This window comes from Lissotriton helveticus, chromosome 5_1 (genome assembly GCF_964261635.1).
Source record: "Lissotriton helveticus chromosome 5_1, aLisHel1.1, whole genome shotgun sequence".
NCBI classification, from domain to species: Eukaryota; Metazoa; Chordata; class Amphibia; order Caudata; family Salamandridae; genus Lissotriton; species Lissotriton helveticus.
Genome location: NC_136065.1, coordinates 1,043,287,298 through 1,043,575,655, shown reverse-complemented (window position 1 = coordinate 1,043,575,655; position 288,358 = coordinate 1,043,287,298).

Here is a 288,358-nt window from a genome sequence, read left to right as displayed (position 1 = left end):
CAGTGCCTGCTTTAGGGCGATGCTGCCAGTGTGGCCGCACTGGGCACTGACCTGGAGAGGGGGCACTGACTTCAAGGGGACGCTGTGTTCAGCAATATGTTTATCATTTAAAGGCACCTACTACAGAGTAGCTTGTGCTGCCAGGTTTCAGGCAGAAATAAAAATGGCAAGATAACTGTTGCGATTAATATTCCTACGAGAGGGAGAGATGGGAGTTTTGTCTAGTTGCAGTTTAGACTCACCATAAAGTAGCACACAGGGTTAAAATGCCTGCTGGAAAGAACAGATCTGTATTTTATGAGGATTGCTGAGTGGATTAGAAAGGCCAGCTTTTACCGGCGCTTATAACAAATAAAAGATTTGTGAATCTTCAGTAGGAGGTCATTGGGAGGAGGGGCACCAAAAAGGATTGTCGCACCAGACGCCACCGGTGCTAAACCCGGCCCTTGTTCTGCGGTGTGCACAGCCCTTAACACTACTTTTCACCCGTTCATCCAGTCCACTTATTAGTCTTATGTCGACATTTCTCCAGCCTCATCCTTTCCCATGCTCAATGCATCCTTGTTTCATTTCTTACCATTGTGCCTCTGTATTCCTGTATCTTTGCCTTGAGTTCAATGTTTTTCCATGGTTATGTGTAGTTCTAGTGCATCCACGATGTAGACATGAGTAATTTTTGGTGCTCGGTGCTCACGCTGGACATGTTAGGACTCATTCACAAAACCATTTTCGTTCATAAAAGCACTTTAGCAATCAAAATTGGCTAGATTTGTGCTTACAATAGACTCACAAAAGGTGACCATACAGACTCAGATCTATTTACTCCCACATAATATCACCCTACTTTTTCATAACATTCACAAACTCATCTCTGACCCTTGCACCATCTAAAGAGAGGTGGAGATTTACACCCGACAAATGCTGGACTCAATTTCTTTCCATGATGTGAAGAGGAAGAGCCCTCACCCAAACCTCGAGAGCTATATGGATAGTTGATTTTTCAAATAGAAAAATATTTTCTGTGTATAAAAAACAAGAAGAAATAAACATGCAATTGCACAGCGGTGCTGCACAGTGTGTACAATTCCAATCTGTAGGGGGACCTAACCACAAAATGTTTCAAGACTTTCTCAAGGACCCATCTGGAAAACTGAGAATGGCTCAGCTTTCCAAACATACCACTGGTAAGGATTCAGAAGAGACAAAAATTCTTAAATCTGTGCATATGCTTAGGAGTAAATGCACAAGGGTTGCTTTCTGAATCTGGCCTCCTGTGTATCTCTGAGGCTTTATAAATCTAAACATGTACCTGTATTGGTTGTAAAGTAACATATTTCCACTGCTTAAAGACTTCTTTTCTGTTTTACTTCTAGACTCCTTCCACCAGTACTCAAAAAAGTGATGATGTCAGACCGAAAATAGTAAGTCTTAGACGCAAAACAGATTTTTGAAAGCTGGTAGAATGCTTTTCTGCCCTCCGAGGACACGCACACTTTTCACAAAAACAAATTTACTACTTAAAAAGATTGCATGTTTAATCAAATTAATGCCTCCAGCCAGGCACCAATAAGGTAGATGGCAACATTTAGAAACACAAGAGGGAGACATAGAAAAAGAAAAATCTGGATAATGTATTTTCCCCACTGACTTGCATTGAATTGGAGGTATTTTTAGTGGGAGATCGCTAAAATAAAGCCTGGATATATTAAATTCAGAGTCTCCTGGCTGAATCCCGTGTGTTGGCATGCATGCACCAACCCCTTCAGGATTCTCAAGTTACTCATGAGCTACTCCTCTCTGCAGCTCAGCTTAGCTTAGAGGCTTTAGTTTGGCTTAATTAATGTATGTATACCAAAATTGAAAAGCATTTATTCAAGATGAAAATGTATGCACTCTGAGAACGTTTAAGGTGATGTTTGGTGAAAAATGCTAGTGTGTGTGTGTGTGTAGATATGGTAGAGGGAGGCATGCTCAACGTTTGGTATTGAGCAGGACCACTTTTTTATACCACTGCATGTCCATTATAATACATGTCCTCCTTATCGCATATTCAACTTTTTAAAGCTATTATTTGACTGCTAAATCATGCAGTGTTGGGGAGATTTAATATTAATATTATGACATTGATGCCAAGAGCATTGTTACTATGGCTGTTATGTATTACCCATATACAGATATTCCATATTAGCAAAGCCTTTTTTACGTTTCGCCTGCACAGTGCTTGCATTGTGCTTGCAAAATCTCTTGTAATGAAAAAAAAATTAAAAGAGGCTTAGAGCTCGTCCTTTATTTACCTTTATTTACTATTGGCTGGCTTCTACGTCTCTTACGGTTCCTGTCTTCTTATTGGTCAGCCGATCCTCCTGCCATTCAACTTCCTCCTAGGCTTCCGAGTTCTAGTCCAAGTTGTGGAGCTTGTACCAAGTAGTGCTTCCTGTGTCCTTTAACTGGTCGCAGGTACTCTTTTTTAAATTTACCACATGCACTCTTACAGAGTGCGTGTCTGGAATCCTCTCCATGTGTCTACATTGACTTGACAGTTTAGCCCCCAATTCCATGCCTGCTTGTCCCCTCCTCCCTGACCTCTAATACAGCAGCAGCTGCTTAAACTCCTGCACAGCCTTCTCTCCGTCATCTTGCAGATTCTTATCCCCTTGGACAGCTCGGCTGCAGCTTTATTCTTGCTGCTCACCGTGCAACCCATCCTGCGACTCGGTCCCCACAGCTTCCCGGCAGACAGAGACCCGAGCCTAGGATCGCAGCAAAGAGGCACGCTGACTCCCGCACAGGAAAATTCTGCTGAGCTGAGAGCCACTGTGCCCAGAGCAGCCTCGAGAACAGCCAGAGCCTTGGACGCTCTCAACGTCGCCTACTGACACCCCTGCGTGCACACACAGAGCTCAAGACTCGACTCTGCCCACTATCTCCTCACTCCCCAGCGACTATCTGCCATCCTAGTGGTCCACTCAGAACCCAGCTCTGCCCACCATCTCTCCACTCCCCAGAGGCCAGCTATTGTCTCACTCACGTTGACATCTTATTCCTCCTCTCAAAACTTTTCTTTGTCCTCCCTTACACATTTCTTCGTTTCACTACCTATTCCAGGATCATAGGATGTTAAGCTGACACCGATACTCTAACCTGGTTCCCTCAGTCTGCAACTGGTGTACAGTCTTAATATCGAGTTATTTATTTCGAATGGACATAATATCGACTACAGAATATCGAGATGGCATTAATATCGAGGTAAGTAATATCGATGTAATTTTTATCGATTGTTATGTATGTAAAAAAATATCGATAGATAAAATATCGAGTAAGTAATATTGTTAGTAAAAAATATCGATTTGTTTAGTAGTTTAAAAATATCGAAAGTTGTGTTATCGACTGTCATGATATCGACTGTCATGATATCGACTCTTAATATGGATATAAATAATATCTAATAGTTAAATGTACACTGTTTTAATGTTTAATAAATAAAATTTTTGTTAAAATATATTATTTTTATTTATTTATTTATATAGAATTAATTGAAAAAATAAATAATAATTTAAAAAAATTATTAAATTACTATAATATTTTCTAGGAGCGGGTAGTGGGTTTTTAGGGGAATAGGGTGGGAAGTATTTTAAATATAATTAATTAAATATGTAAATATATTAATTGGTATGAATATTTAATTAATTGTTAAATTACAATTTAATTAAATATATAATATTTAATTGGTAAATATTGTAATTTAATAGATTATTTGATAATTATGCTTATTTAAATAATTTATGTCATGTAGCGGGTTGTGGGTTTATAGGGGAATAGGGTGGGAAGTAATTTAATTATAATTAATTAAATATGTTAATTAATTAATTGGTATTAATAATCAAATAATTGTTAATTAAATAAAATATGTTAATTATATATAAGTTAATTGGTAATTTATTTAATTAAATTGAATAATTGTTCATAATGTAAAATGTAATGTTTTATGTCATGTAGTGGGTTGTGGGTTTCTAGGGGAATACGGTGGGAAGTAATTTAATTGTAAATAATTAAATATGTAAATGTATTAATTGGTAAATAAAATTAAATAATTGGTCAGTAAATCATATATTTTACTTTTAATAAATTTAATTGGTAAATAATGTCATTGAATAATAGCTAATTATGTAATATTATTAAATTAATGTCATGTCGCGAGTTGTGGGTTTATAGGGGAATCGGGTGGTAAGTAATGTTATTATTATTTACAAAAGTAAACAATTTTAATTGGTCGTCATATTATAATAATTGTTAATTAAATAATGTATTTTATTTATATAATTTATAATTGGTAAATAATATAATTTAATTGCGTAATTGCTATTTATGTTATTTCAAGTAATGTATGTTATGTAGGGGGTTGTGAGTTTATAGCGAAATAGGGTGGTTAGTAATTAAATGATAATCAATTAAATATTTAATTTTATTAATTGGTAGTAATATTTAATTAATTGCTCATTAAATAAATTAATGTTCATTATTTAAAATATATTTGATAAATAATGTAATCTAATTGTAGAATTCTTAATTATGTTACATTTAATTTTTCCTTTTCTGGAGTGGGTTGTTTATTTAGAGGGGAATAGATTGGGAAGTAATATATAAATAAATAAGGAAATATTAATATTTAAATAATGTATAAAACGTTTAGCACACAACGTTTAAAAAGCACTACCTTTACAATGAAACTTTTACAACGCCAAAAGCATAGCAAGGCATGTATTTACATTAAATGTTTTAACTAGGCAGGTATTTTTACATAGTATACTATTACAACGTAAGTGTTGGTAAGTATATAAATATATAAAAAATGTTATAGCTTTGGATTTTTGGGTAAAGGGGTATTTTTAGTGTTCTTGGTCAGTTTTCATTATTTGGGTAAAGGGGTTGTTTTAGTGTTCAGGGTTAGTTTTCAGTTTGGGGATTAAGGGGTATATGTTGTGTGCAGGGTCAGTTTTCAGTGTTTTGGTAAAGGGGTATTTTTAGGGTTCAGGGTCAGTTTTCAGTTTGTGGGTAAAGGGGTATTTTTATGGTTCAGGGTCAGTTTTCAGTTTTTGGGTAAAGGGGTATTTTTCGGTTTCAGGGTCAGTTTTCAGTTCGTGGGTAAAGGGGTATTTTTATCGTTCAGGGTCAGTTTTCAGTTTTTGGGTAAAGGGGTATTTTTAGGTTTCAGGGTCAGTTTTCTGTTTGTGGGTAAAGGGGTATTTTTTGGGGTCAGGGTCAGTTTTCAGTTTGTGGGTAAAGGGGTATTTTTAGGGTTCAGGGTCAGTTTTCAGTATTTTGGTAAAGGGGTATTTTTTGGTTTCAGGGTCAGTTTTCAGTTTGTGGATAAAGGGTTATTTTTTGGGTTCAGGGTCAGTTTTCAGTTTTTGGGTAAAGGGGTATTTTTAGGTTTCAGGGTCAGTTTTCTGTTTGTGGGTAAAGGGGTATTTTTAGGGGTCAGGGTCAGTTTTCAGTTAGTGGGTAAAGGGGTATTTTTAGGGTTCAGGGTCAGTTTTCAGTATTTGGGTAAAGGGCTATTTTTTGGTTTCAGGGTCAGTTTTCAGTTTGTGGATAAAGGGGTATTTTTAGGGGTTAGGGTCAGTTTTCAATTTTTGGGTAAAGGGGTATTTTTAGGGTTCAGGGTCAGTTTTGAGTTTGTGGGTAAAGGGGTATTTTTAGGGGTCTGGGTCAGTTTTCAGTTTGTGGGTAAAGGGGTGTTTTTAGGGTTCAGGGTCAGTTTGGGGTTTTAGGTTAGAGGGGTACAGGGTACAAATAAGGTAAATTTAAATTTTTATTAAATTAGTTAATTTTTAATACATTTAATAAAAAATATTTCTATTAATATACATTAAACACAATATTATATAATTATAAATAGTTATGTTGTAATGTTATGCGTTGTAAAGGTATTTATTTTGTAAAAATATTTGTTGTAAATTAATGTGGTGTAATGGTATTTGCTTTGTTAAAGTTTCGTTGTAAAGGTACGCGTTGTAAAAGTATGTGTTAAAAGTTAATACATGTTTTATTTAATTGTATTAAATAGAAAAAAATTGAAAAATAATTTTTGAATTATCTCATAAATTATTGGTAATTAGTTGTAAATTATTATTAATAGGAAAGTAAGATAAATAATGATAGTTAATTAGTAATTTTAAAATATTAATTATTATGTTAAATGTAATTGTTAATTATTTATTAAAAATATTATATAGATATGATTTTTTCATGAATTTATTAATATATGAAGTATTTACTTTCCCTACTCTTGCACCCACTGGAGTGGGAATAGTAATTAGTATGGGTTCAGTGTCCAGCACCTTCCATGACTTTACAATTGGTGAAATGGGAATAGTAATTTGTATGGTTTTAATGTGTAGTATGGTTTTGTGAGTTTATAATTGGTGCAGTGGAAATAAGAAAACAATTTTTAAATAAATACTTATTATTGGTAGGATAATATAATAAAGTTTTTACATTACATAGAACTGTTATTTTCTCATTATAATTATTGTTATTGTAGTACTTAAAATATTAATACATTTTTAAAAATATTAAAATTTATAAGGCATTTTAAATAGAATATTTCATATGCAATTAATATTTATATACAATAATAAAGAAGGAAACATACACAGGGTTAAATGCAATAAATGAAAAACAGTTTATTAACATATAAAAAAATAATTGTAAGTAGAGATTAATTTTTTATTTCTATTGAAATTTTTTAATACACAGTTTTTAATATCCCAAAAAATATATGAAGTACATATATATGTTTTTAACACATAAATGATATTAACATAATTTTATGTTTTTTTACATATATTCAAATTTAAATAGTTAAAGAAACAAATTGGTAATATGTACTTTTTATTTAATAACAAACATTTTATTCACATACACATTGAATATATTGTCATAGAAAAATATGTACATTTATTTTGTAACAGTAACATTTTTGTTTTTTACCAAGTCATGTTATTTTTTTAAAATTATTATTATGAATATTGAACATATTTATAATATTAATTTTTACATAGATAAACACAAAATTTGTTTTTATATACATACATAATGTTTAAAATAATATTTCCAATTTTTAATAACAATTTATTTGTAACAAAGTTATATATGCAATTTTTTTTACATATACATTATTTTCTAAATGTATTTATAAATCATCAAATATTATTTAAAGTATCACATAACAGTTGAATAATTATTTCAAAGTAATGAATATTTATGAAATAATTTTATACAATTTAAATAATTATTTACACTTAATATAATACTCTGTGTATTTTTTTAAGTGTTGGAATATAGAAATTAAAGAGGATTTTGCTGTATACAGGGACTACTTTTTAACCGCGTAATGTTACTTAGGCTTATTTGGTGCTTCAACAGATCGCGGTTGGATGCTGCTTCGCGTTAGAGAGGGTAAGTTTGTTTTAATTGTTTTTTACAAGTTAATGAAGTTATTGTTAGTGTATGTGTGTTGTGTTTAGGTTTATGTAGATAGAGTTATTAAGAGAAGATTGTGTGTTCGGTGTTAGGTAGAGTGTACGATATTTGATTGTTACCGCGTTTTTGTTGTAGGTGTGTGAGGTGAGGTAATATGTTTAAATGTTACTAAGATAATATGTTTGATGTACAAATATGTGTATTTATATATGTATGGGTGTTTTTGTGTGGGTGGGTATGTATTTTATTTTTTTCTAGGTTATCGTCGCGTTTCGCTGTTTTGGAGGACTTCCTTCATTTTTGATCAGAGCTGTGTGACGAGTATTATATACTCTTATTTTTGCACACAATTTTTTGGGATTTCAAGTTTTCCTGGAGCGTTTTTTGTTCTGCATTACTGTTTTTCGGGTTTTCTATCGTATCTCGTGTCTATTAAAGTGGAAAGGAGTCGCTATGGATTTGCTTGTATTTTTGCATTTTTTTTTGGGCTTCCATGGATTGTATGGGTTTTTGCAATGGTGTCGTATGGATTGCTTGGAATTGGATTACGTTTGAAGCTGCAACAGAAATGTAAGTATTTTCTGAACATTTAATGGGTGGGGAAACTGTTTTAAATTTTGCTTTACTTACGTTGTATGTAACATTTTGTAAATACATTATCTAAATACATTTTATATATGTTAATGTTATATATTTGATAATTTAATTGCAAATTGTTACATGTTATAATCAAGGATTTTAGGAAAAAAATGCTTAATTTAACGTGTATAGTTATGTAATGTTTTAAAGAATTGATTTTGCTATCATTGATAGATATTCTAGTCCTTTGCTAGTTGGATAGAGGGTAACTTGACTTTGGAGTGTGTTATACATTTTTTAAATTTCTTTGGTGAGTTTAGGTCCGATCAAAGTTACTGATTGCTCCATTCAGAGCTCCTGGCAACTCTGTTCTTTTTGTAAGGATTGTATTAATTTGTGAAGGGTAGGCGTTCCTCGGCCTGTAGTTGCTTGGAAGGCATTGTGCCATCCTTCAACTGCATTGTTTGTTTTTGCTTCCTTATTTAGTGTGCTAAGGTAGACATTCCACCAAGCTATTTGGTATTTGGGTTGTCTTCTATGGCCTGATCTGTGTAGCCTTCCTACCCATGTATCTTCGAAGTAGTCAAGCATAGGGCTTAGTTTATCTTCGTTTCTTTTATAGTAGGGGCTGTCTATTAATAAGTTATAGTACTCAGTTACATCTGTTAGTGGAACATAGGCTAGGGCGATGAGTTTTTTGATTTGATAAGCAAATGTGCTATCAGTGGCGTATTGGATACTCAAGGTTGATTTTTGTAGATGTCGCCAGATACATTGATTAAAGTGGTAATAGCAACCTTGTATTGCTGTGTGTGGGTATGTTTTAAGGATGCTGTTTATCATTGCTTTTTCAAAGTCAATGATAATTTTTTGTTGAAAATAGTTGTTAGTATGTTGAATGACTTCAGTTAGTATTTCTTGATAGGTAGCTTGCTGTTTGTTTGGTAGAAGGGCATAAAGGAATGGAATATTTGCATTTTGGAAATGACCATGGATGGTGTATAATTGATAAAAAGGTTTGGGGCATACAGAAAAAGTACCGTCCATCATCCATGTTTGGCATTGGGTAAGTTTAGTTATGTTGTTTGCTGTGGCAAACAGTATAATTCTTTTATCTTTAGATTTGTTGTCATAGAGTATAACATTTTCTTTATTGTGAGTTACAGAGAGTTCAGGGGGAATTTGGACTTCTTTTAAAGTTTTTGGTGTGGGAGGAGTAGTGCATGTTGCTCTTTTTTGTCTAGCTACAGTTCTTTTAAGGGATTCGATAGATGGTAATTGGCTAGAAGCATGTTGGGGAAGTACACTTAAATGGTGTTTCAGAATAGCAGTTGTTGGTTGATCAGTTCTAGTACTAGCTTCTTTAAGGGAATCTAGCATTTGTCTAATCTCTATTTCTGTTACATTGGGTGGGTGATTATGTTCTTTAGTATAAGTAACAGTAGTTTCCTGAGTTATAGCTCTACCATAACATTTGTTGGCATAATATTTCGTACACTTCCAAAACACTTTCAAATCTTTTTGTTTCTCTTGAGTGTAGACATATCCCATGTAACAAAGAAGCATTTTCCCTTTTTGTGAATAAATGAATTTAGCTCCTTCAGTCATGATTGTATTGTAGTGCTAGGAGGTAATTAAAAGAGAATGTCATTACATTTTTAGAAAAAATAATGTTCTAATCACATTATACAGTTTAATAAATTTTTATTTTACCTGTAAATCTTTTGATGATTTCAAGTCGTTATTTCCAGGTGTTGATGTTCTTCAAACTGTTATTTTCTGTGTATATCTTTTTGTACCTGTGGAAGTTGAGAAAATGTGTACAAATATTTTATTACGATTTATGATATTTTGATAGACGTTTTTAGCTACTTTCTATTTAGTTACCTATCTATTAAATGTCGAATTTACATTTCTAATATATACTTACTTATTTATATGTAACTTTTGATGTCCAGGTCTTCTGTATTTTCTTTTTGTCTGTAGGATGAGTGGTAAAAAAAAATACATATATATGAGGTATTTGGCTTTTAAACATAGGTGTGAGGTTTGAGAGTTACATTTTCGCTGACTAATAATGTAGTAGTACTTACTTTAGATATTTGTAGCTCTCTTTCTGTTGAAGTCAATCAGTTTTCTTTCTGAAATCCTGCAGAGTTTCGTCTTCCTTTAGTTAGGAGATGTATCCTGCATTTTTAGTTTGCTGTGATCTCGTTTATATAGTATTAGTTTAATTGTTTCAGAAATAGGATTGGTTGTTTAAATTGATAGTCTGTTTTTATTTGTGGATTTGAATTTTTTTCTCTGTTATGCTAATTGCTTTCCTTATATGGGTGACGCCAATTAACGTTTATTTAATGTGTAAGGCCTTATTTAGTATAGGTAATGTTATCTTGATATTTGTAAAGTGGGGGAATATATATAATTAGCTGTAAGAAATGTGTAGTGGTTCGAAACATTGTTTATGTATTATAAAATGTATGTTTGTATTTATTGTGTGTTGTAAATGTTAGGAAAATATATAATATATTTTATCTATTTATATTAACAATATCTGAATAATTATGATTAGTATGACTCAATTTATAAATAATAAAGTCATTTATTCTAGGATGTATTAATGGCGATATTTTTAAAAATCGATCAATTTGCTATCTATATTTTTGTAACCAATATTTTGACTTTTTTTATATAAATATGTAATAATCGATGTTTTAGAAATCGATAATGTTGTTAGTCGATATTGTTGTAGTCGTTGTTTTTAGTAGTCGATATTGTGGATTCGATATTTTTGAGGTTTGTTGTTTAAGTATAGTCAATCGATAATTTTGTTGTCGATAATTAGTCATCGATATTTTGTCCAGTCGATATTCGGTCTGTCGAGGTTATGTCAGTGATCCTCTGCAACTCTTTTAGTTATGCTACATCTATATAGTCACATGCAACATGTTAAAAAAATAAAAACTCTGATTTGTATAGCGCAGCTAATCACCCATGAGGGTATCCAGGTGCTGTCCATAGGCACAGGGAGATTAAATGATTTAACCACAACCACAGGATGTTGAGTTGACACCAAGGCTCACACCTGGATCCCAGCTCCAAAGTCAGGAGCTCTTGCTGCTACGCCACATCCTCTCCCTACACTGACATATCCAATAGCTTTCGCAGGTGCAAAAAATCTATTTGCTTTGCCAATGCTTGCTACGTTACTGTTGACAACTATGCCTGATGAACTAAAGTGATCACTGCTCGTATATTGCATATGGTGGCCACTATTGTACCTGATGTGGTCCTTATTACAACTCTAAAAATATTAGTAGTTCGGGATGATTTTCATCCAACATAAGTAGCTCTAATCACAGAAAAGGTTGGAGACCCCTGAACCAGTTGTTTCTGTTACATAAGACACATTTCTCTCATACTTAAACAGAGTCAACCCCTGCCCTGGCTCCATGAAACTTACATCAAAACTGACCCTATTAGCAAAACAACAAAAACACAACACCCAAAAACATTTTATGCTGAGAATCTATATTGTTCACACATGTGTGGGGGATCCTGCCGTAGGTCCCACCTAAGAAACCAAATCTTGTATATGTTTTAATTCCCTTTTATAAAGTTGCATACAAATTGTATTGTTTTGCAACATTTACATAGCACGTACTAACCCTATGTGGGGCACTGAAGGCTTCGACAAATTAGCTTTATGTAGAGATTTATAAAGGGAGAATGAAAAATTTCCTAGCTAGCGTAACGGAAAGTTTCAATTCTATTAAGGACTCAGAGGCGAGGATTATGTTATTCTATCTCCACTTTCTTAAATAGCAGCCATTCAACGTGATTATTAAAAAAACTACCATTCCCATGAAACATAGGCAATGCCACAAAGTTTTAACTATAGAAAGTCCATGCTCAGAGTGTCCAGGTGAGTCCACCAATTACAGGGCTCCCAACACTTCATAGTCCTCTGTTAGTCTCCACTACCCCTCTTTCATCGCTCAAGGTCAGGCAGCTTGGACGCTTCACGACTCCTGTATGTTGAAATCTCCTGCCAGAAGCAAACAACACAATTAGGCAACAGTCATGGCTAAGGATTAGCCCTGTCGGGGGAAAGTCACGAAAAACTACAAATGAGATCATGAACGTTCAAGGTAAACCTGAGTAAACTAAATAATTTAAGTTACAAGAAGTTGTATCCTGGGTGGGATAATCCTCATCTCCGAGTCCTTATAGAATTGAAACTTTCTGTTACGCTAGCTAGGACATTTTTCGTTCTATGTCAGGACCTGAGGTGAGGATTATGCTCATTTAAAGCTTGCCCACCACCAAGTGAACCATGTCAATCCCCGATTTGAAGTAAAACCACTTGAAGGTAGAGTCTGAACACCAATCTGCTGCGTTCAGAATGTCTTCCAGATGAGCTCCGAGGGTAAATGCTTTGGAGACCATCGCCCCTCTGGTGGAATGGGCACCGAAGTCCCGGACATCAATGCCGGCTTCCTGCATCACCCAACGCACCCAACGGGCTATAGTGCGGGAGGAGAAAGATTTATACAGCTTCTAATGGCGATGAGCAGTTGACGCTCAGCGAGGGGACGAAAGTCCTCCAACATCTCCTTATATAGTTTGAGACAGGAGACCACGCACAGCTTCTGGGAGTCCAGGAAGGCAGGATAGGAAATGGACTTAGTTACCGTCTTTGTCCGCCTACGGATTGTAAACGTAACACCCGAAGGGGAGAAAATTCTACCGGACACATCCAGAGGCCAGACGTCCGAAACCCATCTACACGAGACTAGGTAAAGGAGCTTGGCTAGTTTTGCCGAAAGCTCCTGCCGCGAAAGGAATCTATTCGGTTGCCAGGAGAGCAACAGGTTCAGGACCTAATTGACGTCTCAAAGGACGGAATATCTGGGCTCCGGAGGAAAGGATAGGTGGATACCTCGGAGTAGGTGACAGACCAAAGGATGTTCCCCCACCGGGGAGCCATCCACCAAGATGTGACCTGCTGAAATAACAGAACGGAAGGTATTAATCGTTCTGTAAGCCAGGCCTTCCTCCTCCAGGCTAGCCAACAAATTCAGAACAGAGGTCACATGTTCTGACACGGGATCGATACCCCGTCGCACACAGCAACGGCACCACCTTCTCCAGGTAGAGCGGTAACGTTTAACGGTACTGTCAGCCCAGGCCTTGGACATGAACTTCTCAGCTGCTCCCGAAATGCATGGGACCGCCCATCAACCCCGGTAATCCGCCACGCCATCAGGGCTAGGGAGCTTTGCGTGATGAGCGGATGGGGATCCTTGTCTGAGTTGAGAAGAAGTGCTGGAAAGTGGAGGAGGGATTGGAGAATCCCAAGAAAGTTCCAGTAGAACCGGAAACCAAACTTGTGAACTCAAAATTGGGATTTTATCACCACACTCACCCCCTGGCGTCGAACTTGGGCCGATACGGTCATAATCGCCGTTAACGGGGGAAAAGTGGAACCCGCTTCCTCTCGCCAGTCCTGTAGGAACATGTCTGTTTTCTCCACCAGAGGATCCGGACTCCAGCTGAAGAACCGGGGAAGCTGGGGGTCCAGCCGGGAAGTGAAGAGGTCCACTGAAAAGGGACCCCATACTCACTGGAGATTCACGAACACTTGCGGGTGTAGCTTCCAGAGATTAGGGTTGTGGAAATGGGTTGAGTGGAAATCCACCACCTGATTGTCCTGTCCGGGAAGGTATTCCGCTGTGACAGAGATCTGGTGGCTTAGGCAATACTGCCAAAAATTCCCTGCCAGGTCCGAGAGTGCCTTCGATCTTGTGCTGCTAAGGTGATTGATATAGCGGACCGCTGAAATATTGTCCATTTTGAAGAGAACGTTTTGGCATTGGCATTGGTTAGGGTTCAAATGACTAGAATGAAAGAATGGCTTACGGCCTTTGATTTGGGCCCAGCTGGAAGTGAAAATAAAAAAGCCTCTTCCCCACCTAGCGATTGTTACTCCAAATGGAACGCAGACAACATACAGGCACTTCTGAATAGGTCCAGGTGTCGGCAAGTTACACTGGGAGGAAGTCAGCATATTTCACTGGGCCCAGCCCGGAATACTGATCTGTATCAATAATAGCTGCCAGATACGTGGTTGGGCTGGATATAACCCTTATTTCCTGCACTGCTTTAACATGGCCTACTAATTATTTCTTTAATCTTCTATTCCTCCCACACAGTTCAACGCATTATCTAATCTGTCACACTCCCTCGTTTTTTACCTCAACCTACTACTCCTCACACACACCTTTCTTATGCTACCAAACCTTGATTACTAGTACCCCAGAATAAGGTGAGATATTTACCGCACCCAGAAAAAATCCGTCCTCTCGTGTGATGTATGTAATAGATGCAGTACATACTTATTCCCAGTTTTCCTGTGGAAAATGTGGAATTACATTTGGAATTGGTGCTTTCTACTTCGAATTTCATATATCTCTGGGTTCACCATTTTTTATGTTACCAAGGTGCGTTTTGAAGAGATGTGGTGACTTTACACAGTGATGGGAATTCAATGGCCCACTTTTTTCAGAGCCTGACCCGGTAATTTTGCATTCAAGCTTAGATCTGGCTGGACACTTCTTCTCTATACAGCCTAACCCTCCGGAGGCAGGCACTTCCAGGGAAGGGATAGCGTCTTTGAAATACTTTAGTTGGTGTGGGTCTGAAAATGTTTACCTGAGCACATTCTGAAAAATTCAGACAGTGCAAAGCAAATGTCTTTTGAAATGTGGTACTGACCAAAATTGTAGAAATAGAACTGTCCAATGACAATTGCGGGATCGACTAACTGATGTTCTTTACAACTAGAGAGCTTTATGAATTGAATTAATTAAATATACTTTTTAAACAAATTAAGTTGACTTTGGTATATAAATCCACTGAAGAAATGTACACAACGCTGCAATGAAGTGGAAATAATTCAGCCATTAACAGATTTCGAATTGTTCTGAAGAAGGCTGCAATAATTTGTGGGATAGCTGATACATCATATCAACTTACAAACAACAATTTGATCTTGTTTTTAGGTTTTAGGACTCCTTTTTTGTTTGTATTCAAATTAAGTTATGCCAAGGTACATGCATTATATGTGTGTAGGCAGATATACATGCAAAATATTTTTTTTAAGTATTATATTGTTGTGGAGTGGCTAAGGAACACAACATAATGTTCTTTCTAATTTGTAATGCATTTATCATTTTAATTAATGTCCTTAGAAAATAGTGGTTTAGTATTTCTGCCTTTTTTGATAATAATGCAGTAAGACAATATTTACTATTTTTCAATATGTCAATTTATCAAATATTTACATTTGAAAACAGTATTAAGAAGAACATATTTTTTTGCATATAAAAAAATATATATATAGATTTAATAACATTTTCAATTAGTCCCATTTAGGATCTTTTGTAAATAAGAAATTGTTATTATCTTTATCCTATGGGTGGGCTAAGTACCTGTGTTCCACCAAGCTTAAATGTTTCAAAGTGAGGGTTCATACACAAAACAAAAGGGTTCACTGTGGTTTCTAGAATTTGTTAATACAAGGTCCCTTAACAGAGGCTCTTCTGGTAGCTGTGCACCTGTCGCACGAGAGCCAGGCTAAAACATTTGGATACCATCTCCAGTAACCAACCCTGTTTCAGGTTGGCCTAAGCTTCAGTAAGCAAGACAGTTTTAGATTGGCCTAATGTTGCTTAATTAACAAATGCTATGATTAGAAAGGGAAGTGTCAAAAGGAACATAGATTCATAGGCATTTTCTAGGCTTTAGTGTGCACTTTGATCAAGCAGCATCACCATGGGAAACCTTTAGAAGCTCTAGCATGATTGAAATATTATGACAACAAACAACAGTTATATATTTGTTTGTATTCTGTAGCCGTTACAAGTCGTAAGAAAACAGATCCGAAAATTGAAGTCGACTGAGACTAAAGAACAGCCACAGTCCAGACACACCTATACTGAAGTACACACACCACACAATCTTGGTGGCCTCCCCATTCTCAAAACGATGGTACAGTTCTTTCATAGATATTAAGAGATGTGTCCCTGAATAAGCATTGCAAGAAATGTAAAAGTATATCAATGATCAATGCACTAACATTTTATTACAGAATTATCATTGTTTAAAAAGAAATCTGGAAAAGGAGTATTTGTTCCATCATACAATTGAAAAAGTGATCTAAATGAAAGGATATTAAATAGTTGTATCTATGTTTTATCTGAAGATGTAAACCTCATCCTAAATCCGTAAGTAGCCCTGTATTCAGACAGTACTGCACTAGTCCTTAGAATGTGAGAGGTATACATGGGACAAGAGAGTTTGGAGGAAAGATACTCAGGCGATAGGATAGGGAGCGGCAAATTAGAACGAAGTCAAGGAACAAGAAATTAAACAGAAAGAGAAAGACAGAATTCAACGAAAACAAACTTTCTAGAGCCATGAAGCTGAAGGTTCGTTGTCTAACAATTCATGCTAATATGATGCGTACATCCGTAAGGAGCACAGCAGAATAGCACTCCTTAAGCCATCACACGCAAAAGTATTATGTTCCCAACTATGCTGTAGCGACTAGTGTGGTTGGAGGATGTGACTAGAGTATGAGGAAGTGACTACTTTACTGTGCAGTTATGCAACTGATGATAGTGACAAAAAGAATAACCCTGGGCAAAGCGCTACGCTCGCGTAGTTTGCGCAACTTCGCACTACGCGAACTGCACATAGAGTAGTGCGAACATGTGTAGCGTAGAGCAGTGGGCATTTTTTGCTTGCTCGCGGTCCTCTACGTCAAGTTGGCGACCGCGAGCAAGCAAAATGACATCCTCGCAAGACTTTTTCCTTGTACACGATCAGCAACATCAAGTTGCTGATCGCGAGCATGGAAAATAAACCTCCCGGCGAGATTCTCAACACAGGGAGGTCAGGTTTCTCTTTGCGAGTGGTCCGCATGCTCGTGACCGCTCGCGATGAGAAACTACCAGTCTGCTTGGAGAAAGCTGCAGCTCGAGTAAAAATCTATTCGAGCGGCAGAAAAGTACAGCTCGCACTGTGCAAGATGCCGTCTTTAATGATTGCACAGTGTCGGATGCTTGTCCGCACTGTGCAATCATTGAAAACGACATCTTGCACAGTGCGAACCTGCTACTATGCAGTTCGTGTAGTGCTACGCGTAGCTCGCATAGTGCGAAGTGCACTTTGCGGCCCCTTAAGCTCAATGTCCTACTGCCTTTATTACATTATCATCCCTGAGAGCTTCAGAGCTTATATGTTATGAGGTCATTTACTGAATGTGAAGAGGCCACTTTCAATCATCATGATGTGTATTTGTAAACATATAATGCAATGTTAATATTTACTATAACTATATGTTCTGCTTGTCTAGGCAAGAAAAAACAATAGCCAAAAGTGTTGTAATAAACTTGTCTACAACAAAGATGCACTTTATAATGATTGCTTCCCACCAAATCCCACCAAAATGTTGGGCACAACTTTGAACTGCCATTGTTTCTGGATATAAGATGGTCCAGCAGGTCAGCTCAGCGTTCACCCTTTCACCTGAAGCTCTGTACAACTGTGCAGTGTGTGTCCGCCTCAAGCGAGGAAAATACTTCAGGTTGAGGCAACAACTTACTACTGCTGCGTTTGAGAGCAGAAATGCCATAGGCTGCCTGGCTTGTAGATAACCTGACTTGATTAATCTCAGAGTCCCAGTTTCAGTTCTTCCTTGTGCTGCCTTGTAGATGTTTTCTTGGACAAAGGGCTGCCAAGACTGCTGCCTTGCCCAAACACTGCAGTGAGACAGAGAGAGAGTCAAGAAGTCACTGGGGAAGACTGGTTTGTGATGTATATACTGCCTGCGGTCTCTCGACCCTCACTGTGTTGGCAAAGCCGTATGGCATCCCTTTAATGTGGCATATGCGAATAGAATTCGCATAAACCCAAGAATGAGCGCAACTCATCTTTATTCTTTGGAGTAGGACATTCTACTACAGCTTTTACCAACCCGGGTCTGGGAGAAACTCCATTGACAGAAATTAAATGTCCTAAAAACTCAACTTCCCTCTTCCAAAACTCGCACTTGTTCTTTTTCACTACAATCCCTCTCTCCTCAAATGTTTTAAGAACCAATTGCTTCTTCCAGAAACTTACCTTTGATGAGGCCTACCAGAAGCTGGTTCAGACAGCTAGGGAAACTTCACCCGATGAGGTCAGTATATTCACTCTGTTGCTATATACCTGTGACTAACCAGACTTTCTTGGATTTGCTGATGCACCCTTTTCAAAGCCCATGCAGGCTTATTTCTTGTGCAATGATTCAGCTTCTTAGTAAAAAGTGTTCCAGGCTTTCCACTTCAGTTATAAATTCATCCTTCAAACAGTTCAGATTTTTCAGCATTAGTGGTTTTGGTAAGACTCTTGCCCCTCGAGTACCATTCACCCAGTTGATTTGGAGGTACATCTGCCAGGTGTCATTTTTTATGGTTTCCAGCATGTGGGATTTCAACGTTAAACACGTTTATTTTGTTGCATATATGACCTAGCAACCGTCGAACCATGACTGCATTCCTGCGGATTTCCACTGGGGGGAGCCCACAAGCTGAGAGCCGCGAACGGAGACGCCAGAAACGTCGAAGCGAGACGAACGCTGTGGCTGCCTGCTCCTGTCCCCGGTCTCCTGTTTGCCGCTCCCTAAAGCCGCGAAAAGTCATCAGGACCGTGAACGCCGAGCCGAGCGCCGAGGAGAAAAAAGCTCGGTGGCGGGGAGGTCCAGCCCTGTATACCCACGGTCACGCCTATGCTCCACAGGCGGTAGGTGAGCAGCAGTTCAGGTGGCAGACGAGCGGAGCTGAGGGCAGAGTCATTCAGGACTGGGAGCCGAGGGGGGGACAGCAGAGCGCCAGAAGCAGGTTCGGGCTCACCTCTTCATCTGTCCTCAAACTCACCCCCTGCACCCCCTGCACCTGTATTACCTGCATTTACCGGCATTACCTGCCACATTTAAAGCTACCCCTCCCCAACGTGGCCCCTCCACAGCCAGAGACCCGCTGCTGGGGTTTCTTGACGGGGGCCCCTTGGAACACTGCCGCGCCCACCCCCCTATCACAATCAAGCGCCTATCAAGGGACGACCCCATCAGAACTTCATTGAACCGACCCTGGTAAAACTAAGTGGGTCAGAGAGACTGCGAGCGCGGCTGCCGTTAGAGGCAGCTGCGAAGTAAGAGCCCGGGGGTGGTGGCCTAGGCCGGTCTGACTAGGTCCGACCTCGCCAGCGGTCCCCCCCTGTGTGCCGCGCTCGCTTCATCTAGATCTTCAGTGGTCGCCAACAGAAGGGCAGACACCAGGGAAAACGCCTTGCCGTTTGACATTGAGACATCGCAGTGATCACCTTGCGGTAGAACAAAAAAAAAAAAGCGATAGCCAAAACAGAGAAAAACAATGAGGACTAGAAATTCGTCCTTATTGCAGGCACAAGAAAAACCCCGACCACACAGAACAGCCAGAAGACGGAAGGCAAAACTTTTCTACCCCCCAGGTGCGGGAGGCCTTTACTCCGGACCTGGGCTGTCGGAGGGGGGAACCCCGGAAACTCCGGGTGTGACCGGTGCGACACCGACTACCCTAGGATCACAAACTCCGTTCTCTACACTGACATCGTCGCAAGTAGGGCAAGACGGAAGGCGCCATAACCCGGCTCACTCTACTCTTAGCCCCGGGGCAAACTTCTATTCAGAGAACCAAGACATAAGAAGCTTCTTTCACCCTCTGGCTACAAGTCCAGGTGCACCAATTAAACCTTCAAGCTGTACCCCACCCAACAAAGCCACAGAGGACAGCCCCCCCTCGAACTCCACTGCCTCACGTGCCCCAGGAAGGCCTCTGTCGCCAATCATAATCACGCTACAGGGTGGCATACCTTCCAAGCCAGAGGCTCCGGCTAGGGTTGCACCCACACCCGACTTAGATAGACCAACAACGCCCTCACACCATTCAAGGGAAGATTCTCACTCAAACACGATCCAAGATGGGGCCCCCGCGGTTGACATATCGATCACCACATGTAGTGCCCCCCCGGCACCCGGGGAGCACACGTCTGACGCAACCAGCCACGCACATGAAATTTCTGAGGGCGGAACCTTCACAGAAATACTGGCCCGGCTCTCCCCACCTGCGAACTTGACGCAACAGCGCCCCGGGGACCAAGATAAAACGACCTTGTCACCATCTACAATGAGTAGATGCTCGGATAGGGGGGAGAATCCACCAGTGATTACAGACCATCTAACTTTGATCAATGAGACACTCATCTCTATGACAGGTGCGGCAATAATGCACGCCGACAAGCTCGATGCCCAGATAAATATCCTACAAACTGTCGCAAACGTAATATCTGGCATCGTCTGTAAATTGGACCATCTGAACCCCCTGATTCGCAGAGCACAGGACAGCACACACTATAAGCCCGTGCCATGCTGCTGCAGCCCAATCCTGGACAACTTAGGCAAACTTCCGGACATTATGACCACACTAGTTGAGGACCTCAAGAATGAAGTTGGTAAAATCAAGGACCCCCAAAAACAGAAGGTTTAAGAAACCCAACAAACCACTCTACACAAACTAATAAAGAAGACACAACTGTCTGGGAGGCACCATTACCCATGCTCAGCATGAGCAGGCCAGACGCCATCACAACCAATATACAAAATCATGAGCCCCAGCATATTACCACAACAACCAGCCCAGTTGATCACATCTTATCTAGGAAAAACAAGAAGAAATCAAAAAAACTCAACAAGGTAAACAGAAACAAACCCCTCGCTCCCAGAACCATCCGGGATTGGCTACGGCCCGAGAATGCGATGCCTGCCCACAACGCGATACAGGAAACGACCAAACTGGGAGCTACAGTGAAAACACTGGAAACAAGCAAGCCAAACGCAGAAGACACTCATCGGACTAACTCAGCGCTAACCTCGCTTGTCACCCCCCAGCCAGTCTTAACATTACCACACCTAAAACAAGTAATGGAGCCCTATGGCCAAAGTCCTGCTGAAGCATCTCAAGCAAACCCAAACAGATACGATCTTCGGGGCACTGCTTTATCAACATCCGCAAAGGGCTGCGCATCGCAAGCGCCCCTGACTATTACGGACCTCAGGGAAATCGAACAGCCGCTACTAACCGTAAGCACGCCCAGTCTGCCACAGATGGAGGCCCAACTGCGACACTTGGGACCACTGGGGTTAAACAGGCAGGACACTGTACAAATACCACAAATAGGAGGCCATGGGGCGGACTTACTCTGCCGAACAAGCCATCCCCAGGATCGCAAGATAACGTTGTACCCGGACTACGCCTCCCAGGGGCCGTGGGATATTCTTAACCGTAGCAATTTATTAAAACTTTTTGCAAATATCCCAGGATTGGAGGGAACTAACACTACAGACATTGATACCATCTCTTTTCTCGAGCAAGAAGCGAAGGAGAAAAATGAATCCACAGAGCTAATCTTCGTGACTCCGCACAAGGCCGAGGTCCTGAGAAGCCAGCATAAGCTATTGGAAAGCTGGGGCATAATAATAAAACCTACGCGCGCACAAAAATACCCACTCCCTCTAAAAACTCAAACCGCACACTCCCAGATGGGAAGCATAGCTCAGCGAACTGGAGGGATCTCATGCCTGCATGCCCATCCCATTGATGGGCCTCACATGGCGCCCACCCTCCAGGGGTCCAAAGGTGCCACAAACACTGGCCCAACCATCAGCACCCCAATTAAAATAACAACTAATACGAACCAGGGTACTCGCATATGCGCAACCTTGGGACGCGCAAGCAAAGATTGGTCCTGGCTGCCGCTAGCATTAAACTCAAGATCCTAACACAGCCATGATGCCTCGAGCCACCTCTCTGCAACATGAACACCGTCCAATAAAACCCTCAAGACAGGGATTATCCCTGGGTTGTCTAAAAATCATGACCTGGAACGTTGCATGGCTAAGGAGGCTGCTTCTTAAAAAAAACGCTGTTACATTCATGGAAGAGGCAGACATCATCTGCACACAGGAAACATGGCAGCTCCACCCGCTTTCAATAAGAGGATACGCAGAATATGGAAAACCGGCAAAAAGCCTAACATATTCGGAAGACCGTCGGGGGGGATATGCGTTTACATAAAGCATTCACTCAATCTGGAATTTGTGGTAATTCCTAATCTCCCGGACAATTTACAGGCAGGCCTCCTGAAAGGCTGTCGCCTGACAAATGGTCACAATGCGCTCTTATTAATTAACCTCTATCATAACTCACATGGGCCCATATCCAATCTGGCCATCCTGACATCGCTCCTTGAGACCTTAATCCTCCAACACCCGGCCTTAGAATGCATCATCCTTGGTGACTTCAATACTCATAATATAGGGTCATTAACCATACGAAGACTTCAGCCTGGGGCTACCACTGCTCTGAATGACCTATTAAAAACTTACAAGCTGGCGACAGCGCACTCGGTCCTGTTAAACCTGAGCCCTGGGTCCTTTGTCGGCCCTACATATAACAACCAAACAACGATTGACTACATCATTCTCAGTGAAAAACTACAACCTCTCATGTCAGATTTTACAGTCCAGCCGCGCAACGATAGCGACCACGCTGCCTTAACCGTCACATTGGATCTCATTGTGGACACTCGCCACAGGCTCGAATACATTGGTGCATCAAATGGCGAAGATCTAATAAAGTTGCCCAGAAGAATTAAATGGGCACAGACCTCTATCGCATCCTTTGACAACTGGGTAAACCAGTGGCCAGGCTGGCCACCGAATGAACAGATAAAGGGCGCAATAGCAACCTGGAACGCCATCACTGAGACCCTGGCTGCGATCCTTCATGGAACCTCAATCAGCACATCTAACAGGGACTCTCAACCCACATATGGACACAAGGTGGAACTCAAAACCAGCGCCAAACAACTGAGCAAGAAACGCAAACTCTTCTATAAACATGGCACTAGCCCAATGAGGAAACAACTCCAAGAGGCCAGCAAAAGTCACTCAAAGAAGGTCTGGGAGGCAAAACGAGATCACTGCGAAGCACAATGGCTTAAAATCTTCGTCCTACTGAGCCCAGGAAAATCGCAGGAGTTTTGGCACTATCTAAGCACACTCGGACGATGTACAAACCACCGAGAAAACTCCCTCGAGGCTCCTATTTGGGTCGCTCATGTAAAAGCACTCTACATTGAAACCGGACCCGTTACCAAGCAAAATGAAACAATCAATGCTGGAGCCGACTCAGATCTAATTACCGAGATGACTGCCCCGCCGGGAAGACTGTCGGTGTCCAAAATTCTAAAAAACATCAGACAAAATGGTGCCCCGGGGCCCAATGGCCTTCCCGGACATTTATTTAAGGCTAACATCGACTTCTGGTCAAAGTCCCTGACCCACCTGTACACCGAATGCTGGCTCCTGGGGGATGTCCCTGATTCATGGAGAGGCTCGCTACTACAGCCAATTCACAAAAAGGGCCCCAAATCTGAACCATCAAACTATCGCCTGATTGCCCTTCTAGACATTGAGGGAAAAGCATATGCCAGTGCGATCCTGAGGGACCTTACAGACTGGACAAATGCTGAGAGTCTCCTTCCATTCTGTCAAACTGGATTTAGACCAGGGTCCGCCACAGTAGACAACATTACTGCACTAGCTTATCTGGTCCACCACGCTCGGACACGCAAAAGCCCCCCCTTATTCGCCTGCTTTATTGACTATTCGGCGGCGTTCGACGGGGTAGATCGTGCAATCTTGTGGAGACAGCTGGCCCAATGGAACATCAACCCAGTCTTGTTGAGGGCGATCCAATCCTTATATCACAAAACTTGGGTAAGAATCAAACTCTCGAGGGAACATGCATCAGCAAAGATCAACACGGATCGTGGGCTAAAACAAGGGTGCGTGCTAGCTCCGATGCTATTTAATCTATATACAGCTGACATGGAGAGAGCCTTGTCTGGGGCAGCACTGCATACCCCAAAGATCGGCGGGACAAAAATTCACTTTATGCAATACGCCGACGACCTGGTGCTCTTGGACCACACGAGAATTGGGCTGCAAAAGGCGTTGACGGCACTCGCCGGATACAACGACAAAAATACGCTTGTAGCAAACTCGTCCAAGTCCAAAATTATTACCTTTGGTAAGCACCCAAAGAAAAAATCATTAACATGGCGGCTTGGCAATCTTCTGCTGGAAAGCACACAGCGGTACACTTACTTGGGCATTTGCTTTCAGGAGTCGGGGCTCTCTAGCGCACACCTAAAGACTATCCAAGGCAAAGGAAAATCTATAACTTACGCCATTTGCAAGCTGAACGCTTCTTTATATAGCCCGTCCACAATGGCCATCCAACGTGTACTCAAAGCAAAATTAATGCCGGCCCTAAACTATGCTCTCCAAGCATTTCCAGGGAAACTGCATAAAGAACTAGAAAAAAATCACTGTAGAGCCTACAAGAGACTATTCCATCTTCCGAGGTGTGTCAGAAACACTCTCGTCCGATTGGAGTTTTCACTCAATCAGCAATACTTGGAAGAGATGGCAGCCCTAAGTAAGTACTACTTTTTAACAACGACGGCCAAGGAGAACACACTTAAGGCAACGCTGAATTGCATATTCAGAGAATCCGGGAACCCTTGGTCGGCCACTCTCATGGCGGCGAAGGACCAACTCAATCTTGCTATTGAGTTTTGGAACCCCGAACATGTCAGTTACACTGCCATCAAAAACTCCATCAAAAAACAAGTGCGGGCACGGTCAATAGAACTGGACCATGAGTCGCGTGCAAAAAAGAACCTACATGTGTCCTTGGTCCTACCACATATCCAGCATTACCCCAAACATCACCTCAAGCAGGCCGTGGGCCGCGCAGCCCTTCACAAGATCTTAGCCTACAGATTACACCCCCTGCCTCTCAAAGAACTATATGTCTTCGGCACGGCCGGCTCAGGACTCCGGGAATGCAGACTCTGCAGGTACAAACGTGAGTCATTGGCCCACTTATTACTTTGTTGCCCGGCCCTGCGCGCGGCCCGCAATCTCCATCTTAGGCCAATTCTAAGACAATCAGGACTCCGCACGGCAAAGGAGGCGACCATCCACCTCTATACCTTGACAACGGTAAAGCACATGACCTCCTTTGGAAAGTTCATTTATCAGACACGAACTCTGCTGAACGCACGGGAGGGCCTCCCTACATAGAGACTTAGCAGACCCAGGCCTTAATAGGACCCTCCCTTATCGCTACCCGGCCCCTTGGGCGGCACAAACTCCTTTGGTTTTAACTTTTGTAATTTGTAATCTTGTATTCTGTTTTAATGTAATGGTTTTGAGTAACCAAACAATAAAGAATTCATTCATTCATTCCGTCGAACCATGATTTCTTTAAATATATTTTCTTTTCTATGATCTCAATTTCTGGCTTATACTAATATGGAGTTGGCACCAACCGTTTGCCGGTGCTGACAGAATTAGTTTTCCTGGTTATAGTGTTGTATTACAACTTCACAAATGCAATATATTCCTGTATGAGAAAATATCATACATAATCGTGAGTTCTTACCCTCCACGACCTGCACAACTGTGTCATCTTTCTTATAAAGATAATATCCAATATATCCAAGAACAATAATGTTGTAAGGTCTTCATCAACCTCATTGATGAACTTGCTGCGAGGGGGTTTGTGCATACGTGCCATGTTTTTCCTCTGTAACTGATGTGGCCCTTGTACGACATAAATTAGATTCTTTCTGACTTTCTCTATTATTTTCAGGGCCCCCATCCTAGTGCTGTGGAAAGCGATGACACCATCCAGGACAAAGTAAGTAGTTATGTGTTTGGATGATAAAATCCAAAAAGCCCTTCCCTACTCAGTGTGGGCTTGGCACACTGGAAAGAATTTACTCAAAGCAGAACACAATTCTAGAATTGTTCATTTTGTACCCTTTCTCCATTCAAGAAACTGATCAATGTCATTTGTGCTTATTGTCTTCCTCCTGCAACCCTTGAAGACTCACTCCTTCAGCCTTATGTTCTCCTCTCTCTCCCTTTCCACTCATGCATCTCCACTTAAACACTTCATCCACAGTCTGTATCAACAAGTATTGTAAACTTTTTTGCGGATTTTACTGGACTTTGTGAACATTGCTATTTTTAGCAAATAATTACATAACTAGATAATTCTTTGAATGCTCGTACAGCGGTCCATTTACTATCAGCTAGAGCATTTTCTTGTCCGAGAGTTAACATTACTCCATTTTTCGTCATTTTCTTGTGTCTGCCACTCATGGCTCCTCACCCAATGGCAAAGTGATGAAACTCAGGAATCACATCAATTAAAGAATTATGGATTTGTAAAAATTAATTTTAAAATGTTAGTTGTGTTTTGGTGTCTATCCACCAACATACACCGGTATCCTATTGCTGAATGGCCTACTTTAAAAAAGACAAGAGAGTGTCATTGTCATTTAAGCATGCAACAATACTGGGGGCGTGGCCAACAGCATGGCCGACTAAGACGTGCATTGCCGGAGCTCCGGCCGAGCGGCACTGAAATCCGACAAACCAGATAACCCCAAGAAGCACGAATTTAACCCAAAGGGGCCCGAGATTTCCTGAGAGCTGGGGAGTAATCCGGGACGGCGGACCCACGCTGGAACTGCCCGAAAGTTGAAAGAATAGCAGCCGACTCAGCAGCACCCTGTGGGTCAAGATGGTGGCCGCGACCCACTGCTGAAGCGGAGGCGCCGAGGAACGAGTCCGCAGCCCCGGCAAAGCAGGAATCCGCGCTCTGAGACACTGTATTGCTCAGGCACACCCAGTGAGACGGGGCGACCGCGATTGAAGTACCCGGAGGGGGTCCGGAGGCGACACCGCAGTCCGGCCGCCTTTACCAAGATGGCGGCCGGTGGACTTCGTGCCCGGTGATCGGTGGAGGTGGCGATTGGCGGCCGCCCCCGCACTGAGGTGAGGCGGGGGGACGGCGGAGCGGAGGAGCGGTGGTGCTGCCTGTGGCCAGAAGCGGCGAACACCGGGGACCGCGAAACAGAGGAAGCAGAGACGCTCGCGATAGCCTGGGGAGGCTGCACCGGCGAGGCGGCGACAGATGCGGTCAGTCCGGGGGGACGTGCTGTAATGCCGGGGGCGCACTGGAGAGAAACTGTGCCTTAATACTCCTGCCTTGCCCGCATCGCCCCGTCCCCCCCCCCCCTCCGCCCGGCACGCTGCAAACGGAGCGCTGCCCTGGATGCTGGGAGTGTGACCGGGGGACGCGCCCAGCCAACAACGGAAGAAGACAGCGAGCAGTGATACTGCCGGGCGTAGCCCCGCAGGGTAGTCCGGAGTGGCGGTGTTTGGGGGTGCCCGAAGAGAGAGCGAGTTGTTGCTGGGGCCCGCCCCCCTGTGTCAGCGTGGTGCCCGGACTGTCCTCTCCTCAGTGACGAGCGGAAGGTACACTTCGCTCTCATCCCCAGGTTACGGTGAGGAGGGGAGACGAAGAAGGCTGAGAGTGGAGGAGTGGGAGTGTGGCCCGCAAGCAGAGGTAGTGACCACCGGGGACAGCGAAGCGTGGGTGCCCGAGACACCCACGGCCACCCGGATCTGGCAGGGGCGCATGGAGTTGGCCCGGCGAGCCTCGCAGCAACAGTGAGATACGGCAGGTAAGGGCCTCGGCCTTCGCCCTCAGGCGCTGCCGGCCTTGCGCCCTCTCTCCCGTGCCCATCTGACGGCGGAACGTTCCTGGCACACAGGCCTCGGCCTGGGAGACGCCCGCAGGAACAGCGGGACGATCGGATTCTGGAGTCCTTGGGAAGCCGGTGATTACATGGGGAGGTCGCCGCGGAGCAAAAGGGGGCATCTGCCACGGATCCGGCGATGTAGAGGACAGTGTGAGAGGTCACACTACTGTGGGGAGGCGTGAGGTGAACCCTGCTGTGAGGTGAACACGAGGGACGTCATTTTCCACAACACTGCAGTTCTGGGTACTGTGAAACAGACTGTAACTACTACCGGGCTGGCCTAACCCACGCTTTAGGCGCTTCAGAAGTCGCTGGCAAGTAACCCACAGCGGGATTCTTCCCAGGACGAGGGCAGTCATGGGGAAGAGAGACCCGGCGCCTAAATCCACAAAACAGGGCCCCATGGATAACTTTGCGGCGCCAAAACATGCCGCGGAGCAGCAGCCGGCGATATCCTGTCCGCAGTCCGAAACGGCGATGCTACTGGCAGCCATCCAGGCATCCAGGAGTGACATCCAGGAATCTCGGGCGGCACTAGAGGTAAAGATTGGAGAGGTGGGCTCCGAGATAACACTGCTGCGACAGGACTTTCGGAACCTGACGGACAGGGTGGCAGCAGCCGAAACTAGAGTTACTGAACACGATGCATCGATAACGGCCCTGAGGAAAGACATGGCGGAGCTGCAGGCCTCGCACCGTCACTTACAATGGAAGGTGGACGATGCGGAAAATAGATTTAGGCGCAACAACCTTCGCTTTGTGGGTTTTAGGGAAGGAATTGAGGGGAGGGACATGGCCTCCTTTCTCCACGCCTGGCTGACGACTACTTTTCCGGATGCGCAGTTCTCCACATGCTTCATTATTGAGAGGGCACACAGGGCTCTCCTAGCCAAACCGCCGGAGGGCGCAAGGCCGCGACCAGTTATTGCGAGATTCTTGAACTATGCTGATAGGGATTTAATCTTACGAGAAGCCAGGAAGTTGGGAGAGATCCGGATGGAGAATACAACTATAATGATTTTACCGGATTACAGTCAGGAAGTGTCGAAACAGCGCCGCTCCTTTGATTCTGTAAAGGTAAAACTGAGATCCATGAACATTACATACATGCTCCTTTTTCCCGCAAAGCTCAAGGTGCTTTATAAGGACAAGTCTATTTTCTTCTCACATCCGGAGGATGCTTGGCAATGGCTTGAAGAACGTCCTATCCTGAATAGCAGAGAGGCGGCCGGACGGGAAGCTATGGACAGGTCAGTGCGGGAGAGACCGCGATGGGAGCTTCCCAAACCGCAGCGAAGGAGACCCAGGAGGATGAAGAAACACACGCCGGCAACGCCTTACCTGACCCGCGGTACCAGTGACAGGAGGGGAGGCAGATCGACATCGCCTGGAAACAGCTCGGTTGCGGGCTCTAGGTTTAGCTGCTTGCGGAATGGCATCCGTTCAGAGGGAGATGAGGGAGATGAATCGGAGGGCCGCGTCTCTGGTGGTGAGGAGGAAGATGGCATTGGAGACTCAGTTCACCCGTTGGTCAAAGAAATCCACAACTTGGAGCAGGACTCGTCGGGTCAGGGGCCCACTATGGACACACAGGACTCACACTCATAACCGATGAGGCTCAGGGACTAGTGAGATCGCCGTTCGGCCAATGGGAGCGCGCAAGTTGACACGCCCTTCAATGTTGTTCGAGTTGCTTATACAGTTCTTTGGTTTGTGATGGGTGGGAAATGTGGGAGGGCGACAGGCCTTCTCCCGTGGATAGTTTGGTCCCATGTTGGGATGCGACTGGAAGGGGAGGGAGGTGGGGGGGGGTGAAGGGGGGGAAGGTTTTTGAATTCCCTCAAGTTGGGGTCCAGGAGGGTCAGGGGGAGGAGGGGGGGACAGTTGAGGAGCAGCAGCAACACACCTTGCCACGCTTTGTAACACTTCCACTACAGAGACCCACCTGGGGTGAGTGTCGTACTACACGATGGCAAGTACACTAGACGCCCCGCAAGTGGGTGACACGGGGGTCACCGTCTTAACGTGGAATGTGAATGGTTTAGGGTCCAAGATCAAGAGGGGCTTGGTGAACGCTTACCTCAAGAGGGTGACGCCAGATATCATACTTTTACAGGAGACTCACCTTAGAGGCAATAAGTGCGCGTTTATAGCTAGAGGCCGTCACGTTGTGCTAGCGCATGCAGGGTACACTACAGATTCCAGGGGGGTGGCGATCCTCGTAAAAAAAAACTGCACCGTTCACGGTCAGCCGTACCTGGCTGGACACACAGGGGACTTACGCAGGCATGCAAGGGACCTGGAAGAGGCGTAGGTACACGATTATTTCGGTATATGCCCCCCCAAAGCTACAGGCGCGCACCCTCAAAGCGATCACCGCTATACTCATTGATACAGCAGATACGATACAAATAGTGGGAGGGGATTTTAACGATGTTATGTGCGAAGCACGAGACCGGTCAGGGACAACACGTACACTGGGGACAAGCTCGGCCTTAGCACGACAGATGGATGCCATAGGACTCACTAATGTCTGGAGATCGCTCCACCCTACCCAAGAGGCATACTCCATCTACTCGGGGGCTCACAGGGTCTTTTCGAGACTAGACTATATATTCATGTCCAGGCAGAACTTTACATCGAGTGACAGGGCGGAATACAAAGCGAGGGGACTATCAGACCACTCTCCGCTGTATGCACAGCGGGGGCGGGAGAGAGGAGGGAGGAGGGCAGAATGGCGCCTAGCGGCGTGGGACCTCCAAACACCGGAAATGCGGCGGGGCATCAGAGCTGACATTAGGGTTTATGTGGCCGAAAATGAAGGTACGGTGGATTAAGGGATCACCTTCTGGGAGGCGATGAAGCCGGTCCTGAGGGACCGAATACAGAGCAGGTTGGGAGAGAGGCGGCGAACGCAGCAGGCTGAGGTAGCTAGTATGGAGACGTCTATCCTAGCCCTAGAGACGGAATATCAGAGACAGAAGGAGGAGGTACCACTGCGAAAACTATTAGATGAGCAAAGACAATTCAGGGAGTTGGTCACAGATGAGGCGCGTACTCAGGCATTGGCAACTCTTCACCGGTTGTATGACGTGGGCGATAAATCCGGCAAACTCCTAGCATGGCTTGGCCGGAAAGAAAGGGCGGCGAGGGGGGTAGATCGGATCACATTGACTGACGGCAGACAAGTACACACAGACGTGGCTATAGCGGACGCCTTTGCGGCCTACTATGAAAGCTTCTATGGAGCCAGGGATTTGGGTACGGGGGAAGACGCGCAGCAGTACATGTGTGATATGGAGATACCGACTCTGTCCCCCGAGGCTAGTGCGGCTCTAGAGGCGGAGGTGACCCTTGAGGAAATATCTGATGCCATAGCCGCGCTGAAACCAGGGAAGACCCCTGGGCCGAATGGCTTTCCGGCTGAGTTTTTCAAACGGGCGGCGGATCTACTACAGCGTCATTTAAAAACCCTGTTTTTGGAGGCGTACCAGGCGGGGAGCCTGCCGCCGGACCTCGCCTTGGCCAATATTGTCCCGATCTATAAGGAGGGCAAACCGAGAGACGAATGTGCCTCCTACCGCCCCATTTCCCTCCTCAACATGGAGACAAACATCCTAGCCACCATTTTAGCTAAACGACTGCGGTCGGTCATAACGGACCTCATACATATAGACCAGTCAGGATTCCTCCCGGACAGGGCGACCAAGTTGAATCTCCTTTGCACACATAACTGGCTGCAGGAGGTTAAGGGAAGAAGTGAGCCCCACTGGTTCCTCTCCCTAGACGCGGAGAAGGCCTTCGACGCGGTGCACTGGCCTTTCCTGATGGCGTCGCTGCAGAGGTATGGGTTCGGCCCTAAGTACCAGACATGGGTCAGACTCCTGTACTCGGCACCGAGGGCGAGAGTTCGGGTTAACGGGAGGTTATCCCGCGAATTTCTAATCGGCAGGGGCACCCGCCAGGGCTGCCCGCTATCCCCCCTTCTATTCACACTCACTATAGAAATTCTAGCGATAAAGGTCAGACAAAACCATGGGATTCGGGGTTTCTCGTGGGGCGGTATCGACTCGGCGCAGGAGAAAATATCCCAGTACGCCGACGACGTGCTATTGTTTGTAACCGAGCCAGACACAACAATCCCGGAATTGTTCAAGGAGCTGGATGGCTATGGTGCTAGGGCAGGCCACACCATTAATTGGCACAAATCAGTCCTCTACGACCCGCAAGGTCTGGAGTGGGGGGAGTGCCTACCGGGGCAACTCATACATACCAAGGAGGGCTTTCAATATCTGGGAATATTCATCGCTCTAGACAGGGGACTATCCTTCAGCAAAAATATTGCCCGAGTCATGGACTGCGCCACGACCCTACTGGGCCGAGCGGCGATCTACAAAATGATTATCCTCCCGAAGTTTCTGTATGCGCTACAGAATGAGTATTACCCACTGCCAGCAACAACGATGAATAAAATCCATGCGGACCTTCGGGCCTTCCTGTGGTTAGGGAAACAGCCGAGGGTGGCCCTTACAATGCTACAGCGTCACCAATATAGAGGAGGGATTTCCCTTCCTAACCTGGAGGCGTATTACTGGGCGGAACACCTTACACCGATTAATGAGTGGTTACATGCGGCAGCGGATCACCCCACATACGCGCTAGAGAGGGCTAAGTTGTCCACCAAACACCTATTGTACTATTTATATGGAGGGACGATGGGGACATCGCTTCTACCGGCCACGATGATCACATTAACAGCATGGAAAAAGGCCACAAGGCGCATGGGATGGGACAAGAGGCCCACCCGGCAGACGCCGTTATGGAACTGTAAATGGCTGGGGGAACTCAGTAAATTGCGTGGCTTCGGAAGGTGGGACGATATAGGTATCTCAACAATTGGAGATGTGATTGCAAGAGGGGAACTAAAATCCTTCCAGATGCTCAATGATGAATTTGGTCTGCACAACACTCAGTTCTACAAATGTGCACAGTTGAGACATGCACGGAGGGCACAAAACATCACACTCACAGACATTCCAGAGTACGCACCACTGGAGGGTAGGTTGCTCCAGGAGCAGATCTTGGGACAGGCGGTATCCCTCACATATAAAACACTGACTAACAACATGTTAGGCGACTTGCAAGGATTACGGAGTAGATGGGAGGCAGACGTGGGAGGTATGGAAGATCTGGATTGGGAGATTGTCCTCACGCACCCCCGTGAGGTGGCGATTAAATCGAGGCTACGCCTCATTCAGCTGAACGTGCTACATAAAACCTATTTTGATAGAGTGCGGCTTCTTAAAATGGGAAGGATACCAGATTCGGCATGCCTTAGGTGCCACCACAAGAGTGCCGATTTTTTCCACACGATTTGGGCGTGCGACACCATACAAACATATTGGGGACACATATTCACGGAACTGAGTGAGGTTCTGGGAGTGGCTCTAACGCGCGACCCTAGGCTGGCTCTGCTGGGTATGACAACTGAGGTGGACTTGGCACGCCCTCTGCTCATCTTCTTGGTCCTCGCACTGGTGGTGGCGAAGAGGGATATTGCAAAATACTGGGGGGCAACCGAAACACCAGATATAGAGGAGTGGAGGAGGGGCCTGGACTTATATATGGCCGCAGAGAGAATAACTTATAAAGCCAGAGGGTGCCCTAAGAAGTTCCGGAGAGTGTGGGCTAAATGGAGACAATACCATGGTCTGGAGTGACGCCGATAAGGAGACGTGTTGAATGACAGGAGGGCTTATTACGCAGTAGATTTACCTGAAATGATCACAGGGACCACATGACTATTGACGGAATAGACTATGTGAGAGGGAGAGAGGAGGCCTTGCTAGGGGGAAGAAGGGTGGGTCTGAGGGGGTGGAGGGGGGTTGGGAGTGTATGCTGCTGCTTTGGGGGTTGTTTTACTATGTTCACGTTGATGTCTTGCGTATTACTCTGGTACCTATGGAACAAAAAGTTGCGACACTGACGGACAGAGGCGGAATGTTGACGCCCTGCCGACTGCTGATTTTCTGCATTAATGATGCTTTTTGATGCAACAATAAAAAGAATAAAAAAAAAAGCATGCAACAATACTGGTGATCAGCTGAATGGCCTACTTGCTGCAATACCCTGCTGGCAGGACAAAAGCCCAGGACATTTAGTGGCCTTTGATGTCGAGACTGAAACATGTCGAAAGAATATGAGGGTGTGGGGAAGACAATTTACCCAGGTGCACCCCATTATTGCACATTTTCAACCATACCACGGATATCAACAATAGAAGGGAAACTGGACGTTCCTATCATTTATCTTCCACTCCTGCTCTTTTGAACAGTGGTGGCTTGCCGTGGGAGTGCTGCGGGGTGGTGGACTGGGTGGGGGAAGGACTGGGTGGGGGGTAGTGGAGTTCGACATATGACGGACAGGAGTGAGGTAAGTAATTAAATAAATAAAACAATTTACCTTGCGCATGCTGCATCGCTAATTCGGCCCCTCCCCTGCCTGCCCCACCACCCCGCAGCACACCCACGGTGAGCCGCCGCTGCTTTTGAAGTGTTTCAGGCTACACTATAACTGTGTATGTTGGTGTTCAATTAGAGACTGTGTCCTTTACTCCTTTTTAGAAAATGTTGTCTTGCTCCACACCCTCCCACCAAGACACAATTTTATATAACTCGGGGATCTGGTGTTTTTTTTCTTCTTTTTTTTAGCCATCTACTTTTGATGTTGCCTGTCAGAAACTGGATAAGAGAAGCGATGAGACATCATTCAAAGAGGTTAGTATATTAATTTCCTTGGTATTCAGTTGTGTTCGGCACAGAATCAATGATGCTCAGCCGCGGCCCGTGGAGGGAGTTGCGGTGGGGCACAAAGGCGGTGCGGGTGAGGGGCAGGGTGGGTGGTGATAAAATCTGGAATATGGATAATTGGAGGTAAGTAAACAATGTAATAAATAAAACAAATTTCGTAGCGCGCCCTGCATCGCATTTTGCGATGCAGTGCGCGCTACGAAATTCGTTTTATTTATTACATTTGTTTACTTACCTCCAATTATCCATATTCTAGATTTTAGCACCCCCCACCCTGCCCCTCCCCAGCCCCGCCTTTGTGACCCACCGCAACTCCCTCCATGCGCCGCGCTGATGATGTTTACACACAATGAAAGAATTAGAGGCACACGTTTCCCATCATCTACAACGGAGTTGGACCTGGTTCTCTGATTTGACTCTCCACCCTCTTCACCTTCATGGCTTTGCTGATGAACACATTTGAAAACACATATACATTTATTTTGTGTGCAATGATTCTGCTCCTTAGCAAGAACCAATGGCGGCTTGTGATTTTTACAACTAATGGGGCGGGAATACATGTGCATTATCACTTTCACCCATCCACTCACAAGAGCACACACATGCTCACACTCACTCACACCCATCCATTGACAAGCACACATACCCACACTCACCATTCTCAAGCACGTATCCACACTAACTTTGGCTTACCCTTTCCACACAGGCACAAATAATCATACATTCATACATACACCCACATATTCCAAAAGCACTTACTGGGCTGTGGAGGTGACGGCTGGATCATCAGGTGGTGGGAGGGGGAAACACAGAAGCCCATTCCCAGTACTGTGGAAAGTGAAGAGCCGTCTAGAATGTAGTAAGTAATTGTAGATTTTCTCCAGCTTTTCCAGAATCTGCTATTTTCAAAGTAAATATATGCCCAGAGAATTCTTTGAATGCTTGTAAAGCGACCAATTTCCCATCATCCAAATCAATTTATTGAGGGAGCATTTAGTCATTTTCTCAAAATTCACTTTAAGATGCCAGCCAGAGCGCCTTCCACAATTGCAATCAACTACTGGATAAACTCGGAAGTACAAGAGATAGAGCTTTATGGATTTGCAAAAACAAAGTGTAAAATTAGAAGCAGATATACGTTTTTCTTGTTGTAAATGTTAGTTGCTTTTTGGTTTCTTCCACCCACCTTTTTTTGATGTTGTCAACCAGAAGCTGGATTTGACAGCTGAATAAATATCACTTAAATAAGTTAATATATTTAGTCTGTTGATATACATGTGTGAAAAATGAAGGGTGCCATGTATAGCACTGAGTATGTGATGTTTATATACAATGAGAGATCTAGAGGCATGCTTTGTCCATCATCTACCAGAGTAATCTAATGTAATGTAGTATACCTTGTTATACTCTCCAGCCTCTGTACCTCCTTGGCTTTGCTGATCCACAAATTACAAAGCAGATAAAACTTTATTGCTTGTGCAACAATTCTACTTTTTAGTGAAAACAGTGCCATGCTTTTCTCTTCATGTTATTTATTCAACACTTAGTTCCATGATTTGTTCAACATTTATTTATGCTTTATAAGCCCTGTCGTTCAGTCCAGTTCATGTTTGTTCTCTATATTCCTATCCTTCACCCAATTTGCCTTCTGCATCATCACTCCAATACCAAATCTCTAGTCTTTATATGCAGGTATTGTAAACTTTCTTCAGGTTTTCAAGAACCATCTTCGACATGGACAAATTTTTATGTCCTATACCGCGGCTAGACTTTACGCTCAGAAAGTGGTCCATACCAGCTGAAGCAGTTGTTTGTGAGTTTATTTATACAGCTCTATTTATTTCACAAAAATATTGTTTGCTACAAATAGCATCTGTGACACATCGGTCAAAGTCCATGCAAACCCAATAATCTCTAAAGGGAGAATTCGTTTGAGTTTCCTCCATCTAACTTCTGAAAGTGTTACTGCCCAGAAGCAGGATTAGATACCCGAGGATGTACCACTTGAGAAAGTCAGTATATTCAGCAGTTTATATACATTTGCTAAAAGCTTCAAGGTTTCCGGGTCTGCACCACATCACATCTCAATCCGGAGTAGGGTGGGGAGCAAGTTTGTCTAAAGTATTCTGAGCACCTCTGGAATGACTTTCGACACCCATTATCCATATGGGTCCAAATTATAATTGCTGCCAAATAAATCTGTTTATTCATTCCTGAATCACTGTTTCCACATCAATTCCTACACGTTGTATTTATCTCACACATTTCGCCATATTTTTTCTGGTGAAATGTACATGTGGGAAAAATTGAAAGTGCGGTGTTCTTGCATTACTTTTCACAATTAAGGCGGCACTACCAGCTGAATCAGCATTACTTCCGCACTTGGAATAGGATTGCAGGTATCCTGCTCTAGCAGACTTAAATTTGAAACTCATTAGTTGTCCACTCCAAGCAGTGTCTGCTTTAGGGCGATGCAGCCAGTGCGGCCGCACTGGGCGCTGACCTGGAGAGTGGGCACTGACTTCAAGGGGACGCTGTGTTCAGCAATATGTTTATGTTTAGAGAGATGGGAGTTTTGTCTAGTTGCAGTTTGGACTCACCATAAAGTAGCACACAGGGTTAAAATGCCTGCTGAAAAGAACAGATCTGTATTTTATGAGGATTGCTGAGTGGATTTGAAGGCCAGCTTTTACCGGCGCTTATAACAAATAAAAGGTTTGTGAATCTTGAGTAGGAGGTCATTGGGAGGAGGGGCACCAAAAAGGATTGTCGCACCAGACGCCACCGGTGCTAAACCAGGCCCTTGTTCTGCGGTGTGCACAGCCCTTAACACTACTTTTCACCCGTTCATCCAGTCCACTTATTAGTCTTATGTCGACATTTCTCCAGCCTCATCCTTTCCCATGCTCAATGCATCCTTGTTTCATTTCTTACCATTGTGCCTCTGTATTCCTGTATCTTTGCCTTGAGTTCAATGTTTTTCCATGGTTATGTGTAGGTCTAGTGCATCCACGATGTAGACATGAGTAATTTTTGGTGCTCGGTGGTCACGCTGGACATGTTAGGACTCATTCACAAAACCATTTTCGTTCATAAAAGCACTTTAGCAATCAAAATTGGCTAGATTTGTGCTTACAATAGACTCACAAAAGGTGACCATACAGACTCAGATCCATTTACTCCCACATAATATCACCCTAATTTCTCATAACATTCACAAACTCATCTCTGACCCTTGCACCATCTAAATAGAGGTGAAGATTTACACCCGACAAATGCTGGACTCAATTTCTTTCCATGATGTGAAGAGGAAGAGCCCTCACCCAAACCTCGAGAGCTATATGAATAGTTGATTCTCCAAATAGAAAAATATTTTCTGTGTATAAAAAACAAGAAGAAATAAACATGCAATTGCACAGCGGTGCTGCACAATGTGCACAATTCCAATCTGTGAGGGGACCTAACCACAAAAAGTTTCAAGACTTTCTCAAGGACCCATCTGGAAAACTGAGAATGGCTCAGCTTTCCAAACATACCACTGGTAAGGATTCAGAAGAGACAAAAATTCTTAAATCTGTGCATATGCTTAGGAGTAAATGCACAAGGGTTGCTTTGTGAATCTGGCCTCCTGTGTATCTCTGTGGATTTATAAATCTAAACATGTACATGTATTGGTTGTAAAGTAACATATTTCCACTGCTTAAAGACTTCTTTTCTGTTTTACTTCTAGACTCCTTCCACAAGTACTCTAAAATGTGATGATGTCAGACCGAAAATAGTAAGTCTTAGACGCAAAACAGATTTTTGAAAGCTGGTAGAATGCTTTTCTGCCCTCCGGGGCCACGCACACTTTTCACAAAATCAAATTTACTACTTAAAAAGATTGCATGTTTAATCAAATTAATGCCTCCAGCCAATAAGGTAGATGGCAAAATTTAGAAACACAAGAGGGAGACATAGAAAAAGAAAAATCTGGATAATGTATTTTCCCCACTGACTTGCATTGAATTGGAGGTATTTTTAGGGGGAGACCACTAAAATAAAGCCTGGATATATAAAATTCAGAGTCTCCTGGCTGAATCCCGTGTGTTGGCATGCATGCACCAACCACTTCAGGATGCTCAAGTAACTCATGAGCTACTCCTCTCTGCAGCTCAGCTTACTAAATTAGAGGCTTTAGTTTGGCTTAATTAAGGTATGTATACCAAAATTGAAAAGCATTTATTCAAGATGAAAATGTATGCACTCTGAGAATGTTTAAGGTGATGTTTGGTGAAAAATTCTAGTGTGTGTGTGTGTGTGTAGTTAAGGTAGAGGGAGGCATGCTCAACGTTTGGTATTGAGCAGGACCAATTTTTTATACCACTGCATGTCCATTATAATACATGTCCTCCTTATCGCATATTCAACTTTTTAAAGCTATTATTTGACTGCTAAATCATGCAGTGTTGGGGAGATTTAATATTAATATTATGGCATTGATGCCAAGAGCATTGCTACTATGGCTGTTATGTATTACCCATATACAGATATTCCATATTAGCAAAGCCTTTTTTACGTTTCGCCTGCACAGCGCTTGCATTGTGCTTGCAAAATCTCTTGTAATGAAAAAAAATAATTAAAAAGGCTTAGAGCTCGTCCTTTAATTACCTTTATTTACTATTGGCTGGCTTCTACGTCTCTTACGGTTCCTGTCCTCTTATTGGCCAGCCGATCCTCCTGCCATTCAACTTCCTCCTAGGCTTCCGAGTTCTAGTCCAAGTTGTGGAGCTTGTACCAAGTAGTGCTTCCTGTGTCCTTTCACTGGTCGCAGGTACTCTTTTTTTAAATTTACAACTTGCACTCTTACAGAGTGCGTGTCTGGAATCCTCTCCATGTGTCTACATTGACTTGACAGTTCAGCCCTTAATTCCATGCCTAGCAGTAACCCTGCATGTCCCCTCCTCCCTGACCTATAATACAGCACCAGCGGCTTAAACTCCTGCACCGCCTTCTCTCCGTCATCTTGCAGATTCTTATCCCCTTGGACAGCTCGGCTGCAGCTTTATTCTTGCTGCTCACCGTGCAACCCATCCTGCGACTCGGTCCCCACAGCTTCCCGGCAGACAGATACCCGAGCCTAGGATCGCAGCAAAGAGGCACGCTGACTCCCGCACAGGAAAATTCTGCTGAGCTGAGAGCCACTGTGCCCAGAGCAGCCTCGAAAACAGCCAGAGCCTTGGACGCTCTCAACTTCGCCTACTGACACCCCTGAGTGCCCACACAGAGCTCAAGACTCAACTCTGCCCTCTATCTCCTCACTCCCCAGCGACTATCTGCCATCCTAGTGGTCCACTCAGAACCCAGCTCTGCCCACCATCTCTCCACTCCCCAGAGGCCAGCTATTGTCTCACTCACGTTGACATCTTATTCCTCCTCACAAAACTTTTCTTTGACCTCCCTTACACATTTCTTTGTTTCACTACCTATTCCAGGATCATAGGATGTTAAGCCGACACCGATACTCTAACCTGGTTCCCTAAGTCTGCAACTCTTTCAGTTATGCTACATCTATATAGTCACATGCAACATGTATAAAAAATAAAAACTCTGATTTGTATAGCACAGCTAATCACCCATGAGGGTATCCAGGTGCTGTCCATAGGCACAGGGAGATTAAATGATTTAACCACAACCACAGGATGTTGAGTTGACACCAAGGCTCACACCTGGATCCCAGCTCCAAAGTCAGGAGCTCTTGCTGCTACGCCACATCCTCTCCCTACATTGACATATCCAATAGCTTTCGCAGGTGCAAAACATCTATTTGCATTGCCAATGCTTGCTACGTTACTGTTGACAACTATGCCTGATGAACTGAAGTGATCACTGCTCGTATATTGCATATGGTGGCCACTAATGTACCTGATGTGGTCCTTATTACAACTCTAAAAATATTAGTAGTTCGGGATGATTTTCATCCAACATAAGTAGCTCTAATCACAGAAAAGGTTGGAGACCCCTGAACCAGTTGTTTCTGTTACATAAGACACATTTCTCTATACTTAAACAGAGTCAACCCCTGCCCTGGCTCCATGAAACTTACATCAAAACTGACTCTATTAGCAAAACAACAAAAACACAACACCCAAAAACATTTTATGCTTAGAATCTATATTTTTCACACATGAGTGGGGGATCCTGCCGTAGGTCCCACCTAAGAAACCACATCTTGTATATGTTTTGATTCCCTTTTATAAAGTTGCATACAAATTGTATTGTATTGCAACATTTACATAGCACACACTAACCCTATGTGGGGCACTGAAGGCTTTGACAAATTAGCTTGATGTAGAGATTTATAAAGGGAGAATGAAAAATTTCCTAGCTAGCGTAACGGAAAGTTTCAATTCTATTAAGGACTCAGAAGCGAGGATTATGTTATTCTTTCTCCACTTTCTTAAATAGCAGCCATTCAACGTGATTATTAAAAAAACTACCATTCCCATGAAACATAGGCAATGCCACAAAGTTTTAACTATAGATAGTCCATGCTCAGAGTGTCCAGGTGAGTCCACCAATTACAGGGCTCCCAACACTTCATAGTCCTCTGTTAGTCTCCACTACCCCTCTTTCGTCGCTCAAGGTCAGGCAGCTTGGACTCTTCACGACTCCTGTATGTTGGAATCTCCTGCCAGAAGCAAACAACACAATTAGGCAACAGCCATGGCTAGGGATTAGCCCTGTCGGGGGAAAGTCACGGAAAACTACAAATGAGATCATGAACGGTCAAGGTAAACCTGAGTAAACTAAATAATTTAAGTTACAAGAAGTTGTATCCTGGGTGGGATAATCCTCATCTCCGAGTCCTTAATAGAATTGAAACTTTCTTTTACGCTAACTAGGAAATTTTTCGTTCTATGTCAGGACCTGAAGTGAGGATTATGCTCATTTAAAGCTTGCCCACCACCAAGTGAACCATGTCAATCCCCGATTTGAAGTAAAACCACTTGAAGGTAGAGTCTGAACACCAATCTGCTGCGTTCAGAATGTCTTCCAGATGAGCTCCGAGGGTAAATGCTTTGGAGACCATCGCCCCTCTGGTGGAATGGGCACCGAAGTCCCGGACATCAATGCCGGCTTCCTGCATCACCCAACGCACCCAACGGGCTATAGTGCGGGAGGAGAAAGATTTATACAGCTTCTAATGGCGATGAGCAGTTGACGCTCAGCGAGGGGACGAAAGTCCTCCAACATCTCCTTATATAGTTTGAGACAGGAGACCACGCACAGCTTCTGGGAGTCCAGGAAGGCAGGATAGGAAATGGACTTAGTTACCGTCCTTGTCCGCCTACGGATTGTAAACGTAACACCCGAAGGGGAGAAAATTCTACCGGACACATCCAGAGGCCGGACGTCCGAAACCCATCTACACGAGACTAGGTAAAGGAGCTTGGCTAGTTTTGCCGAAAGCTCCTGCCACGAAAGGAATCTATTCGGTTGCCAGGAGAGCAACAGGTTCAGGACCTAATTGACGTCTCAAAGGACGGAATATCTGGGCTCCGGAGGAAAGGATAGGTGGATACCTCGGAGTAGGTGACAGACCAAAGGATGTTCCCCCACCGGGGAGCCATCCACCAAGATGTGACCTGCTGAAATAACAGAACGGAAGGTATTAATCGTTCTGTAAGCCAGGCCTTCCTCCTCCAGGCTAGCCAACAAATTCAGAACAGAGATCACATGTTCTGACACGGGATCGATACCCCGTCGCACACAGCAACGGCACCACCTTCTCCAGGTAGAGCGGTAACGTTTAACGGTACTGTCAGCCCAGGCCTTGGACATGAACTTCTCAGCTGCTCCCAAAATGCATGGGACCGCCCTTCAACCCCGTTAATCCGCCACGCCATCAGGGCTAGGGAGCCTTGCGTGATGAGCGGATGGGGATCCTTGTCTGAGTTGAGAAGAAGTGCTGGAAAGTGGAGGAGGGATTGGAGAATCCCAAGAAAGTTCCAGTAGAACCGGAAACCAAACTTGTGAACTCCAAATTGGGATTTTATCACCACACTCACCCCCTGGCGTCGAACTTGGGCCAATACGGTCATAATCGCCGTTAACGGGGGAAAAGTGGAACCCGCTTCCTCTCACCAGTCCTGTAGGAACATGTCTGTTTTCTCCACCAGGGGATCCGGACTCCAGCTGAAGAACCGGGGAAGCTGGGGGTCCAGCCGGGAAGTGAAGAGGTCCACTGAAAAGGGACCCCATACTCACTGGAGATTCACGAACACTTGCGGGTGTAGCTTCCAGAGATTAGGGTTGTGGAAATGGGTTGAGTGGAAATCCACCACCTGATTGTCCTGTCTGGGAAGGTATTCCGCTGTGACAGAGATCTGGTGGCTTAGGCAATACTGCCAAAAATTCCCTGCCAGGTCCGAGAGTGCCTTCGATCTTGTGCTGCTAAGGTGATTGATATAGCGGACCGCTGAAATATTGTCCATTTTGAAGAGAACGCTTTGGCATTGGCATTGGTTAGGGTTCAAATGACTAGAACGAAAGAATGGCTTACGGCCTTTGATTTGGGCCCAGCTGGAAGTGAAAATAAAAAAGTCTCTTCCCCACCTAGCGATTGTTACTCCAAATGGAACGCAGACAACATACAGACACTTCTGAATAGGTCCAGGTGTCGGCAAGTTACACTGGGAGGAAGTCAGCATATTTCACTGGGCCCAGCCCGGAATACTGATCTGTATCAATAATAGCTGCCAGATACGTGGTTGGGCTGGATATAACCCTTATTTCCTGCACTGCTTTAACATGGCCTACTAATTATTTCTTTAATCTTCTATTCCTCCCACACAGTTCAACGCATTATCTAATCTGTCACACTCCCTCGTTTTTTACCTCAACCTACTACTCCTCACACACACCTTTCTTATGCTACCAAACCTTGATTACTAGTAGCCCAGAATAAGGTGAGATATTTACCGCACCCAGAAAAAATCCGTCCTCTCGTGTGATGTATGTAATAGATGCAGTACATACTTATTCCCAGTTTTCCTGTGGAAAATGTGGAATTACATTTGGAATTGGTGCTTTCTACTTTGAATTTCATATATCTCTGGGTTCACCGTTTTTTATGTTACCAAGGTGCGTTTTGAAGAGATGTGGTGACTTTACACAGTGATGGGAATTCAATGGCCCACTTTTTTCAGAGCCTGACCCAGTAATTTTGCATTCAAGCTTAGATCTGGCTGGACACTTCTTCTCTATACAGCCTAACCCTCCGGAGGCAGGCACTTCCAGGGAAGGGATAGCGTCTTTGAAATACTTTAGTTGGTGTGGGTCTGAAAATGTTTACCTGAGCGCATTCTGAAAAATTCAGACAGTGCAAAGCAAATGTCTTTTGAAATGTGGTACTGACCAAAATTGTAGAAATAGAACTGTCCAATGACAATCGCGGGATCGACTAACTGATGTTGTTTACAACTAGAGAGCTTTCTGAATTGAATTAATTAAATATTCTTTTTAAACAAATTAAGTTGACTTTGGTATATAAATCCACTGAAGAAATGTACACAACGCTGCAATGAAGTGGAAATAATTCAGCCATTAACAGATTTCGAATTGTTCTGAAGAAGGCTGCAATAATTTGTGGGATAGCTGATACATCATATCAACTTACAAACAACAATTTGATCTTGTTTTTAGGTTTTAGGACTCCTTTTTTGTTTGTATTCAAATTAAGTTATGCCAAGTTACTTGCATTATAAGTGTGTAGGCAGATATGCATGCAAAATATTTTTTTTAAGGATTATATTGTTGTGGAGTGGCTAAGGAACACAACATAATGTTCTTTGTAATTTGTAATGCATTTATCATTTTAATTAATGTCCTTAGAAAATAGTGGTTTAGTATTTCTGCCTTTTTTGATAATAATGCAGTAAGACAATATTTGCTATTTTTCAATGTGTCAATTTATCAAATATTTACATTTGAAAAAAGTATTAAGAAGAACATATTTTTTGCATATATAACAATATATATATATATATATATATAGATTTAACCAAATTTTCAATTAGTCCCTTTTAGGATCTTTTGTAAATAAGAAATGGTTATTATCTTTATCCTATGGGTGAGCTAAGTACCTGTGTTCCACCAAGCTTAAATGTTTCAAAGTGAGGGTTCATACACAAAACAAAAGGGTTCACTGTGGTTTCTAGAATTTGTTAATACAAGGTCCCTTAACATAGGCTCTTCTGGTAGCTGTGCACCTGTCACACGAGAGCCAGGCTAAAACATTTGGATGCCATCTCCAGTAACCAACCCTGTTTCAGGTTAGCCTAAGCTTCAGTAAGCAAGACAGTTTTAGATTGGCCTAATGTTGCTTAATTAACAAATGCTATGATTAGAAAGGGAAGTGTCAAAAAGGAACATAGATTCATAGGCATTTTCTAGGCTTTAGTGTGCACTTTGATCAAGCAGCATCACCATGGGAAACCTTTAGAAGCTCTAGCATGATTGAAATATTATGACAACAAACAACAGTTATATATTTGTTTGTATTCTGTAGCCGTTACAAGTCGTAAGAAAACAGATCCGAAAATTGAAGTCGACTAAAGAACAGCCACAGTCCAGACACACCTATACCGAAGTACACACACCACACCTTCTTGGTGGCGTCCCCATTCTCAAAACGATGGTACAGTTCTTTCATAGATATTAAGAGATGTGTCCCTGAATAAGCATTGCAAGAAATTTAAAAGTATATCAATGATCAATACACCAACATTTTATTACAGAATTATCATTGTTTAAAAAGAAATCTGGAAAAGGAGTATTTGTTCCATCATACAATTGAAAAAGTTATCCAAATGAAAGGATATTAAATAGTTGTATCTATGTTTTATCTGAAGATGTAAACCTCATCCTAAATCCGTAAGTAGCCCTGTATTCAGACAGTACTGCACTAGTCCTTAGAATGTGAGAGGTATACATGGGACAAGAGAGTTTGGAGGAAAAAAACTCAGGCGATAGGATAGGGAGCGGCACATTAGAACGAAGTCAAGGAACAAGAAATTAAACAGAAAGAGAAAGACAGAATTCAACGAAAACAAACTTTCTAGAGCCATGACGCTGAAGGTTCGTTGTCTAACAATTCATGCTAATATGATGCGTACATCCGTAAGGAGCACAGCAGAATAGCACTCCTTAAGCCATCACACGCAAAAGTATTATGTTCCCAACTATGCTGTAGCGACTAGTGTGGTTGGAGGATGTGACTAGAGTATGAGGAAGTGACTACTTTACTGTGCAGTTATGCAACTGATGATAGTGACAAAAAGAATAACCCTGGGCAAAGCGCTACGCTCGCGTAGTTTGCGCAACTTCGCACTACGCGAACTGCACATAGAGCAGTGCGAACATGTGTAGCGTAGAGCAGTGGGCATTTTTTGCTTGCTCGCGGTCCTCTACGTCAAGTTGGCGACCGCGAGCAAGCAAAATGACATCCTCGCAAGACTTTTTCCTTGTACACGATCAGCAACATCAAGTTGCTGATCGCGAGCATGGAAAATAAACCTCCCGGCGAGATTCTCAACACAGGGAGGTCAGGTTTCTCTTTGCGAGTGGTCCGCATGCTCGCGACCGCTCGCGATGAGAAACTACCAGTCTGCTTGGAGAAAGCTGCAGCTCGAGTAAAAATCTATTCGAGCGTCAGAAAAGTACAGCTCGCACTGTGCAAGATGCCGTCTTTAATGATTGCACAGTGTCGGATGCTTGTCCGCGCTGTGCAATCATTGAAAACGACATCTTGCACAGTGCGAACATGCTACTATGCAGTTCGTGTAGTGCTACGCGTAGCTCGCATAGTGCGAAGTGCACTTTGCGGCCCCTTAAGCTCAATGTCCTACTGCCCTTATTACATTATCATCCCTGAGAGCTTCAGAGCTTATATGTTATGAGGCCATTTACTGAATGTGAAGAGGCCACTTTCAATCATCATGATGTGTATTTGTAAACATATAATGCAATGTTAATATTTACTATAACTATATGTTCTGCTTGTCTAGGCAAGAAAAAACAATAGCCAAAAGTGTTGTAATAAACTTGTCTACAACAAAGATGCACTTTATAATGATTGCTTCCCACCAAATCCCACCAAAATGTTGGGCACAACTTTGAACTGCCATTGTTTCTGGATATAAGATGGTCCAGCAGGTCAGCTCAGCGTTCACCCTTTCACCTGAAGCTCTGTACAACTGTGCAGTGTGTGTCCGCCTCAAGCGAGGAAAATACTTCAGGTTGAGGCAACAACTTACTACTGCTGCGTTTGAGAGCAGAAATGACATAGGCTGCCTGGCTTGTAGATAACCTGACTTGATTAATCTCAGAGTCCCAGTTTCAGTTCTTCCATGTGCTGCCTTGTAGATGTTTTCTTGGACAAAGGGCTGCCAAGACTGCTGCCTTGCCCAAACACTGCAGTGAGACAGAGAGAGAGTCAAGAAGTCACTGGGGCAGACTGGTTTGTGATGTATATACTGCCTGCGGTCTCTCGACCCTCACTGTGTTGGCAAAGCCGTATGGCATCCCTTTAATGTGGCATATGCGAATAGAATTCGCATAAACCCAAGAATGAGCGCAACTCATCTTTATTCTTTGGAGTAGGACATTCTACTACAGCTTTTACCAACCCGGGTCTGGGAGAAACTCCATTGACAGAAATTAAATGTCCTAAAAACTCAACTTCCCTCTTCCAAAACTCGCACTTGTTCTTTTTCACTACAATCCCTCTCTCCTCAAATGTTTTAAGAACCAATTGCTTCTTCCAGAGACTTACCTTTGATGAGGCCTACCAGAAGCTGGTTCAGACAGCTAGGGAAACTTCACCCGATGAGGTCAGTATATTCACTCTGTTGATATATACCTGTGACTAACCAGACTTTCTTGGATTTGCTGATGCACCCTTTTCAAAGCCCATGCAGGCTTATTTCTTGTGCAATGATTCAGCTTCTTAGTAAAAAGTGTTCCAGGCTTTCCACTTCAGTTATAAATTCATCCTTCAAACAGTTCTGATTTTTCAGCATTAGTGGTTTTGGTAAGACTCTTGCCCCTCGAGTACCATTCACCCAGTTGATTTGGAGGTACATCTGCCAGGTGTCATTTTTAATGGTTTCCAGCATGTGGGATTTCAACGTTAAACACGTTTATTTTGTTGCATATATGACCTAGCAACCGTCGAACCATGACTGCATTCCTGCGGATTTCCACTGGAGGGAGCCCACGAGCTGAGAGCCGCGAACGGAGACGCCAGAAACGTCGAAGCGAGACGAACGCTGTGGCTGCCTGCTCCTGTCCCCGGTCTCCTGTTTGCCGCTCCCTAAAGCCGCGAAAAGTCATCAGGACCGTGAACGCCGAGCCGAGCGCCGAGGAGAAAAAAGCTCGGTGGCGGGGAGGTCCAGCCCTGTATACCCACGGTCACGCCTATGCTCCACAGGCGGTAGGTGAGCCGCAGTTCAGGCGGCAGACGAGCGGAGCTGAGGGCAGAGTCATTCAGGACTGGGAGCCGAGGGGGGGACAGCAGAGCGCCAGAAGCAGGTTCGGGCTCACCTCTTCATCTGTCCTCAAACTCACCCCCTGCACCCCCTGCACCTGTATTACCTGCATTTACCGGCATTACCTGCCACATTTAAAGCTACCCCTCCCCAACGTGGCCCCTCCACAGCCAGAGACCCGCTGCTGGGGTTTCTTGGCGGGGGCCCCTTGGAACACTGCCGCGCCCACCCCCCTATCACAATCAAGCGCCTATCAAGGGACGACCCCATCAGAGCTTCATTGAACCGACCCTGGTAAAACTAAGTGGGTCAGAGAGACTGCGAGCGCAGCTGCCGTTAGAGGCAGCTGCGAAGTAAGAGCCCGGGGGTGGTGGCCTAGGCCGGTCTGACTAGGTCCGACCTCGCCAGCGGTCCCCCCCTGTGTGCCCCGCTCGCTTCATCTAGATCTTCAGTGGTCGCCAACAGAAGGGCAGACACCAGGGAAAACGCCTTGCCGTTTGACATTGAGACATCGCAGTGATCACCTTGCGGTAGAACAAAAAAAAAAAAAGCGATAGCCAAAACAGAGAAAAACAATGAGGACTAGAAATTCGTCCTTATTGCAGGCACAAGAAAAACCCCGACCACACAGAACAGCCAGAAGACGGAAGGCAAAACTTTTCTACCCCCCAGGTGCGGGAGGCCTTTACTCCGTACCTGGGCTGTCGGAGGGGGGAACCCCGGAAACTCCGGGTGTGACCGGTGCGACACCGACTACCCTAGGATCACAAACTCCGTTCTCTACACTGACATCGTCGCAAGTAGGGCAAGACGGAAGGCGCCATAACCTGGCTCACTCTACTCTTAGCCCCGGGGCAAACTTCTATTCAGAGAACCAAGACATAAGAAGCTTCTTTCACCCTCTGGCTACAAGTCCAGGTGCACCAATTAAACCTTCCAGCTGTACCCCACCCAACAAAGCCACAGAGGACAGCCCCCCCTCGAACTCCACTGCCTCACGTGCCCCAGGAAGGCCTCTGTTGCCAATCATAATCACGCTACAGGGTGGCATACCTTCCAAGCCAGAGGCTCCGGGTAGGGTTGCACCCACACCCGACTTAGATAGACCAACAACGCCCTCACACCGTTCAAGGGAAGATTCTCACTCGAACACGATCCAAGATGGGGCCCCCGCGGTTGACATATCGATCACCACATGTAGTGCCCCCCCGGCACCCGGGGAGCACACGTCTGACGCAACCAGCCACGCACATGAAATTTCTGAGGGCGGAACCTTCACAGAAATACTGGCCCGGCTCTCCCCACCTGCGAACTTGACGCAACAGCGCCCCGGGGACCAAGATAAAACGACCTTGTCACCATCTACAATGAGTAGATGCTCGGATAGGGGGGAGAATCCACCAGTGATTACAGACCATCTAACTTTGATCAATGAGACACTCATCTCTATGACAGGTGCGGCAATAATGCACGCCGACAAGCTCGATGCCCAGATAAATATCCTACAAACTGTCGCAAACTTAATATCTGGTATCGACTGTAAATTGGACCATCTGAACTCCCTGATTCGCAGAGCACAGGACAGCACACACTATAAGCCCGTGCCATGCTGCTGCAGCCCAATCCTGGACAACTTAGGCAAACTTCCGGACATTATGACCACACTAGTTGAGGACCTCAAGAATGAAGTTGGTAAAATCAAGGACACGATCGCTCAGGAACCACCTCCGCATCCCCCAAAAACAGAAGGTTTAAGAAACCCAACAAACCACTCTACACAAACTAATAAAGAAGACACAACTGTCTGGGAGGCACCATTACCCATTCTCAGCATGAGCAGGCCAGACGCCATCACAACCAATATACAAAATCATGAGCCCCAGCATATTACCACAACAACCAGCCCAGTTGATCACATCTTATCTAGGAAAAACAAGAAGAAATCAAAAAAACTCAACAAGGTAAACAGAAACAAACCCCTCGCTCCCAGAACCATCCGGGATTGGCTACAGCCCGAGAATGCGATGCCTGCCCACAACGCGATACAGGAAACTACCAAACTGGGAGCTACAGTGAAAACACTGGAAACAAGCAAGCCAAACGCAGAAGACACTCATCGGACTAACTCAGCGATAACCTCGCTTGTCACCCTCCAGCCAGTCTTAACATTACCACACCTAAAACAAGTAATGGAGCCCTATGGCCAAAGCTCCGCTGAAGCATCTCAAGCAAACCCAAACAGATACGATCTTCGGGGCACTGATTTATCAACATCCGCAAAGGGCTGCGCATCGCAAGCGCCCCTGACTATTACGGACCTCAGGGAAATCGAACAGCCGCTACTAACCGTAAGCGCGCCCAGTCTGCCACAGATGGAGGCCCGACTGCGACACTTGGGACCACTGGGGTTAAACAGGCAGGACACTGTACAAATACCACAAATAGGAGGCCATGGGGCGGACTTACTCTGCCGAACAAGCCATCCCCAGGATCGCAAGATAACGTTGTACCCGGACTACGCCTCCCAGGGGCCGTGGGATATTCTTAACCGTAGCAATTTATTAAAACTTTTTGCAAATATCCCAGGATTGGAGGGAACTAACACTACTGACATTGATACCATCTCTTTTCTCGAGCAAGAAGCGAAGGAGAAAAATGAATCCACAGAGCTAATCTTCGTGACTCCGCACAAGGCCGAGGTCCTGAGAAGCCAGCATAAGCTATTGGAAAGCTGGGGCATAGTAATAAAACCTACGCGCGCACAAAAATACCCACTCCCTCTAAAAACTCAAACCGCACACTCCCAGATGGGAAGCATAGCTCAGCGAACTGGAGGGATCTCATGCCTGCATGCCCATCCCATTGATGGGCCTCACATGGCGCCCACCCTCCAGGGGTCCAAAGGTGCCACAAACACTGGCCCAACCATCAGCACCCCAATTAAAATAACAACTAATACGAACCAGGGTACTCGCATATGTGCAACCTTGGGACGCGCAAGCAAAGATTGGTCCTGGCTGCCGCTAGCATTAAACTCAAGATCCTAACACAGCCATGATGCCTCGAGCCACCTCTCTGCAACATGAACACCGTCCAATAAAACCCTAAAGACAGGGATTATCCCTGGGTTGTCTGAAAATCATAACCTGGAACGTTACATGGCTAAGGAGGCTGCTTCTTAATAAAAACGCTGTTACATTCATGGAAGAGGCAGACATCATCTGCACACAGGAAACATGGCAGCTCCACCCGCTTTCAATAAGAGGATACGCAGAATATGGAAAACCGGCAAAAAGCCTAACATATTCGGAAGACCGTCGGGGGGGATATGCGTTTACATAAAGCATTCACTCAATCTGGAATTTGTGGTAATTCCTAATCTCCCGGACAATTTACAGGCAGGCATCCTGAAAGGCTGTCGCCTGACAAATGGTCACAATGCGCTCTTATTAATTAACCTCTATCATAACTCACATGGGCCCATATCCAATCTGGCCATCCTGACATCGCTCCTTGAGACCTTAATCCTCCAACACCCGGCCTTAGAATGCATCATCCTTGGTGACTTCAATACTCATAATATAGGGTCATTAACCATACGAAGACTTCAGCCTGGGGCTACCACTGCTCTGAATGACCTATTAAAAACTTACAAGCTGGCGACAGCGCACTCGGTCCTGTTAAACCTGAGCCCAGGGTCCTTTGTCGGCCCTACATATAACAACCAAACAACGATTGACTACATCATTCTCAGTGAAAAACTACAACCTCTCATGTCAGATTTTACAGTCCAGCCGCGCAACGATAGCGACCAGGCTGCCTTAACCATCACATTGGATCTCATTGTGGACACTCGCCACAGGCTCGAATACATTGGTGCATCAAATGGCGAAGATCTAATAAAGTTGCCCAGAAGAATTAAATGGGCACAGACCTCTATCGCATCCTTTGACAACTGGGTAAACCAGTGGCCAGGCTGGCCACCGAATGAACAGATAAAGGGCGCAATAGCAACCTGGAACGCCATCACTGAGACCCTGGCTGCGATCCTTCATGGAACCTCAATCAGCACATCTAACAGGGACTCTCAACCCACATATGGACACAAGGTGGAACTCAAAACCAGCGCCAAACAACTGAGCAAGAAACGCAAACTCTTCTATAAACATGGCACTAGCCCAATGAGGAAACAACTCCAAGAGGCCAGCAAATGTCACTCAAAGAAGGTCTGGGAGGCAAAACGAGATCACTGCGAAGCACAATGGCTGAAAATCTTCGTCCTACTGAGCCCAGGAAAATCGCAGGAGTTTTGTCACTATCTAAGCACACTCGGACGATGTACAAACCACCGAGAAAACTCCCTCGAGGCTCCTATCTGGGTCGCTCATGTAAAAGCACTCTACATTGAAACCGGACCCGTTACCAAGCAAAATGAAACAATCAATGCTGGAGCCGACTCAGATCTAATTACCGAGATGACTGCCCCGCCGGGAAGACTGTCGGTGTCCAAAATTCTAAAAAACATCAGACAAAATGGTGCCCCGGGGCCCAATGGCCTTCCCGGACATTTATTTAAGGCTAACATCGACTTCTGGTCAAAGTCCCTGACCCACCTGTACACCGAATGCTGGCTCCTGGGGGATGTCCCTGATTCATGGAGAGGCTCGCTACTACAGCCAATTCACAAAAAGGGCCCCAAATCTGAACCATCAAACTATCGCCTGATTGCCCTTCTAGACATTGAGGGAAAAGCATATGCCAGTGCGATCCTGAGGGACCTTACAGACTGGACAAATGCTGAGGGTCTCCTTCCATTCTGTCAAACTGGATTTAGACCAGGGTCCGCCACAGTAGACAACATTACTGCACTAGCTTATCTGGTCCACCACGCTCGGACACGCAAAAGCCCCCCCTTATTCGCCTGCTTTATTGACTATTCGGCGGCGTTCGACGGGGTAGATCGTGCAATCTTGTGGAGACAGCTTTGTTGAGGGCGATCCAATCCTTATATCACAAAACTTGGGTAAGAATCAACCTCTCGAGGGAACATGCATCAGCAAAGATCAACACGGATCGTGGGCTAAAACAAGGGTGCGTGCTAGCTCCGATGCTATTTAATCTATATACAGCTGACATGGAGAGAGCCTTGTCTGGGGCAGCACTGCATACCCCAAAGATCGGCGGGACAAAAATTCACTTTATGCAATACGCCGACGACCTGGTGCTCTTGGACCACACGAGAATTGGGCTGCAAAAGGCGTTGACGGCACTCGCCGGATACAACGACAAAAATAAGCTTGTAGCAAACTCGTCCAAGTCCAAAATTATTACCTTTGGTAAGCACCCAAAGAAAAAATCATTAACATGGCGGCTTGGCAATCTTCTGCTGGAAAGCACACAGCGGTACACTTACTTGGGCATTTGCTTTCAGGAGTCGGGGCTCTCTAGCGCACACCTAAAGACTATCCAAGGCAAAGGAAAATCTATAACTTACGCCATTTGCAAGCTGAACGCTTCTTTATATAGCCCGTCCACAATGGCCATCCAACGTGTACTCAAAGCAAAATTAATGCCGGCCCTAAACTATGCTCTCCAAGCATTTCCAGGGAAACTGCATAAAGAACTAGAAAAAATTCACTGTAGAGCCTACAAGAGACTATTCCATCTTCCGAGGTGTGTCAGAAACACTCTCGTCCGATTGGAGTTTTCACTCAATCAGCAATACTTGGAAGAGATGGCAGCCCTAAGTAAGTACTACTTTTTAACAACGACGGCCAAGGAGAACACACTTAAGGCAACGCTGAATTGCATATTCAGAGAATCAGGGAACCCTTGGTCGGCCACTCTCATGGCGGCGAAGGACCAACTCAATCTTGCTATTGAGTTTTGGAACCCCGAACATGTCAGTTACACTGCCATCAAAAACTCCATCAAAAAACGAGTGCGGGCACGGTCAATAGAACTGGACCTGGAGTCGCTGGCAAAAAAGAACCTACATGTGTCCTTGGTCCTACCACATATCCAGCATTACCCCAAACATCACCTCAAGCAGGCCGTGGGCCGCGCAGCCCTTCACAAGATCTTAGCCTACAGATTACACCCCCTGCCTCTCAAAGAACTATATGTCTTCCGCACGGCAGGCTCAGGACTCCGGGAATGCAGACTCTGCAGGTACAAACGTGAGTCATTGGCCCACTTATTACTTTGTTGCCCGGCCCTGCGCGCGGCCCGCAATCTCCATCTTAGGCCAATTCTAAGACAATCAGGACTCCGCACGGCAAAGGAGGCGACCATCCACCTCTATACCTTGACAACGGTAAAGCACATGGCCTCCTTTGGAAAGTTCATTTATCAGACACGAACTCTGCTGAACGCACGGGAGGGCCTCCCTACATAGAGACTTAGCAGACCCAGGCCTTAATAGGACCCTCCCTTATCGCTACCCTGCCCCTTGGGCGGCACAAACTCCTTTGGTTTTAACTTTTGTAATTTGTAATCTTGTATTCTGTTTTAATGTAATGGTTTTGAGTAACCAAACAATAAAGAATTCATTCATTCATTCCGTCGAACCATGATTTCTTTAAATATATTTTCTTTTCTATGATCTCAATTTCTGGCTTATACTAATATGGAGTTGGCACCAACCGTTTGCCGGTGCTGACAGAATTAGTTTCCCTGGTTATAGTGTTGTATTACAACTTCACAAATGCAATATATTCCTGTATGAGAAAATATCATACATAATCGTGAGTTCTTACCCTCCACAACCCGCACAACTGTGTCATCTTTCTTATAAAGATAATATCCAATATATCCAAGAACAATAATGTTGTAAGGTCTTCAACCTCATTGATGAACTTGCTGCGAGGGGGTTTGTGCATACGTGCCATGTTTTTCCTCTGTAACTGATGTGGCCCTTGTACGACATAAATTAGATTCTTTCTGACTTTCTCTTTTATTTTCAGGGCCCCCATCCTAGTGCTGTGGAAAGCGATGACACCATCCAGGACAAAGTAAGTAGTTATGTGTTTGGATGATAAAATCCAAAAAGCCCTTCCCTACTCAGTGTGGGCTTGGCACACTGGAAAGAATTTACTCAAAGCAGAACACAATTCTATAATTGTTCATTTTGTACCCTTTCTCCATTCAAGAAACTGATCAATGTCATTTGTGCTTATTGTCTTCCTCCTGCAACCCTTGAAGACTCACTCCTTCAGCCTTATGTTCTCCTCTCTCTCCCTTTCCACTCATGCATCTCCACTTAAACACTTCATCCACAGTCTGTATCAACAAGTATTGTAAACTTTTTTGCAGATTTTACTGGACTTTGTGAACACTGCTATTTTTAGCAAATAATTACATAACTAGATAATTCTTTGAATGCTCGTACAGCGGTCCATTTACTATCAGCTAGAGCATTTTCTTGTCCGAGAGTTAACATTACTCCATTTTTCGTCATTTTCTTGTGTCTGCCACTCATGGCTCCTCTCCCAATGGCAAAGTGATGAAACTCAGGAATCACATCAATTAAAGAATTATGGATTTGTAAAAATTAATTTGAAAATGTTAGTTGTGTTTTGGTGTCTATCCACCAACATACACCGGTATCCTATTGCTGAATGGCCTACTTTAAAAAAGACAAGAGAGTGTCATTGTCATTTAAGCATGCAACAATACTGGGGGCGTGGCCAACAGCATGTCCGACTAAGACGTGCATTGCCGGAGCTCCGACCGAGCGGCACTGAAATCCGACAAACCAGATAACCCCAAGAAGCACGAATTTAACCCAAAGGGGCCCGAGATTTCCTGAGAGCTGGGGAGTAATCCGGGACGGCGGACCCACGCTGGAACTGCCCGAAAGTTGAAAGAATAGCAGCCGACTCAGCAGCACCCTGTGGGTCAAGATGGTGGCCGCGACCCACTGCTGAAGCGGAGGCGCCGAGGAACGAGTCCGCAGCCCCGGCAAAGCAGGAATCCGCGCTCTGAGACACTGTATTGCTCAGGCACACCCAGTGAGACGGGGCGACCGCGATTGAAGTACCCGGAGGGGTCCGGAGGCGACACCGCAGTCCGGCCGCCTTTACCAAGATGGCGGCCGGTGGACTTCGTGCCCGGTGATCGGTGGAGGTGGCGATTGGCGGCCCCCCCCGCACTGAGGTGAGGCGGGGGGACGGCGGTGCTGAGGAGCGGAGGAGCGGTGGTGCTGCCTGTGGCCAGAAGCGGCGAACACCGGGGACCGCGAAACAGAGGAAGCAGAGACGCTCGCGATAGCCTGGGGAGGCTGCACCGGCGAGGCGGCAACAGATGCGGTCAGTCCGGGGGGACGTGCTGTAATGCCGGGGGCGCACTGGAGAGAAACTGTGCCTTAATACTCCTGCCTTGCCCGCATCGCCCCGTCCCCCCTCCCCTCCGCCCGGCACGCTGCAAACGGTGCGCTGCCCTGGATGCTGGGAGTGTGACCGGGAGACGCGCCCAGCCAACAACGGAAGAAGACAGCGAGCAGTGATACTGCCGGGCGTAGCCCCGCAGGGTAGTCCGGAGTGACGGTGTTTGGGGGTGCCCGAAGAGAGAGCGAGTTGTCGCTGGGGCCCGCCCCCCTGTGTCAGCGTGGTGCCCGGACTGTCCTCTCCTCAGTGACGAGCGGAAGGTACACTTCGCTGTCATCCCCAGGTTACGGTGAGGAGGGGAGACGAAGAAGGCTGAGAGTGGAGGAGTGGGAGTGTGGCCCGCAAGCAGACCACCGGGGACAGCGAAGCGTGGGTGCCCGAGACACCCACGGCCACCCGGATCTGGCAGGGGCGCATGGAGTTGGCCCGGCGAGCCTCGCAGCAACAGTGAGATACGGCAGGTAAGGGCCTCGGCCTTCGCCCTCAGGCGCTGCCGGCCTTGCGCCCTCTCTCCCGTGCCCATCTGACGGCGGAACGTTCCTGGCACACAGGCCTCGGCCTGGGAGACGCCCGCAGGAACAGCTGGACGATCGGATTCTGGAGTCCTTGGGAAGCCGGTGATTACATGGGGAGGTCGCCGCGGAGCAAAAGGGGGCATCTGCCACGGATCCGGCGATGTGGAGGACAGTGTGAGAGGTCACACTACTGTGGGGAGGCGTGAGGTGAACCCTGCTGTGAGGTGAACACGAGGTACGTCATTTTACACAACACTGCGGTTCTGGGTACTGCAAAACAGACTGTAACTACTACCGGGCTGGCCTAACCCACGCTTTAGGCGTTTCAGAAGTCGCTGGCAACTAACCCACAGCGGGATTCTTCCCAGGACGAGGGCAGTCATGGGGAAGAGAGACCCGGCGCCTAAATCCACGAAACAGGGCCCCATGGATAACTTTGCGGCGCCAAAACATGCCGCGGAGCAGCAGCCGGCGATATCCTGTCCGCAGTCCGAAACGGCGATGCTACTGGCAGCCATCCAGGCATCCAGGAGTGACATCCAGGAATCTCGGGCGGCACTAGAGGTAAAGATTGGAGAGGTGGGCTCCGAGATAACACTGCTGCGACAGGACTTTCGGAACCTGACGGACAGGGTGGCAGCAGCCGAAACTAGAGTTACTGAACACGATGCATCGATAACGGCCCTGAGGAAAGACATGGCGGAGCTGCAGGCCTCGCACCGTCACTTACAATGGAAGGTGGACGATGCGGAAAATAGATTGAGGCGCAACAACCTTAGCTTTGTGGGTTTTAGGGAAGGAATTGAGGGGAGGGACATGGCCTCCTTTCTCCACGCCTGGCTGACGACTACTTTTCCGGATGCGCAGTTCTCCACATGCTTCATTATTGAGAGGGCACACAGGGCTCTCCTAGCCAAACCGCTGGAGGGCGCAAGGCCGCGACCAGTTATTGCGAGATTCTTGAACTATGCTGATAGGGATTTAATCTTACGAGGAGCCAGGAAGTTGGGAGAGATCCGGATGGAGAATACAACTATAATGATTTTACCGGATTACAGTCAGGAAGTGTCGAAACAGCGCCGCTCCTTTGATTCTGTAAAGGTAAAACTGAGATCCATGAACATTACATACATGCTCCTTTTTCCCGCAAAGCTCAAGGTGCTCTATAAGGACAAGTCTATTTTCTTCTCACATCCGGAGGATGCTTGGCAATGGCTTGAAGAACGTCCTATCCTGAATAGCAGAGAGGCGGCCGGACGGGAAGCTATGGACAGGTCAGTGCGGGAAAGACCGCGATGGGAGCTTCCCAAACCGCAGCGAAGGAGACCCGGGAGGATGAAGAAACACACGCCGGCAACGCCTTACCAGACCCGCGGTAACAGTGACAGGAGGGGAGGCAGATCGACATCGCCTGGAAACAGCTCGGTTGCGGGCTCTAGGTTTAGCTGCTTGCGGAATGGCATCCGTTCAGAGGGAGATGAGGGAGATGAATCGGAGGGCCGCGTCTCTGGTGGTGAGGAGGAAGATGGCATTGGAGACTCAGTTCACCCGTTGGTCAAAGAAATCCACAACTTGGAGCAGGACTCGTCGGGTCAGGGGCCCACTATGGACACACAGGACTCGCACTCATAACCGATGAGGCTCAGGGACTAGTGAGATCGCCGTTCGGCCAATGGGAGCGCGCAAGTTGACATGCCCTTCAATGTTGTTCGAGTTGCTTATACAGTTCTTTGGTTTGTGATGGGTGGGAAATGTGGGAGGGCGACAGGCCTTCTCCCGTGGATAGTTTGGTCCCATGTTGGGATGCGACTGGAAGGGGAGGGAGGTGGGGGGGGGGTAGAGGGGGGGAAGGTTTTTGAATTCCCTCAAGTTGGGGTCCAGGAGGGTCAGGGGGGGGAGGGGGGGACAGTTGAGGAGCAGCAGCAACACACCTTGCCACGCTTTGTAACACTTCCACTACAGAGACCCACCTGGGGTGAGTGTCGTACTACACGATGGCAAGTACACTAGACGCCCCGCAAGTGGGTGACACGGGGGTCACCGTCTTAACGTGGAATGTGAATGGTTTAGGGTCCAAGATCAAGAGGGGCTTGGTGAACGCTTACCTCAAGAGGGTGACGCCAGATATCATACTTTTACAGGAGACTCACCTTAGGGGCAATAAGTGCGCGTTTATAGCTAGAGGCCGTCACGTTGTGCTAGCGCATGCAGGGTACACTACAGATTCCAGGGGGGTGGCGATCCTCGTAAAAAGAAACTGCACCGTTCACGGTCAGCCGTACCTGGCTGGACACACAGGGGACTTACGCAGGCATGCAAGGGACCTGGAAGAGGCGTAGGTACACGATTATTTCGGTATATGCCCCCCCAAAGCTACAGGCGCGCACCCTCAAAGCGATCACCGCTATACTCATTGATGCAGCAGATACGATACAAATAGTGGGAGGGGATTTTAACGATGTTATGTGCGAAGCACGAGACCGGTCAGGGACAACACGTACACTGGGGACAAGCTCGGCCTTAGCACGACAGATGGATGCCATAGGACTCACTGATGTCTGGAGATCGCTCCACCCTACCCAAGAGGCATACTCCTTCTACTCGGGGGCTCACAGGGTCTTTTCGAGACTAGACTATATATTCATGTCCAGGCAGAACTTTACATCGAGTGACAGGGCGGAATACAAAGCGAGGGGACTATCAGACCACTCTCCGCTGTATGCACAGCGGGGGCGGGAGAGAGGAGGGAGGAGGGCAGAATGGCGCCTAGCGGCGTGGGACCTCCAAACACCGGAAATGCGGCGGGGCATCAGAGCTGACATTAGGGTTTATGTGGCCGAAAATGAAGGTACGGTGGATTCAGGGATCACCTTCTGGGAGGCGATGAAGCCGGTCCTGAGGGACCGAATACAGAGCAGGTTGGGAGAGAGGCGGCGAACGCAGCAGGCTGAGGTAGCTAGTATGGAGACGTCTATCCTAGCCCTAGAGACGGAATATCAGAGACAGAAGGAGGAGGTACCACTGCGAAAACTATTAGATGAGCAAAGACAATTCAGGGAGTTGGTCACAGATGAGGCGCGTACTCAGGCATTGGCAACTCTTCACCGGTTGTATGACGTGGGCGATAAGTCCGGCAAACTCCTAGCATGGCTTGGCCGGAAAGAAAGGGCGGCGAGGTGGGTAGATCGGATCACATTGACTGACGGCAGACAAGTACACACAGACGAGGCTATAGCGGACGCCTTTGCGGCCTACTATGAAAGCTTCTATGGAGCCAGGGGTTTGGGTACGGGGGAAGACGCGCAGCAGTACATGTGTGATATGGAGATACCGACTCTGTCCCCCGAGGCTAGCGCGGCTCTAGAGGCGGAGGTGACCCTTGAGGAAATATCTGATGCCATAGCCGTGCTGAAACCAGGGAAGACCCCTGGGCCGAATGGCTTTCCGGCTGAGTTTTTCAAACGGGCGGCGGATCTACTACAGCGTCATTTAAAAACCCTGTTTTTGGAGGCGTACCAGGCGGGGAGCCTGCCGCCGGACCTCGCCTTGGCCAATATTGTCCCGATCTATAAGGAGGGCAAACCGAGAGACGAATGTGCCTCCTACCGCCCCATTTCCCTCCTCAACATGGAGACAAACATCCTAGCCACCATTTTAGCTAAACGACTGCGATCGGTCATAACGGACCTCATACATATAGACCAGTCAGGATTCCTCCCGGACAGGGCGACCAAGTTGAATCTCCGTCGCACACATAACTGGCTGCAGGAGGTTAAGGGAAGAAGTGAGCCCCACTGGTTCCTCTCCCTAGACGCGGAGAAGGCCTTCGACGCGGTGCACTGGCCTTTCCTGATGGCGTCGCTGCAGAGGTATGGGTTCGACCCTAAGTACCAGACATGGGTCAGACTCCTGTACTCGGCACCGAGGGCGAGAGTTCGGGTTAACGGGAGGTTATCCCGCGAATTTCTAATCGGCAGGGGCACCCGCCAGGGCTGCCCGCTATCCCCCCTTCTATTCACACTCACTATAGAAATTCTAGCGATAAAGGTCAGACAAAACCATGGGATTCGGGGTTTCTCGTGGGGCGGTATCGACTCGGCGCAGGAGAAAATATCCCAGTACGCCGACGACGTGCTATTGTTTGTAACCGAGCCAGACAAAACAATCCCGGAATTGTTCAAGGAGCTGGATGGCTATGGTGCTAGGGCAGGCCACACCATTAATTGGCACAAATCAGTCCTCTACGACCCGCAAGGTCTGGAGTGGGGGGAGTGCCTACCGGGGCAACTCATACATTCCAAGGAGGGCTTTCAATATCTGGGAATATTCATCGCTCTAGACAGGGGACTATCCTTCAGCAAAAATATTGCCAGAGTCATGGACTGCGCCACGACCCTACTGGGCCGAGCGGCGATCTACAAAATGATTATCCTCCCGAAGTTTCTGTATGCGCTACAGAACGAGTATTACCCACTGCCAGCAACAACGATGAATAAAATCCATGCGGACCTTCGGGCCTTCCTGTGGTTAGGGAAACAGCCGAGGGTGGCCCTTACAAAGCTACAGCGTCACCAATATAGCGGAGGGATTTCCCTTCCTAACCTGGAGGCGTATTACTGGGCGGAACACCTTACACCGATTAATGAGTGGTTACATGCGGCAGCGGATCACCCCACATACGCGCTAGAGAGGGCTAAGTTGTCCACCAAACACCTATTGTACTATTTATATGGAGGGACGATGGGGACATCGCTTCTACCGGCCACGATGATCACATTAACAGCATGGAAAAAGGCCACAAGGCGCATGGGATGGGACAAGAGGCCCACCCGGCAGACGCCGTTATGGGACTGTAAATGGCTGGGGGAACTCAGTAAATTGCGTGGCTTCGGAAGGTGGGACGATATAGGTATCTCGACAATTGGAGATGTGATTGCAAGAGGGGAACTAAAATCCTTCCAGATGCTCAAAGATGAATTTGGTCTGCACAACACTCAGTTCTACAAATGTGCACAGTTGAGACATGCATGGAGGGCACAAAACATCACACTCACAGACATTCCAGAGTACGCACCACTGGAGGGTAGGTTGCTCCAGGAGCAGATCTTGGGACGGGCGGTATCCCTCACATATAAAACACTGACTAACAACATGTTAGGCGACTTGCAAGGATTACGGAGTAGATGGGAGGCAGACGTGGGAGGTATGGAAGATCTGGATTGGGAGATTGTCCTCATGCACCCCCGTGAGGTGGCGATTAAATCGAGGCTACGCCTCATCCAGCTGAACGTGCTACATAGAACCTATTTTGATAGAGTGCGGCTTCTTAAAATGGGAAGGATACCAGATTCGGCATGCCTTAGGTGCCACCACAAGAGTGCCGATTTTTTCCACACGATTTGGGCGTGCGACACCATACAAACATATTGGGGACACATATTCACGGAACTGAGTGAGGTTCTGGGAGTGGCTCTAACGCGCGACCCTAGGCTGGCTCTGCTGGGTATGACAACTGAGGTGGACTTGGCACGCCCTCTGCTCATCTTCTTGGTCCTCGCACTGGTGGTGGCGAAGAGGGATATTGCAAAATACTGGGGGGCAACCGAAACACCAGATATAGAGGAGTGGAGGAGGGGCCTGGACTTATATATGGCCGCAGAGAGAATAACTTATAAAGCCAGAGGGTGCCCTAAGAAGTTCCGGAGAGTGTGGGCTAAATGGAGACAATACCATGGTCTGGAGTGACGCCGATAAGGAGACGTGTTGAATGACAGGAGGGCTTATTACGCAGTAGATTTACCTGAAATGATCACAGGGGCCACATGACTATTGACTGAATAGACTATGTGAGAGGGAGAGAGGAGGCCTTGCTAGGGGGAAGTAGGGTGGGTCTGAGGGGGTGGAGGGGGGTTGGGAGTGTATGCTGCTGCTTTGGGGGTTGTTTTACTATGTTCACGTTGATGTCTTGCGTATTACTCTGGTACCTATGGAACAAAAAGTTGCGACACTGACGGACAGAGGCGGAATGTTGACGCCCTGCCAACTGCTGATTTTCTGCATTAATGATGCTTTTTGATGCAACAATAAAAAGAATTAAAAAAAAAAGCATGCAACAATACTGGTGATCAGCTGAATGGCCTACTTGCTGCAATACCCTGCTGGCAGGACAAAAGCCCAGGACATTTAGTGGCCTTTGATGTCGAGACTGAAACATGTCGAAAGAATATGAGGGTGTGGGGAAGACAATTTACCCAGGTGCACCCCATTATTGCACATTTTCAACCATACCACGGACATCAACAATAGAAGGGAAACTGGACGTTCCTATCATTTATCTTCCACTCCTGCTCTTTTGAACAGTGGTGGCTTGCCGTGGGAGTGCTGCGGGGTGGTGGACTGGGTGGGGGCAGGACTGGGTGGGGGGTAGTGGAGTTCGACATATGACGGACAGGAGTAAGGTAAGTAATTAAATAAATAAAACAATTTACCTTGCGCATGCTGCATCGCTAATTCGGCCCCTCCCCTGCCTGCCCCACCACCCCGCAGCACACCCACGGTGAGCCGCCGCTGCTTTTGAAGTGTTTCAGGCTACACTATAACTGTGTATGTTGGTGTTCAATTAGAGACTGTGTCCTTTACTCCTTTTTAGAAAATGTTGTCTTGCTCCACACCCTCCCACCAAGACACAATTTTATATAACTCGGGGATCTGGTGTTTTTTTCTTCTTTTTTTTAGCCATCTACTTTTGATGTTGCCTGTCAGAAACTGGATAAGAGAAGCGATGAGACATCATTCAAAGAGGTTAGTATATTAATTTCCTTGGTATTCAGTTGTGTTCGGCACAGAATCAATGATGCTCAGCCGCGGCCCGTGGAGGGAGTTGCGGTGGGGCACAAAGGCGGTGCGGGGGAGGGGCAGGGTGGGTGGTGCTAAAATCTGGAATATGGATAATTGGAGGTAAGTAAACAATGTAATAAATAAAACAAATTTCGTAGCGCGCCCTGCATCGCATTTTGCTATTCTAGATTTTAGCACCCCCCACCCTGCCCCTCCCCGGCCCCGCCTTTGTGACCCACCGCAACTCCCTCCATGCGCCGCGCTGATGATGTTTACACACAATGAAAGAATTAGAGGCACACGTTTCCCATCATCTACAACGGAGTTGGACCTGGTTCTCTGATTTGACTCTCCACCCTCTTCACCTTCATGGCTTTGCTGATGAACACATTTGAAAACACATATACATTTATTTTGTGTGCAATGATTCTGCTCCTTAGCAAGAACCAATGGCGGCTTGCGATTTTTACAACTAATGGGGCGGGAATACATGTGCATTATCACTTTCACCCATCCACTCACAAGAGCACACACATGCTCACACTCACTCACACCCATCCATTGACAAGCACACATACCCACACTCACCATTCTCAAGCACGTATCCACACTAACTTTGGCTTACCCTTTCCACACAGGCACAAATAATCATACATTCATACATACACCCACATATTCCAAAAGCACTTACTGGGCTGTGGAGGTGACGGCTGGACCATCAGGTGGTGGGAGGGGGAAACACAGAAGCCCATTCCCAGTACTGTGGAAAGTGAAGAGCCGTCTAGAATGTAGTAAGTAATTGTAGATTTTCTCCAGCTTTTCCAGAATCTGCTATTTTCAAAGTAAATATATGCCCAGAGAATTCTTTGAATGCTTGTAAAGCGACCAATTTCCCATCATCCAAATCAATTTATTGAGGGAGCATTTAGTCATTTTCTCAAAATTCACTTTAAGATGCCAGCCAGAGCGCCTTCCACAATTGCAATCAACTACTGGATAAACTCGGAAGTACAAGAGATAGAGCTTTATGGATTTGCAAAAACAAAGTGTAAAATTAGAAGCAGATATACGTTTTTCTTGTTGTAAATGTTAGTTGCTTTTTGGTTTCTTCCACCCACCTTTTTTTGATGTTGTCAACCAGAAGCTGGATTTGACAGCTGAATAAATATCATTTAAATAAGTTAATATATTTAGTCTGTTGATATACATGTGTGAGAAATGAAGGGTGCCATGTATAGCACTGAGTATGTGATGTTTATATACAATGAGAGATCTAGAGGCATGCTTTGTCCATCATCTACCAGAGTAATCTAATGTAATGTAGTATACCTTGTTATACTCTCCAGCCTCTGTACCTCCTTGGCTTTGCTGATCCACAAATTACAAAGCAGATAAAACTTTATTGCTTGTGCAACAATTCTACTTTTTAGTGAAAACAGTGCCATGCTTTTCTCTTCATGTTATTTATTCAACACTTAGTTCCATGATTTGTTCAACATTTATTTATGCTTTATAAGCCCTGTCGTTCAGTCCAGTTCATGTTTGTTCTCTATATTCCTATCCTTCACCCAATTTGCCCTCTGCATCATCACTCCAATACCAAATCTCTAGTCTTTATATGCAGGTATTGTAAACTTTCTTCAGGTTTTCAAGAACCATCTTCGACATGCACAAATTTTTATGTCCTATACCGCGTCTAGACTTTACGCTCAGAAAGTGGTCCATACCAGCTGAAGCAGTTGTTTGTGAGTTTATTTATACAGCTCTATTTATTTCACAAAAATATTGTTTGCTACAAATAGCATCTGTGACACATCGGTCAAAGTCCATGCAAACCCAATAATCTCTAAAGGGAGAATTCGTTTGAGTTTCCTCCATCTAACTTCTGAAAGTGTTACTGCCCAGAAGCAGGATTAGATACCCGAGGATGTACCACTTGAGAAAGTCAGTAGATTCAGCAGTTTATATACATTTGCTAAAAGCTTCAAGGTTTCCGGGTCTGCACCACATCACATCTCAATCCGGAGTAGGGTGGGGAGCAAGTTTGTCTAAAGTATTCTGAGCACCTCTGGAATGCCTTTCGACACCCATTATCCATATGGGTCCAAATTATAATTGCTGCCAAATAAATCTGTTTATTCATTCCTGAATCACTGTTTCCACATCAATTCCTACACGTTGTATTTATCTCACACATTTCGCCATATTTTTTCTGGTGAAATGTACATGTGGGAAAAATTGGAAGTGCGGTGTTCTTGCATTACTTTTCACAATTAAGGCGGCACTACCAGCTGAATCAGCATTACTTCCGCACTTGGAATAGGATTGCAGGTATCCTGCTCTAGCAGACTTAAATTTGAAACTCATTAGTTGTCCACTCCAAGCAGTGTCTGCTTTAGGGCGATGCAGCCAGTGCGGCCGCACTGGGCGCTGACCTGGAGAGTGGGCACTGACTTCAAGGGGACGCTGTGTTCAGCAATATGTTTATGTTTAGAGAGATGGGAGTTTTGTCTAGTTGCAGTTTGGACTCACCATAAAGTAGCACACAGGGTTAAAATGCCTGCTGAAAAGAACAGATCTGTATTTTATGAGGATTGCTGAGTGGATTAGAAGGCCAGCTTTTACCGGCGCTTATAACAAATAAAAGGTTTGTGAATCTTGAGTAGGAGGTCATTGGGAGGAGGGGCACCAAAAAGGATTGTCGCATCAGACGCCACCGGTGCTAAACCCGGCCCTTGTTCTGCGGTGTGCACAGCCCTTAGCACTACTTTTCACCCGTTCATCCAGTCCACTTATTAGTCTTATGTCGACATTTCTCCAGCCTCATCCTTTCCCATGCTCAATGCATCCTTGTTTCATTTCTTACCATTGTGCCTCTGTATTCCTGTATCTTTGCCTTGAGTTCAATGTTTTTCCATGGTTATGTGTAGGTCTAGTGCATCCACGATGTAGACATGAGTAATTTTTGGTGCTCGTTGGTCACGCTGGACATGTTAGGACTCATTCACAAAACCATTTTCGTTCATAAAAGCACTTTAGCAATCAAAATTGGCTAGATTTGTGCTTACAATAGACTCACAAAAGGTGACCATACAGACTCAGATCCATTTACTCCCACATAATATCACCCTAATTTCTCATAACATTCACAAACTCATCTCTGACCCTTGCACCATCTAAATAGAGGTGGAGATTTACACCCGACAAATGCTGGACTCAATTTCTTTCCATGATGTGAAGAGGAAGAGCCCTCACCCAAACCTCGAGAGCTATATGAATAGTTGATTCTCCAAATAGAAAAATATTTTCTGTGTATAAAAAACAAGAAGAAATAAACATGCAATTGCACAGCGGTGCTGCACAATGTGTACAATTCCAATCTGTGAGGGGACCTAACCACAAAAAGTTTCAAGACTTTCTCAAGGACCCATCTGGAAAACTGAGAATGGCTCAGCTTTCCAAACATACCACTGGTAAGGATTCAGAAGAGACAAAAATTCTTAAGTCTGTGCATATGCTTAGGAGTAAATGCACAAGGGTTGCTTTGTGAATCTGGCCTCCTGTGTATCTCTGTGGATTTATAAATCTAAACATGTACATGTATTGGTTGTAAAGTAACATATTTCCACTGCTTAAAGACTTCTTTTCTGTTTTACTTCTAGACTCCTTCCACCAGTACTCTAAAAAGTGATGATGTCAGACCGAAAATAGTAAGTCTTAGACGCAAAACAGATTTTTGAAAGCTGGTATAATGCTTTTATGCCCTCCGAGGCCACGCACGCTTTTCACAAAAACAAATTTACTACTTAAAAAGATTGCATGTTTAATCAAATTAATGCCTCCAGCCAGGCACCAATAAGGTAGATGGCAACATTTAGAAACACAAGAGGGAGACATAGAAAAAGAAAAATCTGGATAATGTATTTTCCCCACTGACTTGCATTGAATTGGAGGTATTTTTAGGGGGAGACCGCTAAAATAAAGCCTGGATATATAAAATTCAGAGTCTCCTGGCTGAATCCCGTGTGTTGGCATGCATGCACCAACCACTTCAGGATGCTCAAGTAACTCATGAGCTACTCCTCTCTGCAGCTCAGCTTACTAAATTAGAGGCTTTAGTTTGGCTTAATTAATGTATGTATACCAAAATTGAAAAGCATTTATTCAAGATGAAAATGTATGCACTCTGAGAATGTTTAAGGTGATGTTTGGTGAAAAATTCTAGTGTGTGTGTGTGTGTGTAGTTAAGGTAGAGGGAGGCATGCTCAACGTTTGGTATTGAGCAGGACCAATTTTTTATACCACTGCATGTCCATTATAATACATGTCCTCCTTATCGCATATTCAACTTTTTAAAGCTATTATTTGACTGCTAAATCATGCAGTGTTGGGGAGATTTAATATTAATATTATGGTATTGATGCCAAGAGCATTGCTACTATGGCTGTTATGTATTACCCATATACAGATATTCCATATTAGCAAAGCCTTTTTTACGTTTCGCCTGCACAGTGCTTGCATTGTGCTTGCAAAATCTCTTGTAATGAAAAAAAATAATTAAAAAGGCTTAGAGCTCGTCCTTTAATTACCTTTATTTACTATTGGCTGGCTTCTACGTCTCTTACGGTTCCTGTCCTCTTATTGGTCAGCCGATCCTCCTGCCATTCAACTTCCTCCTAGGCTTCCGAGTTCTAGTCCAAGTTGTGGAGCTTGTACCAAGTAGTGCTTCCTGTGTCCTTTCACTGGTCGCAGGTACTCTTTTTTAAATTTACAACATGCACTCTTACAGAGTGCGTGTCTGGAATCCTCTCCATGTGTCTACATTGACTTGACAGTTCAGCCCCCAATTCCATGCCTAGCAGTAACCCTGCATGTCCCCTCCTCCCTGACCTATAATACAGCACCAGCGGCTTAAACTCCTGCACCGCCTTCTCTCCGTCATCTTGCAGATTCTTATCCCCTTGGACAGCTCGGCTGCAGCTTTATTCTTGCTGCTCACCGTGCAACCCATCCTGCGACTCGGTCCCCACAGCTTCCCGGCAGACAGAGACCCGAGCCTAGGATCGCAGCAAAGAGGCACGCTGACTCCCGCACAGGAAAATTCTGCTGAGCTGAGAGCCACTGTGCCCAGAGCAGCCTCGAAAACAGCCAGAGCCTTGGACGCTCTCAACTTCGCCTACTGACACCCCTGAGTGCCCACACAGAGCTCAAGACTCAACTCTGCCCTCTATCTCCTCACTCCCCAGCGACTATCTGCCATCCTAGTGGTCCACTCAGAACCCAGCTCTGCCCACCATCTCTCCACTCCCCAGAGGCCAGCTATTGTCTCACTCATGTTGACATCTTATTCCTCCTCACAAAACTTTTCTTTGACCTCCCTTACACATTTCTTTGTTTCACTACCTATTCCAGGATCATAGGATGTTAAGCCGACACCGATACTCTAACCTGGTTCCCTAAGTCTGCAACTCTTTCAGTTATGCTACATCTATATAGTCACATGCAACATGTATAAAAAATAAAAACTCCGATTTGTATAGCGCAGCTAATCATCCATGAGGGTATCCAGGTGCTGTCCATAGGCACAGGGAGATTAAATGATTTAACCACAACCACAGGATGTTGAGTTGACACCAAGGCTCACACCTGGATCCCAGCTCCAAAGTCAGGAGCTCTTGCTGCTACGCCACATCCTCTCCCTACATTGACATATCCAATAGCTTTCGCAGGTGCAAAAAATCTATTTGCATTGCCAATGCTTGCTACGTTACTGTTGACAACTATCCCTGATGAACTAAAGTGATCACTGCTCGTATATTGCATATGGTGGCCACTAATGTACCTGATGTGGTCCTTATTACAACTCTAAAAATATTAGTAGTTCGGGATGATTTTCATCCAACATAAGTAGCTCTAATCACAGAAAAGGTTGGAGACCCCTGAACCAATTGTTTCTGTTACATAAGACACATTTCTCTCATTCTTAAACAGAGTCAACCCCTGCCCTGGCTCCATGAAACTTACATCAAAACTGACTCTATTAGCAAAACAACAAAAACACAACACCCAAAAACATTTTATGCTTAGAATCTATATTTTTCACACATGAGTGGGGGATCCTGCCGTAGGTCCCACCTAAGAAACCACATCTTGTATATGTTTTGATTCCCTTTCATAAAGTTGCATACAAATTGTATTGTATTGCAACATTTACATAGCACACACTAACCCTATGTGGGGCACTGAAGGCTTTGACAAATTAGCTTGATGTAGAGATTTATAAAGGGAGAATGAAAAATGTCCTAGCTAGCGTAACGGAAAGTTTCAATTCTATTAAGGACTCAGAAGCGAGGATTATGTTATTCTTTCTCCACTTTCTTAAATAGCAGCCATTCAACGTGATTATTAAAAAAACTACCATTCCCATGAAACATAGGCAATGCCACAAAGTTTTAACTATAGATAGTCCATGCTCAGAGTGTCCAGGTGAGTCCACCAATTACAGGGCTCCCAACACTTCATAGTCCTCTGTTAGTCTCCACTACCCCTCTTTCGTCGCTCAAGGTCCGGCAGCTTGGACGCTTCACGACTCCTGTATGTTGGAATCTCCTGCCAGAAGCAAACAACACAATTAGGCAACAGCCATGGCTAGGGATTAGCCCTGTCGGGGGAAAGTCACGGAAAACTACAAATGAGATCATGAACGGTCAAGGTAAACCTGAGTAAACTAAATAATTTAAGTTACAAGAAGTTGTATCCTGGGTGGGATAATCCTCATCTCCGAGTCCTTAATAGAATTGAAACTTTCTGTTACGCTAACTAGGAAATTTTTCGTTCTATGTCAGGACCTGAAGTGAGGATTATGCTCATTTAAAGCTTGCCCACCACCAAGTGAACCATGTCAATCCCCGATTTGAAGTAAAACCACTTGAAGGTAGAGTCTGAACACCAATCTGCTGCATTCAGAATGTCTTCCAGATGAGCTCCGAGGGTAAATGCTTTGGAGACCATCGCCCCTCTGGTGGAATGGGCACCGAATGCCCGGAGGACAATGCTGGCTTCCTGCATCACCCATTGCACCCAACGGGCTATAGTGGGGGAGGAGAAAGCTTTATACAGCTTCTAATGGCGATGAGCAGTTGACGCTCACCGAGGGGACGAAAGTCCTCCAACATCTCCTTATATAGTTTGAGACAGGAGACCACGCACAGCTTCTGGGAGTCCAGGAAGGCAGGATAGGAAATGGACTTAGTTACCGTCTTTGTCCGCCTACAGGATGTAAACGTAACACCCGAAGGGGAGAAAATTCTACCGGACACATCCAGAGCCCGGACGTCCGAAACCCATCTACACGAGACTAGGTAAAGGAGCTTGGCTAGTTTTGCCGAAAGCTCCTTCCGCGAAAGGAATCTATTCGGTTGCCAGGAGAGCAACAGGTTCAGGACCTAATTGATGTCTCAAAGGACGGAATATCTGGGCTCCGGAGGTAAGGATAGGTGGATACCTCAGAGTAGGTGACAGACCAAAGGATGTTCCCCCACCGGGGAGCCATCCACCAAGATGTGACCTGCTGAAATAACAGAACGGAAGGTATTAATCGTTCTGTAAGCCAGGCCTTCCTCCTCCAGGCTAGCCAACAAATTCAGAACAGAGGTCACATGTTCTGACACGGGATCGATACCCCGTCGCACACACCAACGGCACCACCTTCTCCAGGTAGAGCGGTAACGTTTAACGGTACTGTCAGCCCAGGCCTTGGACATGAACTTCTCAGCTGCTCCCGAAATGCATGGGACCGCCCATCATCCCCGGTAATCCGCCATGCCATCAGGGCTAGGGAGCCTTGCATGATGAGCGGATGGGGATCCTTGTCTGAGTTGAGAAGAAGTGCTGGAAAGTGGAGGAGGGATTGGAGAATCCCAAGAAAGTTCCAGTAGAACCGGAAACCAAACTTGTGAACTCCAAATTGGGATTTTATCACCACACTCACCCCCTGGCGTCGAACTTGGGCCGATACGGTCATAATCGCCGTTAACGGGGGAAAAGCGGAACCCGCTTCCTCTCGCCAGTACTGTAGGAACATGTCTGTTTTCTCCACCAGGGGATCTGGACTCCAGCTGAAGAACCGGGGAAGCTGGGGGTCCAGCCGGGAAGTGAAGAGGTCCACTGAAAAGGGACCCCATACTCACTGGAGATTCACGAACACTTGCAGGTGTAGCTTCCATAGATTAGCGTGGTGGAAATGGGTGGAGTGGAAATCCACCACCTGATTGTCCTGTCCGGGAAGGTATTCCGCTGTGACAGAGATCTGGTGGCTTAGGCAATACTGCCAAAAATTCCCTGCCAGGTCCGAGAGTGCCTTCGATCTTGTGCTGCTAAGGTGATTGATATAGCGGACCGCTGAAATATGGTCCATTTTGTAGAGAACGCTTTGGCATTGGCATTGGTTAGGGTTCAAATGACTAGAACGAAAGAATGGTTTACGGCCTTTGATTTGGGCCCAGCTGGAAGTGAAAATAAGAAAGCCTCTTCCCCACCTAGCGATTGTTACTCCAAATGGAAAGCAGACAACAAACAGGCACTTCTGAATGGGTCCGGGTGTCGGCAAGTTACACTGGGAGGAAGTCAGCATATTTCACTGGGCCCAGCCCGGAATACTGATCTGTATCAATAATAGCTGCCAGATATGTGGTTGGGCTGGATATAACCCTTATTTCCTGCACTGCTTTAACATGGCCTACTAATTATTTCTTTAATCTTCTATTCCTCCCACACAGTTCAACGCATTATCTAATCTGTCACACTCCCTCTTTTTTTACCTCACACACACCTTTCTTATGCTACCAAACCTTGATTACTAGTAGCCCAGAATAAGGTGAGATATGTACCGCACCCAGAAAATATCCGTCCTCTCGTGTGATGTATGTAATAGATGCAGTACATACTTATTCCCAGTTTTCCTGTGGAAAATGTGGAATTACATTTGGAATTGGTGCTTTCTACTTCGAATTTCATATATCTCTGGGTTCACCATTTTTTATGTTACCAAGGTGCGTTTTGAAGAGATGTGGTGACTTTACACAGTGATGGGAATTCAATGGCCCACTTTTTTCAGAGCCTGACCCGGTAATTTTGCCTTCAAGCTTAGATCTGGCTGGACACTTCTTCTCTACACAGCCTAACCCTCCGGAGGCAGGCACTTCCAGGGAAGGGATAGCGTCTTTGAAATACTTTAGTTGGTGTGGGTCTGAAAATGTTTAGCTGAGCACATTCTGAAAAATTCAGACAGTGCAAAGCAAATGTCTTTTGAAATGTGGTACTGACCAAAATTGTAGAAATAGAACTGTCCAATGACAATTGCGGGATCGACTAACTGATGTTCTTTACAACTAGAGAGCTTTATGAATTGAATTAATTAAATATACTTTTTAAACAAATTAAGTTGACTTTGGTATATAAATCCACTGAAGAAATGTACACAACGCTGCAATGAAGTGGAAATAATTCAGCCATTAACAGATTGCTGCAATAATTTGTGGGATAGCTGATACATCATATCAACTTACAAACAACAATTTGATCTTGTTTTTAGGTTTTAGGACTCCTTTTTTGTTTGTATTCAAATTAAGTTATGCCAAGGTACATGCATTATATGTGTGTAGGCAGATATACATGCAAAATATTTTTTTTAAGTATTATATTGTTGTGGAGTGGCTAAGGAACACAACATAATGTTCTTTCTAATTTGTAATGCATTTATCATTTTAATTAATGTCCTTAGAAAATAGTGGTTTAGTATTTCTGCCTTTTTTGATAATAATGCAGTAAGACAATATTTACTATTTTTCAATATGTCAATTTATCAAATATTTACATTTGAAAACAGTATTAAGAAGAACATATTTTTTTGCATATAAAAAAATATATATATAGATTTAATAACATTTTCAATTAGTCCCATTTAGGATCTTTTGTAAATAAGAAATTGTTATTATCTTTATCCTATGGGTGGGCTAAGTACCTGTGTTCCACCAAGCTTAAATGTTTCAAAGTGAGGGTTCATACACAAAACAAAAGGGTTCACTGTGGTTTCTAGAATTTGTTAATACAAGGTCCCTTAACAGAGGCTCTTCTGGTAGCTGTGCACCTGTCGCACGAGAGCCAGGCTAAAACATTTGGATACCATCTCCAGTAACCAACCCTGTTTCAGGTTGGCCTAAGCTTCAGTAAGCAAGACAGTTTTAGATTGGCCTAATGTTGCTTAATTAACAAATGCTATGATTAGAAAGGGAAGTGTCAAAAGGAACATAGATTCATAGGCATTTTCTAGGCTTTAGTGTGCACTTTGATCAAGCAGCATCACCATGGGAAACCTTTAGAAGCTCTAGCATGATTGAAATATTATGACAACAAACAACAGTTATATATTTGTTTGTATTCTGTAGCCGTTACAAGTCGTAAGAAAACAGATCCGAAAATTGAAGTCGACTGAGACTAAAGAACAGCCACAGTCCAGACACACCTATACTGAAGTACACACACCACACAATCTTGGTGGCCTCCCCATTCTCAAAACGATGGTACAGTTCTTTCATAGATATTAAGAGATGTGTCCCTGAATAAGCATTGCAAGAAATGTAAAAGTATATCAATGATCAATGCACTAACATTTTATTACAGAATTATCATTGTTTAAAAAGAAATCTGGAAAAGGAGTATTTGTTCCATCATACAATTGAAAAAGTGATCTAAATGAAAGGATATTAAATACTTGTATCTATGTTTTATCTGAAGATGTAAACCTCATCCTAAATCCGTAAGTAGCCCTGTATTCAGACAGTACTGCACTAGTCCTTAGAATGTGAGAGGTATACATGGGACAAGAGAGTTTGGAGGAAAGATACTCAGGCGATAGGATAGGGAGCGGCAAATTAGAACGAAGTCAAGGAACAAGAAATTAAACAGAAAGAGAAAGACAGAATTCAACGAAAACAAACTTTCTAGAGCCATGAAGCTGAAGGTTCGTTGTCTAACAATTCATGCTAATATGATGCGTACATCCGTAAGGAGCACAGCAGAATAGCACTCCTTAAGCCATCACACGCAAAAGTATTACGTTCCCAACTATGCTGTAGCAACTAGTGTGGTTGGAGGATGTGACTAGAGTATGAGGAAGTGACTACTTTACTGTGCAGTTATGCAACTGATGATAGTGACAAAAAGAATAACCCTGGGTAAAGCGCTACGCTCGCGTAGTTTGTGCAACTTCGCACTACGCGAACTGCACATAGCGCAGTGCGAACAAGTGTAGCGTAGAGCAGTGGGCATTTTTTGCTTGCTCGCGGTCCTCTACGTCAAGATGGCGACCGCGAGCAAGCACAATGACATCCTCGCAAGACTTTTTCCTTGTTCGCGATCAGCAACATCAAGTTGCTGATCGCGAGCATGGAAAATAAACCTCCCGGCAAGATTGTCAACACAGGGAGGTCAGGTTTCTCTTTGCGAGTGGTCGCGCATGCTCGCGACCGCTCACGATGGGAAACTACCAGTCTGCTTGGAGAAAGTTGCAGCTCGAGTAAAAATCTATTCGAGCGGCAGAAAAGTACAGCTCGCACTGTGCAAGATGCCGTCTTCAATGATTGCACAGTGTCGGATGCTTGTCCACACTGTGCAATCATTGAAAACGACATCTTGCACAGTGTGAACATGCTACTACGCAGTTCGCGTAGTGCTACGCGTAGCTCGCATAGTGCGAAGTGCACTTTGTGGCCCCTTAAGCTCAATGTCCTACTGCCTTTATTACATTATCATCCCTGAGAGCTTCAGAGCTTATATGTTATGAGGCCATTTACTGAATGTGAAGAGGCCACTTTCAATCATCATGATGTGTATTTGTAAACATATAATGCAATGTTAATATTTACTATAACTATATGTTCTGCTTGTCTAGGCAAGAAAAAACAATAGCCAAAAGTGTTGTAATAAACTTGTCTACAACAAAGATGCACTTTGTAATGATTGCTTCCCACCAAAATGTTGGGCACAACTTTGAACTGCCATTGTTTCTGGATATAAGATGGTCCAGCAGGTCAGCTCAGCGTTCACCCTTTCACTTGAAGCTCTGTACAACTGTGCAGTGTGTGTCCGCCTCAAGCGAGGAAAATACTTCAGGTTGAGGCAACAACTTACTACTGCGGCATCTGAGAGCAGAAATGGCATAGGCTGCCTGGCTTGTAGATAACCTGACTTGATTAAGCTCAGAGTCCCAGTTTCAGTTGTTCCTTGTGCTGCCTTGTATATGTTTTCTTTGACAAAGGGCTGCCAAGACTGCTGCCTTGCCCAAACACTGCAGCGAGACAGAGAGAGAGTCAAGAAGTCACTGGGGCAGACTGGTTTGTGATGTATATACTGCCTGCGGTCTCTCGACCCTCACTGTGTTGGCAAAGCCGTATGGCATCCCTTTAATGTGGCCTATGCGAATAGAATTCGCATAAACCCAAGAATGAGCGCAACTCATCTTTATTCTTTGGAGTAGGACATTCTACTACAGCTTTTACCAACCCGGGTCTGGGAGAAACTCCATTGACAGAAATGAAATGTCCTAAAAACTCAACTTCCCTCTCAGTTCTGATTTTTCAGCATTTGTCGTTTTGGTAAGACTCTTGCCCCTTAGTACCATTCACCCAGTTGATTTGGAGGTACATCTGCCAGGTGTCATTTTTAATGGTTTCCAGGATGTGGGATTTCAACGTTAAACACATTTATTTTGTTGCATATATGACCTAGCAACCGTCGAACCATGATTTCTTTAAATATATTTTCTTTTCTATGATCTCAATTTCTGGCTTATACTAATATGGAGTTGGCACCAACCGTTTGCCGGTGCTGACAGAATTAGTTTCCCTGGTTATAGTGTTGTATTACAACTTCACAAATGCAATATATTCCTGTATGAGAAAATATCATACATAATCGTGAGTTCTGAGCCTCCACGATCCGCACAACTGTGTCGTCTTTCTTATAAAGATAATATCCAATATATCCAAGAACAATAATGTTGTAAGGTCTTCAACCTCATTGATGAACTTGCTGCGAGGGGGTTTGTGCATACGTGCCATGTTTTTCCTCTGTAACTGATGTGGCCTTTGTACGACATAAATTACATTCTTTCTGACTTTCTCTTTTATTTTCAGGGCCCCCATCCTAGTGCTGTGGAAAGCAATGACAACATCCAGGACAAAGTAAGTAGTTATGTGTTTGGATGATAAAATCCAAAAAGCCCTTCCCTACTCAGTGTGGGCTTGGCACACTGGAGAGAATTTACTCAAAGCAGAACACAATTCTATAACTGTTCATTTTGTACCCTTTCTCCATTCAAGAAACTGATCAATGTCATTTGTGCTTATTGTCTTCCTCCTGCAACCCTTGAAGACTCACTCCTTCAGCCTTATGTTCTCCTCTCTCTCCCTTTCCACTCATGCATCTCCACTTAAACACTTCATCCACAGTCTGTATCAACAAGTATTGTAAACTTTTTTGCAGATTTTACTGGACTTTGTGAACACTGCTATTTTTAGCAAATAATTACATAACTGGATAATTCTTTGAATGCTCGTACAGCGGTCCATTTACTATCAGCTAGAGCATTTTCTTGTGGGAGAGTTAACATGACTCCATTTTTCGTCATTTTCTTGTGTCTGCCACTCATGGCTCCTCTCCCAATGGCAAAGTGATGAAGGACCTTAGAAATTCAGGAATCACATCAATTAAAGAATTATGGATTTGTAATGAATTTTAAAATGTTAGTTGTGTTTTGGTGTCTATCCACCAACATACACCGGTATCCTATTGCTGAATGGCCTACTTTAAAAAAGACAAGAGAGTGTCATTGTCATTTAAGCGTGCAACAATACTGGTGATCAGCTGAATGGCCTACTTGCTGCAATACCCTGCTGTCAGGACAAAAGCCAAGGACATTTAGTGGCCTTTGATGTAGAGACTGAAACATGTCGAAAGAATATGAGGGTGTGGGGAAGACAATTTACCCAGGTGCACCCCATTATTGCACATTTCCAACCATACCAAGGACATCAACAATAGAAGGGAAACTGGGCGTTCCTATCATTTATCTCCCGCTCCTGCTCTTTTGAACAGTGGTGGCTTCCCGTGGGAGTGCTGCGGGTGGTGGACCGGGTGGGGGAAGGACTGGGTGGGGGGTAGTGGAGTTCGACATTTGACGGACAGGAGTAAGGTAAGTAATTAAAAAAATAAAACAATTTACCTTGCGCATGCTGCATCGCTAATTCGGCCCCTCCCCTGCCTGCCCCACCACCCCGCAGCACACCCACGGTGAGCCGCCGCTGCTTTTAAAGTGTTTCAGGCTACACTATACCTGTGTATGTTGGTGTTTAATTAGAGACTGTGTCCTTTACTCCTTTTTAGAAAATGTTGTCTTGCTCCACACTCTCCCACCAAGACATAATTTTATATAACTCGGGGATCTGGTGTTTTTTTTCTTCTTTTTTTTAGCCATCTAATTTTGATGTTGCCGGTCAGAAACTGGATAAGAGAAGCGATGAGACATCACTCAAAGAGGTTAGTATATTAATTTCCTTGGTATTCAGTTGTGAAAAACCTGAGGGTGTCCTGTTCGGCACAGAATCAATGATGCACAGCCGCGGCCCGTGGAGGGAGTTGCGGTGGGGCACAAAGGCGGGGCGGGGGAGGGGCAGGGTGGGTAGTGCTAAAATCCGGAATATGGATAATTGGAGGTAAGTAAACAAAGTAATAAATAAAACAAATTTCGTAGCGCGCCCTGCATCGCATTTTGCGATGCAGTGCGCTCCGAAATTCGTTTTATTTATTACATTTGTTTACTTACCTCCAATTATCCATATTCCGGATTTTAGCACCACCCACCCTGCCCCTCCCCGGCCCCGCCTTTGTGACCCACCGCAACTCCCTCCATGGGCCGCGGCTGATGATGCTTACATACAATGAAAGAATTAGAGGCACACGTTTCCCATCATCTACAACGGAGTTGGACCTGGTTCTCTGATTTGACTCTCCACCCTCTTCACCTTCATGGCTTTGCTGATGAACACATTTGAAAACACATATACATGGCGGCTTGTGATTTTTACAACTAATGGGGCGGGAATACATGTGCATTATCACTTTCACCCATCCACTCACAAGAGCACACACATGCTCACACTCACTCACACCCATCCATTGACAAGCACACATACTCACACCCACCATTCTCAAGCACGTATCCGCACTAACTTTGGCTTACCCTTTCCACACAGGCACAAATAATCATACATTCATATATACACCCAAATATTAAAAAAGCACTTACTGGGCTGTGGAGGTGACAGCTGGACCATCAGGTGGTGGGAGGGGAAAACACAGAAGACCCTTCCCAGTACTGTGGAAAGTGAAGAGCCGTCTAGAATGTAGTAAGTAATTGTAGATTTTCTCCAGCTTTTCCAGAATCTGCTATTTTCAAAGTAAATATATGCCCAGAGAATTCTTTGAATGCTTGTAAAGCGACCAATTTCCCATCAGCCAAATCAATTTATTGAGGGAGCATTTAGTCATTTTCTCAAAATGCACTTTAAGATGCCAGCCAGAGTGCCTCCCACAATTGCAATCAACTACTGGATAAACTCGGAAGTACAAGAGATAGAGCTTTATGGATTTGCAAAAACAAAGTGTAAAATTAGAAGCAGATATATGTTTTTCTTGTTGTAAATGTTAGTTGCTTTTTGGTTTCTTCCAGCCACCTTTTTTGATGTTCTCAACCAGAAGCTGGATTTGACACCTGAAGAAATATCACTTAAAGAAGTTAATATATTTAGTCTGTTGATATACATGTGTGAAAAAGGAAGAGTATGTGATGTTTATATACAATGAGAAATCTAGAGGCATGCTTTGTCCATCATCTACCAGAGTAATCTAATGTAATGTAGTATAGCTTGTTATACTCTCCAGCCTCTGTACCTCCTTGGCTTTGCTGATCCACAAATTACAAAGCAGATAAAACTTTATTGCTTGTGCAACTATTCTACTTTTTAGTGAAAACAGTGCCATGCTTTTCTCTTCATGTTATTTATTCAACACTTAGTTCCATGATTTGTTCAACATTTATTTATGCTTTATAAGCCCTGTCTTTCAGTCCAGTTCATGTTTGTTCTCTATATTCCTATCCTTCACCCAATTTGCCTTCTGTATCATCACTCCAATACCAAATCTCTAGTCTTTATATGCAGGTATTGTAAACTTTCTTCAGGTTTTCAAGAACCATCTTCGACATGCACACATTTTTATGTCCTATACCGCGGCTAGACTTTACGCTCAGAAAGTGGTCCATACCAGCTGGAGCAGTTGTTTGTGAGTTTATTTATATAGCTCTATTTATTTCACAAAAATATTGTTTGCTACAAATAGCATCTGGGACACATCGGTCAAAGTCCATGCAAACCCAATAATCTCTGAAGGGAGAATTCTTTTGAGTTTCCTCCATCTAACTTCTGAAAATGTTACTGCCCAGAAGCAGGATTAGATACCCGAGGATGTACCACTTGAGAAAGTCAGTATATTCAGCAGTTTATATACATTTGCTAAAAGCTTCAAGGTTTCAGGGTCTGCACCACATCACATCTCAATCCGGAGTAGGGTGGGGAGCAAGTTTGTCTCAAGTATTCTGAGCACCTCTGGAATGCCTTTCGACACCCATTATCCATATGGGTCCAAATCATAATTGCTGCCAAATAAATCTGTTTATTCATTCCTGAATCACTGTTTCCACATCAATTCCTACACGTTGTATTTATCTCACACATTTCGCCATATTTTTTCTGGTGAAATGTACATGTGGGAAAAATTGGAAGTGCGGTGTTCTTGCATTACTTTTCACAATTAAGGCGGCACTACCAGCTGAATCAGCAATACTTCCGCACTTGGAATAGGATTGCAGGTGTCCTGCTCTAGCAGACTTAAATTTGAAACTCATTAGTTGTCCACTCCAAGCAGTGCCTGCTTTAGGGCGATGCAGCCAGTGCGGCCGCACTGGGCGGCCTGCTTTAGGGCGATGCAGCCAGTGCGGCCGCACTGGGCGCTGACCTGGAGAGGGGGCACTGACTTCAAGGGGACGCTGTGTTCAGCAATATGTTTATCATTTAAAGGCAGCAATAAAAATATCAAGATAACTGTTGCGATTAATATTCCTGCGAGAGAGAGAGATGGGAGTTTTGTCTAGTTGCAGTTTAGACGCACCATAAAGTAGCACACAGGGTTAAAATGCCTGCTGCAAAGAACAGATCTGTATTTTATGAGGATTGCTGAGTGGATTAGAAAGGCCAGCTTTTACCGGCGCTTATAACAAATAAAAGGTTTGTGAATCTTGAGTAGGAGGTCATTGGGAGGAGGGGCACCAAAAAGGATTGTCGCACCAGACGCCACCGGTGCTAAACCCGGCCCTTGTTCTGCGGTGTGCACAGCCCTTAACACTACTTTTCACCCGTTCATCCAGTCCACTTATTAGTCTTATGTCGACATTTCTCCAGCCTCATCCTTTCCCATGCTCAATGCATCCTTGTTTCATTTCTTACCATTGTGCCTCTGTATTCCTGTATCTTTGCCTTGAGTTCAATGTTTTTCCATGGTTATGTGTAGGTCTAGTGCATCCACGATGTAGACATGAGTAATTTTTGGTGCTCGGTGGTCACGCTGGACATGTTAGGACTCATTCACAAAACCATTTTCGTTCATAAAAGCACTTTAGCAATCAAAATTGGCTAGATTTGTGCTTACAATAGACTCACAAAAGGTGACCATACAGACTCAGATCCATTTACTCCCACATAATATCACCCTACTTTCTCATAACATTCACAAACTCATCTCTCACCCTTGCACCATCTAAATAGAGGTGGAGATTTACACCCGACAAATGCTGGACTCAATTTCTTTCCATGATGTGAAGAGGAAGAGCCCTCACCCAAACCTCGAGAGCTATATGAATAGTTGATTCTCCAAATAGAAAAATATTTTCTGTGTATAAAAAACAAGAAGAAATAAACATGCAATTGCACAGCGGTGCTGCACAGTGTGTACAATTCCAATCTGTGGGGGGACCTAACCACAAAAAGTTTCAAGACTGTCTCAAGGACCCATCTGGAAAACTGAGAATGGCTCAGCTTTCCAAACATACCACTGGTAAGGATTCAGAAGAGACAAAAATTCTTAAATCTGTGCATATGCTTAGGAGTAAATGCACAAGGGTTGCTTTGTGAATCTGGCCTCCTGTGTATCTCTGTGGATTTATAAATCTAAACATGTACATGTATTGGTTGTAAAGTAACATATTTCAACTGCTTAAAGACTTCTTTTCTGTTTTACTTCTAGACTCCTTCCACCAGTACTCTAAAAAGTGATGATGTCAGACCGAAAATAGTAAATCTTAGACGCAAAACAGATTTTTGAAAGCTGGTAGAATGCTTTTCTGCCCTCCGAGGCCACGCACACTTTTCACAAAATCAAATTTACTACTTAAAAAGATTGCATGTTTAATCAAATTAATGCCCCCAGCCAGGCACCAATAAGGTAGATGGCAACATTTAGAAACACAAGAGGGAGACATAGAAAAAGAAAAATCTGGATAATGTATTTTCCCCACTGACTTGCATTGAATTGGAGGTATTTTTAGGGGGAGACCGCTAAAATAAAGCCTGGATATATAAAATTCAGAGTCTCCTGGCTGAATCCGTGTGTTGGCATGCATGCACCAACCACTTCAGGATTCTCAAGTAACTCATGAGCTACTCCTCTCTGCAGCTCAGCTTAGCTTAGAGGCTTTAGTTTGGCTTAATTAATGTATGTATACCAAAATTTGAAAAGCATTTATTCAAGATGAAAATGTATGCACTCTGAGAACGTTTAAGGTGATGTTTGGTGAAAAATGCTAGTGTGTGTGTGTGTGTAGTTATGGTAGAGGGAGGCATGCTCAATGTTTGGTATTGAGCAGGACCAATTTTTTATACCACTGCATGTCCATTATAATACATGTCCTCCTTATCGCATATTCAACTTTTTAAAGCTATTAGTTGACTGCTAAATCATGCAGAGTTGGGGAGATTTAATATTAATATTATGACATTGATGCCAAGAGCATTGCTACTATGGCTGTTATGTATTACCCATATACAGATATTCCATATTAGCAAAGCCTTTTTTACGTTTCACCTGCACAGTGCTTGCATTGTGCTTGCAAAATCTCATGTAATGAAAAAAAAATTAAAAGAGGCTTAGAGCTCGTCCTTTAATTACCTTTATATACTATTGGCTGGCTTCTTCGTCTCTTACGGTTCCTGTCTTCTTATTGGTCAGCCGATCCTCCTGCCATTCAACTTCCTCCTAGGCTTCCGAGTTCTAGTCCAAGTTGTGGAGTTTGTACCAAGTAGTGCTTCCTGTGTCCTTTAACTGGTCGCAGGTACTCTTTTTTAAATTTACCACATGCACTCTTACAGAGTGCGTGTCTGGAATCCTCTCCATGTGTCTAAATTCACTTGACAGTTTAGCCCCCAATTCCATGCCTAGCAGTACCCCTGCTTGTCCCCTCCTCCCTGACCTCTAATACAGCAGCAGCTGCTTAAACTCCTGCACCGCCTTCTCTCCGTCATATTGCAGATTCTTATCCCCTTGGACAGCTCGGCTGCAGCTTTATTCTTGCTGCTCACCGTGCAACTCATCCTGCGACTCGGTCCCCACAGCTTCCCGGCAGACAGAGACCCGAGCCTAGGATCGCAGCAAAGAGGCACGCTGACTCCCGCACAGGAAAATTCTGCTGAGCTGAGAGCCACTGTGCCCAGAGCAGCCTTGAGAACAGCCAGAGCCTTGGACGCTCTCAACGTCGCCTACTGACACCCCTGCGTGCACCCACAGAGCTCAAGACTCGACTCTGCCCACTATCTCCTCTCTCCCCAGTGACTATCTGCCATCCTAGTGGTCCACTCAGAACCCAGCTCTGCCCACCATCTCTCCACTCCCCAGAGGCCAGCTATTGTCTCACTCATGTTGACATCTTATTCCTCCTCACAAAACTTTTCTTTGTCCTCCCTTACACATTTCTTTGTTTCACTACCTATTCCAGGATCATAGGATGTTAAGCCGACACCGATACTCTAACCTGGTTCCCTAAGTCTGCAACTCTTTCAGTTATGCTACATCTATATAGTCACATGCAACATGTAAAAAAAATAAAAACTCCGATTTGTATAGCACAGCTAATCACCCATGAGGGTATCCAGGTGCTGTCCATAGGCACAGGGAGATTAAATGATTTAACCACAACCACAGGATGTTGAGTTGACACCAAGGCTCACACCTGGATCCCAGCTCCAAAGTCAGGAGCTCTTGCTGCTAAGCCACATCCTCTCCCTACATTGACATATCCAATAGCTTTCGCAGGTGCAAACAATCTATTTGCTTTGCCAATGCTTGCTATGTTACTGTTGACAACTATGCCTGATGAACTAAAGTGATCACTGCTCGTATATTGCATATGGTGGCCACTAATGTACCTGATGTGGTCCTTATTACAACTCTAAAAATATTAGTAGTTCGGGATGATTTTCATCCAACATAAGTAGCTCTAATCACAGAAAAGGTTGGAGACCCCTGAACCAGTTGTTTCTGTTACATAAGACACATTTCTCTCATACTTAAACAGAGTCAACCCCTGCCCTGGCTCCATGAAACTTACATCAAAACTGACTCTATTAGCAAAACAACAAAAACACAACACCCAAAAACATTTTATGCTTAGAATCTATATTGTTCACACATGTGTGGGGGATCCTGCCGTAGGTCCCACCTAAGAAACCAAATCTTGTATATGTTTTGATTCCCTTTTATAAAGTTGCATACAAATTGTATTGTATTGCAACATTTACATAGCACACACTAACCCTATGTGGGGCACTGAAGGCTTTGACAAATTAGCTTTATGTAGAGATTTATAAAGGGAGAATGAAAAATTTCCTAGCTAGCGTAACGGAAAATTTCAATTCTATTAAGGTCTCAGAGGCGAAGATTATGTTATTCTTTCTCCACTTTCTTGAACAGCAGCCATTCAACATGATTATTAAAAAAACTACCATTCCCATGAAACATAGGCAATGCCACAAAGTTTTAACTATAGATAGTCCATGCTCAGAGTGTCCAGGTGAGTCCACCAATTACAGGGCTCCCAACACTTCATAGTCCTCTGTTAGTCTCCACTACCCCTCTTTCTTCGCTCAAGGTCAGGCAGCTTGGACGCTTCACGACTCCTGTATGTTGGAATCTCCTGCCAGAAGCAAACAACACAATTAGGCAACAGCCATGGCTAAGGATTAGCCCTGTCGGGGGAAAGTCACGGAAAACTACAAATGAGATCATGAACGGTCAAGGGAAACCTGAGTAAACTAAATAATTTAAGTTACAAGAAGTTGTATCCTGGGTGGGATAATCCTCATCTCCGAGTCCTTAATAGAATTGAAACTTTCTGTTACGCTAGCTAGGAAATTTTTCGTTCTATGTCAGGACCTGAGGTAAGGATTATGCTCATTTAAAGCTTGCCCACCACCAAGTGAACCATGTCAATCCCTGATTTGAAGTAAAACCACTTGAAGGTAGAGTCTGAACACCAATCTGCTTCGTTCAGAATGTCTTCCAAATGAGCTCCGAGGGTAAATGCTTTGGAGACCATCGCCCCTCTGGTGGAATGGGCACCGCAGGCCCGGAGATCAATGCCGGCTTCCTGCATCACCCAACGCACCCAACGGTCTATAGTGGGGGAGGAGAAAGCTCTATGCAGCTTCTAATGGCGATGAGCAGTTGACGCTCACCGAGGGGACGAAAGTCCTCCAACATCTCCTTATATAGTTTCAGACAGGAGACCACGCACAGCTTCTGGGAGTCAAGGAAGGCAGGATAGGAAATGGACTTAGTTACCGTCTTTGTCCGCCTACGGATTGTAAACGTAACACCCGAAGGGGAGAAAATTCTACCGGACACATCCAGAGCCCGGACGTCCGAAACCCATCTACACGAGACTAGGTAAAGGAGCTTGGCTAGTTTTGCCGAAAGCTCTTTCCGCGAAAGGAATCTAGTCGGTTGCCAGGAGAGCAACAGGTTCAGGACCTAATTGACATCTCAAAGGACGGAATATCTGGGCTCCGGAGGTAAGGATAGGTGGATACCTTGGAGTAGGTGACAGACCAAAGGATGTTCCCCCACCGGGGAGCCATCCACCAAGATGTGACCTGCTGAAATAACAGAACGGAAGGTATTAATCGTTCTGTAAGCCAGGCCTTCCTCCTCCAGGCTAGCCAACAAATTCAGAACAGAGGTCACATGTTCTGACACGGGATCGATACCCCGTCGCACACACCAACGGCACCACCTTCTCCAGGTAGAGCGGTAACGTTTAACGGTACTGTCAGCCCAGGCCTTGGACATGAACTTCTCAGCTGCTCCCGAAATGCATGGGACCGCCCATCATCCCTGGTAATCCGCCACGCCATCAGGGCTAGGGAGCCTTGCATGATGAGCGGATGGGGATCCTTGTCTGAGTTGAGAAGAAGTGCTGGAAAATGGAGGAGGGATTGGAGAATCCCAAGAAAGTTCCAGTAGAACCGGAAACCCAACTTGTGAACTCTAAATTGGGATTTTATCACCACACTCACCCCCTGGCGTCGAACTTGGGCCGATACGGTCATAATCGTCGTTAACGGGGGAAAAGTGGAACCCGCTTCCTCTCGCCAGTCCTGTAGGAACATGTCTGTTTTCTCCACCATGGGATCCGGACTCCAGCTGAAGAACCGGGGAAGCTGGGGGTCCAGCCGGGAAGTGAAGAGGTCCACTGAAAAGGGACCCCATACTCACTGGAGATTCACAAACACTTGCGGGTGTAGCTTCCAGAGATTAGCATTGTGGAAATGGGTTGAGTGGAAATCCACCACCTGATTGTCCTGTCCGGGAAGGTATTCCGCCGTGACAGAGATCTGGTGGCTTAGGCAATACTGCCAAAAATTCCCTGCCAGGTCCGAGAGTGCCTTCGATCTTGTGCTGCTAAGGTGATTGCTATAGCGGACCGCTGAAATATTGTCCATTTTGAAGAGAACGCTTTGGCATTGGCATTGGTTAGGGTTGAAATGACTTGAAAGAAAGAATGGCTTACGGCCTTTGATTTGGGCCCAGCTGGAAGTGAAAATAAAAAAGCCTCTTCCCCCACCTAGCGATTGTTACTCCAAATGGAACGCAGACAACATACAGGCACTTCTGAATGGGTCCGGATGTCGGCAAGTTACACTGGGAGGAATGCAAAACCAACAGTTGATGGACAGAATGCAGAACAATGTCATACATTCACCCCAGTACAGAGATCTGGGCCTAAATCCATCGTTTGTTTGCACTCCACACCACCCCAGTTCAGACATGGCCATATGCAAATCAGCCTTGACCCTGTGCCCCATGGGAACAGTCCAGCCCGAACTGCCAAGCCATGTCTTTCCTGGACCGGAATCAAGCATCCTAGGACCGGTTTCTGGCTATCAGCCGTCTTCAGCCAGGATAGCTTGACTCCAGTGGCGTGGAGAGCATGGGACTCACGTCTGAGCATACCCATCCCACTCGGGGTGACAAATGCAAAACCAACAGTTGATGGACAGAATGCAGAACAATGTCATACATTCACCCCAGTACAGAGATCTGGGCCTAAATCCATCGTTTGTTTGCACTCCACACCACCCCAGTTCAGACATGGCCATATGCAAATCAGCCTTGACCCTGTGCCCCATGGGAACAGTCCAGCCCGAACTGCCAAGCCATGTCTTTCCTGGACCGGAATCAAGCATCCTAGGACCGGTTTCTGGCTATCAGCCGTCTTCAGCCAGGATAGCTTGACTCCAGTGGCGTGGAGAGCATGGGACTCACGTCTGAGCATACCCATCCCACTCGGGGTGACAAATGCAAAACCAACAGTTGATGGACAGAATGCAGAACAATGTCATACATTCACCCCAGTACAGGGATCTGGGCCTAAATTACCTCGAAACCGGTCCGGTCCTCGGATGCTTGATTCCGTTCTGGGAAGAACATGGCTTTTGTAGTTCGGACTGGACTGTTCCCATGGGGCAACAGGGTCAGAGCTGATTTGCATATCGCCATTGTCTAACCCAGGGTGGTGTGGAGTGCAAAAAAACGATGGATTTGGGCCCAGATCTTTTGACTGGGGGAGTGTGTGACATTGATCCACATTCAGTCCATCACTTGTTGTTTTTACACTGGGAGGAAGTCAGCATATTTCACTGGGCCCAGCCCGGAATACTGATCTGTATCAATAATAGCTGCCAGATACGTGGTTGGGCTGGATATAACCCTTATTTCCTGCACTGCTTTAACATGGCCTACTAATTATTTCTTTAATCTTCTATTCCTCCCACACAGTTCAACGTATTATCTAATCTGTCACACTCCCTCGTTTTTTACCTCATCCTACTACTCCTCACACACACACCTTTCTTATGCTACCAAACCTTGATTACTAGTAGCCCAGAATAAGGTGAGATATTTACCGCACCCAGAAAATATCCGTCCTCTCGTGTGATGTATGTAATAGATGCAGTACATACTTATTCCCAGTTTTCCTGTGGAAAATGTGGAATTACATTTGGAATTGGTGCTTTCTACTTCGAATTTCATATATCTCTGGGTTCACCGTTTTTTATGTTACCAAGGTGCGTTTTGAAGAGATGTGGTGACTTTACACAGTGATGGGAATTCAATGGCCCACTTTTTTCAGAGCCTGACCCGGTAATTTTGCATTCAAGCTAAGATCTGGCTGGACACTTCTTCTCTACACAGCCTAACCCTCCGGAGGCAGGCACTTCCAGGGAAGGGATAGCGTCTTTGAAATACTTTAGTTGGTGTGGGTCTGAAAATGTTTACCTGAGCGCATTCTGAAAAATTCAGACAGTGCAAAGCAAATGTCTTTTGAAATGTGGTACTGACCAAAATTGTAGAAATAAAACTGTCCAATGACAATTGCGGGATCGACTAACTGATGTTGTTTACAACTAGAGAGCTTTCTGAATTGAATCCAAAACTGGAAAAGCGCCTGGCCCTGACGGAGTCCCTCTAGACATCTTTGTAAATAATATAGAATTGTGGTCCCCTGTCGTCACCCAGGTGACGGCGGCAGTCTCGCAAATCGGCCTTTTAGATTCTTGGTCTTCTTCCATTTTACTTCCCATCTTCAAAAAGGGGGACCGTAACAACCCTGCCTGTTATAGACCCATCTCCCTCCTGGACTCCCTGGGGAAAGTTGCAGGGCGCTTGATTCTGGAACGCCTCCAGGACTGGGCGTCGGAAAACAACATCTTGACCGACCTCCAGTACGGGTTCCAGGAGGGACTTGGCACAGTTGAACAGGCATTAAATCTAACCCTCTTAATAGGTAAATATGCCGGGGCTAAGTGTGGAAATCTATATATAGTTTATGTCAACCTTAGCTCTGCTTTCGACTGTGTGATCCACTCCAAGTTGTGGACCATCCTTAGTGATCTTGGGGTGGACCCTCCTCTTATCAAATTCCTCCGCGAGCTGTACTCTGACGCCACAGCGTGCGTGAGATGTGGGTTGGCCGGTGAATTAACATCCCAGTTTTCAATAAATAGAGGGGTAAGGCAAGGGTGTGTCCTGGCCCCCTTTCTGTTCAACCTTTATACCAACGGGGTTGAGATGGCCATGTTAGAGGGAAGCCAGGACTTACCATCTATTAATCACCGCCCAATCCCAGCTTTACTATATGCGGACGATTCCGTCATTTTAGCAAGGACTCTGATACAGTTGCAAAAGCAACTAGACAAATACTGCCAGTTCATGCTCTCCCTGGGGCTAAAAGTGAATAAGAGTAAGACCTATGTAATGCACTTTGGTCCCAAGGTGAAGAATTCTAAACCCATCTATATAGAACAGGTTAGATTAGTACGAGCTAGGGAATATCCTTATTTAGGCATTCTAATAGACGACCAGCTAGTGTGGAAGCAGGCAGTGGCAAGCAAAAAAATGCTCTTTCAAAGAGCGACTTCAGCTCTTGTTTCTTTTTCTAGAAAACTGGGCAAACCAGCCCCAAAAGAGTTGTTAAAAATTTACCATGCAAAATGCCACAGTGTAGCCACCTACAGCGCTGGCGTTTGGGGCTACGCTCATGTAGACGGCTTACAACTGGTCCAAAATGGGTTTTTAAAAAACATTCTGGCACTTCCTCATAGTGCTCCAATATACGGCTCCCATATCGAGCTGGGTATCGATTATATAACTGATACCATTAGATGCCAGCCGATCCTTTTATGGCACCGTATTTGGACTAAACCCCAATGCCACCTAACCCGCTCTCTACTACAAGACTGTCTTTCCTTGGCAAATTGGAAAAGAATTCCATGGCTTCTTTATGTTTCCAATTTCCTAAAGGATTTGAATTGTGCATCCTACTTCACCGAACCATCGTCACTGACCGACATCAGTAGAAAGGCGTTGAAAGTTCTCTGTTTAAACCATTTGAGAGACCTCCGCCTTTCAAACGAAGTTTCGAAGCCAACTAATGTACAAATTCTTATGATACAATCCTCCCCTGGTATGCAGCCTTATCTAACATTCTTTTTATCTAACCACGAAAAATTCGTTCTAACTAGGTTTCGTTTTACCTCCTTCTTCCGCCTTGTCACTTTCCCCAAAGCACTAAACTGGTCTCATGTACTGGTGCATTGCCCATGTGATGGTGTATCACCACAATCGACCATCCACCTCTCTCTGTTTTGTCGCTACTACGAACAATCTCGTAAACGATGGATCATCCCACTTCTACGTAGAATGGGGTTAAGAACATGTCGGCCTGCTTATCTGGCACTTCAGATGTTGGACACTCCCTATGTAGCTAAATGTGTAGCTCTTTTTCTAAAATCATGCTTCAGAATGCGTTGCAATATAGGGCTCCCTTCACCTTGACTTGATGTACATCGCTGTTATTCTGATTAACTTGTAACCGTCGCTTTTATAGTTGCAACTTTAATGTCGTCTTGTTTTTGCTTGTAATATAATTCTGTGTTTTTATCCATATTCGATTTGTATGATGTACTTTTTATGATTGAACTCATTGTCAATCGAATAAAAGTTTTTGAAATGAAATGAATTGAATTAATTAAATATTCTTTTTAAACAAATTAAGTTGACTTTGGTATATAAATCCACTGAAGAAATGTACACAACGCTGAAATGAAGTGTAATAATTCAGCCATTAACAGATTTCGAATTGTTCTGAAGGAGGCTGCAATAATGTGTGGGATAGCTGATATGTCATAACAACTCACAAACAACAATTTGATCTTGTTTTTAGGTTTTAGGACTCCTTTTTTGTTTGTATTCAAATTAAGTTATGCCAAGGTACATGCATTATATGTGTGTAGGCAGATATACATGCAAAATATTTTTTTAAGGATTATATTGTTGTGGAGTGGCTAAGGAACACAACATAATGTTCTTTCTAATTTGTAATGCATTTATCATTTTAATTAATGTCCTTAGAAAATAGTGGTTTAGTATTTCTGCCTTTTTCGATAATAATGCAGTAAGACAATATTTGCTATTTTTCAATGTGTCAATTTATCAAATATTTACATTTGAAAACAGTATTAAGAAGAACACATTTTTTAGCATATAAAACAATATATATATATATAGATTTAATCAAATTTTCAATTAGTCCCTTTTAGGATCTTTTGTAAATAAGAAATGGTTATTATCTTTATCCTATGGGTGAGCTAAGTACCTGTGTTCCACCAAGCTTAAATGTTTCAAAGTGAGGGTTCATACACAAAACAAAAGGGTTCACTGTGGGTTCTAGAATTTGTTAATACAAGGTCCCTTAACATAGGCTCTTCTGGTAGCTGTGCACCTGTCACACGAGAGCCAGGCTAAAACATTTGGATGCCATCTCCAGTAACCAACCCTGTTTCAGGTTGGCCTAAGCTTCAGTAAGCAAGACAGTTTTAGATTGGCCTAATGTTGCTTAATTAACAAATGCTATGATTAGAAAGGGAAGTGTCAAAAAGGAACATAGATTCATAGGCATTTTCTAGGCTTTAGTGTGCACTTTGATCAAGCAGCATCACCATGGGAAACCTTTAGAAGCTCTAGCATGATTGAAATATTATGACAACAAACAACAGTTATATATTTGTTTGTATTCTGTAGCCGTTACAAGTCGTAAGAAAACAGATCCGAAAATTGAAGTTGACTGAGACTAAAGAACAGCCACAGTCCAGACACACCTATACTGAAGTACACACACCACACCTTCTTGGTGGCATCCCCATTCTCAAAACGATGGTACAGTTCTTTCATAGATATTAAGAGATGTGTCCCTGAATAAGCATTGCAAGAAATGTAAAAGTATATCAATGATCAATGCACCAACATTTTATTACAGAATTATCATTGTTTAAAAAGAAATCTGGAAAAGGAGTATTTGTTCCATCATACAATTGAAAAAGTTATCCAAATGAAAGGATATTAAATAGTTGTATCTATGTTTTATCTGAAGATGTAAACCTCATCCTAAATCCGTAAGTAGCCCTGTATTCAGACAGTACTGCACTAGTCCTTAGAATGTGAGAGGTATACATGGGACAAGAGAGTTTGGAGGAAAGAAACTCAGGCGATAGGATAGGGAGCGGCACATTAGAACGAAGTCAAGGAACAAGAAATTAAACAGAAAGAGAAAGACAGAATTCAACGAAAACAAACTTTCTAGAGCCATGACGCTGAAGGTTCGTTGTCTAACAATTCATGCTAATATGATGCGTACATCCGTAAGGAGCACAGCAGAATAGCACTCCTTAAGCCATCACACGCAAAAGTATTATGTTCCCAACTATGCTGTAGCGACTAGTGTGGTTGGAGGATGTGACTAGAGTATGAGGAAGTGACTACTTTACTGTGCAGTTATGCAACTGATGATAGTGACAAAAAGAATAACCCTGGGCAAAGCGCTACGCTCGCGTAGTTTGCGCAACTTCGCACTACGCGAACTGCACATAGAGCAGTGCGAACATGTGTAGCGTAGAGCAGTGGGCATTTTTTGCTTGCTCGCGGTCCTCTACGTCAAGTTGGCGACCGCGAGCAAGCAAAATGACATCCTCGCAAGACTTTTTCCTTGTACACGATCAGCAACATCAAGTTGCTGATCGCGAGCATGGAAAATAAACCTCCCGGCGAGATTCTCAACACAGGGAGGTCAGGTTTCTCTTTGCGAGTGGTCCGCATGCTCGCGACCGCTCGCGATGAGAAACTACCAGTCTGCTTGGAGAAAGCTGCAGCTCCAGTAAAAATCTATTCGAGCGGCAGAAAAGTACAGCTCGCACTGTGCAAGATGCCGTCTTCAATGATTGCACAGTGTCGGATGCTTGTCCGCACTGTGCAATCATTGAAAACGACATCTTGCACAGTGCGAACATGCTACTACGCAGTTCGTGTAGTGCTACGCGTAGCTCGCATAGTGCGTAGTGCACTTTGCGGCCCCTTAAGCTCAATGTCCTACTGCCTTTATTACATTATCATCCCTGAGAGCTTCAGAGCTTATATGTTATGAGGCCATTTACTGAATGTGAAGATGCCACTGTCAATCATCATGATGTGTATTTGTAAACATATAATGCAATGTTAATATTTACTATTACTATATGTTCTGCTTGTCTAGGTAAGAAAAAACAATAGCCAAAAGTGTTGTAATAAACTTGTCTACAACAAAGATGCACTTTATAATGATTGCTTCCCACCAAAATGTTGGGCACAACTTTGAACTGCCATTGTTTCTGGATATAAGATGGTCCAGCAGGTCAGCTCAGCGTTCACCCTTTCACCTGAAGCTCTGTACAACTGTGCAGTGTGTGTCCGCCTCAAGCGAGGAAAATACTTCAGGTTGAGGCAACAACTTACTACTGCTGCGTTTGAGAGCAGAAATGCCATAGGCTGCCTGGCTTGTAGATAACCTGACTTGATTAATCTCAGAGTCCCAGTTTCAGTTCTTCCTTGTGCTGCCTTGTAGATGTTTTCTTGGACAAAGGGCTGCCAAGACTGCTGCCTTGCCCAAACACTGCAGTGAGACAGAGAGAGAGTCAAGAAGTCACTGGGGCAGACTGGTTTGTGATGTATATACTGCCTGCGGTCTCTCGACCCTCACTGTGTTGGCAAAGCCATATGGCATCCCTTTAATGTGGCATATGCGAATAGAATTCGCATAAACCCAAGAATGAGCGCAACTCATCTTTATTCTTTAGAGTAGGACATTCTACTACAGCTTTTACCACCCCGGGTCTGGGAGAAACTCCATTGACAGAAATTAAATGTCCTAAAAACTCAACTTCCCTCTTCCAAAACTCGCACTTGTTCTTTTTCACTACAATCCCTCTCTCCTCAAATGTTTTAAGAACCAATTACTTCTTCCAGAAACTTACCTTTGATGAGGCCTACCAGAAGCTGGTTCAGACAGCTAGGGAAACTTCACCCGATGAGGTCAGTATATTCACTCTGTTGATATATACCTGTGACTAACCAGACTTTCTTGGATTTGATGATGCACCCTTTTCAAAGCCCATGCAGGCTTATTTCTTGTGCAATGATTCAGCTTCTTAGTAAAAAGTGTTCCAGGCTTTCCACTTCAGTTATAAATTCATCCTTCAAACAGTTCTGATTTTTCAGCATTAGTCGTTTTGGTAAGACTCTTGCCCCTCGAGTACCATTCACCCAGTTGATTTGGAGGTACATCTACCAGGTGTCATTTTTAATGGTTTCCAGCATGTGGGATTTCAACGTTAAACACGTTTATTTTGTTGCATATATGACCTAGCAACCGTCGAACCATGACTGCATTCCTGCGGATTTCCACTGGAGGGAGCCCACGAGCTGAGAGCCGCGAACGGAGAAGCCAGAAACGTCGAAGCGAGACGAACGCTGTGGCTGCCTGCTCCTGTCCCCGGTCTCCTGTTTGCCGCTCCCTAAAGCCGCGAAAGGTCATCAGGACCGTGAACGCCGAGCGCCGAGGAGAAAAAAGCTCGGTGGCGGGGAGGTCCAGCCCGGTATTCCCACGGTCATGCCTATGCTCCACAGGCGGTAGGTGAGCAGCAGTTCAGGCTGCAGACGAGCGGAGCTGAGGGCAGAGTCATTCAGGACTGGGAGCCGAGGGGGGGACAGCAGAGCGCCAGAAGCAGGTTGGGGCTCACCTCTTCATCTGTCCTCAAACTCACCCCCTGCACCTGTATTACCTGCATTTACCGGCATTACCTGCCACATTTAAAGCTACCCCTCCCCAACGTGGCCCCTCCACAGCCAGAGACCCGCTGCTGGGGTTTCTTGACGGGGGCCCCTTGCAACACTGCTGCGCCCAACCCCCTATCACAATCAAGCGCCTATCAAGGGACGACCCCATCAGAACTTCATTGAACCGACCCTGGTAAAACTAAGTGGGTCAGAGAGACTGCGAGCGCGGCTGCCGTTAGAGGCAGCTGCGAAGTAAGAGCCCGGGGGTGGTGGCCTAGGCCGGTCTGACTAGGTCCGACCTCGCCAGCGGTCCCCCCCTGTGTGCCCCGCTCGCTTCATCTAGATTTTCAGTGGTCGCCAACAGAAGGGCAGACACCAGGGAAAACGCCTTGCCGTTTGACATTGAGACATCGCAGTGATCACCTTGCGGTAGAAAAAAAAAAAAAAAGCGATAGCCAAAACAGAGAAAAACAATGAGGACTAGAAATTCGTCCTTATTGCAGGCACAAGAAAAACCCCCACCACACAGAACAGCCAGAAGACGGAAGGCAAAACTTTTCTACCCCCCAGGTGCGGGAGGCCTTTACTCCGGACCTGGGCTGTCGGAGGGGGGAACCCCGGGAACTCCGGGTGTGACCGGTGCGACACCGACTACCCTAGGATCACAAACTCCGTTCTCTACACTGACATCGTCGCAAGTAGGGCAAGACGGAAGGCGCCATAACCCGGCTCACTCTACTCTTAGCCCCGGGGCAAACTTCTATTCAGAGAACCAAGACATAAGAAGCTTCTTTCACCCTCTGGCTACAAGTCCAGGTGCACCAATTAAACCTTCAAGCTGTACCCCACCCAACAAAGCCACAGAGGACAGCCCCCCCTCGAACTCCACTGCCTCACGTGCCCCAGGAAGGCCTCTGTCGCCAATCATAATCACGCTACAGGGTGGCATACCTTCCAAGCCAGAGGCTCCGGGTAGGGTTGCACCCACACCCGACTTAGATAGACCAACAAAGCCCTCACACCATTCAAGGGAAGATTCTCACTCAAACACGATCCAAGATGGGGCCCCCGCGGTTGACATATCGATCACCACATGTAGTGCCCCCCCGGCACCCGCGGAGCACACGTCTGACGCAACCAGCCACGCACATGAAATTTCTGAGGGCGGAACCTTCACAGAAATACTGGCCCGGCTCTCCCCACCTGCGAACTTGATGCAACAGCGCCCCGGGGACCAAGATAAAACGACCTTGTCACCATCTACAATGAGTAGATGCTCGGATAGGGGGGAGAATCCACCAGTGATTACAGACCATCTAACTTTGAACAATGAGACACTCATCTCTATGACAGGTGCGGCAATAATGCACGCCGACAAGCTCGATGCCCAGATAAATATCCTACAAACTGTCGCAAACTTAATATCTGGTATCGACTGTAAATTGGACCATCTGAACCCCCTGATTCGCAGAGCACAGGACAGCACACACTATAAGCCCGTGCCATGCTGCTGCAGCCCAATCCTGGACAACTTAGGCAAACTTCCGGACATTATGACCACACTAGTTGAGGACCTCAAGAATGAAGTTGGTAAAATCAAGGACCCCCAAAAACAGAAGGTTTAAGAAACCCAACAAACCACTCTACACAAACTAATAAAGAAGACACAACTGTCTGGGAGGCACCATTACCCATGCTCAGCATGAGCAGGCCAGACGCCATCACAACCAATATACAAAATCATGAGCCCCAGCATATTACCACAACAACCAGCCCAGTTGATCACATCTTATCTAGGAAAAACAAGAAGAAATCAAAAAAACTCAACAAGGTAAACAGAAACAAACCCCTCGCTCCCAGAACCATCCGGGATTGGCTACGGCCCGAGAATGCGATGCCTGCCCACAACGCGATACAGGAAACGACCAAACTGGGAGCTACAGTGAAAACACTGGAAACAAGCAAGCCAAACGCAGAAGACACTCATCGGACTAACTCAGCGCTAACCTCGCTTGTCACCCCCCAGCCAGTCTTAACATTACCACACCTAAAACAAGTAATGGAGCCCTATGGCCAAAGTCCTGCTGAAGCATCTCAAGCAAACCCAAACAGATACGATCTTCGGGGCACTGCTTTATCAACATCCGCAAAGGGCTGCGCATCGCAAGCGCCCCTGACTATTACGGACCTCAGGGAAATCGAACAGCCGCTACTAACCGTAAGCACGCCCAGTCTGCCACAGATGGAGGCCCAACTGCGACACTTGGGACCACTGGGGTTAAACAGGCAGGACACTGTACAAATACCACAAATAGGAGGCCATGGGGCGGACTTACTCTGCCGAACAAGCCATCCCCAGGATCGCAAGATAACGTTGTACCCGGACTACGCCTCCCAGGGGCCGTGGGATATTCTTAACTGTAGCAATTTATTAAAACTTTTTGCAAATATCCCAGGATTGGAGGGAACTAACACTACAGACATTGATACCATCTCTTTTCTCGAGCAAGAAGCGAAGGAGAAAAATGAATCCACGGAGCTAATCTTCGTGACTCCGCACAAGGCCGAGGTCCTGAGAAGCCAGCATAAGCTATTGGAAAGCTGGGGCATAATAATAAAACCTACGCGCGCACAAAAATACCCACTCCCTCTAAAAACTCAAACCGCACACTCCCAGATTGGAAGCATAGCTCAGCGAACTGGAGGGATCTCATGCCTGCATGCCCATCCCATTGATGGGCCTCACATGGCGCCCACCCTCCAGGGGTCCAAAGGTGCCACAAACACTGGCCCAACCATCAGCACCCCAATTAAAATAACAACTAATACGAACCAGGGTACTTGCATATGCGCAACCTTGGGACGCGCAAGCAAAGATTGATCCTGGCTGCCGCTAGCATTAAACTCAAGATCCTAACACAGCCATGATGCCTCGAGCCACCTCTCTGCAACATGAACACCATCCAATAAAACCCTCAAGACAGGGATTATCCCTGGGTTGTCTGAAAATCATGACCTGGAAGGTTGCATGGCTAAGGAGGCTGCTTCTTAATAAAAACGCTGTTACATTCATGGAAGAGGCAGACATCATCTGCACACAGGAAACATGGCAGCTCCACCCGCTTTCAATAAGAGGATATGCAGAATATGGAAAACCGGCAAAAAAGCCTAACATATTCGGAAGACCGTCGGGGGGATATGCGTTTACATAAAGCATTCACTCAATCTGGAATTTGTGGTAATTCCTAATCTCCCGGACAATTTACAGGCAGGCATCCTGAAAGGCTGTCGCCTGACAAATGGTCACAATGCGCTCTTATTAATTAACCTCTATCATAACTCACATGGGCCCATATCCAATCTGGCCATCCTGACATCGCTCCTTGAGACCTTAATCCTCCAACACCCGGCCTTAGAATGCATCATCCTCGGTGACTTCAATACTCATAATATAGGGTCATTAACCATACGAAGACTTCAGCCTGGGGCTACCACTGCTCTGAATGTCCTATTAAAAACTTACAAGCTGGCGACAGCGCACTCGGTCCTGTTAAACCTGAGCCCAGGGTCCTTTGTCGGCCCTACATATAACAACCAAACAACGATTGACTACATCATTCTCAGTGAAAAACTACAACCTCTCATGTCAGATTTTACAGTCCAGCCGCGCAACGATAGCGACCACGCTGCCTTAACCGTCACATTGGATCTCATTGTGGACACTCGCCACAGGCTTGAATACATTGGTGCATCAAAAGGCGAAGATCTAATAAAGTTGCCCAGAAGAATTAAATGGGTACAGACCTCTATCGCATCCTTTGACAACTGGGTAAACCAGTGGCCAGGCTGGCCACCGAATGAACAGATAAAGGGCGCAATAGCAACCTGGAATGCCATCACTGAGACCCTGGCTGCGATCCTTCATGGAACATCAATCAGCACATCTAACAGGGACTCTAACCCACATATGGACACAAGGTGGAACGCAAAACCAGCGCCAAACAACTGAGCAAGAAACGCAAACTCTTCTATAAACATGGCACTAGCCCAATGAGGAAACAACTCCAAGAGGCCAGCAAAAGTCACTCAAAGAAGGTCTGGGAGGCAAAACGAGATCACTGCGAAGCACAATGGCTGAAAATCTTCGACCTACTGAGCCCAGGAAAATCGCAGGAGTTTTGGCACTATCTAAGCACACTCGGACGATGTACAAACCACCGAGAAAACTCCCTCGAGGCTCCTATCTGGGTCGCTCATGTAAAAGCACTCTACATTGAAACCGGACCCGTTACCAAGCAAAATGAAACAATCAATGCTGGAGCCGACTCAGATCTAATTACCGAGATGACTGCCCCGCCGGGAAGACTGTCGGTGTCCAAAATTCTAAAAAACATCAGACAAAATGGTGCCCCGGGGCCCAATGGCCTTCCCGGACATTTATTTAAGGCTAACATCAACTTCTGGTCAAAGTCCCTGACCCACCTGTACACCGAATGCTGGCTCCTGGGGGATGTCCCTGATTCATGGAGAGGCTCGCTACTACAGCCAATTCACAAAAAGGTCCCCAAATCTGAACCATCAAACTATCGCCTGATTGCCCTTCTAGACATTGAGGGAAAAGCATATGCCAGTGCGATCCTGAGGGACCTTACAGACTGGACAAATGCTGAGGGTCTCCTTCCATTCTGTCAAACTGGATTTAGACCAGGGTCCGCCACAGTAGACAACATTACTGCACTAGCTTATCTGGTCCACCACGCTCGGACACGCAAAAGCCCCCCCTTATTCGCCTGCTTTATTGACTATTCGGCGGCGTTCGACGGGGTACATCGTGCAATCTTGTGGAGAAAGCTGGCCCAATGGAACATCAACCCAGTCTTGTTGAGGGCGATCCAATCCTTATATCACAAAACTTGGGTAAGAATCAACCTCTCGAGGGAACATGCATCAGCAAAGATCAACACGGATCGTGGGCTAAAACAAGGGTGCGTGCTAGCTCCGATGCTATTTAATCTATATACAGCTGACATGGAGAGAGCCTTGTCTGGGGCAGCACTGCATACCCCAAAGATCGGCGGGACAAAAATTCACTTTATGCAATACGCCGACGACCTGGTGCTCTTGGACCACACGAGAATTGGGCTGCAAAAGGCGTTGACGGCACTCGCCGGATACAACGACAAAAATAAGCTTGTAGCAAACTCGTCCAAGTCCAAAATTATTACCTTTGGTAAGCACCCAAAGAAAAAATCATTAACATGGCGGCTTGGCAATCTTCTGCTGGAAAGCACACAGCGGTACACTTACTTGGGCATTTGCTTTGAGGAGTCGGGGCTCTCTAGCGCACACCTAAAGACTATCCAAGGCAAAGGAAAATCTATAACTTACGCCATTTGCAAGCTGAACGCTTCTTTATATAGCCCATCCACAATGGCCATCCAACGTGTACTCAAAGCAAAATGAATGCCGGCCCTAAACTATGCTCTCCAAGCATTTCCAGGGAAACTGCATAAAGAACTAGAAAAAATCCACTGTAGAGCCTACAAGAGACTATTCCATCTTCCGAGGTGTGTCAGAAACACTCTCGTCCGATTGGAGTTTTCACTCAATCAGCAATACTTGGAAGAGATGGCAGCCCTAAGTAAGTACTACTTTTTAACAACGACGGCCAAGGAGAACACACTTAAGGCAACGCTGAATTGCATATTCAGAGAATCAGGGAACCCTTGGTCGGCCACTCTCATGGCGGCGAAGGACCAACTCAATCTTGCTATTTGGAACCCCGAACATGTCAGTTACACTGCCATCAAAAACTCCATCAAAAAACAAGTGCAGGCACGGTCAATAGAACTGGACCTGGAGTCGCTGGCAAAAAAGAACCTACATGTCTCCTTGGTCCTACCACATATCCAGCATAACCCCAAACATCACCTCAAGCAGGCCGTGGGCCGCGCAGCCCTTCACAAGATCTTAGCCTACAGATTACACCCGCTACCTCTCAAAGAACTATATGTCTTCGGCATGGCCGGCTCAGGACTCCGGGAATGCAGACTCTGCAGGTACAAACATGAGTCATTGGCCCACCTATTACTTTGTTGCCCGGCCCTGCGCACGGCCCGCAATCTCCATCTTAGGCCAATTCTAAGACAATCAGGACTCCGCACGGCAAAGGAGGCGACCATCCACCTCTATACCTTGACAACGATAAAGCACATGGCCTCCTTTGGAAAGTTCATTTATCAGACACGAACTCTGCTGAACGCACGGGAGGGCCTCCCTACATAGAGACTTGGCAGACCCAGGCCTTAATAGGACCCTCCCTTATCGCTACCCCGCCCCTTGGGCGGCACAAACTCCTTTGGTTTTAACTTTTGTAATTTGTAATCTTGTATTCTGTTTTAATGTAATGGTTTTGAGTAACCAAACAATAAAGAATTCATTCATTCATTCCGTCGAACCATGATTTCTTTAAATATATTTTCTTTTCTATGATCTCAATTTCTGGCTTATACTAATATGGAGTTGGCACCAACCGTTTGCCGGTGCTGACAGAATTAGTTTCCCTGGTTATAGTGTTGTATTACAACTTCACAAATGCAATATATTCCTGTATGAGAAAATATCATACATAATCGTGAGTTCTTACCCTCCACGACCCGCACAACTGTGTCATCTTTCTTATAAAGATAATATCCAATATATCCAAGAACAATAATGTTGTAAGGTCTTCAACCTCATTGATGAACTTGCTGCGAGGGGGTTTGTGCATACCTGCCATGTTTTTCCTCTGTAACTGATGTGGCCCTTGTACGACATAAATTAGATTCTATCTGACTTTCTCTTTTATTTTCAGGGCCCCCATCCTAGTGCTGTGGAAAGCGATGACACCATCCAGGACAAAGTAAGTAGTTATGTGTTTGGATGATAAAATCCAAAAAGCCCTTCCCTACTCAGTGTGGGCTTGGCACACTGGAGAGAATTTACTCAAAGCAGAACACAATTCTATAACTGTTCATTTTGTACCCTTTCTCCATTCAAGAAACTGATAAAATGTCATTTGTGCTTATTGTCTTCCTCCTGCAACCCTTGAAGACTCACTCCTTCAGCCTTATGTTCTCCTCTCTCTCCCTTTCCACTCATGCATCTCCACTTAAACACTTCATCCACAGTCTGTATCAACAAGTATTGTAAACTTTTTTGCAGATTTTACTGGACTTTGTGAACACTGCTATTTTTAGCAAATAATTACATAACTAGATAATTCTTTGAATGCTCGTACAGCGGTCCATTTACTATCAGCTAGAGCATTTTCTTGTCCGAGAGTTAACGTTACTCCATTTTTCATCATTTTCTTGTGTCTGCCACTCATGGCTCCTCTCCCAATGGCAAAGTGATGAAACTCAGGAATCACATCAATTAAAGAATTATGGATTTGTAAAAATGAATTTTAAAATGTTAGTTGTGTTTTGGTGTCTATCCACCAACATACACCGGTATCCTATTGCTGAATGGCCTACTTTAAAAAAGACAAGAGAGTGTCATTGTCATTTAAGCATGCAACAATACTGGGGGCGTGGCCAACAGCATGGCCGACTAAGACGTGCATTGCCGGAGCTCCGGCCGAGCGGCACTGAAATCCGACAAACCAGATAACCCCAAGAAGCACGAATTTAACCCAAAGGGGCCCGAGATTTCCTGAGAGCTGGGGAGTAATCCGGGACGGCGGACCCACGCTGGAACTGCCCGAAAGTTGAAAGAATAGCAGCCGACTCACAGCACCCTGTGGGTCAAGATGGCGGCCGCGACTCACTGCTGAAGCGGAGGCGCCGAGGAACGAGTCCGCAGCCCCGGCAAAGCAGGAATCCGCGCTCTGAGACACTGTATTGCTCAGGCACACCCAGTGAGACGGGGCGTCCGTGATTGAAGTACTCGTAGGGGGTCCGGAGGCGACACCGCAGTCCGGCCACCTTTACCAAGATGGCGGCCGGTGGACTTCGTGCCCGGTGATCGGTGGAGGTGGCGATTGGCGGCCGCCCCTGCACTGAGGTGAGGCGGGGGCGCGGCGGTGCTGAGGAGCAGATAAGCGGTGGTGCTGCCTGTGGCCAGAAGCGGCGAACACCGGGGACCGCGAAACAGAGGAAGCAGAGACGCTCGCGATAGCCTGGGGAGGCTGCACCGGCGAGGCGGCAACAGATGCGGTCAGTCCGGGGGGACGTGCTGTAATGCCGGGGGCGCACTGGAGAGAAACTGTGCCTTAACACTCCTGCCTTGCCCGCATCGCCCCCCCCCCCTCCGCCCGGCACGCTGCAAACGGAGCGCTGCCCTGGATGCTGGGATTGTGACCGGGGGACGCGCCCAGCCAACAACGGAAGAAAACAGCGAGCAGTGATACTGCCGGGCGTAGCCCCGCAGGGTAGTCCGGAGTGGCGGTGTTTGGGGGTGCCCGAAGAGAGAGCGAGTTGTTGCTGGGGCCCGCCCCCCTGTGTCAGCGTGGTGCCCGGACTGTCCTCTCCTCAGTGACGAGCGGAAGGTACACTTCGCTGTCATCCCCAGGTTACGGTGAGGAGGGGAGATGAAGAAGGCTGAGAGTGGAGGAGTGGGAGTGTGGCCCGCAAGCAGAGGTAGTGACCACCGGGGACAGCGAAGCGTGGGTGCCCGAGACACCCACGGCCACCCGGATCTGGCAGGGGCGCATGGAGTTGGCCCGGCGAGCCTCGCAGCAACAGTGAGATACGGCAGGTAAGGGCCTCGGCCTTCGCCCTCAGGCGCTGCCGGCCTTGCGCCCTCTCTCCCGTGCCCATCTGACGGCGGAACATTCCTGGCACACAGGCCTCGGCCTGGCAGACGCCCGCAGGAACAGCGGGACGATCGGATTCTGGAGTCCTTGGGAAGCCGGTGATTACATGGGGAGGTCGCCGCGGAGCAAAAGGGGGCATCTGCCACGGATCCGGCGATGTGGAGGACAGTGTGAGAGGTCACACTACTGTGGGGAGGCGTGAGGTGAACCCTGCTGTGAGGTGAACACGAGGGACGTCATTTTCCACAACACTGCGGTTCTGGGTACTGCGAAACAGACTGTAACTACTACCGGGCTGGCCTAACCCACGCTTTAGGCACTTCAGAAGTCGCTGGCAAGTAACCCACAGCGGGATTCTTCCCAGGACGAGGGCAGTCATGGGGAAGAGAGACCCGGCGCCTAAATCCACGAAACAGGGCCCCATGGATAACTTTGCGGCGCCAAAACATGCCGCGGAGCAGCAGCGGGTGATATCCTGTCCGCAGTCCGAAACGGCGATGCTACTGGCAGCCATCCAGGCATCCAGGAGTGACATCCAGGAATCTCGGGCGGCACTAGAGGTAAAGATTGGAGAGGTGGGCTCCGAGATAACACTGCTGCGACAGGACTTTCGGAACCTGACGGACAGGGTGGCAGCAGCCGAAACTAGAGTTACTGAACACGATGCATCGATAACGGCCCTGAGGAAAGACATGGCGGAGCTGCAGGCCTCGCACCGTCACTTACAATGGAAGGTGGACGATGCGGAAAATAGATCGAAGCGCAACAACCTTCGCTTTGTGGGTTTTAGGGAAGGAATTGAGGAGAGGGATATGGCCTCCTTTCTCCACGCCTGGCTGACGACTACTTTTCCGGATGCGCAGTTCTCCACATGCTTCATTATTGAGAGGGCACACAGGGCTCTCCTAGCCAAACCGCCGAAGGGCGCAAGGCCGCGACCAGTTATTGCGAGATTCTTGAACTATGCTGATAGGGATTTAATCTTACGAGAAGCCAGGAAGTTGGGAGAGATCCGGATGGAGAATACAACTATAATGATTTTCCCGGATTACAGTCAGGAAGTGTCGAAACAGCGCCGCTCCTTTGATTCTGTAAAGGTAAAACTGAGATCCATGAACATTACATACATGCTCCTTTTTCCCGCAAAGCTCAAGGTGCTCTATAAGGACAAGTCTATTTTCTTCTCACATCCGGAGGATGCTTGGCAATGGCTTGAAGAACGTCCTATCCTGAATAGCAGAGAGGCGGCCGGACGGGAAGCTATGGACAGGTCAGTGCGGGAGAGACCGCGATGGGAGCTTCCCAAACCACAGCGAAGGAGACCCGGGAGGATGAAGAAACACACGCCGGCAACGCCGTACCAGACCCGCGGTACCAGTGACAGGAGGGGAGGCAGATCGACATCGCCTGGAAACAGCTCGGTTGCGGGCTCTAGGTTTAGCTGCTTGCGGAATGGCATCCGTTCAGAGGGAGATGAGGGAGATGAATCGGAGGGCCGCGCCTCTGGTGGTGAGGAGGAAGATGGCATTGGAAACTCAGTTCACCCGTTGGTCAAAGAAATCCACAACTTGGAGCAGGACTCGTCGGGTCAGGGGCCCACTATGGACACACAGGACTCGCACTCATAACCAATGAGGCTCAGGGACTAGTGAGATCGTCGTTCGGCCAATGGGAGCGCGCAAGTTGACACGCCCTTCAATGTTGTTCGAGTTGCTTATACAGTTCTTTGGTTTGTGATGGGTGGGAAATGTGGGAGGGCGACAGGCCTTCTCCCGTGGATAGTTTGGTCCCATGTTGGGATGCGACTGGAAGGGGAGGGAGGTGGGGGGGGGTGGAGGGGGGGAAGGTTTTTGAATTCCCTCAAGTTGCGGTCCAGGAGGGTCAGGGGGAGGAGGGGGGGGACAGTTGAGGAGCAGCAGCAACACACCTTGCCACGCTCTGTAACACTTCCACTACAGAGACCCACCTGGGGTGAGTGTCGTACTACACGATGGCAAGTACACTAGACGCCCCGCAAGTGGGTGACACAGGGGTCACCGTCTTAACGTGGAATGTGAATGGTTTAGGGTCCAAGATCAAGAGGGGCTTGGTGAACGCTTACCTCAAGAGGGTGACGCCAGATATCATACTTTTACAGGAGACTCACCTTAGGGGCAATAAGTGCGCGTTTATAGCTAGAGGCCGTCACGTTGTGCTAGCGCATGCAGGGTACACTACAGATTCCAGGGGGGTGGCGATCCTCGTAAAAAAAACTGCACCGTTCACGGTCACCCGTACCTGGCTGGACACAGAGGGGACTTACGCAGGCATGCAAGGGACCTGGAAGAGGCGTAGGTACACGATTATTTCGGTATATGCCCCCCCAAAGCTACAGGCGCGCACCCTCAAAGCGATCACCGCTATACTCATTGATACCGCAGATACGATACAAATAGTGGGAGGGGATTTTAACGATGTTATGTGCGAAGCACGAGACCGGTCAGGGACAACACGTACACAGGGGACAAGCTCGGCCTTAGCACGACAGATGGATGCCATAGGACTCACTGATGTCTGGAGATCGCTCCACCCTACCCAAGAGGCATACTCCTTCTACTCGGGGGCTCACAGGGTCTTTTCGAGACTAGACTATATATTCATGTCCAGGCAGAACTTTACATCGAGTGACAGGGCGGAATACAAAGGGAGGGGACTATCAGACCACTCTCCGCTGTATGCACAGCTGGGGCGGGAGAGAGGAGGGAGGAGGGCAGAATGGCGCCTAGCGGCGTGAGACCTCCAAACACCGGAAATGCGGCGGGGCATCAGAGCTGACATTAGGGTTTATGTGGCCGAAAATGAAGGTACGGTGGATTCAGGGATCACCTTCTGGGAGGCGATGAAGCCGGTCCTGAGGGACCGAATACAGAGCAGGTTGGGAGAGAGGCGGCGAACGCAGCAGGCTGAGGTAGCTAGTATGGAGACGTCTATCCTAGCCCTAGAGATGGAATATCAGAGACAGAAGGAGGAGGTACCACTGCGAAAACTATTAGATGAGCAAAGACAATTCAGGGAGTTGGTCACAGATGAGGCGCGTACTCAGGCATTGGCAACTCTTCACTGGTTGCATGACGTGGGCGATAAGTCCGGCAAACTCCTAGCATGGCTTGGCCGGAAAGAAAGGGCGGCGAGGTGGGTAGATCGGATCACATTGACTGACGGCAGACAAGTACACACAGACGAGGCTATAGCGGACGCCTTTGCGGCCTACTATGAAAGCTTCTATGGAGCCAGGGGTTTGGGTACGGGGGAAGACGCGCAGCAGTACATGTGTGATATGGAGATACCGACTCTGTCCCCCGAGGCTAGCGCGGCTCTAGAGGCGGAGGTGACCCTTGAGGAAATATCTGATGCCATAGCCGTGCTGAAACCAGGGAAGACCCCTGGGCCGAATGGCTTTCCGGCTGAGTTTTTCAAACGGGCGGCGGATCTACTACAGCGTCATTTAAAAACCCTGTTTTTGGAGGCGTACCAGGCGGGGAGCCTGCCGCCGGACCTCGCCTTGGCCAATATTGTCCCGATCTATAAGGAGGGCAAACCGAGAGACAAATGTGCCTCCTACCGCTCCATTTCCCTCCTCAACATGGAGACAAAGATCCTAGCCACCATTTTAGCTAAACGACTGCGGTCGGTCATAACGGACCTCATACATATAGACCAGTCAGGATTCCTCCCGGACAGGGCGACCAAGTTGAATCTCCGTCGCACACATAACTGGCTGCAGGAGGTTAAGGGAAGAAGTGAGCCCCACTGGTTCCTCTCCCTAGACGCGGAGAAGGCCTTCGACGCGGTGCACTGGCCTTTCCTAATGGCGTCGCTGCAGAGGTATGGGTTCGGCCCTAAGTACCAGACATGGGTCAGGCTCCTGTACTCGGCACCGAGGGCGAGAGTTCGGGTTAACGGGAGGTTATCCCGCAAATTTCTAATCGGCAGGGGCACCCGCCAGGGCTGCCCGCTATCCCCCCTTCTATTCACACTCACTATAGAAATTCTAGCGATAAAGGTCAGACAAAACCATGCGATTTGGGGTTTCTCGTGGGGCGGTATCGACTCGGCGCAGGAGAAAATATCCCAGTACGCCGCCGACGTGCTATTGTTTGTAACTGAGCCAGACACAACAATCCCGGAATTGTTCAAGGAGCTGGATGGCTATGGTGCTAGGGCAGGCCACACCATTAATTGGCACAAATCAGTCCTCTACGACCCGCAAGGTCTGGAGTGGGGGGAGTGCCTACCGGGGCAACTCATACATACCAAGGAGGGCTTTCAATATCTGGGAATATTCATCGCTCGAGACAGGGGACTATCCTTCAGCAAAAATATTGCCCGAGTCATGGACTGCGCCACGACAGAGATGAACAGATGGCGACAGCTCCCGCTCACCCTACTGGGCCGAGCGGCGATCTACAAAATGATTATCCTCCCGAAGTTTCTGTATGCGCTACAGAACGAGTATTACCTACTGCCAGCAACAACGATGAATAAAATCCATGCGGACCTTCGGGCCTTCCTGTGGTTAGGGAAACAGCCGAGGGTGGCCCTTACAACGCTACAGCGTCACAAATATAGCGGAGGGATTTCCCTTCCTAACCTGGAGGCGTATTACTGGGCGGAACACCTTACACCGATTAATGAGTGGTTACATGCGGCAGCGGATCACCCCACATACGCGCTAGAGAGGGCTAAGTTGTCTACCAAACACCTATTGTACTATTTATATGGAGGGACGATGGGGACATCGCTTCTACCGGCCACGATGATCACATTAACAGCATGGAAAAAGGCCACAAGGCGCATGGGATGGGACAAGAGGCCCACCCGGCAGACGCCGTTATGGCACTGTAAATGGGGGAACTCAGTAAATTGCGTGGCTTCGGAAGGTGGGACGATATAGGTATCTCAACAATTGGAGATGTGATTGCAAGAGGGGAACTAAAATCCTTCCAGATGCTCAAAGATGAATTTGGTCTGCACAACACTTAGTTCTACAAATATGCACAGTTGAGACATGCATGGAGGGCACAAAACATCACACTCACAGACATTCCAGAGTACGCACCACTGGAGGGTAGGTTGCTCCAGGAGCAGATCTTGGGACGGGCGGTATCCCTCACATATAAAACACTGACTAACAACATGTTAGGCGACTTGCAAGGATTACGGAGTAGATGGGAGGCAGACGGGGGAGGTATGGAAGATCTGGATTGGGAGATTGTCCTCATGCACCCCCGTGAGGTGGCGATTAAATCGAGGCTACGCCTCATCCAGCTGAACGTGCTCCATAGAACCTATTTTGATAGAGTGCGGCTTCTTAAAATGGGAAGGATACCAGATTCGGCATGCCTTAGGTGCCACCACAAGAGTGGCGATTTTTTCCACACGATTTGGGCGTGCGACACCATACAAACATATTGGGGACACATATTCACGGAACTGAGTGAGGTTCTGGGAGTGGCTCTAACGCGCGACCCTAGGCTGGCTCTGCTGGGTATGACAACTGAGGTGGACTTGGCACGCCCTCTGCTCATCTTCTTGGTCCTCGCACTGGTGGTGGCGAAGAGGGATATTGCAAAATACTGGGGGGCAACCGAAACACCAGATATAGAGGAGTGGAGGAGGGGCCTGGACTTATATATGGCGGCAGAGAGAATAACTTATAAAGCCAGAGGGTGCCCTAAGAAGTTCCGGAGAGTGTGGGCTAAATGGAGACAATACCATGGTCTGGAGTGACGCCGATAAGGAGACGTGTTGAATGACAGGAGGGCTTATTACGCAGTAGATTTACCTGAAATGATCACAGGGGCCACATGACTATTGACTGAATAGACTATGTGAGAGGGAGAGAGGAGGCCTTGCTAGGGGGAAGTAGGGTGGGTCTGAGGGGGTGGAGGGGGGTTGGGAGTGTATGCTGCTGCTTTGGGGGTTGTTTTACTATGTTCACGTTGATGTCTTGCGTATTACTCTGGTACCTCTGGAACAAAAAGTTGCGACACTGACGGACAGAGGCGGAATGTTGACGCCCTGCCGACTGCTGATTTTCTGCATTAATGATGCTTTTTGATGCAACAATAAAAAGAATAAAAAAAAAAACATGTAACAATACTGGTGATCAGCTGAATGGCCTACTTGCTGCAATACCCTGCTGGCAGGACAAAAGCCCAGGACATTTAGTGGCCTTTGATGTAGAGACTGAAACATGTCGAAAGAATATGAGGGTGTGGGGAAGACAATTTACCCAGGTGCACCCCATTATTGCACATTTTCAACCATACCACGGACATCAACAATAGAAGGGAAACTGGACGTTCCTATCATTTATCTTCCACTCCTGCTCTTTTGAACAGTGGTGGCTTGCCGTGGGAGTGCTGCGGGGTGGTGGACTGGGTGGGGGAAGGACTGGGTGGGGGGTAGTGGAGTTCGACATATGACGGACAGGAGTAAGGTAAGTAATTAAATAAATAAAACAATTTACCTTGCGCATGCTGCATCGCTAATTCGGCCCCTCCCCTGCCTGCCCCACCACCCCGCAGCACACCCACAGTGAGCCGCCGCTGCTTTTGAAGTGTTTCAGGCTACACTATAACTGTGTATGTTGGTGTTTAATTAGAGACTGTGTCCTTTACTCCTTTTTAGAAAATGTTGTCTTGCTCCACACCCTCCCACCAAGACACAATTTTATATAACTCGGGGATCTGGTGTTTTTTTTCTTCTTTTTTTTAGCCATCTACTTTTGATGTTGCCTGTCAGAAACTGGATAAGAGAAGCGATGAGACATCATTCAAAGAGGTTAGTATATTAATTTCCTTGGTATTCAGTTGTGTTCGGCACAGAATCAATGATGCTCAGCCGCGGCCCGTGGAGGGAGTTGCGGTGGGGCACAAAGGCGGTGCGGGGGAGGGGCAGGGTGGGTGGTGCTAAAATCTGGAATATGGATAATTGGAGGTAAGTAAACAATGTAATAAATAAAACAAATTTCGTAGCGCGCCCTGCATCGCATTTTGCGATGCAGTGCGCGCTACGAAATTTGTTTTATTTATTACATTTGTTTACTTACCTCCAATTATCCATATTCTAGATTGTAGCACCCCCCACCCTGCCCCTCCCCGGCCCCGCCTTTGTGACCCACCGCAACTCCCTCCATGCGCCGCGCTGATGATGTTTACACACAATGAAAGAATTAGAGGCACACGTTTCCCATCATCTACAACGGAGTTGGACCTGGTTCTCTGATTTGACTCTCCACCCTCTTCACCTTCATGGCTTTGCTGATGAACCCATTTGAAAACACATATACATTTATTTTGTGTGCAATGATTCTGCTCCTTAGCAAGAACCAATGGCGGCTTGTGATTTTTACAACTAATGGGGCGGGAATACATGTGCATTATCACTTTCACCCATCCACTCACAAGAGCACACACATGCTCACACTCACTCACACCCATCCATTGACAAGCACAGATACTCACACCCACCATTCTCAAGCACGTATCCACACTAGCTTTGGCTTACCCTTTCCACACAGGCACAAATAATCATACATTCATACATACACCCACATATTCCAAAAGCACTTACTGGGCTGTGGAGGTGACGGCTGGACCATCAGGTGGTGGGAGGGGGAAACACAGAAGCCCCTTCCCAGTACTGTGGAAAGTGAAGAGCCGTCTAGAATGTAGTAAGTAATTGTAGATTTTCTCCAGCTTTTCCAGAATCTGCTATTTTCAAAGTAAATATATGCCCAGAGAATTCTTTGAATGCTTGTAAAGCGACCAATTTCCCATCATCCAAATCAATTTATTGAGGGAGCATTTAGTCATTTTCTCAAAATTCACTTTAAGATGCCAGCCAGAGCGCCTTTCACAATTGCAATCAACTACTGGATAAACTCGGAAGTACAAGAGATAGAGCTTTATGGATTTGCAAAAACAAAGTGTAAAATTAGAAGCAGATATATGTTTTTCTTGTTGTAAATGTTACTTGCTTTTTGGTTTCTTCCACCCACCTTTTTTTGATGTTGTCAACCAGAAGCTGGATTTGACAGCTGAATAAATATCACTTAAATAAGTTAATATATTTAGTCTGTTGATATACATGTGTGAAAAATGAAGGGTGCCATGTTTAGCACTGAGTGTGTGATGTTTATATACAATGAGAGATCTAGAGGCATGCTTTGTCCATCATCTACCAGAGTAATCTAATGTAATGTAGTATACCTTGTTATACTCTCCAGCCTCTGTACCTCCTTGGCTTTGCTGATCCACAAATTACAAAGCAGATAAAACTTTATTGCTTGTGCAACAATTCTACTTTTTAGTGAAAACAGTGCCATGCTTTTCTCTTCATGTTATTTATTCAACACTTAGTTCCATGATTTGTTCAACATTTATTTATGCTTTATAAGCCCTGTCGTTCAGTCCAGTTCATGTTTGTTCTCTATATTCCGATCCTTCACCCAATTTGCCAATTTGCCTTCTGCATCATCACTCCAATACCAAATCTCTAGTCTTTATATGCAGGTATTGTAAACTTTCTTCAGGTTTTCAAGAACCATCTTCGACATGCACAAATTTTTATGTCCTATACCGCGGCTAGACTTTACGCTCAGAAAGTGGTCCATACCAGCTGAAGCAGTTGTTTGTGAGTTTATTTATATAGCTCTATTTATTTCACAAAAATATTGTTTGCTACAAATAGCATCTGTGACACATCGGTCAAAGTCCATGCAAACCCAATAATCTCTGAAGGGAGAATTCGTTTGAGTTTCCTCCATCTAACTTCTGAAAGTGTTACTGCCCAGAAGCAGGATTAGATACCCGAGGATGTACCACTTGAGAAAGTCAGTATATTCAGCAGTTTATATACATTTGCTAAAAGCTTCAAGGTTTCCGGGTCTGCACCACATCACATCTCAATCCGGAGTAGGGTGGGGAGCAAGTTTGTCTCAAGTATTCTGAGCACCTCTGGAATGCCTTTCGACACCCATTATCCATATGGGTCCAAATTATAATTGCTGCCAAATAAATCTGTTTATTCATTCCTGAATCACTGTTTCCACATCAATTCCTACACGTTGTATTTATCTCACACATTTCGCCATATTTTTTCTGGTGAAATGTACATGTGGGAAAAATTGGAAGTGCGGTGTTCTTGCATTACTTTTCCCAATTAAGGCGGCACTACCAGCTGAATCAGCATTACTTCCGCACTTGGAATAGGATTGCAGGTATCCTGCTCTAGCAGACTTAAATTTGAAACTCATTAGTTGTCCACTCCAAGCAGTGTCTGCTTTAGGGCGATGCAGCCAGTGCGGCCGCACTGGGCGCTGACCTGGAGAGTGGGCACTGACTTCAAGGGGACGCTGTGTTCAGCAATATGTTTATGTTTAGAGAGATGGGAGTTTTGTCTAGTTGCAGTTTGGACTCACCATAAAGTAGCACACAGGGTTAAAATGCCTGCTGCAAAGAACAGATCTGTATTTTATGAGGATTGCTGAGAGGATTAGAAAGGCCAGCTTTTACCGGCGCTTATAACAAATAAAAGGTTTGTGAATCTTGAGTAGGAGGTCATTGGGAGGAGGGGCACCAAAAAGGATTGTTGCACCAGACGCCACCGGTGCTAAACCCGGCCCTTGTTCTGCGGTGTGCACAGCCCTTAACACTACTTTTCACCCGTTCATCCAGTCCACTTATTAGTCTTATGTCGACATTTCTCCAGCCTCATCCTTTCCCATGCTCAATGCATCCTTGTTTCATTTCTTACCATTGTGCCTCTGTATTCCTGTATCTTTGCCTTGAGTTCAATGTTTTTCCATGGTTATGTGTAGGTCTAGTGCATCCACGATGTAGACATGAGTAATTTTTGGTGCTCGGTGGTCACGCTGGACATGTTAGGACTCATTCACAAAACCATTTTCGTTCATAAAAGCACTTTAGCAATCAAAATTGGCTAGATTTGTGCTTACAATAGACTCACAAAAGGTGACCATACAGACTCAGATCCATTTACTCCCACATAATATCACCCTAATTTCTCATAACATTCACAAACTCATCTCTGACCCTTGCACCATCTAAATAGAGGTGGAGATTTACACCCGACAAATGCTGGACTCAATTTCTTTCCATGATGTGAAGAGGAAGAGCCCTCACCCAAACCTCGAGAGCTATATGGATAGTTGATTCTCCAATAGAAAAATATTTTCTGTGTATAAAAAACAAGAAGAAATAAACATGCAATTGCACAGCGGTGCTGCACAGTGTGTACAATTCCAATCTGTGGGGGGACCTAACCACAAAAAGTTTCAAGACTTTCTCAAGGACTCATCTGGAAAACTGAGAATGGCTCAGCTTTCCAAACATACCACTGGTAAGGATTCAGAAGAGACAAAAATTCTTAAGTCTGTGCATATGCTTAGGAGTAAATGCACAAGGGTTGCTTTGTGAATCTGGCCTCCTGTGTATCTCTGTGGATTTATAAATCTAAACATGTACATGTATTGGTTGTAAAGTAACATATTTCCACTGCTTAAAGACTTCTTTTCTGTTTTACTTCTAGACTCCTTCCACCAGTACTCTAAAAAGTGATGATGTCAGACCGAAAATAGTAAGTCTTAGACTCAAAACAGATTTTTGAAAGCTGGTATAATGCTTTTATGCCCTCCGAGGCCACGCACGCTTTTCACAAAAACAAATTTACTACTTAAAAAGATTGCATGTTTAATCAAATTAATGCCTCCAGCCAGGCACCAATAAGGTAGATGGCAACATTTAGAAACACAAGAGGGAGACATAGAAAAAGAAAAATCTGGATAATGTATTTTCCCCACTGACTTGCATTGAATTGGAGGTATTTTTATGGGAAGACCGCTAAAATAAAGCCTGGATAAATAAAATTCAGAGTCTCCTGGCTGAATCCCGTGTGCTGGCATTCATGCACCAACCACTTCAGGATTCTCAAGTAACTCATGAGCTACTCCTCTCTGCAGTTCAGCTTACTAAATTAGAGGCTTTAGTTTGGCTTAATTAATGTATGTATACCAAAATTGAAAAGCATATATTCAAGATGAAAATGTATGCACTCTGAGAAAGTTTAAGGTGATGTTTGGTGAAAAATGCTAGTGTGTGTGTGTGTGTAGTTATGGTAGAGGGAGGCATGCTCAATGTTTGGTATTGAGCAGGACCAATTTTTTATACCACTGCATGTCCATTATAATACATGTCCTCCTTATCGCATATTCAACTTTTTAAAGCTATTATTTGACTGCTAAATCATGCAGAGTTGGGGAGATTTAATATTAATATTATGACATTGATGCCAAGAGCATTGCTACTATGGCTGTTATGTATTACCCATATACAGATATTCCATATTAGCAAAGCCTTTTTAACGTTTCGCCTGCACAGTGCTTGCATTGTGCTTGCAAAATCTCTTGTAATGAAAAAAAAATTAAAAGAGGCTTAGAGCTCGTCCTTTAATTACCTTTATTTACTATTGGCTGGCTTCTACGTCTCTTATGGTTCCTGTCTTCTTATTGGTCAGCCGATCCTCCTGCCATTCAACTTCCTCCTAGGCTTCCGAGTTCTAGTCCAAGTTGTGGAGTTTGTGCCAAGTAGTGCTTCCTGTGTCCTTTAACTGGTCGCAGGTACTCTTTTTTAAATTTACCACATGCACTCTTACAGAGTGCGTGTCTGGAATCCTCTCCATGTGTCTACATTCACTTGACAGTTTAGCCCCCAATTCCATGCCTAGCAGTACCCCTGCTTGTCCCCTCTTTCCTGACCTCTAATACAGCAGCAGCTGCTTAAACTCCTGCACCGCCTTCTCTCCGTCATCTTGCAGATTCTTATCCCCTTGGACAGCTCGGCTGCAGCTTTATTCTTGCTGCTCACCGTGCAACCCATCCTGCGACTCGGTCCCCACAGCTTCCCGGCAGACAGAGACCCGAGCCTAGGATCGCAGCAAAGAGGCACGCTGACTCCCGCACAGGAAAATTCTGCTGAGCTGAGAGCCACTGTGCCCAGAGCAGCCTCGAGAACAGCCAGAGCCTTGGACGCTCTCAACGTCGCCTACTGACACCCCTGCGTGCACACACAGAGCTCAAGACTCGACTCTGCCCACTATCTCCTCACTCCCCAGTGACTATCTGCATTCCTAGTGGTCCATTCAGAACCCAGCTCTGCCCACCATCTCTCCACTCCCCAGAGGCCAGCTATTGTCTCACTGATGTTGACATCTTATTCCTCCTCACAAAACTTTTCTTTGTCCTCCCTTACACATTTCTTCGTTTCACTACCTATTCCAGGATCATAGGATGTTAAGCCGACACCGATACTCTAACCTGGTTCCCTAAGTCTGCAACTCTTTCAGTTATGCTACATATATATAGTCACATGCAACATGTAAAAAAAATAAAAACTCCGATTTGTATAGCACAGCTAATCACCCATGAGGGTATCCAGGTGCTGTCCATAGGCACAGGGAGATTAAATGATTTAACCACAACCACAGGATGTTGAGTTGACACCAAGGCTCACACCTGGATCCCAGCTCCAAAGTCAGGAGCTCTTGCTGCTACGCCACATCCTCTCCCTACATTGACATATCCAATAGCTTTCGCAGGTGCCAACAATCTATTTGCTTTGCCAATGCTTGCTATGTTACTGTTGACAACTATGCCTGATGAACTGAAGTGATCACTGCTCGTATATTGCATATGGTGGCCACTAATGTACCTGATGTGGTCCTTATTACAACTCTAAAAATATTAGTAGTTCGGGATGATTTTCATCCAACATAAGTAGCTCTAATCACAGAAAAGGTTGGAGACCCCTGAACCAGTTGTTTCTGTTACATAAGACACATTTCTCTCATACTTAAACAGAGTCAACCCCTGCCCTGGCTCCATGAAACTTACATCAAAACTGACTCTATTAGCAAAACAACAAAAACACAACACCCAAAAACATTTTATGCTTAGAATCTATATTGTTCACTCATATGTGGGGGATCCTGCCGTAGGTCCCACCTAAGAAACCACATCTTGTATATGTTTTGATTCCCTTTTATAAAGTTGCATACAAATTGTATTGTATTGCAACATTTACATAGCACACACTAACCCTATGTGGGGCACTGAAGGCTTTGACAAATTAGCTTTATGTAGAGATTTATAACGGGAGAATGAAACATTTCCTAGCTAGCGTAACGGAAAATTTCAATTCTATTAAGGACTCAGAGGCGAGGATTATGTTATTCTTTCTCCACTTTCTTAAATAGCAGCCATTCAACATTATTATTAAAAACACTACCATTCCCATGAAACATAGGCAATGCCACAAAGTTTTAACTATAGATAGTCCATGCTCAGAGTGTCCAGGTGAGTCCACCAATTACAGGGCTCCCAACACTTCATAGTCCTCTGTTAGTCTCCACTACCCCTCTTTCTTCGCTCAAGGTCAGGCAGCTTGGACGCTTCACGACTCCTTTATGTTGGAATCTCCTGCCAGAAGCAAACAACACAATTAGGCAACAGCCATGGCTAAGGATTAGCCCTGTCGGGGGAAAGTCACGGAAAACTACAAATGAGATCATGAACGGTCAAGGGAAACCTGAGTAAACTAAATAATTTAAGTTACAAGAAGTTGTATCCTGGGTGGGATAATCCTCATCTCCGAGTCCTTAATAGAATTGAAACTTTCTGTTACGCTAGCTAGGAAATTTTTCGTTCTATGTCAGGACCTGAGGTGAGGATTATGTTCATTTAAAGCTTGCCCACCACCAAGTGAACCATGCCAATCCCCGATTTGAAGTAAAACCACTTGAAGGTAGAGTCTGAACACCAATCTGCTGCGTTCACAATGTCTTCCAGATGAGCTCCGAGGGTAAATGCTTTGGAGACTATCGCCCCTCTGGTGGAATGGGCACCGTAGGCCCGGAGATCAATGCCGGCTTCCTGCATCACCCAACGCACCCAACGGGCTATAGTGGGGTAGGAGAAAGCTTTATACAGCTTCTAATGTCGATGAGCAGTTGACGCTCACCGAGGGGACGAAAGTCCTCCAACATCTCCTTATATAGTTTGAGACAGGAGACCACGCACAGCTTCTGGGAGTCCAGGAAGGCAGGATAGGAAATGGACTTAGTTACCGTCTTTGTCCGCCTACGGATTGTAAACGTAACACCCGAAGGGGAGAAAATTCTACCGGACACATCCAGAGCCCGGACGTCTGAAACCCATCTACACGAGACTAGGTAAAGGAGCTTGGCTAGTTTTGCCGAAAGCTCCTTCCGCGAAAGGTTCAGGACCTAATTGAGGTCTCAAAGGATGGAATATCTGGGCTCCGGAGGTAAGGATAGGTGGATACCTCGGAGTAGGTGACAGACGAAAGGATGTTCCCCCACCGGGGAGCCATCCACCAAGATGTGACCTGCTGAAATAACAGAACGGAAGGTATTAATCGTTTTGTAAGCCAGGCCTTCCTCCTCCAGGCTAGCCAACAAAATCAGAACAGAGGTCACATGTTCTGACACGGGATCGATACCCCATCGCACACAGCAATGGCACCACCTTCTCCAGGTAGAGCGGTAACGTTTAACGGTACTGTCAGCCCAGGCCTTGGACATGAACTTCTCAGCTGCTCTCGAAATGCATGGGACCGCTCATCATCCCCGGTAATCCGCCAAGCCATCAGGGCTAGGGAGCCTTGCATGATGAGCGGATGGGGATCCTTGTCTGAGTTGAGAAGAAGTGCTGGAAAGTGGAGGAGGGATTGGAGAATCCCAAGAAAGTTCCAGTAGAACCGGAAACAAAAACTTGTGAACTCCAAATTGGGATTTTATCACCACATTCACCCCCTGGCGTCGAACTTGGGTCGATACGGTCATAATCACCGTTAACGGGGGAAAAGCGGAACCCGCTTCCTCTCGTCAGTCCTGTAGGAACATGTCTGTTTTCTCCACCAGGGGATCCGGACTCCAGCTGAGGAACCGGGGAAGCTGGGGGTCCAGCCGGGAAGTGAAGAGGTACACTGAAAAGGGACCCCATACTCACTGGAGATTCACGAACACTTGCGGGTGTAGCTTCCAGAGATTAGCGTTGTGGAAATGGGTTGAGTGGAAATCCACCACCTGATTGTCCTGTCCGGGAAGGTATTCCGCTGTGACAGAGATCTGGTGGCTTAGGCAATACTGCCAAAAATTCCCTGCCAGGTCCGAGAGTGTCTTCGATCTTGTGCTGCTAAGGTGATTGATATAGCGGACCGCTGAAATATTGTCCATTTTGAAGAGAACGCTTTGGCATTGGCATTGGTTAGGGTTCAAATGACTAGAATGAAAGAATGGCTTACGGCCTTTGATTTGGGCCCAGCTGGAAGTGAAAATAAGAAAGCCTCTTCCCCACCTAGCGATTGTCACTCCAAATGGAAAGCAGACAACAAACAGGCACTTCTGAATGGGTCTGGGTGTCGGCAAGTTACACTGGGAGGAAGTCAGCATATTTCACTGGGCCCAGTCCGGAATACTGATCTGTATCCATAATAGCTGCCAGATACGTGGTTGGGCTGTATATAACCCTTATTTCCTGCACTGCTTTAACATGGCCTACTAATTATTTCTTTAATCTTCTATTCCTCCCACACAGTTCAACGCAATATCTAATCTGTCACACTCCCTCGTTTTTTACCTCAACCTACTGCTCCTCACACACACCTTTCTTATGCTACTAAACCTCGATTACTAGTAGCCCAGAATAAGGTGAGATATTTACCGCACCCAGAAAATATCCGTCCTCTCATGTGATGTATGTAATAGATGCAGTACATACTTATTCCCTGTTTTCCTGTGGAAAATGTGGAATTACATATGGAATTGGTGCTTTCTACTTCGAATTTCATATATCTCTGGGTTCACCGTTTTTTATGTTACCAAGGTGCGTTTTGAAGTGATGTGGTGACTTTACACAGTGATGGGAATTCAATGGCCCACTTTTTTCAGAGCCTGACCCAGTAATTTTGCATTCAAGCTTAAATCTGGCTGGACATTTCTTCTCTACACAGCCTAACTCTCTGGAGGCAGGAACTTCCAGGGAAGGGATAGAGTCTTTGAAATACTTTAGTTGGTGTGGGTCTGAAAATGTTTACCTGAGCGCATTCTGAAAAATTCAGACAGTGCAAAGCAAATGTCTTTTGAAATATGGTACTGACCAAAATTGTAGAAATAGAACTGTCCAATGACAATTGCGGGATCGACTAACTGATGTTGTTTACAACTAGAGAGCTTTCTGAATTGAATTAGTTAAATATTCTTTTTAAACAAATTAAGTTGACTTCGGTATATAAAGCCACTGAAGAAATGTACACAACGCTGCAATGAAGTGGAAATAATTCAGCCATTAACAGATTTCGAATTGTTCTGAAGAAGTCTGCAATAATTTGTGGGATAGCTGATACATCATATCAACTTACAAACAACAATTTGATCTTGTTTTTAGGTTTTAGGACTCCTTTTTTGTTTGTATTCAAATTAAGTTATACCAAGGTACATGCACTATATGTGTGTAGGCAGATATACATGCAAAATATTTTTTTTAAGTATTATATTGTTGTGGAGTGGCTAAGGAACACAACATAATGTTCTTTCTAATTTGTAATGCATTTATCATTTTAATTAATGTCCTTAGAAAATAGTGGTTTAGTATTTCTGCCTTTTTTGACAATAAAGCAGTAAGACAATATTTGCTATTTTTCAATGTGTCAATTTATCAAATATTTACATTTGAAAAAAGTCTTAAGAAGAACATATTTTTTTGCATATAAAAAAATATATATATAGATTTAATCAAATTTTCAATGAGTCCCATTTAGGATCTTTTGTAAATAGGAAATGGTTATTATCTTTATCCTATGGGTGGGCTAAGTACCTGTGTTCCACCAAGCTCAAATGTTTCAAAGTGAGGGTTCATAAACAAAACAAAAGGGTTCACTGTGATTTCTAGAATTTGTTAATACAAGGTTCCTTAACATAGGCTCTTCTGGTAGCTGTGCACCTGTCACACCAGAGCCAGGCTAAAAAATTTGGATGCCATCTCCAGTAACCAACCCTGTTTCAGGTTGGCCTAAGCTTCAGTAACCAATACAGTTTTATATTGGCCTAATGTTGCTTAATTAACAAATGCTATGATTAGAAAGGGAAGTGACAAAAAGGAACATAGATTCGTAGGCATTTTCTAGGCTTTAGTGTGCACTTTGATCAAGCAGCATTACCATGGGAAACTTTTAGAAGCTCTAGCACGATTGAAATATTATGACAACAAACAACAGTCATATATTTGTTTGTATTCTGTAGCCGTTACAAGTCGTAAGAAAACGGATCCGAAAATTGAAGTCGACTGAGACTAAAGAACAGCCACAGTCCAGACACACCTATAATGAAGTACACACACCACACCATCTTGGTGTCATCCCCATTCTCAAAACGATGGTACAGTTCTTTCATAGATATTAAGAGATGTGTCCCTGAATAAGCATTGTTAGAAATGTAAAAGTATATCAATGATCAATGCACCAACATTTTATTACAGATTTATCATTGTTTAAAAAGAAATCTGGAAAAGGAGTATTTGTTCCATCATACAAATGAAAAAGTGATCCAAATGAGAGGATATTAAATAGTTGTATCTATGTTTTATCTGAAGATGTAAACCTCATCCTAAATCCGTAAGTAGCCCTGTAATCAGACAGTACTGCACTAGTCCTTAGAATGTGAGAGGTATAAATGGGACAAGAGAGTTTGGAGGAAAGAAACTCAGGCGATAGGATAGGGAGCGGCAAATTAGAACGAAGTCAAGGAACAAGAAATTAAACAGAAAGAGAAAGACAGAATTCAACGAAAACAAACTTTCTAGAGCCATGAAGCTGAAGGTTCGTTGTCTAACAATTCATGCTAATATGATGCGTACATCCGTAAGGAGCACAGCAGAATAGCACTCCTTAAGCCATCACACGCAAAAGTATTACGTTCCCAACTATGCTGTAGCGACCAGTGTGGTTGGAGGATGTGAATAGAGGATGAGGAAGTGACTACTTTACTGTGCAGTTATGCAACTGATGATAGTGACAAAAAGAATAACCCAGGGAAAAGCGCTACACTCGCGTAGTTTGCGGAACTTCGCACTACGCGAACTGCACGTAGCACAGTGCGAACATGTGTAGCGTAGAGTAGTGGCTATTTTTTGCTTGCTCGCGGTCCTCTACGTCAAGTTGGCTACCGCAAGCAAGCAAAATGACATCCTCGCAAGACTTTTTCCTTGTTCGCGATCAGCAACATCAAGTTGCTGATCGCGAGCATGGAAAATAAACCTCCCGGCGAGATTTTCAACACAGGGAGGTCAGGTTTCTCTTTGCGAGTGGTCGCGCATGCTCGCGACCGCTCGCGATGAGAAACTACCAGTCTGCGTTGAGAAAGCTGCAGCTCGAGTAAAAATCTATTCGAGCGGCAGAAAAGTACAGCTCGCACTGTGCAAGATGCCGTCTTCAATGATTGCACAGTGTCGGAAGCTTGCCGCACTGTGCAATCATTGAAAACGACATCTTGCACAGTATGATCATGCTACTACGCAGTTCGCGTAGTGCTACGCGTAGTTCGCGTAGTGCGAAGTGCACTTTGCGTAGCTACGCGTAGTGCTACTTCGCGAACTACGCTCACCCCAAAAAAAGAAGTGTGAATGTATGAAGGATCCCATCAATGGAAGAAATAGGGCATACCGCAGCTCCGGACAACAAAAACAAGTACAGAGAAGATGCTGAGTGAGAAGTGGGAGACCTTTATGCATGGAATTCATTAATGTTTCAGTGGGCAAGTGAAATAGATAAAGAGGGCAATCTTTGAAAGGTTGTTTAATCTGCAACTATGAGTACCTTTGGATCCTTTCCCAGTAGAGCTGTGTCAGCATTTAGCATTTCTGTAGATCCCCTAATGGTTCTCTTAGCCACGAACTGCCTGGCCTTATTAGGGAGTCCGCTGGCCTCTGATGGGGCCCTAGTAATGGAAGTTGAATAGCTTAAGAATAGTTGCAGGGTACACTTAGATCTCAATCAGCACTTATTCAACTAAATCTCACCCCCAGTTGGTGCCTCACTCTGTATGGGCAAACAGTCAGCATTTCATTCTTGCCCACAGTACCTCCAGCTCGTGCCTCTGTGCTCTATTAAAAATGTGTGGCTCAGGACCAAAATCCCTGTTTTGGCCGTAGGGTAACAAATAAAATCTCGACCTAATGTCGTTTTCCCAATGTTGGCTTCAATATCTCCCTCTTAACTTCTGCACTAGTGTCCCTTTTCCAACACTGATCACCGCAGAGTATGCCTTCAATTCCAACCTTTGCATTTCTACTCTAATTGTTTCATTTAGGTGAAGACGATCTGCTAGTCCAAGATGGTTTGATTTAATGGAGAATCTTCAGCTGGCCTCAAACTGGAAAAATTGTATCCAAAGCCTTGGGCACCCCTGATACACATGCATTATCAGGTCCTGTCCCGGGGTGCCTGGTGACACGGGGTTTAGGCTATCCTCTTCCACCCTAGCTGGCAGTTCGAAGGAAGGAGAAGTAGAGAACTTATAAAGACTTTTCAAGGAAGGCTTTATTTGGGTATATGTCTTTCTCCTCCGGCTGGTAATGCGTTCTCTGGCGAACACGGCTGTATCATATGCCGGGGTGCGGGGTGGATCCAGTGTGCCTTCTGGTGATGGTTCAGCACGACCTCCGGGCCAGGTGTCTCCGTATGCAAGAGAAGAAAACAAGTTACTTACCTGTAACTTTGGTTCCCCAGTATTGGTAACTTTCATAGATTCCCATGCTTTTGTATCATTCCCCGTCGTCAGAATGGGAGTCTCGGTAATAAAAAATACTATAGTAGTAGGTACAAAAGAGAAAGGAAAGGCCTAGGCCTCATTCCCTTTTGTAACATATCAGCCTCTTTTTGTAAAAGAGACCAAATCTTAGGCATCAGCCAATCAGAAGAGCCTCACCCCTGGAACCTTCCTGAAGGAACCTCAGAGCCTCAGATTTTCGTAGCCGTTGTGTGCTAGACACCCTACTTGCTGAAGGCTGAGCTTTCCCCGGTGAGGTGGGTGGGCGCATGGGAATCTATGAAAGTTACCAATACTGGGGAACCAAAGTTACAGGTAAGTAACTTGTTTTCTTGCCCCAGTATTGGAACTTTCATAGATTCCCATGCTTTTGTATCAGAATAGCAAGCAGTAAACCATCATAAACACATTTTGTAAATAAGTACCTCATAACATTAGAAATGAAATCACAAAATGTGTTACCAAAGGAAGGTGGGATAGAAAGGAAAGCTCACCAATCACTTAAAGAGGTTCCTCAGGACAGCCTGGCCCACTGCCGCATCATCCTGCTGCGATGATTCTAAGCAGTAATGCTTAGTGAAAGTGTGCACGCGGGAAACAACCTTTACAACGCAACTTTTACAACGCACTACCATTACAACGAAACTTTTACAACGCAAAAACTTTTACAACGCATACCATTACAACGCATGTTTTTACAACGCAAGTACTTTTACAACGCATGCCATTACAACGTAAGTATTGGTAAGTATATAATTATATTTAATATTTTATATGTTTTTTTTTTTTTAACGTTTTCAGTTTTTGGGTAAAGGGGTATTTTTAGGGTTTAGGGTCAGTTTTCAGTTTTTGGGTAAAGGGGTATTTTTAGGGTTCAGGGTCAGTTTTCAGTTTTTGGGTAAAGGGGTATTTTTAGGGTTTAGGGTCAGTTTTCAGTTTTTGGCTAAAGGGGTATTTTTAGGGTTCAGGGTCAGTTTTCAGTTTTTGGGTAAAGGGGTATTTTTAGGGTTTAGGGTCAGTTTTCAGTTTTTGGGTAAAGGGGTATTTTTAGGGTTCAGGGTCAGTTTTCAGTTTTTGGGTAAAGGGGTATTTTTAGGGTTCAGGGTCAGTTTTCAGTTTTAGGGTACAGGGGTATTTTTAGGGTTCAGGGTCAGTTTTCAGTTTTTGGGGTACAGGGGTATTTTTAGGGTTCAGGGACAGTTTTCAGTTTTTGGGGTACAGGGGTATTTTTAGGGTTCAGGGACAGTTTTGGGTTTTTGGGGTACAGGGGTATTTTTAGGGTTCTGGGTTAATTTGGGTTTTTGGGGTACAGGGGTACAGGGTAAAAACAAATTAAATTAATTAAATTAAATTAAATTAAATTATATTAATTACAATTAATTTAAAAAATAAATATTATATACTTACCAATACTTACATTGTAATGGCATGCGTTGTAAAAGTACTTGCGTTGTAAAAACATGCGTTGTAATGGCATGCGTTGTAAAAGTTTTTGCGTTGTAAAAAATTCGTTGTAACGGTATGCGTTGTAAAAGTATGCGTTGTAACGTCATACATCCGTGCACGCTGCTCCAGGTAGCAGCCCTGCAAATGTCCTTTATATGTACCCCCGCAAAGAGGGCTGTTGAAGATGCCACTGATCTCGTTGAGTGAGCACGGATCCTGCCCACCAGAGGTTTTCCTGCTATGTTGTGGCAATGTAGAATAGCACTCGAAATCCATCTAGAGATCCCCTGTTTGGACAGAGGAAGACCTTTGCTTGGACCACCAAAGGCAATGAACAATTGCGAAGTCTTTCGAAATTCCTTGCCTTTGAGGAATTGTTTGACGATTCTTGAAGACCACAATGAAGGACCAGAGTCAGATCTCCTGAATCTTGAAATTGCCGCCAAATGGACCTTGATCGTAGAATGGGTCAGATTGGACTTTGCTAGCGAGAGCAGATAAGGCAGGAGTTGATGGGGTTTTGAAGTAAAAGGATCAACCTTTTCTTTTTTACACCAAATACAAAACCTTTTCCATTTTAATCTGTATGTCTTGTTTGTTGAAGGTGCTCTTGCCTGGGAAAGGATGTCCTTGATCTCCTTGGAAAGAGGGACATTCATGAATTCTCGCTGGTCAGGAGCCATGCAGTCAGGTGTAATGATTTTGGGTCTGGATGCCAAACCTGTCCTCCGGACATTGTCAGAAGATCCGGAACGCCCTCCAGAAGGAATGGAGGAACTAGCGACAGCAGATGTAGTTCTGTGAACCAAAATTGTCTCGGCCATGCTGGGGCTATTAGGAGTATTTTGCATGGTTCCGTCTTCATCTTCCTGATGAGGCGTGGAATTAGGGGAATTGGTGGAAACGCATAAAGAAACCTCCCCGTCCAGGCTATCGACAGGGCATTGCCCAATGAGTCTTGATGGTGGAACCTGCTGGCGTATAACCGGCATTTCTTGTTGGTTGGGGTTGCAAATAGGTCCACCTCCGGTGTGCCCCATGTTTGAAACAGTAGATCCAGAACCTGCTGTTTTAGTTCCTACTTGTGTCTGACTGAGGATAACCTGCTCAGTCTGTCGGCGCCTTCGTTCAGCACTCCTGGTAAGTGCTCCGCCTTTAGTGAAATTCTTTGAAGAATTGACCATTCCCATATCTGTTGAGCTTCTCTCGACAAGAGGAGTGATCTCGTTCCACCTTCTTTGTTCACATAATGCATAGCTGTGGTGTTGTCCATCCTGATGAGCACTTGTGAACCCTGGAGGCGCGGAAGAAAAGCTTGAAGAGCTAGTCTGATCGCTCTCAGCTCCAACAAATTGATATGCAGTTTTTGCTCGCGAGGAGACCAATGGCCGCTGACCTGCAGATCCTGCATCACTGCTCCCCATCCCTCCAATGACGCATCCGTCGTTAGTATTTGAGGCGATGGTACACTTGCGAAGGATAGACCTTGGCACAAATTGTCGTGATGTGACCACCAAATCACTGCCTCCTTCATCTCCCGAGTGACAACCACCTTGTCCTCGAACGATCAGTGCACTTGTTTCCATTGGAGGTCCAGTTGTTCCTGCAGGGGACGCATCCGCAGTCTGCAGTGTGGAATTAAGGGAATGCATGATGACATCACCCCTAGCAGCGATTTGTAACTGCATACAGAAAGACACCTTTTTACCTGAAGGTTTCGTGCCAAACGTTTCAGTTTCTCTATCCTCTCTTGAGTAGGAAACGCCCTCGAGAGCTTTGAATCTAACACTGCTCCTAGGAACCGTGCTCTTCTTGAGGGCAGCAGCGTGGATTTTTCTCTGTTCAAAGTGAGCCCCAGATTCTGGAACAGATTGGTGCAAGCCTGCACAGCGTCCTGCGCTAACTTTCTGGATGGGGCCTTCAGTAACCAATCGTCCAGATAAGGGAATACCTGGAAGTGGTTCCTTCGCAGAAATGCTGCCACCGGTGCCAGCACCTTCGTGAAAATCCTTGGGGCAGAGTGAAGTCCGAACGGCAGAACCCTGAACTGAAAATGGCTCTTGGCTACTGTGAAGCATAGGAACCTTCTGTGTGCTGGGTGAATCGGGACATGGAAGTACGCGTCCTCCAGATCGAGCGAGGCCATGAAATCCCCCGGGCTGATCATCTTCAATATATCCTGTAGGGATACCATCCGGAAGGATAGGGAGACGAGATAGGTATTTAGCTCCCTGAGGTCTAAGATGGGGCGCCATTTCTCCAGCGTCTTTCCCACCAGGAAGAACCTGGAATAGAAACCTTGGCCCTGTTGTTTGGAGGGGACCGGCTCTATCGCCCCTTTGCGGAGCATGTGTTGTACTTCGAGCCTTAGGAGACGCAGATGTTTTGATGGAACGGCTGCCGGGGGCCTGGGTGGAGGGACTTCCATAAATTCCAAAGTATGTCCTCGCCTTATGATGTTGATCACCCAACGGTCCGATGTTATTTTGGACCAATTTTGCAGGAATTTTGACACCCTGCCTCCAACTGGTGATTTCTTGGAGGAGGGAACAGTAGGCAGAGCCAGGAGGCCGCTATTGGCGCTTGGACGTGTTCCGTCCACGGGCAGCCTGCTTGCCCTTATTGTAAATTTACAATAAGGGGTGGTGATGGACAGAGTCTCTGAATTAAGCAGAGTACTCTCACCCAGTCAAGAGATCAGGGCTAGATCCAACACCGTTTTTTTAGCTCATTGCACCATCCCAGTTTCAGAACCTGGCTGTATGCAAATTAGTCTGTCCCTGGCCCAGTGCATCATGGGAACAGGGCAGACCAGACTACAAAAGCCAATTCTTACAAGGCCTCGAATAACCCGAAGATTGACCTTGCCTTTGCTGGTATGACTGGCGATTCTGCTGGTATCCTGAGCTGTTCGAAGAATAGCATTGTTGCTGTTGTTGGTATGAACCTCTATAACCACCTCCTCTGCCTCTCGAACCTCTGAAGGGAGATTTGCGATATTGGAGGGTACCTAGAGACCTGGCTGTTTCTGTGTCTTTTTTGATCTCTTGAAGAGTATCATCTATCAATTTCCCGAATTGGGCTTCGCCATCGAAGGGCAGATCAAGGACCTTGTTCTGAATTTCTGGTCTAAACCAAGTCGCCTTCAGCCACCCTTGGCGTCTTAACACTGCCGCTCCTGCCAACGCCCGAAAGGACTTCGTGGCAATGTCCATGGCACAGTCTATAATTTCCATAGAGACCGCCTCCCCCTCTTGTAAAGTCTTCTTTGCTTCCGCCACTGACTCAGGTGGAAGCTGTTCCAGATATGGAGCTACATCACACCATAATTGGCGATCATATCGTCCTAATATCGCCAAAGCATTGGCGGCACGTATCAGCAGGCTAGCCATCGATGAAAACCGCTTGCCCGTGTTATCCAGTCGTCGTCCATCCTTGTCAGGAGGGGCCGTTAAAGGAGCAGAGGGGTTCCGCGACTTCCTCTGTGCTGCCTGTGAGATGACAGAGTCAGGTTTCGGATGGCCCGTCAGCGCTGCAGGTCCATCATCTGGTGCTTTATACTTCTTATCTAGACGCGGTAGTACAGGAACCACCGTCGCTGGGTTTTTCATAGCTTTCAAACCTTCATCCCACAAATGATCCACAATTGGAATCGACCTTGTCACCTTGCGGTGTGTTTCCTTGAAATCATACAAGAAACAGTCCGTGGTTTGAGTGGGCATTACCAGCTTAAATCTCCCGGCTGCACGTTCCATCAGCTGGTGAAAACTGCCGATGTCAGCAGGAGGTGAGTCCACCAAGTCTGGATGAGGAGAAGCTTGGTCTGGGATGACGTAGTCATCATATTCATCTCCATCATGATCCGACTCTTGGTTCTCATTGGATGATTGATCATCATCGCCATCCCCATCCGGGTCATTGGCTGGCTCTGACGGAGCCTGAGGCACCGGCCGATGAGGTTGAGGTGGCGTCTGTATCGGAGGTATCGGAGTAACTACAGATGAGGGGTTCCTCACCGGTGTCGAAGGAGCAGACCTACGTGGTGTTGGTCTTTCTGCTCTTGATTTATAGTCCTGCAACATCTTGTGGAGGTCATGCAGGAATGTTGTGGGAACCGAAGTCCTGTCTTGTTGTACATAACCCTCAGAGTGGACCATGTGATGATAGTCTACATCCCCTTGGTCATATGCACCTTCTGAGTCTGTCTCTTGACTCTTGATCAGTAGCTGAGACGGGCTATTGGCATAGTCAAAAGCATCCTGTCCGTCTTCCTCAGATTCTCCCTGGTCCAACAACAAAGTTGGTGGTAAAGGGGTCACCCTTCTCGGGGATGTCATCTCAGGAGTGATTCTCGTTATTGAAACCGTCACTCGTCTCTCCGTAGCCAGTATTGTCGATGGTTCCGTCGACGCCGGAGATATCTTCGTCGACGATATTGGAATTACCGATGTCGTCGTCGACACCGCCGTCGACGAGCCCGCTGACGTTGAAGATATTGTTGTCGTCGTCGATGCACTCGTCGACGACACCACCGTCGTCGATACCGTCGACGACGCCGTCGTCGTCACCGCCATCGACGATGATGGTTTTCTCGTCGACGATGTTAATGCAACCGTCGACGACGTCTTCGTCGACGACGTCTTCGTCGACGATGTCGTCGGCACATCTCCCATCGACACTGCCGTCGACGATACCTTCTTCGACGACGACGACGAAGTCTTCGTCGACGAGTCTCCCGCCGATGAGCCCGTCGACAGGACCAACTGGAGTTTTGGCTTCATTTTCGTCGTCGACGGACCCACCGTCGACGATGTCTTCGTCGTAGAGGACTTAGAACTCCTCTCTGAAGAATGTGAGGAGGGTTTTTTGAAGGCTGGGTCTGTCTTCTCACCCTTAGGAGGCGAAACCAGTTCTGCCTTATCCTTCCCACTGCGGTGGGGGGAACTTCCTGAACCCCGGCTATCAGACTCTCTGGGGGTCTTTTTTGAAGCCTTTGAGGGGCGCCCAACAGAGGAAGATGGGGAACCTCTACCCCTTTTCACTGACCTTTTTGAGGAAGCAAATGAAGAAGATTCCTCCTCATCACTGGAAACTCCATGTTTCCTCTCCTTCTGCCTCTGTAACCATGTAAGCAGTCTTCCAGCACGATCTCTCAAGGTCTTGGTGGAGAGAGTGCGACAAATTTTGCAGTCCTCCGCCTTGTGATCCGGATTAAGGCAGTAAAGCAATCCTTGTGTTTGTCCTCCACAAACAGCCTTTTCTTCCCACAGGTGGAACAGGGCTTGAAAAGGGCTTTCTTTTTCTCAACTTCAGACATCCTTAAGAAGAGGAGAGAATTTGGAAGTAAAACTGAAGAAATTCTGAAGAAAAAACTAGAAATCTACTTGAAAGAGTTGAAATAGAGCAGAGCTCAATGGAGACTCCCTAGCACAATGTGCGGTAGAAAATCTGAGGCTCTGAGGTGCCTTCAGGAAGGTTCCAGGGGTGAGGCTCTTCTGATTGGCTGATGCCTAAGATTTGGTCTCTTTTACAAAAAGAGGCTGATATGTTACAAAAGGGAATGAGGCCTAGGCCTTTCCTTTCTCTTTTGTACCTACTACTATGGTATTTTTTATTACCGAGACTCCCATTCCGACGACGGGGAATGATACAAAAGCATGGGAATCTATGAAAGTTCCAATACTGGGGCAAGAAGACAGAGGACGTATTAGGACCGAGTATGGGTATACACGGTAAGGGACCGGGAGTGAGGGAAAACCCGTGACACATGCTTTTATGTACAGGGCGAATCACGTGATGAAGTGCTCGTGAGGGGGGGCTGAGCAAGGGGCGAGCCTTACACGGGTCTGTACAGTTACTCTACAACCGGCGGGACTCTGTTTCCCATCCAACCCGCCACACGGCCCAGTACCTGTTGGAGCCACGCTCCTCCCGTGGGAACGTGGCGGGGCGGTTCGCAGTTCGGTTGGCCTCCTGGCTTCTCCGTCTCCTCTCCTCTCCTCTCCTCGGGCTGGCCTCCGGCTCCTCGTTGCCACTGCTCACACGATACTCTCGTTCTCTCCTTGCCTCTCGGGAAACGCCGTCGGTCACTTCCTTGATCCGGGCTCCTTTTGACTCTGGCGCATCATCCTCTAGGGGCGGGGCTACCAGTGCGGGATCCAAGCCCTTAAAGGAACAGGGCTCACTTCGGTCCGACGTCGGCCACCAATACTCAGGGTCTCCCGCCCTCCAGTCCTCATCCACGTCATGGCCAGGCTGCTGTAGAGAGGGAACGGAGTCAGGTGAGATAGCGGGGTCGGACCACCAGTCCGCAGTCAGACCCCCCTCTAAGGGCCCACGGGGACCCACCCCGTCACACACCTCCCCCCCTGGACTCTCCCACTCGGGGAGAGGAAACACCCAGGAAAGGAAGTCCTCGTTCCCATTGTCTTTCCCCTTTTTATGTAGGACAGAAAAGGAGTAGGGTTGTAGGGAGAGGAACCAACGGCGGACCCGGGGATTGTGACTGCTGTTCTGGTGCATCCACCTCAGCGGGGCATGATCCGTATGGAGGATGAACGGCCGTCCCTCCAAGTAATAATGCAACTTCTCTACTGCCCATTTGATGGCTAAGCACCCCCGTTCTATGGTGGAATACATAGCCTCCCTCGGAAACAGCTTCCTACTAATGTATAATAGGGGGTGCTCAAGACCATCTGGACCTCTCTGGGACAAGACTGCCCCCACCCCTACATTGGAAGCGTCAGTGGCCAGAACGAATGGTTTATCGAAGTCGGGGGATATCAAAACAGGGGCAGAGGTCATGGAACTTTTAAGAACAGAGAACGCTGCGAGAGCCCCCGGGGATGGTTGTTGTAGCTCTCGGGGCCTCACGTCCTTTCGCAACAGGTCTGTCAGGGGAGAGGCTAATTCCGCGAAACTGGGTATAAAACGCCGGTAATAGCCTATGAGGCCTAAAAAGGCTCTCAACTCCTTTTTCGTAGATGGAAAGGGGACTTCGTTTATGGCCTTCACTTTCTCTGTCTGTGGGGCTATATGGCCCTCCCCCAGAACATATCCCAGGTAGTTCACTTTGGTAAAAGCTGCTCGGGAATTCTTGGCATTGATATGGAGTCCTGCCTGACGTAGTGCGGCCAGTATGGTGTGTATGTGTTGTAGGTGTTCCTCCCAACTCCTGCCTAATATGACTGTCGTCCAGGGAAGCCGAACTGAAGGAAAGATAGGGTTGTAGGACACGGTTCATGAGGCGCTGGAGGGTTGCCGGCGCCCCATGTAGGCCGAAGGGCAGGACCGTAAATTCGTATAGTCCATCATCGGTCACAAAAGCGGTTTTCTTCCTGTCTTCCTCACGAAGGGGCACCTGCCAGTATCCCTTTGTGAGGTCTAGAGTGGTGATATACCTGGCGTCTCCGAACATCCACCCTTGGGATAGGGAACGTGTCAAAGGAGGAGATCGCATTCAGAGCGCGAAAATCCATACAAAATCGTTTGGAACCGTCGGGCTTTGGGATCATCACGATCGGGGATGACCATTCGCTACTCGAGGGCCTGATAACACCCAGGTCCAACATCTCCCTGACTTCCTTCTTCACGGCTTCCCGGCGCGCAGCGGGGATCGGGTATGGCCTCTGTTTTACGATCTTCCCGGTGGTCGTATCGATTCGGTGTTCCACGAGGTTGGTGTGTCCGGGTAGATCCGAGAAGATGTTCGAAAACGGCCTGAGGACTCTGTGAAGGGCCTCCTCCTCCTCAGGGGACAGCTCAGGATTCACCACTAGTTTCTTCAACGTAGAAGGGGATAAAGGGGAAGAAGAGGCCACGTGTACCCCCCTAGGAGCGGATCCCAACCACTCCTTCAAAAGGTTGATGTGATAACTCTGTGTTTTCCGTGCAGACAAGCGTAACCGATAGGTGGTGTCCCCTATCGTTTCCACAACTTGATAGGGCCCCTGCCATTCGCTCTTGTTTCTTCCGCTAACGGAGGGAAGTAACACCAGGGCCCATTTCCCTACGGAGAGACGCCTCAGTCTCTTCCCCTTATCATAGTTCCTCTTTTGTCCTGCTTGCTTCCCCTCCAGGTTGGAGGAAGCAAGGATCCACAATTTGCCGAGCTTCGTCTTCAACTGCTTCGTATAATCGTGTATGGTTTTCTGTTCCTGTATCTCCTCATTCTCCCACAGGTCTTTGGTTATTTCCAATAAGGACCGAGGGAGGCGTCCATACAACAGCTCAAAGGAAGAGCAGCCTAGGCTGCTTTGTTTTTGGGCTCGTAAGACGTAAAGGGCCAAGGGCAACAGCCGATCCCATTCCGGTCCTTCAGACGTCAGCATCTTCTTGAGGACTGATTTCAAGGACTGGTTATATCTCTCGACCAGCCCGTCCGTTTGGGGGTGGTAGACAGAGGTTTTCAAATGTTTTATGTTCAAAGTCTTGCAGATTTCCGTCATTAGCTTGGATGTAAACGGCGTTCCTTGGTCGGTCAACACTTCCTTCGGAAACCCCACTCTTGCGAACAACTCCACAAACCGATCTGCGATGGCTGCGGTGGTGGGGGCCCTCAAAGGAAACGCCTCGATGAATCTAGTGGCGTAGTCCACGAGCACCAATGCATACGCGTGCCCTTTTGCAGTTTTCGGTAAGGGGCCTATCAAGTCCATGCCCACCCGTTCAAACGGGACTCAAATGATGGGCAAGGGGTGTAAGGGGGCAGCACTGGGGCGATGCGTATTCCGTCTTTGGCACACTTCGCACTTGGCACAGTATTCCTGGACTTCCTTATAGATGCCCGGCCAAAAGAAATATCTCAGGGTGATATCCGTGGTTTTCTCCTTTCCTGCGAGTCCTGCTGTGAGATGGGTGTGCGCGAAGAAGAGTACCTGTTCCCTAAACGCCCGCGGCACCAGCAGTTGAGGCTGGCTCTTCTCCTGGGATTGTCTGTATAGTAAACCGTTCCGTATACGGAAACCAGGGTATACCGGGGCTTGTGTTCCCTGCTGGGCATGGGCACTTTCCCAGGCGTTGAACAGTGTCCTGTCCTCAGCCTGAGCAAACCTGAAGCTCTGGTCCGTTGCCCACGGCTCGGGGTGAGATAAGTGGGAAGGGGACCACCGTTTTGTGTAGTGGACGGCTTGAGAGAGTCCCTAAACAGGGAAAGGAAATCGGGATTATCGACCCCTAAAATGACATCCTCAGGTAATGAATCCACCACTCCTACTTGGACCTTACAGGGACCTTTCTTCTTGTGTGTTAGGGTGATGGAGGCCAGAGGGTAGGGCTTCACGTCCCCATGGACGCATCGTATGTGCACTAGGGACATAGGGACATACTGGCTGGGTAGGACAAAGCGCTCTTGTACTACCGACTGACGACAGCCAGAGTCTAAGAGGACCCTCACCTGATAGCCATTCATCCTCATACTCACATAGAAAGGCGCGCCCATTTCGGCAGAGTACAAGACAGTCCGGGGTAGATACCCAACCTCCATCGGCTCGTCAGGGGGTCGTTTTCTGGGACACATCCGGGCAATGTGGCCCTAATCCCCGCACTCGAAACATTGAGGCCCTCTAAACATAGGCGAAACCATTCCGGGTGGTTTGGTTTGCAGCGGTTCCAGGTTGGTTTTGAGTTTTCTATCAGTCTTTGGGGGTATCGGGTGTTTGGTGGCCTTCTCGTTTTCCCAAGGGGTGGTTTTGGGCTGGGCTCTAGCAAAGTTTGCCGCCATCTCGATGGCTTGTTCTATTCCCAGACCGGAATGCTGACGCAGCCATCTTTGTGAGGCGTAGGGGAGAGCCTCCATGAATTGTTCCAGATAGACCTGGTGTAGTATCTCCTCCTTGGTACAGGTCTCTGGGGTTAGCCACTTGTCTGCCGCCATTTTTAGGCGGAAGAAGAGGGTCTTGGGGTTCTCGCCGGGGATGCCTCTCTCCTTCCGGAACCTGACTCGGTAGGCTTCTTGATCGAGTCCCAAGTGGTCCAGGATTACTCCTTTGATGATGGCGTAGGGCGTGTTCCCTAAGGGATTCGCGGCCTGGTAGGCGGACTGCGCCTCTCCCGTGAGCAAGGGGGCAAGGAAGAAGGGCCATTTGTCTTCAGGCCATCCTAATGCTCTGGCGGCCCTCTCAAAGTTCATCAAGAAGGCGTCTGGGTCTTCCCCGGGGAGGTATTTTTGAAGAGCTATGCCCGAGGGGTTAGGGGTGTGTACTCTTACATCTCCTAGAGGGGTTATGGGTGGAGGCAGCACATTCTTCAGGCTCTTGATTTGGGCAGTGATGGTGGATTTAAACAACTCACGGTCGGCTTGTGCTGAATGAGCTGCCGTTCGACTACCCACTCGAGTTTCTCTTGCCCCTTTATGATGTGCTGGATCAGGGCGTCCATCTCGCTGGTACAGATGGTCTGGACTTCTGATCCCACTTCTGACACCAGTTGTCCCGGGGTGCCTGGGGAAACGGGATTTAGGCTATCCTCTTCTACCCTAGTTGGCAGTTCGAAGGAAGGAGAAGGAGAAGCAGAGAACTTATAAAGACTTTTCAAGGAAGGCTTTATTTGGGTATATGTCTTTCTCCTCCGGCTGGTAATGCGTTCTCTGGCGAACGCGGCTGGATCATATGCCGGGGTGCGGGGTGGATCCAGTGTGCCTTCTGGTGATGGTTCAGCACGACCTCCGGGCCAGGTGTCTGCGTATGCAAGAGAAGAAGACAGAGGACGTATTAGGACCGAGTATGGGTATACACGGTAAGGGACCGGGAGTGAGGGAAAACCCGTGACACGTGCTTTTATGTACAGGGCGAATGATGTGAGGAAGTGCTCGTGAGGGGGGGGGCTGAGCAAGGGGCGAGCCTTACACGGGTCTGTACAGTTACTCTACAACCGGTGGGACTCTGTTTCCCATCCAACCTGCCACATGGCCTAGTACCTGTTGGAGCCACGCTCCTCCCGTGGGAACGTGGTGGGGCGGTTCGCAGTTCGGTTGGCCTCCTGGCTTCTCCGTCTCCTCTCCTCTCCTCGGGTTGGCCTCCGGCTCCTCGTTGCCACTGCTCACACGATACTCTCCTTCTCTCCTTGCCTCTCGGGAAACGCCGTCCGTCGCTTCCTTGATCCGGGCTCCTTTTGACTCCGGCACGTCATCCTCTAGGGGCGGGGCTACCAGTGCGGGATCCAAGCCCTTAAAGGAACAGGGCTCACTTCGGTCCGACGTCGGCCACCAGTACTCAGGGTCTCCCGCCCTCCAGTCCTCATCCACGTCATGGCCAGGCTGCTGTAGAGAGGGAACGGAGTCAGGTGAGATAGCGGGGTCGGACCACCAGTCCGCAGTCAGACCCCCCTCTAAGGGCCCACGGGGACCCACCCCGTCACAGGTCCATAGGAAGTAAATGAAGTCCAGACAGTAAGGGGCTCCTTACGATGGCGGGCAGACCTGAGTCCGCCCGCCAACGTTGCGGTGTTTGGGATCGCCCGCCAGACATACAGCGGTCTCACCACTGCAATTAGGATGCGCCCGCCACATTGGCAGGCGCATCCAGGGCCTTTAACATTGCGGACAGTGCTGCTGGCTGCAGCACCATACGCAATGTTAAAATGGCATGCACTGCATTTCCCTGCACGTGGCAGGCACCATGCAGTGCCTACCATGCATTGCAGGGAAATGCAGGGAGGTACCATGGGTACCTCCCAGTGCAGCAACACCGCCTCCCCTCAACAAGGGGGGCCCGCAAAGGGCCCCCGAATCCCTTTCCACCTGTCTTTTCGCTGTGAGATGTCCACTGCAAAAAGACAGACGGAAAGGGATATCGCAATCCCTTAGGCGGTGCCTGCAACCCTATCTTCTGGTTCTGCAAGGCGGGCAGAAATGGACAACCTTGCAGAAACCCACACTGCCCTGAGGTATTCCCATGGCATCATAATCTGGGAAAACTGCTGTCAGTTTGCAGAAGGACCGACACCGCAGGCCTACGGTGGTGGTCCTTCCGCTATCCTAATCGGCCCCTTAAGCTCAATGTCCTACTGCCTTTATTACATTATCATCCCTGAGAGCTTCAGAGCTTATTTGTTATGAGGCCATTTACTGAATGTAAAGAGGTCACTTTCAATCATCATGATGTGTGTTTGTAAACATATAATGCAATGTTAAAATGTTCTATAATTATATGTTCTGCTTGTCTAGGCAAGAAAAAACAATGGCCAAAAGTGTTGTAATAAACTTGTCTACAACAAAGATGCACTTTGTAATGATTACTTCCCACCAAAATGTTGGGCACAACTTTGAACTGCCATTGTTTCTGGATATAAGATGGTCCAGCAGGTCAGCTCAGCGTTCACCCTTTCACCTGAAGCTCTGTACAACTGTGCAGTGTGTGTCCGCCTCAAGCGAGGAAAATACTTCAGGTTGAGGCAACAAATTACTACTGCTGCGTCTGAGAGCAGAAATGCCATAGGCTGCCTGGCTTGTAGATAACCTGACTTGATTAAGCTCAGAGTCACAGTTTCAGTTGTTCCTTGTGCTGCCTTGTAGATGTTTTCTTTGACAAAGGGCTGCCAAGACTGCTGCCTTGCCCAAACACTGCAGCGAGGCAGAGAGAGAGTCAAGAAGTCACTGGGGCAGACTGTTTTTTTATGTATATACTGCCTGCGGTCTCTCGACCCTCCCTGTGTTGGCAAAGCTGTATGGCATCCCTTTAATGTGGCCTATGCAAATAGAATTCGCATAAACCCAAGAATGAGCGCAACTCATCTTTATTCTTTGGAGTAGGACATTCTACTACAACTTTTACCAACCCGGGTCTGGGAGAAACTCCATTGACAGAAACTAAATGTCCTAAAAACTGAACTTCCCTCTTCCAAAACTCGCACTTGTTCTTTTTCACTACAATCCCTCTCTCCTCAAATGTTTTAAGAACCAATTGCTTCTTCCAGAAACTTACCTTTGATGAGGCCTACCAGAAGCTGGTTCAGACAGCTAAGGAAACGTCACCCGATGAGGTCAGTATATTCACTCTGTTGATATATACCTGTGACTAACCGGACTCTCTTGGATTTGCTGATGCACACTTTTCAAAGCCCATGCAGGCTTATTTCTTGTGCAATGATTCAGCTTCTTAGTAAAAAGTGTTCCAGGCTTTCCACTTCAGTTATCAATTCATCCTTCAAACAGTTCTGATTTTTCAGCATTTGTCATTTTGGTAAGACTCTTGCCCCTCGAGTACCATTCACCCATTTGATTTGGAGGTACATCTGCCAGGTGTCATTTTTAATGGTTTCCAGCATGTGGGATTTCAAAGTTAAACACGTTTATTTTGTTGCATATATGTCCTAGCAACCGTCGAACCATGATTTCTTTAAATATATTTTCTTTTCTATGATCTCAATTTCTGGCTTATACTAATATGGAGTTGGCACCAACCGTTTGCCGGTGCTGACAGAATTAGTTTCCCTGGTTATAGTGTTGTATTACAACTTCACAAATGCAATATATTCCTGTATGAGAAAATATCATACATAATCGTGAGTTCTTAGCCTCCACGACCCGCACAACTGTGTCGTCTTTCTTATAAAGATAATATCCAATATATCCAACAACAATAATGTTGTAAGGTCTTTACCACATACTTTCCAGGTTTTTAGGTCTCACCCACAGAAATAGTATCCCCATGTACAATCTAAACATCTCTGACTAGCCCTAATTTCTCTTCAACCTCATTTGGATAAGGTCAGATTTATCCTAGAATAGTGCTGAACTTGCTCCGAGGGGGTTTGTGCATACGTGCCATGTTTTTCCTCTGTAACTGATGTGGCCTTTGTCCGACATAAATTAGATTCTTTCTGACTTTCTCTTTTATTTTCAGGCCCCCCATCCTAGTGCTGTGGAAAGCGATGACACCATCCAGGACAAAGTAAGTAGTTATGTTTTTGGATGATAAAATTCAAAAAGCCCTTCCCTACTCAGTGTGGGCTTGGCACACTGGAGAGAATTTACTCAAAGCAGAACACAATTCTATAACTTCATTTTGTACCCTTTCTCCATTCAAGAAACTGATCAATGTCATTTGTGCTTATTGTCTTCCTCCTGCAACCCTTGAAGACTCACTCCTTCAGCCTTATGTTCTCCTCTCTCTCCCTTTCCACTCATGCATCTCCACTTAAACACTTCATCCACAGTCTGTATCACCAAGTATTGTAAACTTTTTTGCAGATTTTACTGGACTTTGTGAACACTGCTATTTTTAGCAAATATTTACATAACTAGATCATTCTTTGAATGCTCGTACAGCGGTCCATTTACTATCAGCTAGAGCATTTTCTTGTGGGAGAGTTAACATGACTCAATTTTTCGTAATTTTCTTGTGTCTGCCACTCATGGCTCCTCTCCCAATGGCAATGTGATGAAGGACCTTAGAAACTCAGGAATCACAACAATTAAAGAATTATGGATTTGTAAAAATGAATTTTAAAATGTTAGTTGTGTTTTGGTGTCTATCCACCAACATACACCGGTATCCTATTGCTGAATGGCCTACTTTAAAAAAGACAAGAGAGTGTCATTGTCATTTAAGCATGCAATAATACTGGTGATCAGCTGAATGGCCTACTTGCTGCAATACCCTGCTGTTAGGACAAAAGCCCAGGACACTTAGTGGCCTTTGATGTAGAGATTGAAACATGTCGAAAGAATATGAGGGTGTGGGGAAGACAATTTACCCAGGTGCACCCCATTATTGCACATTTTCAACCATACCAAGGACATCAACAATAGAAGGGAAACTGGATGTTCCTATAATTTATCTTCCACTCCTGCTCTTTTGAACAGCGGTGGCTCGCCGTGGGAGTGCTGCGGGGTGGTGGACTGGGTGGGGGAAGGACTGGGTGGGGGGTAGTGGAGTTCGACATATGACGGACAGGAGTAAGGTAAGTAATTAAATAAATAAAACAATTTACCTTGCGCATGCTGCATCGCTAACTCGGCCCCTCCCCTGCCTGCCCCACCACCCCGCAGCACGCCCACGGTGAGCCGCCGCTGCTTTTGAAGTGTTTCAGGCTACACTATACCTGTGTATGTTGGTGTTTAATTAGAGACTGTGTCCTTTACTCCTTTTTAGAAAATGTGTTCTTGCTCCACACCCTCCCACCAAGACATAATTTTATATAACTCGGGGATATGGTGTTTTAAAAAAAAAATTTTTAGCCATCTACTTCTGATGTTGCCGGTCAGAAACTGGATAAGAGAAGCCATGAAACATCACTCAAAGAGGTTAGTATATTAATTTCCTTGGTATTCAGTTGTGAAAAACCTGAGGGTGTCCTGTTCGGCACAGAATCAATGATGCTCAGCCGCGGCCCGTGGAGGGAGTTGTGGTGAGGCACAAAGGCGGGGCGGGGGAGGGGCAGGGTGAGTGGTGCTAAAATCCGGAATATGGATAATTGGAGGTAAGTAAACAATGTAATAAATAAAACGCGAATTTCGTAGCGCGCCCTGCATCGCATTTTGCGATGGAGGGCGCGCTACGAAATTCGTTTTATTTATTACATTTGTTTACTTACCTCCAATTATCCATATTCTGCATTTTAGCACCCCCCACCCTGCCCCTCCCCCGCTTCGCCTTTGTGACCCACCGCAACTCCCTCCATAGGCCGCGGCTGATGATGCCTACACACAATGAAAGAATTAGAGGCATACGTTTCCCATCATCTACAACGGAGTTGGACCTGGTTCTCTGATTTAACTGCTTTGCTGATGAACCCATTTAAAAACACATATACATTTATTTTGTGTGCAATGATTCTGATCCTCAGCAAGAACCAATGGCGGCTTGTGATTTTTACAACTAATGGGGCGGGAATACATGTGAATTATCACTTTCACCCATCCACTCACAAGAGCACACACATGCTCACACTCACTCACACCCATCCATTGACAAGCACACATACTCACACCCACCATTCTCAAGCACGTATCCGCACTAACTTTGGCTTACCCTTTCCACACAGGCAGAAATAATCATACATTCATACATACACCCAAATATTCCAAAAGCACTTACTGGGCTGTGGAGGTGACCGCTGGACCATCAGGTGGTGGGAGGGGGAAACACAGAAGCCCCTTCCCAGTACTGTGGAAAGTGAAGAGCCGTCTAGAATGTAGTAAGTAATTTTAGATTTTCTCCAGCTTTTCCAGAATCCGCTATTTTCAAAGTAAATAAATGCCCAGAGAATTCTTTGAATGCTTGTATAGCGACCAATTTCCCATCAGCCAAATCAATTTATTGAGGGAGCATTTAGTCATTTTCTCAAAATTCACTTTAAGATGCCAGCCAGAGCGCCTCCCACAATTTATTTATTTATTTATTTATTATACCATTTATAAAGCGCACTGTTACCGAGCGGTGTCCTGGCACTGAAATGATATGATGTCTCCCCTAAGATGTCCATCGGTTTCTAAAGGCCAAAGAGCCAGGTTTTAATATTTTTCCTGAAGGCCATCAGGTTAGTACTTTGTTTCAAGGCCAGGGGCAGGTTATTCCAAACGGTGGAGGCTCCAGAGATGAAGCTTCCGCCTCCCCATCGTGCTTTCCTAATCCGAATAGTCTTAACTAGCCCTTTATTGGCCGACCTTAACTGTCTGCCTGGCGTGTACAGTTGAAAATGCTGTTGAAGAAAGGATGGACTCAGTCCATTCACTGCCTTGTACACCATACACAATGACTTAAACATTATCCGCTTACGCACCGGGAGCCAATGCAATTTTCTCCTGTGCCACCAGTGCAAACTTGGGCAGGCCAGTAATTAGTCGAACAGCTGCGTTTTGCAGCATCTGTAGTTTATTAAGCAGCTCCTGCTGTCACCACCATTTTCCTGCTACTGTCTGATAGGAAGGGGAGAACTTTCCTAATAGTTTTCATGATCCAGTAGATGGAGGAGGTTAATGCATTGACTTGAGGTTTGAAGGCTAGTTAGCTGTCAATGAAAACTCCCAGGTTCTTTACCTTCGTTGCCGGGATGGGTGGGGCTCCCATATCGTGGGGCCACCATTTAGGGCTCCAGAAACTAACATCAGCGCCGAAGAGAAGAACCTCGGTTTTAGAGGAGTTCAATTTAAGGCAGTTGCCTGCCATCCATGAGCTCACCGCAGTCATGCAGTCCTGGCCGCTATTTCTTCTTCTCTCCCCGGGAACAGAGATACCACAATCTGTGTATCATCTGCATAAGATGTTAATTCGAATCCAAATGACCGAATCACAGGGGGGAGGGTAGAAACATAAATATTAAATAGGGTGGGGCTTAGGGAGGACCCTGTGGGACCCCCCCTGGGAGTTTGAAAGGTCTAGATTCAAAATCTCCCAGGGCCACCACCAGGACCCTATCGGCGAGGAAGGATTTCAAAATGCTCAGGGCCGTCCCCTGGATTCCGCAGCCTTCTAAATGATCCACCAAAATACTGTGATGGACCGTGTCGAAGGCCGCGGAAAGATCGAGGAGTATCAGAGCTGCCCGTCCTCCTGCATCCAGCGTCTTCCTGATCTCTTCCGTAGATTTGATGAGGGCAGTCTCAGTACTGTGGCCTTCCCTGAACCCGTGTTGGGCTATGTCCAAGCACTGAGAAGACCTGAGAAAGGCACAAAGCTGTGCATTCATGACCTTCTCGATAAGTTTGGCTGGCAATGGTAGCCTAGCTATGGGCCGATAGCTATTGGGGTCTGAAATAACGAGTGTCGTATTTTTTAGCAGTGGGGCAATCGACACTCGTTTCCAGCATGTTGGATATTCTCCGATGTCAAACATCTGGTTGAATAGGTCCGCAAGAGTATACGATATAGGGATAGCTGCCAACTGTGCCACTGAGGCTGGACAGGGATCTTGAGGCGAGCCTGATTTAGTTGCCTGGAGCAGTTTTTTTATCTCTTCCAAGTTCACCGGACGGAACCCAGAGAGTTTCGCCTCATGTGGATTGACCAAAGGGGTCCTGTGTGTCCCTTCAAGAAGAGTCAACCCCACTTGATGCTCCAATGCCGAGAAGATCAGTTCCACTTTATTTAAAAAGAACTTAGCGAGAGTCTCACAAAGTTCCAAACTTGGAGGAACAATTACTGACTTGGGGCTGACCAAACTGGTGACTGTGTCAAAGAGTTCTCTAGTAGAGTTCTTGGCTCCCTCAATCCGATCAGTAAAATATGTGCCTTTGGCCTTCCTAATCATTTCTTTATAGATCCTTTGACTGGCTTTGAGCTTAATTTTGTCTGCCTGAAGGTAATCTGTACGCCAAACGCGCTCTAGTTTTTTACAGATCACCTTATATTCTAGTAGGTCATAGGTGAACCAGGGAGCAGATGGTACTGTGCGAGTGGGGCAACAGAGTTTAGGTTGAGCTAAAATAGTACATGCTCGATCTATCCAGTCTGTGTACTTCTCTGCAGCTTCATTTACATCTGCAGGCAGAGTAAACATAGAGGATGTGAGCTGATCCTCCAGTGCCCTTCCATCAAGCTCTTTCCATGGTCTATACAGCTTGGCTGACTTACTATCCTGCCTGGCCCTAACCAGCTGGGGCATTTGGATGTTAAAAAGCACAACTGAGTGATCTGACCAGGCCATGGGCTCAGTATGGATGAAATGTAAGTCCGGGTTGTTCGTGAAAATGTCAACCAAATTGTGCTCCACTGTATGTGTGGCTCCCCTTACCACCTGAGTCAATCCTACCCCATGCATTGCTTCAACCAGAGCTAAAGTGTCCGGGTCTGAGCCACCTTCTAAGTGGAAATTAAAATCTCCTAAAGCGGTAAAGGATTTGGTACACAGGGCTTCCTCCAAGAAAGTGCCCACCGTTTCGAGGAGCTGAGACCTGGAACCATGAGGCAGCCCTGGAAGGTTTGGTGATTTGATATTGTAAGCTTAAATCCCAGTGCCTCACACGTCTGTGAGGACACCGCCTGAAATGATCCCTGGATAGAGGCATGATAAATGATAGCAAGCCCACCTCCTCTTTTACCGGTTCTATCAGAACACGGCTAAGGTAGCCTACAGGAGTTGCATTAACTAGATCCGGTCCAGAGGCCGCATCTATCCAGGTCTCCGTAATGAATGCGAATTTAGCCTTTTTGTCCTTAATCAGTTCTGCGCATTCCGTGCTGTGTTTGACCAGGGACCTGACATTGATGAGTATACAGTTAATTGTATTCTCCTCCCTGTCCCCCCTGATGTAGTAAGACCTAATGAATGCCCTGATGGGTCTACAGAAAATTGCAGGTGGGCAATAAAAACATGCTGGGCAGGAAATAAGTCCTGTCAACATATTCTTGTCCGGTGTTATACAGATGCAATTCTCCTCCACCCTCCCCTTGAGACTCAGCAACAACTCACGGTTATAAACTCTCTGAGTCTGAGGTAAAATGACCAGGTCTCCTGGCGCTCGACGCTTGACTGGCGCGTACGGGCGCAGACGGGCTTGCCTTTGGCGCTCCTTCGGCGTGCCCGCTGTGCCCGCCTGCTGCGTGGTCGGGTAATAGAGGTCATTTTATAGGAGGGGAAGGAGGTGGGAGGCAGCCAGCAGCTAGAACGCTGTCCTTGGCGTCCACCCAAGATGGCGTCCACCCCTGTCTCCTACCGCGTGAGCACGTAATCTGCTACGCGAGGAGCGGGGTTCGAGATGCAGCAAAATATAGTATCAGCAGTAAGTATGTTTGTTAAAAAAAGTAAAGGAAAAGCGTGGCGTTTTTTAAAATCAGAGCTGTGATCTCGAGCCTATCCCCCGGCTTCCGCCTCAGGGGAGATGTCAAATTAAATCAGCTATTGCAATCAACTACTGGATAAACTCGGAAGTACAAGAGATAGAGCTTTATGGATTTGCAAAAACAAAAAATTGTAAAATTAGAAGCAGATATATGTTTTTCTTGTTGTAAATGTTAGTTGCTTTTTGGTTTCTTCCAGCCACCTTTTTTTGATGTTGTCAACCAGAAGCTGGATTTGACACCTGAAGAAATACCACTTACAGAAGTTAATATATTTAGTCTGTTGATATACATGTGTGAGAAATGAAGGGTACCATGTTTAGCACTGAGTATGTGATGTTTATATACAATGAGAGATCTAGAGGCATGCTTTGTCCATCATCTACCACAGAGTAATCTAATGTAACGTAGTATACCTTGTTATACTCTCCAGCCTCTGTACCATCTTGGCTTTGCTGATCCACAAATTACAAAGCAGATAAAACGTTATTGCTTGTGCAACAATTCTACTTTTTAGTGAAAACAGTGCCATGCTTTTCTCTTCATGTTATTTATTCAACACTTAGTTCCATGATTTGTTCAACATTTATTTATGCTTTATAAGCCCTGTCTTTCAGTCCAGTCCATGTTTGTTCTCTATATTCCTATCCTTCAACCAATTTGCCTTCTGCATCATCACTCCAATACCAAATATCTAGTCTTTATATGCAGGTATTGTAAACTTTCTTCAGGTTTTCAAGAACCATCTTCGACATGCACAAATTTTTATGTCCTATACCGCGGCTAGACTTTACGCTCAGAAAGTGGTCCATACCAGCTGAAGCAGTTGTTTGTGAGTTTATTTATATAGCTCTATTTATTTCACAAAAATATTGTTTGCTACAAATAGCATCTGTGACACATCGGTCAAAGTCCATGCAAACCCAATAATCTCTGAAGGGAGAATTCTTTTGAGTTTCCTCCATCTAACTTCTGAAAGTGTTACTGCCCAGAAGCAGGATTAGATACCCGAGGATGTACCACTTGAGAAAGTCAGTATATTCAGCAGTTTATATACATTTGCTGAAAGCTTCAAAGTTTCCGGGTCTGCACCACATCACATCTCAATCCGGAGTAGGGTGGGGAGCAACTTTGTCTCAAGTATTCTGAGCACCTCTGGAATGCCTTTCGACACCCATTATCCATATGGGTTCAAATCATAATTGCTGCCAAATAAATCTGTTTATTCATTCCTGAATCACTGTTTCCACATCAATTCCTACACGTTGTATTTATCTTACACGTTTCGCCATATTTTTTCTGGTGAAATGTACATGTGGGAAAAATTGGAAGTGCGGTGTTCTTGCATTACTTTTCACAATTAAGGCGGCACTACCAGCTGAATCAGCATTACTTCCGCACTTGGAATAGGATTGCTGGTGTCCTGCTCTAGCAGACTTAAATTTGAAACTCATTAGTTGTCCACTCCAAGCAGTGTCTGCTTTAGGGCGATGCAGCCAGTGCGGCCGCACAGGGCACTGACCTGGAGAGAGGGCACTGACCTCAAGGGGACGCTGTGTTTAGCAATATGTTTATCATTTAAAGGCACCTACTACAGAGTAGCGTGTGCTCCCAGGTTTCAGGCAGCAATGAAAATGGCAAGATAACTGTTGCGATTAATATTCCTGCGAGAGAGAGAGATGGGAGTTTTGTCTAGTGGCAATTTAGACTCACCATAAAGTAGCACACAGGGATAAAATGCCTGCTGCAAAGAACAGATCTGTATTTTATGAGGATTGCTGAGTGGATTAGAAAGGCCAGCTTTACCGGCGCTTATAACAAATAAAAGGTTTGTGAATCTGGAGTAGGAGGTCATTGGGAGGAGGGGCACCAAAAAGGATTGTCGCACCAGACGCCACCGGTGCTAAACCCGGCCCTTGTTCTGCGGTGTGCACAGCCCTTAGCACTACTTTTCACCCGTTCATCCAGTCCACTCATTAGTCTTATGTCGACATTTCTCCAGCCTCATCCTTTCCCATGCTCAATGCATCCTTGTTTCATTTCTTACCATTGTTCCTCTGTATTCCTGTATCTTTGCCTTGAGTTCAATGTTTTCCATGGTTATGTGTAGGTCTAGTGCATCCACGATGTAGACATGAGTAATTTTTGGTGCTCGGTGGTCAAGCTGGACGTGTTAGGACTCATTCACAAAACCATTTTCGTTCATAAAAGCACTTTCGCAATCAAAATTGGCTGGATTTGTGCTTACAATAAGTGGGGGGACCTAACCACAAAAAGTTTCAAGACTTTCTCAAGGATCCATCTGGAAAACTGAGAATGGCTCAGCTTTCCAAACATACCACTGGTAAGGATTCAGAAGAGACAAAAATTCTTAAATCTGTGCATATGATTAGGAGTAAATGCACAAGGGTTGCTTTGTGAATCTGGCCTTCTGTGTATCTTCTGTGGATTTATAAATCTAAACATGTACATGTATTGGTTGTAAAGTAACATATTTCCACTGCTTAAAGACTTCTTTTCTGTTTTACTTCTAGACTCCTTCCACTAGTACTCTAAAAAGTGATGATGTCAGACCGAAAATAGTAAGTCTTAGACGCAAAACAGATTTTTGAAAGCTGGTAGAATGCTTTTCTGCCCTCCGAGGCCACGCACACTTTTCACAAAAACAAATTTACTACTTAAAAAGATTGCATGTTTAATCAAATTAATGCCTCCAGCCAGGCACCAATAAGGTAGATGGCAACATTTAGAAACACAAGAGGGAGACATAGAAAAACAAAAAGATCTATAATGTATTTTCCCCACTGACTTGCATTGAATTGGAGGTATTTTTAGGGGGAGACCGCAAAAATAAAGCCTGGATAAATAAAATTCAGAGTCTCCTGGCTGAATCCCTTGTGTTGGCATGCATGCACCAACCCCTTCAGGATTCTCAAGTAACTCATGAGCTACTCCTCTCTGCAGCTCAGCTTACTAAATTAGAGGCTTTAGTTTGGCTTAATTAATGTATGTATACCAAAATTGAAAAGCATATATTCAAGATGAAAATGTATGCACTTTGAGAACGTTTAAGGTGATGTTTGGTGAAAAATGCTAGTGTGTGTGTGTGTGTAGTTATGATAGAGGGAGGCATGCTCAACGTTTGGTATTGAGCAGGACCAATTTTTGATACCACTGCATGTCCATTATAATACATGTCCTCCTTATCGCATATTCAACTTTTTAAAGCTATTATTTGACTGCTAAATCATGCAGTGTTGGGGAAATTTAATATTAATATTATGACATTGATGCCAAGAGTATTGCTTCTATGGCTGTTATGTATTACCCATATACAGATATTCCATATTAGCAAAGCCTTTTTTACGTTTCGCCGGCACAGTGCTTGAATTGTGCTTGCAAAATCTCTTGTAATGAAAAAAAAATTCAAAGAGGCTTAGAGCCCGTCCTTTAATTACCTTTATTTACTATTGGCTGGCTTCTACGTCTCTTACGGTTCCTGTCTTCTTATTGATCAGCCGATCCTCCTGCCATTCAACTTCCTCCTTCCGAGTTCTAGTCCAAGTTGTGGAGCATGTACCAAGTAGTGCTTCCTGTGTCCTTTCACTGGTCGCAGGTACTCTTTTTTAAATTTACCACATGCACTCTTACAGAGTGCGTGTCTGGAATCCTCTCCATGTGTCTACATTCACTTGACAGTTTAGCCCCCAATTCCATGCCTGCTTGTCCCCTCCTCCCTGACCTCTAATACAAGAGCAGCTGCTTAAACTCCTGCACCGCCTTCTCTCCGTCATCTTGCAGATTCTTATCCCCTTGGACAGCTCGGCTGCAGCTTTATTCTTGCTGCTCACTGTGCAACCCATCCTGCGACTCGGTCCCCACAGCTTCCCGCCTGTTAGAAATGGGATCCCTGGTCGGCCAAGGCTTGCGCGAAGGCCAGGCAGAAATCACCGTTCCTAGTTAGGGTAAGGAAGTCACCCGCCAAGACAAACCCTGCTCACCCCCTTGGTAGCTTGGCACGAGCAGTCAGGCCTATCTCGGAGGCGATGTGTAAAGCATTTGCGCACGCACCCACCAGCAACAACCTCCAGGGCCCCCCACAAAAGGAACTCCACACAAGGTATATATGAAAATAGCATTTGTATTGAAAAACACACTTAGATATGAACACGCAATTTACAAGGTGCCAGGGGCACGGGCAGAATTTACAAGGGACTATGTACAGGACAGGGCCATGGGACCACTGCTAGGAATAGGCACATGATGGAACTGGCATTAGAACGCAGAACAATCGGGAGCTTCATAGGACTAGCACTAGGACTCACTATAACCAGAAGCCACATACATGAGACCTAGGATATTTAGGAAGGAAGGAATGACAAAGCACTTAACGTAACAGAAGCACCTTCAGAGGTGCAACACAGAATAACTCTCAGGAATCACATTAACATTAGCCAATAACTCTCAACAGGCCAACTGGCCTTTCTGGGGCTAGGACGCCCAATGTCACGATGTTAGGACAGGCTGTAGGTAGTCAGAATAAACCTACACGTGGCCGCTGCCCACGAAGTGCTGGGCAGCTGAAGATGGTGAGGGCAACACGTTGGAGCCTCGCGGGCTCGGGGCAAATATGCAAATGAGGGAGCCTCTCGGGCTTGGGAATGAACGAGGCTGGGGCAGAGCCTCGTAGGCTCGGCGGGACAAGGGACAAAGGTGGAGCCTCTCGGGGCTCGAGAAACAACTGGGCCATGTTGGAGCCTTCTCGGGCTCATAAATAACTGGGGGGGTGGTGGAGTCCCTCTCGGGGGACTCGCGACTCAAGACTGTCCCCCTGAGCCCCTCGGGCTCTGCTGCGCATCGGTGGAGCCCCTCTCGGGGGACTCGTCATCAGGGGAGGCCCCACGGGCCTCTGGACACCCGGGCGCTCGCGCTGGAGGGGAGGGGCGGGCACCGGCAATGTGTCCCGACGCCCCTCCTCTCCCTCCTGCAGCACTCTCCTAGCTCTCCGGGGCTCCCTCTCGCTCCTGGGGGCCCCGGGGGGGAAGCGGCAGTCCTCTCGGGGGGAGGCAGGGGCGCGGAGTAGGCTCCCACCGCTCCCTGCCTGCTCGCTCTCCTCAGGCCACCTCACAAGCTCCTCGGGCTGGCAGCCAATCACGGTGCGGCCCGGGGACACGTCAGCAGGAAAACCCGGGCCGGCAGCCAATCCCAGCGCGGCTCGGGAAAGACATCACGAAGGGTCCCGGGCCAGCGGCGGTGAACTCGGGGGGATAGCGATGGGTAGGCTCCCTCGTAAATATGGCCAACAAGGGGGTCAGCGAGGTAGGCACTCGCTGGGGGTCCCGGCGACCTTTGCAGGACGGGGCAAATGCCGGGTGGGCACCGGCTTGTCAAATAAAGCGCTCCCAGCTTTAGTAACGGGAATGAAGCGCTCCCAGCGCTATAAATAAAAGTAGAGCGCTCCCAGCGCTATAAGCAGGATAAAGCGCTCCCAAGCGCTAGAGGTCAAAGAAAACAGCAATGTCCACAAAGAGTCCAGGACCTCAGGTGGAGCACAGCAGCTCCTAGAAGGGAAAGGCCATCAGATGTCCAGGAGCTGGGCAGGGCCCAGGGAGGCGAGCCATACCCTGAGCCCAAGCAGCAGCACGCCCCTGGTAGATTCAAGCTGGGAACAAGAATGATTTAGAAGAGGTCACAGCCTCTTTTTATACATGAAATTCCTTTGTCTAAAGGTGCTGGGTGGGGGAGAAACCAGTCGCAGCTGGTTTTGGGAGTATCTTGTTTTCCCCCGCCACCCTTTCCATTCATCAGTCAGGCTAGGGTCGTCAGACGCACCCCAGGGGGGTGGAGCCAGCATTGTGGGGGAAAGCCCAGCCCCATACAGGATACAGGCGCAGCCCCTCCCTCACATCAGCATGTTAATCTCTCCATTCACCACCGGGGCAGACCCACACAGACTCCTGGAGCCAGGCTCCCCAGCCGGCTTCAGCCAATCACGTGCCAGCACACCTACTGCACACACACACACCCATGTCTAGAAGTGGCACTTCCATTTTAGACACACACACGCCGCATACATCATCTTGCAGCATTCAATCACACGAGTCTACTCATACCAGACTCGAGCCTGTACCCCCCACGCATCAGGAACTATCAGGGACACACACATTCCCCATGCATTCCTATGGGAGGGCAGGCCTCTCCCATCTACACGCACTCAAAGTGGGAATCACCATCCCCAGGTCACATATAGCAAGCAAAAACTTCAGGGGTGGACCTGCCAGAAGGGCCCAGTCCAACACGACCCCCTTCCAGCCAAAACGCAGGGCAGGCCAATCACCACCGTGATGGACTTCCCTGCTTTGGGCGACAAAACATGGACGCGGGCCCGCACTGCAGGGACACCCTCCAGTTCTACGCCACGTTGATCTATAGACACACACAGACTAAAAAAGAAAAAAAAATAACATAGGTCCAACCAGGCTACCCCACTGGCACTCCTTAGTTGACCACGGCTAGGACCAGGCCCTAGGCCACCCAGATACCACTGGTCCATGCCAACCCAGAGTGGGGGGTGGTAACCCCTGGCCCACGACAGCCATTCTCCACTCCCTTTCTTCGTGTAGTTCCACTCTACCACTTTCTCTCCCACCTAGGGTCCGCACCATCAGGCTGGCCAGAGGTCACGGGCAAGAATGCCCCACCCTACCTTTACTTCTGAGGTTCCGCGCTCTCCCAGGAGAAGCACCCTCAGAACACGCTCTCCTACGAGTTTCGGAACTTCCTCCCTCCACTGGTCTACCACCTGGGAACTAAGTTCACCGGATGCCCAGGGGTCAGACTCCCTCTGACCCCCTTCCAGTTCCGCACCCTCCCATGTAGATCAGGGTCCTTCCACTTAAGGTGGGCCCCACCTGCTCTCAGGGCAGTACTGCGACACTCAGCCAAGAACCCTAAGGATCCCTGCTAGGCCCGTACCACCCCTTCTGGGAAACACAGGGTCTCTTCCCTTGGGGATGAGCACCACCTGCGTCCACAGGAGTACGCCTAGAAGACACACCGGCCAGGACACTGGCTACAGTCGCCCTGACGTCCAGATCCGGAAACACCGAATACTGGCTCCCCAACCGCGGGCAGTACCCTACGGCCAGATGCCTGGCGCACCAGGACTTCTACAAGATGAAAATAAAATCTAAGACTTTCTCTCCCCCCTCAGCAGGAGTTCCTTCTTGTACTAGGATGAGCCGCGGCAGCGCCAGCAGGCCCAGTGTTCAGCTCTCCCCAAGGCAAGCCGCGGCCGAGCCAGCAGGTCTTCCTTGTCCGGGATACAACTTAACATTCATTCAGCAAGATGAGCCGTGGCAGCGCCAGCAGGCCTCAGTGTTCAGCTCTCCCCAAGGCAAGCCGCGGCCGAGCCAGCAGGTCTTCCTTGTCCGGGATACAACTTAACATTCATTCAGCAAGATGAGCCGCGGCAGCGCCAGCAGGCCCCAGTGTTCAGCTCTCCCCAAGGCAAGCCGCGGCCGAGCCAGCAGGTCTTCCTTGTCCGGGATACAACTTAACACTCATTCAGCAAGCTCCCCCTCTCAGAGAACTTACACTCCATTATTCAGAAAGCTCCCCCTCTCAGAGAACTTACACTCCATTACTCAGCACACCTCAACATTCATCCACACACCCTCCCCCGGACTGGTAAGACAGTTTCTACCGCCCCTGATTCCTCAACCTAACCCATGTGGCAGAGGTACCATTACTCTAGGGAAGGGACAAGGACCACACACATTGGACACAATTTCGCTGCCACCACTGGATCCCACCCTTCTGGTGAATCCAGACAACGCTTTGCACTTAGGGGGATGATCTACCCTCCCGAGCTAGGGACACCTAACTCACAGTGCACCAGAACCACATTTTCCACAAAAACAGATATTTTTAGCAACTCAAACAATAGTTCCTTTTCTTTGCGACCATCTAAACTGCAGAGTTTTGTATTGAGGCCAGTTATCGCTGTGGTACTGCGCAAACACAAGTCCAAATCCCACTGCTAGCCAACAATGTTAGAAATGGGAGCCCTGGTTGGCCAAGGCTTGCGCCAAGGCCAGTCAGAAAACACCATTTCTAGTTAGGGTAGGGAAGTCACCCGCCAAGACAACCCCTGCTCACCCCCTTGGTAGCTTGGCACGAGCAGTCAGGCCTATCTCGGAGGTCATGTGTAAAGCATTTGCGCACGCACCCTCAGCAGCAACCTCCCGGGCCCCCCACAAAAGGAACTCCACACAAGATATATATGAAAATAGCTTTTTGTATTGAAGAACACACTTAGATATAAATACGCAATTTACAAGGTGCCAGGGGCACGGGCAGGGTTTACAAGGGACTATATACAGGACAGGGCCAGGGGACCACTGCCAGGAATATGCACATGATGGAACTGGCATTAGAACACATAACAGCTGGGAGCTTCCTCGAACTAGTACTAGAACACATTACAACCAGGAGCTTCATGGAACTAGCAGTAGAACTCACTCTAACCAGGAACAACATACATGGGACATCGGATATTCAGGAGGGAAGGAAATGACAAAGCACATCATGTAACAGGAGCAGTTTTAGCGGTGCAACACAGAATACTCACAGGGATCACATAACCATTAGCCAATAACTTTCCACAGGCCAGCTGGCCTTTCTGGGGCTAGGACCCCCCCAGTGTCTCAATGTCAGGACAGGCTGCAAGTAGCCCGTCATACACCTACACGTGGCAGCTGCCCATGAAGTGCTGGGCAGCTGAGGGCCAAGGATGGGCCAACACGATGGAGCCTTGCAGGCTCGGAACAAGTGGGCTAAGGGGGAACCTCTCAGGGCTCGAGGGGTTAAGATAGCGAAGCAGCTGGGGCTGAGCCGCTCGGGGACAATGGTGGAGCCTCTCGGGGCTTGGGGACAATGGTGGAGCCTCTCGGGGCTCGGGGAAGAACAGAGTCTGGCACTCGAGCCTCTCGGGCTTGACCACGAAGTGCGGGGACCGAGCCTCGCAGGCTCGTCAGGGCAAAGGTAGGTGGAGTCCCTCTCGGGGGACTCGATATCACAGGGGGCCCACGGGCCTCTTCCGCACAACAAAGGGATCATTGGAGGGGAGGGGCGGGCACCGGCAATGTTCCCCGACGCCCCCTCCCCTACGCTGCACTCACCGGGTTGGCGCTGGTCTTTCCTCGCTCTCCGGGGCTCCCTCTCGCTCCTGGGGGCCCCAGGGGGGGGGGGGGAGCGGCCGTTCTCCTGGGGGGACGCAGGGGCGCGGAGTAGGCTCCCGCTGCCCCCTGCCTTCTCGTCTCTCTCTCTCCAGCCGTCTCCCAGCTCCTCGGGCCGCCGGCCAATCACAGCGCGGCCCGGGGAGACGTCAGCAGCCAAGCCAGGGCCGGCAGCCAATCCCAGCGCGGCCCGGGGGAGGGCATCGCGAGGGGTCCCGGGCCGGCGGCGGTGAACTCGGGGTAAATGACGAGGGCCAGGCTCCCTCGAGGATTAAGGGCAAATAGCGAGGTAGGCACTCGCTGGGGGTGTAGAACCTCCGCGGAACGGGGCAAATACCGGGTGGGCACCGGCTTGTTGAATATAGAGCTCCCAGCGCTAGTAACACGAAAGACGCGCTCCGAAGCGCTAGGGGGCAGAAAACAACGCTCCCAGGCGCTAGGTAGGAGGAACAGCGCTCCCAAGCGCTGGGAGTCAGAGGAAAGCGCTCCCAAGCGCTAGAGGAAAAATAGCAAAGTCCATAGGAAGTCCATGACCTCAGGTGGAGCACAGCAGCTCCTAGAAGGGAAAGGCCATCAGAAGTCCAGGAACAGGGCAGGGCCCAGGGAGGCAAGCCAACCCTGAGCCCAAGCAGCAGCACGCCCCTGGTAGATTCAAGTTGGGAACAAGAACATTTTAGAAGAGGTCACAGCCTCCTTTTATACATGAAATTCCTTTGTCTAAGGGTGCTGGGTGGGGGAGAAACTAGTCGCAGCTGGTTTTGGGAGTATCTTGTTTTCCCCAGCCACCCCTTCCATTCATCAGGCAGGCTAGGGTCATCAGACGCACCCCAGGGGGGTGGAGCCAGCATTGTGGGGGAAAGCCCAGCCCCATACAGGATACAGGCACAGCCCCTCCCTCACATCAGCATGTTAATCTCTCCATTCACCACCGGGGCAGACCCAGACAGACTCCTGGAGCCAGGCTCCCCAGCCGGCTCCAGCCAATCACGCGCCAGCACACCTACTGCAAACACACACCCATGTCTAGAAGTGGCACTTCCCTTCTAGACACACACACGCCGCATACATCATCTTGCAGCATTCAATCACACGAGTCCACACATACCAGACTCGAGCCTGTACCCCCCACGCATCAGGAACTATCAGGGACACACACATTCCCCATGCATTCCTACGGGAGGGCAGGCCTCTCCCACCTACACGCACTCAGAGTGGGAATCACCATCCCCAGGTCACATATAGCAAGCAAAAACTTCAGGGGTGGACCTGCCAGAAGGGCCCAGTCCAACACTTTATCATACTAATTAAAATAATTAAATGACTGACTTAGCCTGGTTTCTCTGTTAATCCAGTGTTGTAATTAAGCTATTTCCAACCAGTAAATTAGCGACACGTAAGATATTTATATGCCTAGCTGTTTATTGCCGAATTGAGGCCATTAAGCATGTCTGTTAAAAAAGTAGTCTGGCAAATAAGTGTATTTTACTTCCTTTTATTCTGCAGTCACTGAATAAGGAAGTAGACAGTGCATCTGCTTCAGGTGCAACGAGCAGCTGGCATGGATCTATATGGAAGCAATTCCGATCTGGCTTTTCCATGAAGCGCTCTAACGAGGACGACTGGAAGGAAGGCTATCCCAACAGCTTGACCCACATGAAGGTAGAGTCCATCATAAATATAGACAGACCCATCAGCTTTTAACTACTGCATTTCGAGTTAACTACTGCAGTTCAAGTTCGAACTATTGCATTTCAAGCTATTCAGGGTACATTCGAAATTTAGGAGGAGAGTTCCAAAAGGACTTGGTACCTCCAGAAGAGATTGGGTTTGGGTCCTATATTTCGAAAAGCACAGGATATGAACTGGAGAACTTAGAGTCGTAGAAGTTCTTTACCTTCTAGAGATATACACCTCTAACAGATAGGAGGTTGTTGCATAGCAATGGCCTTACAAACTGTAATTTGTTTGAGTGGTGGGTTGAGCTTTTGGGCCCTTTCACCAAGATGGATTCTTCATCCCCCTGGTGCAAGTGAATGCGGCCTCTGCCTACCTGTGCCCTCTCAACACCTCCTCTACTGACTTAACGGCTAGTGCCTAGGCACATCAGTGGGGTATGGAGAGACAGGTGGAGTCAGCTGGGCCTGGTCAATATAAGCACAACCCTTGTGCAGGTGCACAGCAGCAAGAGCCAGTCACCACCAGCCTCTTGCTGCCAGAACTGAACATGAACCCACGATTAACTTCTTAAAGGTACAGTGTGACACTGAATCCAGTACCAGATACAGAGGCAGCTTTGTTACAAAATAGAAGAGTGCATTCCTTGTACATCCATTAAAGTCAATTTATTGTGCAGTGTGCAACACTGATTGTCTGATCATGATGTTCTTCCCACATCACCTTCCTGAGTAAGCCTTGGACTGCTCTGCGTTGCTATCCTGAGGGCTAAATGCAAACGCACTTCCCAGGGCACTTGTAATGAGGGCCAAAGAGGGGGTGCATTTCAAGTACCTTCATTTAAAATATTCCTAATGAGTTCAGAGTCTCTACATGCACATTTTGTGGTGGTTTCTCTCTGAGACTGCTATGGTTCACACAAGAGGCTCTCAAGAAAGAGACGGTGAATCTTCCACCATAAACTGGGTGGCAGTCCACCATTATTTCCAGTGGTTTGGAGTTATTACATTGCTGTTCTCACTGGTAAGGCCGGTGGCAGTTCATCCTAGGGAGCACTGCCTTCAGCCACTACCTAAGCAGAGCAGCAGAATGATGAGGGCAGCAGACAGACATCCACTATCCTCTAAATCGACCCTTTGGGAGATGTTTGTTGGATCAATGACACATTTAAATATTTGGGAAACCGCACATTGACACCATAACCTGCAAAGGTTGAATACTTTTAATATGAGGCGCCATAGTCCGATGAAAGCAGTGCCAACTATCCAGCACTTCAAATGATACCAACCCAAACATCACTGTCTCACTTCTAACCAATCTGTAGCCACTCAAAGAACAAGAGAACCAGAATGACACATGGAACGCAATTAAAAGAAACAGAGATTCCTCTAAAGACAAGAAACAATCAGGCAATGTGGATACACAATCTTCCTCTCCAAGCAGCCTGTTTGCTAAACACATCAAGGTAAGGGTGGAGCAAATGTACAAAATAACTTTTTTTTTTCAAAGCTATATTTATTCAGCATGACTTGAAAGCAACAAATTACATTGTAATGACAGTATGAAGCAAATATAGGACATCCTTCATTCAAATACATCTAACCAGTGTTCATTTTCTCTTTATGTTATGCCCTTCCATCTCCCTCTCTGTCTTCGAGTCATGACCCTTTTACCAAAGCAACCCTAAACAAAAAGAAAGAAAACCACCGCAACGTTGTTGTAAACAAGACCCCTTCCACTACCCCCGCCCCTCCATCCCTGGTGGTGGCGAATAATCTTTCTGAGTGGTAATGAGTAGTCGGTCTTGCATCAGAACCGTGGTTCATGCCCTAAGATAGTCTTGCAGGGCCAAGAGGGATTAGACGTATATCTGAAAGTGTTTGGGCAAGGGTGAGAAACCATCCTAAAGCTGGAAAAGGTGAATTGCTCTTATCGAAGGTGGGCATACCGCTGATGGGAGGCCACTCGAGAGAAAGGAAACCAGCGGGCCCCACCAATACTCTAAATTTTTATAATCATCTATGAAGATATCTGCTAATCTTTCCATCATGAGTAGTCTCCAGAGCGTGAGTGCCATAATGACACAGCCGGAGTCTCTCTCTTTTTCCAAGCTGCCACTATTGTTGTTTTGGCTACTCCTAGACATGCCCATAAAATCCTGCTATCTGCTTTTGTCTGATGCTCTAACCCGGGATCTCTGATGCCTAGAAGAACTTCCTCGATAGAGGTCGGTATGGGGTAACCTAGCATTCCTTTAATATGAGTTAGAATCTCCTCCCAAAAAGGGCGATAGTCGGGCAGTCCCACCATATATGGCAAAAGTCCCCAAGAAGGCTGCATCCAAGCCAGCAGAGGTCGGAAGAGCTAGGAAAGATTCTTTTAAGTTTGGTGTGGTAAAGGTACCAATACAAAATAGCTTTTACAGTGTTAAATCTTTTCAAGTTCAAGCAGAAAATGATTGCACAAGATTTAAAAGGTAATGTTTCCATTGCCATTCATGGAGTACATGAAGCCTTCTGTAGGGCAAAGGCACTGTGTCAGAGTCAAGAGGCTGGAGGAATGGCTCTGACTTAGTTAAAGCAGCGGGCAGCTTTAGTCGAGGTCAGCGTGGAGCTGGCTCAGCATCAGACAGTCCTATAGGTTGAAACAGAGTATCACAGTTCTGTTGAGTCCATTTAGGTCTTAAAACCAGCCTACCGCTCATCAACGTTTCTACATCTGTATCATAATCTCAAGAAAGGTGGAAAGTAGGCCCCACCATGCACAGTCTTGTCATCAATGATGTCATTTCAGATGCAGCAGTAATGTCATCAATGATGTCATAGATCACGTCATGATCCTTAAACTTTGGATAACTTGCCTGTTATGGTAGACTATACGGCAATTACTCATTTGCCCCTGAATGATGTAATCAATTGGAACACATCCAGAATCGTGAGAACCTCTCTTGCACATAGATTCTGAAAACCCAAACATTGACTAGAGTACCAGCCTCTCAGCTTCAGTGACCTCATACTACACCCAAACCCTTCTAGATAAAAGAACACACAGAGCAGAATAGACATGCATTATAACATTGAATAACTTTAGCAGAGTGTTATCATGCTTGCATAAGGCACTCAAAATACACAAGCACTAAGGTTAAATTCATGCTTAAAACCAAACATAAAATTAGATGTTAATGCTATAATTGCTTTATCATACTAATTAAAATAATTAAATGACTGACTTAGCCTGGCTTCTCTGTTAATCCAGTGTTGTAATTAAGCTATTTCCAACCAGTAAATTAGCGACACGAAAGATATTTATATGCCTAGCTGTTTATTGCCGAATGGAGGCCATTAAGCATGTCTGTTGAAAAAGTACAGTCTTGCAAATAAGTGTATTTTACTTCCTTTTATTCTGCAGTCACTGAATAAGGAAGCAGACAGTGCATCTGCTTCAGGTGCAACGAGCAGCTGGCATGGATCTATACGGAAGCAATTCCGATCTGGCCTTTCAATGAAGCGCTCTAACAAGGCCGACTGGAAGGAAGGCTATCCCACCAGCTTGACCCACATGAAGGTAGAGTCCATCATAAATATAGACAGACCCATCAGCTTTTAACTACTGCATTTCGAGTTAACTACTGCAGTTCGAGTTCGAACTATTGCATTTCAAGCTATTCAGGGTACATTCGAAATTTAGGAGGAGAGTTCCAAAAGGACTTGGTACCTCCAGAAAAGATTGGGTGTGGGTCCTATATTTCGAAAAGCACAGGATATGAACTGGAGAACTTAGAGTCGTAGAAGTTCTTTACCTTCTAGAGATATACACCTCTAACAGATAGGAGGTTGTTGCATAGCAATGGCCTTACAAACTGTAATTTGTTTGAGTGGTGGGTTGAGCTTTTGGGCCCTTTCACCAAGATGGATTCTTCATCCCCCTGGTGCAAGTGAATGCGGCCTCTGCCTACCTGTGCCCTCCCAACACCTCCTCTACTGACTTAACGGCTAGTGCCTAGGCACATCAGTGGGGAATGGAGAGACAGGTGGAGGCAGCTGGGCCTGGTCAATATAAGCACAACCCTTGTGCAGGTGCACAGCAGCAAGAGCCAGTCACCACCAGCCTCTTGCTGCCAGAACTGAACATGAACCCACGATTAACTTCTTAAAGGTACAGTGTGACACTGAATCCAGTACCAGATACAGAGGCAGCTTTGTTACAAAACAGAAGAGTGCATTCTTTGTACATCCATTAAAGTCAATTTATTGTGCAGTGTGCAACACTGATTGTCTGATCATGATGTTCTTCCCACATCACCTTCCTGAGTAAGCCTTGGACTGCTCTGCCTTGCTATCCTGAGGGCTAAATGCAAACGCACTTCCCAGGGCACTTGTAATGAGGGCCAAAGAGGGGGTGCATTTCAAGTACCTTCATTTAAAATATTCCTAATGAGTTCAGAGTCTCTACATGCACATTTTGTGGTGGTTTCTCTCTGAGACTGCTATGGTTCACACAAGAGGCTCTCAAGAAAGAGACGGTGAATCTTCCACCATAAACTGGGTGGCAGGCCACCATTATTTCCAGTGGTTTGGAGTTATTACATTGCTGTTCTCACTGGTAAGGCCGGTGGCAGTTCATCCTAGGGAGCGCTGCCTTCAGCCACTACCTAAGCAGAGCAGCAGAATGATGAGGGCAGCAGACAGACATCCACTATTCTCTAAATCAGACCCTTTGGGAGATGTTTGCTGGATCAATGACACATTTAAATATTTGGGAAACCGCACATTGACACCATAACCTGCAAAGGTTGAATACTTTTAATATGAGGCGCCATAGTCCGATGAAAGCAGTGCCAACTGTCCAGCACTTCAAATGATACCAACCCAAACATCACTGTCTCACTTCTATCCAATCTGTAGCCACTCAAAAAACAAGAGACCCAGAATGACACATGGAACGAAATTAAAAGAAACAGAGATTCCTCTAAAGACAAGAAACAATCAGGCGATGTGGATACACAATCTTCCTCTCCAAGCAGCCTGTTTGCTAAACATATCAAGGTAAGGGTGGAGCAAATGTACAAAATAACTTTTTTTTCTAAGCTATATTTATTCAGCATGACTTGAAAGCAACAAATTACATTGTAATGACAGTATGAAGCAAATATAGGACATCCTTCATTCAAATACATCTAACCAGTGTTCATTTTCTCTTTATGTGATGCCCTTCCATCTCCCTCTCTGTCTTCGAGTCATGGCCCTTTTACCAAAGCAACCCTAAAAAAAAAGAAAGAAAACCACCCCAACGTTGTTGTAAACAAGACCCCTTCCACTACCCCCACCCCTCCATCCCTGGTGGTGGTGAATAATCTTTCTGAGTGGCAATGAGTAGTCGGTCTTGCATCAGAACCGTGGTTCATGCCCTAAGATAGTCTTGCAGGGCCAAGAGGGATTAGACGTATATCTGAAAGTGTTTGGGCAAGGGTGAGAAACCATCCTAAAGCTGGAAAAGGTGAATTGCTCTTATCGAAGGTGGGCATACCGCTGATGGGAGGCCACTCGAGAGAAAGGAAACCAGCAGGCCCCACCAATACTCTAAATTTTTATAATCATCTATGAAGATATCTGCTAATCTTTCCATCATGAGTAGTCTCGAGAGCGTGAGTGCCATAATGAAACAGCCGGAGTCTCTCTCTTTTTCCAAGCTGCCACTATTGTTGTTTTGGCTACTCCTAGACATGCCCATAAAATCCTGCTATCTGCTTTTGTCTGATGCTCTAACCCGGGATCTCTGATGCCTAGAAGAACTTCCTCGATAGAGGTCGGTATGGGGTAACCTAGCATTCCTTTAATATGAGTTAGAATCTCCTCCCAAAAAGGGCGATAGTCGGGCAGTCCCACCATATATGGCAAAAGTCCCCAAGAAGGCTGCACCAAGCCAGCAGAGGTCGGAAGAGCTAGGAAAGATTCTTTTAAGTTTGGTGTGGTAAAGGTACCAATACAAAATAGCTTTTACAGTGTTAAATCTTTTCAAGTTCAAGCAGAAAATGATTGCACAAGATTTAAAAGGTAATGTTTCCATTGCCATTCAGGGAGTACATGAAGCCTTCTGTAGGGCAAAGGCACTGTGTCAGAGTCAAGAGGCTGGAGGAATGGCTCTGACTTAGTTAAAGCAGCGGGCAGCTTTAGTCGAGGTCAGCGTGGAGCTGGCTCAGCATCAGACAGTCCTATAGGTTGAAACAGAGTATCACAGTTCTGTTGAGTCCATTTAGGTCTTAAAACCAGCCTACCGCTCATCAACGTTTCTACATCTGTATCATAATCTCAAGAAAGGTGGAAAGTAGGCCCCACCATGCACAGTCTTGTCATCAATGATGTCATTTCAGATGCAGCAGTAATGTCATGAATGATGTCATAGATCATGTCATGATCCTTAAACTTTGGATAACTTGCCTGTTCTGGTAGACTATACGGCAATTACTCATTTGCCCCTGAATGATGTAATCAATTGGAACACATCCAGAATCGTGAGAACCTCTCTTGCACATAGATTCTGAAAACCCAAACATTTACTAGAGTACCAGCCTCTCAGCTTCAGTGACCTCATACTACACCCAAACCCTTCTAGATAAAAGAACACACAGAGCAGAATAGACATGCATTATAACATTGAATAACTTTAGCAGAGTGTTATCATGCTTGCATAAGGCACTCAAAATACACAAGCACTAAGGTTAAATTCATGCTTAAAACCAAACATAAAATTAGATGTTAATGCTATAATTGCTTTATCATACTAATTAAAATAATTAAATGACTGACTTAGCCTGGCTTCTCTGTTAATCCAGTGTTGTAATTAAGCTATTTCCAACCAGTAAATTAGCGACACGAAAGATATTTATATGCCTAGCTGTTTATTGCCGAATTGAGGCCATTAAGCATGTCTGTTGAAAAAGTACAGTCTTGCAAATAAGTGTATTTTACTTCCTTTTATTCTGCAGTCACTGAATAAGGAAGCAGACAGTGCATCTGCTTCAGGTGCAACGAGCAGCTGGCATGGATCTATACGGAAGCAATTCCGATCTGGCCTTTCAATGAAGCGCTCTAACAAGGCCGACTGGAAGGAAGGCTATCCCACCAGCTTGACCCACATGAAGGTAGAGTCCATCATAAATATAGACAGACCCATCAGCTTTTAACTACTGCATTTCGAGTTAACTACTGCAGTTCGAGTTCGAACTATTGCATTTCAAGCTATTCAGGGTACATTCGAAATTTAGGAGGAGAGTTCCAAAAGGACTTGGTACCTCCAGAAGAGATTGGGTGTGGGTCCTATATTTCGAAAAGCACAGGATATGAACTGGAGAACTTAGAGTCGTAGAAGTTCTTTACCTTCTAGAGATATACACCTCTAACAGATAGGAGGTTGTTGCATAGCAATGGCCTTACAAACTGTAATTTGTTTGAGTGGTGGGTTGAGCTTTTGGGCCCTTTCACCAAGATGGATTCTCCATCCCCCTGGTGCAAGTGAATGCGGCCTCTGCCTACCTGTGCCCTCTCAACACCTCCTCTACTGACTTAACGGCTAGTGCCTAGGCACATCAGTGGGGAATGGAGAGACAGGTGGAGGCAGCTGGGCCTGGTCAATATAAGCACAACCCTTGTGCAGGTGCACAGCAGCAAGAGCCAGTCACCACCAGCCTCTTGCTGCCAGAACTGAACATGAACCCACGATTAACTTCTTAAAGGTACAGTGTGACACTGAATCCAGTACCAGATACAGAGGCAGCTTTGTTACAAAACAGAAGAGTGCATTCCTTGTACATCCATTAAAGTCAATTTATTGTGCAGTGTGCAACACTGATTGTCTGATCATGATGTTCTTCCCACATCACCTTCCTGAGTAAGCGTTGGACTGCTCTGCCTTGCTATCCTGAGGGCTAAATGCAAACGCACTTCCCAGGGCACTTGTAATGAGGGCCAAAGAGGGGGTGCATTTCAAGTACCTTCATTTAAAATATTCCTAATGAGTTCAGAGTCTCTACATGCACATTTTGTGGTGGTTTCTCTAAGAGACTGCTATGGTTCAGACAAGAGGCTCTCAAGAAAGAGACGGTGAATCTTCCACCATAAACTGGGTGGCAGGCCACCATTATTTCCAGTGGTTTGGAGTTATTACATTGCTGTTCTCACTGGTAAGGCCGGTGGCAGTTCATCCTAGGGAGCGCTGCCTTCAGCCACTACCTAAGCAGAGCAGCAGAATGATGAGGGCAGCAGACAGACATCCACTATTCTCTAAATCAGACCCTTTGGGAGATGTTTGCTGGATCAATGACACATTTAAATATTTGGGAAACCGCACATTGACACCATAACCTGCAAAGGTTGAATACTTTTAATATGAGGCGCCATAGTCCGATGAAAGCAGTGCCAACTGTCCAGCACTTCAAATGATACCAACCCAAACATCACTGTCTCACTTCTATCCAATCTGTAGCCACTCAAAAAACAAGAGACCCAGAATGACACATGGAACGAAATTAAAAGAAACAGAGATTCCTCTAAAGACAAGAAACAATCAGGCGATGTGGATACACAATCTTCCTCTCCAAGCAGCCTGTTTGCTAAACATATCAAGGTAAGGGTGGAGCAAATGTACAAAATAACTTTTTTTTCTAAGGTATATTTATTCAGCATGACTTGAAAGCAACAAATTACATTGTAATGACAGTATGAAGCAAATATAGGACATCCTTCATTCAAATACATCTAACCAGTGTTCATTTTCTCTTTATGTGATGCCCTTCCATCTCCCTCTCTGTCTTCGAGTCATGGCCCTTTTACCAAAGCAACCCTAAACAAAAAGAAAGAAAACCACCCCAACGTTGTTGTAAACAAGACCCCTTCCACTACCCCCACCCCTCCATCCCTGGTGGTGGTGAATAATCTTTCTGAGTGGCAATGAGTAGTCGGTCTTGCATCAGAACCGTGGTTCATGCCCTAAGATAGTCTTGCAGGGCCAAGAGGGATTAGACGTATATCTGAAAGTGTTTGGGCAAGGGTGAGAAACCATCCTAAAGCTGGAAAAGGTGAATTACTCTTATCGAAGGTGGGCATACCGCTGATGGGAGGCCACTCGAGAGAAAGGAAACCAGCGGGCCCCACCAATACTCTAAATTTTTATAATCATCTATGAAGATATCTGCTAATCTTTCCATCATGAGTAGTCTCCAGAGCGTGAGTGCCATAATGACACAGCCGGAGTCTCTCTCTTTTTCCAAGCTGCCACTATTGTTGTTTTGGCTACTCCTAGACATGCCCATAAAATCCTGCTATCTGCTTTTGTCTGATGCTCTAACCCGGGATCTCTGATGCCTAGAAGAACTTCCTCGATAGAGGTCGGTATGGGGTAACCTAGCATTCCTTTAATATGAGTTAGAATCTCCTCCCAAAAAGGGCGATAGTCGGGCAGTCCCACCATATATGGCAAAAGTCCCCAAGAAGGCTGCATCCAAGCCAGCAGAGGTCGGAAGAGCTAGGAAAGATTCTTTTAAGTTTGGTGTGGTAAAGGTACCAATACAAAATAGCTTTTACAGTGTTAAATCTTTTCAAGTTCAAGCAGAAAATGATTGCACAAGATTTAAAAGGTAATGTTTCCATTGCCATTCAGGGAGTACATGAAGCCTTCTGTAGGGCAAAGGCACTGTGTCAGAGTCAAGAGGCTGGAGGAATGGCTCTGACTTAGTTAAAGCAGCGGGCAGCTTTAGTCGAGGTCAGCGTGGAGCTGGCTCAGCATCAGACAGTCCTATAGGTTGAAACAGAGTATCACAGTTCTGTTGAGTCCATTTAGGTCTTAAAACCAGCCTACCGCTCATCAACGTTTCTACATCTGTATCATAATCTCAAGAAAGGTGGAAAGTAGGCCCCACCATGCACAGTCTTGTCATCAATGATGTCATTTCAGATGCAGCAGTAATGTCATGAATGATGTCATAGATCACGTCATGATCCTTAAACTTTGGATAACTTGCCTGTTCTGGTAGACTATACGGCAATTACTCATTTGCCCCTGAATGATGTAATCAATTGGAACACATCCAGAATCGTGAGAACCTCTCTTGCACATAGATTCTGAAAACCCAAACATTTACTAGAGTACCAGCCTCTCAGCTTCAGTGACCTCATACTACACCCAAACCCTTCTAGATAAAAGAACACACAGAGCAGAATAGACATGCATTATAACATTGAATAACTTTAGCAGAGTGTTATCATGCTTGCATAAGGCACTCAAAATACACAAGCACTAAGGTTAAATTCATGCTTAAAACCAAACATAAAATTAGATGTTAATGCTATAATTGCTTTATCATACTAATTAAAATAATTAAATGACTGACTTAGCCTGGCTTCTCTGTTAATCCAGTGTTGTAATTAAGCTATTTCCAACCAGTAAATTAGCGACACGAAAGATATTTATATGCCTAACTGTTTATTGCCGAATTGAGGCCATTAAGCATGTCTGTTGAAAAAGTACAGTCTTGCAAATAAGTGTATTTTACTTCCTTTTATTCTGCAGTCACTGAATAAGGAAGCAGACAGTGCATCTGCTTCAGGTGCAACGAGCAGCTGGCATGGATCTATACGGAAGCAATTCCGATCTGGCCTTTCAATGAAGCGCTCTAACAAGGCCGACTGGAAGGAAGGCTATCCCACCAGCTTGACCCACATGAAGGTAGAGTCCATCATAAATATAGACAGACCCATCAGCTTTTAACTACTGCATTTCGAGTTAACTACTGCAGTTCGAGTTCGAACTATTGCATTTCAAGCTATTCAGGGTACATTCGAAATTTAGGAGGAGAGTTCCAAAAGGACTTGGTACCTCCAGAAGAGATTGGGTGTGGGTCCTATATTTCGAAAAGCACAGGATATGAACTGGAGAACTTAGAGTCGTAGAAGTTCTTTACCTTCTAGAGATATACACCTCTAACAGATAGGAGGTTGTTGCATAGCAATGGCCTTACAAACTGTAATTTGTTTGAGTGGTGGGTTGAGCTTTTGGGCCCTTTCACCAAGATGGATTCTCCATCCCCCTGGTGCAAGTGAATGCGGCCTCTGCCTACCTGTGCCCTCTCAACACCTCCTCTACTGACTTAACGGCTAGTGCCTAGGCACATCAGTGGGGAATGGAGAGACAGGTGGAGGCAGCTGGGCCTGGTCAATATAAGCACAACCCTTGTGCAGGTGCACAGCAGCAAGAGCCAGTCACCACCAGCCTCTTGCTGCCAGAACTGAACATGAACCCACGATTAACTTCTTAAAGGTACAGTGTGACACTGAATCCAGTACCAGATACAGAGGCAGCTTTGTTACAAAACAGAAGAGTGCATTCCTTGTACATCCATTAAAGTCAATTTATTGTGCAGTGTGCAACACTGATTGTCTGATCATGATGTTCTTCCCACATCACCTTCCTGAGTAAGCCTTGGACTGCTCTGCCTTGCTATCCTGAGGGCTAAATGCAAACGCACTTCCCAGGGCACTTGTAATGAGGGCCAAAGAGGGGGTGCATTTCAAGTACCTTCATTTAAAATATTCCTAATGAGTTCAGAGTCTCTACATGCACATTTTGTGGTGGTTTCTCTAAGAGACTGCTATGGTTCAGACAAGAGGCTCTCAAGAAAGAGACGGTGAATCTTCCACCATAAACTGGGTGGCAGGCCACCATTATTTCCAGTGGTTTGGAGTTATTACATTGCTGTTCTCACTGGTAAGGCCGGTGGCAGTTCATCCTAGGGAGCGCTGCCTTCAGCCACTACCTAAGCAGAGCAGCAGAATGATGAGGGCAGCAGACAGACATCCACTATTCTCTAAATCAGACCCTTTGGGAGATGTTTGCTGGATCAATGACACATTTAAATATTTGGGAAACCGCACATTGACACCATAACCTGCAAAGGTTGAATACTTTTAATATGAGGCGCCATAGTCCGATGAAAGCAGTGCCAACTGTCCAGCACTTCAAATGATACCAACCCAAACATCACTGTCTCACTTCTATCCAATCTGTAGCCACTCAAAAAACAAGAGACCCAGAATGACACATGGAACGAAATTAAAAGAAACAGAGATTCCTCTAAAGACAAGAAACAATCAGGCGATGTGGATACACAATCTTCCTCTCCAAGCAGCCTGTTTGCTAAACATATCAAGGTAAGGGTGGAGCAAATGTACAAAATAACTTTTTTTTCTAAGCTATATTTATTCAGCATGACTTGAAAGCAACAGATTACATTGTAATGACAGTATGAAGCAAATATAGGACATCCTTCATTCAAATACATCTAACCAGTGTTCATTTTCTCTTTATGTGATGCCCTTCCATCTCCCTCTCTGTCTTCGAGTCATGGCCCTTTTACCAAAGCAACCCTAAACAAAAAGAAAGAAAACCACCCCAACGTTGTTGTAAACAAGACCCCTTCCACTACCCCCACCCCTCCATCCCTGGTGGTGGTGAATAATCTTTCTGAGTGGCAATGAGTAGTCGGTCTTGCATCAGAACCGTGGTTCATGCCCTAAGATAGTCTTGCAGGGCCAAGAGGGATTAGACGTATATCTGAAAGTGTTTGGGCAAGGGTGAGAAACCATCCTAAAGCTGGAAAAGGTGAATTGCTCTTATCGAAGGTGGGCATACCGCTGATGGGAGGCCACTCGAGAGAAAGGAAACCAGCGGGCCCCACCAATACTCTAAATTTTTATAATCATCTATGAAGATATCTGCTAATCTTTCCATCATGAGTAGTCTCCAGAGCGTGAGTGCCATAATGACACAGCCGGAGTCTCTCTCTTTTTCCAAGCTGCCACTATTGTTGTTTTGGCTACTCCTAGACATGCCCATAAAATCCTGCAATCTGCTTTTGTCTGATGCTCTAACCCGGGATCTCTGATGCCTAGAAGAACTTCCTCGATAGAGGTCGGTATGGGGTAACCTAGCATTCCTTTAATATGAGTTAGAATCTCCTCCCAAAAAGGGCGATAGTCGGGCAGTCCCACCATATATGGCAAAAGTCCCCAAGAAGGCTGCATCCAAGCCAGCAGAGGTCGGAAGAGCTAGGAAAGATTCTTTTAAGTTTGGTGTGGTAAAGGTACCAATACAAAATAGCTTTTACAGTGTTAAATCTTTTCAAGTTCAAGCAGAAAATGATTGCACAAGATTTAAAAGGTAATGTTTCCATTGCCATTCAGGGAGTACATGAAGCCTTCTGTAGGGCAAAGGCACTGTGTCAGAGTCAAGAGGCTGGAGGAATGGCTCTGACTTAGTTAAAGCAGCGGGCAGCTTTAGTCGAGGTCAGCGTGGAGCTGGCTCAGCATCAGACAGTCCTATAGGTTGAAACAGAGTATCACAGTTCTGTTGAGTCCATTTAGGTCTTAAAACCAGCCTACCGGGGGCGTGGCCAAGATGGCGAGCTGAGTGGTCGCACTCGAAGTGAGCTCCGCCGTCCTGAAGCCCTAATCCTACCGTACATGAGCTGATTCTCCCCCCCGGAATGCTCAGACTCGTGGAGCGGGGGTGTTCGAACATGGAGTGGCGGCGGTGAGCTTGTGGCCGCATTCCGTGGTGCTTTTACGGTCCGAGGTGCGGCGCCATCTCGGAGAGCAGATCGGGCCTGGTGCACGGCCTGGGAGGGAGGCGGACCCTGCCCGGGTTTGGAAGCCGATCTGGGTCCACGCGACGGCGCTCCGCTCTACCCGCTGGGCTCTGACTTCATCACCGGTGCCTGCGGTGCGCACAGTGGGCCTGCCCTTGGAGACGGAGAGGGTCCGGTGCCGAGATTGCTGCCGGCAGCTACGGGAGGCCGCGGCTTGGGCCTAGTCCCGGACACGGACCTCTTGGATAGCCGCCTCGAGGTTCCGGGAGGAGCTGTGGTCCCTCCGCGCCTGTCCCGGGCAACTCTGCTCAGCCCGGAGGGGGTCTTCTTGGCGGACCCGGTTCTTGAAGCGGTCCGGTGAGCGGCGAGGGCGGAGCTGAACTGGAGGCCTTGCGCTAATCGAGGCCGTGGCTTTGGCCTATTTCCTGGTTCTCGGCGGCCTGTGTGGCGGAGGACTTGCGACCCGCCGGTCTGGAGTGAGGGGCCCGGACGGGTCTGCGGATTCATCTGTGGGCCCCGTTGTGAGCTTTGTGGCAGGAGGGCGCTGAGATGTAGCGCTGAGGCCGACTCCCCCGGGTGACGAGTGTAGAGGACTGCTGCCTTAGACCCGCCATTGCGCCCGCACATTGGCGCGAAGCAGAACTGGTTCCTTTGGCTTAGCCTGCCTCGTGGCGGCCGAAGTACGCACTCTTGTATAGATCTGTAAAGAGCGGCGACAGCTACCAAGGCATGGCTGCGGGATCCGTGTGACCCGGTGGTCCCGCCGCGACTTGGCTCGAAGGGGAGTCCGTAGTGGTGCCCGGGCCGGTCGGCTTGAGACAGCGGAGCCCGTGGAGCTGAGAGGAGTGTGGGATCGGGCCCTGTGGGCCTACGGACACAGACGGACAGCTGGTCACTGGAGGTGCAGGCCGTGGGCCCCATTGCGGTTCTTGCTTTGGCGGTGAAGTGACCCAGCCCTTGGGTCATTGGAGAGACCCCGTGTGGGACCGCTAGCCCGGTCCTGGGATCATACCGGGGGCTGAGACATTGGACTCCCGGGGGAAACGTCTCGACGGCCATCATGGCGCAGAATAAGGGAACGCGGAAAGGAGATCGCACGTTGCCTGAGATGTTGCATAGGAACAATGCAAGACATGATCGGGGTCAGCCGTCCCCATCTCCTCCGGGTGGCTCCCAGGGAGCAGGCGGGGGGGAGCCCCCGGTTACGAGGTCCTTCCTGGAATCACTCTTCAGCTCGCTGAGAGACGACTTCCAAACGCTCAAGCAGGAGGTGGCGGGTGAGGTCCGTGAAATACGAAGGGACGTGGACGGCCTAGGTGACAGGGTGGCTACGGTGGAAGAAGCGGGCCACAACAGAGACGAAGAAATTGCGCAACTTCAGCAGGAGGTCATTCGTCTTCGGGAGCAACAGCTGGACCTGCAGTCACACACGGAGGACCTCGAAAATCGCTCCAGGCGGAACAACATCCGTGTCCGAGGCATTCCGTCTCGGGAGGAGGGGGAGGACGTCGCATCGTACCTTGGGGATCTGTTCCGAGAGGTGCTGGGTGAGTCGGCTGACTTTCCCATCCGGATTGATAGGGCGCACCGAGTGGGCCTGCAGCGCCGGACTTCGGCACCTCCTCCGGACATCTTGGCCTTTTTGCCGGACTATCCCCTGAAGGAGCGGATACTGCGGGAGGCCCGAAAGAGATCTTCCCTAGAATTCAGGGGCCATCGAGTAGCCCTTTATCAGGACCTGGCCGCGTCCACCCTCCAGAAGCGCAAGGCTTTTAAAATTGCGACCGACTTTCTTAGGGGACATGGCACGCAGTACTCCTGGGGACACCCTTTCCGTCTCATCTTTCGATGGAATGGTACCCTACATCAGCTGCGTTCCCTTCAGGATACCTGTGGGGTGCTCGGGATCACTGCTACTGAAGACGGATCTCCCACGCCCCGCCGGAATCGTTTCACCAGAGATGGTTGGCAGACGGTCCCCGGCCGGCAGTCATCCGCTTCTTCGACAAGGCCGGACTCCCCTGCGGCTGGGTTGGAGCCGGATCCCGAGTTGCGGGATGGAGCCGCTGATCCTGTAAGGCATGAAGTGGCTCTGACAGCCTGAATGAACTCCGGGGGGAGATCGACATCGCACCTATGGATATGCAGGTTTGGGGGTCTAGGGGGGGGCGGGGGGCACGGAGAGGTGCGTGGTGGCTGGACGTCCACTGGTTTGACTTTCCGCAGGCTTGTCCGATAAGGACCGGACTGGGACACTGGGTTTGTGGGGCTTCTGGAAGGGGGGTGGGGGGGAGTTCGGGGTAGTTGTGCCAGTTCCAGTTGAGGGGAGGGACTGGGGTGGGGGCGGGACGGGGTCACTTGGAGAAGTTTGGGAGGGTTGGGGTCGGGGTAGGAGGGGGGGATCCGGGTGTTGGCAGTGGGGAGGGGGGGTCGTCCAGTGCACAGAGGGGTTTCTAGTTATCTTGGCAGTGTCTGTACTTTTTGGGTTGCTTCTACTGAGCTATAACGACTGTGGTCTGGCTTGTCTTCATGCTTTGCGGGAGAATTGGAGGGGCGAGGGGCGGTTGGTGCGAGACATTCTGAGGGCAGTGGGTTGGCGGCTGGGTGGTAAGCTCATTGGTTTGCATGACACGGTTTGCTTCTCCTGTCCCTGTTCGTTGCTTTGTGCTTTGCTGCGCCCCTTGCCATGTTTAGCCTCTGTCCTCCCGATCTTGCTGACGGGGGATCTTGCTGCTTTCTGCTCCACTGTTGTCCATGCCTCCCACCACATGTAAGGTGGTGACCCTGAATGTTCGGGGTTTGAATAATCCTGTAAAGAGGCGGGCAGTCCTCTCGCTCTTAGAGAACACACAGGCAGACATTTGTCTCCTACAGGAGACGCACTTGCTATCACAGGACACACACAGACTCAAGTCCCACAAGTTCCCTACACAATTCTTTTCCTCTTGCACCACTAAAACGGCCGGGGTGGCGATTCTGGTGGCGCGCCACTTCAGGGGGGAAATTCTTCACAAATTCACTGAACAAAAAGGTAGACTACTGGCTTACCGGTTTAGAATAGGGGGTCTCCTGTTTACGATCGGGTCTTTATACGGTCCCAATGAGCGGCAGGACCGCTTTCTGCAGGCGGCGTTCGAAGAGGTCTCGGCTACTCCAGATAGACATATCATACTCGGGGGGGACTTTAATATTGTCTTTGATTCCGCACTAGATAGATCGGCGCAGCGCTCCCCTCAGGTCGGGGAACTCTCTGCGGACCGAAGAGCTCAACTTGCAGAGGTGGACCTCCTTGACTTATGGAGACAGCTACACCCGACTGATAGGGATTATTCGTATTACTCCCACGCGCACAAGACGTATGCACGGTTAGATTACCTTCTGGTTACCTCCCCGGTAAAGGCGCTGGCCTCGGGTGCGGAGATGGGGGTGATCTCCCTTTCGGACCATGCTCCTGTTGAGGTTCTGCTGAGTGTGCCTCCGGCGGCCCCTCGCCCTCGGACATGGCGCCTTCGTGACACTCTGTTGCACAGGAAGGAGGTAGTGACTCGCATTGAGACAGTGATTAGAGAATTTCAATCTCATAATGACAATGCGGACACTAGTCGGGCTACGCAATGGGCGGCCCTGAAGGCTGTTGTCAGAGGGGAATTCATTGCGATCTCTTCGGCGGATAATAAGGCACGGCAGGCCAAAAGAGAGGAACTTACGGATCGGGTGAGAGAGCTGGAACAGATCCACTGCAGGACGGGGGCTCCTCGAATTTGGCGGCAGCTCAAGGAGGCTCGGAAGCTTTTAGCAGCCCTGGACCTTGACCGGGCTGAGTATGCGGCGTTGCGGCACGCCTTTTACACCGGTGGAGACCGGTGTGGCCGGTTGTTGGCACATAGGCTCCGAGTGGCGCGGCAATCCCAGCTTGTTAAGGAAATCGCTGACCCGTCGGGGCGCCTGGAGACTGGTGACGCGCAGATAGCGGCTGTCTTCCGCAGGTTTTATGAAGACCTCTATACGGGAGATCCCCCGAATGAGGAGGCCCTGGAAGCGTATTTGGGCTCGGTTGTCTTGCCTTCACTGGAGCCGGAACAGGCGGACCACTTAGACAGAGACATCCGGGTTGAGGAGGTGATATCTGCTATTGCCAGACTTAAACATGGTAAGGCACCGGGGCCGGATGGCTACGTCGCACTATTTTACAAAACATTCTGCACGACGTTGGCTCCCATCCTGACGCGTCTTTTTAACTCCTTTGCGGACCCTGGGGCCATTCCGCCTGATCTGCTTCGAGCTACCATCTCGGTAATCCCTAAGCCCGGTAAAGATCCGACGCAGTGCGGATCATATAGGCCGATCTCCCTTTTGGACATCGATCTGAAGTTGTATACGGGGATCCTGGCCGCTAGACTGGCTCTCCACCTACCCGGTCTGGTCGACCCCGATCAGGCGGGCTTCGTCCCTGGACGGCAGACGGTGGACAATACGAAACGTGTAGTCCATTTGCTGGAAAAGGCCTCCAGGATTCCTGGGGAACGGATGCTGTTGGCGGTGGATGCGGAGAAGGCATTTGACCGTGTCCACTGGCCGTACTTGGAACGAGTGCTGATGAAGGCTGGTATTGGAGAGAAATTCCGCTCCATGATCCTTAACTGTTACAACCGCCCGTCAGCGGTGGTCCGGGTCAACGGATGTGCCTCGGTCTCTTTTGGTATTGAACGGGGCACCAGGCAGGGCTGTCCGCTCTCGCCCCTGCTTTTCGCGCTGTACATGGAGCCGTTGGCCCAGCGGATGCGAGATAACCCGATGGTGACTGGCATCCGAATGGGGGGCTTTGAACACGCTATTAGCCTCTACGCTGACGATGTTATTTTGACCATTGACAGGCCCCGCGTGGCTCTCCCCGCGTGCATGGAGGAATTGGCCTCCTTTGGCACTGTGTCGGGGTTTAAGATGAACATGGGGAAATCAGTGGCGCTGGATGTCTCGCTCGAATCGGACACTAGGACGTATCTGCAGCGACGGTTCCCCATGCTCTGGTCTTCGGGAGCGGTGCCGTATCTGGGGATCCAGATTGCCCCTACCTTGCCGGCCATGGTGTCGGCGAACTACCGGATTCTAGGTGCCAAGATTAGGGAGGAGTTGGGCCGGTGGAACCGAGGCATTTTTTCCTGGCTTGGCAGAATAGCTGCCGTCAAGATGACGGTGTTGCCTCAGGTACTATACCTCTTTCGGGCCCTGCCGCTCCAACCGCCGGTAGGATGGATCTCGCAGCTCCAAGCGGACGTTTCTCGGTTTGTCTGGCAGGGTAAGAAACCTAGGATGCGTAGGGCCCTCTCATTGTTGGCCCCGGAAGCTGGCGGGTTAGGTATTCCTGACTTCCGCAAGTACTTTCAAGCTACTCAATTGCGCTACCTTGTGGAGTGGAGTAAATGGGAGTCTGATAAGCACTGGCTCTTTCAAGATCAGTCGGTGGCTGGGAGGCCCTTACAGGAGATCCCCTTCCTGCGTCGCCCGCACCGGCCTAAAAACCTCTACGCCTCCTTTGTCACGAGAGTGCCTCTGCGAGTGTGGGATGCTACTGGCGTTCTGCGCGGCGTCTCCGCTCACCCCGCTGGTGGACAACCCGGACTTTACCCCGGGGATGGAAACGGGGGCCTTTGCGAGATGGCGTCAAGCGGGATGTAGGGCCTTATGTCACCTGTATGGCCCGGAAGGGGTTATCCCCTTTCCCCAGCTCCGTCAAGAGTTTTCGCTTCCGGAGACAGAGCGACTTCGCTATATGCAGGCTCGCCACTGGGCTCTTCAGCCGCAGGTGAGAGGGACGGCCGACCGGCCTTTTCTCCCCTATGAACATTGGCTCATGACGCGGACTTCGGACTCCAAACTGATCACTGATTTGTATAAACTCCTGCAGCCACCAGCAACACACCTTTATCACCCTGGGAGGGAGCGGTGGGAACGGGAATTGGGGAGGACACTAAGCCATAAAGAGTGGGAACACATATCGTACAGAGCGAGGCACTCAGCTTACCACATGGGGCTCACTGATACACTAACTAAAGTTTCTACCTACTGGTATTACACGCCTGAACGAGTGCGTGAGTTTGATCGTGGTAAAGATGATACATGCTGGAGAGGATGTGGGCATCGAGGTACTCTCACTCACATACTTTGGGACTGCCCGCTTCTGGAGCCTTACTGGAAGGAAGTGTTGGATGAAATTGATTCTAGCTTCGAAATTGAACTGCCCCGCTTCCCAGCCTATACTCTGTTGGGGCTCCCGAATGATCTCATGTATCCCCTTCGATCTCGCAGGGGTAGGCAGATAGCGATAGCTCTGGGTTCCGCTGTCCAGAACATTTTAATTCACTGGCACACGGCCACGATACCGTCTATCACTGGCTGGATTCACAGGTTATGGCATGTGTTGGGAATGGAGAAAATGTCTCTTACGGTGGCGGGTGATGTGGATCAGTTTAGAGAACTCTGGCAACCCTTTCACTCCCTGTTGCTTACTGAATTTCGAGAGCTCACCTGTCCCAAGTATCTCCGCCTTCTCAGGCTTCCGACCCCGGAGGGCTCTGCCCCATGATCTCCCTATGGCCTAGTCATCCTTGACGCTGAAGCTCTGATGTGTGTCGCTATTAGGAACTGTGCACTGGACGAGGGGGGGGGGGAAGGGGGGGGGGGGTGAAGGGTGGTTGGGAGTTGGGGGGGCTGTTGGGGGGGGGGGGGGTTTGTTGAAAAGTTCTGACACATTGAGGCGACATTTGTCTTCTGCTCTTGAGCGCTCGAGACCCACAGGATGTTACCTGTTGCTGCCGCTTTTGAACTTTGGCTTTCCGCCCTGCTGTGTCTTTGTTATTATTTGTCTGTCCTTGTGTGTCGTGCTGAATAAAATACTTTCAACCTAAAACCAGCCTACCGCTCATCAACGTTTCTACATCTGTATCATAATCTCAAGAAAGGTGGAAAGTAGGCCCCACCATGCACAGTCTTGTCATCAATGATGTCATTTCAGATGCAGCAGTAATGTCATGAATGATGTCATAGATCACGTCATGATCCTTAAACTTTGGATAACTTGCCTGTTCTGGTAGACTATACGGCAATTACTCATTTGCCCCTGAATGATGTAATCAATTGGAACACATCCAGAATCGTGAGAACCTCTCTTGCACATAGATTCTGAAAACCCAAACATTTACTAGAGTACCAGCCTCTCAGCTTCAGTGACCTCATACTACACCCAAACCCTTCTAGATAAAAGAACACACAGAGCAGAATAGACATGCATTATAACATTGAATAACTTTAGCCGAGTGTTATCATGCTTGCATAAGGCACTCAAAATACACAAGCACTAAGGTTAAATTCATGCTTAAAACCAAACATAAAATTAGATGTTAATGCTATAATTGCTTTATCATACTAATTAAAATAATTAAATGACTGACTTAGCCTGGCTTCTCTGTTAATCCAGTGTTGTAATTAAGCTATTTCCAACCAGTAAATTAGCGACACGAAAGATATTTATATGCCTAGCTGTTTATTGCCGAATTGAGGTCATTAAGCATGTCTGTTGAAAAAGTACAGTCTTGCAAATAAGTGTATTTTACTTCCTTTTATTCTGCAGTCACTGAATAAGGAAGCAGACAGTGCATCTGCTTCAGGTGCAACGAGCAGCTGGCATGGATCTATACGGAAGCAATTCCGATCTGGCCTTTCAATGAAGCGCTCTAACAAGGCCGACTGGAAGGAAGGCTATCCCACCAGCTTGACCCACATGAAGGTAGAGTCCATCATAAATATAGACAGACCCATCAGCTTTTAACTACTGCATTTCGAGTTAACTACTGCAGTTCGAGTTCGAACTATTGCATTTCAAGCTATTCAGGGTACATTCGAAATTTAGGAGGAGAGTTCCAAAAGGACTTGGTACCTCCAGAAGAGATTGGGTGTGGGTCCTATATTTCGAAAAGCACAGGATATGAACTGGAGAACTTAGAGTCGTAGAAGTTCTTTACCTTCTAGAGATATACACCTCTAACAGATAGGAGGTTGTTGCATAGCAATGGCCTTACAAACTGTAATTTGTTTGAGTGGTGGGTTGAGCTTTTGGGCCCTTTCACCAAGATGGATTCTCCATCCCCCTGGTGCAAGTGAATGCGGCCTCTGCCTACCTGTGCCCTCTCAACACCTCCTCTACTGACTTAACGGCTAGTGCCTAGGCACATCAGTGGGGAATGGAGAGACAGGTGGAGGCAGCTGGGCCTGGTCAATATAAGCACAACCCTTGTGCAGGTGCACAGCAGCAAGAGCCAGTCACCACCAGCCTCTTGCTGCCAGAACTGAACATGAACCCACGATTAACTTCTTAAAGGTACAGTGTGACACTGAATCCAGTACCAGATACAGAGGCAGCTTTGTTACAAAACAGAAGAGTGCATTCCTTGTACATCCATTAAAGTCAATTTATTGTGCAGTGTGCAACACTGATTGTCTGATCATGATGTTCTTCCCACATCACCTTCCTGAGTAAGCCTTGGACTGCTCTGCGTTGCTATCCTGAGGGCTAAATGCAAACGCACTTCCCAGGGCACTTGTAATGAGGGCCAAAGAGGGGGTGCATTTCAAGTACCTTCATTTAAAATATTCCTAATGAGTTCAGAGTCTCTACATGCACATTTTGTGGTGGTTTCTCTCTGGGACTGCTATGGTTCACACAAGAGGCTCTCAAGAAAGAGACGGTGAATCTTCCACCATAAACTGGGTGGCAGGCCACCATTATTTCCAGTGGTTTGGAGTTATTACATTGCTGTTCTCACTGGTAAGGCCGGTGGCAGTTCATCCTAGGGAGCGCTGCCTTCAGCCACTACCTAAGCAGAGCAGCAGAATGATGAGGGCAGCAGACAGACATCCACTATTCTCTAAATCAGACCCTTTGGGAGATGTTTGCTGGATCAATGACACATTTAAATATTTGGGAAACCGCACATTGACACCATAACCTGCAAAGGTTGAATACTTTTAATATGAGGCGCCATAGTCCGATGAAAGCAGTGCCAACTGTCCAGCACTTCAAATGATACCAACCCAAACATCACTGTCTCACTTCTATCCAATCTGTAGCCACTCAAAAAACAAGAGACCCAGAATGACACATGGAACGAAATTAAAAGAAACAGAGATTCCTCTAAAGACAAGAAACAATCAGGCGATGTGGATACACAATCTTCCTCTCCAAGCACCCTGTTTGCTAAACATATCAAGGTAAGGGTGGAGCAAATGTACAAAATAACTTTTTTTTCTAAGCTATATTTATTCAGCATGACTTGAAAGCAACAAATTACATTGTAATGACAGTATGAAGCAAATATAGGACATCCTTCATTCAAATACATCTAACCAGTGTTCATTTTCTCTTTATGTGATGCCCTTCCATCTCCCTCTCTGTCTTCGAGTCATGGCCCTTTTACCAAAGCAACCCTAAAAAAAAAGAAAGAAAACCACCCCAACGTTGTTGTAAACAAGACCCCTTCCACTACCCCCACCCCTCCATCCCTGGTGGTGGTGAATAATCTTTCTGAGTGGCAATGAGTAGTCGGTCTTGCATCAGAACCGTGGTTCATGCCCCAAGATAGTCTTGCAGGGCCAAGAGGGATTAGACGTATATCTGAAAGTGTTTGGGCAAGGGTGAGAAACCATCCTAAAGCTGGAAAAGGTGAATTGCTCTTATCGAAGGTGGGCATACCGCTGATGGGAGGCCACTCGAGAGAAAGGAAACCAGCGGGCCCCACCAATACTCTAAATTTTTATAATCATCTATGAAGATATCTGCTAATCTTTCCATCATGAGTAGTCTCCAGAGCGTGAGTGCCATAATGACACAGCCGGAGTTCTCTCTTTTTCCAAGCTGCCACTATTGTTGTTTTGGCTACTCCTAGACATGCCCATAAAATCCTGCTATCTGCTTTTGTCTGATGCTCTAACCCGGGATCTCTGATGCCTAGAAGAACTTCCTCGATAGAGGTCGGTATGGGGTAACCTAGCATTCCTTTAATATGAGTTAGAATCTCCTCCCAAAAAGGGCGATAGTCGGGCAGTCCCACCATATATGGCAAAAGTCCCCAAGAAGGCTGCATCCAAGCCAGCAGAGGTCGGAAGAGCTAGGAAAGATTCTTTTAAGTTTGGTGTGGTAAAGGTACCAATACAAAATAGCTTTTACAGTGTTAAATCTTTTCAAGTTCAAGCAGAAAATTATTGCACAAGATTTAAAAGGTAATGTTTCCATTGCCATTCATGGAGTACATGAAGCCTTCTGTAGGGCAAAGGCACTGTGTCAGAGTCAAGAGGCTGGAGGAATGGCTCTGACTTAGTTAAAGCAGCGGGCAGCTTTAGTCGAGGTCAGCGTGGAGCTGGCTCAGCATCAGACAGTCCTATAGGTTGAAACAGAGTATCACAGTTCTGTTGAGTCCATTTAGGTCTTAAAACCAGCCTACCGCTCATCAACGTTTCTACATCTGTATCATAATCTCAAGAAAGGTGGAAAGTAGGCCCCACCATGCACAGTCTTGTCATCAATGATGTCATTTCAGATGCAGCAGTAATGTCATGAATGATGTCATAGATCACGTCATGATCCTTAAACTTTGGATAACTTGCCTGTTCTGGTAGACTATACGGCAATTACTCATTTGCCCCTGAATGATGTAATCAATTGGAACACATCCAGAATCGTGAGAACCTCTCTTGCACATAGATTCTGAAAACCCAAACATTTACTAGAGTACCAGCCTCTCAGCTTCAGTGACCTCATACTACACCCAAACCCTTCTAGATAAAAGAACACACAGAGCAGAATAGACATGCATTATAACATTGAATAACTTTAGCAGAGTGTTATCATGCTTGCATAAGGCACTCAAAATACACAAGCACTAAGGTTAAATTCATGCTTAAAACCAAACATAAAATTAGATGTTAATGCTATAATTGCTTTATCATACTAATTAAAATAATTAAATGACTGACTTAGCCTGGCTTCTCTGTTAATCCAATGTTGTCATTAAGCTATTTCCAACCAGTAAATTAGCGACACGAAAGATATTTATATGCCTAGCTGTTTATTGCCGAATTGAGGCCATTAAGCATGTCTGTTGAAAAAGTACAGTCTTGCAAATAAGTGTATTTTACTTCCTTTTATTCTGCAGTCACTGAATAAGGAAGCAGACAGTGCATCTGCTTCAGGTGCAACGAGCAGCTGGCATGGATCTATACGGAAGCAATTCCGATCTGGCCTTTCAATGAAGCGCTCTAACAAGGCCGACTGGAAGGAAGGCTATCCCACCAGCTTGACCCACATGAAGGTAGAGTCCATCATAAATATAGACAGACCCATCAGCTTTTAACTACTGCATTTTGAGTTAACTACTGCAGTTCGAGTTCGAACTATTGCATTTCAAGCTATTCAGGGTACATTCGAAATTTAGGAGGAGAGTTCCAAAAGGACTTGGTACCTCCAGAAAAGATTGGGTGTGGGTCCTATATTTCGAAAAGCACAGGATATGAACTGGAGAACTTAGAGTCGTAGAAGTTCTTTACCTTCTAGAGATATACACCTCTAACAGATAGGAGGTTGTTGCATAGCAATGGCCTTACAAACTGTAATTTGTTTGAGTGGTGGGTTGAGCTTTTGGGCCCTTTCACCAAGATGGATTCTCCATCCCCCTGGTGCAAGTGAATGCGGCCTCTGCCTACCTGTGCCCTCTCAACACCTCCTCTACTGACTTAACGGCTAGTGCCTAGGCACATCAGTGGGGAATGGAGAGACAGGTGGAGGCAGCTGGGCCTGGTCAATATAAGCACAACCCTTGTGCAGGTGCACAGCAGCAAGAGCCAGTCACCACCAGCCTCTTGCTGCCAGAACTGAACATGAACCCACGATTAACTTCTTAAAGGTACAGTGTGACACTGAATCCAGTACCAGATACAGAGGCAGCTTTGTTACAAAACAGAAGAGTGCATTCTTTGTACATCCATTAAAGTCAATTTATTGTGCAGTGTGCAACACTGATTGTCTGATCATAATGTTCTTCCCACATCACCTTCCTGAGTAAGCCTTGGACTGCTCTGCCTTGCTATCCTGAGGGCTAAATGCAAACGCACTTCCCAGGGCACTTGTAATGAGGGCCAAAGAGGGGGTGCATTTCAAGTACCTTCATTTAAAATATTCCTAATGAGTTCAGAGTCTCTACATGCACATTTTGTGGTGGTTTCTCTCTGAGACTGCTATGGTTCACACAAGAGGCTCTCAAGAAAGAGACGGTGAATCTTCCACCATAAACTGGGTGGCAGGCCACCATTATTTCCAGTGGTTTGGAGTTATTACATTGCTGTTCTCACTGGTAAGGCCGGTGGCAGTTCATCCTAGGGAGCGGTGCCTTCAGCCACTACCTAAGCAGAGCAGCAGAATGATGAGGGCAGCAGACAGACATCCACTATCCTCTAAATCAGACCCTTTGGGAGATGTTTGCTGGATCAATGACACATTTAAATATTTGGGAAACCGCACATTGACACCATAACCTGCAAAGGTTGAATACTTTTAATATGAGGCGCCATAGTCCGATGAAAGCAGTGCCAACTGTCCAGCACTTCAAATGATACCAACCCAAACATCACTGTCTCACTTCTATCCAATCTGTAGCCACTCAAAAAACAAGAGACCCAGAATGACACAAGGAACGAAATTAAAAGAAACAGAGATTCCTCTAAAGACAAGAAACAATCAGGCGATGTGGATACACAATCTTCCTCTCCAAGCAGCCTGTTTGCTAAACATATCAAGGTAAGGGTGGAGCAAATGTACAAAATAACTTTTTTTTCTAAGCTATATTTATTCAGCATGACTTGAAAGCAACAAATTACATTGTAATGACAGTATGAAGCAAATATAGGACATCCTTCATTCAAATACATCTAACCAGTGTTCATTTTCTCTTTATGTGATGCCCTTCCATCTCCCTCTCTGTCTTCGAGTCATGGCCCTTTTACCAAAGCAACCCTAAACAAAAAGAAAGAAAACCACCCCAACGTTGTTGTAAACAAGACCCCTTCCACTACCCCCACCCCTCCATCCCTGGTGGTGGTGAATAATCTTTCTGAGTGGCAATGAGTAGTCGTTCTTGCATCAGAACCGTGGTTCATGCCCCAAGATAGTCTTGCAGGGCCAAGAGGGATTAGACGTATATCTGAAAGTGTTTGGGCAAGGGTGAGAAACCATCCTAAAGCTGGAAAAGGTGAATTGCTCTTATCGAAGGTGGGCATACCGCTGATGGGAGGCCACTCGAGAGAAAGGAAACCAGCGGGCCCCACCAATACTCTAAATTTTTATAATCATCTATGAAGATATCTGCTAATCTTTCCATCATGAGTAGTCTCCAGAGCGTGAGTGCCATAATGACACAGCCGGAGTCTCTCTCTTTTTCCAAGCTGCCACTATTGTTGTTTTGGCTACTCCTAGACATGCCCATAAAATCCTGCTATCTGCTTTTGTCTGATGCTCTAACCCGGGATCTCTGATGCCTAGAAGAACTTCCTCGATAGAGGTCGGTATGGGGTAACCTAGCATTCCTTTAATATGAGTTAGAATCTCCTCCCAAAAAGGGCGATAGTCGGGCAGTCCCACCATATATGGCAAAAGTCCCCAAGAAGGCTGCATCCAAGCCAGCAGAGGTCGGAAGAGCTAGGAAAGATTCTTTTAAGTTTGGTGTGGTAAAGGTACCAATACAAAATAGCTTTTACAGTGTTAAATCTTTTCAAGTTCAAGCAGAAAATGATTGCACAAGATTTAAAAGGTAATGTTTCCATTCCCATTCAGGGAGTACATGAAGCCTTCTGTAGGGCAAAGGCACTGTGTCAGAGTCAAGAGGCTGGAGGAATGGCTCTGACTTAGTTAAAGCAGCGGGCAGCTTTAGTCGAGGTCAGCGTGGAGCTGGCTCAGCATCAGACAGTCCTATAGGTTGAAACAGAGTATCACAGTTCTGTTGAGTCCATTTAGGTCTTAAAACCAGCCTACCGCTCATCAACGTTTCTACATCTGTATCATAATCTCAAGAAAGGTGGAAAGTAGGCCCCACCATGCACAGTCTTGTCATCAATGATGTCATTTCAGATGCAGCAGTAATGTCATGAATGATGTCATAGATCACGTCATGATCCCTAAACTTTGGATAACTTGCCTGTTCTGGTAGACTATACGGCAATTACTCATTTGCCCCTGAATGATGTAATCAATTGGAACACATCCAGAATCGTGAGAACCTCTCTTGCACATAGATTCTGAAAACCCAAACATTTACTAGAGTACCAGCCTCTCAGCTTCAGTGACCTCATACTACACCCAAACCCTTCTAGATAAAAGAACACACAGAGCAGAATAGACATGCATTATAACATTAAATAACTTTAGCAGAGTGTTATCATGCTTGCATAAGGCACTCAAAATACACAAGCACTAAGGTTAAATTCATGCTTAAAACCAAACATAAAATTAGATGTTAATGCTATAATTGCTTTATCATACTAATTAAAATATTTAAATGACTGACTTAGCCTGGCTTCTCTGTTAATCCAGTGTTGTAATTAAGCTATTTCCAACCAGTAAATTAGCGACACGAAAGATATTTATATGCCTAGCTGTTTATTGCCGAATTGAGGCCATTTAGCATGTCTGTTGAAAAAGTACAGTCTTGCAAATAAGTGTATTTTACTTCCTTTTATTCTGCAGTCACTGAATAAGGAAGCAGACAGTGCATCTGCTTCAGGTGCAACGAGCAGCTGGCATGGATCTATACGGAAGCAATTCCGATCTGGCCTTTCAATGAAGCGCTCTAACAAGGCCGACTGGAAGGAAGGCTATCCCACCAGCTTGACCCACATGAAGGTAGAGTCCATCATAAATATAGACAGACCCATCAGCTTTTAACTACTGCATTTCGAGTTAACTACTGCAGTTCGAGTTCGAACTATTGCATTTCAAGCTATTCAGGGTACATTCGAAATTTAGGAGGAGAGTTCCAAAAGGACTTGGTACCTCCAGAAGAGATTGGGTGTGGGTCCTATATTTCGAAAAGCACAGGATATGAACTGGAGAACTTAGAGTCGTAGAAGTTCTTTACCTTCTAGAGATATACACCTCTAACAGATAGGAGGTTGTTGCATAGCAATGGCCTTACAAACTGTAATTTGTTTGAGTGGTGGGTTGAGCTTTTGGGCCTTTTCACCAAGATGGATTCTCCATCCCCCTGGTGCAAGTGAATGCGGCCTCTGCCTACCTGTGCCCTCTCAACACCTCCTCTACTGACTTAACGGCTAGTGCCTAGGCACATCAGTGGGGAATGGAGAGACAGGTGGAGGCAGCTGGGCCTGGTCAATATAAGCACAACCCTTGTGCAGGTGCACAGCAGCAAGAGCCAGTCACCACCAGCCTCTTGCTGCCAGAACTGAACATGAACCCACGATTAACTTCTTAAAGGTACAGTGTGACACTGAATCCAGTACCAGATACAGAGGCAGCTTTGTTACAAAACAGAAGAGTGCATTCTTTGTACATCCATTAAAGTCAATTTATTGTGCAGTGTGCAACACTGATTGTCTGATCATAATGTTCTTCCCACATCACCTTCCTGAGTAAGCCTTGGACTGCTCTGCCTTGCTATCCTGAGGGCTAAATGCAAACGCACTTCCCAGGGCACTTGTAATGAGGGCCAAAGAGGGGGTGCATTTCAAGTACCTTCATTTAAAATATTCCTAATGAGTTCAGAGTCTCTACATGCACATTTTGTGGTGGTTTCTCTCTGAGACTGCTATGGTTCACACAAGAGGCTCTCAAGAAAGAGACGGTGAATCTTCCAAAATAAACTGGGTGGCAGGCCACCATTATTTCCAGTGGTTTGGAGTTATTACATTGCTGTTCTCACTGGTAAGGCCGGTGGCAGTTCATCCTAGGGAGCGCTGCCTTCAGCCACTACCTAAGCAGAGCAGCAGAATGATGAGGGCAGCAGACAGACATCCACTATTCTCTAAATCAGACCCTTTGGGAGATGTTTGCTGGATCAATGACACATTTAAATATTTGGGAAACCGCACATTGACACCATAACCTGCAAAGGTTGAATACTTTTAATATGAGGCGCCATAGTCCGATGAAAGCAGTGCCAACTGTCCAGCACTTCAAATGATACCAACCCAAACATCACTGTCTCACTTCCATCCAATCTGTAGCCACTCAAAAAACAAGAGACCCAGAATGACACATGGAACGAAATTAAAAGAAACAGAGATTCCTCTAAAGACAAGAAACAATCAGGCGATGTGGATACACAATCTTCCTCTCCAAGCAGCCTGTTTGCTAAACATATCAAGGTAAGGGTGGAGCAAATGTACAAAATAACTTTTTTTTCTAAGCTATATTTATTCAGCATGACTTGAAAGCAACAAATTACATTGTAATGACAGTATGAAGCAAATATAGGACATCCTTCATTCAAATACATCTAACCAGTGTTCATTTTCTCTTTATGTGATGCCCTTCCATCTCCCTCTCTGTCTTCGAGTCATGGCCCTTTTACCAAAGCAACCCTAAAAAAAAAGAAAGAAAACCACCCCAACGTTGTTGTAAACAAGACCCCTTCCACTACCCCCACCCCTCCATCCCTGGTGGTGGTGAATAATCTTTCTGAGTGGCAATGAGTAGTCGGTCTTGCATCAGAACCGTGGTTCATGCCCTAAGATAGTCTTGCAGGGCCAAGAGGGATTAGACGTATATCTGAAAGTGTTTGGGCAAGGGTGAGAAACCATCCTAAAGCTGGAAAAGGTGAATTGCTCTTATCGAAGGTGGGCATACCGCTGATGGGAGGCCACTCGAGAGAAAGGAAACCAGCGGGCCCCACCAATACTCTAAATTTTTATAATCATCTATGAAGATATCTGCTAATCTTTCCATCATGAGTAGTCTCCAGAGCGTGAGTGCCATAATGACACAGCCGGAGTCTCTCTCTTTTTCCATGCTGCCACTATTGTTGTTTTGGCTACTCCTAGACATGCCCATAAAATCCTGCTATCTGCTTTTGTCTGATGCTCTAACCCGGGATCTCTGATGCCTAGAAGAACTTCCTCGATAGAGGTCGGTATGGGGTAACCTAGCATTCCTTTAATATGAGTTAGAATCTCCTCCCAAAAAGGGCGATAGTCGGGCAGTCCCACCATATATGGCAAAAGTCCCCAAGAAGGCTGCATCCAAGCCAGCAGAGGTCGGAAGAGCTAGGAAAGATTCTTTTAAGTTTGGTGTGGTAAAGGTACCAATACAAAATAGCTTTTACAGTGTTAAATCTTTTCAAGTTCAAGCAGAAAATGATTGCACAAGATTTAAAAGGTAATGTTTCCATTGCCATTCATGGAGTACATGAAGCCTTCTGTAGGGCAAAGGCACTGTGTCAGAGTCAAGAGGCTGGAGGAATGGCTCTGACTTAGTTAAAGCAGCGGGCAGCTTTAGTCGAGGTCAGCGTGGAGCTGGCTCAGCATCAGACAGTCCTATAGGTTGAAACAGAGTATCACAGTTCTGTTGAGTCCATTTAGGTCTTAAAACCAGCCTACCGCTCATCAACGTTTCTACATCTGTATCATAATCTCAAGAAAGGTGGAAAGTAGGCCCCACCATGCACAGTCTTGTCATCAATGATGTCATTTCAGATGCAGCAGTAATGTCATGAATGATGTCATAGATCACGTCATGATCCTTAAACTTTGGATAACTTGCCTGTTCTGGTAGACTATACGGCAATTACTCATTTGCCCCTGAATGATGTAATCAATTGGAACACATCCAGAATCGTGAGAACCTCTCTTGCACATAGATTCTGAAAACCCAAACATTTACTAGAGTACCAGCCTCTCAGCTTCAGTGACCTCATACTACACCCAAACCCTTCTAGATAAAAGAACACACAGAGCAGAATAGACATGCATTATAACATTGAATAACTTTAGCAGAGTGTTATCATGCTGGCATAAGGCACTCAAAATACACAAGCACTAAGGTTAAATTCATGCTTAAAACCAAACATAAAATTAGATGTTAATGCTATAATTGCTTTATCATACTAATTAAAATAATTAAATGACTGACTTAGCCTGGCTTCTCTGTTAATCCAGTGTTGTAATTAAGCTATTTCCAACCAGTAAATTAGCGACACGAAAGATATTTATATGCCTAGCTGTTTATTGCCGAATTGAGGCCATTAAGCATGTCTGTTGAAAAAGTACAGTCTTGCAAATAAGTGTATTTTACTTCCTTTTATTCTGCAGTCACTGAATAAGGAAGCAGACAGTGCATCTGCTTCAGGTGCAACGAGCAGCTGGCATGGATCTATACGGAAGCAATTCCGATCTGGCCTTTCAATGAAGCGCTCTAACAAGGCCGACTGGAAGGAAGGCTATCCCACCAGCTTGACCCACATGAAGGTAGAGTCCATCATAAATATAGACAGACCCATCAGCTTTTAACTACTGCATTTCGAGTTCGAACTATTGCATTTCAAGCTATTCAGGGTACATTCGAAATTTAGGAGGAGAGTTCCAAAAGGACTTGGTACCTCCAGAAGAGATTGGGTGTGGGTCCTATATTTCGAAAAGCACAGGATATGAACTGGAGAACTTAGAGTCGTAGAAGTTCTTTACCTTCTAGAGATATACACCTCTAACAGATAGGAGGTTGTTGCATAGCAATGGCCTTACAAACTGTAATTTGTTTGAGTGGTGGGTTGAGCTTTTGGGCCCTTTCACCAAGATGGATTCTTCATCCCCCTGGTGCAAGTGAATGCGGCCTCTGCCTACCTGTGCCCTCTCAACACCTCCTCTACTGACTTAACGGCTAGTGCCTAGGCACATCAGTGGGGAATGGAGAGACAGGTGGAGGCAGCTGGGCCTGGTCAATATAAGCACAACCCTTGTGCAGGTGCACAGCAGCAAGAGCCAGTCACCACCAGCCTCTTGCTGCCAGAACTGAACATGAACCCACGATTAACTTCTTAAAGGTACAGTGTGACACTGAATCCAGTACCAGATACAGAGGCAGCTTTGTTACAAAACAGAAGAGTGCATTCCTTGTACATCCATTAAAGTCAATTTATTGTGCAGTGTGCAACACTGATTGTCTGATCATGATGTTCTTCCCACATCACCTTCCTGAGTAAGCCTTGGACTGCTCTGCCTTGCTATCCTGAGGGCTAAATGCAAACGCACTTCCCAGGGCACTTGTAATGAGGGCCAAAGAGGGGGTGCATTTCAAGTACCTTCATTTAAAATATTCCTAATGAGTTCAGAGTCTCTACATGCACATTTTGTGGTGGTTTCTCTCTGAGACTGCTATGGTTCACACAAGAGGCTCTCAAGAAAGAGACGGTGAATCTTCCACCATAAACTGGGTGGCAGGCCACCATTATTTCCAGTGGTTTGGAGTTATTACATTGCTGTTCTCACTGGTAAGGCCGGTGGCAGTTCATCCTAGGGAGCGCTGCCTTCAGCCACTACCTAAGCAGAGCAGCAGAATGATGAGGGCAGCAGACAGACATCCACTATCCTCTAAATCAGACCCTTTGGGAGATGTTTGCTGGATCAATGACACATTTAAATATTTGGGAAACCGCACATTGACACCATAACCTGCAAAGGTTGAATACTTTTAATATGAGGCGCCATAGTCCGATGAAAGCAGTGCCAACTATCCAGCACTTCAAATGATACCAACCCAAACATCACTGTCTCACTTCTATCCAATCTGTAGCCACTCAAAGAACAAGAGACCCAGAATGACACATGGAACGAAATTAAAAGAAACAGAGATTCCTCTAAAGATAAGAAACAATCAGGCGATGTGGATACACAATCTTCCTCTCCAAGCAGCCTGTTTGCTAAACATATCAAGGTAAGGGTGGAGCAAATGTACAAAATAACTTTTTTTTCTAAGCTATATTTATTCAGCATGACTTGAAAGCAACAAATTACATTGTAATGACAGTATGAAGCAAATATAGGACATCCTTCATTCAAATACATCTAACCAGTGTTCATTTTCTCTTTATGTGATGCCCTTCCATCTCCCTCTCTGTCTTCGAGTCATGGCCCTTTTACCAAAGCAACCCTAAACAAAAAGAAAGAAAACCACCCCAACGTTGTTGTAAACAAGACCCCTTCCACTACCCCCACCCCTCCATCCCTGGTGGTGGTGAATAATCTTTCTGAGTGGCAATGAGTAGTCGGTCTTGCATCAGAACCGTGGTTCATGCCCTAAGATAGTCTTGCAGGGCCAAGAGGGATTAGACGTATATCTGAAAGTGTTTGGGCAAGGGTGAGAAACCATCCTAAAGCTGGAAAAGGTGAATTGCTCTTATCGAAGGTGGGCATACCGCTGATGGGAGGCGACTCGAGAGAAAGGAAACCAGCGGGCCCCACCAATCCTCTAAATTTTTATAATCATCTATGAAGATATCTGCTAATCTTTCCATCATGAGTAGTCTCCAGAGCGTGAGTGCCATAATGACACAGCCGGAGTCTCTCTCTTTTTCCAAGCTGCCACTATTGTTGTTTTGGCTACTCCTAGACATGCCCATAAAATCCTGCTATCTGCTTTTGTCTGATTCTCTAACCCGGGATCTCTGATGCCTAGAAGAACTTTCTCGATAGAGGTCGGTATGGGGTAACCTAGCATTCCTTTAATATGAGTTAGAATCTCCTCCCAAAAAGGGCGATAGTCGGGCAGTCCCACCATATATGGCAAAAGTCCCCAAGAAGGCTGCATCCAAGCCAGCAGAGGTCGGAAGAGCTAGGAAAGATTCTTTTAAGTTTGGTGTGGTAAAGGTACCAATACAAAGTAGCTTTTACAGTGTTAAATCTTTTCAAGTTCAAGCAGAAAATGATTGCACAAGATTTAAAAGGTAATGTTTCCATTGCCATTCAGGGAGTACATGAAGCCTTCTGTAGGGCAAAGGCACTGTGTCAGAGTCAAGAGGCTGGAGGAATGGCTCTGACTTAGTTAAAGCAGCGGGCAGCTTTAGTCGAGGTCAGCGTGGAGCTGGCTCAGCATCAGACAGTCCTATAGGTTGAAACAGAGTATCACAGTTCTGTTGAGTCCATTTAGGTCTTAAAACCAGCCTACCGCTCATCAACGTTTCTACATCTGTATCATAATCTCAAGAAAGGTGGAAAGTAGGCTCCACCATGCACAGTCTTGTCATCAATGATGTCATTTCAGATGCAGCAGTAATGTCATGAATGATGTCATAGATCACGTCATGATCCTTAAACTTTGGATAACTTGCCTGTTCTGGTAGACTATACGGCAATTACTCATTTGCCCCTGAATGATGTAATCAATTGGAACACATCCAGAATCGTGAGAACCTCTCTTGCACATAGATTCTGAAAACCCAAACATTGACTAGAGTACCAGCCTCTCAGCTTCAGTGACCTCATACTACACCCAAACCCTTCTAGATAAAAGAACACACAGAGCAGAATAGACATGCATTAGAACATTGAATAGCTTTAGCAGAGTGTTATCATGCTTGCATAAGGCACTCAAAATACACAAGCACTAATGTTAAATTCATGCTTAAAACCAAACATAAAATTAGATGTTATGCTATGTTTGCTTTATCATACTAATTAAAATAATTAAATGACTGACTTAGCCTGGCTTCTCTGTTAATCCAGTGTTGTAATTAAGCTATTTCCAACCAGTAAATTAGCGACACGAAAGATATTTATATGCCTAGCTGTTTATTGCCGAATTGAGGCCATTAAGCATGTCTGTTGAAAAAGTACAGTCTTGCAAATAAGTGTATTTTACTTCCTTTTATTCTGCAGTCACTGAATAAGGAAGCAGACAGTGCATCTGCTTCAGGTGCAACGAGCAGCTGGCATAGATCTATACGGAAGCAATTCCGATCTGGCCTTTCAATGAAGCGCTCTAATGTTATGTTATGTTATGTTATAATTTTATTTTTATAGCGCACGGCTACTCCAAAGGAGTGTCCCGGTGCTTTGTCGAGGCAGCTCAGTATAAAAAACATAACATCATAAAACAGACACCAAACGTAAGAGAGCAAAAGAAAAGACATCCTAAAGGTTAAAAAGCCAGGTCTTTAGGCTCTTCCTAAACAAAAGCAGGTTAGGGGAGGACCGGAGGGCCAAAGGCAAGGTGTTCCACAACTGAGGGGCCCTCAAACTAAAGGAGCGCCCCCCAGTGCGAGCCTTCCTCACTCGAGGGACCATAGCCAGAAACAGAGATTCTGACCGCAGCGATCTCGCCGGGCGGTAGAAAGCAAACCTGCGTTGTAGGTATTTTGCTCCGACGCCAAAAAGAGCTTTATGCGCCAAAGTCAGCGCTTTGAACATGATCCGCTTCCGGATGGGCAGCCAATGAAGCGACTGCACCAAACCGAAGGCTCTCGCTCGCCTATGAAGGCCAAAAATGGCGCGGGCCGTGGAATTCTGCACAACCTGCAGCCGCTGAACAAGATAGTCCGGAAGACCTACGTACAGGACGTTCGCATAGTCCAGTCTGGAGCCAATTAAGGCTTGCACAGTGATCTTTCTATGCTCTTCTGTGAGCAAAGGCAGGAACTTCCGGAGCATCTTGAGTATACCAAAGCAGGTGCCCGTCAGGCCAAGAATGTGTGATCTCATCGTCAGATTCTTGTCAATCTTCACTCCCAGATTTTTTGCCACAAGCGATGCCTGGGCAGGGGGACACATATCTATTGGCCACCAAGCCCGCCAATCGGAGTCAAGGGAACAACCGAAGAACAACACCTCCGATTTGTTGGAATTGGCTTTGAGGCTGTTCAGCTGAAACCAGCTGAAGACCATCTCCAGGCAGCCCCATGTGTTCTCCCCATCAAAAGCCTGATCTTTCCCACACGTGAAAAGCAATTGAGTGTCATCCGCGTAGGACACGATCTGGGCCCCAAAGGACTCCACCAGTGCCGCCAGAGGTGTCATAAAGATGTTAAAAAGAGTCGGGCTCAACACAGAGCCCTGCGGAACTCCGACTCCCAATGACGGCATCTCGGCGGAGCTCGGAGAGGCCCAGACCGTTTGTCGGCGGCCCTCGAGAAAAGATGTAAACCAGTTGAACACCGTCCCCCTCAGACCGATGTCATAAAGTCTGGAGAGGAGCACCTCATGGGGGACGGTGTCAAAGGCCGCCGACAGATCGAGCATGACAAGCATGGCCCTGCCTCCAGAATCCAGTGTCTCCCTAATAATCTCTGACACCTCCAGAAGTGCTGTCTCCGTGCTTAAATTAGGGCGGAAACTGGACTGCGAAGGGTGAAGCAGGTCATTGGATTCTAGAAAGCTAGAGAGAGCGCCATGCACATGCTTCTCCGTGATTTTAGCCAGCGCCGGGAGGAGAGAAATCGGCCTGTAGTTGGCGAAAACCTCTGAGTCTGACCCAGGCTTCTTGAGGAGGGGGATCACCATAGCCCTTTTCCAGGGCAACGGGACCCTCCCCTCACTCAAAGATAAATTCACAAGTGGGTTGGCCAATGGATTGACCACGGCCGCCATCCTAGCCAAAAATTTGGCCGGACAGGGGTCTAATGGGGAACCCGATTTAAGATTGGCCAGAAGTGCTAGGGAGGCCTCGGTGGAAACATAGGGGAACTCAGCAAGAACCGCACCCTGCGTGGACAACATAGCTGGTCCGGCCACCAATCTAGAACACACTTCAGCAGGCCTCACTGTGAAAGATTCCTGGATAGACGTGATCTTATCCGTGAAGAATTTGGCAAGATCGCAAACCCACAACTCTGATGAAACCGTTTGGGGCAAGTTGGATCTAGGGGCCATAAACTCCCTCACCACCGTAAAGATCTCTTTACATGAGGTAGAGGCAGCCTCAATCCTCCTGGCCAGATAATCCTTTTTCTCACGGAGAATATCACGATGGTAGGCTTTGATCATTGTCCTGTAAGCCAGTCTGGCTTCCGGATCGTAGTGGAGGCGCCATGCCCTCTCCGCCACTTTACACTGGTGACGAGTGGCACACAGTGCCTCAGTGAACCATGGAGCCTAACAAGGCCGACTGGAAGGAAGGCTATCCCACCAGCTTGACCCACATGAAGGTAGAGTCCATCATAAATATAGACAGACCCATCAGCTTTTAACTACTGCATTTCGAGTTAACTACTGCAGTTCGAGTTCGAACTATTGCATTTCAAGCTATTCAGGGTACATTCGAAATTTAGGAGGAGAGTTCCAAAAGGACTTGGTACCTCCAGAAAAGATTGGGGTTGGGTCCTATATTTCGAAAAGCACAGGATATGAACTGGAGAACTTAGAGTCGTAGAAGTTCTTTACCTTCTAGAGATATACACCTCTAACAGATAGGAGATTGTTGCATAGCAATGGCCTTACAAACTGTAATTTGTTTGAGTGGTGGGTTGAGCTTTTGGGCCTTTTCACCAAGATGGATTCTCCATCCCCCTGGTGCAAGTGAATGCGGCCTCTGCCTACCTGTGCCCTCTCAACACCTCCTCTACTGACTTAACGGCTAGTGCCTAGGCACATCAGTGGGGAATGGAGAGACAGGTGGAGGCAGCTGGGCCTGGTCAATATAAGCACAACCCTTGTGCAGGTGCACAGCAGCAAGAGCCAGTCACCACCAGCCTCTTGCTGCCAGAACTGAACATGAACCCACGATTAACTTCTTAAAGGTACAGTGTGACACTGAATCCAGTACCAGATACAGAGGCAGCTTTGTTACAAAACAGAAGAGTGCATTCCTTGTACATCCATTAAAGTCAATTTATTGTGCAGTGTGCAACACTGATTGTCTGATCATGATGTTCTTCCCACATCACCTTCCTGAGTAAGCCTTGGACTGCTCTGCCTTGCTATCCTGAGGGCTAAATGCAAACGCACTTCCCAGGGCACTTGTAATGAGGGCCAAAGAGGGGGTGCATTTCAAGTACCTTCATTTAAAATATTCCTAATGAGTTCAGAGTCTCTACATGCACATTTTGTGGTGGTTTCTCTAAGAGACTGCTATGGTTCAGACAAGAGGCTCTCAAGAAAGAGACGGTGAATCTTCCACCATAAACTGGGTGGCAGGCCACCATTATTTCCAGTGGTTTGGAGTTATTACATTGCTGTTCTCACTGGTAAGGCCGGTGGCAGTTCATCCTAGGGAGCGCTGCCTTCAGCCACTACCTAAGCAGAGCAGCAGAATGATGAGGGCAGCAGACAGACATCCACTATTCTCTAAATCAGACCCTTTGGGAGATGTTTGCTGGATCAATGACACATTTAAATATTTGGGAAACCGCACATTGACACCATAACCTGCAAAGGTTGAATACTTTTAATATGAGGCGCCATAGTCCGATGAAAGCAGTGCCAACTGTCCAGCACTTCAAATTATACCAACCCAAACATCACTGTCTCACTTCTATCCAATCTGTAGCCACTCAAAAAACAAGAGACCCAGAATGACACATGGAACGAAATTAAAAGAAACAGAGATTCCTCTAAAGACAAGAAACAATCAGGCGATGTGGATACACAATCTTCCTCTCCAAGCAGCCTGTTTGCTAAACATATCAAGGTATGGGTGGAGCAAATGTACAAAATAACTTTTTTTTCTAAGCTATATTTATTCAGCATGACTTGAAAGCAACAAATTACATTGTAATGACAGTATGAAGCAAATATAGGACATCCTTCATTCAAATACATCTAACCAGTGTTCATTTTCTCTTTATGTGATGCCCTTCCATCTCCCTCTCTGTCTTCGAGTCATGGCCCTTTTACCAAAGCAACCCTAAACAAAAAGAAAGAAAACCACCCCAACGTTGTTGTAAACAAGACCCCTTCCACTACCCCCACCCCTCCATCCCTGGTGGTGGTGAATAATCTTTCTGAGTGGCAATGAGTAGTCGGTCTTGCATCAGAGCCGTGGTTCATGCCCTAAGATAGTCTTGCAGGGCCAAGAGGGATTAGACGTATATCTGAAAGTGTTTGGGCAAGGGTGAGAAACCATCCTAAAGCTGGAAAAGGTGAATTGCTCTTATCGAAGGTGGGCATACCGCTGATGGGAGGCCACTCGAGAGAAAGGAAACCAGCGGGCCCCACCAATACTCTAAATTTTTATAATCATCTATGAAGATATCTGCTAATCTTTCCATCATGAGTAGTCTCCAGAGCGTGAGTGCCATAATGACACAGCCGGAGTCTCTCTCTTTTTCCAAGCTGCCACTATTGTTGTTTTGGCTACTCCTAGACATGCCCATAAAATCCTGCTATCTGCTTTTGTCTGATGCTCTAACCCGGGATCTCTGATGCCTAGAAGAACTTCCTCGATAGAGGTCGGTATGGGGTAACCTAGCATTCCTTTAATATGAGTTAGAATCTCCTCCCAAAAAGGGCGATAGTCGGGCAGTCCCACCATATATGGCAAAAGTCCCCAAGAAGGCTGCATCCAAGCCAGCAGAGGTCGGAAGAGCTAGGAAAGATTCTTTTAAGTTTGGTGTGGTAAAGGTACCAATACAAAATAGCTTTTACAGTGTTAAATCTTTTCAAGTTCAAGCAGAAAATGATTGCACAAGATTTAAAAGGTAATGTTTCCATTGCCATTCAGGGAGTACATGAAGCCTTCTGTAGGGCAAAGGCACTGTGTCAGAGTCAAGAGGCTGGAGGAATGGCTCTGACTTAGTTAAAGCAGCGGGCAGCTTTAGTCGAGGTCAGCGTGGAGCTGGCTCAGCATCAGACAGTCCTATAGGTTGAAACAGAGTATCACAGTTCTGTTGAGTCCATTTAGGTCTTAAAACCAGCCTACCGGGGGCGTGGCCAAGATGGCGAGCTGAGTGGTCGCACTCGAAGTGAGCTCCGCCGTCCTGAAGCCCTAATCCTACCGTACATGAGCTGATTCTCCCCCCCGGAATGCTCAGACTCGTGGAGCGGGGGTGTTCGAACATGGAGTGGCGGCGGTGAGCTTGTGGCCGCATTCCGTGGTGCTTTTACGGTCCGAGGTGCGGCGCCATCTCGGAGAGCAGATCGGGCCTGGTGCACGGCCTGGGAGGGAGGCGGACCCTGCCCGGGTTTGGAAGCCGATCTGGGTCCACGCGACGGCGCTCCGCTCTACCCGCTGGGCTCGGACTTCATCACCGGTGCCTGCGGTGCGCACAGTGGGCCTGCCCTTGGAGACGGAGAGGGTCCGGTGCCGAGATTGCTGCCGGCAGCTACGGGAGGCCGCGGCTTGGGCCTAGTCCCGGACACGGACCTCTTGGATAGCCGCCTCGAGGTTCCGGGAGGAGCTGTGGTCCCTCCGCGCCTGTCCCGGGCAACTCTGCTCAGCCCGGAGGGGGTCTTCTTGGCGGACCCGGTTCTTGAAGCGGTCCGGTGAGCGGCGAGGGCGGAGCTGAACTGGAGGCCTTGCGCTAATCGAGGCCGTGGCTTTGGCCTATTTCCTAGTTCTCGGCGGCCTGTGTGGCGGAGGACTTGCGACCCGCCGGTCTGGAGTGAGGGGCCCGGACGGGTCTGCGGATTCATCTGTGGGCCCCGTTGTGAGCTTTGTGGCAGGAGGGTGCTGAGATGTAGCGCTGAGGCCGACTCCCCCGGGTGACGAGTGTAGAGGACTGCTGCCTTAGACCCGCCATTGCGCCCGCACATTGGCGCGAAGCAGAACTGGTTCCTTTGGCTTAGCCCGCCTCGTGGCGGCCGAAGTACGCACTCTTGTATAGATCTGTAAAGAGCGGCGACAGCTACCAAGGCATGGCTGCGGGATCCGTGTGACCCGGTGGTCCCGCCGCGACTTGGCTCGAAGGGGAGTCCGTAGTGGTGCCCGGGCCGGTCGGCTTGAGACAGCGGAGCCCGTGGAGCTGAGAGGAGTGTGGGATCGGGCCCTGTGGGCCTACGGACACAGACGGACAGCTGGTCACTGGAGGTGCAGGCCGTGGGCCCCATTGCGGTTCTTGCTTTGGCGGTGAAGTGACCCAGCCCTTGGGTCATTGGAGAGACCCCGTGTGGGACCGCTAGCCCGGTCCTGGGATCATACCGGGGGCTGAGACATTGGACTCCCGGGGGAAACGTCTCGACGGCCATCATGGCGCAGAATAAGGGAACGCGGAAAGGAGATCGCACGTTGCCTGAGATGTTGCATAGGAACAATGCAAGACATGATCGGGGTCAGCCGTCCCCATCTCCTCCGGGTGGCTCCCAGGGAGCAGGCGGGGGGGAGCCGCCGGTTACGAGGTCCTTCCTGGAATCACTCTTCAGCTCGCTGAGAGACGACTTCCAAACGCTCAAGCAGGAGGTGGCGGGTGAGGTCCGTGAAATACGAAGGGACGTGGACGGCCTAGGTGACAGGGTGGCTACGGTGGAAGAAGCGGGCCACAACAGAGACGAAGAAATTGCGCAACTTCAGCAGGAGGTCATTCGTCTTCGGGAGCAACAGCTGGACCTGCAGTCACACACGGAGGACCTCGAAAATCGCTCCAGGCGGAACAACATCCGTGTCCGAGGCATTCCGTCTCGGGAGGAGGGGGAGGACGTCGCATCGTACCTTGGGGATCTGTTCCGAGAGGTGCTGGGTGAGTCGGCTGACTTTCCCATCCGGATTGATAGGGCGCACCGAGTGGGCCTGCAGCGCCGGACTTCGGCACCTCCTCCGGACATCTTGGCCTTTTTGCCGGACTATCCCCTGAAGGAGCGGATACTGCGGGAGGCCCGAAAGAGATCTTCCCTAGAATTCAGGGGCCATCGAGTAGCCCTTTATCAGGACCTGGCCGCGTCCACCCTCCAGAAGCGCAAGGCTTTTAAAATTGCGACCGACTTTCTTAGGGGACATGGCACGCAGTACTCCTGGGGACACCCTTTCCGTCTCATCTTTCGATGGAATGGTACCCTACATCAGCTGCGTTCCCTTCAGGATACCTGTGGGGTGCTCGGGATCACTGCTACTGAAGACGGATCTCCCACGCCCCGCCGGAATCGTTTCACCAGAGATGGTTGGCAGACGGTCCCCGGCCGGCAGTCATCCGCTTCTTCGACAAGGCCGGACTCCCCTGCGGCTGGGTTGGAGCCGGATCCCGAGTTGCGGGATGGAGCCGCTGATCCTGTAAGGCATGAAGTGGCTCTGACAGCCTGAATGAACTCCGGGGGGAGATCGACATCGCACCTATGGATATGCAGGTTTGGGGGTCTAGGGGGGGGGCGGGGGGCACGGAGAGGTGCGTGGTGGCTGGACGTCCACTGGTTTGACTTTCCGCAGGCTTGTCCGATAAGGACCGGACTGGGACACTGGGTTTGTGGGGCTTCTGGAAGGGGGATGGGGGGGAGTTCGGGGTAGTTGTGCCAGTTCCAGTTGAGGGGAGGGACTGGGGTGGGGGCGGGACGGGGTCACTTGGAGAAGTTTGGGAGGGTTGGGGTCGGGGTAGGAGGGGGGGATCCGGGTGTTGGCAGTGGGGAGGGGGGGTCGTCCAGTGCACAGAGGGGTTTCTAGTTATCTTGGCAGTGTCTGTACTTTTTGGGTTGCTTCTACTGAGCTATAACGACTGTGGTCTGGCTTGTCTTCATGCTTTGCGGGAGAATTGGAGGAGCGAGGGGCGGTTGGTGCGAGACATTCTGAGGGCAGTGGGTTGGCGGCTGGGTGGTAAGCTCATTGGTTTGCATGACACGGTTTGCTTCTCCTGTCCCTGTTCGTTGCTTTGTGCTTTGCTGCGCCCCTTGCCATGTTTAGCCTCTGTCCTCCCGATCTTGCTGACGGGGGATCTTGCTGCTTTCTGCTCCACTGTTGTCCATGCCTCCCACCACATGTAAGGTGGTGACCCTGAATGTTCGGGGTTTGAATAATCCTGTAAAGAGGCGGGCAGTCCTCTCGCTCTTAGAGAACACACAGGCAGACATTTGTCTCCTACAGGAGACGCACTTGCTATCACAGGACACACACAGACTCAAGTCCCACAAGTTCCCTACACAATTCTTTTCCTCTTGCACCACTAAAACGGCCGGGGTGGCGATTCTGGTGGCGCGCCACTTCAGGGGGGAAATTCTTCACAAATTCACTGAACAAAAAGGTAGACTACTGGCTTACCGGTTTAGAATAGGGGGTCTCCTGTTTACGATTGGGTCTTTATACGGTCCCAATGAGCGGCAGGACCGCTTTCTGCAGGCGGCGTTCGAAGAGGTCTCGGCTACTCCAGATAGACATATCATACTCGGGGGGGACTTTAATATTGTCTTTGATTCCGCACTAGATAGATCGGCGCAGCGCTCCCCTCAGGTCGGGGAACTCTCTGCGGACCGAAGAGCTCAACTTGCAGAGGTGGACCTCCTTGACTTATGGAGACAGCTACACCCGACTGATAGGGATTATTCGTATTACTCCCACGCGCACAAGACGTATGCACGGTTAGATTACCTTCTGGTTACCTCCCCGGTAAAGGCGCTGGCCTCGGGTGCGGAGATGGGGGTGATCTCCCTTTCGGACCATGCTCCTGTTGAGGTTCTGCTGAGTGTGCCTCCGGCGGCCCCTCGCCCTCGGACATGGCGCCTTCGTGACACGCTGTTGCACAGGAAGGAGGTAGTGACTCGCATTGAGACAGTGATTAGAGAATTTCAATCTCATAATGACAATGCGGACACTAGTCGGGCTACGCAATGGGCGGCCCTGAAGGCTGTTGTCAGAGGGGAATTCATTGCGATCTCTTCGGCGGATAATAAGGCACGGCAGGCCAAAAGAGAGGAACTTACGGATCGGGTGAGAGAGCTGGAACAGATCCACTGCAGGACGGGGGCTCCTCGAATTTGGCGGCAGCTCAAGGAGGCTCGGAAGCTTTTAGCAGCCCTGGACCTTGACCGGGCTGAGTATGCGGCGTTGCGGCACGCCTTTTACACCGGTGGAGACCGGTGTGGCCGGTTGTTGGCACATAGGCTCCGAGTGGCGCGGCAATCCCAGCTTGATAAGGAAATCGCTGACCCGTCGGGGCGCCTGGAGACTGGTGACGCGCAGATAGCGGCTGTCTTCCGCAGGTTTTATGAAGACCTCTATACGGGAGATCCCCCGAATGAGGAGGCCCTGGAAGCGTATTTGGGCTCGGTTGTCTTGCCTTCACTGGAGCCGGAACAGGCGGACCACTTAGACAGAGACATCCGGGTTGAGGAGGTGATATCTGCTATTGCCAGACTTAAACATGGTAAGGCACCGGGGCCGGATGGCTACGTCGCACTATTTTACAAAACATTCTGCAAGACGTTGGCTCCCATCCTGACGCGTCTTTTTAACTCCTTTGCGGACCCTGGGGCCATTCCGCCTGATCTGCTTCGAGCTACCATCTCGGTAATCCCTAAGCCCGGTAAAGATCCGACGCAGTGCGGATCATATAGGCCGATCTCCCTTTTGGACATCGATCTGAAGTTGTATACGGGGATCCTGGCCGCTAGACTGGCTCTCCACCTACCCGGTCTGGTCGACCCCGATCAGGCGGGCTTCGTCCCTGGACGGCAGACGGTGGACAATACGAAACGTGTAGTCCATTTGCTGGAAAAGGCCTCCAGGATTCCTGGGGAACGGATGCTGTTGGCGGTGGATGCGGAGAAGGCATTTGACCGTGTCCACTGGCCGTACTTGGAACGAGTGCTGATGAAGGCTGGTATTGGAGAGAAATTCCGCTCCATGATCCTTAACTGTTACAACCGCCCGTCAGCGGTGGTCCGGGTCAACGGATGTGCCTCGGTCTCTTTTGGTATTGAACGGGGCACCAGGCAGGGCTGTCCGCTCTCGCCCCTGCTTTTCGCGCTGTACATGGAGCCGTTGGCCCAGCGGATGCGAGATAACCCGATGGTGACTGGCATCCGAATGGGGGGCTTTGAACACGCTATTAGCCTCTACGCTGACGATGTTATTTTGACCATTGACAGGCCCCGCGTGGCTCTCCCCGCGTGCATGGAGGAATTGGCCTCCTTTGGCACTGTGTCGGGGTTTAAGATGAACATGGGGAAATCAGTGGCGCTGGATGTCTCGCTCGAATCGGACACTAGGACGTATCTGCAGCGACGGTTCCCCATGCTCTGGTCTTCGGGAGCGGTGCCGTATCTGGGGATCCAGATTGCCCCTACCTTGCCGGCCATGGTGTCGGCGAACTACCGGATTCTAGGTGCCAAGATTAGGGAGGAGTTGGGCCGGTGGAACCGAGGCATTTTTTCCTGGCTTGGCAGAATAGCTGCCGTCAAGATGACGGTGTTGCCTCAGGTACTATACCTCTTTCGGGCCCTGCCGCTCCAACCGCCGGTAGGATGGATCTCGCAGCTCCAAGCGGACGTTTCTCGGTTTGTCTGGCAGGGTAAGAAACCTAGGATGCGTAGGGCCCTCTCATTGTTGGCCCCGGAAGCTGGCGGGTTAGGTATTCCTGACTTCCGCAAGTACTTTCAAGCTACTCAATTGCGCTACCTTGTGGAGTGGAGTAAATGGGAGTCTGATAAGCACTGGCTCTTTCAAGATCAGTCGGTGGCTGGGAGGCCCTTACAGGAGATCCCCTTCCTGCGTCGCCCGCACCGGCCTAAAAACCTCTACGCCTCCTTTGTCACGAGAGTGCCTCTGCGAGTGTGGGATGCTACTGGCGTTCTGCGCGGTCTTACCACGTTCCCGTCTCCGCTCACCCCGCTGGTGGACAACCCGGACTTTACCCCGGGGATGGAAACGGGGGCCTTTGCGAGATGGCGTCAAGCGGGATGTAGGGCCTTATGTCACCTGTATGGCCCGGAAGGGGTTATCCCCTTTCCCCAGCTCCGTCAAGAGTTTTCGCTTCCGGAGACAGAGCGACTTCGCTATATGCAGGCTCGCCACTGGGCTCTTCAGCCGCAGGTGAGAGGGACGGCCGACCGGCCTTTTCTCCCCTATGAACATTGGCTCATGACGCGGACTTCGGACTCCAAACTGATCACTGATTTGTATAAACTCCTGCAGCCACCAGCAACACACCTTTATCACCCTGTGAGGGAGCGGTGGGAACGGGAATTGGGGAGGACACTAAGCCATAAAGAGTGGGAACACATATCGTACAGAGCGAGGCACTCAGCTTACCACATGGGGCTCACTGATACACTAACTAAAGTTTCTACCTACTGGTATTACACGCCTGAACGAGTGCGTGAGTTTGATCGTGGTAAAGATGATACATGCTGGAGAGGATGTGGGCATCGAGGTACTCTCACTCACATACTTTGGGACTGCCCGCTTCTGGAGCCTTACTGGAAGGAAGTGTTGGATGAAATTGATTCTAGCTTCGAAATTGAACTGCCCCGCTTCCCAGCCTATACTCTGTTGGGGCTCCCGAATGATCTCATGTATCCCCTTCGATCTCGCAGGGGTAGGCAGATAGCGATAGCTCTGGGTTCCGCTGTCCAGAACATTTTAATTCACTGGCACACGGCCACGATACCGTCTATCACTGGCTGGATTCACAGGTTATGGCATGTGTTGGGAATGGAGAAAATGTCTCTTACGGTGGCGGGTGATGTGGATCAGTTTAGAGAACTCTGGCAACCCTTTCACTCCCTGTTGCTTACTGAATTTCGAGAGCTCACCTGTCCCAAGTATCTCCGCCTTCTCAGGCTTCCGACCCCGGAGGGCTCTGCCCCATGATCTCCCTATGGCCTAGTCATCCTTGACGCTGAAGCTCTGATGTGTGTCGCTATTAGGAACTGTGCACTGGACGAGGGGGGGGGGAGGGGGGGGGGTGAAGGGTGGTTGGGAGTTGGGGGGGGGGGGGTTTGTTGAAAAGTTCTGACACATTGAGGCGACATTTGTCTTCTGCTCTTGAGCGCTCGAGACCCACAGGATGTTACCTGTTGCTGCCGCTTTTGAACTTTGGCTTTCCGCCCTGCTGTGTCTTTGTTATTATTTGTCTGTCCTTGTGTGTCGTGCTGAATAAAATACTTTCAACCTAAAACCAGCCTACCGCTCATCAACGTTTCTACATCTGTATCATAATCTCAAGAAAGGTGGAAAGTAGGCCCCACCATGCACAGTCTTGTCATCAATGATGTCATTTCAGATGCAGCAGTAATGTCATGAATGATGTCATAGATCACGTCATGATCCTTAAACTTTGGATAACTTGCCTGTTCTGGTAGACTATACGGCAATTACTCATTTGCCCCTGAATGATGTAATCAATTGGAACACATCCAGAATCGTGAGAACCTCTCTTGCACATAGATTCTGAAAACCCAAACATTTACTAGAGTACCAGCCTCTCAGCTTCAGTGACCTCATACTACACCCAAACCCTTCTAGATAAAAGAACACACAGAGCAGAATAGACATGCATTATAACATTGAATAACTTTAGCAGAGTGTTATCATGCTTGCATAAGGCACTCAAAATACACAAGCACTAAGGTTAAATTCATGCTTAAAACCAAACATAAAATTAGATGTTAATGCTATAATTGCTTTATCATACTAATTAAAATAATTAAATGACTGACTTAGCCTGGCTTCTCTGTTAATCCAGTGTTGTAATTAAGCTATTTCCAACCAGTAAATTAGCGACACGAAAGATATTTATATGCCTAGCTGTTTATTGCCGAATTGAGGCCATTAAGCATGTCTGTTGAAAAAGTACAGTCTTGCAAATAAGTGTATTTTACTTCCTTTTATTCTGCAGTCACTGAATAAGGAAGCAGACAGTGCATCTGCTTCAGGTGCAACGAGCAGCTGGCATGGATCTATACGGAAGCAATTCCGATCTGGCCTTTCAATGAAGCGCTCTAACAAGGCCGACTGGAAGGAAGGCTATCCCACCAGCTTGACCCACATGAAGGTAGAGTCCATCATAAATATAGACAGACCCATCAGCTTTTAACTACTGCATTTCGAGTTAACTACTGCAGTTCGAGTTCGAACTATTGCATTTCAAGCTATTCAGGGTACATTCGAAATTTAGGAGGAGAGTTCCAAAAGGACTTGGTACCTCCAGAAAAGATTGGGTGTGGGTCCTATATTTCGAAAAGCACAGGATATGAACTGGAGAACTTAGAGTCGTAGAAGTTCTTTACCTTCTAGAGATATACACCTCTAACAGATAGGAGGTTGTTGCATAGCAATGGCCTTACAAACTGTAATTTGTTTGAGTGGTGGGTTGAGCTTTTGGGCCCTTTCACCAAGATGGATTCTCCATCCCCCTGGTGCAAGTGAATGCGGCCTCTGCCTACCTGTGCCCTCCCAACACCTCCTCTACTGACTTAACGGCTAGTGCCTAGGCACATCAGTGGGGAATGGAGAGACAGGTGGAGGCAGCTGGGCCTGGTCAATATAAGCACAACCCTTGTGCAGGTGCACAGCAGCAAGAGCCAGTCACCACCAGCCTCTTGCTGCCAGAACTGAACATGAACCCACGATTAACTTCTTAAAGGTACAGTGTGACACTGAATCCAGTACCAGATACAGAGGCAGCTTTGTTACAAAACAGAAGAGTGCATTCCTTGTACATCCATTAAAGTCAATTTATTGTGCAGTGTGCAACACTGATTGTCTGATCATAATGTTCTTCCCACATCACCTTCCTGAGTAAGCCTTGGACTGCTCTGCCTTGCTATCCTGAGGGCTAAATGCAAACGCACTTCCCAGGGCACTTGTAATGAGGGCCAAAGAGGGGGTGCATTTCAAGTACCTTCATTTAAAATATTCCTAATGAGTTCAGAGTCTCTACATGCACATTTTGTGGTGGTTTCTCTCTGAGACTGCTATGGTTCACACAAGAGGCTCTCAAGAAAGAGACGGTGAATCTTCCACCATAAACTGGGTGGCAGGCCACCATTATTTCCAGTGGTTTGGAGTTATTACATTGCTGTTCTCACTGGTAAGGCCGGTGGCAGTTCATCCTAGGGAGCGCTGCCTTCAGCCACTACCTAAGCAGAGCAGCAGAATGATGAGGGCAGCAGACAGACATCCACTATCCTCTAAATCAGACCCTTTGGGAGATGTTTGCTGGATCAATGACACATTTAAATATTTGGGAAACCGCACATTGACACCATAACCTGCAAAGGTTGAATACTTTTAATATGAGGCGCCATAGTCCGATGAAAGCAGTGCCAACTATCCAGCACTTCAAATGATACCAACCCAAACATCACTGTCTCACTTCTATCCAATCTGTAGCCACTCAAAGAACAAGAGACCCAGAATGACACATGGAACGAAATTAAAAGAAACAGAGATTCCTCTAAAGACAAGAAACAATCAGGCGATGTGGATACACAATCTTCCTCTCCAAGCAGCCTGTTTGCTAAACATATCAAGGTAAGGGTGGAGCAAATGTACAAAATAACTTTTTTTTCTAAGCTATATTTATTCAGCATGACTTGAAAGCAACAAATTACATTGTAATGACAGTATGAAGCAAATATAGGACATCCTTCATTCAAATACATCTAACCAGTGTTCATTTTCTCTTTATGTGATGCCCTTCCATCTCCCTCTCTGTCTTCGAGTCATGGCCCTTTTACCAAAGCAACCCTAAACAAAAAGAAAGAAAACCACCCCAACGTTGTTGTAAACAAGACCCCTTCCACTACCCCCACCCCTCCATCCCTGGTGGTGGTGAATAATCTTTCTGAGTGGCAATGAGTAGTCGGTCTTGCATCAGAACCGTGGTTCATGCCCTAAGATAGTCTTGCAGGGCCAAGAGGGATTAGACGTATATCTGAAAGTGTTTGGGCAAGGGTGAGAAACCATCCTAAAGCTGGAAAAGGTGAATTGCTCTTATCGAAGGTGGGCATACCGCTGATGGGAGGCGACTCGAGAGAAAGGAAACCAGCGGGCCCCACCAATCCTCTAAATTTTTATAATCATCTATGAAGATATCTGCTAATCTTTCCATCATGAGTAGTCTCCAGAGCGTGAGTGCCATAATGACACAGCCGGAGTCTCTCTCTTTTTCCAAGCTGCCACTATTGTTGTTTTGGCTACTCCTAGACATGCCCATAAAATCCTGCTATCTGCTTTTGTCTGATTCTCTAACCCGGGATCTCTGATGCCTAGAAGAACTTTCTCGATAGAGGTCGGTATGGGGTAACCTAGCATTCCTTTAATATGAGTTAGAATCTCCTCCCAAAAAGGGCGATAGTCGGGCAGTCCCACCATATATGGCAAAAGTCCCCAAGAAGGCTGCATCCAAGCCAGCAGAGGTCGGAAGAGCTAGGAAAGATTCTTTTAAGTTTGGTGTGGTAAAGGTACCAATACAAAGTAGCTTTTACAGTGTTAAATCTTTTCAAGTTCAAGCAGAAAATGATTGCACAAGATTTAAAAGGTAATGTTTCCATTGCCATTCAGGGAGTACATGAAGCCTTCTGTAGGGCAAAGGCACTGTGTCAGAGTCAAGAGGCTGGAGGAATGGCTCTGACTTAGTTAAAGCAGCGGGCAGCTTTAGTCGAGGTCAGCGTGGAGCTGGCTCAGCATCAGACAGTCCTATAGGTTGAAACAGAGTATCACAGTTCTGTTGAGTCCATTTAGGTCTTAAAACCAGCCTACCGCTCATCAACGTTTCTACATCTGTATCATAATCTCAAGAAAGGTGGAAAGTAGGCTCCACCATGCACAGTCTTGTCATCAATGATGTCATTTCAGATGCAGCAGTAATGTCATGAATGATGTCATAGATCACGTCATGATCCTTAAACTTTGGATAACTTGCCTGTTCTGGTAGACTATACGACAATTACTCATTTGCCCCTGAATGATGTAATCAATTGGAACACATCCAGAATCGTGAGAACCTCTCTTGCACATAGATTCTGAAAACCCAAACATTGACTAGAGTACCAGCCTCTCAGCTTCAGTGACCTCATACTACACCCAAACCCTTCTAGATAAAAGAACACACAGAGCAGAATAGACATGCATTAGAACATTGAATAGCTTTAGCAGAGTGTTATCATGCTTGCATAAGGCACTCAAAATACACAAGCACTAATGTTAAATTCATGCTTAAAACCAAACATAAAATTAGATGTTATGCTATGTTTGCTTTATCATACTAATTAAAATAATTAAATGACTGATTTAGCCTGGCTTCTCTGTTAATCCAGTGTTGTAATTAAGCTATTTCCAACCAGTAAATTAGCGACACGAAAGATATTTATATGCCTAGCTGTTTATTGCCGAATTGAGGCCATTAAGCATGTCTGTTGAAAAAGTACAGTCTTGCAAATAAGTGTATTTTACTTCCTTTTATTCTGCAGTCACTGAATAAGGAAGCAGACAGTGCATCTGCTTCAGGTGCAACGAGCAGCTGGCATAGATCTATACGGAAGCAATTCCGATCTGGCCTTTCAATGAAGCGCTCTAATGTTATGTTATGTTATGTTATAATTTTATTTTTATAGCGCACGGCTACTCCAAAGGAGTGTCCCGGTGCTTTGTCGAGGCAGCTCAGTATAAAAAACATAACATCATAAAACAGACACCAAACGTAAGAGAGCAAAAGAAAAGACATCCTAAAGGTTAAAAAGCCAGGTCTTTAGGCTCTTCCTAAACAAAAGCAGGTTAGGGGAGGACCGGAGGGCCAAAGGCAAGGTGTTCCACAACTGAGGGGCCCTCAAACTAAAGGAGCGCCCCCCAGTGCGAGCCTTCCTCACTCGAGGGACCATAGCCAGAAACAGAGATTCTGACCGCAGCGATCTCGCCGGGCGGTAGAAAGCAAACCTGCGTTGTAGGTATTTTGCTCCGACGCCAAAAAGAGCTTTATGCGCCAAAGTCAGCGCTTTGAACATGATCCGCTTCCGGATGGGCAGCCAATGAAGTGACTGCACCAAACCGAAGGCTCTCGCTCGCCTATGAAGGCCAAAAATGGCGCGGGCCGTGGAATTCTGCACAACCTGCAGCCGCTGAACAAGATAGTCCGGAAGACCTACGTACAGGACGTTCGCATAGTCCAGTCTGGAGCCAATTAAGGCTTGCACAGTGATCTTTCTATGCTCTTCTGTGAGCAAAGGCAGGAACTTCCGGAGCATCTTGAGTATACCAAAGCAGGTGCCCGTCAGGCCAAGAATGTGTGATCTCATCGTCAGATTCTTGTCAATCTTCACTCCCAGATTTTTTGCCACAAGCGATGCCTGGGCAGGGGGACACATATCTATTGGCCACCAAGCCCGCCAATCGGAGTCAAGGGAACAACCGAAGAACAACACCTCCGATTTGTTGGAATTGGCTTTGAGGCTGTTCAGCTGAAACCAGCTGAAGACCATCTCCAGGCAGCCCCATGTGTTCTCCCCATCAAAAGCCTGATCTTTCCCACACGTGAAAAGCAATTGAGTGTCATCCGCGTAGGACACGATCTGGGCCCCAAAGGACTCCACCAGTGCCGCCAGAGGTGTCATAAAGATGTTAAAAAGAGTCGGGCTCAACACAGAGCCCTGCGGAACTCCGACTCCCAATGACGGCATCTCGGCGGAGCTCGGAGAGGCCCAGACCGTTTGTCGGCGGCCCTCGAGAAAAGATGTAAACCAGTTGAACACCGTCCCCCTCAGACCGATGTCATAAAGTCTGGAGAGGAGCACCTCATGGGGGACGGTGTCAAAGGCCGCCGACAGATCGAGCATGACAAGCATGGCCCTGCCTCCAGAATCCAGTGTCTCCCTAATAATCTCTGACACCTCCAGAAGTGCTGTCTCCGTGCTTAAATTAGGGCGGAAACTGGACTGCGAAGGGTGAAGCAGGTCATTGGATTCTAGAAAGCTAGAGAGAGCGCCATGCACATGCTTCTCCGTGATTTTAGCCAGCGCCGGGAGGAGAGAAATCGGCCTGTAGTTGGCGAAAACCTCTGAGTCTGACCCAGGCTTCTTGAGGAGGGGGATCACCATAGCCCTTTTCCAGGGCAACGGGACCCTCCCCTCACTCAAAGATAAATTCACAAGTGGGTTGACCAATGGATTGACCACGGCCGCCATCCTAGCCAAAAATTTGGCCGGACAGGGGTCTAATGGGGAACCCGATTTAAGATTGGCCAGAAGTGCTAGGGAGGCCTCGGTGGAAACATAGGGGAACTCAGCAAGAACCGCACCCTGCGTGGACAACATAGCTGGTCCGGCCACCAATCTAGAACACACTTCAGCAGGCCTCACTGTGAAAGATTCCTGGATAGACGTGATCTTATCCGTGAAGAATTTGGCAAGATCGCAAACCCACAACTCTGATGAAACCGTTTGGGGCAAGTTGGATCTAGGGGCCATAAACTCCCTCACCACCGTAAAGATCTCTTTACATGAGTTGGAGGCAGCCTCAATCCTCCTGGCCAGATAATCCTTTTTCTCACGGAGAATATCACGATGGTAGGCTTTGATCATTGTCCTGTAAGCCAGTCTGGCTTCCGGATCGTAGTGGAGGCGCCATGCCCTCTCCGCCACTTTACACTGGTGACGAGTGGCACACAGTGCCTCAGTGAACCATGGAGCCTAACAAGGCCGACTGGAAGGAAGGCTATCCCACCAGCTTGACCCACATGAAGGTAGAGTCCATCATAAATATAGACAGACCCATCAGCTTTTAACTACTGCATTTCGAGTTAACTACTGCAGTTCGAGTTCGAACTATTGCATTTCAAGCTATTCAGGGTACATTCGAAATTTAGGAGGAGAGTTCCAAAAGGACTTGGTACCTCCAGAAAAGATTGGGGTTGGGTCCTATATTTCGAAAAGCACAGGATATGAACTGGAGAACTTAGAGTCGTAGAAGTTCTTTACCTTCTAGAGATATACACCTCTAACAGATAGGAGGTTGTTGCATAGCAATGGCCTTACAAACTGTAATTTGTTTGAGTGGTGGGTTGAGCTTTTGGGCCCTTTCACCAAGATGGATTCTCCATCACCCTGGTGCAAGTGAATGCGGCCTCTGCCTACCTGTGCCCTCTCAACACCTCCTCTACTGACTTAACGGCTAGTGCCTAGGCACATCAGTGGGGAATGGAGAGACAGGTGGAGGCAGCTGGGCCTGGTCAATATAAGCAAAACCCTTGTGCAGGTGCACAGCAGCAAGAGCCAGTCACCACCAGCCTCTTGCTGCCAGAACTGAACATGAACCCACGATTAACTTCTTAAAGGTACAGTGTGACACTGAATCCAGTACCAGATACAGAGGCAGCTTTGTTACAAAACAGAAGAGTGCATTCCTTGTACATCCATTAAAGTCAATTTATTGTGCAGTGTGCAACACTGATTGTCTGATCATGATGTTCTTCCCACATCACCTTCCTGAGTAAGCCTTGGACTGCTCTGCCTTGCTATCCTGAGGGCTAAATGCAAACGCACTTCCCAGGGCACTTGTAATGAGGGACAAAGAGGGGGTGCATTTCAAGTACCTTCATTTAAAATATTCCTAATGAGTTCAGAGTCTCTACATGCACATTTTGTGGTGGTTTCTCTCTGAGACTGCTATGGTTCAGACAAGAGGCTCTCAAGAAAGAGACGGTGAATCTTCCACCATAAACTGGGTGGCAGGCCACCATTATTTCCAGTGGTTTGGAGTTATTACATTGCTGTTCTCACTGGTAAGGCCGGTGGCAGTTCATCCTAGGGAACGCTGCCTTCAGCCACTACCTAAGCAGAGCAGCAGAATGATGAGGGCAGCAGACAGACATCCACTATCCTCTAAATCAGACCCTTTGGGAGATGTTTGCTGGATCAATGACACATTTAAATATTTGGGAAACCGCACATTGACACCATAACCTGCAAAGGTTGAATACTTTTAATATGAGGCGCCATAGTCCCATGAAAGCAGTGCCAACTATCCAGCACTTCAAATGATACCAACCCAAACATCACTGTCTCACTTCTATCCAATCTGCAGCCACTCAAAGAACAAGAGACCCAGAATGACACATGGAACGAAATTAAAAGAAACAGAGATTCCTCTAAAGACAAGAAACAATCAGGCGATGTGGATACACAATCTTCCTCTCCAAGCAGCCTGTTTGCTAAACATATCAAGGTAAGGGTGGAGCAAATGTACAAAATAACTTTTTTTTCTAAGCTATATTTATTCAGCATGACTTGAAAGCAACAAATTACATTGTAATGACAGTATGAAGCAAATATAGGACATCCTTCATTCAAATACATCTAACCAGTGTTCATTTTCTCTTTATGTGATGCCCTTCCATCTCCCTCTCTGTCTTCGAGTCATGGCCCTTTTACCAAAGCAACCCTAAACAAAAAGAAAGAAAACCACCCCAACGTTGTTGTAAACAAGACCCCTTCCACTACCCCCGCCCCTCCCTCCCTGTTGGTGGTGAATAATGTTTCTGAGTGGCAATGAGTAGTCGGTCTTGCATCAGAACCGTTATGGTTCATGCCCTAAGATAGTCTTGCAGGGCCAAGAGGGATCAGACGTACATCTGAAAGTGTTTGGGCAAGGGTGAGAAACCATCCTAAAGCTGGAAAAGGTGAATTGCTCTTATCGAAGGTGGGCATACCGCTGATGGGAGGCCACTCGAGAGAAAGGAAACCAGCGGGCCCCACCAATACTCTAAATTTTTATAATCATCTATGAAGATATCTGCTAATCTTTCCATCATGAGTAGTCTCCAGAGCGTGAGTGCCATAATGACACAGCCGGAGTCTCTCTCTTTTTCCAAGCTGCCACTATTGTTGTTTTGGCTACTCCTAGACATGCCCATAAAATCCTACTATCTGCTTTTGTCTGATGCTCTAACCCGGGATCTCTGATGCCTAGAAGAACTTCCTCGATAGAGGTCGGTATGGGGTAACCTAGCATTCCTTTAATATGAGTTAGAATCTCCTCCCAAAAAGGGAGATAGTCGGGCAGTCTACCATATATGGCAAAAATCCCCAAGAAGGCTGCATCCAAGCCAGCAGAGGTCGGAAGAGCTAGGAAAGATTCTTTTAAGTTTGGTGTGGTAAAGGTACCAATACAAAATAGCTTTTACAGTGTTAAATCTTTTCAAGTTCAAGCAGAAAATGATTGCACAAGATTTAAAAAGTAATGTTTCCATTGCCATTCAGGGAGTACATGAAGCCTTCTGTAGGGCAAAGGCACTGTGTCAGAGTCAAGAGGCTGGAGGAATGGCTCTGACTTAGTTAAAGCAGCGGGCAGCTTTAGTCGAGGTCAGCGTGGAGCTGGCTCAGCATCAGACAGTCCTATAGGTTGAAACAGAGTATCACAGTTCTGTTGAGTCCATTTAGGTCTTAAAACCAGCCTACCGCTCATCAACGTTTCTACATCTGTATCATAATCTCAAGAAAGGTGGAAAGTAGGCCCCACCATGCACAGTCTTGTCATCAATGATGTCATTTCAGATGCAGCAGTAATGTCATGAATGATGTCATAGATCACGTCATGATCCTTAAACTTTGGATAACTTGCCTGTTCTGGTAGACTATACGGCAATTACTCATTTGCCCCTGAATGATGTAATCAATTGGAACACATCCAGAATCGTGAGAACCTCTCTTGCACATAGATTCTGAAAACCCAAACATTGACTAGAGTACCAGCCTCTCAGCTTCAGTGACCTCATACGACACCCAAACCCTTCTAGATAAAAGAACACACAGAGCAGAATAGACATGCATTATAACATTGAATAACTTTAGCAGAGTGTTATCATGCTTGCATAAGGCACTCAAAATACACAAGCACTAATGTTAAATTCATGCTTAAAACCAAACATAAAATTAGATGTTAATGCTACGATTGCTTTATCATACTAATTAAAATAATTAAATGACTGACTTAGCCTGGCTTCTCTGTTAATCCAGTGTTGTAATTAAGCTATTTCCAACCAGTAAATTAGCGACACGAAAGATATTTATATGCCTAGCTGTTTATTGCCGAATTGAGGCCATTAAGCATGTCTGTTGAAAAAGTACAGTCTTGCAAATAAGTGTATTTTACTTCCTTTTATTCTGCAGTCACTGAATAAGGAAGCAGACAGTGCATCTGCTTCAGGTGCAACGAGCTGCTGGCATGGATCTATACGGAAGAAATTCCGATCTGGCCTTTCAATGAAGCGCTCTAACAAGGCCGACTGGAAGGAAGGCTATCCCACCAGCTTGACCCACATGAAGGTAGAGTCCATCATAAATATAGACAGACCCATCAGCTTTTAACTACTGCATTTCGAGTTAACTACTGCAGTTCGAGTTCGAACTATTGCATTTCAAGCTATTCAGGGTACATTCGAAATTTAGGAGGAGAGTTCCAAAAGGACTTGGTACCTCCAGAAAAGATTGGGTGTGGGTCCTATATTTCGAAAAGCACAGGATATGAACTGGAGAACTTAGAGTCGTAGAAGTTCTTTACCTTCTAGAGATATACACCTCTAACAGATAGGAGGTTGTTGCATAGCAATGGCCTTACAAACTGTAATTTGTTTGAGTGGTGGGTTGAGCTTTTGGGCCTTTTCACCAAGATGGATTCTCCATCCCCCTGGTGCAAGTGAATGCGGCCTCTGCCTACCTGTGCCCTCTCAACACCTCCTCTACTGATTTAACGGCTAGTGCCTAGGCACATCAGTGGGGAATGGAGAGACAGGTGGAGGCAGCTGGGCCTGGTCAATATAAGCACAACCCTTGTGCAGGTGCACAGCAGCAAGAGCCAGTCACCACCAGCCTCTTGCTGCCAGAACTGAACATGAACCCACGATTAACTTCTTAAAGGTACAGTGTGACACTGAATCCAGTACCAGATACAGAGGCAGCTTTGTTACAAAACAGAAGAGTGCATTCCTTGTACATCCATTAAAGTCAATTTATTGTGCAGTGTGCAACACTGATTGTCTGATCATAATGTTCTTCCCACATCACCTTCCTGAGTAAGCCTTGGACTGCTCTGCCTTGCTATCCTGAGGGCTAAATGCAAACGCACTTCCCAGGGCACTTGTAATGAGGGCCAAAGAGGGGGTGCATTTCAAGTACCTTCATTTAAAATATTCCTAATGAGTTCAGAGGCTCTACATGCACATTTTGTGGTGGTTTCTCTCTGAGACTGCTATGGTTCACACAAGAGGCTCTCAAGAAAGAGACGGTGAATCTTCCACCATAAACTGGGTGGCAGGCCACCATTATTTCCAGTGGTTTGGAGTTATTACATTGCTGTTCTCACTGGTAAGGCCGGTGGCAGTTCATCCTAGGGAGCGCTGCCTTCAGCCACTACCTAAGCAGAGCAGCAGAATGATGAGGGCAGCAGACAGACATCCACTATCCTCTAAATCAGACCCTTTGGGAGATGTTTGCTGGATCAATGACACATTTAAATATTTGGGAAACCGCACATTGACACCATAATCTGCAAAGGTTGAATACTTTTAATATGAGGCGCCATAGTCCGATGAAAGCAGTGCCAACTATCCAGCACTTCAAATGATACCAACCCAAACATCACTGTCTCACTTCTATCCAATCTGTAGCCACTCAAAGAACAAGAGAACCAGAATGACACATGGAACGAAATTAAAAGAAACAGAGATTCCTCTAAAGACAAGAAACAATCAGGCGATGTGGATACACAATCTTCCTCTCCAAGCAGCCTGTTTGCTAAACATATCAAGGTAAGGGTGGAGCAAATGTACAAAATAACTTTTTTTCTAAGCTATATTTATTCAGCATGACTTGAAAGCAACAAATTACATTGTAATGACAGTATGAAGCAAATATAGGACATCCTTCATTCAAATACATCTAACCAGTGTTCATTTTCTCTTTATGTGATGCCCTTCCATCTCCCACTCTGTCTTCGAGTCATGGCCCTTTTACCAAAGCAACCCTAAACAAAAAGAAAGAAAACCACCCCAACGTTGTTGTAAACAAGACCCCTTCCACTACCCCCGCCCCTCCATCCCTGGTGGTGGTGAATAATCTTTCTGAGTGGCAATGAGTAGTCGGTCTTGCATCAGAACCGTGGTTCATGCCCTAAGATAGTCTTGCAGGGCCAAGAGGGATTAGACGTACATCTGAAAGTGTTTGGGCAAGGGTGAGAAACCATCCTAAAGCTGGAAAAGGTGAATTGCTCTTATCGAAGGTGGGCATACCGCTGATGGGAGGCCACTCGAGAGAAAGGAAACCAGCGGGCCCCACCAATACTCTAAATTTTTATAATCATCTATGAAGATATCTGCTAATCTTTCCATCATGAGTAGTCTCCAGAGCGTGAGTGCCATAATGACACAGCCGGAGTCTCTCTCTTTTTCCAAGCTGCCACTATTGTTGTTTTGGCTACTCCTAGACATGCCCATAAAATCCTGCTATCTGCTTTTGTCTGATGCTCTAACCCGGGATCTCTGATGCCTAGAAGAACTTCCTCGATAGAGGTCGGTATGGGGTAACCTAGCATTCCTTTAATATGAGTTAGAATCTCCTCCCAAAAAGGGAGATAGTCGGGCAGTCTACCATATATGGCAAAAATCCCCAAGAAGGCTGCATCCAAGCCAGCAGAGGTCTGAAGAGCTAGGAAAGATTCTTTTAAGTTTGGTGTGGTAAAGGTACCAATACAAAATAGCTTTTACAGTGTTAAATCTTTTCAAGTTCAAGCAGAAAATGATTGCACAAGATTTAAAAAGTAATGTTTCCATTGCCATTCAGGGAGTACATGAAGCCTTCTGCAGGGCAAAGGCACTGTGACGGAGTCAAGAGGCTGGCGGAATGGCTCTGACTTAGTTAAAGCAGCGGGCAGCTTTAGTCGAGGTCAGCGTGGAGCTGGCTCAGCATCAGACAGTCCTATAGGTTGACTGTCATCTATGGAGCCGGCATCAGCGGATCGTGTTCTGGTGCGGGTTGTGGCATCGGAGAGGGATCCGGTACTGAAATTGGTACGGGAACCCAAAATGCAACTAGAGTGCCCAGCTGGTGCCAATACGAACCCACCAGCAGAAGCCCAGTTGGGAGGCCTCCGAGCTCATTAGTGCCAGAAAGGTGCATCAGAGGGAGCTGGTAACAGGCTAAAAAGCAGCAGCATGGTCTCATGGAATTTCTCAATCTGCTGCATCATCGCCAATGGCTCCAGAAATTCAGGTTGCCATGGGACAAGGGGCGAATCGGTTCTGAAGTGGAACAACTTCAGGAGCATGACCTGGAGACACAATGACACCGTAATGCCTTCTCTGGAGATCGAGAGTGGTGCCAAGGGTCCGAGTCCCTCCAGTGCTTGTTGTGCTTTCGGACCATGATGAGGATCTGCAGAGGGTACACCCTCAGGAGCTAGACAAGGACCTGCCTTTAGACCTCAACTAATCACAACGTGGGGTCTTGCGATGTTTCCCCACAAAGAGCTTTGCTTCCTGGACCTGGGTGGCCTCGGTTTGCATCAAGGTGCAATCACTGAAGGCCTTGGAGTTGTGACCCAATCCCAGACATGACAGACAAATCAAGTGAAGGTGTGTCACAGTCGTCTGTTTGTTACGTTCCCATGGAGTGTGCGCCCTGTAGATTTGGGTGGTGACATTTTCCCTCTGAAACTGTGAACATTAGTCTAAAGAGTGGCCTCAAGAGAGACAAGGAGTATCTCTGTAACAATGTCTTTTAGCACAATAAACTAACTGTGAACGTGTATGGGTGGCACCTTTATAGGCCAGTGCAGCTCATGTCCGACGAGGAAAAACATGACCTCTGAGCTGCTGGTACCACCTGTTGGCACGCCATGGGTACAGCTAAAGATTTTCCAGATCCAGTCTGAGGTCTGGAAGAATAATCAAAAGGTGAGAATTCGGTATTCAGACGTCACTATCAGAATGAGAATGTGTTGGTGCCCGCTTTGCTTGAGTAATAATGAGCATTCACAAATGACTGTTGGAATCCTCTGAATAGAGTCTACAGTAAATAGCAGATGTCATGGACATATGGACCTACTGGGATGCATATAATAAAGAGCATAACGCAGAGCCATAAAGTTTCCCACACAAAGAAGGTATAGCTTTTGGCCCCATCTCCTTTCACTAATCTTCTCCCCTCTACCACATACTTAATTGTGCTTCTCTGTATACTTTGTGGATAGTGAGCCTTGCATAAGGGATTTTAAGGGATAAATAAGTTACGGATTCTCTTTCTGTGACCTCAAGTGATGCATTGTGATAGGGTCTTTTATTGTTTCAATAAAAGACCCCCAACTACCTTTCCTACCTCAAAACTGGGCTGAATCCATAGTCATTACTTGACACAGGGGTTGGTTTCATTTGAAGATTAAGATAGAATGCTTGATATGACAGAGATATTTTTTATTGAACCTTGTTGGCTGTTCTGTGTCCCCATGTGCAGACATTTGAGTGACCATCCCTGCAGAGACTTTGAGCCTGCTTAAGAGTTCGGCAGATGTACAAAGACTTCATTGTGATAAGCGAAAGATCAAAATATAACTACTGAGGTGCTTCTCAGGAAGACAAGCCTAACCATCCATTGAAACTGTAGCTTTTCAACATCTGTATTGAGGATCGTCACTGATTCCTTTGGCGTTTGAGGCCCAGGGCGATGAGTCTCCAGTGCCATGTTGGGCTGAGAATTCAGTGGCTTCCAAGATTTCCTCATCAGATTGAGATGTAGGATGCAAGACCAGTCTTCTTTGACCACAGGAGGACTGGCAAGATGATGGCTCTAGTGTCTTGGAAAAAGATAGCTTCAATTGAGGTCTGCATCACGCAGATGTAATTTCTGTATTCTTTCCTGCACCCAGAATGTCTGATTATTCACCCAGCACTGTCTGCAGATGCAGGGGCAGCCTGCTTTAAGGGTGTCATGTGAGTCCTTCGATATTTCTTTGGTCTTAGGTTCTGCAGCAGATCATGAGAGGATTTCTGGGCAACAGGAGCCCTTAGCAGTTCAGGCACATGCTGAAACATTCCAATCATGAGATTGCATGGGGTTTTATTCTGGAGCACACACTAGGCACATGACCTCAGGATCGCTGAGCCTTCTGTCATGATTTTTTGAAGCACTGGCTCGTAATACCCACGATACTATGGCCCCTTCCAATGTCCCGATTTATGGCTGGAATAAGTGCGAGAACTGAAAAATGCACCCATCGCTAACTAGGAATCAGCCAGGGTTTTATGCTGAAAGGCTGGTCACTTGTCTGGCCTAAATATGCTAATGACATCCTTAGCTAATAAGGCTAACTTATCCTTTGCAACACTGCAAGTATCAGCACATTACTTTGGCCAAACCCACTAGAGTCCAGCAGACGAGTCATTGGCCACTACAATATTATAGTGGCACATTAAAAGGTAAGGACATATGTGATCCAAGTATGCCACCAGAAAAGGGTGTGACACCTTAGAGAAGCATTGATGCAAATTTAGTGACTGTATACAGTAATTATAATTTTGAAATGAGTTACAGAATTATTTTTTGAATCGCAAAAGGTGTTTAGGACACTAAAAAATAAACACACTTTGGAGGATGCAAACAATGTGATTTTGCAAATTGTGTGATGTGTGCCTACAAAAGTGTTTCATACTTAAGGCCCTTTCCCACCCAGTCCTACATTTCTCCAGCATTTCATCCATTGGCGAGAAGCACACCATCTCCATCAAATGGTAGATACGTACATTTCGGTATGGAGAAGATATATAAACCCAAGCATGGCCATGCATACAAACTGATTACCTGCAGGAGCTACAAGGGCTGCCTCTTTGTCTTCTGCAACTAAAAGAGGAACTAATCAATTGCACATTGATCCTGTTTGTCTAAAGAGGACTCAAATGATGAGCCTCGACCCATTCCCTTCTGAAGAGCAGCAGTGACAGTTGTAGATTAAGGAGGAAGACTAGCTTAACCACAAATAGTTCTTTTTTTCTTTTTTGGTGTTCTGGACTTCGCATCAAAGGATTTTGAAGAGGAGGCATCAGAATTTGAGCTGGACAACACAGAAGTCTCCATGCTCTGAAGACGAGGCTGGTTGGAGGCATGAGATGTCAATGTCGAAACTAGTATTTATGAATGTAATAGGTTTCACCTTCTACAACTCTCTCCTCAAAACCCAGGCAAAGCCATTTGTCTTGGATTTTGGAGATGTTAGTTAAGTATGTAAACTAATATACCTCTTAACATATGATCCCTTGTTCTTGTTCTTCTCCTCTCTAAGCCTGCCTGATGCTAATGTATTGTAAATTATCCTATTTCTGCCTTGGCTGCCCATAAAATGGCATTTATTACCAGTGTGATGGCCCTGCATGATGCCATGTGTAACCACCATTGTGTCAGGGCATGCATTTTACCAGGCATCACCACCACTGTGCCAGTGCCTGCATGTTGCCAGGGAATACCTCAGTGTGCCAGGGCCTGCAGATTGGCAGGAAGGAGTAGTTTCTGTCCTGTAACTCCAGTTCTGTAGTTGGGGTATCTCTGTTGTAGTCATAATCTAGTGAATAGTCCCGCCCATGTGCGTGGACCCCGGAGCAATCAAAAATAATCTCTTAGTTGTCAAAACATGCAGAACTGCACAGACACTTAAGAGAGAATTTAAAGACAGATAATGCAGCCTATATCCACAGGCTACACTGTCCAGTACTTCAACTAGAAATTCCACCAAAATCCACAAACAGCAGCACAGCCTGTCCAGGTTTCTCCACAGAGAAAAACCTTGCCTTTAACAGAAAAACCCTCTGGAATGATAGAGAGGAAGAAATGGACAGACAAGTCCCATAGGCTGCCATTATGTGGCTCAGAACAGGATACTGTGCCTTTAAGAGAACTTTCCAGAAGCCTCACAGTATCCCAGAATGCACTGCAGGTCCCTTTTACGTTCAGTTCTTTTTGAAGGCGTAACATGCCAGACCTGTAGCATTCCTTACATGAATATATATCTCTCCACCGGGGACGAGGGCGGGCGCTTATGACTATAACAGAGATACCCCTACTACAGAACTGGAGTTACAGGACAGAAACTACTCCTTCTGTAGTAGGGGATCTCTGTGTATAGTCATAATCTAGTGAATAGAATGGCAAGCCCATCCCCACACCAAAGCGGCGGTGGAGAAAAAATGAAATAACACCACTACTGTGCGAACAGATTTTGCAGCGAAGCCTGCCCAACCTGAGCGTCTGTCCTGGCATCAGTGTCCAGACAGTAATGCTTAGCAAAGGTATGGACCGACTTCCAAGTTGCCGCCTTGCAGATTTCTGCAATTGGAACATTATGGAGCAAAGCAGTCATGGCAGCGGAATGAGCCTTAGGTTTACCCCCTAAGGTCTTATTAGCCTTTTGGTAACACAATTGTATACAGGACACAATCCACCTCGAGATGGACTGTTTAGAGGTAGCAAGACCAGTCCTGACTGATCCATAATTGAGAAACAATTGGTCTGACCTATGAATATCCTTGGTTTTATCCAGATAAAATTTCAACACCCTCCTAACATCCAGGGAATGCAGGGACCTTTCCGCTGGAGATGAAGGATTCGGAAAAAACATAGGTAAAGTTATGGTCTGGTTAACATGGAAATCAGATATAACCTTAGGAAGAAATTTAGGGTGAGTACGCGTAACAACCTTAGCAGCATGAAATACAGTATAAGGTTCTTGGCAACACAACGCCTGAATTTCACTCACCCTGCAGGCTGATGTAATGGCTATGAGGAACACCGCCTTCCAGGACAGGTGCTGCAACGAAGCCTTATAAATAGGTTCAAAAGGCTCCTTCATCAATCTAAGCAGAGAAGTATACAACCTCAAATATGGACCTATATTTCTTTTAGCATTGAATAAATCTTAAAATATTAGAAGCGGATGCCAAAGAGGAAAGTTTCACAATATTATGAAAACATATATGTTTATTATTTTTTTAGAAAAATATTTCATTAAAAGAACTTACATGCATCTGTACAACTTAACATTTTATCGTCAGTCAGAAATACATCACTTTTATATACATATTTTTTCTCCACAAAAAACGATGAGATTCTGAAGCTGAAAGTGTGCCCTCTAATAGTAGCTATTTTTACCACTCATACTTGCATACTTGTAAATCAATCATACCATTCCTATTTGTAAGAAAAACAACCTATCAACACAATCAAAGTTCTGAACATCAGAACTTTATCATCTGGTTCTTTGAGTTCCCAACTTAACACACCTTAGAGCTGTCACTTATGTTTGTTCTATGTTGTGCTTCAGTTAGTATTTGAGTCTGTGTTGATAGGTTGTTTTTCTTACAAATAGGAATGGTATGATTGATTTACAAGTATGTGTAAGTATGTGGAGAAAAAATATGTATATAAAAGTGATGTATTTCTGACTGACGATAAAATGTTAAGTTGTACAGATGCATGTAAGTTCTTTTAATGAAATATTTTTCTAAAAAAATAATAAACATATATGTTTTCATAATATTGTGAAACTTTCCTCTTTGGCATCCGCTTCTAATATTTTAAGATTTATTCAATGCTAAAAGAAATATAGGTCCATATTTGAGGTTGTATACTTCTCTGCTTGGTTTGTTTCTCCCCCCTCGGGACCTGAAATTAATTGGGAGTACTCTTTCTTACCACATCCTTCATCAATCTATACAGCACCACGTTCAATTCCCATGAAGGAGAAGGAAGCCGGACAGGAGGGAACACTTTCTTCAAGCCTTCCAAAAAATCTTTGATCACAGGGATCTGGAAGAAGGAAGTCTGTGAAGGGCATTTCCTGTAGGCAGTCAGCGCAGCAAGATGAACCGTAATGGAATGGACATTAAGGCCAGACTGCGCCAGATGTAGAAGATACGGAAGGATGACATCTTCCTTACACGTATTTGGGTCATAGTTCTTGGACTTGCACCAGATGCAAAACCTCTTCCACTTGTAAGCATAAGAAGTCCTAGTGGAAGGTCGCTTAGCCTCCTTCAGTATGTCCATACAATCTTCTGGTAGATTCAAATGGCCATATTGCACTATCTCAGCAGCCATGCCGCCAAACTCAAAGACGAGAGGTTGGGGTGCAACATCTGCCCCCGAACTTCGTGAGAAGGTACGGCCGGCACGGCAGCCGTATGTGAGGAAGGAGAGACCGGTGAAGCAGGTCCATGAACCACCACGGCCTGGGCCATTCCGGGGCAATCAGGATCATCCGCGCCCTGGACTGGGACAGCTTGATGAGCACCGCCGGAATCAGAGGAATGGGTGGAAAAGCGTACAGAAAGCCGTTCGACCAGTTGATCCATAACGCATTCCCCAGCGTCCCCTGCTGGTAGTACCTGGAGGCGAAGTCTCGGCATTTGCTGTTTTCGGCGGTGGCAAACAGATCTACGTCTGGAGTCCCCCACCTTGCGAAGACTTCTCCTAGTACTTCGTCGTTCATGACCCATTCGTGGTTTTCCTGAATCAGTCTGCTCAGTGCGTCTGCCTGAACATTCTGCACACCTGGAAGATGGGTAGCCGTTATCGTCAGTCCTCTGGCTAGAAGCCAGTGCCAGATCGCTTACGCCTCCTGCGACAGAGTGCGCGATCTCGAACCCCCCTGCTTGTTGAGGTAATACATCGTGGTCGTATTGTCCGTCTGTACAAGCAGAGAGTTGGTCTGGAAGGATGGATGAAAGGCCTTCAGTGCCAAGTGAACAGCTCTGAGTTCCAGGAAATTGATGTGAAACGTGGACTCCATCGGGGGCCACGTTCCCTGTATCTGTAAGTCTCCGGAGTGCGCCCCCCAGCCGTGGAGAGACTCATCTGTCACGATAGTCTGTGTGGGAATGTCCTTGTGGAAGGGAACCCCTCTGAGGAGATTCTCCGCTGAACACCACCACTTCAAAGACTGACGCAGAGACAGACATATCTTGTCGTCCCAAGATCCTTTCCTTTGATCCCACTGACCCTCCAAGCACTCCTGCAATGGTCTCATGTGCAGCCGTGCGTGTGGCGTGAGGAAGATACAAAAGGCCATCGACCCCAGTAGAGAAGACACCGTCCTCACTGTTGTAGATGGAGCGGTCATAAGAGCCTGAGCCTTCCGAAGGAGTGATAATCGTCTCTCCTCCGAAGGAGACACGCTTGCTGACAGAGTATTGATGGAGGCTCCCAAGTACTGTATGCACTGGACCGGAGTCGGGACAGACTTGGACATGTTGATGTGCAACCCCATCTTGTTCAAGAGAACGCACGTCTTCTGGAAGTGCGCTTGAGCTTCTGAGAAGGAGGAGGCCTTGATCAACCAATCGTCCAGGTACGGGTAGACAAACACCTTGTTCTTCCTCAGGTGTGCAGCTACCACCGCCATGCGCTTCGAGAATGTTCTGGGCGCAGACTTCAGCCCGAATGGCAGTACTGTGTACTGATAATGATTGGCGCCGACTTGGAATCGCAGGAACTGCCTGTGTTTGTGTGCAATGGGCACATGGAAGTACGCATCATGTAGGTCTATAGCGCAGAGCCAGTCTCCCTGTTGCAGCAGAGGATAAATCTGATGCAACGACAGCATGCGAAATTTCTCTCTGCGAATCCACTTGTTTGCTTGTCGCAAATCCAGAATGGGCCTGAACTCGTTCTTGTCCTTCTTACGAACCAGAAAGAACCGGGAGTACAGACCTCTTCCCCTTTGAGACAGAGGTACGTATTCTATCGCCCTTTTCCTCAACAGGAAATCGGCCTCCCCCTGGAGCTCGCGCAGCTGAAACCGTATCTTCCTGACACCTATAGGAAGACACTCGTACAGGCCCTGGTTACTAGCCGCCTGGACTACTGCAACGGCCTGCTGACGTTAGCAAATGCAGATGCAGTAGGCCGTTTGCAGGTAGTCCAGAATAGTGCGGCTAGACTGGTCATGAGTGCACCGGCAAGGACTCCCTCTAAGCCCTTGTTGGATGAGCTGCATTGGCTCCCTATACGGCAGCGCATCAGTTTCAAGATACGCTGTACGGTCCACAAATGCTTATATGGGGATAGTCCTAAATACCTCTCTCAATCACTTGAGCTGTATCAACCCAGCCGGTCACTCCGCTCAAGTAACCAAGCTCTCCTAAAACCCCCTGCAACAAAAAAATCCAGACAGGGAGACCGAGCATTCTCCTCAGTTGGCCCTGCTTTATGGAATAAACTTCCAACAGATGTGAGAATGACCACCAACCATCTGTCCTTTAGAAAGGCATTAAAAACTCTCCTCTTCCAGAAAGCATCTCAGTCCCATTAATATATCTCATTGACTCTGTTAATGTTCTGGCTGGCAAAGCGCGGAGATACCCTTACGGGATTGAGTCCAGTGCGATATAAGAAATTAAAATTAAAATAAAAATAAAATAAACTGCGAGCTAACCGGAGGAATTGCTGGAGGCGGCCTGGTGAACCGAAGACTGTATACATTGCAAACAATATTCAGCACCCACTTGTCCTGAGTAATTTTTCTCCACTCTGCCAGAAAAAATTGAACGCTTCCCCCCACCGGAGTGGGTAACGGATGTAGGGGAAGTAACCGCTGAGGGCCGAGACCCAGCAAGGCTTTTGGTCGCTGCGGCGGACTGCTGGCCGCCTCTGCCCTTCTGGCGCTTCTGGAAGGGCCTTCGGAACTGCTGCTGCTGTTGTTGCTGGTGTCCAGATGCCTGCACACGCCCTCTGCCCTGCGCCCCAAACCGTCCCTGGAATGGGCGGTAGGTCTTCTTCTCCTTGGGCTTCTCAACCCCAACTGCCGTCAGGGTCTCGGCCTCCGCCTTCATTCGGGCCATCTCGTCATCCGCATGCTTGCCAAACAGGGTTTCCCCTGAGAAAGGCAGATTGGCCACCCGCTGCTGAGCCTCTGGCTTGAGCGAAGTAAGGCGAAGCCAAGCGTGGCGTCGCTGGTTGACACCATGACAGTATCCATGTGCCGCCAGAAGAGACACATCAGCCGCCGTGCTGATGAGTTGATTAGACACCAGCATCCCCTCCTTCAGAATCCCTTGAAAGTCCTCTTTCTTCTCTCGAGGAAGGAGCTCGGCGAATTGCTGGAGGGACTCCCATAGGGCACGATCGTCCCGCCCTAGCAAAGCCGTGGCACTAGTCGCCTTCATTGCAGTAGATGCCGTCCCACAGACCTTTCTGCCTGCCGAGTCTATCCAGCGGCTCTCCTTATCAGGAGGGACCGTGGAAGACGGGGTGGTGGCATGCTGATTCCTAGCCGCCGTCACTATGACAGAGTCCGGTGTCGGATCCATCTGAAGGAAAGCCAGGTCAGAGTCCGGGGCCCGGTACTTCTTAAGGAGCCTGGAGGGAGCAGCCTTCGTCACCGCGGGAGTGAGAAACAATTCCTCTGCAGGCTCTACCAATCCTGGTACTAGAGGCAGCAATGGTCGAGACAGGTGCTTTTTATGGAGCGTCTCGAAGATCACGGACGTCGTGGGCGTAGGCACTGTCACCGTGATGCCCAACTTCGCTGCCCCCCTCAGCAGAACATCTTGGAACGTGACGATGTCGTCTACCGGCGACACCCTCATCCCAGGGGATTCCGACAGAGTCGGTGAGTAGTCCCTGGTCCCAGAAGAGTCCGTGTGGGATCGTGACCTGCGCCTCCTGTGGCGTCGTCTTGATCTCGTCGAAGACCTGTGACGACTCTGCGATCTACCCCTCCGACCGGAGCGAGAGCGTGATCTCCTCGGCTTCGGACGCTCCACAGGCCTCACAGGCGTAGGCGACTTCGGCCTGACTGGGGGCCTCGGCCGTGGGGTCCCCTTAGGAGGTGTCGGATATCGTGGCAGTGAAGCTGTCCTCGGAGGAACCGGAGGCGGTCCGCCAGCTGGGAGCCGAGGAGGAGGATGAGGCTCAGGCTGAGGCAGAAGGCTGAGGATGAGGTTGAGGTTGAGGATGAGGTGGAAGCAGCGGCGGGGGGGAGTCCACAGCTGAGGCTCCTTGGGCAAGGGAGGTGGAAGTGGAGTTGACCTCGGCTTAGGGGGTGTATACACCTCAGAGTACACCGAGCCCGGTGACTGTTCCTTCCTAGGCTGAGGCGATGGAGAATCCCCTATCGGCACATGCTGCCGACTAGAATGACTCCTGGCACCAGAACTCCTTCTGCGCCTCTTCGGCGTCGGAGAACGCCTCCTCCACGACGGCGAGCACCTTCGCCTCGGCGGCGACCTTCGCCTCGACGCCGAGCGACTCCTTGACGACGAACGCCTGCGAGACTTCGACGTCATCCTCGACGTCAAGGATCCCCTCGACGCCAACCTCCTCTTCTTCGCCGATGGCGAACGGCGGTGTCGCCTCGACGGAGAGCGCTGACACCGGACCACCTCTCTACATCGATAACTCGACAACGACGTCGACGACGACGACAATGAAATCGTTACCGGTGATCTTGACGGTGGTCTATTCAGTTCCCTCGACGCCGAGCGTCGACGTCACTTTGACCCAGAGCCCCGGGGAGACGGGAAACAGACTGCAGTCATCCCTCTCGACACCGTCGTCAGTGCAATCGACGCCGACGGAGAATGGGGACGTTCGCTGGTCTTCCTGCCCCTGGGGAGGCCTCAGCAAGGGCAGAGGAAGTCTGCCCAGACCCACCTTGTGGCTTCAGTCTTCTGTCTTCTGTCTTCCAGGCCTTGGAGCCTGATCTTCATCCTATCTCTCAGGGTGCTGCTGGAGAAGCCCTGGCAAATGTCACACTCCTCTGTGACATGAGATGAGGGAAGGCAGATGATGCACACCTCGTGTGGGTCAGACCTGGCCTTCTTCCTCGAACACTCTGGGCATTTGTCAAATAAAGCCGGCATTTTGACAATAAAGGGCTGCCCAGAAACACACAAAAGGAAGAAAGCAACAAGTACTTCAAATGAAATACACTCAAACACTTGAAAAATCACTAAATAAACCCTTAGAAAGGGAGAGCTCAATGCTCCAGGGTCCTGCTAGCAGGAGCCGTAAAAAAGAACTGAAAGTAAAAGGGACCTGCAGTGCATTCTGGGATACTGTGAGGCTTCTGGAAAGTTCTCTTAAAGGCACAGTATCCTATTCTGAGCCACATAATGGCAGCCTATGTGGCTTGTCTGTCCATTTCTTCCTCTCTATCATTCCAGAGGGTTTTGCTGTTAAAGGCAAGGTTTTTCTCTGTGGAGAAACCTGGACAGGCTGTGCTGTTTGTGGATTTTGGTGGATTTTCTAGTTGAAGTACTGGACAGTGTAGCCAGTGGATATAGGCTGCATTATCTGTCTTTAAATTCTCTCTTAAGTGTCTGTGCATTTCTGCATGTTTTGACAATTTAAGAGATTATTTTTGATTGCTCCGGGGTCCACGCACATGGGCGGGACTATTCACTAGATTATGACTATACACAGAGATCCCCTACTACAGTATTAGCACTATTGTGTCAAGTCCAGCATCTAACGAGTGGAAGCAAACACTTGCTCCTCACACACACGCAAGATGCCCTCACAAACATGCGCTAACGCACATACACAGTTACAAACACAGGCATGCACAGATGCACCTTCACACATATAGACATACCTGCATACACAGATACTCTCAGACACACAGACATATGCCCACTCACACACATTCAACTCACAAACTTAGTGCAAAACCATTTTTGACTTACCTGCTCCGACGGCCTGTCTTCTTTTCTCCTCTCGCTCACTTGCGCTTCCCAGGTTAGAGGGAGGAGGCGAAGTGACTTGGCAGCTTGGGAGGGTGAAGAAATTAGGTCGAAGTGGGTATGAATGCCTAGCGGGGCCAGAGGCCAGTAGCACGGCAGACCAACAACCAATGAAGCATGGGGAAGAGCCGAGGGGAGTAAAGCAGAAGCACAGGAGTGGAAGGTGAGAGTAGGCCTGAGTGTTCAGCTAGAGTACAGAGGAGAGTTGTGCAATCAAGGGAAAGAGGGGAGTGTCCAAAATGAGTGGCTGGGGTGGGGGGCTTGTGGGGACGTGAACTAAACGAGGAGGTTGGTGAGGGGTATCAGCAGACATCAGATATTTTGGGGTTAGTGGGGAGTAGGGAAGGCACTGGCAGAGGGATTTGTTCACTCCACCCATGCATCTCCATGGGCAGGGAAAGACCATGTAGGCCTCCTTGCTATGTGAGTGGAAGGATACACTCTACACACTCTTCAGCCCAAATAGCAACAGATTCAAAACAGCAGTGTTTTAAGGCATGAGCAAAGTGGGCAATTGCCCATGGCCCCACCTTCCAAGCCCCCCCCCCCATGGAAAGTAAATGTTCGTGTTTCTCTCTCTCTCTCTCTCGCCTCCCCCTCCCCCCTCTCCTTTCTCCTTCTATCTGCCTACTTCTACCCCTGACCCTGCACAATTTTGGGAGTCCCTGTTTATGAGTGAATCCCATTTCTGAAAGCTTGTTTGGAATCATGAAGGCTTCAATTACCAAAATATAGGCAATAGCATTAGAAGCTGTCACAAATACGGGATGCCAAAATGTGCCTTGCCCAGGCCCTCAAAATCATTAAGGCAACACTGCTTGAACTGCTCCTAGCAAAGAGAGAGAAAAACCCAATTTTATTTTTATCAACAATAGTTTTCAGTTCAATTTGCTGGGTGCAGCGCCATTAAGGCAAAACCGTAAAAGACCTGCAGAAATCATTTAGAAAAGAGGCAAACAATCTGAAGATATAAATACATGAACATATTTTGTTGTTTGTAATGGCTTCTGCTCTGCATCAGCATTTGTAGTTTTAGATTCAGTATAATTTTATTTATCTTGGAGAAGAGTGCGGAGACGGTCCATTATCATTAAGCAAAATGTTTGGGTCTAGAAAATGCTTGCATACCTGCATCTGTAAAGTATTTGCCTAATTTAGCCAATTTGGCACCTCCATAAAACATCTCAGACATTTACAACGGGGAAGCTACAAACTCCCTTGCAGTAGAAGCAGTGGTAATCAAAGGAAAGAAAAGGGGGTATCAATAGTGTTTTGATGTACAGTATCATCTACACATCTACACTACTGTATGTTGGTTAAAAACCTTCAGATGGATCCTGATTTAAAATTTGGCAAAAGTGGAAGACATGATTTGCTTGGGAAAAGTGGGATATAAATGAAGGGAACCCCTGTCATCTGGAACAGAGGTAGCTACCCTATTACTGGTAACGATAAGTGCTGCCAATTCTGATACAATCCCTAGGCCCAAATACCATTTAATTAAATAAGTGCGATATTTTCCATCCACCTTAAAAGCCCATGATCACCTTTATACCCAGCTTTTCAGGGTCATTAAGAAAAATGCCTTCACATGGATACATTTAATTCAGAAAAAAAGACAGTTCACAAGATTAACGTTTGCCCGTCACAAGACTTTGGTCTTGTAAAGGTCAGCTGCTGAGAACTGTTTGTTGCATGCCATGCAACCGCCTGAAGCATGCTGTAAACAGAGAGTGGCATTGGGAATCAATATCTTCCATATCCAAATAAGCCCCCAAAAAGGTAGCACAATGTGCCCCTTCTAGTAAGGGGATGCAGCGGGGGGAGAAGACCAGCAATTTCCAGAATAGGGAAGCAAGGGTGTAGCCAATCCCCCAATACCACCTATTTGGCATAAAAAAAGGAATTAGGTGAAGAAGTGGATGATGCATTTATGGAGCTTATGCTTGTGGAAGGAAGCTTGAGGAAAGGTGTCGCAAAGTTCTTAAAGTGGCAGTGCTCTTTTTGAGACACTTAAGAAGACAGAGTAATATTTTCCTTTAAAACTCCATATTTCTGCAGAGATATGATTCCACGATGGAGGTCATCTTCTTTGTGACATCTCTCAGATCAGGCCCAAAGCAAAAACGTAATTGTGCGAGGGTTCAACAATGGCAGTTCAACACAACTTACATATCAATTTTATAATAGCTCAGGTTGTGCTAGACTAGACATCGACATTTCAGTTTTTAAACAAAATTTCTGTAGATTCAGTGACCAAATGCATGATAGATTTAGAAGAGGATTGTACAGTCCTTTAAAAATTGTGGTCTAACAAAGGAACTGGTGAGTTATATTCAGAAGGAATATTGTATGAAGTTGCTTAAATATTGTTCACATTAGTCTTTATTTAATTTTGTTGGTCAAGAGAACATGTGTGTCTTTAAGGAGGAGGAGTGGGCTATAGGTCAATTTAAGTGAGTACTATTTGATGTAAATAACAATGTTCGTTTTATATCTTGTTTTGGCTTGTAATTTAGGACACTCCGGCCCTAGACATGGCAAAAGAAAGAGTAGAAGAGAAGAAAACTGGATCTTGCCTCAGCATCCCTGCCTTTTTTCGTAGATCTGGAAGAAGCAGAGGAAGAAGGAACAGCAATGTAGAACATCTCTTAGAGGAGGGACAAGAACTGGACTGAAAGAATGTCAGGGAAAAGGAACGAAGTCCATAGTGCTTTCAATGAAAAAAAATGATCACCTCCAATTTTTATATCTCATTTTTAATTGTCAACAATCGCAATGTAAAATTGATAATATTCCTTCAGCGTATTCGGGAATTTATACTACAAATACCCTCTGTTTCATAAAGGGAGTCAATGAATAATAGAGGAAGACATTTTTTATGCAGACTTAGATGAGTCAATGGGTTACTTGTGTAAGCAACTCCAAAAACACAAAATGTGAACCTTTCCTGTCTGTAATCATACCCTGCTCAGCAGTGGCTGTATTTAAAAAAAAATGAGAATATATTCCACTTTGGAAACTGAAATTCCCTCAACTGAGTAAGCATATTTGTGTCTCAGAAGGTTTGCTGCAAGGTATCTGAGTGAAAATCTCCAACTCTTCTATTGTGTCTGTGAGGAGATCTCTTCCAAAGTGGAGGCGTTCTCCATACTCCTACAGAAAGTTTTTTGTAGAACATGTGAATGGGACCATGGAGAGTAGCTATAAAATGGGGAATATTTGCACATCAATAGGAGGAGTTTAAGACAATTTAAGTGGGGTTTAGGGAGGGGCAGGAAGGATGTTAGGGAGCGGCATGCTAAAGTACCACTCACAAAAGAGTGAGACCATTGTTATTCACAAACTGAATCTAAAGTTACTGCAACCCTAAAGGTCTCAAAACAGTATTAAATGTACTCCAGCCCAACTTTGAGGTGAGTATAGCACCAAAAATGGTAACTCTCAGGTACTGCATCATACTTCCTAAGAAAATTCAGGAGGCAGTAACCTAACGCAGCTCTAATTTAGGAAAGAGTTGAAGACACACTTTTTTAAAGGACACTACATCACAACGCAGTAACAGTCCAATGAGTACATTCTTCTCCTATCATTTGTTGATGTTATGCTTATCTTTGACCCTGTACAGTACTTCGTTGTCTTTTTGACTAGATTCATGCTATACAAATAACATATACATATATATCTATATATATTACAAATATATATATATATATATATATATATATATATATATTTATATATTTATATATATATATAGACATACATATGTAAATACATATAACACTCCAAATGGCATAATAAATAAAAAAATATATTTATGTATATTCAATGAGAAAAAAACCAAAGGTAAAAGTAATGTTATAGTTAGGTGAATATGTCAGTGACAATATTAACATTTTGGACAAAAAAAAACTACAGAGGTAAACACTTATAAGACCCCCAAATGCATAGCCAATAGGTCTCGCCTTTAGGACTTTATAAGTGTTTAGTTATCCAGCAGCATATCCTTGATTAAACAACATCAAGTGTTGCATGGCTAAACACTTATAAGGTACCAAAAGAGAGACCTATTGGCTATTCCAATGAATGTTTTTATTGTATTTGGCCCCAGTAGATGTGTTCCCTGGGGCTTATTAGGGCTCAGGGAGGGGGGTTGTATGCCCCATCTCCTTTTTAATTGGATTGGATCCGGGGTTAAGGTCCCTGAGTCCTGGTAAGGCTCTGGGAGGGAGCCCATGCAGCCCCAGGTCTTTTCTTAAAAAAAGGCCTCAGGATGGGCTCCCCGGGGCCTAATAAGGTTCATGGAAGGGGACTGCAGGTCCTCCCTCCCCTTAGATGTTAGCCCTGGGGAGAAGGTCTCCGGGATTCAAAAGGCTTGGGGATGGAAGCTGCTTGGTACCCCCCCTCCACTGTTTTTATTGCATTTGATCCCGGGGGATGTGGTCCCTGCTCACAATTAAGGCTTTGGGAGAGGCTGCATGCCCTTCTTCCCTGTTTAATTGTATTTGGACTCAGATGATAGGGTCCCCGTGGCCTTTTAAGGTGTGAGAAGTGGGTTCACACGGCCCCCCTCCAATTTTGATTGGAACTGGCCCCAGGAGATAAGGTCTCTGAGGCCAATTAAGGGTGTGGGAGGGCGCTGCACCCCCCCTCCCCTTAATATTTATGTTTTGGCCCCAGGAAAGGTGCTCCATGGGCCCGAAGACCAACCTTACGCTGCATGCACCAAAGGCTGTGTGGAGTTGGCAGCCTGACGCAGGCCCGGCCCTATGGGAAAACCCCTTCTGCGCACATACAAAGGCTGTGCACAATTTGGGATTGGCTGCCTTCAGGGAGTTGCAAGCAGGGCCCGGCTGCAAGACAGGCCCTGCGGCCAACCCCACGTAAAGAAAGCCCATGCACAGCATGGGATTGGCTGCCAAAGCCCGTGGGCACATGGGGTTGGTGTTACATATGGCAATAAAATATTACTTCAAGTTTTAAAAAACTTGAAATTTAACTGAAAAATACAAGGGTTAAAGTAACTTTATAGTTCGTTAGGTATGATAAAGAAATCTGTTTTTACTTTAAAAACAACTTCACTGGAAAAAACAAAGGTTAAAGTAAAGTTATAATAAGGTGAATATGTGAGTGACTTGAACTCAAAGATCCACAGAAAGTCACTGGTTATAGTTAGCAGAGCTAACTATAACTTGCGCCTGCCATTCACTGCTTATGATCAACACATATTACATTACATCGCTCGTAACATGTTTTATGACTTGATTAATGACATCACAGATGAAATCATCCAATGAATTTGTTATATAGTTTATACAGTAAGGGGTAACTACCATAATAAAGAGCAAAGCACTCCCTTAGATCCGACTGACGGAAATCCCGATGGAGTGTGACCAAACAACAACCTAAATTGAAAGGGGGTCACCGGTATGCCGAATTGGGGCTGTGAAATGGCAATAATTCACGCATGAATTGTCTGCAGTGTGGTGAAAACTGACCCTCGCCCTGAAGAAATTGCCAGAAATTCAATAGGCAATAAAACATGTTGGTCCTCTATGGAGATAGTAGGCAACAGGGTGTCTTTTAATGTGAGCAGACCCACTGCATAAAATAAAGAAGGATAGCTAGTGGTTGTTTAGCTAATTTTTAACTTGAATCAAGTGGTTTCAAAGCATCAGGTTCCACTTTATTAGTTAGGGGTCAGACACAGAGAGCACTAGGGAGATACATCCTAGCGCCCATGTCACAAGTATATTTTTTATTTTTCACCACTGGCTTCACTATTCTTTTACAACTTTTGCACAATTTTTGTTTTGGTATAGTAGTGCTGATGATGAGAACCTGAGCCCACTAGTGAGAACCTACTAGTGGTCTCCCATGGTGTTACTTCTGTGAGGTACTCCATACCTGTTCACCATTTTTTCATTCTTTCACATTTTTAGAGTTGTTTGTTACACCACATAACGGGTTGTACACAAGGGGAACTGAATTAAAGTGAGAAAATACAACCTGGATTCTCGGCGAAAGACAGTAGATAGATAACTGCTAACATAGCACACAAAATTGTGAAAGCTAAGGACACGTAGAAATCCAAGTTGACTGTTCAGAGATTAAGACCAGGTCCTAATTAAAAGGCCCATTAAGGTTATAAAAGAGAGTCAGTCTACACAGCACCAGTTCAAAGAGTCAAGGTTGCAAAAGGCTCTATTTTGCTTCATAAGAAAGGATGGTCGAGCAAAATATGTCTAGTTAAACGTACTACGAAACAGGTAAAAAAACTCATTAGTTGCAAAGGAGGTTTGCATAATGAAACACCTCAGGCCTCTTTCTGGTTCACAGGAAGTGATAATAATACTGGAAATTCGATCTTTTTCAATCCTCACAGGAATGGATTTAGAAACAATGAAAGCTCAGATGAGTAGTCAGATGTACAGGGAAGCTTCTGCTTCTTCATCAGACTCATTGTTGGATGTTTCCGGTACTTGTGGTATGGGGCAGGAATATATTTCTGTTGATGCTTGTTGGACCTGGCCTCGTGGCGTGGTTCCCCCCGTTCCTCAGCACCCCGTTAGCGTAGCCATGCACCCAGAGTTTCCTGTGCAGCACCCCGTTAGCGTAGATTGCACCCATAGTTCCCGGGTCGTCCTACTCCCTGTACGCCCAGACCCTGTAACCGACGACCAGGCCCGCTTGTCCCGTCCCACTCCCGGCTCCGAGCGCCTAGAACCTGCATGCCCCATTGGCCCGGCAGCCATTTTCCCTTCCCGAGATCCCTGACTCCCTGGGCCTAGCGTGACCCCGGCCCCAGCGAAACCCAGACTCCAAGGCGCGCCAGTCCCGGCTGGGGGGTAAAGGGCTCCCGAGTGAGATAAGCCAGGGAGTTTCGATGGCACCTCCGGCCTCTCCTGAGAGACTGGTATCTGTCACACCTTTGGCCTCCCCCTGTGGGCCAGTTTCGATGGCGCCTCTGGCCTCCCCGAGTGCTGGCTCCATACCGTGCTGGGTGTCTGGGAATTCCCGGGCGCATCTTCAAAGGCTCAAAGAGCCAACCGCCGGACCTTCCCAACGACCAGCCCCCAAGGCATGAGGCCTCCGCCTGCGAAGGGCCGGACATCAAAGGGCCACTGGACTATATCAAGGCCCGCACCACAACTAGCGGGCAGTTGTATCCTGGACAAGAAAGCCCTGCTGATCTGATCACGGCTGACCCTTGGGAGAACTGAACCTTTGAATCGCTGAGCCCTGCTGACGCTGTCGCGGCTCCTTCTCGTAACCCGGAACTGATCCATCGGAGCCCTGCTGACACTGTCGCGGCTCGTCCTCTCAAAGACCGAACTAAGACCTTGGAGCCCTGCTGACGGTGTCGCGGCTCGAGCTTGAACTCGAAACCATCTGAGCCCTGCTGACGCTGTCGCGGCTCCTCAAGAACTTCTCCAGACCGAGCCCTGCTGACCTGGTCGCGGCTCGAGGAGTACTGTGGTCCGGCTGGACCATCGATGCTACCATCACGACCTGAGTCGACTCGACATGAGTGAAGCAGCTAGTACGACTACCATCTTCCGTATCCCCCGGCTCGAGGATTGAGAGCTGTGCACAGGGTACGCTTTGTACTGGCCTAAAGACTAAGACGGTCCCGCTTCCCTCTTTCCGAATTCCTAGAGACTTTACGATCCCTCGATCGCTTGTAAATAAGAGTGCTGATTCTTAGTACTGTTTGATAAAGAACTTATTACTGAATACCTAAGGTGTGGTGTCCGTTCGTAAGTGTGGTGTGAGCTCAGTGTGTACGATCCTAGACTCGAAGTCCTCCCCGGTGGGGACCTCACGATAAGTCTCGGCAATATCTGTGGGAGAGGTGGGTCCTGGGGTGGTCAGGTGAGCACAACCTGGCCCTCTGAGATCGCCCCTTCTAACATTGGTGGCAGCGACGCGATAAGAACCTACGTCTAGGGATCTTACAGGAACTGACACACTACCCGAACGAAGAACAACCATGAGTCTCATCCTTACGAACAACCAGACCACCTTCCAGATGGAGCGTCTGGAAGAGTATACGCACCGAGAGCTGAAGCAGTTTTGCAAAGATCTCCATATCACGACAACTGGGTTAAGCACCAAGGAGGACTTTCAAAAAGTCCTGACAGCATGGGTAGAGGCCGGAGCCCATCTTCCCCCGCCAACAGCAGACGGTGGAGAGGGAGGGCCACTGACCGAAACCCGCGCCCAAGGGGGTGAGAGAGCAGAGTCCCCGACGCGGAGTCCCAGCACGGAGAGAGGTCTGTCGCCGGAGGAGAGGACAGACCGAGAACGCAACCGAAACCACGAGCTAAAACTAGCGCGTCTAAAGATAGAAGGAGAGCTCAAGTTGGCTGAGAAGAAACTAGCCATCGAGCAGTTACGGCTGCAAGGAGAACTGGAGGAGAAGAAACTCCAGAGAGAACATGAAGGCAAAAGACTCCAGTTGGAGCACGAGCGCGGCCTGAAGGAGATCGAACTGAAGGCCCGGAGCGACGACAACAGAACATCGGGGACCGAGAGGCCGTTCCCCCGGTGGAACCCAAAGTCCACATCCCCAAGGACGTGGCAAAGGAATACTACAAGAACGATGACATCCAGCAATGGTTCAAGGCCTACGAAGTCGCCAAGACCTCCCACCGAGTTCCGCGGACGGATTGGGGAGCCGGGCTGTAGGGTCGATTCCTGAGCGAAGGGAGAGACACCCTACTCGATCTACCGTCCTCCGAGCAAACCTCCTACAGCCACATGAAGGAGGACCTCCTCACAAGGTACGGGCTCACCCCAGAAATGTACCGCCAACGGTTTAGAGACTGCAAAAATATCCCCGGCACCACATGGGTAGAATACTTGAATTTCTACAGCCGGGCCTTAGAAGGGTGGATCAAGGGCAGCAAGGTGACCACCTTTGAGGGACTCATTGATCTCATCGCCTACGAACATTTGTCCACGAATTGCTTTGTGGAACTGAGACAGCACCTTCTGGACAGCAAGTTGGCTGACCCCCGGAAACTGGCCGTCGAGGCAGATCGCTTGGTGAGCACCAGAGTCCCCCGGGGTCCCGGGGGGTACTATGGCCGAAACGAACAAGGATCTTCCCGCCAGAATGGAGGGGGGTCAGAGTAGACAGAGGGGGTCCCAGGGAGGGTCCCCACGAAGCCCCCCAGAAACCAGTCCGGAACCTCTCCTCCCACAGCGAGAGCAGGGTTTCCTCCAGCCAAGCCAGGACCCCGAGTCAACCAAGCCTGCTTCCATTGCCAGCAACCAGGGCATTATGCCAATGACCCCCGATGCCCACTGTTCAAGAAGCTCGCTGCTGCATGTCCCCCAGCGCGCCTGATAGCCTCTGTAGCCCTAGAAGAAAAAGAGGGGGAGGATTTCGAGGGGGGTGACCCAGCAGCCATGATTTTAGTCTCCCTGGGTGATAGGAGAATGGTCCCCGGAGCCCCCCTGCCAGACAACACTGAAAAGTACCGACCGCAGGTGACAGTCAATGGCCACCGCATAGGGGCGCTCCGAGACACAGGGGCCAGCATCACTGCAGTAAAGTGTCACTTAGTCACCAAAGCCCAAATCGTACCCCGCGCCTCATGCAGGGTGATCGCAGCTGACAACTCCATCAGCACCTTCCGGATAGCTCAAGTCCTGTTCGAATGGGGGGGCGTCTCCGGAGAGTTACGAGTGGCGGTCCGCACCGACATGCCCGTGGGACTGCCTGCTCGGTAACGACCTGGAGAGCTCCCCGTGGAAGCAGGTAGAATGAAGCACCCACCTGGAGATGGTGGGCCTGCCCGAATGGGCCTGTGTGAGCCTGTGTGTTCCATGACCGCCCAAGTGGCCACCCCCGAGGGGGTAATCCCCGAGAACGCCCAACCAGTCCCCGAGGATCCCGAGGTCCCCGGGTCATTTGAAGCCCCCGAGCTGTCCCCTGGAGAGAGCCTCGTCCCCGACGCAGGTCCCCTCGGCCCTGACGTTGAACAGACCCCGAGCCTGGACGACCTTCTTGAGTTGGCCCAGTGGCGCCAAGAGGGAGGACCGTCCCGAGAAGAGTTCTGCCTAGAACAGACCTCCTGTCCATCCTTGGTTGGGCCGCGGCAGCAGGCCGGCGCCCATGCCGCCGGTGACCAGTCCGGCTCCCACCTTGTCTCTTGGGAAAACGGCCTTTTGTACAGCGAACAGAAGTCTGCCTAACTAGGGTCAGCCCGGGTGCTGGTGGTACCCCTACGCTTCCGCGGCTTCCTACTGAACCTAGCCCATGATGTGCCCCTGGCGGGACACTTGGGACAAGACAAAACGTATCACCGCCTGGTCACGCACTTTTACTGGCCCGGCATACGCTCCGATGTGGAGGGCCACTGCAAGTCCTGCCCCACGTGTCAGTCCAGCGGAAAGAGCGGCGGGAGGCGCAAGGCCCCCCTCCAACCCTTCCCCGTGGTCAGTACCCCCTTTGAGCGGGTGCGAATAGATATCGTGGGGCCTCTCGACCCCCGGACCTCCTTAGGCCACCGCTTTATCCTCGTCCTAGTGGACCATGCCACCCGATACCCCGAAGCCATTCCCCTCCGAACGGTGACGGCCCCCGTAGTGGGGCGGGCCCTCATGGAGATCTTCTCCCGGGTGGGATTCCCCCGAGAAGTAGTGAGCGACCGAGGAACAAACTTCATCTCGAAGTACATGAAGTCCCTCTGGCAACAATGTGGGGTGGCATACAAGTTCACCACCCCATATCACCCCCAAGGTAACCGTCTGATTTAGCGATTCAACCGGACCCTCAAGGGAATGATCATGGGTCTCGAAGAGCCCCTGAGGCGCAAGTGGGACGTCTTCCTTCCCTGTCTCCTCTTCACGTACCGCGAAGTCCCCCAGAAATCCTTGGGGTTTAGCGCCTTCGAGCTGCTCTATGGGCACCCCGTCAGGGAGCCCCTCAGCCTGGTCAAAGAAGGTTGGGAAACGGCGGCCCCAGAGCCCCCTCCGGATGTGTTTCGATACATCCTGGTCATCCGAAACCAGACTCGGAAGTTCCGAGAACTGGCCGAGGCAAACCTCGAGGCCAGTCAAGAAGAAATGAAACGTTTGTATGATCAGAATGCCACTCTGGTCGAGTTTCAGCCCGGACAGCAGGTCTGGGTGATGGCCCCAGTGGAACCCTGTGCCCTGCAAGACAAATAGACAGGGCCCTTCAAGGTGGTGGAACGCAAGAGCCAGGTGACCTATCTCATCGATGTGCAGTCCCCCAGGAACCCCTTGAGGGTCCTCCATGTGAACCGCCTCAAACCCCACTTCGCGCGGTCCGAGTTGAGTTTGCTCCACGCCACCGACGACGGAGAGGAAGAGGAATTGGAGCCCATTCCCGATCTCCTGTGTGCGAAGGAACAAGATTGCTCCATAGAGGGAGTGGGTCTCTCCTCCTCCCTCACCCTCGAGCAGCGTGACGACTGTCGCCAGTTACTGGGACAATTCTCCAACCTTTTCTCCCTCATCCCCGGCGTCACCAGCTGGTGCGTCCACGACGTGGACGTCGGGGACGGCCCTCCGGTACGGCACAGAGCCTACCGCGTCCCTGACAGAGTCCGGGCCTGCATCAAGGCCGAAGTCTCTAAAATGCTAGCACTAGGAGTGGTCGAAGCCTCTGACAGCCCATGGGCCAGCCCCGTGGTCCTGGTTCCGAAGGCGGCCGCCCCCGGTGCTGCTCCCGAGCTGAGGTTCTGCGTTGACTACCGCAGGCTCAACGCAGTCACCGCATCCCATTCCCCGAGCAGACGGGCTTATTGACCGCCTAGGGGCTGCTCGCTTTCTTAGCATGTTCGACTTGACCAGCGGATACTGGCAGATCTCCCTCACCGAGGGGGCCAGAGAGAGATCCGCCTTCTCCACCCCAGATGGTCACTACCATTTCCGGGTGATGCCCTTCGGGATGAAAAACGCCCCCGCCACCTTCCAGAGGCTGGTTAACCAGGTACTGGCTGGTTTGGAAGAGTTCAGCGCCACGTATCTGGACGATATCGCGGTGTTCAGCTCCCACTGGTCCGAACACCTCCAACACCTCTGGGAGGTGCTGATGGCCCTGCAGAGGGCCGGTCTCACCATTAAGGCAAGCAAGTGCCAGATCGGACAAGGGTCCGTAGTCTACCTGGGGCACCAGGTCGGAAGCGGCCTCGTAGCCCCCCTCCAGCCCAAAATCGATGCGATAGTGGCCTGGGAGGCCCCCACAACCCAGGCGGAAGTGCGGGCGTTCCTAGGGCTCATGGGGTACTACCGCAGGTTCATAAAAGGGTACAGCAGCATCGTAGTCCCCCTCACGGAGTTAACCTCCAAAAACCAGCCGAATAAAGTCAGCTGGACCCCCGCCTGCCAAGAGCCGTTCGAAGCATTAAAAGACGCCATGTGCACTGCCCCAGTACTACAGGCCCCCGACTACTCCCGAGAGTTCGTGGTCCAGGCGGCCGCGTCCGAGCATGGCATCGGAGCAGTCCTGTCCCAGATAAACGACAAAGGCCTAGATCAGCCAGTGGCATTCATTAGCCGGAGGTTACTCCCTCGAGAGCAAAGGTGGAGCACCATCGAGCGGGAGGCCTTCGCGGTGGTTTGGGCCCTGAAGAAGCTGAGGCCCTACCTGTTCGGTACTCACTTCCGGGTACAGACCGACCACCGACCCCTCCGGTGGCTAATGCAAATGACAGGGGAGAACCCCAAACTGTTGCGCTGGTCCATCTCCCTCCAGGGGATGGATTTCACTGTTGAGCACCGGCCTGGTGTTGACCACGCCAACGCAGACGGCCTGTCCCGATTCTTCCGCCTCAGTGAAGAGAACCCCCAAGAGGATGGGTAGTTCTCTCCGCCTTTCAGCTGGGGGGGACGCGTGTTGGACCTGGCCTCTTGGCGTGGTTCCCCACCGTTCCTCAGCACCCGGTTAGCGTAGCCATGCACCCAGAGTTTCCTGCGCAGCACCCCGTTAGCGTAGCCTGCACGCAGAGTTCCCGGGTCGTCCTGCTCCCTGTACGCCCAGACCCCGTAACCGACGACCAGGCCCGCTTGTCCCGTCCCACTTCCGGCTCCGAGCGCCTAGAACCTGCATGCCCCACAAGGCCCGGCAGCCATTTTCCCTTCCCGAGATCCCTGACTCCCTGGGCCTAGCGTGACCCTGGCCCCAGCGAAACCCAGACTCCAAGGCGCACCAGTCCCGGCTGGGGGGTAAAGGGCTCCCCGAGTGAGATAAGCCAGGGAGTTTCGATGGCACCTCCGGCCTCTCCTGAGAGACTGGTATCTGTCACACCTTTGGCCTCCCCCTGTGGGCCAGTTTCGATGGCACCTCTGGCCTCCCCGAGTGCTGGCTCCAGACCCTGCTGGGCGTCTGGGAATTCCCGGGCGCATCTTCAAAGGATCGAAGAGCCAACCGCCGGACCTCCCCAACGACCAGCCCCCAAGGCATGAGGCCTCCGCCTGCGAAGGTCCGGACATCAAAGGGCCACTGGACTATATCAAGGCCCTCACCCCAACTAGCGGGCAGTTGTATCCTGGACAAGAAAGCCCTGCTGATCTGATCGCGGCTGACCCTTGGGAGAACTGAACCTTTGAATCGCTGAGCCCTGCTGACGCTGTCGCGGCTCCTTCTCGTAACCCGGAACTGAACCATTGGATCCCTGCTGACGCTGTCGCGGCTCGTCCTCTCAAAGACCGAACTAAGACCTCGGGGCCCTGCTGACGCTGTTGAGGCTCGAGCTTGAACTCGAAACCGTCTGAGCCCTGCTGACGCTGTCGCGGCTCCTCAAGAACTTCTCCGGACCGAGCCCTGCGGACCTTGTCGCGGCTCGAGGAGCACTCTGGTCCAGCTGGACCATCGACGCTACCATCACGACCTGAGTCGACTCGACTCGAGTGAAGCCGCTAGTACGACTACCATCTTCCGTATCCCCCGGCTCGAGGATTGAGAGCTGTGCGCAGGGTACGCTTCATACTGGCCTAAAGACTAAGACTGTCCCGCTTCCCTCTTCCCGAAATCATAGAGAATTTACGATCCCTTGATCGCTTGTAAATAAGAGTGCTGATTCTTCGTACTGTTTGATAAAGAACTGTTGGACAGGCCTCGTGGCTGGGCCGTCCCCCCTCCGCACAACGGGGCCCGGACCTCGGCTCTCCCTGAATCCCCAGCAAGAGCCACCCCGGCAACCCCCCGAGGCAACCCACAACCCGTCCACAACGGGACGCCAGCTCCTGAACCCTCCCGTACCGGCTGGCCCTGGTCCCCGTCAGCACCATGGCCCCGGACCAGCCGCCATCTTTGGACACTACAGCACGAGGCCGCGTGGCCTCGACTCGGCCCCAACCCTGGGCCTGGCCTGGCCCCGACATCGAGGCACCAACCTCCACACAGGGGGTAAAGAGACCACTTGGCAGGTCAATGGAAGAAGGAGTCGTCAACGGCTCTCCTCCGCCAGGTGTCGATCACCCCCGGCCTCCCTGGCCGCTGGCTCCACCCCCCTGCTGGGTGTCTGGACTCCCTCATTCCGGACCTCCCGACCTCCAGGCGCGAAGGTCCGGACATCAAAGGGGCCCAGACCTATAACTGGGGCATCTCCAGACCAGGAAGGCAGTTGTATCCTGGAGTCGAGAGACACCGAGAAGAACTCATCCTTGACGGACTGCTGGCGCTGCCGCAGCCCTGCCCTGTGAACCCTTCGTCTTGGCCTGCTGGCGCTGCCGCGGCCTACCCTCGTGAAACCACCGCCTTGGCCTGCTGGCGCTGCCGCGGCCCTCCACCTCGGGCAACCATCATCTTGGCCTGCCGGCGCTGCCGCGGCCTTCTGCCACGTGAACTATCGCCTTGGCCTGCTGGCGCTGCCGCGGCCCTCTGCAACGGGAACCATCGCCTTGGCCTGCTGGCGCTGCCGCGGCCCCTTCGTTGTAGACCTCCATCCTAGCCGGCTGGCGCTGCCGCGGCCCGACCTTGCAGACTCCTAAGCTCGAGGATTGTGAGCTTCCCTCTCACCACCCCCGGTGCCGATCCGGTACCCAGACTGTCCCTCTACCCCCTTTTCCTACAGAGACTAGAATTGAGGGGACCCTCGAGTCCTGAATCTCCTGTATCGCTGATAACCTTGCCGCAAGAACCCTATATAAAGAGTGTTGATCTCATCCTGGTGTGGTGTCTATCTTTGGGGGGAGGAGTGACTTGTCTGTACGATCGCCGGAGACGGCCCTCATCGGAGGCCTCTCCCCGAGTACCCGGCCGACCCTCCGGGTCCCCGTCTAACATTGGTGGCCAGCGGCGCGATCCGAACCAACGCATAATCGTACAGAGGGTAACTCGCCCCACGACACACAACCACCATGACAACAAAAGAGAGCGGAACAACGGAAAAATTCCAGATGGAAAAGCTAGAAGAATACAACCACAGAGAACTGAAACAATTCTGCATAGAACTAGGCATTTCAACCACAGGACTGAGCACGAAAGAGGACTTCAAACAAGCCCTGGAATCTTGGGCGGAGAAGGGTACGACCGTACCCCAAACACGAAGCCACGAGACACCCGAAACAAGCCCCACGCCGACGGAAGAAAGAAGATCGGGTCTCTCCCCAGAGGAGGTCCGAGAACGGGAAAAAAGCAGGCTCCATGAATTAGAACTGGCGCGACTTCGCTTAGATGGAGAGCTCAAATTGGCGGAACAAAAAATAACATTGGAACACTTACGGCTCCGAGAGGAGCGGGAAGAGAAACAAAGGCAGAGAGAGCTAGAAGAGAAGAAGCTAGCCTACGAACATGAGCGCAACCTCAAAGAATTAGAGATTCGGAAGCAGAACAAGGAGCTCGGGACCCCCGAGCGCACGAACACCCCTGCCACTACAGACCCCAAGGTCCACATCCCCAAAGATGTCGTCAGAGAGTACTACAAGAACGATGATATCCAGCAATGGTTCAAAGCGTACGAGGTAGCCATGACCTCCCACCGGATTCCCCGGAGCGACTGGGGAGCCGCGTTATGGGGGAGGTTTGTCAACGAAGGGCGAGACGCCCTGCTGCAACTCCCGGACCATCTGATGACATCCTACGACCACATGAAAGTCGCCCTCCTCACTCGATACGGACTCACACCCGAGATGTACCGCCAGCGGTTCCGCGACTGCAAACGGATCCCGGGTACAACTTGGGTGGAGTACGTGAACTTTTTTAGCCGGGCCTTCGAGGGGTGGATCAAGGGCAGCAAAGTGACCACCTACGAGCAACTCTTTGACCTTATTGTGTGGGAGCACCTTTCTAACAACTGCTTCATCGAACTCAGGCAGCACCTCCTGGACAGTAAACTAACGGAACCTCGGCAACTCGCCGCCGAAGCTGACCGATGGGAAAGCACCCGAGTTGGCCGAAACGGGCCCAGCGAACCGAACAGAACTGCCCAAGGGCCGCATCACCCCCGTGGAGGAGGAGGAGGCCAGGGTCGGGGTAGAGACACCGGCCCGGTGACTCCCGCAAGCAACCCCCCGCCCCCGGCCAGCCGGGGAAACCCTCTGATGCGACCAGGCTTCCGAGCCAACATTACTTGCCACCGATGCCAGTGACCCGGCCACTACGCCAATGATCCCAACTGCCCAAAGAACCCGAACACTATACCCCGCCAGGTCGCTGCTGCCGCCCTGGGGGAAGAGCCAACCCCGGAAGACCAAGAAGAGTACGAGACCGACCAGCCGGAATGGGAACCGGCCGCCATGTCCCTGGTTTGCTTAGGGGAACGGGACCTGATCCCTCGGGCCCCCCTTCCCGCCAACACGCAGAAGTACAGCCAGTGGGTCAACATTAATGGCCACCGGGCTGAAGCCCTCCCCGACACCGGGGCCAGTGTGACCGCAGTTCGCTGTCATCTGGTGGCCCCGGACCAGATCTTGCCGAACATTCTTTGCCCTGTCCGGTCGGCCGACAACTCAGAAAGTCTATGTCAAATGGCCTACGTCCCCTTCGAATGGGGAGGAGTATCCGGGATGCTGAAAGTGACTGTCCGCGATGATGCCCCGGTGGATTGCTTCCTGGGGAACGATCTCGAAAGTTCTCCCTGGGCAGCAGTCAAACGGAGAGAGCACCTGGGGATGCTGGGCCTCCCCGAATGGGTCTGTGTCACGACCCGGTCCCTGACCGCCCGTGCCGTCCCCCGTCCAGAGGAACCCGAGTGGCCGGAGCCTCCTCCCGCGATTGCCCCAGAGGAGGCCACCCCAGAAGCAAGTCCTCCGGCCCGAACCGAAGAAGGACTCGGTCGGCTCCAGGACCTCCCCGACCTGGCCATGTGGCATCAAGAGGGGGGTCCCACCCAGGAACAGTTCCGACAAGAACAAAGAACCTGTCCCTCCCTCGAGGGACTCCGGCAGCAAGCCCTTACCCAGAGCGCAGGGGACACCTCGGGGGCCCACTGGATCTGCTGGGACAATGACCTGCTCTACAGTGAGCAAAGGATTGCAGAACTGGGGGCCAGTCGGGTACTGGTGGTGCCCCTTCGCTTCAGAGATTTCCTCTTGAACTTAGCCCACGATGTACCCCTTGCCGGACACCTGGGACAAGACAAAACGTACGACCGCCTGGTGACCCACTTTTACTGGCCCCGAATGCGAAAAGATGTCACCAACCACTGCAGGGCCTGCCCCACCTGCCAGGCCAGCGGAAAAAGTGGCCGAAAAACCAAAGCACCCTTACAGCCCTTTCCCGTCGTCACCACCCCGTTCGAACGGGTGGGAATAGACATTGTGGGGCCCCTGGACCCCCGGACAGCCCAAGGACACCGGTTCATCCTGGTCCTGGTGGACCACGCCACCCGCTATCCCGAGGCCATCCCTCTTCGAACCGTGACAGCACCCGTGGTAGGCCGAGCCCTGATGGGGATCTTCTCCCGGCAGCAGGTCTGGGTGATGTCCCCGGTCGAACCCTGTGCCCTACAGGACAAATGGTCCGGACCCTTCAAGGTGATCAAACGCAAGGGGCCCGTCACCTACTTAATCGACATGGAAACCTCCCGGAACCCCCTACGGGTCCTCCATGCCAACAGACTCAAGCCCCATTTTGTACGCTCAGAACTCAGCCTCCTGATGGCTACGGATAATGGGACGGAAGAGGACTCCGAGCCCCTTCCTGACCTGCTGAGGACCCTCGAGCAGGATGGCTCAGTGGAAGGGGTCAGACTCTCCGAGGCCTTGTCCCCAGAGCAACGCCAAGACTGTCAAGCTCTCCTGACACAATTCGCATCCTTGTTCTCTCTCACCCCCGGGGTCACCCCCTGGTGCCTTCACGATGTGGACACCGGGGACAGCCCCCCTATTCGACACAGGGCGTACCGCGTACCAGATTGGGTGCGCGCCTGCATCCAGACCGAGGTATCCAAGATGCTGGCCCTGGGAGTGATCGAACCCTCTGACAGCCCCTGGGCCGGCCCAGTCGTCCTGGTCCCTAAGGCTGCCGCCCCGGGCGTTGCCCCTGAGCTCCGGTTCTGTGTGGACTACCGGGGACTGAATGCCGTTACCAGGACCGACGCTCACCCTATCCCCCGGGCAGATGAGCTAATTGACCGTATGGGGGCCGCCCGCTACCTGAGCATCTTCGATTTAACAGCGGGCTACTGGCAAATCGGCCTCACCCCCAGGGCCCAAGAGCGATCCGCCTTCTCTACCCCGGACGGTCACTACCACTTCAAGGTGATGCCATTCGGCATGAAAAACGCTCCGGCAACATTTCAACGACTCGTGAACCAGGTACTGGCGGGCCTCGAAGAATTCAGCGCCGCCTACCTGGACGACATCGCTGTGTACAGTCACCACTGGACCGACCACCTCCGCCACCTGCGGGATGTTCTACACGCCCTCCGGCAGGCCGGGCTCACCGTCAAGGCCAGCAAATGTCAGGTTGGCCAAGGGTCCGTGACCTACCTAGGACACCAAGTGGGAAGCGGTCTGGTGGCCCCCCTCCAGCTCAAGGTCGCTGCTATCCAGGCCTGGCAACCCCCTACGACCCAAACCCAGGTCCGGGCCTTCCTGGGACTCACCGGGTACTACCGGCGGTTTGTGAAGGACTATGGCAGCATCGTGGGGCCCCTCACGGAGCTCACATCCAAGAAGAACCCCCAGACAGTCAACTGGACTCCGGACTGCCAATCGGCCTTCGAGAAGCTGAAGGCCGCCATGTGCACTGCCCCCGTGCTCCAGGCTCCCGACTACGGCCGGGAATTCATTGTACAGACGGACGCCTCCGATCAGGGCGTGGGGGCCGTCCTCTCCCAACTCAACACCGAGGGAGTCGATCAGCCAGTGGCATTCATCAGCCGACGCCTGCTGGCCCGGGAACAGCGCTGGAGCACCATCGAGAGGGAGGCCTTCGCCGTAGTGTGGGCCCTCAAGAAGCTCCGGCCCTACCTCTTCGGCACCCCCTTTAGGGTACAGACAGACCACCGACCCCTGCAATGGCTGATGCAGATGCGGGGGGAAAACCCGAAACTGTTGCGCTGGTCCATCTCCCTGCAGGGGATGGACTTCACTGTGGAGCATCGTCCAGGCCAGGACCACGCCAACGCAGACGGCCTGTCACGCTTCTTCCGCCTCGGCGGGGAGAGTCCCCAAGAGGATGGCTGACTCTCCCTGCCTTCCGCTGGGGGGGACGCATGTTGGACAGGCCTCGTGGCTGGGCCGTCCCCCCTTCGCACAACGGGGCCCGGACCCCGGCTCTCCCTGAATCCCCAGCAAAAGCCACCCCGGCAACCCCCTGAGGCAACCCACAACCCGTCCACAACGGAACGCCAGCTCCTGAACCCTCCCGTACCGGCTGGCCCTGGTCCCCGTCAGCACCATGGCCCCGGACCAGCCGCCATCTTTGGACACTACAGCACGAGGCCGCTGGCCTCGTCTCGACCCCAACCCTGGGCCTGGCCTGGCCCCGACATCGAGGCACCAACCTCCACACAGGGGGCAAAGAGACCACTTGGCAGGTCAATGGAAGAAGGAGTCGTCAACGGCTCTCCTCCGCCAGGTGTCGATCACCCCCGGCCTCCCTGGCCGCTGGCTCCACCCCCCTGCTGGGTGTCTGGACTCCCTCATTCCGGACCTCCCGACCTCCAGGCGCGAGGGTCCGGACATCAAAGGGGACCAGACCTATAACTGGGGCAGCTCCAGACCAGGAAGGCAGTTGTATCCTGGAGTCGAGAGACACCGAGAAGAACTCATCCTTGACGGACTGCTGGCGCTGCCGCAGCCCTGCCCTGTGAACCCTTCGTCTTGGCCTTCTGGCGCTGCCGCGGCCTACCCTCGTGAAACCACCGCCTTGGCCTGCTGGCTCTGCCGCGGCCCTCCTCCTCGTGCAACCATCATCTTGGCCTGCCGGCGCTGCCGCGGCCTTCTGCCACGTGAACTATCGCCTTGGCCTGCTGGCGCTGCCGCGGCCCTCTGCAACGGGAACCATCGCCTTGGCCTGCTGGCGCTGCCGCGGCCCCTTCGTTGTAGACCTCCATCCTAGCCGGCTGGCGCTGCCGCGGCCCGACCTTGCAGACTCCTAAGCTCGAGGTTTGTGAGCTTCCCTCTCGCCACCCCCGGTGCCGATCCGGTACCCAGACTGTCCCGCTACCCCCTTTTCCTACAGAGACTAGAATTGAGGGGACCCTCGAGTCCTGAATCTCCTGTATCGCTGATAACCTTGCCGCAAGAACCCTATATAAAGAGTGTTGATCTCATCCTGGTGTGGTGTCTATCTTTGGGGGGAGGAGTGACTTGTCTGTACGATCGCCGGAGACGGCCCTCATCGGAGGCCTCTCCCCCAGTACCCGGCCGACCCTCCGGGTCCCCGTCTAACAAGAACATATTACTGAATACCTACGGTGTGGTGTCCGTTCATAAGTGTGGTGTGAGCTCAGTGTGTACGATCCTAGACTCGACGTCCTCCCCGGTGGGGACCTCACGATAAGACTTGGCAATATCTGTGGGAGAGGTGGGTCCTGGGGTGGTCAGGTGAGCACAACCTGGCCCTCTGAGATCGCCCCTTCTAACAATGCTTGAACAAACTTTGTTACATCTGAACAAAAAAGTAAGGTATCTCGCAATGTTTCTATGCCTGCAAAGTTTAAGGATTTTTAATCACATCAACTTGTAACATTGTCATTTAATGGGTTTCCCATTTTGCAATTTTATTATAACATTTTGTTTAACTTTTGTAGAGGGGGAAGATGATGTAGAGTACTATATTTACAATGTAGAGTAGTATATTAAGTCCTGCTTTGTTTCTATATACATGTTAACTTACCTGTTATATGGTGTGTTTTCTTATGTAACACATTCCATGTTCTAGCCCCTCTCTGAGTTCTAACCAACACAGCCAAAGGCAGTTGGAGTTGGAAGTCTCAGGAGGAGAACCTGCTGGACGTGGGCTGGTTTATTTTAGGAATAGAGTCATTTGTCTTATCTTCTTGTGGCTCTGCTGATTATCAGAACAGCAGGGCTGTTAGAAAGGCGTCCCCGGGGGAGGCAGAAGATGTCTGACTGACCACCCCTAGGTCCACCTCTCCTTTGAGAAGTAGCCGAGCGTTACCGAGAGGCCTCCGGAATGAGGGCCCTCTCCTAGGATCGTACAGCAGAGTAATCACAATACTACAAACGGACACCACACAGGAGGGCAAGTTCTCAAGTTTTATAGATAGTAAAAGGAGGTGGGTTCTTGGCAGTATATACAGCTGGATCGAGGGATCCGTAAAGTCTCGAAAAGGAGGAGACGAGGTAGCGGGACAGTCTAGCTTCTGGGTGCAGGAAGGGATACCCGGCGCACAGCTCTCAATCCTCGAGCTGGGGGGTTCCGAGAGGTTCGAGCCGCGGCCGTGCCAGCAGGCTTGCAGGATGGTTCAGCAAGGTAGGCCGCGGCAGCGCCAGCAGGCTCTCAGATGGTTCAGCAAGGTAGGCCGCGGCAGCGCCAGCAGGCTCTCCGATGGTTCAGAAAGGTAGGCCGCGGCAGCGCCAGCAGGCTCTCGGATAGTTCAGCAAGGTAGGCCGCGGCAGCGCCAGCAGGCTCTCAGATGGTTCAGCAAGGTAGGCCGCGGCAGCGCCAGCAGGCTCTCCGATGGTTCAGCAAGGTAGGCCGCGGCAGCGCCAGCAGGCTCTCGGATAGTTCAGCAAGGTAGGCCGCGGCAGCGCCAGCAGGCTCTCAGATGGTTCAGCAAGGTAGGCCGCGGCAGCGCCAGCAGGCTCTCCGATGGTTCAGCAAGGTAGGCCGCGGCAGCGCCAGCAGGCTCTCGGATAGTTCAGCAAGGTAGGCCGAGGCAGCGCCAGCAGGCTCTCAGATGGTTCAGCAAGGTAGGCCGCGGCAGCGCCAGCAGGCTCTCGGATAGTTCAGCAAGGTGGGCCGCGGCAGCGCCAGCAGGCTCTCAGATGGGCTTCGGGTCCCAGGAAGGACAAGTTCGTCTGGTGTCGGCCGTGACAGCGTCAGCAGGGCTTCCAGTCCAGGATACAACTGGCGTCCTACTCCGGGGCTGGCCCAGATATAGGACTGGAGTCCTTTGATGTCCGGACCCTCTCGCCTGGAGGTCAGAAGGGCCGGGGTGATGGTGTCCAGACACCCAGCAGGGGGGTGGAGCCAGCGCCCAGGGAGGCCGGAGGCCGATCGATACCAGGCGTCCGGGGGCGGCTGGAGGGCCATCGAAACTCCTCTCCCTCCGGGATCTGTCGAGTGGCCACTCGACCACCTGGGTGGATCTTGGTGCCTCGATGTCTGGGCTTCGCCGGGGCCGAGGCTGGGGCTGCGGCCACGTGGTCGTGACGTGGTGGGCCCAAGATGGAGTCGGGCACAGCCTCGTGCTTAGGTTGTGAGGGGCCTAGGCTAGAGCTAGGCCGGTGATGGGGATCCCGGATGGTAGCCGGATCTGTGGCGTTGGGGTGTGCCGGGTCGGGCCGAAGGGGCCGCCCGAGGTCCGGAGGAGGGCTGAGGTCATCCTGGGCCCGCCATGCGGGAGGGGTAGGACCACGCCATGAGGCCGGGTCCAACACGCGTCCCCCCCAGCTGAAGGCAGGGGAGAGTCACCCATCTTCTTGGGGATTCTCCTCGCCGAGGCGGAAGAATCTGGACAGGCCGTCGGCATTGGCGTGGTCGTTGCCGGGGCGATGCTCCACGGTGAAGTCCATCCCTTGCAGAGAAATGGACCAGCGCAGCAGTTTCGGGTTTTCTCCCCGCATCTGCATCAACCACCGCAGGGGCTGGTGGTCGGTCTGGACTCTGAAGTGGGTGCCGAAGAGGTAGGGCCGGAGCTTCTTGAGTGCCCACACCACGGCAAAGGCTTCCCGCTCGATGGTACTCCACCGTTGTTCTCTTGCCAGGAGGCGTCTGCTGATGAAGGCCACTGGCCGGTCGATTCCTTCGGGGCCCACTTGGGACAGGACCGCCCCGAGGCCGTGTTCCGAGGCGTCGGTTTGGACTACAAACTCTCTGCTGTAGTCGGGGGCCTGGAGCACAGGGGCGGTGCACATGGCCGTCTTTAAAGTCTCAAAGGCTGTTTGGCACGCAGGAGTCCAGTGCACCTTCTGGGGTGATTTCTTGGAGGTCAGTTCCGTGAGGGGCCCCACAATGCTCCCGTAGTCTTTTATAAACCGCCGATAGTATCCGGTGAGCCCCAGGAAGGCTCGGACGGCGGTCTGGGTGATCGGGGGCTCCCAGGCCCGGATGGTGTCTATCTTGGGTTGGAGGGGAGCCACTTGGCCGCTTCCCACTTGGTGTCCCAGATAGGTCACGGACCCTTGGCCTATCTGGCACTTGCTGGCTTTGATGGTTAGTCCGGCCCGCCGGAGGGTCGTCAGGACCTTCCAGAGGTGGGACAGGTGCTCATCCCAGTGAAGGCTGTACACCGCAATGTCATCGAGATAGGCGGCGCTGTATTCCTCTAGTCCGGCCAGCACCTGGTTCACTAGTCTCTGGAAGGTGGCCGGCGCATTTTTCATGCCGAAGGGCATCACTTTGAAGTGATAGTGGCCATCTGGTGTCGAGAAGGCCGATCGCTCTTGTGCGCCAGGGGTGAGGCCGATCTGCCAATACCCCGCCGTGAGATCAAGGGTGCTGAGGTATTTGGCGGCCCCTAGGCGATCGATCAGTTCATCCGCCCTGGGGATGGGATGGGCGTCGGTCCTGGTGACTGCATTCAGTCCCCGGTAGTCAACACAGAACCGGAGCTCGGGAGCTGTGCCGGGGGAGGCAGCTTTGGGGACCAGGACAACGGGACTGGCCCAGGGACTGTTGGAGGGTTCGACTACCCCCAGGGCCAACATCTTGGCTACTTCCGATTGGATGCAGACCCGAACCCGGTCGGGCACCCGAAAAGCTCGTTGTTTCACAGGGGGGCTGTCTCCGGTGTCTACATCGTGGACACACCACCGGGTGACCCCCGGCGTGAGGGAAAACAGATCCGCAAACTGCCCCAGCAGCTTCCGGCAGTCCTGTTGCTGCTCTGGGGTCAGGGTCGAGGAGAGCCGGACCCCTTCGAAGGAGCCGTCTGTCTCGGTGGTGTTGAGGAGATCCGGGAGTGGCTCGGAGTCGTCTTCAGCTCCGTCATCGGTCACCAGCAGCAGGCTCAGTTCAGTGCGTGCAAAGTGTGGTTTGAGCCGGTTAGCGTGCAGAACCCGGAGGGGGTTCCTGGGGGACTCCATGTCCACCAAGTAAGTGACGGGGCTCTTGCGCTCCACCACTTTGAAGGGCCCCGTCCATTTGTCCTGGAGGGCACAAGGTTCGACCGGGGACATGACCCAGACTTGCTGGCCCGGCTCGAATTCGATGGACGAGGCGTTTTGGTCATACCAGCATTTCATGTCCTCCTGACTAGCCTCCAGGTTGGCCTCGGCCAGTTCCCTGAACCTCCGAGTCTGATTGCGGAGGGTCAGGAGGTACCGGTAGACATCCGGTGGGGCCTCTCGAACTGCTGTCTCCCAGCCTTCCTTGACCAGGCTAAGGGGGCCTCGAACCGGGTGTCCGTATAGGAGTTCAAAAGGGCTGAACCCCAGGGATTTCTGGGGTACCTCTCGGTAGGCGAACAGGAGGCAGGGCAGCAGGACGTCCCATATGCGCCGGAGAGGCTCTTCCAGGCCCTTGATCATCCCCTTCAGTGTTCGGTTAAAGTGTTCCACTAGTCCATTTCCTTGAGGATGATACGGGGTGGTGAATTTATAGGTGACCCCGCACTGTTGCCATAGGGACCGCATATGCTTCGAGATGAAGTTGGAGCCCCGATCACTTACTACCTCTCGGGGGAAGCCGACCCGGGAGAAGATGCTCATGAGGGCTCGGCCCACCATGGGGGTTGTGATGGTTCGGAGAGGGATGGCCTCCGGATAGCGAGTGGCATGGTCCACCAGGACTAGGATGAAGCGGTGTCCCTGCGAGGTGCGAGGGTCCAGGGGTCCTACAATGTCTATTCCTACCCGCTCGAAGGGGGTGGTCACCACGGGGAATGGCTGGAGCGGGGCTTTGACTTTCCCCCCGCTCTTCCCGCTGGCTTGACAGGTCGGGCAGGTTCGGCAGTGGTTATGCACATCGGCGCGCATTCTTGGCCAGTAGAAATGGGTCACCAGGCGGCTGTAGGTTTTGTCCTGCCCCAGGTGCCCGGCGAGGGGCACATCATGTGCTAAGTTCAGGAGGAAGTCTCTGAATCGGAGGGGTACGACCAGTACCCGGCCGGCCCCTAGCTCGGCAATCTTCTGCTCACTGTAGAGGAGGTCATTGTCCCAGTAGACCCAGTGGGACCCCGCGGGGTCTCCCGCGGCCTGAGTAGCGGCTTGCTGTCGCATCCCCTCGAGGGGAGGGGCAGGTTTTCTGCTCCTGCCGGAACTGTTCTCGGGTGGGGCCCCCTTCTTGGCGCCATTGAGCGAGTTCTGGGAGGTGGTTGAGCTCGGCGAGATCTTCTTGGGCGGACCCGTGGGGGCCGGCCTCGGGGTCGGCGTCCTCGGGGACGACTGGTGGCGGAGGCGCGGGCCACTCTGGCTCTTCGGTCGGCGCTTCCCCCGCTGGGGGGGAGGCTCGGGCGGACATGGAGCGGGTGGTCGCACAGACCCACTCGGGTAGGCCTAGCATCCCCAGGTGCTCTCTTCGTTCGACGCCAGCCCAGGGGGAACTTTCCAGGTCGTTCCCAAGGAGGCAGTCCACGGGGGCATCGTCGCGGACAGTTACTTTCAGCATGCCCGACACTCCTCCCCACTCGAAGGGAACGCGGGCCATCTGGCACAAAGTCTCTGAGTTGTCTGCGGACCGGACTGGGCATAGGACGTTAGGAAGGATCTGCTCTGGCGTCACCAGGTGGCAGCGGACCGCTGTCACGCTGGCTCCAGTGTCACGGAGGGCTTCGGTCCGGCGACCATTGATGGTGACCCACTGGCGATATTTCTGGGTGTTGCCTGGGATCGGACCTCGAGGCATCAGGTCGTGAGTGCCCAGGCATGCTAAGGTCATGGCGGCGGGTTCCCACTCGGGCTGTTCGGGGCTGTCGTCCTCTTCCTCGCTTCTCTCTTCACCCAGGGCAGCTGCCGCGATCTGGCGGGCTGGGGGCCCGGTGGTGCCGGGTCGCTGGTTCATCGGGCAGAGGGGGTCATTTGCATAATGACCCTGTCGCTGGCATCGGTGGCACGTAACGTTCGGCCGGGGCCCCGGCCTGGCTGGGGGGCCCCCTCTCCGGCCCAGGGATGGCGACATGGAGGTAGGGGATGACCCCTGGGGGGCGTCTCGTCCCCGGCCCTGGCCCGCTCCGCCGCCTCGGGGTCGGTGGTTCCCGGGGGATCCCCGGCCGTCCCCCACCGTGTTCCGGGGGACTCGGGTGCTCGCCCATCGGTCTGCCTCGACAGCGAGTTTTCGGGGCTCAGTCAATTTGCTGTCGAGGAGGTGCTGCCGGAGTTCGATGAAACAGTTATTGGACAGGTGTTCCCATAGAATGAGGTCGACTAACTGCTGGTATGTGGTGACCTGGCAGCCTCTGATCCACCCCTCGAAGGCTCTGCTGTAAAAGTTCACATACTCCACCCACGTGGTACCGGGGATTTTTTTGCAGTCTCGGAATCGCTGCCGGTACATCTCGGGGGTGAGTCCGTAGCGAGTGAGGAGGGCGGTTTTCATGGGTTCGTACGAGGTTCTCTCGGTATCAGGAAGCTCCAGCAGGGCGTCTCTCCCTTCGTTGATAAACTTCCCCCACAGGCCGGCGCCCCAGTCCCTGAGGGGTACTCGATGGGCGGCCATGGCGACCTGATTGATTGATTGATTGATAAAAATTTATATTGCGCAAAAACAATAACCCGCAGGTATCAAGGCGCCTAACAATAATATCGAAAGTCTAAATCAATCATCTTTACACATAGGCTTTCAGAAAAAGACGAGTTTTTAAGGCCCCGCGGAAAGTCTGCAGGGAGGGTAAGGACCTTAGATCCAGGGGAAGATCATTCCACCATTTCGGAGCTAGAGTGGAAAAAGCCCTACCACCCCATCTTGCTCTTCGCACCCGAGGGACTGACAAAAGCATTTTCCCGGAGGAACGCAGATTCCTTCCAGGAATGTAGGGAGAAATGATAGAGCCTACTCCAGAGACACAGTTTCTGGCAATAGCCCTGTATGTCATACACAGGACCTTGAAGCGTACTCGGTACTCTACCGGGAGCCAATGCAACGTTTTTCTGGCCAAAGTGGCCGATGAGCGGCTTGGAACATCCAAGACAAATCTGGCCGCGGCATTCTGGACCACCTGCAAGCGCTGCACGAGGGTCTTATTAAGCCCCGCATACAGCGCATTGCAGTAGTCCAGACGAGAGCTGATGAGCGCGACGGCTATTTGTTTTCTGGACTGCGCAGAAAGATATTTCCTGATCCTTCGCAGGGTATGGATAAGGCCCCAACAGGTGGAGATGGTCCTACTCACCTGTCTGCTCATATCCAGGGCAGGATCTACCATCACCCCAAGATTCTTTGCGGATAAAGTGGGGGAGGGGCACACTCCAAGTGAGTCAGGCCACCAGCTAGAAGACCAGATGTTTTCGTTCCCGCCAAACACCATCACCTCAGTCTTCTCTCCATTCAGTTTAAGGGAGTTCTGTATCATCCAGTGACCAACCGCCTCCATACATGATCTAAATTTGGAGGCGGTCTGCACATCTGAATGGGAGAGAGAGACGAGTATTTGAGTGTCATCAGCATAGGAGACTACCTCCATCCCGAAAGTTCTTATGAGTCTGGCCAGTGGGGTCACGTAGATGTTAAATAAGGTCGGACTGAGAGCCGACCCCTGTGGGACCCCACATAGCACAGACTGGGATGGAGATAGGAACTCACCCATCTTGACTCTCTGTTCCCTCCCAGTAAGGAAGGAGGTTAGAAGGTCCAAAGCTGCGTCCCTCACCCCCACATCCCTCAGACGAGATGAAAGAACTGAGGGAGAGAGGGTGTCAAAGGCGGCAGTTAGGTCTAGCAGGACCAGGAGGGTGGTCTGGCCTCTATCCACTGTCGAGCAGATGTTATCAAACACGACAGTGAGGGCCGACTCGGTGCTGTGTTCCCTCCTGAATCCATGCTGAGAAGAGTCAAGGCAGCCCGAGCTTTCTACGAAAGCAGCGAGATGCTTATTTAGATGTATCTCAAGCATCTTCGCAGGGGCGGGAAGCAGCGAAATTGGTCGGAAGTTTTTCAGGACTTCCGGATCCAGGGAGGCCTTCTTTAGCAGGGGTTTGATTACTGCTTTCTTCCATTCCAAGGGGAAGACACCATCTCTTATTGCTAGGTTCATAATATCTAGCAATGGTGGTAGAAGGGACTCCCCACACTGCTTGATGACTTTCAGAGGGCAAGTATCCAAAGGGGAACCAGATTTGATCTTTTTAAGCAGTGCTTCGAGATCCTGCAATTCTAGCGGTGGAAAAGAATCCAGGATGTCCAGAGGGGAGGCATCGAGGGCAGGTACCTTCGGTAAGACCAGGAAGGTGGGCACACTAATACAAGCTCTTTGCTTCTCAAGAGCTAGATGGATATCAGATATTTTAGTGTGGAAGAATGAGGCAATCTTATCACATAAATCCTGCGAAGGAATCACAGGGTCCGGGGATTGTATTGTGACTAACGAGTCGACAATTGTAAAAAGCTCCTTCGGCGAGGACAGCGAGGTTGTCAGGGAAACAAAGTAATCTTGTTTCGCCTGCACAATCTCGGCCTTATATCTCCTGACAAGGAGTTTGTGGGCCTCTTTATTCTTAAAATCCCAGCTGGAGTGCCAAAGCCTTTCCTTCCTCCTTACTTCTTGCCTAAGGAGTCTAAGGGAGTCGGAAAACCATGGAGCCGAAGGTCTCTTCCTTGCTCGGCGTCGGGTCTGTATAGGAGCTAGCTCATTCATAGCTTCAGTTACAACTCGTTCGAAATGACCAACTGCAGTCTGTACATTATCCTTGCCTTTAATGGAAAGGCTAGCAGTCCAGGGCGCAAAAGAATGGCTGGTAATGTCCCTAAGATTTCTAGCCGTAACCGTTGCATGGTTCCCTTTTTTTCTATCATTTCTCCGCAGATATTCCAGATGGAATGGAACTGCAAAATGATCGGACCAGGATAGATGCACTGGGTCCTTAGTGGTTATGCGACCGTCATTAGAGAAAATACCATCCAGCGTATGGCCTGCCCGATGAGTGGCACTGCTGACGCGCTGCGTAAGCCCACAGGAAGCCAGAGCCTCAATAAGTCCTGAGGTATCTGGAGTGTCCTGTTGTTCTAGGTGGTAATTAAAATCACCCAGGATGGAAAAGTTTTCTCGGCCAAAGTATGGTTCCAGAGCCTGAAGAAGTTTAAGGGTAAAATCAGTCCGGGGACCTGGTGGTCGGTATAATAAAATTCCTTGAAAGAGAGGACACTGTGCTTCCCTGATGGAAAAATGAAGGGCTTGGAAAGAGTCCGGGGAGTCCAGAATAGATGAAGTATGACATTGAAGGTGGTCTTTATGGAGGATCGCTATACCACCTCCCACTCGACCCTGTCTATCAAGTCTAGCCAGGCAGTACCCTTCAGGGACCGCTTCGATTAGATCGGGGCCAGAGGAATCTTTGGCCCAAGTTTCAGTGATGAACACTAGGGTCGGATTTCTATCTAAGACCATTTCCCTAAACATGATCTTGTTTTTAACAAGAGAGCGGGCATTTACCAGAATACCTTCTGCTATCATAGTTATGGGCCCAATGGCACCAGGGGACCCGAGAGAAGAACTACGTAGGGGATTGGAAGGCCTGGAGTTAGGGAAGCAGCCACAACTTAAAGGGAGGAGTAGGTTGTCTGGTTCCAAAGAATGCATACATCCAGATCTACGGGGTTTCAGTCGCAGCATTTCCTGGCGGGAATAGCTGTGCAGATAAGATGTAGCATCAGCAGAGTCCAGAGTCCAGGCGTCCTGCGCGTCCTCAGCGCGGACGGGCGCAGACGGGCTGGACTCTGGCGTGACTCCGGCGTTACTGCGGCGCCCACGATGCGCGTACACGCTGCGCGTCGTTTCCATTATTTAATAAAGGGCTCTAGCGAGTCCGCGTGACAGGCTTCAGCAAATAGCTGAGGAGTCTCACTCCACCCCACCCAAGATGACGCCCCTAGTAATCAAAGCGCGGGGACCGGCCCGCCCTAATGGCGGTGCTTGCGGCGTAATACCGCTGTGCAAGAGAGCGTTCCGTGGAGTTAGGACCCAGGTAAGGAAGCGAGGACAGTTATTTTAAAATACTAAACAGTTGTTCAAAACGGGGGAAAAGCGGCTAAACTAAACAGCATAAGCGACACAAAAGGATTTGTTTAAAATCTCCCTGTAGCAGATAGCTTCTTCCAGGAAGCGCGATGTGCGCAAACAAAATTCAGACAGAGGGTGAGCTTCTCCACCTACCCGAATTAGGTAGGCTCTGAACCACTGTTGGATGTCATCGCTCTTATAGTACTCCTTGACGACATCCTTGGGTATGTGCACCTTCGTGTCCACCGAGGGGGTTGGGGTCTTACCCCCGGAGGTGGCTGTCTCGTTTGCCTTGGCTTTAAGTTCCAATTCTTTGAGGACGCGCTCGTGCTCGAGCAGGAGTTTCTTCTCCTCAAGGGCTAGCTTTTTTTCTGCCAGTTGGAGTTCTCCTTCTTGTCGGAGTCGGGCCAAATCCAACTCGTGGAGCCGGATCCTTTCTCGTTCTCGGGCGTTTTCGTGGGAGAGGCCCGCGTCTGGGTTTGCGGGTCTCCCTCCCGCTGGGTTCACCTCAGCCTCCGGACCTCCGTTCGGGCTCGGGTTATCTTCACTCGGAGGTGGCGCCTCGCCGGCGTCCACCCAGGCCTGCAGGGCCGATTTAAAATCTTCTTTGGTGCTTAAGCCAGTGGTAGCGATGCCTAGGTTTTTGCAGAATTGCTTTAACTCCTTGTGACTGTAGTCTTCCATTTTCTCTTTCTGGAATTCTGTGCTCATGGTTGCAGTTGGTTTGTCTGGGTAGCGGGTGAATCACTCTCTGTACAATCTGCGTGGCTCGGATTCCCAGCGCTTGCCACCAGTGTTAGAAAGGCGTCCCCGGGGGAGGCAGAAGATGTCTGACTGACCACCCCTAGGTCCACCTCTCCTTTGAGAAGTAGCCGAGCGTTACCGAGAGGCCTCCGGAATGAGGGCCCTCTCCTAGGATCGTACAGCAGAGTAATCACAATACTACAAACGGACACCACACAGGAGGGCAAGTTCTCAAGTTTTATAGGTAGTAAAAGGAGGTGGGTTCTTGGCAGTATATACAGCTGGATCGAGGGATCCGTAAAGTCTCGAAAAGGAGGGGACGAGGTAGCGGGACAGTCTAGCTTCTGGGTGCAGGAAGGGATACCCGGCGCACAGCTCTCAATCCTCGAGCTGGGGGGTTCCAAGAGGTTCGAGCCGCGGCCGTGCCAGCAGGCTTGCAGGATGGTTCAGCAAGGTAGGCCGCGGCAGCGCCAGCAAGCTCTCAGATGGTTCAGCAAGGTAGGCCACGGCAGCGCCAGCAGGCTCTCCGATGGTTCAGCAAGGTAGGCTGCGGCAGCGCCAGCAGGCTCTCGGATAGTTCAGCAAGGTAGGCCGCGGCAGCGCCAACAGGCTCTCAGATGGTTCAGCAAGGTAGGCCGCTGCAGCGCCAGCAGGCTCTCCGATGGTTCAGCAAGGTAGGCCGCGGCAGCGCCAGCAGGCTCTCGGATAGTTCAGCAAGGTAGGTCGCGGCAGCGCCAGCAGGCTCTCAGATAGTTCAGCAAGGTAGGCCGCGGCAGCGCCAGCAGGCTCTCGGATAGTTCAGCAAGGTAGGCCACGGCAGCGCCAGCAGGCTCTCAGATGGTTCAGCAAGGTAGGCCGCGGCAGCGCCAGCAGGCTCTCGGATAGTTCAGCAAGGTGGGCCGCGGCAGCGCCAGCAGGCTCTCAGATGGGCTTCGGGTCCCAGGAAGGACGAGTTCGTCTGGTGTCGGCCGTGACAGCGTCTGCAGGGCTTCCAGTCCAGGATACAACTGGCGTCCTACTCCGGGGCTGGCCCAGATATAGGACTGGAGTCCTTTGATGTCCGGACCCTCTCGCCTGGAGGTCAGAAGGGCCGGGGTGATGGTGTCCAGACACCCAGCAGGGGGGTGGAGCCAGCGCCCAGGGAGGCCGGAGGCCGATCGATACCAGGCGTCCGGGGGCGGCTGGAGGGCCATCGAAACTCCTCTCCCTCCGGGATCTGTCGAGTGGCCACTCGACCACCTGGGTGGATCTTGGTGCCTCGATGTCTGGGCTTCGCCGGGGCCGAGGCTGGGGCTGCGGCCACGTGGTCGTGACGTGGTGGGCCCAAGATGGAGTCGGGCACAGCCTCGTGCTTAGGTTGTGAGGGGCCTAGGCTAGAGCTAGGCCGGTGATGGGGATCCCGGATGGTAGCCGGATCTGTGGCGTTGGGGTGTGCCGGTCGGGCCGAAGGGGCCGCCCAAGGTCCGGAGGAGGGCTGAGGTCGTCCTGGGCCCGCCATGCGGGAGGGGTAGGACCACGCCATGAGGCCGGGTCCAACAAGGGCCACCTCTATGTACCGCATAGCTGAGGGCCATCAAAGGCGACTGCCGCTGGTAGTCATCTGGACCACAGCCTCGGACCGCTCCGTAAGGGCCCATTCGGGTGCGGGCAGCCCTCCATTGGGGGTTTGGAGGGCAGCTGACCAGAGGGAATTCTGCTACCCGGGCAGATTGGGAGGGTAGTGCTGTTCGCCGACTGCCATTTTGTCTTGGCCTACGTTTCAAGCCCAAATATAGCCAAACATATATTTAGGGGATAAAGGTGGGCTACCTTCCACCATTTTAGATCAGGTGACCTGATGGCTGGTGGCACGGAGCATAGCGTTGTGAAATTTCTAGAGCTGTTCAAACCCGGCGAGGTAGTTTGGCTTAGGTTTTAGTTTCACATTAGAATAATTAGTGCGAGTGACTTAGAAGAGAACGCTGTCCAACAACTTCACATGGCTGTTAAGGGAGGCCGGGAGGCTAGACCTCGTACTGGGAAGGTAGGTGGAGGCCGTCCCGGCCCGACCAACTCGCAGGACATCTGAAGGCGTGGCTGCGGCAGTGGTTATGTGCTCCTCACCAAGGAAATAGCAGGGCCACAGTAGAGGAGGTGAGTGTGAGGGGCCGCTCCGTGAACAGATGAGTGGCCTCTCAGTGTGCTGGGAGAAAGGGGGCGGTCCGTCTGGCTTAGCCTGGCAACAACCCGCGCGGGAATCGGGCCGCAGGTGGAAAAGGCGGGGGGCGGTGAAGGGAGGTGCTGACGAGGCCGGCAGGGTGGAGCCCTTGACCATGGAGGCCGCGCTGAAAGGTATCAGGGACAGAGTGGTCTTGCGGCGCGGTATGCGCGCGTACAGGGCCGAAAATTTTATAAAACAGCCAAATGGGCAGCATCAGCTGAGTTGCCCTATTTTTGTTGGGACGCGAGGGGGGAGAGGAGGCCATAAACGAGCTGCATCATTGGAGTCGCTCGTGGTGAATCAGCAGCGTAGGGCGGAGGAGCAGAGAGGAAAAGGGTGGGGAGGTGGGGCAGGGGGAGTCCCTTGTGGAGGCTCAGTGAGCGCTGCATAGCCAGTAGCCAGGTAGATTGACACAGCCGGCAGAAGGCTATAGTTTGGGGAGAAGGGACTGGGAGCAGCACACCATGGAGTGGTCCCATAGCAAGGTGGGGTAAGGGCAGACTGGGGTGGTTTGGACACATCTGAACATTGGAAGGAGGCTGCAAGGGAGTGGGAATGGGACAGAGTGGCCCAAATGGACGCTTACATAGGTAGGGGAGGTTCTCTCCAATGGGGGGGGCCATACGGCAGAGATGGGGAGGTTTTCCCTGAGGAGGTGGAAGGAGGCAGCTACAGCTGGGCGGGCCCCGAGTCTGCTTTAGTGGCGGATATGCTGGAATGGAGTGGGGATGACAATCCCATAGACGAGGAAGGCTTGGAGGATGAGGATTTCGGGGTCATAGGGGACAGCTCTACCATGAGGAGGGTGCGAGTGGTAGGGTCAAGCATGTGAATCACAGGATGAGGGAAGGAACACCAGGTATGGTTGGAGAATTTTTGGGGTGTAGAGAACGTAGCAGGTCAGGCACAGAGTACCAGCACACCAGTTCTCTCATCCTTTCTTTCAGGTGTTGTGGTGGTGCGGCTTTGCAGACCCAGTAGAGCTGGGTGTGTCTTGTCAACACTGAAGGGAAGAGAGGGCTGGGCCCAGCGCAGTTCGCCTGACATCAGCGGGGTATCCCGGTGTGGTCAACATACGAAGGTCCATGATGACCTCGTTGACCCAAGAGGCTGGCAGCCCTCGAACTGCCCCTGGCACATGTGCAACAGCAGGCAGGCAAGTAGCGCCAGCAGAGCGTCAGGAACAAGATAATTCAGCTCCCCCCTAGTGAACTGCACGTCACACTACGTATGTCATTATTGGATTGGATTGTGCACAGGAAGTGTGGGTAGGCCCCTCCTAGGGTAATATGGAAGACCCGCTAGTGGTCATAATATTGGACTATGAGGAGGGTAGCCTGGAAGAAGGGGAATTGCAAGATGAGCAGCCGCCGGACGTTAGCAGTATATTGTCCAGTGTTTTAAAAGTGCACAAGGAATGGCTGAATAGGAGTTCGGGGAGGCGAGGCAGACTGTAACGATACTGGCACCACCTTGGCGCCAGGGAAGGTCAAGGAGATGGCAGATTCATCAAAACTGCACCAGCGGCTTGTCAGGAGGGGGAGGGAAAGGCGGCATAAAGGGAAATACGTGACAGATGTGGGAGTGGGTACTAAGGAGAAGGACAGTGCCCACAGTCAGTGCAGTGGCACAAGTAACAAGCATTTGCAATGCAATAGGTCTCGCATTAATTAAGTTTGAGCTATTGGCATTGCTAAATATTGCAACACCAATTGCAACAAAAGTCTATAAATTGTAGGCCAACAAAATGTGTATTTTGTTTTTGTAGCAATGGTGGCATGCTGTGCTTTAGATGAATATGTTTAAAAGTAAAGTGCGCCATACTGCGATTGCTACAATAGTTAATTGTGGATGCGTTAACAATTGATGTGTGCACTGATGGCTGGTAGTGTTTGTGTGCCTGTAGAAATTGTGCACTGATGGCGGGTGGTGTGTGTGCCTGGTGGAAGTTTGCACTGCCGGCTGGCGGTGTGTGTGTCTGGTGGAAGAGTGCACTAATGGCTGGTGGTGTGTGTGCCTGGCAGGGGCGGTGGGTGAGATTTGAAAGTGGCGGGGCGCCAACTGATTTGCAAACAGCACCGTAGCGAGCGAGCGTAGCGAGCGAGCCCGAACCCCAAAAGGGGGGTATGGGTGGATAACCCCCCCCAAGAAAATTTTTTAAAAAAAGAAGGAAAATCGTGCATTTTCAAGCAAATTTGAGAAAGCAGGAAGGTTAATAAGGCAATTGTGAAAGTGCAGTTATTACATTAATAGATGGTATAACATAGGTAGCTTCTGATTCAGTATAACCACAGAGCTTCATACATTCCGTCCTATTATGCTCAGGTGCTGAAGTCAGACTGTAAGACTTTCATAGAAATCTCAGCTCTAGGAGTAGAAGAAGTTGCACAGCCAATGTTTTTAATGTTTTTAAGCCATGTTGTAGAGAATTTTATATTTAAAGGACAATAAATGTGGGGCTATACGAGATGAACGGCTGCATGTCTTAGTTATAGGTGTTTATTTATTGTATGCTTTACACATATTTGAAAGGGAGCGTGCCTTATGTTTCTTAGGGTTGAATGGTTTATGTAGCTTGGAAAGGGAGTGTGTCAGCATCTTGTTTTGTTAATTGGTTTTTGGTCGGCGAAAAGAGACACGCTGCAAGCATGCAAGGTGATTTTAAAGCCTCACAGATTGTTTACTTTTTGGAAACGAGCGGATGCGAAAAGGAGGGAGGGGTGGCGGGATTGTAATGAATAGTTTTGAGCAGGCCCAACTGGGCAACTTTGGGGACAATAATCGCTAAATGGAATGTGGCCCGGAGATGGGGGGGCATCTATACCACCAATGCTAGCAGAATGGAAGAAAGACATGGATTGGTGCATGATGTCTGAGAAAGTCATTTACGAAGGCAGAGTGCGCCCTAAGAAATGGGAGAAGACCTCGGGAAAATGGAACACCTACAGGGGAAACATATGCGTGCCTCAATCTTCCATGTTAGGGGAGGGGAACCCAAGAATGCCCGACCATGACCATGAGGGGTTGGATAGTTACATCTGAAATGAGATATGAGGTCAAGGGAGGAATAACTGTAGAGCTCCGCTGTCTTGACATATTGTATATACATGGCTACTCAGATGCGAAATTTGCTGTGAGGCTTTATTATACGTTTAATAAAAAGACATAAAAAATGTATATACTCTTCAAGTTTTGACTTTGTGGACATATTGAGTAGAGAGTTGCTCTTGGGAGGAATTCATGTCACCATGAGCTTCTATCGCCCCATAAGACCTTGCACTCAGCCTCAAGTGCGCTCTATCGGCTGCAGAAAACTGAAGCGCACTCCAGTGCCAAAGAGAGTGTATCTGGGGCCCGATGCACGGGGCATTGATTTATACAAAGACGTACAGAGCGACCTACTGGAGCTGATGTCAAACACATTTTAAAAATTACTATAACACGTATAAACGTATACATGCATAAAACAGAGTTTGTAGTATTATGCAGAGATAGACTCGCTTGCGTACACCCCACATCTATTTTGTGCACCGAAAATGCAATTTACAAATAAATATCAACATCCAAGAGTTTGCATGGATGTAACTTGAAACAATAAATATTCTCGATTGAAACGTGAAACCTAACAGTCTTTAAAAACTAACAAAATTCTTTAGTATAAGTCAAATACAGCTTCGCCATTTAAAGGGCTGGGTTTTCAAGACGGCCTAGAGTGAGGTCAGTGTGTGGGCCAGTTTTGTGGCTGTGTGTGGGCTCACTGGGCTGGGATTGTAAACATCTTGAAATCAGGACTAGAAGGCAGTAATAGGTAGTAGTGTGCAGCTGTGGTTGCTGTTATCTCGTGGCATGATTGGATAGACCAGTCACACTTTGAGGGTAGAAGGGCAGGGATGTGACAATGAAATTATCCTTTAGGTAGAGAAGGATTTGACTGTCACATTTCTTGAATATTATCACCCACATTGCCTGCAGCAATCACAAAAACATGTGGTTCCCCACCCCCCACCCAGACATTATGCCTTAAACAGTCGAAAGGTGCTCGTATTGAAAATGTGGGCCACATTTTTTTTTTTACCACCAATTCATAAATATGGGCCACTTTATTTTGTTGCCCAGGCCTATTTTCTACCCCACTAAGACCCTGCTGCCCAGACGCAACCATTATTACACATTGGAACATATCCCGCAAAATGGCCAAAGTCGACAGAAGGAAATAACCCCATTTAATCCCAAAAAGCAAAAGCAGGAGCGAAATGAAAGGGAGCCCTGAAGGACTGACAGACGAGGCTTTGCCAGAAGAAGGACGGTGGCAAGCTAATATGAGCACATGCTTGCGGAGGGCAGGTCATTCCACAAGCAGCTTTACTAAGGGAGAAAAATTGACAGCTTGTACCGGAGCGAGAAATGAAGACAAAGTCTGCCACATTCCCCATGCAGTCTAATAATCCCTCAAACGGAAAGGGTGAAAAAGGAGACGGCTCTGATTATAGACCTCGTTTATCAACAGTGGCATAGCTTTGCTTACATTATTTAATGTAAGCAGACCCAGTAAACATTACAATATCTTCTTTCACAGCACAGGCATCAAGCTGTGAGACAAGAAATAAAATGCCTACTTCGATTGCCTGAGAAAGGAAAATAAATATTGTGATTCCGTACGCGCTGTTCCCCTCTGACACAGCCCCAGGCCCTGGGTGGCGCTCCTCTCGAGCTGCACTTCCACTCCACAACACTCCCTACACTAGACGGATGTGTCTGCGTAAACATTACAATGCCCCTCAACTGCAACCTGTTTGTGGGTGAAGGGGCCATGGGAGGCAGAGGGCGGTCAACCTGAGAGCACTTCCAGGATATGCCCAGCTGGATATACTGAAAATGGTTGGTTGTACTGCACACTCTATTTTATTTCTAGTATTCTCAATTTTTAATATGTTTTAGACTGGGCGTGCTAGGGCGGGAGGAGGGCGCTAACCTCCAATTAATGAGGAAAAAATCTAAAGAAGTGACAAAATTATTACTAACCCTTTCTGCACTGCTGGTGCTAACCTCAATGGTTGGCTGCTTGTAAACAGTTTAAAAAAATAATAATAATCTTCTACACTCGCTTTTTAATAAGTTGTTCAATTATTCATCACATTTATTTGTATAACACAAATGTCTGTACCTTGTTGTACTTTTCGCATAAATTACATTATTGTAAGCATTTAACTTTTAAACACAAAAATATACAAATACATAGCCAGATTATGGTTGCATTCAAATTGCTATAAATCCCAATGCATTTCGAGATAAATATCTCTTCTTCAGGGGAACTGCAAATATGAAAAAATACACAGTAATTATAATCATATACTTCGGATCGATACCACTGGATATACTGCCACGAATAGGGTGATAAAAGCATCTTCAGGAAACAGCAACGAGACAATTACATCTTTTTTCAAACCAACCAAATAACAAAGGGTTGGGAGGCAAACACATACAACCATGGGTTACTAAAGTACTACACTAGAAGTACTAAACTCAAGATGAGGGAACGCAATGCTATCTGAATATTAATCAGCTTGACATAATTTAAACTTGACTTCTCCAGGTGAAGACTACAGCAAAAACGTTTGTTCAGATTTGTATAATGCAACCACGCGCCAGCCCGGCCGTTTCACTTGCAGATTACGTACTTCAGCCCTTCGGTTGCCTGCATATTTTATACACACAATCGCCTAAAAAATCCAAGCTTGCCTTACACTGAAAACCATGATGTTATCATGGGAGCAGCATCCTTGCTATCTGGGCTGTCCCCCATGCTTTCTCTTTCCCCCAAACCAGTATGCTCGCAACCCCCTTGAGCATTGTGCTTTCTCTGCAACCCTCAAGTCCTCACTGCTACCCCTTACCATCTCTGCAAACCCAGCTTGTCTCTTAAATCCTGGCAAGGGCACGGTTTCTTGCTTAATTACACATACAGTCCCTCTAGGATGAGGTAAAAATAACAGAGGCTTTAATAAATCACTGCTGCTCCCAACATTCGGCACGCTCTGAAGTAAGGCACACACGCGCGTCCTGCACAGAATGACTTTGCCTGTCCTCCAGGTTGGCCCAGAGGCCAGGGCAGTGTATGCAATAATGACCCATCTGTTCGCTACCTACAGCTAGAGAACTTCTAATGAAGACAGATGTGGGTCACCCTGTACCAGGGAGCTGCAGGGTGGTAATGAAAGCGCCTAATGGTCACTGCCTACCACTTTTGACTGATTGATGACCGAAAGGTTTGTGTTTCAGAAGTAACTATGGTAAGTTCAAACAATCATTCGTCTTGGGGACAGGTGGCTCGCATCCCTTCATGCGCACTGTTTAACGCCTGCCTTCTCTCGGTGCCGGAAAAAAATAGCTGCTTTCACTTTTTCTCTCGAGTGTCCGAAGGTATTCCGATCCCTGTAACGCCATGATATTCAAATGATACCCCATCAAGTGCCTCCACATGGGCTTGCACACTTACCTCGACTAGGTGGGAAAGGGTCCGATCTGGTGTTTTCAAGAGGGAAGGGAGAGGAAACTGGGCATCTTTACTCTTGAGCTGAGCTACAAGTAGGAGTGACTTCTCTGTGTTTGACAGTCCTCCATGTCTTTCCATCAGCTTCCTCTATGACACATCATTTGACCTTTGCCACACTCCGTGATAGAGTGAGAGTGAGGGAGGCAAACCTTGCACACACTGTGCCCACCCTCCACAGCCATCCTGCCACTAAATGAGGGACACTCGTCGAAAAAAGCAAGCATGGTAAAAGACAGAAGATACACGGGCATAAAAACCTCCAAAGGAAAGGAGTAAAGCTACTTCTTAAGGAAACCCTTGGCTGAGGGCCTCTGATACTTTGTAAAGCCTACCTCTCCCACCCGAAACCCACTCAAAACAAGAGAGCCTTCGCTGGAGGCAGCAGGGGGGTGCAATCCGTGCTCATTGAGAGGATATGTGCTAAATATAGATATAAATCCAGAAAAATCGGCTACAGTTTGTCGGAAATGAATTTCGGGTAAAAACTCTACCCGACCAAATTAATACTCACATGGCTGCGCTGGATAAGCACTGCCCCTCTGCTGGACACATAACGCGCCTGACTCATGAAATTTATTTTTTTAACCTCCTAAACAACAAACAATACTCACTAAAAGAAGACTTCAGCACACCACGAAGCAAGTCCCGACAGGGCCCAGCCAAGAACCGGATCCTACGTCAGCAGCGCCGCAAATGGCCAATCACTGCATGAGTGACTACATGAAGTCAGACAGTGATTGGCCATTGTGCAGTGCGGCTGGCGGCATCCAATAATGTATTTCCCTGCCCTGCTGCAAGGTGAACAGCCAATCCTGTGGCTTGGGGGGGCACATTACCTGCTCGCCCTGTCGCCCATGTTAACGCCGGGGCTCCTGCACCCCCCCTGTCACTAGTGTACATAATGAGGGAACTATTATGCGCATGCTCGGGCTAGTTGCAGCCCCGAGCATCACTTGCGCAATAGGTTGGTATGCGTGCCTACTGCCTCATCCTGCAGACAGTGTCTCGTGACGTGGACTCGACTGTCACTCACACACCAGCCCCGCCGCCCGGCCCAGCCCATTCCCCTGCGCAGCGAACTCCCGTTACAATCGGGTGCTGCCCGGATTCCCGCCGGTTAATATTGTTGAATCCTGTAAATGTAAAATGTATTTCCTGCCTGATAAATATATTTTATAAATACCACAGTATACTTGCAGCCGCGGGTCCATGGGCTGGAGGGGCTACGCCCCTACGCCCCAATGGACGCACCGCTGCTGGTGCCTGGTGAAAGCGCGCACTGACGGCTGGTGGTGTGTGCCTGGTGAAAGCATGCACTGACGGCTGGTGGTGTGTGTGTGCCTGGTGAAAGCATGCACTGACGGCTGGTGGTGTGTGTGTGCCTGGTGAAAGCGTGCATGTTAGAAAGGCGATCCCGGGGGAGGCAGAAGATGTCTGACTGACCACCCCTAGGTCCACCCCTCCGTCTCGAAGTAGCCGAGCGTTATCGAGAGGCCTCCTGGGTGAGGGTCCTCTCCTAGGATCGTACAGCAGAGTAACCACACCACTACAAATGGACACCACACAAGAGGATAAGTTCTTAGGCTTTATCAAGAATAAGGGTTGCTTGTCCTCAGCGATATGTACAGGCAGATCGAGGGATCTGAAAAGTCTCGTAAATAAGGGACAGGGTAGCGGGACAGTCTCGGTACTGGTGAAGGAAGGGATACCCTGCGCACAGCTCTCAATCCTTGAGCCGGGGTTCCGAGAGGTCGAGCCGCGGCAGCGCCAGCAGGACTCGACAGGTGGTCTTTAACGGAGAGGGGGCCGCGGCAGCGCCAGCAGGCCTCGAGGTGGTTTCGGCGAAGATGGGCCGCGGCAGTGCCAGCAGGCTCGGCTCTAAAGAAGGTTCAGCTAAGATGGACCGCGGCCGCGCCAGCAGGCTCCAAAGATGGTTCCGCTACGATGGACCGCGGCAGCGCCAGCAGGCTCCAAAGATGGTTCAGCTAAGATGGACCGCGGCAGCGCCAGCAGGCTCCAAAGATGGGTTCAGGCTTCAGGGTAATGAGTTCTTCTCGGGTCAGCCGCGACAGCGTCAGCAGGGCTCTTGACTCCAGGATACAACTGGGGTCCTACTCCAGGGCTGGCCCAGATATAGGACTGGAGTCCTTTGATGTCCGGACCCTCGCGCCTGGGGGTCAGAGGGGCCGGGATGGTGGTGTCCAGACACCCAGCAGGGGGGTGGAGCCAGCGCCCAGGGAGGCCGGGGGGCGATCGATACCAGGCGTCCGGGGACGGCTGGAGGGCCATCGAAACTCCCCTCTTCTTGGATCCGTTGAGTGGCCACTCTACCCCCGGGGGATCTTGGTGCCTCGATGTCGGGGCTTCGCTGGGGCCTTGGCCGGAGCCGAGGCCACGTGCTCGGACGTGATGGGCCCAAGATGGAGTCGGGCGAGGCCTCGTGCTCGTAACGTGATGGGCCCAAGACGGAGTCGGGCCGGTAAGGGTGGTCCGGAGTGGTCGCCGGACCGGCAGTGGTGGGGCGTGCGGGGTACGCCATGTTCTAGGGGGGAGAGCCGTGGTTTGCCAGGGTTATTGCTCTCGTCGGTAGCTCGTGTAGAGTCGTGCCCAGGGGGTGACCGTGGCTCGATGGAGGGCTGATGTCGTCCTGGGCCCGCCATGCAGGAGGGGTAGGACCACGCCAGGAGGCCGGGTCCAACAGTTCACTGACGGCTGGTGGTGTGTGTGTGCCTGGGGAAAACATGCACTGACGGCTGGTGGTGTGTGTGTGCCTGGTGAAGGCGTGCACTGATGGCTGGTGGTGTGTGTGTGTGTGCCTGGTGAAAGCGTGCACTGACGTCTGGTGGTATGTGCCTGGTGGAAGCGTGCACTAACAGCTGGTGGTGTTTGTGCCCGGTGAAAGCGTGCACTGACGACTTATGGTGTCTGGTGTAAGTGTGCACTGACGGTGGGGTTGTGTGTGTGGTTGTGATTGTGTGTGTGTGGTTGTGTGTGTGGTTGTGGGTGTGTGGTTGTGTGTGTGGTTGTGTGTGTTGTGGTGTGTGGTTGTGTGTGTGCTTGTGTGGTTGTGGATTTGTGGTTGTGTGTGTGGTTGTGGTTGTGTGTGTGTGGTTGTGTGTGGTTGCGTTCGTGGGTGTGGGTGGTTGTGGTTGTGTGTGTTGTGTTTGTGGTTGTGTGTGTTGTGTTTGTGGTTGTGTGTGCTAGTGATTGTGTGTGTGTATGGTTGTGTGTGTGTGTGTGTGTGTGTGTGTGGTTGTGAGTGTGTGTTTGTGTGTGTGTGTGGTTGTGTGTGTGTGTGGTAGTGTGTGTGTGGTAGTGTGTGTGTGTGGGAGTGTGTGTGTGGTTGTGTGTTTGTTGTAGTGTGTGTGTGTGGTTGTGTGTGTGTGTGGTTGTGTGTGCTTGTGGTTGTGTGTGTTTGTGTGGTTGTGTGTGTGTGTTAGTGTGTGTGTGGTTGTGTGTGTGTGTGGTTGTGTGTGTGTGGTGTGTGTGTGGTTGTGGTTGTTTGTGTTGTGTGTGTGGTTGTGTGTGGGTGTGGTTGTGTGTGGTTGTGTGTGTGTGGTTGTGGTTGTGTGTGTGTGGTTGTGTGTGTGGTTGTGTGTGTTGTGTGTTCGCTTGTGTGTGGTTGTGTGTGTGCTTGTGTGGATGTGTGGTTGTGTGTGGTTGTGTGTGTGGTTGTGTGTGTGGTTGTGTGTGTGGGTGTGTGTGTGGTTGTGGGTGTGTGGTTGTAGTTGTGTGTGTTGTGTTTGTGTGTGTGCTTGTGGTTGTGTGTGTGTGGTTGTGGGTGCGGTTGTGTGTGTGGTTGTGTGTGTGTGGTAGTGTGGGTGTGGTTGTGTGTGTGTGGTTGTGTGTGTGGTGTGTGTGTGTGGTAGTGTGTGTGTGTGTGGTTGTGTGTGCTTGTGGTTGTGTGTGTGGTTGTGTGTGTGTGTGTGTGCTTGTGGTTGTGTGTGTGGTTGTGTGTGGGTGTGGTTGTGTGTGCTTGTGGTTGTGTGTGTGGTTGTGTGTGTGTGGTTGTGTGTGTGTGTTGTGTGTGTGTGTGGTAGTGTGTGTGTGTGGTTGTTTGTGTTGTGGGTGAGGTTGTGTGTGGTTGTGTGTGCTTGTGGTTGTGTGTGTGGTTGTGTGTATGTGGTTGTGTGTGTAGTTGTGTGTGTGGTTGTGTGTGTATGTGGTTCTGTGTATGTGGTTGTTAGAAAGGCGATCCAGCGGGAGGCAGAAGATGTCTGACTGACCACCCCTAGGTCCACCTCTCCGTTGAGAAGCAGCCGAGCGTTATCGAGAGGCCTCCTGGGTGAGGGTCCTCTCCTAGGATCGTACAGCAGAGTAACCACAATACTACAAACGGACACCACACAAGAGGTTAAGTTCTCAAGCTTTATCAGGAATAAAGGTTGCTTGTCTTCAGCGATACGTACAGGCAGATCGAGGGATCTGAAAAGTCTCGTAAATAAGGGACAGGGTAGCGGGACATTCTCAATATGATTGCAGGAAGGGATACCCTGCGCACAGCTCTCAATCCTCGAGCCGGGGGTTCCGAGAGGCCGAGCCGCGGCAGCGCCAGCAGGACTCGACAGGTGGTCGGTAACGGAGAGGAGGCCGCGGCTGCGCCAGCAGGCCTCGAGGTCGTTTCGGTGAGGAGGGGCCGCGGCAGCGCCAGCAGGCTCTCAAGATGGTTCCGCAAGGTGGGCCGCGGCAGCGCCAGCAGGCTCTCAAGATGGTTCAGCACAGGTGGGCCGCGGCAGCGCCAGCAGGCTCTCAAGATGGTTCAGCAAAGGTGGGCCGCGGCAGCGCCAGGAGGCTCTCAAGATGGTTCAGCAAAGGTGGGCCGCGGCAGCGCCAGCAGGCTCTCAAGATGGTTCAGCAAAGGTGGGCCGCGGCAGCGCCAGCAGGCTCTCAGGGTATCTTCAGGTTACAGGGAAATGAGTTCTTCTGGTGTCGGCCGTGACAGCGTCAGCAGGGCTTTCCAGTCCAGGATACAACTGGCGTCCTACTCCAGGGCTGGCCCAGATATAGGACTGGGGTCCTTTGATGTCCGGACCCTCGCGCCTGGGGGCCAGAGGGGCCGGGATGATGGTGTCCAGACACCCAGCAGGGGGGTGGAGCCAGCGCCCAGGGAGGCCGGAGGGCGATCGATACCAGGCGTCCGGGGACGGCTGGAGGGCCATCGAAACTCCCCTTCCTCCGGGATCTGTCGAGTGGCCACTCGACCTCCTGGGTGGATCTTGGTGCCTCGATGTCGGGGCTTCGCTGGGGCCTGGGCCGGGGCCGAGGCCACGTGTCCGTGACGTGGTGGGCCCAAGATGGAGTCTAGCGAGGCCTCGTGTTCAGGACAGGATGGGCCCAAGATGGAGCCAGGCCGGTAGGGGTGGTCCGGGATGGTAACCGGACCGGCAGTGTTGGGGCGTGCAGGGTCGGGCAGAAGGGCTGCCCGAGGCTCGGTGGAGGGCTGATGTCGTTCTGGGCCCGCCATGCGGGAGGGGTAGGACCACGCCATGAGGCCGGGTCCAACAGTGGTTGTGTGTGTGGTTGTGTATGTGTGGATGAGTGTTGTGTGTGTGGTTTTGTGTGTGGTTGTGTATGTGGTTGTGGTTCTGTGTGTGTGGTTATGTGTGTGGTTGTGTGTGTGTGGTTTGTGTGTGGTTGTGTGTTTTGTGGTTGTGTGTGTGGTTGAGTGTATGTGGTTGTGTGTGTAGTTGTGTGTGTGTGGTTGTGTGTGTATGTGGTTGTGTGTGTATGTGGTTGTGTGTGTGTGGTTGTGTGGTTGTGTGTGGTTGTGTATGTGTGGATGGGTGTTGTGTGTGTGGTTTTGTGTGTGGTTGTGTATGTGGTTGTGGTTCTGTGTGTGGTTGTGTGTGTGGTTGTGTGTGTGTGTGGTTTGTGTGTGGTTGTGTGTGTGGTTGTGGGTGTGTAGTTGTGTGTGTGGTTGTGTGTGTGTGTGTGTGGTTGTATGTGTGGTTGTGTGTGGTTGTATGTGTGGTATTTGTGTGTGTGTGGTTGTTGTGTGTGTGGTTGAGTGTGTGTGGTTGTGTGTGTGATTGTGTGTATGTTTGTGGTTGTGTGTGGTTGTGTGTAGGTGTGTGTAGGTGTGGTTGTGTGTGTGTTTGGTTGTGTGTGTGGTTGTGCTTGCGTGTGTGGTTGTGTGTGTGGTTGTATGTGCGGTTGTATGTGGGGCTGTGGTTGTGTGTGTGGCTGTGTGTGTGATTGTGTGTGTGGTGGGGGTGGTTGTGTGTGCTTGTGGTTGTGTGTGTGTGGTAGTGTGTGTGTGGTAGTGTGTGTGTGTGGTTGTTTGTGCGTGGTTGTGTGTGTGTGTGATAGTGTGCGTGTGGGGTTGTATGTGCTTGTGGTTGTAAGTGTTTGGTTGTGTGTGGTAGTGTGTGTGTGGTTGTGTGTGTGTGGTTGTGTGTGTGTGGTTTGTGTGTGGTTGTGTGTGCTTGTGGTTGTGTGTGTGGTTGTGTGTATGTGGTTGTGTGTGTAGTTGTGTGTGTGTGGTTGTGTGTGTGTGGTTGTGTGTGTATGTGGTTGTGTGTATGTGGTTGTGTGTGTGGTTGTGTGGTTGTGTGTGGTTGTGTATGTGTGGATGGGTGTTGTGTGTGTGGTTTGTGTGTGGTTGTGTATGTGGTTGTGGTTCTGTGTGTGGTTGTGTGTGTGTGTGTGGTTTGTGTGTGATTGTGTGTGTGGTTGTGGGTGCGTAGTTGTGTGTGTGGTTGTGTGTGTGTGTGTGTGTGTGTGTGGTTGTATGTGTGGTTGTGTGTGGTTGTATGTTGGGTATTTTTGTGTGTGTGGTTGTTGTGTGTGTGGTTGAGTGTGTGTGGTTGTGTGTGTGATTGTGTGTATGTTTGTGGTTGTGTGTGGTTGTGTGTAGGTGTGTGTTGGTGTGGTTGTGTGTGTGTTTGGTTGTGTGTGGTTGTGTGTGTGGTTGTGCTTGCGTGTGTGGTTGTGTGTGTGGTTGTGTGTGTGTTTGTATGTGCGGTTGTATGTGGTTGTTGTGGTTGTATGTGTGGCTGTGTGTGTGATTGTGTGTGTGGTGGGGTTGGTTGTGTGTGCTTGTGGTTGTGTGTGTGGTTGTGTGTGTGTGGTAGTGTGTGTGTGTGGTAGTGTGTGTGTGTGTGGTTGTGTGTGTGTGTGTGCGTGTGCGTGTGCGTGTGTGTGTGTGTGTGTGTGTGTGTGTGTGTGTGTAAAACTGTTTTACATTATCTTTCGTAATGTAAAAGAACAATATTGTAACCAGCCATGATATTAAGTAAGTGCATATTTGTGTGTGAAAGGAAAAGGAAGGAATCATGTGTTTAGGGAGTAAGGAAAGAAGCATACATTAAGAGGAAGAGGTTTAACATGTTTTTATTTTTAAAAGATGTGTGAGGAGCATGGCAACCATCTGTGATTTGCTTATAAAGATGCTTTTGCCAATGACCCTTGTGGGGCAACATTGGACACCCATGACATAAAGGAACAAGTATTGGCAAAGCCAACAGGTCTCTGCAATCCGGAGCTCTTGGTGTTGTCAATATCAATGTGTCTAGGCGAGACCTAAAAAGGAGCACTAGAAAATGTTGAGCTTGTCGGTTTCTTGTCTAGTTTTTTGTTTTATTTTCGTTAAACAACAATGAATTCTGCTTAGTAAACTGGTATTTACTTATGCATAGGAACCCATTTCTAGATGGTCACATGTTCGCACATTGAAGTGGATTGCTATTGAAGTGTTGCTTCTGTGTTTTCATGCGAGTTTGAAAGGCTACTTTGAAGTGACAACTACCATTATACAGACATCAGGCACGTTGCAATTGCAGTGTAATCCTCTCATCACGTGACTTATTTAGGAGGATGGGACTGCGTAAGCTTTCCAGAACCAATAGGACGCAGTGTGTTTTCTGAGGGAGTTTTGTTTACTTTAAAGTCTGCCACCTGGCGTATTTCGGTCTGCTCATGATCATTTTATACCACACTCCATGTTTCATAATGTGAGTGGGTAGGGTCCGGCAAATACCCAGTTTAGACCATGCAAGCATCCTTTGGTCAGTGAAGTTTTTTTTTTTAAACAGCAAACGGAGCAAGTGAAAACACAACTGCTTTTGGCATGTGCTCCAAAACAAACAACAAAGTAGCTCCTCACATGGGAGCAGTGGATGGATAAAAGTACAATATCCGTACTAGGTCCATGCTCTGGGGTCTTTTAAATTATATGCGAGAACAGTTGTGCTACTTGTGTACTCCCTTGAATTAGCCATTGACTATTTATATGCCGCTAGTGGTTGCAATTAAGTGATCGGGCTAACATAGGCTTGTGCTAAGGGCAAGTTCAACGTGCATGGTCCTCCAGAAATATTACACTGTCAGTTAGGTGATTCATTTTCTGGTCTAGTCTGATCAGATATTTTGTCAGTTTACAGTTAAGCTGTATGTCTGTAGAGTTGAAACAAGCTATGATTGCCGGCCTGCAGAGGCGTTGCTTGTGCAGTATGGTCATTTGCGGTGATAGATGGATTGATATGTCTAGCATCATAATAACATGGCATGATGTGTTTGTTCCAAGCTAGATGTGCTTACAATGGAGCGCAGTAGGTAATACATTTTAAAAAGTCCATGGAAAGCAACTGAAAGTATGTGTATAAAGAGGCTCAAAATATATTGAAAAATATTAAATAAATGGCAGTGTTAATAAAGTAGTTCACAAAATCAGGGTAAAGTATAATGCCAGTGTCCAAAATAAAGATAATCCAGTGCAGCTGGGCTGGTGTAGAGCAAAAACATGCAAATGCAGAGAATGATAAGCATTGGTGTTGTGTACATAAAGAGGCTTAATGTAAAAAAATAAAAATCCAAAAGACAGTAGTATGAAAAGGATTTGCAAGGTGCATTGCGACTGTGTTAATGGGTTAGAATTATGAATTTCATGATTGCCCTCGTTGGTGAATGTTTGGCACCCTGTGGTTTGTAAGACTTTTAGTGGTTACTTTAGTCCTGTGCACCTTCTTAATTTACATGAAGAGTATAGTACTTTTAGTTTAGTGAAGGAGTCTTTTGAGATATTATATGAGAAAAGCTATGTGCTAGTCGGAGAAGGTGGAGAACAGTTTACTTAATTTTTACTTTTGACAATCTTTTTTTATCTTTGTGATTGAAAACCATGGCTAAAAATCATATTAATAGAAGTATATCTATACTGCTCAGGCCCATCATTTTCCTACATCGGATACCCATAGCATAAAAGTACTGAAGGTTTTACCAGATATATCGGAATGGGAAAGCAATAATGGATGCAGATAAAGGATATGTATGTTCCAATGATTCAATTATCAATGGTAAGGAAAATGACAATATATAAAATGAAGATAATTTTGATTACACAGGCAGAAGCAATAGCAAAACATGGGCTTCCAGGTATTGTTTCCATAAAAATAAGTAGTCAGGCAAAGAAGCAGAAATGATAGGTAGATAAACAGCAAGAATTGCAAAAGTACAATAAAAGTTCTGGTATAAAACTGTTATTGGTGGGGTATAGTTGTCTGTTGTGTAAGATAGCTTTTATGTTTCTCCTTCTAGTAACATGATATGATGCTATTTTTCCATAATTGATGTCTCTAAAAGGAAATATGAGAGGAAGGGCATAAAGAAACGAGTACCAAAACGTAATAGCATAGTGCATGTAAAGGCTCATCAGTTTCCAAAAAAACCACAACCTATAGTACATGATACACGACAAGAGGACAAAGTGTTCATAACACCTTTAATCATGAGTGTGCGGACAGGTGCAAACTAAAAACATTGAGTCACTTAGAGTGTTTTTATGAAAAATAAGGACTCGTAAAAAATAGACAGTAACCATTGGACTAATATATATTATGTATTTACACAGCAAGGTCTTCTCGCCACTCTATTGGGCGAGTTTGCGGTATATCGAAACAGCTGACTGGCCAACCAGCAAAGGGACCCGAGGGACAGTACCAAAAAGTACCTCAATCTAAGTGCGGACATCCAAAGGACAACTATAAAGAACTCAATCATTACTTGGTTCTTGCTCCATCAAAAGGACCCGAAGAGAAAGAGAACAGGCACGTGCTGACCAATGAGAAGCAAGGAAATGAGAATGGTTACGCTGCCCACCATGGTAAGTAATGGTTATAAGCCTCTTTAGAGTTGTTTTTTGTTTTAAGAAAAAACAAATTGTTGCCAAGCAACAGCGCATGTGCGCTGCATGCAGGCGAGACCTAAACATGTAAAATTATAAAGAAATATGCAAACGGATACTTGGAACAGGAAGATGGGACTGATGGTTACATTAAATGTACACTGATTAAGTTGGAGTTGGATTGACTGTTGCGGTCAGTGAAGTTATGATGATAGTTATAGTTATTGACATATTTGTTTCAAAATCCTGTCTGGCGTTGTGCTTAAATGTAATGTTTCCTGGAAAGTACAAGTACTACAGCTGCAACAACAGAGTGTGGAAAATGTGTTAAGGATGGTGTCAAAGAAGGCCTGGACGAAGTATAAGGGCGAGGGACAAGCAAGAAGAAAAGTGGAAGGAAGGAACTAAAGAAAGATATACGAAAAGCTAACAAAAGATTGTGTACTTGAATGTGTGTAAAAAAGAACACTACAGGCTTTCCCTTTGCCTGCAAGAGGAATATATGTGTTTAAAGGAAAGAATAAGCAACTGAAAGAGTCTGAATATGTTTATAAATTGGTATACTGTAAGAAACACAAGGAACAGGTGTTCTTAGCTTATTATGCTTTTGGTGATCGGCCTTATGGACCGATGTTGGACACCCATAGGGTACAGGAAGTGCAAATATTACCTTGTCAGTAATTGTATGAAGTTTAGAGCATATGTGACTGAGACAAGACAAAATGCTTTGCCTAAAGTACACTGGGTGGGCATACAGGCATATAGGATGATGTACGTAAGCAATGTGCTTAGAAAGCACAGGGACACAAAATTCAATGTAAAGGGAAAGGGCATGTAGGTAAGGTATGGGGAAAACAAAAGAAGTAGACTGGGTAAAGCAAAATATCAAGACAGAAAATAAACCAAATGACAAGAAAGAACGCATGTATGTAAAGGGAAAGGAAAGTGAAGATGGTAGAAGGAACACATAAAGGTGCATAAGAAACTAGTTAAAAAATGAATTTGTTTAAATACATTTACATTTGTATATGCTTAATGTAGTAAAAACATAGAGTCCCACGAGTAAGGTTCAGAAGCAAATGTTTTAAAAAGAGAGACGCCCACCAGAAAATGAAAGCTAGCTTAGCAGTGTAAATAGCTAATACATGTGTCTGAACCTTCTTTTAGTCTCATCCTTCCTTAGCAGTATTCAGTGTGGTAATTAAAGGGCCAGCTTTAGCATTTTTAGGTCGAGCCAGTGGAGCGCATGCGCTGCTCTGCGAGGCATGCTGTATTTTGGTATGGACTTGAAGCTCCGCCCACTCTCTGCCCATCTTTTCGATAGTCTGCTGTGACCGGCCTTTATATGTGTTGGCTTATTGTTAATAAGCTTATTAGTCCCTCCCTGTCTTCGTTTGTAACCTGCCATCAGGATTTTGTCTTTACAGTGTGGCTTGCATTAGCCCTTCAGGAGAAATCTTTGCTTAATTAATTTGAAGCGGTACAAAAGGGGGGGGGTGATGGACGGAGCATCTGAATCAATCAAACACTCACACCCAGTCAAAAGATCTGGGTTTAATCCATCACCGTTCTTTAGCCCACTCTGCCACCCCAGTTCAGACATGGCTATATGCAAATCAGTCTGACCCTGTGCCTCATGGGAACAGTCCAACCCGAACTGCCAAGCCATGTCTTCCCTGGACCGGAAACAAGCTTCCGAGGACCGGTTTCTGGCATTCCAGCCGTCTTCGGCCCGGCTTGCTTGAATCCAGTGGCAAAGTGAGCAAGGGACTCACGTCTGAGCATACCCTGCCACACTTGTGGCGGCCATCACCACCCCCTTTTGTACCGCTAATTAATCTAAAGAGCACCGAAGGCATGCCAGCTTTAGCAATGGTGGTTGCTTTTTTTAGTATTTGCAGCGCAATGAGGCCACGCGCACCACTTGCGGGACGGGCCGCGGAGCTCGGCCAAATCCTTTTATATTTATTTACTTTTTTACATTAAATCATGGGAGCAGCCCGCCTCTCGCAATGTAATAAATTTTTCCTGGCCTGTATTTACCTAGGTGTTTCTTTCATTTGTATATTGCTATTGCGTATTGCGATGTAAAATCTGACACGTTTTTCAAACAAACACACAACACACAAAGAAGGTACGGTGACGTTGTTCTTTGTTCTGAAGCATTTCTTCTGCAATGCTTGGAAAACTGAAGAGATTGGTGTCATCGGTACAGGCAGGAGTACTTTGTCACATAAAACCAACACTTTGGTATGGCGAAAGTCAAATGCAGTGCTCTTCGAATAAGTGTCAAAAAATCATTGTTTTCAAATGTAACAAAAATTGACATTCACACGTGATAAATACCATTGCATTTTCATATTATGTGAAAAATACAGCATACATTTCTCTCGTGGATCTCTTAATGTATGTAATGTTTCCAAATATTCTACAGTTTTGCTCAAATATTCCTTTTTCATAGTTTGTGTTCCCAGAAGACTTTACATTAAAAGAAAGTTTGTACACTTAAAGATGGTAGACATGTTTGAGAAGCGATTTCAGATTCTGCCCTCTTCTGCAATTAATTTGTCCCTTTTCTGTGTTTACTGTTGTGGGGAGGCCGGGAGTCACAGCCTATGTCTCGCTGCACAGCCAGTGAAGGAAACCTGACATATTGATACTTGGGCCGGAGATGAACCTTGTGCGGTTCACTCCCATTTATTAACTCCCCATGGGCCATACCTGGCCCGCGGATGACGTGCAGGGTACATCCGGCTTCCATCACGGTCAACTGGACCGCTGATTTGTTACATCCCTCCCTAACTTGGCCTTAAGAATTGTTCAGGATGTTTAGCACACAAAGTTCTGGAACCGTTGGTCTGGCTGTGGATTTGGGCTCAGGTTATAGCGATAAGGTTGACCCTGGACAGACGGCTCACCCCGCTGGGGTGTGCCTGGTGGTGAGCCCTGTAAGAGTCTGGGTTGGCCTGCGGCCACTGCAGGGTAATCCAGTGGTGGCGGATTTCTCGCTGTTTCGACAAACTCAGCTCCGTGGAACGGTGGCCCATTGTCACTCCGGATTTTGGCGGGGAGGCCAAAGATCACAAACACTTTCTCGAGGACAGGCGCCACATGGATGAAGGCAGGCGAGGCGACGACTTTTACCACAGGGTATTTGGAGTGCGAGTCTACTAGATCAAGAGTGGTTTTCTTTCCAGAAAAACTGCCAAAATCCATGCTCAGCTTGGACCTGGGTCGGTACTCTGCTCTTTGGTGATCACTGGAGCCGGACGTTCTGGTCGGCTTGCTATCTGGCATGCAGGGCATCTTCACACCAGGTCTTCTACCATGGCTTCTAATTCTGGGAACCATACCTTCTCCCTCATTCTAAACTTCATCTTGGTGGTTCCCTGGTGTCCACTGTCTGCCTGCTTCATGACCTGCCTGTCTAAGTGCTTGTGGGATCACGAGGCGGGGCCCTCGCAGTAGAATTCTGTCTAGGGTGGCTCTCAGCTAGTTTCTCACTCTCCAAATTTTCACCAAAGCTTCTTTATCCTCTAGGCCCAGGCATCCACATCTCAGAGGAAGTCTCTCCATGACACTTTCTGGATACCCTTGATCACTCATGCATAGATTGGGTCGGACTCCGCTGCTCTTTTGATGTCTTCAAGGTTCATGGCCTGGAGGCATGCTGCACTCGAGACCATCCAGATGTGTTCATCTGTGTCCTCAAGGAGTTCATGCCCCTCTGCCGGTGTAGGGTGGCAGGACAAGAAGTCCGCTGGTTTCTTTGCCCCAGGGACGTAGACCCCCTTCATTTGATAGTGCTGCAGCTGGATGGCCCACCTTTCAATCCGCGGTGGCAGGTGAGGGGCTGAGCCTTTGAAGAGCTGGTGGTCAGTCACAACCTTGAAGGGTTGGCCACACAAGTAAAGGTGCAAATGTTTGCAGGCCCACTTGATGGCTAGGGCCGCCTGCTTGATCTGAGCGTATATTGCTTCGGTTGGTGTCAACGACTTGCTGGTGAACGCAAGGGCAGCCCATCGCCCTGGCTCCTGTTCTTGAGTCAGCACTGCTCCGAGCCCCAGGGGTCTGGCATCGATTAGTAGCTCTGTGTATCGTTCGGGGTTGAATTACACCAGTGTGGCTTCGCTGAGGAGGGCATCCTTAATTTTCTGGTACGCCTCCTTCTCACGGTGGCCCCAGGTCCATTTGACTTTTGCTTTTGTGAGGGCCTGGAGTGGTTCTGCCAGGGTCAGTTATCCGGAATGAACCTTCTGCAGTAGGTGGCCATACTGAGGAAGCCCCTTACTTTCAAGGGTGTGCCGGGGGCAGATGCGCGTCGTATCATCTGTGATTCGGGGGGGCCACTTGAATGCCTTCCTGATTGAAGACATACCTGAAGAACTCCAATGACAGTTGGAAGAACAAGCATTGACCACAGTTTAGCGCCACTCAGTGTTCGCTGAGGCGCCGCAGTGCATCTTTCAGCTGCTTGTAGTGTTCCATTACGGTGGCATTTACGACCCTGGGCAGGACGGATAGCGTTTCACGTATGGTGTTCTGGAAGACTTCTGCAGCTGATGAAATCCCGAAGTTCAGATGCTTATAGTGGCGTAGCTCCAGCTGCGGGCTGAAGATTGTGATGTATCTGCGCTCCTAGTGGTACCCAGCATTGACGTCCAGTATGGAAAACCACTTGGAGCCTTTAACATCCACAATGATGTCATCCATTGTGGGCGTGATGTGTCTTTCTCTCTAGATGGCGCGAGTGGGTAGTCTCATGTCGATGCTCAGCCATATCTTCCCTGGTTGTCTGGGCTTCTCTGCGATCCCCATTGGGGACACCCACGGCATCGGGCCTGATACCTTCTCGATCACCCCTTGTTGTTCCAGCTTTTCAAGTTCCTTTTCAACCAGGGGCGCGGGATGTGGTAGTATCTCAGCGCCACAGGTGCAACTGACTTGTCGATGTGCAGTTTGATAGGTGCCCACTTGAGGTGCCGTAGACCCTGGAATAGCTCGGGAAATAGGTCCAGGATGTTGTCGACCTGGTGTGTTCGGACACTCCTGGCAAACTATACTATTTCCAGGTCTTCAGCAGTGTGGCTACTGATCATGGTGCCCGCCTACTTGCAGTGGCGGTTCGTCCATTGGGGGCGTTGGGGCGTTGCCCCACTAGCCATGGACGACCGTCACTGCATACATACTAAAAAGTAAAATTACCGAGTCAGAATGCATTTATTTTGAGGTCGGTCCGGAGACTCGGAGTCACTAACTATAGTGACATCATCGTGATCGGGTGTGGGGGCGGGCGGCTGGCAGATAGCAGCAACGTGGCAGGGGGCAGCAGCAGTGTGTGCGCATTTAGGACAAGTCATTTTTATGACTTGCCCACGCATGCGCACACACGCAGTAGCCCCTTCCCTCCTCCTCCCCTAGCACTCACACAGGCAGAGACCCGGGGGAGCCGCGTATTATTATGGGCAGTATTAGCCCTGCTCTTTAGCCTATCCTGGCGCAGTGGCGATGTTAATACTGCGCCAGGATTGGCTGACTTTAGGCGGCTGTCCATAGCATTGAACCTTCCTCTGGCTCATTAATAACCTGCTTGAGAGAGGTTTCACACGCGGGGTCACGATACAGATCGGCAACAGTTTTTTTGTTTTTTTTTACCATTCGTTTTTTTTTGCTCTGCCTGGTTAGCTGGTACGGGAGTTAAGCTGTCTGCAGCGTTCCTTCGATGTGCCCTTTACCATCCGGCATGACGCATTGTTGCTCAATGCAAATTTCGATTCAAACTTTACTGTGGCGAGATTATGAATCTGCAGTACAGCCGAAATGGGATCATCCTGCTCGTATTTACTCCCAGAGCACACTTAAGAGTTTTGCCTCTCTTCTCACTTGTGAATGTGCACATTGCCACTGTTTTGCACACGAGGGAGCGCTGCAAGCAAGATCCCTCCTTTAATCACCTTGTGAGTCCCCTCGCCACTGGACATGTCCCAGGCCGAAATTACAAGCATGTTCCCCAAGTCACAGAACCGGCGGGCCACAGAGTAAAACCAAAGGTAAACTCTGTTTTATGTTCAAGTATTTCTATGGTATGCCAATGCCGCCATCGCCAGTGTTCGAATATGCGGCTGTAGGCTAGTGCTGCTGTTTATTTTTAAGGGTGCTGGCTGCTAATAATACATTGTGTTTGTGACTATTTATAAATAACAAGCAGGGGAACCAGGCTTGAGTCTCGGCGTTCGCTCAACCTCCTGTCATCCTGGGCAAATCGTAATCAAATCTCCTCATGCCTAACAATAAATGTATGTGTCTTTGTGCAACGTAACTGGTGCTCATGTAAGCACTCCAACCATCTTACACCCTGATATGAAAAGTGACTTTTGTGTTTTTCTTGCTACTAGGCATTAGGGCACGCATTGCTGGCCATGACTCAGACACACTGCAGATTAGAAACTATTTAGATTACAATGAATGTCTGGCCTTTTCCTTGGATGAAGTGTGACTGAATTTAGTTTAGTTTTTTCAATGAGCGAACAGTAAAAAAGTGTGCTTTGTTCACCCTTGTGAAGAGCAGGGAATCTTGCCTTGCCATTAATCAAAAGGGACTGTAAACTCCAGTGTTATCAAGCTTTTGTGGTTATGGGGCCTGATCAACTCCCTTTTGTCTTTATTGTCGCTTTACAATTACATATGCTCTATAATTGGGTAAGTGCAGGCCCTTATCTTAAGAGAGATGGTAGTGTGCTGATGTGCCAAAAGTCTCTGACTCCCACGGATTTTGACTTTATTTATGGAAAGGCCAAGGGAGTCTCCTCTTCAGACGCTGCAGATGCAAACTTGCCTGCAAGTGGCACTTTTTCGCTAGGCCTATGAATGAGTCAGCGTTGATCTCCCCCAATAACAAAATATATATTGTAAACAGTGCACTCTACTGTTAAAATGAAAATAACTTTGCCTGCCCCCCCCTACATGTGTAACTCCGTTCTGTCAATTAGCCTGAGAACTAATATAACCCCATAATAAAATGCACAGTAAATCGCCATGGACTTCCATAAAAATGTTGTGCCCCCTCTCAGCTCACCTCTCTCAGACTTCACCAACCACCACTGACACTTAGTAAGTCTTGCTCCTATAACGAGGCACTTCTGCCATCACAGCATCAGATGTAAGATATTCACTAGCATATTCAGAGGTGTTATCGCAAAATCCGTTATGAAGTTCTGTGGATATACTGGATAAGCATATGAAATCTTTTGATTGATATATTAACCAACTTGCTTTCTCAAATTTGCTTGAAAATGCACCATTTGGCCACTCTTTTTTTCAAAATTTTCTCAGGGGGAAATTCCCTGAACCCCTCTTTTGGCCGTCAGTCTCACTCGCCGCAGGTAACTCATGCACAACTTTTACGCCTCACCTTTTTCAAAAGTCACCAGCCGCCACTGCTACTTGTCTATGATGTGGATTGTCATCATGACTTCTTGCTCTTCCGATCTCACCAGCACGACATTCTTCTTTTGAGGGGCAGCAGGGTGTGGCTCCCATAGGCAAAGATCTTGGTTCAGGACGTTGTGAGGAGCGGTTTGGGTCGGAGGTGTTTGTATTGCTGGACTCCCATCACGTTGACTGACACCCCTGTGTCGATGATGGCCTTGACTTCGGATCCAGCTACCTTAACTACGCATATCGGGTGTGGCCTCTAGTGGCATTTCAACTCTCGTATGAAGGAGATGAGGAAGGTCTTTTCCTCTTCGTCAGAAGAGGAGTCTTTGAGTCTCTGGTACATCCTGCTAGGCCCCTTGGGGTCATCCTGCTGTGTCATATTTGTGAGGGGCAGTTGGCGTACCACTCTTGAGTGGCTTGTGGATCCTGAGATTTTTTCTGACAGACCACTGCGAAGTGGTTGGGAATTCCACAGTTGGCGCAGGTCCGGCCTTGCGCAGGGTACTCATTGGCTGGATGTTTGTCGCGTCCACAGTACCCGCACTTCGTCTTGGTAGTCAGAGGTTTCTGTCTTCTGTTTTTGTCACTCCTCGTTCTTGTCCGGAGGGCGTCACTCCATTCTGTCTTGATGTTCGCTTGCTTCTCTTGGGCCCTTGTGAGGGCCTGGTCCATTTCGCTGGCCCTTGCTACAGACAGGTCATGCATTCGCGCCAAGATCAGGATGTCTTCCAAACTTATGTTGGGCTGGCGCAGAAGAAGGCCTCGGTGTACTTTGTCTCTACACCCTTGGATAACTTGTGCCCTGATCTCCTTGGGCTGGTCATCCGCTGTACAGGTGCTGGCCAGCTCAAGTAGTCTGTCGTAGAACACATCAATGGACTCACGTTGTCACACTTGGCGCAGCTTGAATTTGTCCAAATCTGGATTGAGCTGTGGGTCGAAGTGAGCGTCACGTGCCCTCACGGCAGCGCCATAGTCCGTGGTGATAACTGTGTCTTGTAGATGCTTGAACAGTTTGAATATCTCGTCTCCGGCGTAGAGAAGGAGTAACGACCTCTTGACGGCTCCGTCGGTCTCTCTCCTGGCAACAAAGTAGTTGCTAAGCCTTTCAATCCGGATCTTCCACATTGGGTATGCCGTAGCAGGTTCCTCTAGTTCAGTGAATGGTGGCAACACTCAGGTGAGGACGTGCTGCACTTGGGCCCTCTGCTGAGGCTTGGCTTGAGCGTCGTCTGCCATGTGGCATTGTCTGCTGGTGCTTCTCTACCCTAGCTTGGCAAGGGCATCTCTGGGACAGCCCTCCCTGTGGCATTTGTGCTTGAGCACTCCTGTCCTCTCTTTGTATTGTCTTTCCTTTATTATTCTCTTCCTCTCTGTCCTCTTTAGGTATCCAATGTGTGTTATCTTACCATATATTTTCGATCTGTCCTTTTTTTTTCTTTGTTTATTAGTCCCTTTCTTGGGCTCTTCCGATTCCCACTTGTGTACGCTTTTGCTTTTTTTCTCTTCTCATTTATTTCCTTCCTCCTTTCCTGCCTCCTCGGCATCCTGCCATGCCGGAGGGGGATTGGGGACTGCAGTCTTTACTTGCAGGGAGCAACGCGGTTGTGCGAGCTCCAGCGAGGCCTTCTTGGTGGACGAAGGCAGCAGGAGGGAGCCACCAGCAAGCTCACGCAACCTGACAAAGGCCTGTGCAGCGCCGTGGCGAGTGGGGCAGATCCAACTCACCGCACTCTGGCCGCGGGGCCATGCCGCTCCAGTGAGCCTCGCTGCCTTCCAGGTACGTGCACCGCAATGGTCGGGCACACGTGGCAGCGGCATGTCTTTGGCTGTCTCGCGATGGCGACTTTGTCCAGCTATCGGGGTACAGGAGTGCTTGACGTGGATGCAGGGTGCAACCCACTTGCCGCCAGTGTTGTGGGGTAGGCTAGGGGTCAGGGCATATGTCTCATTGCGCAGCCAGTGAAGGGAACCTGACACATTGATACTCGGGTCGGAGATGAACCCTGTGCGGTTCACTTCGATTTATTAACTCCCCGCAGGCCACACCTGGCCCGCGGATGACGTGCAGGGTACATCCGGTTTCCATCACGGTCAACAGGACCGCTGACCTGTTCCATTTACCACCCCACAGTGAGACTGGACCTTTAAGCCATGGAGATGTACACATAACCACATGATCTGTACATTAAGATGACCCGATTGTATTGCAGGGCTGCTTTGTGACATGGTAAGG